This window comes from Lytechinus pictus, chromosome 13 (assembly GCF_037042905.1).
Source record: "Lytechinus pictus isolate F3 Inbred chromosome 13, Lp3.0, whole genome shotgun sequence".
NCBI classification, from domain to species: domain Eukaryota; kingdom Metazoa; phylum Echinodermata; class Echinoidea; order Temnopleuroida; family Toxopneustidae; genus Lytechinus; species Lytechinus pictus.
In genome coordinates this window covers 23,302,072-23,577,368 of record NC_087257.1, presented here as the reverse complement: position 1 = coordinate 23,577,368, position 275,297 = coordinate 23,302,072, and the positions used below count along the sequence as shown (strand labels likewise).

At 36.3% G+C, this 275,297-nt stretch overlaps 7 protein-coding genes and 1 long non-coding RNA gene across 12 annotated transcripts; 5 read left to right on the top strand and 3 right to left on the bottom strand.

Moving 5' to 3' along the window:
• Positions 1 to 55,103: 55,103 nt before the first annotated feature.
• Positions 55,104 to 76,131, top strand: LOC129274298 (potassium voltage-gated channel subfamily H member 7-like). 4 transcript variants are annotated; one of them, XM_064108158.1, is made up of 9 exons: positions 55,104 to 55,156; positions 57,270 to 57,737; positions 58,165 to 58,564; positions 58,958 to 59,157; positions 63,220 to 63,472; positions 63,993 to 64,186; positions 65,014 to 65,128; positions 65,569 to 65,841; positions 72,245 to 76,131. In XM_064108158.1, the coding sequence occupies exons 2-9, from the start codon at positions 57,564 to 57,566 to the stop codon at positions 73,093 to 73,095; spliced, it is 2,460 nt and encodes an 819-aa protein (XP_063964228.1). In that variant the 5' UTR covers positions 55,104 to 55,156; positions 57,270 to 57,563; the 3' UTR covers positions 73,096 to 76,131. The 4 variants fall into 4 exon arrangements, with proteins under 4 accessions (XP_063964228.1, XP_063964225.1, XP_063964226.1 ...); XM_064108155.1 differs by having other exon boundaries at positions 65,569 to 65,913; XM_064108156.1 differs by having other exon boundaries at positions 65,014 to 65,137.
• A 44,470-nt stretch (positions 76,132 to 120,601) lies between these two features.
• Positions 120,602 to 133,187, top strand: LOC135156353 (uncharacterized). The gene is made up of 3 exons (XR_010295471.1): positions 120,602 to 120,973; positions 126,657 to 126,915; positions 128,860 to 133,187. It is a non-coding gene; the product is annotated as an uncharacterized LOC135156353 (long non-coding RNA).
• Positions 132,592 to 143,402, bottom strand: LOC129275256 (uncharacterized). The gene is made up of 2 exons (XM_064108584.1): positions 142,902 to 143,402; positions 132,592 to 136,162 (listed from the first exon to the last, which is right to left on the bottom strand). The coding sequence occupies exon 2, from the start codon at positions 135,356 to 135,358 to the stop codon at positions 134,345 to 134,347; it is 1,014 nt and encodes a 337-aa protein (XP_063964654.1). The 5' UTR covers positions 135,359 to 136,162; positions 142,902 to 143,402; the 3' UTR covers positions 132,592 to 134,344.
• Positions 143,403 to 149,710: 6,308 nt separating this feature from the next.
• Positions 149,711 to 181,471, top strand: LOC129275257 (ATP-binding cassette sub-family F member 2-like). Its single transcript, XM_064108214.1, has 13 exons — positions 149,711 to 149,843; positions 153,916 to 154,140; positions 155,178 to 155,384; positions 156,933 to 157,121; positions 160,569 to 160,836; positions 162,438 to 162,540; positions 165,801 to 165,896; positions 167,855 to 167,974; positions 174,141 to 174,230; positions 174,981 to 175,154; positions 175,659 to 175,787; positions 176,962 to 177,165; positions 178,489 to 181,471. Exons 2-13 carry the CDS (start codon positions 154,044 to 154,046, stop codon positions 178,630 to 178,632), a joined length of 1,821 nt encoding a protein of 606 aa, XP_063964284.1. The 5' UTR covers positions 149,711 to 149,843; positions 153,916 to 154,043; the 3' UTR covers positions 178,633 to 181,471.
• A 371-nt stretch (positions 181,472 to 181,842) lies between these two features.
• LOC129275258 (cilia- and flagella-associated protein 221-like) lies at positions 181,843 to 210,898 on the bottom strand. Of its 2 annotated transcripts, XM_064108212.1 has the most exons (20): positions 210,617 to 210,898; positions 200,692 to 200,869; positions 200,130 to 200,230; positions 198,841 to 199,023; positions 197,853 to 197,950; positions 196,573 to 196,833; positions 196,026 to 196,312; positions 195,394 to 195,446; positions 194,748 to 194,812; positions 192,551 to 192,638; positions 191,853 to 192,132; positions 191,011 to 191,129; positions 190,247 to 190,435; positions 189,361 to 189,570; positions 188,502 to 188,651; positions 187,533 to 187,633; positions 186,270 to 186,368; positions 185,698 to 185,829; positions 184,390 to 184,461; positions 181,843 to 183,572 (listed from the first exon to the last, which is right to left on the bottom strand). In XM_064108212.1, exons 2-20 carry the CDS (start codon positions 200,843 to 200,845, stop codon positions 183,446 to 183,448), a joined length of 2,769 nt encoding a protein of 922 aa, XP_063964282.1. In that variant the 5' UTR covers positions 200,846 to 200,869; positions 210,617 to 210,898; the 3' UTR covers positions 181,843 to 183,445. The 2 variants fall into 2 exon arrangements, with proteins under 2 accessions (XP_063964282.1, XP_063964283.1); XM_064108213.1 differs by lacking the exon at positions 184,390 to 184,461 and having other exon boundaries at positions 210,617 to 210,708.
• An 11,844-nt stretch (positions 210,899 to 222,742) lies between these two features.
• Positions 222,743 to 244,176, top strand: LOC129283942 (uncharacterized). Its single transcript, XM_064108517.1, has 10 exons — positions 222,743 to 222,889; positions 228,413 to 228,547; positions 229,445 to 229,609; positions 230,803 to 230,910; positions 231,396 to 231,564; positions 232,498 to 232,572; positions 237,561 to 237,676; positions 238,410 to 238,515; positions 239,184 to 239,870; positions 240,518 to 244,176. The coding sequence occupies exons 1-10, from the start codon at positions 222,851 to 222,853 to the stop codon at positions 240,589 to 240,591; spliced, it is 1,674 nt and encodes a 557-aa protein (XP_063964587.1). The 5' UTR covers positions 222,743 to 222,850; the 3' UTR covers positions 240,592 to 244,176.
• Positions 244,177 to 247,212: 3,036 nt separating this feature from the next.
• Positions 247,213 to 253,704, top strand: LOC129274728 (DNA repair protein XRCC2-like). Its single transcript, XM_054911484.2, has 2 exons — positions 247,213 to 247,279; positions 249,643 to 253,704. Exons 1-2 carry the CDS (start codon positions 247,250 to 247,252, stop codon positions 250,726 to 250,728), a joined length of 1,116 nt encoding a protein of 371 aa, XP_054767459.2. The 5' UTR covers positions 247,213 to 247,249; the 3' UTR covers positions 250,729 to 253,704.
• A 3-nt stretch (positions 253,705 to 253,707) lies between these two features.
• On the bottom strand, positions 253,708 to 274,588 carry LOC129274302 (uncharacterized). Its single transcript, XM_064108510.1, has 18 exons — positions 274,419 to 274,588; positions 270,238 to 270,376; positions 269,237 to 269,351; positions 268,403 to 268,475; positions 267,756 to 267,906; positions 266,983 to 267,172; positions 266,260 to 266,345; positions 265,629 to 265,777; positions 265,165 to 265,297; positions 264,706 to 264,789; positions 263,961 to 264,063; positions 262,828 to 262,925; positions 261,518 to 261,771; positions 260,663 to 260,738; positions 258,937 to 259,092; positions 258,530 to 258,583; positions 257,970 to 258,062; positions 253,708 to 255,417 (listed from the first exon to the last, which is right to left on the bottom strand). Exons 1-18 carry the CDS (start codon positions 274,524 to 274,526, stop codon positions 255,347 to 255,349), a joined length of 2,133 nt encoding a protein of 710 aa, XP_063964580.1. The 5' UTR covers positions 274,527 to 274,588; the 3' UTR covers positions 253,708 to 255,346.
• Positions 274,589 to 275,297: the final 709 nt, after the last annotated feature.

The following is a 275,297-nucleotide window of genomic DNA, read 5'->3' as shown; positions in this document are numbered from 1 at the left end:
TGAAATAATTGTTTGCTTCAGCTACCATATTTTACCTTTGATATTCCATGGTGGTGCTAATTTCCTGATTTCTCAAATATGCCACAACTTGTAAAATGTGGTTTCCTAAGTAGGATTATTTTTCTGTATCTAAAGAAAATGATTGAAATTTCTATGGATTGTGATTGCAATTTCATGCCATCACAATCCCATGGGGGGGGGGGTATTCTAAACATCGTCTTTTCTCAATATTTTATATTTTCATAGAGACAGAATCTGTATTCTGGTGGATGTCATAACTTTTTCTACAAAATAGTCACAAATTGTGTTTCTTTTCTGAAGCGTGCATGAAATAATACACAAATTCATGAATGTGCATAATCCCATTCTGAGCAAAATTATGATAAAGTTCATGACGGGGTCTAGCATTCATAAATTCTGTCATTTATTTTAGCACCACAATATCCCGATACCATGCAGACTTTATGTCAAGCACACGATATTATTGTTTAGTTTGTTGTATAAGTTTCACTCATCAGTGGCTATTTTCAAAATATTTTTTCAAGCTATAAGTAGTTAGTCCTCACATACTAATTCCCCCATTTTTCTCTGTGTTTTTTCTTTTTTCTCTCTCTCTTTTCTTCAAATCATCAGCTTCCTGTCTTTCTATAAAATGAATCAACATCAACTTTTGTACATCGTTCTCTATAAACAGTCTGTTACTCTTAATTCTATATACAGCAGGGTCAAGAAATGGTAGAGCGAAAACATACTAAAGGAAACCAAAACCCAAGAAGAGAAGCAATCTAATTGGAAAGAGTAAAATGAGAGGAACAGCTTAAAACAAGTTTCATCAAAATCAGTTATAGAATAAGCGAGTTATGAAAGTTTGAAAAGTCTTGTTGTACTTTCTATGGGATCCTAAAATTGGCAAACATGCTTCAAAATGGCTGATTTTGTGGACAACCCTCCATTTGTTTTGTACTCATATTTGCAGATTTTCCCCTTAATTTTACATATTTCACATCATCTCCTCCTGACCTTGACATATGTGGTGTGATTTATATTTTCCAATGACATATGTTATGCTCAGAATGAGGCAATATGCAATTTAAAGATAATAGGGAAAATTTGTTGTAAATTGTTCCTCTCATTTTACTCTTTCTAATAAGATTGCTTCTCTTCTTGGGTTTTGGTTTCCTTTAACATTTATTCCAACTCAAAATGTCAAAATTTCATATTCATCAATTATACAGTCCAATCGTAACATATGTATCAGAGACACTGATAAACACAGAGTATGTGTTGATAGTAATACTTGAAATACTCCTCTCTTAGTTTGATCCCTAGGGGGCAGTATGACAGTTTATAGACTTGAGGATGTAATTTGAGTCTCTAGCCTTGATGAATCAGGGATTTAATGTGAGATGGCTGGATGACTATGCGGTGTGAATAATTACCACACCTTATTCTATTACTCAACTACATCAGACTGAATTATGGGTAGAATATCGCTGAGAAATTTGTACTTCATGTTTGATTTTCATCTCTATACGTGACATGACGCAAATTAAGATAGCACTAATGCACATGTGAATGTCATGAAATTATGTTAATCGTATGGTAGAGTTGCTGCATGGCAAGCAGTACTTTGACAAGTTTAAATCCTGCATAATTCAATTTTTCCTCCTTTTCTGGTAAGGGGAAAATATCACCCCACTAAGATTTTTCTTGATTTCGTGTTTGATTTTCATCTCAGTATAGTACATGAAATCAAGAAAAGAGCAGAAAATGTACTTGCTGGTGAAAAACCACCAATTTTATTAATGGAGTCGCTGCCCAAAAAGGTGTTAAGAATGATTATATATCCTTGTCCAATTATTTTTCTCTCATTTATTTCTTGGATCAAACAGGCAATCGTCGTATTATCAAGTCTAAGCCCAAAATGACTTGGAAGTTTTATAAACAGAATTCAACATCCCTATGGATGATATGTTTTTAAAAGTCACAGATAGTTTGCTAAGGACATGATAACTGCAGTGTCTATGCTGGTTTAGTGGTATGTTTGGAGTTCCTATAACAGGGGGAGGGGGTAAATATTTTGAATCTGTTGCCTCAGCTACACACATCTGTGTTATATTCCAACAAGTGTCCCCAGTGTCTTATACCCATCTCTTTTGAGTAGAGCTTGCATGTTTACAAGCTGTTGGCAGTGCGAGAGGAATGTCATGCATCTTTGTCGGCACCAATCTTACCTCTCATTCCTGGTGATATGCCTTGCTCTTCCTACCATGGGCCTTTATAGGCCTATGACCATGGTTAAACCAAACAATCTTTTACTCTGAGGGGAGTTGCCATTTATAATTCCTGATTTTACTGTATAGCTTTAATTATGTGTATATATTTCCTTTGCAAGCCACTAGAAGGAGGCTAGGAATTCACACTTTTGTCTCTTCCGGGGGGGGGGGGGGGGCATCATGCACACCCCTCATTTCCCCCATATCTCTCTCCCTGCATGCCGCTGGTGGTGGGAGGTGCTGCATCCGCATTCGCACATCTCGTGCCGGCAAGAGAGGGCTAGCCGCCCACGGTGATGAATAAATAACGCCGGTCTCTAGCTGGCGGTGTTTGTCTCCGCACATGAATTATAGATGGCAAGTGCGGCATGTGAATCAGCGGCAGACAAGCCGAGGAAAGAAAACTATTGAGATATCGCCTTGTATCACAGGTGCTACCCTCTAGATAAACAGAATAGGAATGAAATGTGAGAGGTTAAGTAGATTATGAATAAGAGATTAATTATTCATGGCGTACATTGCACCAGAGAGCAAAAAACAACAACTATTGAACGACAGAGAAAAAAAATGCATCTGGGGGATGTTTCACAAAGGTTTGAGTTTAATTTAACTCATTTTTAAATTGTTTGCAGTTAAAAGGCATCACCACATTGGTCATATAGTTCATAGTGGTTGCACACTCCTACATAGTATACAAATAGCGAATAGGCATTAGTGCAATGGTGTGAGATTTCGAATGAGGTGAAAGAAAGATGCTCTATTCAACGAGGCGTTAGCCAAGTTGAATAGAGCATCTCTTCCTTTCACCAAATGCAAAATCTTGCACCATTGCATGAATAAGAATATACGCTATTTGTTTTGTACAATGCCTTGGAATCTAGCGAAAATATGAATAAAACAAGAGTTTTTCCCTGCAGAAATCTATGAAAATGGAGCAAAAATATTGAAAGAGGAAAGCAAAATCCCACAAGCGCACATGACCTTGGGCAGCATTGCGCATTTAGCCAGCAGGCTTATACGCGTATTGCACCTTCATTGTTACTGAGCGCAATGAATTAAATCGTATTGTGATGCATCTCCTAAAGCCTGCAACGGTACATTTTGGATGGTACGTCTTGTGTGCAACTGTAAAAATGTTTGACATTCAGCCACAACAAGCGAAGTAGGCGTTGTACAATTATCACTGATGTTATGCGTCTAATACCGGGGTCATGTTTGTGTTTGAGTACAAGTTTAAGTCTTCCTTAACTCTTTGTGAAACTCACCCTTGGCTCACAGCACATGATATAAAATACATTTAATACAAATGAAAGTCAATATGATAGATCTATGGCTTCCTGAAACTCAATAGCCTGTATGCTTACGTCTTGTTTAACTTAGACCATTGTCTATTTAAACTCTCTGCTAAAATTATGGGAAGTAAATAACATCAAAGGTATGTTTAGAAACAATGTTTCTTTAGTTTTTTTTTGCTCTTTCCTGATGCTTTAATGGTGAAGAAAACAATTGAAGTTATTATTTCCTGACAATTATGAGTGATTTGAGTGTCCTGTGAGATGATAGATTGAATTTGTACCGATATATATTTATGTCACAATTGGCTATCCATAGCTAAACCACAACTATAGATCAGAGTTTAGGATTAAATCTAAGTTCAGAATACTGGCCAATGGATTTAGGGGAATCTTAGATTTCAGAAGTGAATCTGTTGATATGTGTCCAACAAGCTGATAGATTGAATTTGTACCATTATATATTTATGTGACAATTGGCTATCCATAGCTAAACCACAACTTTAGATCAGAGATTAGGATTAAATCTGAGTTCAGAATACTGGCCTATGGATTTAGGGGAATCTTAGATTTCAGAAGTGAATCTGTTGATATGTGTCCAACAAGCTGATAGATTGAATTTGTACCATTATATATTTATGTGACAATTGGCTATCCATAGCTAAACCACAACTTTAGATCAGAGATTAGGATTAAATCTGAGTTCAGAATACTGGCCTATGGATTTAGGGGAATCTTAGATTTCAGAAGTGAATCTGTTGATATGTGTCCAACAAGCTGATAGATTGAATTTGTACCATTATATATTTATGTGACAATTGGCTATCCATAGCTAAACCACAACTTTAGATCAGAGATTAGGATTAAATCTGAGTTCAGAATACTGGCCTATGGATTTAGGGGAATCTTAGATTTCAGGGCCCCGTCTTACAAAGAGATACGATTGATGCGATCAATCGTAACTCTATGGAAATCCATTAGTGTCATAATTTTTTTCTACAAAAAATTTGCACAATGTCCTTTCTATGCAAAGAGAAGCGCAGTGAATTTTCAAGAAAACAATGAATGCATGAATATGCATCACAGTTAGAAAATATTTTGAACAAACATGCATAATAGATGTTGACGTTGCTGGCCGTCCATAGTTGCGATTGATGAGATCAATCGCAACTCTTTGTAAGACGGGGCCCAGATGTGAATCTGTTATGTGTCCAACAATATCTCAAGTCATGAAAAAAATTCTCAATTGTAAATTTTTATTGCCAGTCATTTCACCCAGTCTTTCCTTTATTAAAATTGAATATCACAAATTGGTTTTACCAGGCAAGCCTACATAATGTATTCCTTTTTTTAATACAACTAATTGAGTACTTATCCAATTATATTAGAAGAAAGGTCATTCGCGAAAAAGCTGCTCTTGAGCTAATTACAAAATGGCTTATTTTTACATACTTTTGGACACTCTGCATTGAAGGATGACAGTCTACATAGGCAGCCATGTTTTATTTGTTATTCAATAGTAACATGCAATTTTTATAAGTGACCTTTTATGGGAGGGTCTAAAATTAAATTCTTGTTTGTAATCATGTATGCTTCATTGACTTTAATCTAATAAAGTAATATTTTAATTGTCAGTTGTTATTTCTCCCCTCCCCTCCCATATTTTTTTATACAATGGACTTGGGTCACTTTCATGATTGATGGTATCACACTGCATACTGTTATGCTCCTGGCTTATTTATTTATTAATGTTTTTTTCGAAAGGAATCATGATTGAACTTAAACAAAAAATATGTATTGTAATATGTCCTGTCAACTTGAAAATTTGAAATAACCCTTTCTGGGGGCCCGGTTCCTGATGTAAAGTTTTCTTGGTGACTTGGTACTTTGAGTTCGATTTGCATGAATCACTTGTTGGTATGTCGGGCAAGTTTTGGCATATTCCACTTTGTGTCAAAAATAATCTTGTTGTTTAAAGGTATGTATGAAATTTGAACTGGATTTTTTTTTTAGGGGCTCGTAAGAGGTACCTATTACTAATATGTTTGGGCCCTCATTCAGGTGTATCAATACTAAGTCAATTCCAAAATTCTGTTTTCATGTTTAATATTGAGGTTTTCCCATGAGATGTGAAGACAATTCAGTATGGTGTCATGCACAAAGCCAGATGCATTTATTGGATCTACATTTATGCATACCTTGTTTTAATGCTTCGGCTAAAATAAAAGAACAAAAACATAATACTTTACCCAAACCAAACATATCTATAGGTTTAGAAAAAGCCGCAACATTGAATATAAGGAGTAGAATCTAAGTTACCAATTTCAGAAATTTAGCTGTGTGCTGATGTAGCTTCACCGCTATTGCTAGCTTTTCCTTCATTTCCTATATTAAGCTCAGAATGCATCCTTGAAAACGAGGGCTCGGGCATCGGGGAAAGCTAGGTGCGTCAAAACGTTTATAGCTTGCGGCTAATTACCGTCTCACATTCCCTGGCTTGCATTACACGCCAAGTGCCAATGTAACTCCACAGCCTCCAGTTCTAGCCTCCTTCAACAGCCACTTCATTAAATCAGGTGTGAGTTGGAAATTTGCATTTTGCAGAACAGATTGTCTTGTGTGTTAAATTTGTTTTCTTTTTCAGTGACATTTGCTGAAAAAAGCCTTATACTATATCTTCACCATATGAATATCACTGAAAATGATATCCTTTTAAACGTATGGTTTCATTTGGGAAGTTTTTGTGAAGATTGTTTGCTATAACACACATTTCAGATTGTCAGTCCATTGCATCATGTACCTATGTTTTTAAATGGTAGACATGAACAAATAAATGAATGAATAAATAAATAAATGATAAATAAATGAATAAATAAATAAATAGATAGATCGATTAATAAATGAACAAATAAATAAATAATAATAAATGTATATAAATGAATATATAAATAACAAGATTGGCCTAAAAGATTCAGTGAACGTGTTGGTAATAAAAAGCAATAATGAGCAATCTCAAGTATGTCGTTAACCTATTGGTGTTGATTTTGGACCAGCTCAGAAGAGAAGGTTTTCAGGCTCTGTGATTCAGGAATCCACAAATGATATAAAATATAATTTGATTAAAACAAAGTTAACGTAATTGATCCATTGTCTACTGAAACCAAATTATATCTGGAAATCACAACAAATAGTGTAAGGAGTATTTTATGCTGAACGTTCATTTGAAGGATGTTTCTATGAAGGGTATTTTCCTCCAAAATATTAAAATGTTTACTTTCTAACTGTCTGATAAGGACATCCACAAAGTAAGGAACTTATTTTTCTGTGAAAGGAAAGACGCAGTAAATGTACATTTCAGATTTAATGAAAACACTCAAAATAGTGCAATGCCCTGACATGGAAACTCCAATTGGCGGCGAATCATCATCCAAAGCATCCATTAGAACATTTGACTTTCTTGAAAAATGGATGTAAATGAGAGACTCCATGCTTGTAATGAATCGTTTCAACCCTTAATGAAATCAAACTCCATCTAAATACAGTTTTGAGTGCATGGAAACTTTACTCTTTTGTGTCTTGCATTGACATCATTTCCTTGAGCATTCAAATTCATTTGTAATTGGTACTGCACGTGAATGACTCTGGTAGGAAAAGTTTTTGAAAGTAAACTATTGAAAGTAATACATTTTTCTAAAAAAGAAAAAAAACATACTTGGATTCTAATGGACAGAACCAGAAAGTTTCACTCGCATATTTGCTTTCTTAAGTTACTTTTCAATAACTTTAAGAATAATTCTCAATTGTGTCTAATTTCTTCTTTCCCCACTTCCAACATTCCCCCCTTTAATACATGTAGTTTCTTATATTTCCTACAGAATTTATAAATTGTTTTCTTTCCTAAAAAAAACAATATTTTTCATTCGCATTTCCGGTTTTCTCTGTAGATCATTACCTGTTCATCAAGGCTCACTGAAGCTTGCCTAATATCAATGTTCTCATACAATATTCACAATATTTTACAGTGACGTGTTGGCAAAACCCAACTGAATCGCTCATTTGTATGATTATGTTGACACCTTTATCATCTTTGCCTTGATGTAATGATGTTAAATTCGCCCTGCTTGAGTTCTACCTAATCACAATGGTTTTCAATAGTCATTATTGATGTAAAGATGTCGTGTCTGAATATCTTAAGACCTGGTCCCACTGGCCGACGGACACAAAACGTATTCATAACATATACAGCGGACAAGCAAAATTTCGGGGTGGCTCCATCCGTTTGCATCCGCTCCAGACAATGGACGAAATGGGCGAACAATGAAATCACAGTGGATGGTTGCTCGATGGATATAGAGCGTATGAAACATGTATGCAAAGAGTACACAATGGATACACAACGTTGTCCAACGGATGGCAAGATTCTTTTCAGATTTCATCATCTCTGCATCTATCTATCTATCAAACTATCTATCTATCCATCTATCCCTCCATCTATCTCCCTTTTTATTTATCTGTTTGCCTATTCTCTACCACCCCTCTTCCTCCTCCCCCTCAGTGATGTAACAATGTCATGGCTAGACATCTTATAGTCATTCACTAATTGGAACATCTCACGTCCCTACTACATCGGCGTTCAGCTGTGAAGCAAAAGCAACCTCCGACAAATATATAGTGTGACTTATAAATTGCTTTCACACACCTTATAGGAGAATTCACGCTTTTGTGATGGCCGAGTCCAAAATAATGGATCTTTTGACGCCCTTATTCTGAGTAATATGTATATGAACACCTATTTGTAATGGTTGAATGTACTTCTGCATTCTTTGCTTCGTTGTATTGACAATTTCTTTTAGGAACTTGATAATGTTTTTTAAGGCTTGATATCTTTTCACTGTTGTCTTTTGTGCATGTATGAAATATCTCACAAAAACAAGAAATTCTTCCAAAATACATGACACTCGTTTTCTAGACGTCAATTAGGTAATTTGAAATTGTGTGTCGTGGATCAGGGAATCATCTTCTGCGTTAAATTCAAGAGATCTCAAGGTCGAATCCTACCACAGCATGTTTGCCACCCTCCACCCTGGTGTACTAAATGGGTACCTGTTTGAATGTCCTTGCACATTATCATGGTAGAAATGCTAAGGAATGCTAATGATTTTGGCAATTTTAGATAGTATTTTTTATTTTCAGAACTATCAGTTTTGAAGGTGTGTATTGATAATTTGGTAGTCACATTTTTTGAGAAAATTCAAGGATCGTCTGAACTTCATCCATTTTGTGCACATTTAATCATATTTGACGAAATCTCCCAACCTATCTATTCTTTACTCAGTCTTTAGTGTAAATTGTCATAGAATCTGGTTTTAATTGTCAATCAGAGTAATTCATTTGAATACAATATGAAACTGTCTTGCATTATAGAGGTTAGTGCTGTGTCCTAGATATTTTTAGAACCCAGTTTATAGCAGAATGCACAGGTAGTTCTGATTATGTAGATCTGAAGATTTTCATCGATGGCTTCCATTAGATTGTCATACGCAGATTGTCTCCTAGGTGATGTGTAATTTAAAAGATGCCGGATTTACAGCAAAGAATATTTCCATTGCTTTTCTTTGGGTTATTAATTGATTCATGAATATTGAAAACATCGGCTGCTGAATAATGGCCGAGTCTTGTGGCTTAAGGTGCCATTTCCAACACATCATCGTCGCGGACATCGAGCACTCACTGATGTCCGCCGACAAGCACGTGAAGCGAAACAGTTAAATTTCACATTGATCCGTCTGCCGAGTGGCATGCTCCTCGTGGCGGACATTTTTTTTAAAGCTGTGGAACAGGCTTAAGTTTAAGCGCTCTGGGCAGGGCGGCAGCCGCGCCGTGTCTCGCGGCTGAGTAAACACTCCAGGATACACCACCAGACTAGAAGAACCTCTCTCAGTTGAGAGAACCCGTTGGCTTAATGTATTTAGTTGCATGCATAAGTAGGAGTGACTGCGGCTGTCTTAGAGGCACCGTTGGGGAGCGCACAGCTACCATGATTTATATCCTTGGTTCTCAAAAGGTTGAGATTCTTTATGGGTCTTAAAGAGGTAAAGATGCTTGGAGCTGTCCCTTTACTAAGAGTTATTGTCTTTTCAGTGATTTTTCGAGAGATGGAGGCGGAGGTGGAGAGAAGTTGGATAGAGATAGGTAGATAAAGAGAAAGAGAAGAAGACTGCGAGATGTATATGGATGGATATAAATATACAGAGAGGGAGAGAGAAGGAAAAAAGGGAGATAAAGAGTGAGAGAAAGGGAAAGACAGCAAAAGCAAAAGAAATAGAAAAAGAGATAAAGGGTGGAAGAGAAAAGAAGAAAAGGAGGAGAAAAAGAGACAGACCAACAAAGATATATAAAAGGAAAGCTAAGAAAGCATGTTCCAAATCATTTTAGATATTTCTTATTAAGAGAGGAAGAGGGGTAAGAATTGATTCAAAAGTGGTTAATGTCTTTGGGAAAGATATCGATTAAGTGGAAAATATAATAGATATGCAGAATATAAAGAAAATACAGTCAACTGAAAATTCACTTTATTTCCCAAATTACTTACTAACCTTGCAATCAATTCAAAATTGGAATTGATTCAGAATCTGATTTATACAATAGAAAGTTGATTTTCTGTAGTGAAAATCAATTGCAAATATGCAGTAAGAATTCAGGATCAATTTAAGATAAATTTCTTGCAACACCTATGTACATATAAAAAGATATCCATATGTAGGAGATAGAGACTAGAGAGATAAGTCACACAAAAACAGGGACCTGTTTCATGAAACTTGTTATAATAATCACAAATTTGCAATAACAGTTAAAAGCTACTGAAATACTTCATTCTGATTGGCTGATAGTAAATTTGCTATAGAAATTGTGCATTTGTTATTATGACAAGTCTTTATGAAACAGGACCTGGATAGATGGATACATAGAGAGATGGTTTAAAAGAGAGAGATAGATTTGCTTGCTAGAAGTAGAAGTGAATGCTGCTGACGAGAGATGAGAATGAGCTTTCTAGTCACTGCTTAAAATGTGGCAGTGATTTATGATTAATGAGGAAAGGTTTACAGAGTTTATTGCTCATAAACATACTTCTTCCGTCCATTGACGTTAACTTATGATCTTGATGACATGATCACAGAGAGTGGGCGAAAGAAGAAGGGAGAGAGAGGAAGAGGAAGATGCATTCACATTGGTCTCACAGCAGAGTACTTTCTGTGCCTCTGACATTTTCCCTCTGTACTCCAATCTGAAGGGTTGCTTAGAGCTCTATCCGCTCTAGAATCTTGAATCTTGACGTGTTCAGGGACAACATTTGGAGGGGAGAGTAACCTTTAATGCGAAATTGAGTGGTAACTTCTGTTTTCACTGAATGTGTTCATTATAATAGGTATTTATATTGTGCCATCTATCTAGAAGTAATCTATTCCTAGGCACATTGTTATCATTATTATTAATACCCCAGCTTTAGCTCAAGCAGCCTTTCAGCACTCAGTGCATTTCAAGGAATTAATCCTGCTGGGTACTCATTCACCTCGCCTGGGTTGAGTGCAGCACAATGTGGGTAAATTTCTTGCTGAAGGAAAACACACCATTGCTGGGATTCGAACCCACGTCTCTCTGATTGAGGGACAAGTGTCGTAACCACTAGACCACGACGCCCCCATATGAATTGAGATCAAGATCAAAAGAGAATTCAAATCTTTTGGAGCATTCATCATTATTCTCAGTAGAAGTAAAATCGTTAAGACGTAGAAACATCAATATCCATGCTTCTCGAAATTCTAAAAGTAATAGTAGGAGTAGGAACTATTGACCATAAAAAGTACACACGGTTTCGCACCTGATCAGGCAAGACATGACGAGGCCGGGGTAGTAGTATGTAGTGGTCAGAAACATTGTATTATGCACTATGAATTTTGCATTATGTTATTATCATTACTGGTGAATCAAATCTTTTTGGAATGGTGAAATCTGTTTGACTTGGCCAAAATTCAACTTGAAAGATGTAAATAATGCATGTTTGCATATTTTGGTCTGAAAATAGCTTCCTCCTATTGTTAATTAAGTAGAGTCTACTTTATTATTTTCGCCCTCATGGTACTCATACAATTTGTCCAAATATCAACAGCTATACTAGCTGCACTATGCCACTGGCAAGTGAATTGGAAATCATTTGAAAGTGGATTAAAATTTTTTTTTTGTTACATTGTCTACCTCAGGGAAAAAAATCAATGTTCGTATGTGATTTTAGCAGACTTCAGTTTGCTGGTTTCCACAAACTGCTGCATGAATTGTAGTCTCGTAACTATTCATGTCTGTTGTCAAGGAAATGTGATAGAGAACACTTTTTGTTCATTGAGAATAAATCAATTAAAATGCTTGTTTTAAGTTGTGATATATTATTTTCCTAATGGTGTAGTGCAGTGGAAAAAGTTTTATGCCAGCTGTGCCCCTGGAATTATTATTCGGGGAGTGGTTTCACAAAGATCTTTGTAAAATTGCATGTGACTTTGGGCATGGTTGGAATATGGCCAGAGGGATTTTTCAGTTATTTAGAATAATAATATGAATTCAATTCAAGACATGTAGAATTCTTGTTTCTTCGAATTTTATTTTTCATGGGAAGTATATTAGTAAAAATAATTTTCTTTCAAATACAGTCTTTGTCATTTAAAAAGACTGGAAATTTTTAACTTACAATTTGGCACTCCATATCCAGTATAGCAACAGATTTGTGAAAGAACTCCCAGATGATTAATACTCAGTGGGCAAAGCTGGTCGAAAACCACCTCCACCTCACCCCTCTATGGGGAATAAATATCACGGCTTGTACCTAGCATTTGAATTGATTTTCCTTTGTCCATTGAACAAAAATTGTATTCTACCACATTCCTTTAAAAACTGACACTAAAAGTGACAAAAATAAAATCTATACTGCGGTTTATGGAAACCAGCATATGCAAGTTTGCTGAAATCACATAAGAGAATTGATTTCCCTGAAGTGGAAGCCACAAGAAGAAAGGGCCTACTTTTAAATGCAATTAATACATTCAAAATATTTTCAAATCAGTTAATTGGCTGTGGAAAATTGTTATATAAATGTTTATATTTTGAAATAATACAATTTGCCAGGAGCTCTTTGGCTTTGGAAAAATCTTCCCAAAGTCTTTCAGTTCATTACTACATTATAGTGAAAGCGTATGCCAAGGGACTGATTTGATATGAATTGAAAAAGTGTTTCTGTGCATGTATTTTACATGAAAAATTATTATTACCAGGATCTTAAACACAAGAGATATTACCACTTTTTCATCATTTTTTTTCTTCATAAAACCTTTTTGGAATGGGATGAATCTTTACTCTTGTCTTTCTGTGATATGGAATCACTGAATTTGTAAGGGGTGTCTTCATGAAGTAAAATGAAATAGATATATTGAATATAAAATCAAATTTTCACCACCAAATCAACCAAAAACAAATTTAACAATCACCACATTTGTAAGATTTGAATGCTACATGATACTCAAAAGTACTTCACGTTATTGAACATTTTTCAAGCTGTAGACAGACCCTAACAGTCTGATTTGAAACGAGAGCCACACTCTATACTAGAGAGAAATATCAGGCCATCAGACAATTTCAAAATGCTCAGCTACAATGAAAATTTCTTGCTTTCCCACAAAGATGTCGAGGCACTGAATAGAATACGTGGGCGCGTACTCCACCAGATGTACCGTTCCTGACATTTTATGGCGACTGCCACAGATAAACACTGTATCGATCAATTTGTTGGACTGGGCCTTAGCCTTGAACATGGCATGGAAATGCTAGCTGAGTTGCTCTCATCGACAGAGGCATGGCTAAAGATAAATAGTGGGGGATATGTGTGCTTTGATATTATGCCATGTGTGATTTTGATGTTTCCCATGTGGTAAACGCTAAAAACTGAAATGTTAAATCAACAATTGAAATGTTGGAGGAGTGACAACCTTTTCCAAATGTTATATCGAACAGAGCATTACAAGAAATCTTTGCATTTTTATGGTTCAAACCTATTGAACAGTTCCATAATATGCAAAATGTAAATCTTTTCCCATATTTAAGAAACAATCTAGAATTTTAACTCTCAACCCTGAATTTAAAAAAGCAGTTTTAATTTTGATTTACTGTAAATATTATACTTGTGTTATTTTAGATTTAATTTAGATTTAATATAAATACTCTGCTTATAAGTGATTTTAGTTTTTTAATTTCAATTTAATGTGATTTTACTTATTTGTAGTTGTGTAGGCTTATATAGTTTTTTTTATTGTGCAGGGCCCCTTGGTAGAGCAGTTTTGTAACTGAAAGGGCTACCCTGCGAAATAAAACGGAAATAAATGAAAATAAATAAACCTTGCCAAAAGCTGAATCCAACAATGTAAGTGTTGGACTTGAACCATTGAAAGTGGTAAATGCAACATTTAGAAAGGGTTATCACTCATCCAACCTTTCAGTTGTTGATTTAACATTTCAGGTTTTAGCGTGTATTTATTATTGTATTAATTTTTTTTAATGGGGTTCATCCTGCATGATTGGCCTATTCAGCTGTTCTAAAAAGGCGCCCTGCAGCTTGACAGCCATCATTCTAAACAAAGATGCAAAATATGCTCTAAATTTCATGGCTTGAAATAAATACTGACTAATCTACAATAGATTTAAACCTTTCAGACTTGAATATTAAATGTTAGTCTTTTGTATAAACTTTAAAACATTTTATGTTTAGTGTTCAGGTATGGCCAGGAAAATCACTTAATTCATGCTCATAAATCTCAATGACATGCTTTAAGTCTAAAAAAATCCAAGTCTTGTGGACTTGATCATATTATTGTCACATTTTAAAATATGATAATGGTTTCATTTATTATACCTTCAGGCACTGTGCCATTGGGATTTATGAACTGTTTGCCGTGAGTTGATACAAAAATTCCTCTGATATTTTCTCAAAAATATTGCTGAGCTTTGCCAAACCATTTCTGAATGAGCCTAAAAGATTAAAACAGCATTTGGGCGATTCCATGCTAGAAAAATCAGCTATTTTGCAACATTATTCAACCTATATAAAAAAAATGACAACCAACAAAAATATATTGTCCATGGGTTAATTAGAGGTGAAAATGTTGGATGTCGTAGGGGACATTTCTGAACCCCGTACAACACGTAACATTTTCACCTTTAATTCACCCAGAATCAAACATGTTTTATTGGTAATCATGCAGTTTTTCACATAACTACCCACTATAACTTTATAAATAATGCAACAAAAACTTTATTCCTCAAGCAAACAGCTAAGAGGCTAGAAATTGTCTAGATGTCCCGTATGACAAGTATGGAATCGTCCAGTTGGGCTTTATACAATGAGCAGAAAGCTTTGAGTTATTTGTCAAACTCAGTTAGTGGATATCATACACATGAAACTCACAATAAACCCAAGTACATACAGTAGTGTAGGGAGGAGAAAATCCCAACATACCTCCAATAAATAAAAGTATATGATATAAAAGCAGAATTTATCATGTGACATCTATCTAGTAAATTATTGTGAGGTGCAATTATATGTATATAATCATGAAAAGACAAAAATACACAAACAGATTGAATTGAGATATTTATATTTTGGGTAGACTTCCCCACAAAATGTGCATACAGAAGCAATGGCAATACAAAAATTTCAAATATTGCTTTTCCAAATCTTTATAAAAACAAAGATATTTGTGTAAGATATGTTTCGAGTAGGTTTTTTGGTTCATACACATTGCTACTCAACCTTCGTTGGCACTTGATAAGCATCTGCAAGAAGCTGGAAATTGCAAATAAGTTAACTCTGCACATGAGAAGGCTCGGTAAGCCTCAACATCTAGCTATACACAGTGAGCAACCACAATAGTCATGACGAGAAAAATCAATATGTCCAACCGACACAAATTGAGGCACCATCTCAGGTCGCCATGACCTTCGACCTTAAACTATCCCGAGCATCATCATATCTCATACGCCTTCTTAGAATTGGAATTGATTGATGGGAGGGAAAGTTCATTTATCTGCAACTGCATGTATATTGTCGGTTCGTTACAGTTATAAAAAAGTATATCATGCACAATGGGCATTAGTCAGAATATACTGATATATACAAAAGAGCAGTTGAAGTAAATATCAATTCATTTTTTTCCTAAACTGTCTATGATTTTTTTCTTCTAAAAACTGATTTGGACAATTACATCATTCAACACAAAATATTGATAGCATGGGGTGAAAGAAATAATGCAATGCTTCTAAAAATACATTTTTATTAAAGGATTAATTAGTAATTTGTTTGTAAATCAGTATAAGATATGTTTATATTACATAGGTTATGTAGATTCGAATCAGTGATAGGTCAATACGCCATCACGTGACCATAGCTGCGAGGATCGCATTTGTTATATTCTAGGTTTTGACGTCATCTCATGGAATATACTGCGTTGTATTTTCAATTGCGGCGTTATATTCACTAAGGTGACGTCACTCGCTGCATACAAGTTGCGTAACAAGGTAGTTTATTTAATGTACGCGCTAATGTTAACGCGTCGATTGCATGAAGAACGCGCTTGATGTATTTAAAACAAAATCTATTATGACGTAGATGGATCAGAGCTGTTACAGTAGCAAGAATTTCGGGTTTGAGCCAGATGATGAATGCAATTTCTGATGGCGAATCCACATATACTATATAATATAACAGATATTGCCTGGTCTATCGTTTTAATAAATAACATTTCAACTCCCCTCCGAAGCTATATTTTTCCCTCGGGATAATATTTTCCCTCAGCGCTGCGCGCTTCGGGCAAAATATAATCCCTTGGGAAAAATATAACTCCGTCGGGGAGAGGAAATGTTATATTCAAATTCTAGGTAGGCAATATCTGTATAATATTTTGATATTACAAATAATGATGCATATTAGAGAAGAATGATGTAACACAGAATTTTAAAGTACTAATAATGCATTGTGCAATGATGCAGTGTGCATTAATGACATGAAAACAATGCTGTTTCAATAAAAAAAGGGAATGATGGAAATTATCCATGATATCATTTCAAATTGATTGTTGCATAAAAATTTGACCAAATAGATAATTTTGAGCTTAAACTACAACTGGAAATCACACACGTAGAATTTCTGTTGATTTAAGAAAATTTGTTGCACTGTAGCATAATTTTAAGTGTTCATTTATTTATTGGATCATGAATGGAAAATTGATAATTTGGTTAATCTAGTCTTAGTAATATCTGTATAATCGCTCATATAAAGCTTGTTGGTATTCATTATATCAATCAATTACCCCCTAGATAATCATCTTCTGAGTAACAAAAGGGCACAAATCCATGCAAAATGAATTGTATTAAATCCCCTATTGCTCTGTAACTAGAATTAATATCAATGAGGTGAGACCAACGTTAATCTGTTTAATTTGTTGTCTCGAAAATAGATTGGCCTCGTTTGATTCCTTCCATCGTTTGCACTCTTCTTCATTCCTTTCTGCACAAGGCTCTTGCAACAATCAATTATTGAATTATTAACCCGTCCCTCAGGATAATATCTTATTCAAGAAGTCATTTGTAAGCTTAAGAGGTCAGTGGATAGAAATATAGAAGGATAGAGAGTGGGAGTGGCTATGCGAGGCCAGGGGCCCCGTATCATAGAAGGTACGATCAATCGCTCAATTAAGCGTAACTTTAAGTCTACAGGAGAAATGCACAAAATTATAGATGTTAATTTTTTTTTATCAAAGGAAAAATTATAATTTTAGTGGGAAGGGGAAAATTTTCCCATTGAGTTCATACCAAAATGGCATTCTGTATTGAACCCACTAACAACTTATGGAAGCTGTTTGCAACCAAGGCAGCTTGGATGTTTTGGGGGCAAGTCAAATATTTTCAGGGCTTGGCATGATGATAAATAACTGCATAGTAGTATTAATTTAGTAATAATAAGATAAATAACCATATTGAAAATATGTTGAATAAAGTTATGTACAAATCATGATGATAAGTAGTGATGATATCATTAATGATAATAAGATGCAAAATTTAGCAATTGATAATCCATTTGAATGCTGTCCAGCAAAAAATAAAAATATGAAAAATGTACCAAAAATAGACATTAAATGGAATCCTCAAGTCACTCCTCATAATATGATTAAAAATAAACAAATGTTTATAGAGAGAAATAGATCCGTTACTCAAATGAGAGGTTATAATTTATTGGAAACTTTCTGCTGGAGTGAACTGTACTTTATGTCCACACCTGCCAGTGTAAGTTTGGGAAGATGGTTTATTCCACACCTACGCAATGGCTATTTGATTATTATTTAATATTAATGATAGTGATGATGCTGGATTAGTCCTCCGTGATATGGGCACATGTCTAATAAGGAGTTGTGATGAGGTAAATATGGATGGGGCGGAGCTTGATCGTGGACAGGGACAACTGCATGAAGAGAATATTTGATTAATGATATGAAATATAAATGACTTCAGCACTACTGATCTACTTTTTAATGAATGAGGAAGAATTTAATATAAAGGATATCAAAATAAAGAAAGAATATAGTCTGCAAACATATAGACTTAATTTGACAAATTGTTCTTGAGTGGGACTTAAAGCCGAAGTGAAGAAGTCACATAGGTATTAATGTCTTTGAAATCTAAGTCAATCATTATCTAGTAATTTTTGCCATAATTTAATCAAGCTTGATTTAAAGTAATAAAGAGTTGTTGAAATGAGTCACCACTTGCAGCACCCCTTAGACACACATAAGGTGGTTTCAAACCGCCTCGATCACAAGAATCCCTGTTAAATTACGAGAACTTTTTTAGGCTGAAAAATACCCATTAATTATTCCTGCATTCACACCGCCCTGAAACATACCCTTCGGGATAAGTTCCTGAAGTTATGAGCATGCGCAGTATGGTCTGATAAGCAGCAAGGCGCGAAATTCAAAATCACTAGCCCAGCAGCAACCCATGCACGGCGCCGCACCCAACGACACGCTGGGCTAAAAGTTCCCGTAATTTGCTTTCAGACTGCCAAAATACCCACGACCTTGGAAAAATCCCCGCGAAAGTTCTCGTAATTTCGCCAAGTACCTACTATTTATCGGGTATTTTCTTTCGGGGATATTACGCGTAGTTTGCTTTCACACCGCCAAAATACCTGGTATTTTCTGATCGGGGTAAATTTCCCGATCAGAGAATACCTGGAACTGGCGAACTTCGAGGCGGTCTGAAACCACCTATATTCTCAGAAAAAACACCTTTTATGATGTAGTGCATGAAGGGAAACAAATCTATGGTGTGTTGTGCTTCCTCTCTGGAGATGAAACATTATCCTATATCATTTGATGATGTTTATCCATTAAAGTTCTCAACTTAATTTTCCATTCAAAGATTTTATGTTTATCTGGCGCCTCTTTTCTCAATTCATTAATTTTTTTAATGACTCTTTTCTGTAAGTATGGCTTTAAAGCATGCTTAGTTTAAAAAATGAAAATAACCATGTAAGCTATAGATATAGTGAATAATGATCTGAAATTTCACAGAGTGCAGCTTAAATGTGAAGTACTTTCTACACACTGATGAAACAGAACTACTATATATACATGTATAAAAGACAGAATAAACATATTGTTTCATTTATGGGCTTCTTCTCCCCCATGTTTAATCTATAGTCTCATTATTAGAGGAAACTAGGCCTATGAAGATTAGGTTTATCTTCAAGAATGATTTCTTCTATCTGAAAGTATAATTCAGTATTATCCTTCTATGTTACACTGTGAAATATATTTCCATGTAAGGTTCAGTGCTAATAGATGCAACTGTGTCAATGATGTGTTTGTATCCACTTAATATGTTTGGAGAGGACAGTGTCAAACATCATTAAGTGCCCACTTGGCCTTTATAAAACGTGCCCCCTTGCTACCCATTGGTCTGAATTGTTTACATTAAAAACCATTCCTGACCATCCCCTATGCAAATGAGGTATAGCTATTCTCACCCTCCTTTCCTGTATTCAATTGTGTGATAATATTTTTTTCCTTTCCACTAAGCTACTTATTACATGGATGAAAAATTAGTAAATAGATCAAGGCAGAACATTTCTGAATTAGAACAGTTGTGAAATATGAATTTTATATGCATCTGGGGAAATTGTGTATCATGGGTCATTTGGAATACACACAAACTTTACATGCATACCCACTCATAATCGCACTCATGAAAATGATTACGCTGTTTTGGGGGATTTCTTTGCCATCATAATTTTAAGCCAAAATCTTATCCATAGCCATAAATCATACCAAATACCCATGCAGAAAAATAAATAAAATATTTTTTCATTGGATATCCATCTTAGTTGCATCAGTACGGTAGTTACCATTGTTGCTGAATTTCCTTAAAAGGGATTATTATAATCAATAAGATCCTTAACTTGGCAATGTAATGCAGAGTAAAAATAAAAACATTGTTTTAACATGCACATTGTTATTTTTGGAACTCCTAAAGATACTCAACTATTAATCTTTCTATTAGTTCACACATGTTTTAGATGCATGAACATAAACAAGAAACATGTATTGTGACATAACATTGCTAATTTGAAGAATAAAATAATGCACCGTCGGAAAAGGTTGCGAATTAAGATATATAATCCCATTATGTCTCATTAGCAATACCGTTCTACAGGGACCGCCAATCTCAATTCTAAGCACTCCTTCTTGTGCGTAATTAAAACCCTGCTACACACATGTATGAGGGAGACGAAGCAGGCGAATGTTTAAATACACATAGCACAGTTGTGCCTCTCCAGGTCGGCACATGGCAAAAAAATGTGATTTAATTGTGGGATTGATTGCTTGCGTCTGTATGTATTATGTGCAGTGAATTGTCCAATTTAGGAGCACATGAGCAAGACACGCAACCAAGCGACAGAAGAAATGAGGATGCGGGCTCTGAAAAAAATAGGAAAGGGGAAGAGGTCCATGAAAAAACCCCATATATTTCCCCTAAATGTTATTCTGTTTCACTTTTCAATTGCAGTGATGATTTTTATATATAAAATTGTCATAAGAACATGACTTGGCAAGATGCAGAGTTGATACACAAGATGAATGATGGGAAATTTGGGCTCAGAAATAATTTCTGACAACGTTTAAGATAATATTAATCTGTAAGTGATTAAAACATTGTAGACATACTATCATAAAAATATGTGAATGGGGCAATATTTTCCTTGTTATGGCAGTCTTTACTTTGAAATTTTTAAAAAGAAAGTGTAACAAAAGTGGACAGAATATTATTTTACACCTTAAAAGGACTAATTTTATTGAAAATTGAGAGTGAAAGTATTGGAATGGTGTAAACACAGGAGAAAAAAAAAACACAGAAGTATATAATATAAACAGGAGAATAGATAGATTTAGAGAGGGGGAATTAAATAATAATACTGCAAGGATAGAAATTGAAATGAAATATTATTCTGTATTGTACAACGCCTACTTAGCTTGTTGTACGCGAGCAAATGGGAGGCTGAATGTCAAACATTCGTACCGTTGCACAAATTACGTACCATCCAAAATGTACCGTTCAAAATGTACCGTTGCACGGCTTAGGAGGTGACGTCACAATACGATTCAATTCATTGCGCTCAGTAAAAATGCAGGTGCAATACGCGTATAGCCAGCTGGCTAAATGTGCAATGCATACTGCCCGAGGTGTTCGCTTTATGTGGGATTTTGCTTTTCGCTTTCCATATTTTTGCTCCCTTTTCATAGATTACAGCAGGAAAAACTCTTTGTTTTTACATATTTTCGCTAATTTCCGAGGCGTTGTACAACACAAATAGCGAATATTCTTATTCGTGCAATGGTGCGAGATTTCGCATTCGGTGAAAGAAAGAAACACTCTATTCAACTCGGCTAACGCCTCGTTGAATAGAGCATCTTTCTTTCACCTCATGCGAAATCTCGCACCATCGCACTCATGCCTATTCGCTATTTGTATACTGCTAAATATTTCACTGTAATTTATAGAATAACATGATGAGCAGTTGAGGTAAAGGAGATAAAATAGTATTGAAGTTGTCATATAGATTGAAATTCCCTATTCTCTGTCCTTCCATGTCTCATTGAATAAGTAAATTCCCTGAGGTTGGCCAATGGTACTCCAGAGGGCATATATATTGCACACTGTTACACTCTTTTACTTTCTACTGCAGCTAGCACAGCACCTAAGCAGCATTTACCCCTCGCACCCTCACACACAGAGCACACCCACTCACTGCTCACACAATACCCGCCACCCACACACACATACACACCAACTCCAATGCACACATTGGCTCTGCACACTACACACAGTCCTTCATACACATTTTCATCATTGAGAGCTCAACACCGCCACTTGCAATGCGTTCTCTGCTGAGTAAGCTGGTGAAAGAGAGAAAAAGAAAGAGAGAGAGAGATAAAGATAGAGGCAGAGTTGGCGAAGTGCAGCATTTCAGCAGAAAAGCTGGACGGGCTGTAGATCCGACTGGTCACATTCGGCATAGTTTTTTTCAAACAATCGGCAATGAAGCAAGCATTTGCAAAGAGCATGATTAGGCCATTGTATATGATGCACCGATGGGTGCATTAGACATGATTTGGATAACGATAACGAATGAAGCATCAGCGCCCCGGCAATATTTCTTGATGAGGTTCGATCGTCGTTATTACGGCAAGCAGTAAGTGGATGCATTGTTGATACTGCCGACTAGAGGATGAAAATGATACTGCCATCAAAGCAAACAAAGTATAATTGCCACCAGTTAGCACGGAGTCTCTGATTCTACTTGTCCATCGGAAAAAGTGATTGTTTCTTGCTTAATTCCATTCATTGGGACCTTGTTGTGATCTTTGTGGATGTGTGTCTTATGTCATCAGAGGATTAGCAGGTGAAATATTCAGTGGAGATTTAATCTTTAGATGTTTGCCCCAGTTTTTCTCCCACTCTGTCATCACCCTGTGATTCATATTTAATGCAGATATGTGGATAATCCATTATCTTCAAACCCAAAGCTCGGGAAAGAGAGAGAAGTCTACCTCGCAATCGCTTTCAATTCCCCTCTAAACGCTTGCCTCTGGTTTTCTCCACATAATGAGGATTCCGAGACGCATAAGTACGCTGCCAGGTTTTACCTTTCGTCGATGGCAAGTAGCGGAGTCCTGTGCCGTTTAGCCGTGTCACTCTTCATCTGTCTCCAGCCATCAGATCGTGCTTCTCAAAACACACGAATCCCGTCTTTCCATGATTTCCGAGCCTAATAAAGAAACCTGGTTGTCTTGATTGGTTCTTACCAATCCAATTTGTTTTTATCTTCCCTTCCTGTTTTGCAAGGGTAGCCCTTGATAGCCAACATTTTATTCCCTGGATAAGAATGTTACGCCAAAGATTGAATCTGTCAATCTGCATCTATCTCCATTTGAAACAATAGTCCAAAACCCAAACTCCTTTTATTTGTTTTCGTTTTATTATCTTTACTTCAACCAAGAATAAAGCAGAAATCTCAGTAAAAGCATTACTCTCTTTTGTGAAGTCTGGATAAAATATCTTGGTAATTCAACAATATCAATTTTGCTTCAATCTCTCTCCCCTGACAAAGGATATTCTCTATTGTATCAACACCTGTTAGTATTTTATCCTTTATTGTTACACTATGAATATCTGCATGACAAATTTCCTTTTATATCATAATTTGGCACCATAGGAATCAATATGAAAATGGAAATCAAATCAATAAAATTTGTAATTTGCAGACAAATGGGAAATGAGTAGCCTTATTGTTGTAGAATTTTTGTATTTTTGAATTATTTCATGAAGAAAATAAAGACAGTTATTAATTGCTCAAGTTTTGCTTACTTCATGAGGACAAAGATATTCAGAGACCATTATTATTTTCTTTTTGTTCTCACTGCTTATCCAAAGTAAATAAAAAGTTTTTCAGAATTAGTCGCAAACAAAAAAATTCAGTTAGAAAATGATTTAGTGGTTCTTATGATTATAAGCAAAAAGTTGTTCAAAGTTCGCTTCTGGAAAACCATTCCCTTCTAGCTCTTTATATCTTCATGTAAGTGCCTAGAATATCACCAAGGTAACGAGTTGCTAATTGCTGATAACCCTGGATAATACAATCCAAATGCATAATCGATGATTGTGTAGAAGGCAACCAGCTTATACTTGTATCAGCCATCTTACCAAGCAGTAATCAAATTCTACCGGGGAGAAATTTCCTAAATGCTTAATTCTTTGAATGGTAGTACTAAATGCATAAAAGCCAATGTTTCTAACAAGGTAATAATTATTCTATTTCCTTCAGGTTTTTCAAATTTTTGATATATTTACTCCCAGAAAATAGAAATGAGATGCATAACCTATTTACATTTTGAAAATAAACCAATTAAAATGACTAGATCATTAGTCAGCTTTGGTGCAACTCATATATCTAGGTATTTTTCCTCACTATATTGATATTAACAATACTAATAATAACTGCATATTTGGCAAGGGTAGCCACTTCAGTTCCAAAAACTGTTCTAAACAAATATGACTAAAAATTGTCAAACATGAGTAATATAACAGCTCCATCCAGCAGAACATTGTAGTCATTTTGACTAGTTTGTATTATGGGTCTATCTGAAGAGCAATTGACCATCAAATTCTGCAAATTGTACAGGGACACCCAGTTCTCTTGATCACCGAGTAACACTGTTAAACAACTTTGGTGTTAAATCTGACACCATTTGTGTCCCTAGAGGACCACACAGTGAGGTGTTAGAATTACACCCTAGAGATTGAACAGTACCACAGAGTGTAAACGTAGCAGCCAAAGGTGTTGTAATAACAGCAGTTGGTGTTAAAATAACACCAACTAATTTACACCAGAGTAAAAAGAATGGTGCAGTCCTCTTTGTACATCCAATCATCGTCACAGTTTTTGCTGTGTAATATCTCAGCATTATACCTTCTTGAGGCCCTTTCAGGTAGCCTTGTCTCATCACTTTGCTTTCACCTGGAGAGCATTTCATGATACGAATAGCCAGTGATTTTCACTGACTATTGTTATAAGCTACTGCAAATCCTCGCAGCTGATTGGCTGAGAGGAAGTTAGTCAGTGTAAATCACGGACAAAAGTGTTCATGAAATGCACCCCTGTTCTGATCACCTTGCTTCCACCTGTTTTGTAAACACCGTTGAAAACAAGGAACAATTCATTGCTCGCTCCTATTCATTCGTCTTGACTGTCCATCAGGAACAGGTGTTTATGTTCTTCTAAAGGCATGATACTCGGTCGGTTCCCTCATTTAATCGCGATTTTCAGCCTTGATTCATCCAAAATTCATCCTCTGTTTGTTGGACAGTTTTGTAGTCATGTCTGCTTTACATCTGCCTGTGCGGTTTTCTTTGTTCTGGAAGTGCGTCTCTCGTGGCTCTTGGTTAACTCTTACTTGCCAGACGAATAAGAGCTCTGTGGTATTTTGTGTACCACACAGTGGTGATTAGAAACTTTAGCATTATGAGAGTTAAAGGAGTTGAAAATAAGTTGTATGATTTTCCTGTCTTATCTCTATAGGTATATGCAGGAGTGTGAATAGCTTGATTTCTGAGATAGAGTACTGCTCTTCGGCCTCGAATAGATCTTATTTGATGTATTTTACAGATGGTTCAACTTTATGTTCTTGAAATAACTTGCGAAGTCAGAAACTGGAACTGATTATACTATGTACCCTAGTGTGCATGGGTAAAATGAATTTGTATGGAAGTTTCTACAGAATATTCTGGAATCTCTAATGGAACGATGTGAGAGGATGTTGACAATTTGAATTCTAACATGCACTTTAAAGTATAGAAGTTGCAATCCATCTGCCACTTCATAACTTCTAAAAACGAATCTTTTCTTTTCTTTTATCTGTAAATATTGAATCTTGCTCATACGGACAGCAGGGAAATAACTTGCACGATCCGATATAACATTGGCAAAACACCACTTGCATTCCATCCCCGTGGAATAACTGAATCTGAATGTGTACTCTTTTGAAGCTTTCTGTGTGAAGACACTACTTGAATATGTAAAAGCACTTAAAGAAAAGCTTTCAGCGGGCTTTAAAATCGCCCCTACTCAAGCTCTTGTCTAGGAGAACAGAGGAGGGGGACGCAAGTTGGGGGACGACTCACTGTGAACTTGTGCAAACATGGAGAATATAAGGAATAAATTTCGCAAGAAGTCCATCTCGAATTCAAAGAACAACAGCACTGAGTTTCAGCATGCTGAGCCAAAAAGGGAGAATGTAAGTATCTCTCATAATCCCCAAATATCTTCAAGGTTTTTATTTAACTGTCAAAATGATTTTTTCCTCCAGCAGATCTGACCTTGTATAAGATATATTCCAGTAGGATATGTGTTTTGGATATGTATGAATTTTAATTTTTCCTATTTATGTTTGAATATGGTATGACGGGTAACAATTATCCTAGTTCATAGTGACCTATCTGTTAGACATACATTATGCTGATTTTTTCCAGATATCTCTCTGAAGAGAGAATCCCACATAATACTATTTTCCATTTGTACAAGAAAGCGTAAACACTTGACTAATCCATTGAGTTGGGTAATGTTACACTTGTTAGGCACTTAGAGATGTCATTCTATTGACACAAGCACAGTTTAAAAATAGATATTAGTATTGTGTCATATTAGTTTACAAAGTTTTCGAGAGACAGACAAAAGTAAAACATACAACAAAAATTAACTCAACATTAACATTAATTTGAAGGAAGTAACAACCCCCCCCCCTAAAGAGAGAGAGAGAAAAAAAATGCTGAAGATTGACAACTCAGATCAGTATGTGTATGGGTATGTGCTATGTTATTCCGTTAAGAAAATTAAAATACAAAATTACTGAATACCGAACTTGAAACAATGAATCTCTTTAATTTTATCAGTCAATAATAATAATTTTACTCAAATGCCTAAACACTTTTTGATTTGAGTTCTGTTAAACTTGATTTTATGATTATTAATACAACTGAATTCTAATTGTCAATTAAAAAAGTAATAATGGATACTTTTGAAAAGATTAAGTATATCCAGATATGTGTAGTTTTTCTTATTAAAGGTATTGTTAACTTTGTGAGCAGCCGATTTAAAAAATTCTCAAACCAAGATGAAACATGTGTACAAGTGCATGTATTAGAACTAATAAACCATGAAAACAACCATTATTGAGAATGAAAAGCTAAAACTACAAGGCAAACCCGATTTTGTAAATAGGCGTCTTATAGACACCTAAATAGTACACATGAGTGTATGGGATGAAATTAAGATGGTGTTTCCGGTCACTTTATATTTCAATTTTTGAAGCACTAAATAATTATTTTCGAACGCAATTTTTTCTGGGCTTCATTTTTGTAACATAACACAGACACAGGTGACAAGTGTGACCTTCTAGCTCAGACTTTTTAAAAGTCAAACCAATGTTAACCAATCACTTTAAGATGTCCCTGAAAGCTACCGTAGTAGCTCTGTCAAAGTAAGTAAGATGTATGTAAGAGATTTACATAATTCAGCCATAACATTTGAATTAGTGGTTATTATTTGAATTTCCTGGCATGTACAGATTTTCTTCACTTTGCTTTATTTAGTGTAAGTATACTCCTGTGAAGCTCGAGGCAACATGAATAATTCTATCAGTTGATTGATTGGTGCATTCTGCGTGCCTAGAAAAGGTGATTATGCAGAAGCAGGAAAAACCGGCAAAATCCCGCAAGTTTAAGCCGAGTACATTATGCAAGTATTCAGAGTAAAATTAATTTTTATTCTTTTAGTTTTTCTATGAACACAGATATTTTGAAAGTTTGAATATCAGAAAAGAGCGATTCTGGTTGAAGTCTTATTCCTGCTTTGATCAGAAGTTAGTTCACAAGTCCTCTTCGTGGAATCAGGGGGGGATATGTTTCACAAATGGTTAAGTCTGACTGAAATGCATGCTGATTGCAGATTTTGCTCAAGATGTACATTTTATAGTTATTAAAGTGATAACTTTTTATAGAGGCGTCTCTGAGTCTGAGCTTTATGACCCTATAAAAATCTGTGAATCATCATCATCATCCTTTTCAAACTGAACACATTGAGATTGGGTTACTCAATTTAAAATATTCTTTATTTATAAAAGAAAACAGTTCAAAAGCTTAAATTTCAGTTTCTTCCTTCTCTTAGTATTCTGCATACACTACTGCTTGTACATGATTATATTGTATAACTGCCATTAGACAAAGTGATAATTGACCCAAATAGCAATTAGAGGAGATTATGTAGACAATATGGGTTTAGTCATAGTGATGTTAGACAGAAAGGGTATTTGAACAACTGGTTTTCACCAAGTGGTTGTAGACCATGATATAGTAAATTATATTGACCTAGAACAACATCATTATATCATATATTAGTCTACCATATTGTTATACAGAGTAATAATAATAATAATATAGGGTATTTATATTGCGCACATATCCACCTTGTTAGGTGCTCAAGGCGCTCCTATATTACCCGGCTAAGCTAGGCGTTCATAGCGCACACAGAGTAGAATACATTCCAGTTGATAACAAATAATAGTGCACTAAAACAAGCCATGCTATAGTCTACCCATACTAAATCTTAATACTGTCCAGTTGATAGAAAGTAATATTGACCTACTGCGACATCATGATATAGTCTTAATTTTATAAGCGACCCATATAAGTAAATCTAGAGTAGCATTTAATACAGTCCAGTTGATAGCAAGTAATATTGACACACAACAACATTACATCCATTTTTATGTTATCTACCCATTTAGTAATCCAGAGTAGATATGAATACAGTCAAGTTCATAGCAAATGATATTGACCTACAATATCATGATATATACTGAATATATTAGCTTACCACATTGTTATCCTGAGTAGATATGAATACAGTCGTTTATAGCAAAACATATTGACCTACAACATCATGATATAAAGTAGATTTGCATACAGTCCAGGTAATAGCAAGTAATATCGACCCGCAATATCATGATATATCCTTAATATTTCATCTACCCATTTAGTGATCCAGAGTTTAGTGATCCAGAGTAGATGTGAATACAGTCTGGTTCATAGCAAACAATATTGACCTACAACAACAGGGCTGACATCAATATTACAAGAGCTATGATACAATATCACATATCAGTATGTATCTAAGGGATGTTTAAGGGAACTAGTAATTAATCTTAAGTTAGTGTTAGGTATCAACATCAATCATAAATCTTGTAATCAATTGCAAATCAGGAAGTTGTTTATTTGCACTTTCCAAAATGTTTATGTGAAGTACTAGTAATTTGAGAAAAAAAAACATTGAGCAATTCTGATTAAAAGAATTTGTATAGTAATATATTGGATATATCTATGAACATACAGTATATTTAACTCATGGATGAAGGAAGATGGACTTTATTGACAAGATGGCAATTGAGCTAGGGTTGTTGTGATTTTTCTCAAAATAGAATTCATGATATTAGAGGTGGGAATATTCCCTTGCCTCATCACATTCGATTCCCATAAATGTCACTTCCTATTAAGGGTGTTTTTGGCATCATGTTTTGAATGTTTAGTTGCAGTGATAAACATCAAATATATCATGTCTCTGAATATATGTGGATAATGTTCATATAGTGGATGCCATTTCCATTTCAGGGTGTTTTTCCTATCAAGGGTGTTTTTAGAATCATGTTTTGAATGTTTAGTCGCAGTGATAAACATCAAATATCTCATGTCTCTGAATATATGTGGATAATCTTCGTATAGTGGATGCCATTTCCATTTATGGCCGCCTTAGCCTTGTAGTGTGCTAATCTTGCCAGACAGTGATTTGTGCCATATTTTCACCATGGTTAATATTAGAAACACATTGCAGCATAAACAATGGTTAAATTTAGCTCCGGCAAAAAAAAAGTGTGGCGGCGGGGCAGAATGGATGGGGGTGCCAAAGTATCGTCTTATGAATTCAGATCATGCCGTTCTGGGATTTCTCATTCAACACCGCCCCAGCCAAAGGAGCGAGGACCGGCTGGTTTGGATCGGAGAATGGTGATGCTATCCAAATGATGGATCATGAGGTTTATGGGATGATCGCAAGATGGGCAAATGGTTATAGAAATATGTAGAAAGATGAAGATTGGATATGATTGAAACAGACAGAAAAAGATAGATCATGATAGGATTTTTAAAACGTAGAAGGAATGAAGATGGATAGCGAAGCAGTTGATTAAAAAGATGAAATAGAAAGGTGGAATAGAAGAAAGTTACAAGGAGATAAATATATAGAGATCAGGGCTGATAGAGATAATCCAAAAGACAAATGGGTGGGTAGAAGGGGAGAGAGTGTGGGAGAAAGAGACAGAGATGAAGAAGAAATTGAAATGGTTTATTAGGAAAACTGAAAACCGAAGGCTGAATTGCGAAATTCTGTACAAGGTAAAATACAAAATATATACAATAACAGTGACTATAACAAAATAACATGTAAAAGTAATAAGATAAATGTTATATGTTGAAATTTAAGAAAGGAGAAGAGTAGAATAATTTTATACATGGGATAAAAGTAATCTTGGATAGTTGTAACCACAGTATGATTCTGTGGGGATAAAGTCAGTAATTCATAAGCTTGCATGAATAAAATAAGAAACAGAAATTATAAACAAATGGTATTTCTTTAAAGAATTGAAGATGAAATATAATTGTGCCGGAATAAGGAGGAAAATGAAATGATTTTGTCAATGAGATAAGTGTATTTCACCTGGCTTACAAGAAAATAAGAGATATCATAAATCTAAAGTGGACAAAATATGTGTTGAAGTGTGGAAAAGAGATACAAGTAAAACAAAAAGAAGGCTTGGTGGACAAGGGATAAAAAGATAGTGAAAAAGAAACAAACTAACTATTGTAAAGTCTGAGACTTAAAAATAATGAAATATTAGAGGAAAGGCAGACAGGAATAAACATATACAAAAACGTAGACTGAGTTTGGAAAATATACATGCAGGTTCACAAAACCAAAACTAAGTGCGAGGGGTGTCAATGTACATGAATGTTCAGGTATTCAGAGGGGCGAGGGGTAGGGGGTAACGGACAGGAATTGAAATCAATGAGAGTAAATGCAAACTGCTACTGTAGAATTCTTTTGATTCCTAACATAATTAGGCCATAGAGTGGGCAGATTAGATTCAGTTGTAGATAATTCAATATGAAGAAATTTAGATTTCGGTCTGGGAAAAGGTCAATTTGTGATAGGCGACTGTTGTGTTAAGAGGAAATTGTTTTAAGCTATCTGGCATGCCTTCCTTGTTTAACTTTCTGGGGAATTTCCCTAAACCATTGTGTATTCTTCTGTGTTTGCCTGATAAGAAATGGTTCTTGCTTTCGAGTTGGCCAAACTGATATTAGAATAAATCAATAAAAGAGAGGAGGAGGAGGAGAAGTAGGAAAGTGAGAAGAATGAGAAGTAGAAGAAAATGAAGGAAGAAGTGGAAGGGGCTTTGGATATTGGGAAGGAGAAGATGTAAAGAGCGGTAGAAAGAAAAAAAAGAAGAAAGGATAGCAGTAGGAAAGGAGTCCAAGAGGAGAGGCAAAGTTTAAAAAAGTTACAGAAAAATGCAATGAGAAGAATGGAAAAGCTGTTGCTGGTTATATCTCCTCATAATCTCACAATTATCATCAATAGGACAAATTGAATTGAATAGTGCCAGATGGGTCAAGGTAAAACAATAGTCATATCTGATTAAGGTGATGTCTATATCAAGGTGTTAGGTGTTAGTCTTTTTTTTTCATTCTTCATTGTATAATTTTCGGTGGTTATTAATATTGATTGCTTAAGACACCCAAATCCCATTTGACCAATCACCTTTTCGTCGTCATTCAAGCGATTGCTTTCGCAACGCGCTGTGACATACCACATATAATGAATGATGGTGGACTATACACCCAACTTCCTGTGTATGAGATATTAATAGGGCAACGGTGGTGCTATACCCCAGGGAATAGTACAAGATGGAAATATCTTTTATTATCCAATAATGGATGATGGATGTATATGGTGCTTGACATGCCGCGCTATTGAGGCAGTATTCCCGAGAGGGGAAGAGTTAATAACCTTCAATCAAGCAGCCTCTATGACGCGGAGGTGTCAGCAGTATTTGATGCTTTGCATACAGAGCCACAGGTATATAATATAATCATGAAATATTTTTGGGGCTTATTATAATACTGATGATAATGCTTATGATGATAATATGAATGAACGATGAAGCAATAATTCTTTGAAGTACATCTATGATAACCACTTTGGAGCAACAGCACTGCAGTAGCCTTTAAAGTACATGTAATAATTATTGTATCAATAACAATAATCTTAATGAAATCAACAATAGTTTTTATTTATTTAATAATTTCTCTGCTAATTGTAATAAAACATACTATATATACATGTCTATTGGAATATTACTCATTTAAATTTAAATTTTGAACACATGTTGTATAATGAAAATGTGTTTGAGTTTTATATTCTACCAAAATATGATTTCGAATGGATGCAGAGATTATCGTCACATGTGAATTGCCTGATATTAATAAAGTCCTCAGTGTAGAAAAGTGACCTGTAAAACTAGCGAGATTATAACAAGGAGATTGATTGAGACTTGTTATGAAAGACTTGGAAGCCTTTCAATCAAATTTGTTATATTGCATAAAATCCATTCACTGGCCATGCAAATGTGTGCCTTTTTTCTAAACTGGTGGCAAAATGGGAGCTCTGCATTTTAGCTTGAAATACGGATACACATGAACTCGCAGAAGCCTCTAACTTAGCGTGCGTTCAAAAATAGATGGACAAATGCCTCGGCCATTTATCGAGAGTCGAGGTGTCTTTCGTGCCAAGGAGAATCAACATCAACCAAGCAACTATAGAGCTGAGCGTGTTTGAGGGTAGTGGGAGAAAATTAGAATATATTTGAGCATGCTATGGAAAGTTTGAGTGCTAGGAATGCTGTATAGGCGCGGGCTTCCTGAATGGGTATTATGTTACCTTGGCTCTGGGAAGGCGAGGTGCGATTTCTGTGTTTGAATGAGAATTAATGGTTAAGTGCAGTGAGAAAGCAATTTGAAATTGCTGAGGTTAAAGATAGCATATTGGGCAAATATTACTAATTCTTTTGGGGGTGGGAGGAAATACATGTATATGTGGGATATGATGTTTACTTCAAATTTTAATGTGATTCTTAATTCATGGCTGAGATCGTTGAAAAAGATTTTGATGTACAATTAATACGTCTTTAGAGGGGGGATGATTAAGTGATCTTTTTAAATAGTTATAGAGAAAAGTAAGTTGTATCCAATTGACACAATTTTTTAATACAGATATCTCACTGGTGTAGGTTATTTTCAATTATGAATTCTTGTTTGTTGTTTTCTTTTTGCACAATACAACAAACACATTCTAGAAGCCTGCAGTTCATTTCAATTTATTTCAAGTATTATAAAATTGTCTTTGAATACTTAAGGTCTGAAATATCACCTAAATTAGACAGAGAATTGCTCAAACTGCTTAGTCATACAATTTCATTAAGCACTGGACCGAGTTTTCTGCTGATAAAAACCCTTCAAAATTAACTTTTTATGTATTTTGCGATGGTATATTCAATGCGTGATGTAGTCTAATCAAGAATCAACGGCAGTGCGTGTGTGAGAAAGGAACTTTTCTTTGTTTCTCCTTTAATTGAACTCTATTGGACGGTCAAGTAGCATGGGGTTTCACCAGCAGTGACGTCAATATGAAACTTAGAATACCTGTTGCTGGCACAGCGAGGGTTTGATTAGAATTAGCCACCGAGGACCAAGAAATAGAACAGTGGAGGGGGGGGGGGGTAAGCATTTAAGGGCTATGTCTCTCACCACCTGATAAAAAAATATGCCCCTAATAAATAAGTCATATACATGTATGGAAAGTGAGCTCACATTTTGAAATGAGAATCTTTTATTTTCTTTTGGTATTTTTCAATAATTTTTAATTACTTTCTTGCTTGTCTGAAAAGTCTGTGACGACATGTCTGCCCTTACTTTTATGAAATTCTTGATCTACCCTGAAAATGATGCATACGGTATTAGATGTAAATGTAAATTATGATATGAAATTATGAGAGTTTCAATGTTAATCAACAATTCAAATACCTTCATGAAATTCTTTTATTAGGGTTTACATTTTTGGTAATTGATACATATGTGTTTATATGAAAAATATATTGTAATTAATACTTTTCTATTCATTTGATTTGAATCAAACTATAATGGCGTAAAACGAAGAGATTGAATATGTAGTGTCATGCCATAAATGATGGAAACCATTCTATGTTTCTCAGTTCATTATCTGCCCATGTTTATGAAATTAATCAATACATTAATAAACATAAATACATTGATTAAAATATCGTTTAAAGTACTAAGAAAGTGTTTGATATTTGTTTTTTAATCATTTTCTATAATTATGCAGGTAATAAATTTCACAAAGATCTATTCAGACAAGCCATTACTAGATGGCTTCCATAACCTTTCATATAAATGAATATAAGTCCTACATTTAAAATCAATTGTCATCTATGGTCTTGTGGGAAATAATTGTGCTCAATAAACACACTTATAGAAGAGTATTCTTCATAAATCAAAACAAATACTCCCCATGCGCTTTGAATATTGTTGGTAGAACTCAATGCATTATAGCCTGGCTTATTTTCCCCTCTTTTCTGTTTGCCTAATTTTGCCCGAAAATGCCCAAAGGGTATAAAAAGTTCAGTCTAAAAGGTCATGATCCTTTTTTTGTGGGGGCAGCATAAAAATATGGCGGTTAATTTCCTCAGTGTTGTGTTTGTTTAAGGCCAGAGGCATCATATCATATTTTTTCGCACCTTTTTACATTATCTAATAGCTATTCTCTCTCAGCGCGAGTCATCATTTCTGTATGGGAGGACACTCTAGAGGATTTATAAACATCAGCATTTTCCTCTTTTCTTGGCGATTACTTTGGTTTCCAATTGTTTTTTTTTATATGTTGTTTACAATTTACGTCTTTTGATGTCAAGTCCACCCCAGCAAAAAAATTGAATGAATAGATACAGACAAGAACACCAAGCATAACCCTAAAGTGTTTTATGGAGAATTTTGTCAGTGTTTTTAAACAACAAATGTTATAAGCTCATGGAAATTATTGCATCTGATTGGCTAATATCAAATTAGTCAGTGAAAATCACCTTTTTTCATGGAATGGTCATGAGATCGAATAGTGGAGAAAAACACTCATAAAGTAATGATGAAATAACACTTTAGAGGATTTGGAACCACTAAGAGTAGAATATAGTTAAAAGCTTGTGATTTGTGTACAATAGTTATTCATAAACAGAAATTTAAAGTAAATTATGAATACAATTTTAATGCAACTTTGATCCTGCCTATTGAAGTACAATTCACTCCTATCCTTCACACAAAGACTAATGGATTCAGTGACATGTGATTAACAGATTTGTATTTTTTTGGCATGTACATACAACATCACTACTACTAGCTACAAAAGCTGACAAGAATGTTTTTTTGTGAGCTTGACTTATACAAATAATTGGTGGATTGTCTGAAAAATCAATGTAAATTACAATTCAAAAGTTTCATACAAGGAAAGGAAAAATAACTCCCATAAAGATGGCAGAGGTCTAAATTTATAGATCATACAACTCTTGCAGGCTATAAAGGCTTTCATGTGTAGGGACAACTACTTGTAAAATGATTTTAAAGGAATTACTATGAGAATTTACTTGTATGTATCCATGATATCATTCAGACCCCTTAGCTGTGAATGGTGTAGACAAATGTCATGCTTTTTCTTAAAGTCACGGCTTTTTTTAGCGTGCATAGAAGAAATCCTGTAAACATTGCCAGATGTCATTCTGTATGTTTATGGTTGGTGATGCTGTACTAAGCAAAGACTGGTACCAGCTTGCACAGACTCAGGTGTGAATTATGTCTGAAGTGTTCGGCGGCGAGCGATATCGTCTAGATCCCGTCTCCCTGATCCAGGTAATCTCCAGCGGAGATTGCGCATACTGCTCTCGCTTGAGTTATCTAATATTCTATCCTTGAGTTCCTCTCTTTCTCCCCCCCCCCTCTCTCTCTCTCTCTCTATCCCTCTCCCTGTCATTCTCTTGGCAGGGTGACCCCCACCCCCCCTGCAATAAATCGCATGAAATTCTTTTAAAAACACATTCATATCAATCTTAGACAAATGTCATCACTATACCCTAAGCCAAAAAGATATAATAGCATATCATTCCATCTCCATATGAAGCTCTTCCAAAGTTAAAAGGGTTATTAAACTTTGTATACAAATATCATTACTCCTTCTCAACTATGTAATTAGGAGGTTGGCTTTACCAATTTCCTGGGCTATAATCATAACAACATGAATATTATAGCATATTAATCCATCTCCATTTAAAATTCTGACAAATTTGAAAAGGTTGATCTTTTAAGTACCATTGGCTATATACTACAGTGCATCCCAGAAAACAGGAAACCGTAATTCAGTGTAATTTTTGCTTCATGAGATGTACATCTATGGAAAGATATGCTCCCCCTCTTTAATTTGAGACCCATCTCAATGTTCATAATGCACACATGACTGAGTTAGAATAATGGAAAGTGGTGCTAGTAAATTTCCATTTGCAACAGCAAATTATGATTTTAAGTGAGTTCTTCTGGCTTTTACCTCTATCTATTCAGAAAACAAAGCTTTTTACTTAAATTTTCAGCTTTCATATTAGCCCTTGTGCGTGAAATATAATTGACACATAGTTGAGAAAAAGTTGCATGAAAACATGCTTGATTTCTGGGTAGTGCATGCCGAATCATTAAAAAACAAGCATTTCCATCCAAGCAGCAGACAATGGCCAACGGTAAATGCATGGTGAGCGTGATTCTGTGGTTGGCTTGAACAATAATCTTGTTTTAATTTTTCTGTAAAACTTGTTTAGAAAAATGCTTGAAATGATTACTGATTAAACGAGGCAGGGGCAGCAGAATGTTGGATGGGGGGTGTCCAAAAATGGTTTTCTCCCCTACACATGGAAAAAGTGATATACCCCTTTTCTGTTTTGCCCTGCCCCCTTCAAACATCTTCTGCCTCCCCTGTGAAATGTAGCAACGAGTGAAATGACTGAGAGAAGTTTGAGATCAATATTATTGCCATTCTAACATTGAATTACCATAGCTAAAGACAAAAAGAGCTTTCCTTCCCCGGCCTGAACAACATTCACCGTTATCGTGGTTAGCCTATTGTCTGCTGCTTTGTTGGAAAAACGAAATGCTTGTTTTTCAACGATTCGTCAAGTTGGTAGAAATTTAGCACGTTTTCTTGGATCTTTTTCTCGACCATGTGTCATCCATATTTTATGCATAAGGTCTCATATGGAAGCAGAAAAGATGGATATTCAAGTTATTAAATTTATTTGCCGAATAGATAGCAGTAAAAGCCGGAAAAGCTCACTCAAAATCGTAATTTGCTCGTGAAAATGAATATTTGATAGCATCTCTTTCCATTATTCTAACTCAGTCATGCATGTATTATGAACATTGAGATGGATCTCAAATGAAAGAAAAGAAGCATATCTTTCCATTCATGTACATTTTATGAAGCAAAATTATGATCATGAAAGGTAAAAATCATACTGAATCACGGTTTCCTTTTTTCTGGGACGCACTGTATATCTAATTACGAAGTATACCAAATGACGTGCACTAGTTTTAACTGATATGACACTAATACTGTGCCTAAGCTTTTAGAATAATTACTTCTAATTTGCCATTAAAATGATAATCTCCCTAGATTCAAGGTGAAAAATGGGCTTGCATTAAAATTAAACTAAAGGACCTAACTGAGAGGAAAATACACCTTTTTAGTGAATATTATTTTTTGACAGAGAATACTCATTTTGTGATTACGGAGGGACATTTGATAAAAGTTTGCAGGTACAAATCCTCAGTTTCTCTACTCATGCAAGAGCAGTCTGAATTGTAAGACTATACTAGAAAGGAAGTTGATTGTTTTATACTGTAGCTTGATTATAAAAGTATCAGTTAGGGTCTGGTCTCGCAGACTAATTTGTCTACCAAATAATGCCAAATTGTGCGCTTTTCACTGTTTGTTATGAAGTATACATGTACATACGGCATGAAGCATAACCATGTGTTACTTGTCTATATGATATTTTTATGACGTCTGGCAGTATTGAACTATTATGCGAGGTCATTGATATATCAATATCTAAGCTATTTATAAATGAACATTACACTGAACTTACGGATGAGCAGGAAAGGAAATATTAATAATTATGAATAGATATTGATTGGATATGATGTCATAAAAATTGTTATGATTGATTGTTTGTGTGTTATCAAACAAGGTTACAATGAGACTCGCAGGTCTTTGTAGTAATATACATTTTATTTCGTCAATTCAGATGGGAGGGGGCTAGGGAAAAGGGGAAGGGGAGAGATAGATCATGAACTCGTCCTATTTAGATTAATCAGCTTATACAATAATTACCCAAGATGAAAACGGAAGTTGAAAGCTTAACTTAAGCAGTTACAGTATTTGTAGTAAGTCCTCACTTCGTTTAATATTCAAATCATTAAAACAAAAATGATATTGTACGAAAGAGCGTCCAGGACTTATCTGAGTAACAGCAGTGCATATAGCTTAAAATTTAATGGTTACTGTACCACCATATATATCTCTGGATCTAGCTAGTTTACATAAACCAAATTTTGAAATTAATGAACTCTAAGGTGACAAGCAAGCTTACTCAAGAGAGCCAAGACAGATATGTCAAGTGTGTATTATTTCTGATATATGATCTGTTGGCCAGCATAAATTTCTTACCACCTTTTCATTTATTTCTCAGCAATGGTGCATTTTCTACCTGGATCATATGGCAAATAAAATTTTTAGCCATGTTATTAGATTCTGTTCGAATCCGTTTTCAGTTAGTTACAGCAGTCAGAATTTAGAATAAGCCCTCTTATAAACATGAGATAAGGTTATGAATCTCAAGATGAGGATCAAGTGAAGAGTGATAGAAAGGAGGATGGAAAAGATGATTGTTTTAACGGAGTAAGACTGATAGAGAGACGAATAAGAAATATTGAAGACATGTTGGACCTCCTCCATGCAGTAGCTCATCAATAATCGGGACTCGTTGGGGCAGACCTCTAACCAAATCAACATGTTGTAGTGAAGATGTAAGATTAGGCAGTGCCTTACACTCCGCTGCACCCCTCTACCTGATTGGCGAGGGGCACAAAGGGGTAAAGTTATGATTTGACTAGGAGAGGATTCTCCCCCAAGGGCGACTGAGCTAGCCTGACGAAGGATGCGTTCATGTGATTTTTTACGCTTGAGTCCGCACATAAACCACAAATGAAAATGCCAGCATAAAACACAGCTACTGTGAGAGTGCATTCAAGCCAATACACTGCAAAAACTTTGGTGTTAACACTACACCAGTCAGTGTTTTGAAAAGGTAAACCAAGCATTTAATACTTGTATTATATTCATGCATGGTGTTAGCTCAATTTACACCCACTGATGTTAACAAACTTTTGTGTTAACACTACACCAGTCAGTTTTCTGAGAAGATAACACCAAACATTTATCACCAGTGTTGTATTCATGGTGTTACTTCAGCACCCTATGGTGTTAACACTACTTGATGTTGTGTTCAAACACCATGCATTTTAACACCTAAGGTTGAGGTAATCTAGAAATGCTGACTGGTGTTATTATTAGCACCAATGTCATAACACTGTACATACATTTACAGATTCTTTCCCATTTCAAGCCCACCCGCCGCACGGCGTACTGTGTAGTTTGACCCAAGAATTATAGGTCAGTATGAAGTGTTTATTGAGTGCAATGCATGTCAAAATCATAAACTGGTCATTACAATGTAGACATGGAATAATGAGAGAGAACTCTGTCAAACTTTTTTTTTAACCTGGCCATGGAGGAAAAATAGGAGGAGCTTATTCTCCCTCAAGGACGGCTAAGCTAGCCTGTCTCCCAGGATACATAATTAATTGGTTTGTGCATGATGAAAAGGTTTAGGATCAAGGACGGCAGACATGATAGTACAGCAGCGATGGTGATTCATTACAACATTTAATAACATTCCTTGGGCAAGGTTGGGATATCTTTATCTCTTCGTATCAATTAGAATAATACATTTAAGGGTGTGCTCAATGTCGATTCTCAAATTCAAACAGCAACATGAGTCATGACTCAAATTGCAATTACAAAACACAGAAGACAAGTACGATTAGCAGTGCACCGTTAAGGGTAAAAAATTTTAAGCTGATTATTCGTTGATAGTCTTTAAATTCTCTGCTAACATCAGCAAAGCTTCCACTATGAGAGCACATTTTAATGTTTCAAAACTCACTTGTGTCACTGTCTAATTTTGTAGCATTCGAAATGCTAGAGGTGATAAAAATTAGCTAATCTTCCAAACATACCTTTTTTGGTCTTTAAATTTTCCACAGAAGCGTGATCTGAAAGACCCTTTCTTTTATAACCTGGAATGGGGGACATTGAACACACCTTTTGTTTCTCATATATCTGCCTTTTGTGATTGCATTTTGAATTATGATTCATGTTGCCGTTTAAATTTGAAAATCAACATTGAACACACCCTAAGTATCCCCGGTAATTGTATTAAGTTTGGAGCCGTGAAGAGCTAGGATTGGGTCTCATATTGAGTAATGTGACACTGCCAATCTCTGATTGGAGGCTCTGGTTGATCTCTGTATTTGCAGCGCCATGCTGTATTCATCAGGAATTGTATTCTGTTATTGGTTGGTGTGAAGCAGTATTCAAAGCTGACTCATTTTGTTTCTTGTAGCAATGTCGACATTTTTAGTTCAGGTAATCTGTGTGGCAAAGAGATTCTTGAGACAGGAGATTTTATTTCCATAGAAAAGGCTTAAAGGCCAAGATTAAGGTCTGGGGGCCGTTTCATAAAGCTTTTCGTAAGTTAAGAGCAACGACTGGTGATACTCTATCACGACGACTGGTTTAAGAACGACTGGTGATCATTTCTTACGCACAAAACCATCGCTAATGAATATACCATTCGCCATAAGAAAGGATCACCAGTCTTCTGAAAGTTGCTCTTACGAACAGCTTTATGAAACGCCCACCTGAATATAGTGTTAAGTTGTAGAAAAGGTTTGAATATAAAGGGTCGGTGTGGGTTGAAGTTATCCATCAGGTCAAACAGTGGAAATTAAATTCTTTTAATTCTGAGAAATATTCAGCTGAGGAATACATAGAAGGTAGTAGTCGAGTGAGAAAATGAGAGGGAGAGAGATTGAAGAGGGGTGGCAGCAATAACTGCGCATCTAATGTGTCGCTTTCTACACTTTATATTTTCTTGGAAATGTTATTCTACCCTGATCAGAACTACTGATTGTCTCATTATTTATTTTTGTTGTCTGTCTGTCCCCTGTTTTTTCTCCCTCTCTCTTCTCTCTCCTCTATCTTTATTTTTGCCCTCATCTTTATCATGCTCTCTCTATCGTCCTTCAATGCACTTTGTTGTCTTAGACTGTTCTCTTCATTTGTTCTTCCGAGCTTAGGAAACCATGTCTCATAAAGGAGCTGTGTTGTCGTTTCTGAGAAATTACGTGTGGAAATCAGATGTGTCACATGTCTGCAAGCTGGTTTGATTGGAAAAAAAGAGAGGTGAAGAACGAAAGTGAGAATGAGAACGAGAGATAGGGAAGATGGAGAGTGAAGGGGAGGGGAAGACAGCGTGTCTAGGAATTGGTGTGATAACAGGTGTATGATATATGTTGGTAAATCTTATCCTTATCACTATTCTCTACAAAAAATAAAAAATCAATTAAGCTTTCAAAGATCATATTGATAAGAACACTTACTTTGGTAATTTTTTAGGGAAATGAAAAATTGCAAACACTGAAATGAAAGTATCATTAAATTTACCCTTATTAAAGATATAAGTAAATACAGATATCCTCTGGTTTATATAAATTGATTGAAATACATGTTTTGCTCTAAACCAGTGACCAACTAGAAACCATTGCATATTACTAGTAATTTCTCTTGTGGGCCTTATCAATAAATCATGCATGAATGGCAGGCACTTTAAGTCTACCCTGGGAGCATTGTTCACACATTTGGCAGAACAAATGGCAGAATATTTTGAAAAATTGTTTTTGTGATATAATGTATTGAGTGAATATGGACTAAAGAATTGTGACCAATCATTCTATATTTACCATAAATTTTCACCAAAATGAGTGACCACCGTATTGATGCTATCTCATGAAGATATGAAACAATTTTCCTTATCTTGAAGCAAATCTTTTTTAAAATTATTGAAGTGCTACTTTTTAATGAGTGAACTAAAGACTAGAGAATTATGAATGAGGTATTTTACCCTAAGTTTACTCTGAAATGATTGGAAAACAATGATTGAAAAAACGATCATTTTCACTTGTTTCTAAATTTGCTTTGAAATCACTCTTTGTTCACTCCATAAAGAGTGAACATTCTTTCTTTCTTTTTTTTAAGAAATAGAGATTTACCCTGTGAAAATGGTTTACTTGCTGGATGCAATAAAATACTTTTACTTCAAGTACCAGATTGAAAGCTGTTTCTGGGCCCCGTCTTACAATGAGTTACAATTGATCCATTCAATCGTAACTCTATGGAAATCCAACAGTGTCATATTTTTTTCTACAGGAAATTTGCACAATGTCCTTTGCGAACAAAGAGAAGCACAATAAAATTTCAAGAAAACAATGAATGCATGAATATACATCATACTAGCTAGAAAATATTTTGAACAAACATGCATAATAGATGTTGATATTGCTGGCCGTCCATAGTTGCGATTGATTGGATCAATTGCAACTCTTTGTAAGATGGGGCCCTGGTGTGTGTGTGTGCGGGTGTGTAGAATCAAAACCAGTGACTGCAACACCTAATCAACACCTTGAAGTGCAGCACTGCTGTGGTATTGTTTTGATTTGGTGTACACTTATGTCAACTCCAACAAAATTTTCTAATTCAAATTCTGTGATTTTTATCAATACTGTAATTTTGAGTGCCAGTGTTCTGATCACCTTTATCATTGCCAAAATCTGTTTGTTATTACCATAGAAAATGCAGAGGAAAAAGAATTTACATGGAAGAAATCACAAATCATGTTTTGTCTTGTAATCTTATCATTATAGTGATAAGATTTTTACCACATCCCTTTTCGCACTATTTTCCATCATGTCATTAAATTTTGAGTCTTCTCATCGTCACCGGAGCAATTGATATCTACTGCCTCATTGACCTTATATCCAAGTCCTTTTCTTCTTCGCCAGTACCAGTGATTGACGTACCCCAAGCTGCATGTTTGTCAGACGGCTCGCTACCCGTCCCCCATTATCTCCCTCCAAGTTTACCCAATGAAGAGCGATTAGGATGCTCGTGTTTATCCCAAGTCCTGTCCTTGCCTCTTTTCTTATCGGTTATCTTTCCGATGGAAGCACTTCGGGTCGATGACATTCTGGGTAGCATTTCATGAAACACATAGTCACTGATTGTTGTTATAAGCTACTGAAATCCTTGCATCTGATTGGCTCAGAGCATGTTTGTCTTCTTTTTTCTTATTGGTTATATTCAGATGGAAGCACTTTCTGTGGAGCATTTCATGAAACACACAGTCACTGATTATTGTTATAAGCTACTGAAATCCTTGCATCTGATTGGCTCAGAGCAGGTTTACCATTTTTTCTTATCTGTTATCTAACTTATCTTCCAATGGAAGCACTTCAGGTTGATGATATTCTGGGGAGCATTACATAAAACACACAGTGAGTGATTTTCACTGGCTGTGGTAAGCTACTGAAATCCTTGTATATGATTGGCTCAGAGCATGTTTATGAGTGAAAATCACTGATTGTGTCATGAAAGCCTCCCTGGCATTGTTTGTTTCTCTGATTGCGCTGTATCCTGTCCTTCTGCGTCCTGAGGTTGCTGACAGATGCTTGCATTGGTAGAAGAGTATTTTCAAGATGGTGGGGTGCACCGGAAACATTGAAGGATATTTAGAATTAAAATAGTTTCCTGTATTGTTTTATGCAATGTGCATGGGTTTGAGTTAACATGCTATATAGAGTATAAAGTTTATTTACTTCAATAAAAATATCTATCTAGCTGTTAATTTTTTGCTGTTGTTGTTTTGCAAAGCTTTGTTATTTTTTAAATGCATTTCATTCCATCAAAGAAAATACATTTACACTGTCAAAGTTTCTGACTCTTTAGCACATTGCTTCCGCGGTAAAACCAAAATGAAAAATTTATATTTTACAAGTCTTTTATCGAGGTATTGCACAATGATATTTTTGTTAAAATAATCCTTTGAAAATACTATCCAGTATTTAGTATACAGTATATTATGGATACATTGGTAATTCATGTACCAAATTTATTTTCTGTATCTTATCCATACAGAATTAAAAAGATCATTGGGAGTACTTGTTTTTTCTTACTTTCTTTGTTTTCTATAATCGTTCCTTACGTTTGTATGGTATATGAATCACACAGTTTCATAATATTATACTTTACTCAACAGTATATTCCTCTGTGTGTACCAGCTGCAACTCCAACATCATTTGCTAATACATCTCCGAGCGAATCTCCTCTTTCTCAGCACCCTGTCCAAAAACATGATCTCCTTAAGCAACACGTACCCTAATGGATCTTAATATTCCAGATTGGTTTCTTGCAACGTGAAACAGAATCTCAAGCCTGTCTTATTTCTTTTACCAGCTTCCCATCTCCCCCCGGGGACTTTTAAACAGATGGACTAAGGAAAGACAGATCGCAGGGTTTCACTTCGACGCAGACAGCGCCATGTTTTTGCTGTGTTCACTGCGTCCGTCCCTATCGGCACTCCATATTTTTTTCATGGAGATGGCCTTGTTGTGAAAGTCTTCATGTACGTACATCTTGCTTTCCCATAAAATATTTTTCAATTACTCTCCGACTCGCCTTCAATCTTCATAGATGGCACTCCTGTATTTGATTTCTGCCCCCTTTCAGAGGATAATGAGCATCTTGCGGGATTTTGTTCTCTTTGAGTTACAGTCTGTTGGAAATGAACAATTTAGACACATTCTTAAATTGCATATATACCCTAAAGCTAGCTGTGTATAGATTCTTATCCACTCCGCTAAATGGCAAGTCATTTTGGAAACTTCTCTATTTAGTAATTGTGCACGGCAACAAAGTCTTTGAGCCAGGGTTTTATTTCATATTTTGCACCTGCATATGTCTATAGTTGACTATTGAATCCATAATTCCCATTGTACAGGGACCACAAAGTACTAGTAGGTAACAGGTTATTCATTCCATAGCCCTAAAAACTGAAACCTTGCATTTTACACAAATTGTACTATAGTTATTTTGTTTTTATTATTACACCTAGCAAATGTTGTTTAATTCTACAAATGGTGTATGCTCTAAATTGAGTATCTTGTCAAACAATTGATTTCAAACTAGATTTTCCATTGTTTCAAAACCAAACAAGTTGTAAAGTTTTATAACAACCTTTAAACATTCTGAACTCTGTATAACATGAACATTGCTTGAATGTGAAGTTATCAGTAACTCAGATATATTAAAACTCATAATGTTGCAATGAATCTACCAATCAAAATAAATCCCCATTATTGTTCTTAAAACAATTATATTTTAACACTTATAAATCTGTTCATATTTTACCCATACGGAAATTTGTCTGAGAATGAGCTTACCAATGAACATAACATTCTTCCCACCCTATGTACGTGCATGCCCAATGCCAGAGTAATTTGCGACATTCTCAATAAACATCACATTGCTAATGCCCATATATTGAATGTAACAAGTCTCATTTTCAAACCTCGCCATCTTTGCGGCATAAATTACCACTAAATCATTCCCCCGTAAATGCCAACACATCACGCCCTTCTTTTTCTCATGTCCATTAACATGATATTGAAACCGATATTACATGTGCTATAGGAGCCCCAGGGGGTTAGAAGCATTCAAACCTTCATGTGATGTAATATATAGAACATGCTTTTATTGTCGTCAGGACAGCGCATGGCCTTGCGGTTGCCGGTGGCGTTTGAATCCATTTATGAAGATGAGCTGTATGAGATAAGTATGCTGCAAGGACGGGTATATAGAGGGGGAATGCTAGCTTCAATGTGACGTTTGGATAGGCGAAGTGTTAGCTCGTGGAAATTCCTCTTTACATGTCGGTTAATAAGGTATTCGGGTGAGACTGAGGGGTTGACTTTCCTTCTGATTTTAATCTACTGTTACCTGTATGTTTTATTTACGGTGATATAACTGGTAATAGTTCTTGCCATTTGAAGCTTCTTGATCATGATTTAGAAAAGGTTAAAATTTGCAATTTATTAGTTAATGCTTAGGCCATTAAAACATCTAGGCATTGATGGGTTTGCATGTTAAGTATGTTTGATAAAAGTCTTGTCGAGACATGCATTTGAACAGGATTAGATTCTTTAAAAAAATAAAGATATGAATAATGTTTGGTGGTTGTCTAGATGAACATGTTTATCAAAGCAGATATTGTAAGAAATATTTGCTATTCTTATTCTTATTAAAATAAAGAAAAATAAAGAAATACACGTAATTGCATTAGATATACTAATTATGAATATGATTTGGAAATCTTCATGTTCATCACCATCTGTTTATCAATAAACTTGCACTATAATCTTATTCTGCTAGATAAAATTGTGATGAATTTAAACGCTTTGATATTTTGAAGCTGATCTCCTTTATTTGATCAACATTAACATAACATTGAAACACATAAATGATAGCAATACTGCAATGAAAATGTACTTGATATATTTCAGTATATTATGCAGTGGGTATATATATATATTTCTCTCGTCACCTAACTACCCCACTCGTAATCAAATCATAACGCTGACGATATCCTGGAATGGCCTTTTCTATGATTCGATTTGGCGAGGAGAACACAGATAGAATTTCATTTCATCTCAGTTTATGCCAGGTCCCATCTCTGCACGGGTGTATGTATCTGGTCACTGTGCCGTGAATGTTCTCCAATGTGTTTCTACACGATATGTCTCTGAATTCTCTTGGGAATTTGAAGTCTTCTTGAATTTGATGTCGTGTTAGTAAGGGAGACTTAATTGACAAACACCACCACTTTTTCTTCCAAATAAGATATTTTCAATACCTTATTGAACGCTAAAAACAAACTAGTTGAAATCAGGATCAGGTGTCAACTTAACATAATAGTCATCAAGCTTTAATTAGAAATAATTGTGGTTTGTCAAATGCAAGTCGTAATATAAAAATAAATCAACTCCAGTCAGGTCAGATGCTTATTTCACCGGTACTTTAGTTGACAGCATAATGTAATGTTCTTTTATTTTATTTCCACCTTTCAATAACAAAGTAATCATTTTCAGCATTTCACAACAATAAATATAATGATAGCATAATGATTAACATAGTAATATCGTTCAGTCAGATGTAAATTATACTTGGAAAATTTTCTCTTTTCTCTTGAAAAAAAATTCTCTTAAAAAAAACGTTGAAACATGTATGTAAACTATAAAAATGCATATAATATCGTGAATTGATATATGGGAGACCACCATCTTCTTGGGAAAGTATATCCAAAAGTCTCATGATGAAATTTTGGGTTACCTAATTTTCTTGATTGTATACATAAGACATTTTATCACAAAAGGGTTGTTCAGATCATAATTTGATAAAGTGCCTTATGTTCTGGTATGTAATTAATGTTGAATTTCACTATCTCTTCGATTACCATTTACAGTCGTGGCTCTAAACATAAACTACATACTTGTACAGCGATACAATTCATTTTGCATTGTGTCTGTCCCCTCCGTTGCTGTATCCATTCATTATTCAAAGCTTTTAAGCACAGCTCAAAAAACCCTCTTGAATGTATTCAGCCCAGTCACTTAAAGGAGAATGAAACCCTTGAAACCAGCTGAATCCATATCAAAGAGAAAAATCAAAGAAACATATTGTTGAAAGTTTGAGGAAGATTGAATGAATAATAATAAAGTTATGAGCATTTGAATATTGAGATCACTGATGCCATGTAGATCCTCCTATTGGCAATGCGACCAAGATCTGTGATGTCACACACGTACAACTCCCTCATTACTTTAGTACTTATTTCACTTATATTCTCACTTTTACAGAGTCTATCACAAGGTGAGGTGTTCTCTTTATGAGAGAGTACAGAGGTTTCACAAGTACAGAGGTTTCACAACATTATATCATTGATGAATCGTTTGTCATATGATTAGAGTTAGCAAAAAGAGATGTTTTGGGGTATATTTTCAGTGTCCAAAAGGGGAGAGTTGTTCATCTGTGACATCATCGATCTTGGTCGCATTGCCAATGGGAGGATCTCCATAGCATTAGTGATCTCGACATTCAAATGCTCATAACTCTTCTATTGCTAGTCCTATTTTACTCAAGCTTTTGTTGATCTTATTCTTTTATTTTTCTGTTTTCACAAAAGCTAACTTGCTCCAAGAGTTTCATTCTCCTTTAAGATGATTGAATTATCAAAGCAAGCCTATATTAACAAAGTACAAGTGCATTTAGCAGTTGTTCACATGCGACTATATCCCCCCCCCCCCCCCGATACAAATGTACTTTAGTCACGGTGGTGCGTCAGTCACACTGCTCATTCTGCGCTGTATCTTCTGAAGTTTATGGGTAATATTGAGTCGTAATGTTTCTAAATATCTGGTCAGGCTATCACATAGCCTGCAGCAGAACAAAAATCTATATGGCTGAATATTGAAACATCAAACATTATTTTTGTTCATTGTTTTCCAATCCCTACCTGAAATTCTTTTAAATTGAAACACGTAGTATTGTGGGTAATATAATTGATCAATTTTGACAAGGTTTGTTCTTTAAGCTTTGCATTTGTTGTTACACACTTTATAAAACTTTTTAGAATGGATGTAGACTAGATGTATTATGTATTATCTACATACATGTATATGTACCTTTTCTTAATCTCTTCCATGTGACGGTTCTATAGGTAGTGGATATGTGCATGACCAATGTAATTTTTGACGAGTATTCACATTCATTGTATACGAAAGACCTTGAAGTCTTGACTAATTAGGAGGTCGTCTGCAGAGGCAAGAGAGCTAATTAAGTATGCTTTGCTTAGCATGTTGAAGCTGCAGCTGCCTGATGGTCTCTCCTTCCCCTGCCCTTCCCCATTATCATATATTTATATCTATGTGATCTATTTTTTATCTATTGTCTTTTATCTATCTATCTATCCATCTATCTGTCTGTCAATCTGTCTGTCTGTCTATCTATCTATATATCTATCTGTCTCTCAATCTGTCTGTCTGTCTGATTATCTATCTATCTGTCTATCTATATGCTGGCATCAAACCTATAAAGTATATTTGCTTGGAAAAAAAATACAGATTCATCTATCTTTCTAAAGATTTATTCATATATTTATCTTACTATCTTTCTTTGTAAATATCTGTCTGATTATCTAAAACTATACATCCATCCATCCATCTTTCATTGTACCTATCTTTCTACCCCTTCTCTTTTTATTTGGGTCTGCTCTCTGATGTCTGAATCACTGTTTTTCCCTTTCCCTCACTCTTCATTCCTTTTCATTATTTTGTTTTCGTCACTCCTGTTTCTCATTCTCAATTTCTCCATTCACTTTTCTTTCCCCTGTTCTCCTTCCTCTCTTCATATTTATTTCTTGACATTTAGCTGGATTTGAAACCCCAGCTGAAAATATAACAGTTGAACTCCGCATATCAACAATATTTCTCTACTGAAAGACATTCTCAATGTACATTCTCTTCGTTTTGACGTCAGTTCGGATAATGTGAACCATATTCTTCTTCTTCATCTCACAAGTGTGCCTTGCGGGTTTGAGTTCAAATGCTTTTAATGCCACCCATGTTGTCTGTTTAGACAGAGAACTGCAACAACTTATATGACAGTGTGTTGAAATACAGATTTCATTTGTACTTTTGATTTCCAATATATTATGTGAGAGGAAACAGGTATTCACTTTCACCAAAATCACCAAGTAATTATATAAAGAAGCGCCTTTGGTGACTTACTAATGTAGTTAGGCTTTTATCACAGTATGAGCCCCGATATAGTTTTTTTTATTACAAATATCAACATAACACACAGTAAAATCTAGTTGTTTCTTTTCATATTTTTAAGTGACTGTCCATTTGGGAAAGTCAGGATGCGCATTCATAGCAAGGGGTATGTATTTTGTATGTTTTGAAGTCAGACCATTGCAAGTTGTTAACACAACAAACTTTAGTCTAATGATTTTTTTTAATTATTGCAGAAATGGTTGATTAATAGACATACAAAGAAAAAATCCTTGATGAAAATAATTAATAATACATTCAATTTGTTAGGAAGGTATACTGGGGATGTTTCTGTAAATATCAATGAAAGCTCAGTATAGATCTTTTTTATGTATATTTTCGATAAATTGATCAATTCTCGCTACCCCAAATAGCGATTTCGCCGAGATCCGGGAAAATCCCTGTAACGCGCATTGCATTATGGGATAGCTTTTCGGTATTACAACTTCCTGTTCGGAAGTCCAATGCACTGTTTTGCCATTCAGATCAACAGTGCCGTCATGCACAACAACACAACGTCGCTTTCGCAATTCGCTCGGAAAGTTCGTGATGATCACAACCCTCTCTTTCACGATACAGTTTAACGGCCTTTTCTGCTAAAGTCACTAATTCTGCCCGACGCTTTCCATTGCACGGTATTCATCTGTCAGTTAAGATTTTTTTAAGTTCTGAAACTGATTTTTATCCATTTTGTGGTCGACGAAAAAATTGAACGAAATGAATGCTGTATATATTTAGCGTCTAGTTGAATACGATCGTGATGTCAGGCCGGTCGCTGAATGCAAAATTTTAAGATATTCATTATTTGTTTGATTTTTTTATAACCAAATAATAACATGAATAAAAATTATTTTCACGTGAAATATATTTTTTATTTTTATCTATAATTCAAATGGAATCAAAACTGACCAAATGTAATAAAAAGTATTATACTCTGTACATATTACGCTGATTGGCATCGATTTCAGCGTGGTGGAAAACTCAGTATCGCGAACCTCGCGCGAGCATGACTCTAAACCGGAAGTGGTGATGACGACTCGACGGAGTGAAAATTATCTCGTCTCGCGCATTATGAGATTTTTGTTCCTATTTGGGGTAGCGAGAATTGTGTAACAAAGTAGTACTAACAGGCTGGACATGTACAACACATGGGGGAGTAATTATCACTGTCATGTGTTTTGCAGTTGTGTAATTGGCATTTTCTTGAGCATCTAAAGTTGAACAAACTTGTTTTTGACCATGGAAATTGACAAAAGATCTGTGTTGCTGCCTCGTTGCCCTTTCTATTACGTGCCTGATTACTTCCTCAAATTGGCAAGGTCTGGTAAAGTCACCATGTTTTCACGGTGGAAGGGTGTAAAATGAAGTCGCTGTTATTCACGTTTCATGATTAATTATTATCTCCACTCGCTCAAGCAAATAAGCCTGGTTTGTGCATTCTGATTCTGTTGGAACTGTTCGGTGCCTCAGAAACAATCTTCTTGTTATAAATGTCAGTAGCTGTTATGTAGCTAATGTTTGTAACTGCTACATAACTCATGTCGTAGCCGTTACTGGGTTGGCTAGATTTTTGTTTGCTATTATGTGTCTCTGCAAACAATCAGATGCTTTGTATTACTAAGATAACATAGATTAAGGGTTTAGGTTGAAAGGGACTGAATTTATGAAATAACATTTTGAACTGATTTCACGATGAGACAGTTTGGCAATGATGGTGATGATGATGATGATGATGATGATGATGATGATGATAATGATGATGGTGATGATAGTGATGATCATGATCATGGTGATGGTGATAATATTGATGATGATGATGATGATGTCATGAAGATGACAATTATGATGATGATAGTGGTGCTGCTGCGGATGATGATGATGGTTATATTGATGATGTTGATGATGAGGAGGAGTAGGGGGAGTAGGAGAGGGATGATGAGGACCCAGGGGGGGGGGTACTTAATATAAATGTATGTTATGTATGTGCCACGGTTGAGACCTCCCATTTTCAGCCTAAATTTCCATTCCAGAGCGTCACCAATTTAGAAAGCCATAGAAATTCCTATTTTCCCCTTTCCGGAGACCCTAAAATTTGTAGTTTCTCATACCAGATATGAATCTAGCAAGACGCGCACACGTGTTAACTCGGCCGCGACCATGCTATGCCTACAATCTAATAAGTTCCGGAGACCACTTTTTGTATGTGGTCAGTTCCAGAGCATTGCATTTTTAGCAATTGTTGATCCAAGAGCCGTTTCAGAGACCCTCGTTAGTTCCAGAGCCCCCGACCTTGTTGCAACACATAGATATCATGTTTTGAGAATTATAGTTATAATTATCATAATTTGAGAACCCCCCCATTCGATGAGGATAGGCCTACCAATTAAAATGAGAATGATTGGTGTCAGTTCAACACCCATCTGATGGTTCCATGACATTTGCTCTGGCGACAATTGCTCCGCTGTGAATTCCACACACAAATGGAACTGCCAAATTCAACCCTGGATTTAACACAATCCCCAATCCTAAACATAATTCTAAACCTAAAACCCTATACCTTAGACGAAATAAAGCCTGGAGCATTTGTCGCAGGAGCAATTGTCGTGTCACGGTTAAGATAGCACATTCTCTTTTGTTTTTTAACACAATTTGGAATTATGTTTACATTCTGTAGTATACTTACATTATTATGCTTTTCACACTGCACTTTTTGTCCTAAATTGGTGGGGCTAAGGGGGGGGGTAAGGGGGGGGTCTTAGCCCCACCAATTTCCCGGGGTTAAGCTTAGCCCACTTCGTTTTCACACTACGTTTTAGCAAAGTGGGCTAGCACGGTAAATAGTATGGTACTATCTGGCCCTGCAAAAAAGCAGGGTTAGCCGGCATATTGCGGTGCTAGCACCACAATTGCGGTGCTAAGAGATGCAGTGTGAATCGAAACCGGGCTAAGGAAAAGTGGGGCTAAGCATTAGCCAATCACAGAAGTCAAAATTGCACGTTAATCGCACTCTGTATGGTAAAATCATCAATATTAATGAGCTGTGTGATTGCCCGGGGTTAAGGCGTTAACCCCGGCTAAGCAAATAGTATGGGGTTAAGAAGGACAGTGTGAATCGAAAAAAAGATAGTATGGGGTTAAGGATAGGCCGGGGTTAAGGATAGTATGGGGTTAAGGAATTGCAGTGTGAAAAGCATATATGACACCTTGAATTCTGGATGGTGTTGCTTTTATAAAAATATCAGTTGTGGTAGCGATCTCAAAAAGTGTTCGAACAGAATCCAATGAAATGACCACCCAAGTGTTTGTATACATAAATGAAAAAATATTTGCCGAATGGCTCTGGGGAAAACGAATGAGTAATTGCTGAGAAATTAGCAAAATAAGCACGGAATTCCATAAAATGTCAGGTATTTTTCTAAAAAATATTAATACTCTGTCCCACATATGCCATGTTAGTGATCATCAGAATTATCAATTTTCAGCTAAGATTTCAAGACAAAGATCAGTTTATTTCAATGTACCAGAACTAGTGGCTTTTAGCCTTGATCTTAGAGACTTTCTCAGGAATTAATTGCTTGCTGCAACTACTTAATTTTACTGTTAACAACACTCGGTTTTACAGCGTTAGGAACAACCTTCCATCTAGCATGCTTGTCTGAAGATTTCTCTCTGGTGCAATATCGTGATTACCTTAATTGACTGACTTCACTGATTTCTCTGACCTAGTTCTACTTTCATTTTGTGTTTTACTACCACCATACATTGCTGTCGTTACGCTCTTTCACTGTCTGTTGAACTGTGTCATTTATAGTAATTGTTGGTTAGTATCATCATGGACCTACTACATGGTATCATGAATGATATGGGCATAGTCATGCCCCCCCCCCCCATCAGGAAAAATAGCAATCAAATATGACCTTCTTTATGTCTCATAATACTTTATTATTATGTTTCCACCTGCCTAATCCAGAGTTTGTAATTTATTTGGATGTCATTAGAACCTATTTAATGATATTGATGATGGTGATGAAGGTGATATTGATCTTAATGATGGTGGTGATGATGTTGATAATAATAAGAATAATAATAATGATAAATAATAATAATAATGATAATATGATGATGATGATGATGTTGATGATGAATGATGATGATGATGATGATGAGGTGATGATGATGATGGTGATGATGATGATGATGATGATGATGGTGATGATGATGATGATGAATGATGATGATGATGATGATGAGGTGATGATGATGATGGTGATGGTGATGATGATGATGGTGATGATGATGATGATGATGATGATTCTCAGATCAAGTATTCACACAGACTGCATGGAATATCTGCATTATCAACAATCCTTACATCCTAGCTCAGCCCTTTGTGTTCCATCTGCAAAATTAGATCCTTCCCAATATTTCCTGAAACTATTGCATGTTCCTCATCCCTACACAATACTGTACATGTAGGTGACATATCAAAAATCAATATGTCATTTGGGTCAAAAATGGGACGGTCAATTATTCTTTGTTGTGTCCAGGGTCTTTTGTGCAGAAAATTACCAGCTCATTGCAGAGATGATGAAGCAGGTGCAACTGGGGATGGGGAAGGGGGGGGGGGGAGGATTTTGTGTGGTTCATTGGGCATGGCCTCATTTTCCAACATCATAGAATACAACTGATCATGTTTATATATGAATATATCATATTGGTAAGAATTGTTTTATTTGTTGTCATGTGAATGCGGATGTTAAAAGCACTATTGGCATTCAAGTTATATAATGCAACTTTTAAAAGAGAAATGAATGAGAAGTTGATTTTATTTAAGAGAATGTAAACAATCATTGTAGCATCTTGACTATTTTTTGAACAATGCATAATGCTATATATCCTCCCCTTAGTATATCTTCTTACATGATTTTAAGAATTGCGATTGTTATCCCTCCATCGTCAAAATGCATGCATTAAATATGAAACCATTTGTAAACGCCCTCTACCCTCTAGACAAAAGACAACTCGGTACCCAACCCAGAACATGCTACTGTAAGTACAATGCACTGTGAAGAAATTATTTCACAACTAAACAAAACTAACCAACAGTTTTCCAGTTCATCGGCTTAACAATTATTGACATTAATCCTAAAAAATTGCTTTGTACCACTAAAGATCTTGTAAAGGCTTTCATGCAGTATCACACTTTTAGAGTGAAAGTTAAAATGCCTTTTATGAGATTGTGAAATCTATTAAAAAGAGGACGAACTAGTCAATGCACCGTTTTCTAACATATACTTTAGGCTTAACGATAAATAAAAATAATAACCCTAGTCTATGCTCTAAAAATTATCTTCTCCATTTTGAATTAAAACCATATATAACTTCATTGAACAAAGATGAAAACATTTTCTGAACATCATATTAACAAAATTGTTTTTAAATAATAATTCTAATTCCTGTCAGCTAAATAAACCTTTTCAATTTTGAGTAGAAAGAGAATACACTAATTTCAAATATAAATTTCATATTGTTTCTTTATGTTCTCATACATCAGTTTTCAAGATAATTTATTCTCTCTTTTCTCCCTTATATCCCTTTTGACCTTTTTTTTCATAATTAACCTTAACAATTAATGCAGAACATATTTTTCTTTAAACTTTTTCATTGCTTATCAATATTCATACATTTTAGCAGGACACCTTTTTCTTTTGTAAACTATCTTGGGTGCTGATCAAATGCCATATATTCTAGCAGAACATGTATTTCTGTAAACTTTTTTGGTTGCTAATTAACTTTCTTACACTCTACCATAACACATTTTTCTTCACATTGTCTTGGTTGATCAAATTAACATATTTCTCCTCATTTTACCACATTCCTCAAACTTCTTGTAAAAAATCATTTTTTGGCAACCATAGGCATATAGAATTCTGTTTTAATGGCATCGCCAATGTAAGCCCTGCCACATGACCTTCTGATCATTCTATATTTCTTTATAACATTTTTACAAGATTGACATCATTTGATAACTACATAACTAATGTGTAACATCAGAGTGAATGACATGTGACCATAGCTTCATTTGCAAAGGGTGCTTCATATTCATATTCACCTTAAGAAGTACTTTGAATAAACCAAAGCATTAGAATACATTGAAGGCAGACATTTTCTCCATTGATTGCTCTCTTTGTGACACTAAACAATTTTTATGTCTATCGTAAATATGGTCTGTTCGTTTAAGTACAAACGTCAAGCAGAATTTCTTTATTACACATAATCCACAACATGCTTAAATTAAGGTATCAATTTCGTATATTTAATCTACCATTATATATAATATGTATTTAACATCCTCTAGCTGTTTTCACTTTTTACACCATCAAAAAAGTACATCTAACATAAAACTCTCAATATTTGCAAAATTATAAGAAACTAGTATAAGATTTATCAATCCTCATACAACCACTGATCCATTATGTACAGTTGTGATTATTTTCATAATTCCTTTTCATTATTAGTGAATATACTTGTTTATATATCTTTATATTAGAAAAGTTTAGTGGTTTTTTTTCAGAACAGATTAAGATTATTGACAAAATATCAGATATATCTTAAGTCATAGAATTTTTTTTAAATAACTATGCATGAAAACACGTCATAGTTTATAACTAAAGCTTTCATTGATACATTATACACATCAGCCGTAGCTGATCCTTGATGTTGAAAGAAAATGAATATAATTTTGACTGATATTGAGTAAGTACATTACCTTAATCGTTTTACACATTCTGCTATGCATAGTCACAGTAATACTTGAGAGCAGGGACCTGGACACGGAGGATTATTGTATTGTTACTGGGGGTGCTGAGCATTGTCACATCACCCCCAGTAACAATAGATAATCCTCCGTCGCCAGGTCCATGCTTGAGAGTTATCAATCAAAGTTTATAGAATTATTGACATGTATATATGTTTTGTATCCATATTTTTCAGGTATTTTAACACAATATTTCACTAATGCAAGTAAATTGTTTTGATGCATTTTATATCTCTTGTAATAACATTTCATTGATTGGTCTAATACATTTTGTACCAATTTATTGTCAGTGACACTTCAGAAAGATTTATAACTATTGATATATGATTTGTTCTTATTTTTCAGGTATTATCATTAGGCCCCGATGTGCTTCCAGAGTACAAGCTACAGTCGCCTCGGATCCACAAATGGACCATCCTGCATTACTCGCCCTTCAAAGCCGTCTGGGACTGGGTCATACTCCTCCTGGTCATCTACACGGCCATCATCACCCCCTACAATGCTGCCTTCCTCCTCAAGAAAGACTCCCCCACCCCAACCACCCCACCGAGCGATGACACCCCCTCCACGTCGACCACGGGTTCAAACAGCGCCAACTACAAGCAGCCGCTCACCATCATCGATCTCATAGTCGACGTCATGTTCATCATAGACATCCTGATCAATTTTCGGACGACATACGTCAACAAGAATGACGAAGTGGTCTCGCATCCCGGCAAGATCGCTGTGCACTATTTTAAGGGCTGGTTTCTTATTGATGTGGTCGCAGCGATTCCATTTGATCTCCTTCTCTTTGGTTCTGAAAGTGATCAGGTATGTCCAATAACCAAAAATCTGTTCATTTTTTAATAATTATTTAAAAGTATTACATGTATTTCATTATATAAATAGGACCGGTCCATTTGCAAGCCTAGCTCTCTGTAATAATGTATGTCCCCCCCAACTGTAAACTATATATTATGCTATGTTCTAGATTGAGATATTGGTTTCCAACCAATGTTTCTCATAAGGATTCCCTTCAATTTCCCTAATCGATGGCAGGCTAGTCATGGCACAGTCTGCTTCCCTCTGTTTGATAGTCTTTTTGACATTTTACTGCCAAAAGCATTTTCAGACACTCTGACAGTCATTGGACATTATTTTCATTAAAAATTATAACATACACCGTAACCATCATCTCTTAGATATAATATTTGTTTCTGTTTCTAATGTTTCATTCTCTTCTATTCACCCCATGCAGTCAACAACCCTCATAGGCCTTCTCAAGACCGCCCGTCTCCTCCGCCTGGTGCGAGTCGCCAGGAAGCTTGACCGCTACTCGGAGTACGGCGCGGCCGTCCTCCTCCTCCTCATGGCGACCTTTGCCCTCATCGCCCACTGGCTGGCGTGTATCTGGTACGCGATCGGGTCGGCAGAGCGACAGCAACTCGAGCATCAGATAGGGTGGCTGGATCACCTTGCCAACGAGACGCACCAGTATTACATAGACAATGTTACCAGCAGTGGGCCCACGATCAAATCCAAGTACATCACCGCGCTTTACTTCACGTTCAGCAGTCTGACCAGCGTCGGCTTCGGCAACGTCTCGCCGAACACCAACGCGGAGAAAATCTTCTCGATCTGTGTCATGTTGATAGGATGTAAGTTTGAAATAAACGTATGTTGTAGATTCTGATGCATCCAAGGAAATGTCTATGAAATATGAAAAATAGATCTTGTTTTCTCTGCACAATAACAAATTTACAAGTGAAATCAATAAATCATTAAATTCAATATTGAAGGATAGCAGTGGATCAATATTTTTGTGATACCCCTAAATACAATACAATGAACTTGTTAGTTGACATAAAAAAATGATAAGTGAAATTTAAGAAAATAATATGCAATATTGAAGGATGGCAGTGAATCTTTTTTTATGTGTGTGTGATATTGCCAAATTTAATTGAATAGAATTAATAACTCAAATAAGCCTGTTTTAAAAAAGGTTTACCATCTCTTTAATTTCACCACCTTCTATTTGTCTCTCCCTCTAGCACTCATGTATGCCAGTATCTTTGGTAACGTTTCTGCCATCATCCAGCGCCTTTACTCCGGCACCGCCCGCTACCACACCCAGATGCTGAGGGTCAAAGAGTTCATCCGGTTCCATCAGATTCCAAACCCCCTACGACAGAGGTTGGAGGAATACTTCCAGCACGCGTGGTCGTATACCAATGGAATTGACATGAATATGGTAAATAGATGCTAATCAGATTTGAAAGTGAATATTTGCATCCCAGGGGGGGGGGGGAGATACTCACGAAATAAGGCATACAGGGATTTGCCGCTGGAATGGGTCACTTTTGTGGAAGAAATCCCTAAACATGGGGTATGGTTTTATGCTGGAAAAACCCTAAACATGGCCCCAATTTTGATATACTGGCCTTAAACATGGGTCCATAGCCCCATTTTTAAGATACTGGCCTTAAACATGGGTCCATATTCTCCTCTAATTTTGGGTGATAACCTTTTTTTTTTTTTTGCTTGTCAAATTTTAATAAATTCTTAATAATGGGTACCTTTTTAGCCAAAATGACCCGTAAATATGGGTTTTGAACCTTCAGCCGCACACCCCCGTCCATTGTTATGTTGTTCCTTTGTTTTTCAATTTTATAAATTGATCATATTTTCAAGAAAAAGTATACACTGTAGTATTACATATACATGTATCTAAGAAAAAAATAGAGAATGAGGTGGATATCTTTGATAAATTTATATGTGTATAGTGTACTGTGCAGGAAATTGGTTGATTGGTTGAAAAAGAAAAATTATAATACACCCAAAAAAGGAGAGAGAGAATTTGTGGTCTTGACAGAAGTATAAGCAACGGCTCCATGCACTGTGCCAGTTTAGAAACTTAAAGGGAATGAAACCTTTAAAACAAGTAAGCTTGTGTCAAAACAGAAAAATCAAAGAATAAGAACATAGAAAGTTTGAGAAAAATCGGACAAATAATGAGAAAGTTATGAGCATTTGAATATTGCAATCACTAATGCCATGGAGATCCTCCAATTTGCAATGCGACAAGGATGTGTGATGTCACATGTGAACAACTTTCCCTTTGATGGACTTTAAAATACTCCCAAAATGTCTCTTTTTGCTTTTTCTTATGGTGATACAAAATCCATGATGTATTCTTTAAAAATCTGTATTACATGCCCTCCTGTAGAAAGAACACATGGTCTACTGATGGATGTGATAAAAGAGGCAGTTTAAGTGAAATATATACTTAAGTAATGGGGAGAGTTGTTCACAAGTGACATCACACATCGTTGTCGCATTGCCAATTGGAGGATCTCCATGGCATTAGTGATTGCAATATTCAAATGCTCATAACTTTCTCATTATTTGTCCGATTTTTCTCAAACTTTCGTTGATCTGTTTCTTTGATTTTTCTGTTTTCACACAAGCTATCTTGTTCCAAAGGTTTCATTCTCCTTTAAGTATTCAATTCCAGTAGTCTTATATTTCAGACTATTAGAGAATGTTTCAGCAAACCTAGGGTTTGGTACTGCAAGTTAACTAAGTGAGGTGTAGGAGTAGTTTTGTTTTATCTCTGCATGCTGATGTGATGTTCAATGGCACCACAAGAAGCTACAGTACAAAGTCCCCATTCAAGTCTGGTAGTCTAAAAATTCAGACTACCATAAAATGTGTCAGCAAACCTGGAGTTTTGGCCTGCAAGCTAACTCAAAGAGCTGAAGGAGTAGGGTTTTTTTTAATCTATACACAATGATGCAATGTTTTGCTGCACCATGAATTTAAGCAGTAGCTATACATATGTATGTGTCAGCAAACCTGGAGTTTTGGCCTGCAAGCTAACTCAAAGAGCTGAAGGAGTAGGTTTTTTTTTAATCTTTACACGATGATGCAATGTTTTGCTGCACCATGAATTTAAGCAGTAGCATACATAGGACAGAGTCTGGTAGTCTAATCTTCAGTAGGCCTGAGTCTTGTAGGAATTTTTTGTTCCAGAATCCAGTATCCCAATAAATGAATTCACAGGGAAGTACAAAGAAGTCACAGATTATATAATATTGATTTCATTTTAAACAAACATTCATTAAAAAAACAAAAATATTATAAGAAGACGGGAAAACCTTGCCGATGTTTACGTGGCCATCTTGTTCTTTTTGTAAGTAGGTAAGCTACGAGATGCATATAGAGTATGCCGCTCTCTATATGCATTTTGTAGCTTAGCTTCTAACAAAGACAACAAGATGGCCACGTAAACACTGGCAAGTTTATTTCCGTCTTCTCATATTTTTCTCGGTGGTCACCTGAAATGAATCAAAGTAAACTGGGTTATGCTTGGTAAGACTGAATAAAACATACTCAATAATTATGTTAAGATATTCAGAAGAAGAAAATGTTAAACTATTTGATATGCATTACACTGTTTTATCGGAATACCGGAACAAAAAGAACAAACCCGAAACCTGCACACATCGGACGGATTCCAGTATTCCATCCATTACGGCCCAGGCTTAATCTTCAGACTATTAGAGAATGTTTCAGCAAATCTGGGATTGGGTCATGCAAACTAGCTAAGTAAGGTGAAGGAGTGGTTTGTTTTCATCTCCATGCTGAGGCAATGTTCTAGGGCACCACTTTGAATTTCATGAGCTTTGAGACAGGGTCAGATTTCGTCTTCTATTTGTCATGACCTGAGTGCTCTGAGAGGAGACGGTTCTCCTCCATTTGGCCTCCACATGGAATGCGCGAAAGGGACGTTAGAGATGATATTGGTGAAAGAGAGCGGGGATCAATGAAAGAAATATGAGAGGGAGACCTTTCAGAATATTCTGAGGAGAGAGAAAGCGGGGTAGAAATGGGAGAGTCAGGAAACCCAGAAAAAAACCCAGAAAATTGTGTGAGAGAGTGGGAGGGAGAGAGATGAAAATGAAATAAAAAAGATAAACCAGCTCAGTGAAAATCATTAGAGAGAGGGGGAGGGAGAGAGACAAACAGACGGAAAGAAACATACAGAATAGGACAGAGAGAGAGAGACAGGAAGAGCGAGAAAGAGAGAGGTAAGAAGGAGAGAGAGAATGAAACTAGATTAGAAGATAAGAAACAAGTGATAGCACAGGGGCCCGTTGCAGAAAGAGTTGCAATCAAACACAACTAAAAAAATCTTGTGCAACTTGATTTTTAGCCAATGAAGCACCCGTATTTGGGACTTGCACTTGATATTTTGACTTGCGTTTAAGCGCAACTCTTTCTGCAACTGGCCCCAGATGTGTATTAACAAGGAGATTCTGCTGATTTTGAAATCAGTAGAAATGGGTATAAGAGCTTCCCACCAGGGCTGAGAAAATAAACACTCTTCCGGATTGAATAACAGAAGAGGTTTCTCCTGCTATAAATGCCATCAGACCACTTTCGTTATAACAACATCCAAATTAAAGGGCCTTTGAATATCATACACTTGCATGTGTATTTTTATATCAATTTTGAATTACTAAACTGTATCTTCGAAATTTGATCTCGATGATGGCATCATTATCTTTCTGAACACTCTTCTAAAGGATATAGATTTTTTTTAATTAAACTATTTTTTTTTATTACTGCTAACTTTCTTTGCCCCCATCCCACACAAACAAAAAGAAGAAAAGTGGGTAGAAAATCATCAGGTAGCACAAATTTTTTTGCTTTCATAGTTTTTCTGCTGATTGTTGAGTATAACTAATGTTTTTTAAAGCTTTACTCTTTTCTTCACAAATTGTCTATTTTGACAGGTCTTCCCGTACGATTTCTCCAGATTATTTCCAGATTTTCGTGCCAGCAGCCATCGTGGAAATGTACTTGAGACAACATCTGCGTCCAACTCATATTACAACCTCCTCTTAACAAGAATTCTGCTCCTAGGTGGCAATTCTGGGCTGTCTTGGAGCTGCCTTGTATTCCAATAGGCTTGATAGAGCATTTGCAATTCACAAATATATTTTCTGATCTTTTCAATCCAGGTCTTAAAGAGTTTTCCAGAGTGTCGCTTCTCCTCAACAAGAATCTTGCTTTCTAGATGGCCTTTGAGGACTGCTGCAATGGGCTTGATAGAGTGATAACAAATTGAAAAGAAAAATTCTGATCTTTCTTTTCCAGGTCTTGAAGAGTGTCATGAAGAGGACATTCGCCTGCATCTCATTATAAACCCTTCCTTAACAAGAATCCTAGGTGGCCATTTCAAGCTACCTCAGAGCTGCCTTCTCTTCCAATAGCATTGATAGTATATTTTCTGATTCTTCCAAACCAGGTCTTGAAGAGTTTTCCGGAGTGTCTTCAAGCGGACATTTGTCTCCATCTCAATCGGAACCTTCTCAACAACAGTCCGGCCTTCAAGGGTGCCAGTCCTGGCTGCCTCAGAGCCCTCTCCATGAAGTTCAAGACGACTCACGCACCGCCGGGTGACACCCTTATCCACCGTGGGGATGTCTTGAGGGCTCTTTACTTTATTTCCAGAGGCTCCATTGAAATTCTAAGAGAAGATGTGGTACTTGCCATCTTAGGTTAGTTCAAAATATCCTTGAAATTTGTCTTTTGACATGCCACTGAAATTATGTATTTCTGGGATTTATGTGTATTGTGTGATTTCTATTGGCAACATTGATGTACATTACATATATGTTGGATGTTTTGAAAATACTTTTCTTCATTTTTGTAGTTTGCAGTTACTACCTTTCATAATTACATTGTTGAACTATTGAATCTAGATATCTATTTTGGGTAACCTTAAAATGATTTGCAAATGATCTGCCTTCACAAATCAACAGTAAAATATGGACCCGGCTCAAAAGCAATGGGAAATCCTGTAGGAAAGAAAATCAGAAATTAAGTTTGTAAAATTTTTGTGTAATGTGAAACAGCATGATACTGAGAAGGTAAATGAACTGAAGTAGTTAAGATATTCATAAGAAATAATATAAATAAACAATCTTTGTTGATAAAATTTCCCAACAGGTGGAAGAGAATCACATAATAGATTATGACAATTGACCTAATGTTTTTATTGTTTGCTGTAATAAACAGGTAAAGATGATGTGTTTGGAGAGAACATTTGTGAACATGAGATTGTCGGCAAGTCGAAATGCAACGTGCGTGCCCTGACATATTGTGACCTCCACAAGATCCTAAGAGATGACCTTTTGGAAGTCCTAGAGATGTACCCAGAGTTTGCCGAACAGTTCACCAAGAATCTAGAAATAACCTTTGAACTCAGAGATGTAAGTGACCTGGGCCTTTTTTACCCTGTGTGTTTCGACTATAACTCACCAGGTGTATATGAGTTTGCCTTATTAATAGTAGAACCTCTCGCTCAAATCCAGAAATGTGGGATCTGATTTTGAAATTTCTCTTTTATTTAGAATATATATATTTTCTTACAAAGTGACCCATTAAAGAAAAATGAAACCCAATACCTTATACCACATAAGATCATTGATAAATACAAGACAATCAAAAGGAATTTACTTATATCCCAATCCTATTTCCCAGTATGGAGTAACACCTCTTCAAATTTGGGCCTATTCAGGTTCGAAGTCTCTGGATGGAGATTGCTATTTTGCAAGCGTATAGCCAAAATTGTGACATCAGCGACAAAATCCATATATATATATATATATATATATATATATATATATATATATATATATATATATATGTTTGCCTATTATAGATTCTCTTTAACCAATAATAAACAAAACATATTATTCAAAATTTGTTTAATAATATATCATAGTTACAAAAAGTGATTTGAGGAGTTTTAATGATAACTTTGACACCCTTATGTACAATAACCAAAATAGGCAAATTAGCTAGCAAGAAATTTTGATTTGATTAGTTCTCACTAATTTGCCAATTTGGAAATCATAGATATGGGTGTTAAATTTATCATCAAAACTCATCTAAGCATGTGGTTTCATATTCCTTTAACCCTTTTTGGAACATTATCCAAGTACCCCTCCCTCCCCCATTCCAACCCCTCATTATCTTAATGCTGGATATTTGTGTAAAGTAAAGCTTTGAAGAAAAAAATTGTATTTTTTTTTAGGAACAAGCTGCATTAGGAAAGGAGCCAGAACCTGAGATTAAATCTTGCAAGATTCCAGACACAGTACTCCATGATGAAAGAGAAAAGCCAAATGATTTCAAATACCAGCCGAAAAGTGAGATTGGTAGTGTATCTTAACCTTTTCTTGTTACCAGTATTCTTTATGATAAGATGAAGATTCAAAATAATATGTTGGCTATTTATTTCTTTTGATGAGGTAACTAGTTTCATCTACTACATATTGGTAAATTGATTGAAAAATGGTTTAGATTTTATTTTTATTTTATATTATTTTTATCTAAGTATATCGAAATTGTATTATCTTATTACTCGTTTATTTATTTGTCAATTAAAAAGAAAAAGATCTACTTTGTATTACATTCTTGATTAAAAATTTATAGATAAGTTTTATGAGATAAATAATGTATTTTACATTTCATTGAATTTGATTTCTTTCTAAATCACACCATATGATTATTATCACCATTCTGTCCTTCATTCTTCAATTTACTTTTGTTTTTATTGATCCATGTTGTTTAACTTGTCCATTACCAGGTGTTATTAATAAAGACGCCCAGGCACGGCGAATGAAGTTTGCGCAGAACCAATCGGGCAGCTCCGGCCACAACAGCATCCCGACCCTCGACTCCAGCGACGACGACGAGTGCGGCAGGGGCATCCTCGAGTTCTCGCCCGACATGGCGGGACGCGACGTTACCCCTGCCCCCGAGATCCTGCAGGGGCACGAGGAGAACCGGAGGAGCGGTGGAGGGGTTGAAGGAGGAGGTGGTGGGGGCAGCAGAGGGGGTAGCTTCAATACGATAGCAGGTATAGATTCGCATTCCTGCTTTCCTTCCTTCAAAGACTGGTTGAATAGGGAGCAACAGGGTAGCGGTCAGGGTAAGAGGATAAACTTGATGTTAAAGAGAATCCTGCCCATTCCTCGCTATGCACCAACCAACCTATTGTGGTCTAGTTAGATAGCACCCATGGTGTTTTACCCCTCAACACCGCACAAGAATCCTGTCTAGTTATAGTTCCAAATTAGTAATTATTTATTACCTCACTTTAGCACTTATATAATTTTAATAAGCACTTATTTATAATTTAAATTAAGCACTTATGTCCTAGTTTTAATGTAGCACTTGTGCTAGTTTTGGTTACCACTTATATGTTATTTTTCCACCTGTATCAAAACGTCCCCTTTCCTTCGTAAATTGATATCCTATTATGCCAATTTCTAGCACTGTTCTAATTTTGTTATGTTATATACCATTTTTTTTTTCAGTTACATTATAATTTTATTTCATCTTGTGTATTTTTTTGGGAGGGAGAGCCCTGGACTCCTGTTACACATGCTTCTAAACATGAACTGTAGGCTGTATCAAGCTCAGTCCACCTCCGATGCAGTTTGAGGCATGACTCGGTCCCGCAGTTACATGAGTGAAACACTAAAGTTGACTTAATGCCTGCTTACAAATACTTATGAAGGGACTTGAGATTCCAACGTTAAAAAAGATTCCACACATAATCTCCAAAATCATTGAAATAATTGATTATTATTTAAGTCTATTACTATATCTTCTTATAACTGAATTTTGGTATCTATCTTTACTTTCCTACATGATTTTTTTTGTTTGAAAAATGGTTTGATTTAATTTGATTTGATATTAAGTCATTTAATACAACATTCAACCCATCAGCTCTCTTCTTTCGTGAACCCCTAAACCCCAAATCTTAACATGCTATAAACAAAGAGTTTTTTTTTAATCTACATGTACATATTTATTTTTCAGTCTTTCAAATTATCTTATATAATCATCATGATCTATCTCTTTACCCTTTTCATAAATATTCTATTCTCGTGCTTTAGAGATAAACAGTTGAGGCCAAAATTTGACATACACCCATGGAATTCAGTCAAATTTGTTCACTTGCCAAAGATCGTAAAATTCACTTTATCTTCAGAAGTATAAATATTACCATGACGAATTTGGTATCAAACGAAATAGTGTATTAGGTTCTTTCACATGATTCGGATGCCGTTGGGATTAAAGTATATTTCAGGTGGAATTTTCTTTGGAGAAAAAGAGTAATATTCGTGCCAAATGTATTCTATTGTTTGATTTTATATTTTCAAACATCGTTTCATAGAAATATATAAATGTCAAATCTATGATTTATATTACATTTTCTATCATGATATGTCACCACTGAACAAAAAAGTGTAATCTGAAATGTTTGTGTTGAGAAGTAACTAGTTTGTCAACCTTTTATTTTTAATTTGTCTAAAATATGAAGATTTTTGGGGAAAAAACAACACCTAAATATTTGTCAACTCCTGATGACAAAGCAATGTGATGAAGGGGCATGATATACTCATTTGTTTGATATATCAAATTCGTCATGATAGCACAAATATTTCTTGAGATACAGTAAATTTCATGTTTGGCAAGTGTCAACTTTTCTTTGAATTTCCTGGGTGTATGTAAATTTCTGGCCTCAACTGTATGTCATTGACCTAATAAGTAACAAATTGAATTTATATTTTATGAACAACATATATATACTTGACAAAGCATGTATTCCTTATCTAAGTTTATAACTTGTATTTTTAACAATACATGGCACATCACCCTACTTACTCACCAGCTCAGTCCAAAATATATACTTTTTATACACTTCTCAATTATTCATGTTATCCAAATATATACTTCTTGGTAGTTCGTAAAAATATATCATTAATTTAAAGGGATGGTCCGGGCTGAAAGTATTTATAGCTTAATAAATAGAGTAAAATTATCTGAGCAAAATGCCGAAAATTTCATCAAAATCGGATAACAAATAACAAAGTTATTGAATTTTAAAGTTTAGCAATATTTTGTGAAAACAGTCGTCATGAATATTCATTAGGTGGGCTGATGATGTCACATCCCCACTTGTTCTTTTGTATTTTATTATATGAAATTAGGTTTATTCAAATGTTTTCCTCCAAGAACTAGAAAAATTGGATTGACAACTGATTTAGTGCATTAGATATTTCTTGCTGCAACTTATTTCATTATAAGGGAGACATATTATTCACACAAGTATGAAATAATGAAAAAATTATGATTTTATGTAATAACATAAGAAAACGGAAAGTGGAGATGTGACATCATCAGCCCACCTAATTTTGCTTTTAAACTTCAATAACTTTATTATTTGTCATCCGATTTTGATAAAATTTTCGGCATTTTGCTCAGTGAATTCTACTCTATGTATTAAGATATAAATATTTTCAGCTCGGACCATCCAATTAACACTTCCCCTAATAGTCTTCCCTATTAGAATCCTTGTTATACCTTCCCTTTATTCCCTTTATTTGCACATTTTTTATGAATCACATGGATTGCATGATTCCTACATTATTGACTATAATATGCATTGCATCTTAATTGTTATGTCTATTTTATCTTACTTTCAGACCTGTAGCATTGATATGAAATGCCTTTACCATTTTTATTTGATTCAGTATTACCTTTCTTTATTGTAGTTGTTTATTATGTTATGCACATCCTTATGAGTGAATGGCAAACCCAGTCAGTTTGTAAAAAAAAATGGCGAAATTATATGCAAGCTTAACACTTTGGCACTTCATAATTGTAAAGGCATGCATACCCTTCATGGAATCCTAGATTTTGATTGGTTGTTGAGAGATGGTGTCATGGTAGTTAACATTTGTTGACAAAATTATAACAATAGTAACTTTTAGAACTTTCAGAACTTAAGCATACTCTGCATTTCACAACTAAGCATTAGGAATGCTGTGCTGAATATACTCATGAATATATAATCTTGTTTGTAACAGTGCTTGCCTGCACATATCATAATCAATTCTACTCTATCTTGCATTTTCAGCATGAATTTTAGAATTCCATTCTCTTCTTATTTTCAACCTATTGCATTTCTGCCTTCTAGTCAATTCATACACCAAGTTTCTTTCTTTAGTAGAAAATACATATATCATTTTACTACTTTGGATTTCAATCTAGAAAAGAGATTTCTGTGATATTGATTACTGTAACTATAGAAAGACCATGTATCCCTTTCCAATTAAGTGCAAAATGTTTGTCATAGACACCCCGAAATGAACTATTGTTTCATGGACTTTAGATATTATGATAACTATTTCCTAAAAATCTTTTATTCATTTGGATGGGGAATATCAATAATTCTGTGATCATTTATCCAAGTCCCACCAAATATTTGAATAGCCTGTATAGTTGAGGGAGGGCAAGGCTGGGGTGGGCTTCGACTTGTTCTATTAGATGAAGACAGTATCACTTTTCTCAGATTCTCACCATAAGCTCATTCAGGACCCAGAGGAGGGAAGAAAATAGGTTCCCTTTATAGCTTGACAACCCCATGTATTTCATCCCTGGATCGGGAAGGCGTGGGAGGGATGCTTTATCTGTCATTTGCTTGACACACTGTCACTACACACTTGTAATTTTTTTTTAATATTTCACGTTTTGAATCCATGTCATATTATAGTGGGACCTTTTTTAAACTTTAGGGTTAGAAATGACATACATGTATATCTGAAATTATTACTTTAATTTACTTATTTTATTCACTTCATATCACCAATAATTTTGTTAGAATTTAATCACTTTATTTATTTTTTGCACTCCTAAAGATGAAAGGATACAACTGATTCCTCTTGATTTTGCACAAACTTCACCAGCTTCAATAGAATCTAGAGGTAGAATTCTTGTTCTAATATTAAAACAAATATAACTTTTCTTGACAAAATTCCACATTTTTAGATTTGCCCCATTAACTTTAAGTTGATGCAGAATCCTTATGTCGTGCTGATTATGTAACAGAGAAGACCAGTATTGTTCAAAGATATAAAAACAAGTGTTTAAAGTTAAATCATCGTAAAATCCTTCAATTTGAAATTTCATGGAAATAATTTTCAAATACAAAGAAAGATTTTGCTTAATTTTATTTTACGTAGAAATGAAGGGTTGATATGAGCAGGCAAGCATATTGAAATAAGTCCATTGAATATGCCCCCAAGGACCTGTTGCACCTGTTACATTAAGAATTAAGAACCAGGGCCCGTATTCCATAAACGAGATAAGCTCTCTGCTTAAGTTTGAGCAATTTGTCTTAGCATTTTGCTTGTCTAAGAAATCTTCCCTAACGATATTCTATATACTTTAAGACATTTGTCTCAAGTCAGAGGATATGGCTAAGCCAAAGTCTCAAATTCTATGACGTCATGAGAAAATTGCAACGTCGCGCAACTTTTGTCGCGAACCTAACAGCTGCTCCGCGGTAAAAAGTATATGCGTTTTATGTGTCAAAGCAAAAATCACATTAAAGAAATATCAAGATGGAGGCTGAGAAAAAAGGAAGGCCAATTTCACTGAAGGAGAGAAAATTACACTAATAGCAGAAATAAGAGAAAGGGAAGAGATCTTGAGACCCACGCTTAATTCACATATTAGCCATTCATCCTATATCTGTCTTAGTCGCGCAAAAACTCTTAGCCAAATTCTAAGACAAAATTCTTTATGGAATACGCGTCTTGGCTAAGAATTTTGTCTTAGACAGAAAATAAGACAAAATGCTTAGATTTTTTACTTAAGCATGCTTATCTCGTTTATGGAATACGGGCCATGTTGCCCTCAACTTACCATTGATTGTTACTTTGTCATCAGTCTCAACTACCTTAGAAAGCTTTATTCTGGTTGGCTATTTGCATTGTTTATGATCATGTTCACTATTATTGTTGGTGGTATGATCATTGGTACATGTAAATTTCATGAAGTGAGTTCTTAGTAGTGTAATATACACACTGGCAACAACATTAACAAAGGAAACCTCTGTAATTACCGTGGCACATAATGAAAGTCGTCGTTTATTTGTATAGGCAAAGCTTGGTTCGGAATCATGTGATGGATTTTTATTCTTTGCATCTTTAGTGACTTACAAAGAGAGTTAGACCCACGGCTCAAATTACAAACCCAAAATAAGTTTGCCAAAATGGATGCTTAGTTATTTTCATTTATTGAAAAATTAGATCCTTATTTTGAACATGAAGTAATGCCTATTGCCATTGTTCAACTAATCTGGTTTATTACCCAACACTAAAAACTGAAATGTTTAATGAGCAATTGAAAGGTTAGAGGAGTGACATCCTTTTCCAAATGTTGCATTAACCACGTACTTTAAATGGTTCAATCCAACATTAACATTTTTAGAATCAGCTTTATGCAAGTTTGGATATACCATTTAGAAAGGTTTTCACTGCTCCCGCCTTTTAATTGCTGATTTAACATTTCAGGTTTTAGCGTGCCGATTCAATGTAGAAAAGTTTATTGCGAAATTCAAAGTAAAAGGAGAACATAAGTTTCGAAGTTTATGGTTCACATCAGCATGAAATGTGCATACTGTGCAAGATATTTTGAAATTCTCAGCAGTCTTAAAGGCCAAGTCCATCCCAGAAAAATGTTGATTTAAATCAATAGAGAAAAATCCAACATGCATAACGTAGAAAATTTCATAAAACTCGGATGTAAAATGATAAAGCTATGACATTTCACAAAATAGTTATATGAACGAGTCATTTACATGCAAATGAGAGTTGATGTCACTCAATCACTATTTCTTTTGTTTTTTATTGTTTGAATTACACAATATTTCAATTTTTTAAAATTAGACTAGAGAGACCAACTTGATTGAACAATAAAATCTTAAAACAACTGTAATTTCACATGTTCAGATAGAAATAAAACTTTCTTTCACATGACAATGAGGGGAAAATTATAATTTTTCATAAAATATAATACAAAAGATATTGTGAGTTGGTGACATCATCAGTTCCCTCATTTCATTTGCATACAGCCCAGGATATGCACATAACAATTTTTGGAATTAAGCAAAATTTAAAATTGTCATAACTTACTTATTTTACATCCGATTTTGATGAAATTTTTAGTGTCATGCTTGTTGGATTTTTCTCTTTTTATTCAAAACAATTTTTTTTGGGGGGTGGATTTGTCCTTTAAAATTGATTTCTATGTCATGATTTCTTGATTTCATAACTTGTTTTTTTCATAGATTGAAGATGGAGCGTGTCTGTCTCGAGTAAGCATCTTCCATCTTGATATGGGTTTTGAGCTAACGAGCATGATTTGAAATTTCATATTTTTAATCTATTTCATCTCATTCGCAGGTGCATTAGCAGGAGTCAACAATATAGTGAATGCTGTTACGGGTACCAGAGGGGCAAGTCCAGACTCATCCCCGATCATGAAGCGAAAAGCACGGCATTATTCCAATAACCAGAACGGGAAGAACGGCCAGAGAGGTTCTCAACAACCAGATATCATTGTAGAAGATGTGAGCAGTTTTGTATCTAATCCCGATATTGAGAGGCGGTTAGATGACCTTCAGCGTCAGATGAGTCGCTTGGAGGTGAAGGTGACCGGGGACATGAACTCTATTTTGGACATTCTGCACAGGATGCATCAGATGTACGCGTCGCCCCCGCAGCTGCTGCCGAGTCGCGTCAGGCAGCAACGTCCGACCCTCCCCCGCATGCGCTCGGCTCCCTCGCACCCCCATACCTCGCATAGTTCCAGTTCCCCGGAAAGGAGCATCCTTAAAACCCACAGCACGGACTTCCCCGCTCCCCCGCACAGCAAGAGCAGCTCAAGGCATGCACGAACTTCGGCTCGAAGTGAGCCCTCGTTGACGGGGAGCGGAGGAATGGGAAGGCTGCCCCAGGATCGTGATGGAGGGGTGTCATCTCTGGATAGTCCAGAATCGGTAGAAGATGGCCCAGTCAGCAGGCGGAGACCTAAACCTCCCGAAAGCTTGATCCTATCATCGTTGTCAGATGTCTCTGTAGATAGTCATAGTAGTATACACTCGGAGGAGGCCCCTGTCTCCTCACCCCTCTTCACTCAATCTGCCCACATACCAAAGAGCAGCTCCATGCCGGCATCCAGCTCCACCAGGATCTCATGGAATGGAGCTGACGGAGACTCCACCAGTCCACCAATCAGGAATACTGATGTATAGCCAACTTGCAGGTCATGGTCCTAATTGACCAATGAGGCACCCTGTTACAACACCCAAAATCATGGTTGTAGCTGACCCAACAGCATCCTGATGCAGAGTGACTGTAGTTCTTGATCAACGCTTGCCATAATCAGCACCTTTGATGTATAGCCAACCCATAGGTTAATGTTTGACCAATCATGAACTTCGATGTGGCATCCAGAATCCTAGTTAAACTTGGACATACAGGTACCATTCAGGTTCATGATCCAAACCATGGTCATGGTTGTAGCTGACCAGTTAGAAAAGCTGACCTATTTATGGGGTAGCAATTGACCAAGAGAAGAAATGATTGTATTGGCAAAAGCATTTAGGAATATGAAGATGTGTTCTGTAATACCATCCAAGATCTTCAATTGAATTGGTGTTTAAACCATTATGAAAAGAATATCTATGCTGTATGAAGCTACATTGAAAAGGCACAAGTGTGGCTATTTTTGTCTTGGTTTATACGAAATTGATTATTTCTAGTGATATAAAAGTAAAGAGTTGGATTTGGTGTCAATATGGTATGCTTGGAAAAAGTCAATCATTGAAACAGTGATGAGGTGGATGGGTAGACATGTTGCTACTGGGGTAACAAACCTTGTATGTAAAAAAAGGGAATATTTGTGAATGCATGGGAGAGAAAAACATAGCTGACATTATATTGTATCCGATTGAAAGAGAGATGGGATTCAAATTCATGATCAAAACACAGAAGTAACTTCCCAAAAAAATGTGAAATACAAGGTTTTGTCAAGGTACCAGCTTCATTTTAGGTTTAGTGCTTAAAGGTTGACTCAACACCAACACCAAATGGTCAACACCAAACTTGAAATCACCCATTGTATTTGCCCTGCATCATGGCTGGGTCACCCAGCTAGGACATGCAAGAATACTCCCCAGGGAGTGGTGGCTGTGTATGCACTGTATTTGGGTAGGACTGATTGGGTGTGATGACTTAGGTGATGATAATCTGTTAGTGCTTAGACATTATGATTATTATTGTTAAAGAAATAGAGCTAAACAAATAGTGTAATGCGAGACCAAAAGAGTAGAAGAAAAAAGGACAAAGAAATATTAAAGAAAATCATTGGTTGATGGCTATTGTTAAAAAGGAAATGTTCGGCCAGTATTAAAGTTCGATATATTGTAAAGAGCTCTTGCATGTTCCAAACTGGTATTTACCTGAAGGTATATTGTAAAAGGAAATTGATAATTATGAATAGTGAAGAATTTAAAGAAAGTGAATAATGTACAAATTGCTGACTAGATGAATGTTGAATGGCCTTGTATTCTATAGATGAAAGAGAAAAAAATACATTTTCCTAAGATCAGTATCTTTAAAATTACCTTGTGGACATTAGGACGGGTCCCCAGTTTTCTGTGATTATGAAAACTTACGATTTTCTCACAATTAGGAGAGTGCACAAATTTTTTTATGAATTTCAACGAATTATTTTCAGATAATTAATATTTTCTTATTCTAAAACGAGGAAGAAAATATGAGAAAGCATTACAAGACAAAACAAAATGAAATCAACCGTAGATCTGCAGAAAATTTGATCAAACCAATCTATAATCGAATTTACATACTACAGAATGCACTCATACCGGTCACTTCAGTTTCGCTTTCCAGTGTCCGCCTCTTTTTTAGATTTGACATTTTTTATTTGTAATTATTGCTTGGTCATAAAATTTGTGTATGTCACCAATGAACATAAAAGTTTAGCGTACTGGAGAACGTCGAATTTGCAATCCAGGAAACTAAGAAAATTGGGGACCTTAACAGCGTTGCTGAATATATCCTGTGGATATACGAGAAGGAAAGGAAAGCTTTACATGTGCATAGCTGCCAATTTAAGAGCCACATTGACAGAGCTTTAAGGATAAATCTCATGTGCGAGTTACATATAATTTTTACATTTTAATTTCAGTTCCATATTTTGTTTGATTTAAACCATATTGGTATAATATTAAATTTGACATTCATAATACTTTGATCTCTCACCTAAATAATTGTTAAACATAAATAAGTTTGGTCTCCTTGTGTTTTAAACCATTATGATCAATTTGTCTTTCTTATGAAGAAGTAGGTTTTCATTTTATTTTAGTAGTAAGTATTATACAATGATTTATTTTCATAGCATATTGATCCTTAATTCGGTGGATTCACAATACGATGCGCCATTTATCGATTGCAGCGGACAGGCCGAAATTCGCAATGCCTCATGGGAAAAAGTTGACATCTGTTGTGCGCACTAGTACTATAGTGCATGCATGCATGCGATTATTCAGCACTGGCTGATGCGGCTCGACCAGATATGCTGTTTATTAAGGTCCGGGAGGTGGGAGGGAAATGTACACATATATTTCTAACCGTTTTGGGTGAATTCTTGCCATATGGTTATCGTTTTGAAGCATCACAGTCACATTAAAGTATACTAGCACTGTGCGCGATGTCGAACCCAAAGTTAGAAATTTGGCCTGTTCACTACAACTGATAGATGGCGCACGATATTGTAATTCCACCAAATTCTAGAATAATGAATCCTTTTCTGGTTGTGCCATATGTATTCCCATTCAGATGTTTTGATTATTCAGAGAAATTAGGTGTTTTACATTCCTTCCACGTTTTATATGTTACATGTTTTTATGTTTTTTAAAGATAATCCCAATCCCCATTTGTATTAACTATATGTCAGATATTGACATTATTGAAAATGATGTCTTTCCCCATTTATGCAGGATATATTTTTTTTGTTCAAGAGATCACAAATCTTTCTTACTTTTTATCTTTAAAGAAAATGGTTGGTATAATTTCAACTTTAGTTTTACTTAAATTGTGTGGTCTTAATAAATAATTTTGAGTATCATTATGGCAAGCCAAATATAACATAACACTTGAATGCTATGAGCAAAGTTTTTTTAGCATGCTGGGCATTAAAAATAAAGAAAACAATAAATATATAGTCTGGGAATGATAACTGCGATAATTTTCTGCACCATTTCAAGCGTTAAGACAAAAACCTAATCAACAGAGGGTAAAGAAAGCCCTGAAAGCTATAAAAGATTAACGGTCAAAAAAACATATTTGGCTTCCCATAATTATAGCTTACATTGAACCAGAATTCAGAATATCAACTTGTAAGTCAGTGAATACTGTCAAGTAATTTAGTATTGATGATTGAGAACATAATAATTGTCATCAAATATTTTTCATCAGTAATTAAGTATAATTATAAATTAAGTATGTCTGATCTAACGATGGCTGAAACAGTGCTCAATTGTATGTTCTAGTTTTGCCTTTGAAAATCAATTCATGTATAAGAAGCCAGCTGTGTGCAATCTGCTTTGGAGATATATTCCAATTTGAATATTCAGCATATTATTGAGATAACATATATATCAAATGACTTAAATAATTGTCATATATATCTGTATTGCGCTACACTTTAACATGCCAATTAACTTAAAGATATGAATAAACTATGTATTTTTATTCACAAGTGCATGTACATAAATACTATTTGAACAATGAAATCGCTGTGTGTATTTTATTGGATTCATGCCACTCATACCATTAATTGTCTCAACTGTTCAGAGCACATATACCTTGCGAGAGGTTGTGCTGGCATATACACTGTGCAAAAGGTTGTGCAGGCATATACATTGTGATGTAGCATTACGTGTGATTATTCTCAATGGAAAAAATATTTTACACAGCATATATATATTGCAATGCAAATTTGCTGATCACTGATCTCCTTCGGTGTCCAACCATGCAATCGTGACTCAAAATTCATTGAATCTTTTCAAGAAATTTCACAGATGCTTGCTGTAACAACAAGAATACATATCTAATTTATGCATATTAAACCAACTAAAATTTGTCTTTAAGTTAAACTATGTTTGAAAATTAAAAGCAAAAATACCTTCATACATTTTTTATTTTTTATTTTAGAAAGAATGAGAAAATCCATATCCTAGGCTCCTAATACAAGATATAACTTTTGAATATTAATATACAATTTACTTGAAGTAGTATATTATTGCAGTCAAACTGTTTTCATTTTATTACTGTGTTGGGGATTATATAACCCTTAATCTGTATTCCTAAGTAATATATTGAAACTTCTGTCCTGTAAATGAATGTAATAATCAGTGGCAGGGTTTACCTTTTTTTCAGATTCAGAAAGAGATAGCTTGATGTATTAAATGCATGAATAACATTGCAATGCTAAGCTCAGAAACATTTTGCGTACTAAGTCCATATGATATGAGGCATCCATATTTTTAGAGAGGCAAACTACTCTAATTATGACAAAAAACACACTGCACAGTAAAATATATTTACCACGTTGTTTAAGCCCATTACTCTAACAAATAAAGTTTTAATCAATTTTAAAAACTTTTTTAAATTGTTTAAACTTTTTAAAAGTATTTGTTTAAAACTTTAGAAAATGTTTAAAACTTAAAAAGTTTAAACTTATGTTTAGAGCTTTAAGCATTAGTCTTTAGAGTGGCTAGTTGTTAGAGTGATGCTTAAAATTTAAACAGTATCTATTCAGAGTTGCATGTACTAACCCATGATATCATTCAACATGACTCATGACATCATAATCATATCTTAAGGACCTTTGTCCATGCAACTTTTGATCTTTTTTACGGCTTGAAGCATATGCACATTTATTGGAATAAGTGGTTCAAAATGTTACTTAAACACATTTATTAAAGTGAGATGTTTGATGCCATGCTTCAGTATGTAATATCCTGCTGATGTTATGTTATTGAGGATATATTTATTCAATTATCATTGTAATAAGTCAAGCATTATGCGTTTTGTATTTTACATGTACTTATATCAGAAAGGAATACAAGCAATTTTATAACATTATATAAAGTGTGTGAAATTTTGCTAATGGCAGAAAACGGTTATTTCACAGTGTATATTAAGTATTTGAAATACATGTTTTTAATTATGGCAAACTGTTACTTAAGCTCAATGTAGCACCTTTTGAAAGAGATTATTGTATTTCCATATTAGTGATTCAATTACATTAAAATATATATTGGCAGTGTCTGGCTGGTTGAAAATATTTTAAAATGCCATATTATTTCAAATATTGGGAAAAATGCTTAATAAGAAAAATGTATGAAACCTGGTATTAACTAGTTCGTTCAAAATATGATTTTAGAATAAAATTTTTATGAAAAAAAATAGTTGTCCTACTAGAACTGCTGCAGTATTAGTGCTTGCAACTGCTATTAATGAGATGATGACAAATTTCATTGTTTTCAGTTTCATTCTCGATACTTAATAACTAACATATTCAATTTGACTATATTTCAATCTTATGTATAGTTCTAATGGAATTTTCAGTATGGTATTTGTTAAAACAAGGAAACATTGTAACAATATATCTATGGTATAAACCTACAATTAGAAGTGTGATCTGCCTACAGCAATGATACTGATAGAAGCAAAGAACTTGGCAAAGACAAAATTATCAGTTTTGTCACCTTTTCATAGAATTTCGATTTTACGATTGGGGAGTCATAATGAAACATTTGATTTATTTAAATTGATTTCATTCTTCATCTTTTCATTTTTAACTACAGACAAGTCAAAGCAAATATTAATCGAACATTGTGCGAAACGTGATGAATCCATTTTGATTTTTAAGGATAATTTATACTCTTTGTTGCATGAAACACAAGAGCATTTGATTCAATTTCCAATTTTTCTTAAGACCTATAACTGATTTTAGGGCCTACAACTGACTTGATATTAACTGGGCATTTTCTTGCAATTTTACCTAGTATGATATCAAGCATAAAATATATTAGTCTTGGGTATTTCAGTCAATGTTGGATCAGGGGCCTTGGGGGTATTTATGTACTTTAAAAAAAAACATTAGCTTATCTTTTACCCAGGCTTATGATTGTTTGAAGTTACAACCAAAGTCAATCCTATTGGATACCTATGCAAACTTAAATTGAATTACGTTTTGGTTTGTTATACTTGTTTTTATGTACTTTCCAGTGGTTCCTGTTTTTTTTTGTATGTCAACTACTGTTTTAATCCACTGCATAGGAAATATATTACATGTAGATAGATTATGTTTTACTTTTTGCGGGCCTTCTGTTGGTAGTATATTATACTATTAACAAGTCATTTTCATGAATAAATACAAGCCTGAATGAACCGATTACTTGTGAACTAATACAAAAATGAAATCAATATGATAATATCCCAGAATTTTATTCAGTTCTTGTTTTTCTGTTTAGGCAGCAATGGTAGTTGCAAATGTATTCTGCACAGAAATGTACTTTGAAATAATTGAAAGAAAATAAAGTTTGTACAAGTAGAGCCGAATAGGTGATAGAATGGTTAAACTGGGAAACGTTGAGCTGCAACTGTAAAATACATTAAACAATGAGATCCATGTGTATTTCCATTATCATTCAGTACTTTTACCCAATATTATACAGAAAAACATTAACTTAGGATAATTGTAATTTCATCTTAACACAAACACGTGATTGAATCATGCATTGTTGTAATGCATATAGTCTCATTTGGTGCAACACAATAACTATTCATTTTACGCATTAGTGAGTAAAAACAATTTGAAGAAAGGATACAAAATATGGTATCTGAATCAAAAAAGAAAATTTAATCTCAAAAGTTCAATAATTGTGCTATGATACCATAATAAGAGGAAATGACTCAATAATTATAAAATTATTTAAAGCTGGATAATATGGACATTAACTCTGATAATTCATCTAAAATTAATAGCTGCATTTGTTTACTCTTCAAACTTTTCAAGACACGGTTGAATACCTCTTCTTTTTTTGTTGGAGATGATTTGTAAGGGATGTTTACTTGTATAATTGTGCAATTGTGTTCTTGCCTGTGCTCGATAAAATGGTATTAATTTGATTTTTAGAAAAAGTTTTGTCCTTGTATTTGTATTTGTAGACTCCCAGTGCAATGTTACCTCATTATGTTCCTGTTGCCTATAATACATGTACATGTAAGTCTGTTCCCGAGTATTGTTGATTTCATTAGACTATCCAAGTTTCAAGATGTATAATTTCTGAGTTTGTATAAACTATTTGAATCATCACATTCCCTTAACCCCTGATTAAATCACTCCTTGTTAGTATGAAAAATGTTTATGTTCCGATGAGGGCTATTTCATTTGCTGGGCTGGGGGGCAAAGCCCCTAGAAATAGACTAAATTCTCTTGATTGCATTTTATTTAGGATAGCATTCACTCTTTTTAGGATAGTATTTCAAGATATTTGAAGGGTTGTTTCTCAGTTTGATTTTTAAAGAAGTCAATAATGATTTTAAATCTGAATTCATGTTATTAATATTTCCTCAATGTGTGATGCTTTCTATTTAGGATATCATCATTGATTAAGAGGAAATCTCATGTTAATGAAACAAAATATGTGTGCTATGTAATTACAATAATATCTCTGCCATAATGGTCTGTTTTCAACTATGTATTTTATTGTCATTCGGAAGATTGTAAATGTTAAGAAGACTTGCGACACTTCCGGTCGATTGTTGCATACTTTGAAGATAGCGACATGCAATATTGTAAATGAAAGAAACAGAGAAAGAGAGAGAGAGAAGCCAAGTTTCCTTGTGTACATCTTGTATATAAATATTACGTATGACGTGTATTGTAATTATGTGCTTCATTTGATTGTATATCAAAGCAAAGTAATTATTTAAAAAACTGTTACCGAGATTTCTTTTTAATATGGTAGAGAGTAAAAATGCAAGCGTTTTTACACAATATGATGTTATGTATTGTCTTTCTTGACTTGACTCTTATTGGTGGGGAAAGAATCAAGTGAGGTGTCTATGAAGTGGCGGTTCCTTTCTCTCAAAAACAAGAGTAAACATTTCACTCTTTGAAGATTTAAATAGATACAGATGCAGCTTGAATTCATTATTGGTACCCCTTCACTCTTTGAACTTTCTGCAGTCTCCAAAAATGAGTGAAAAATGACAATTTTCATTGACTTTTTAATTTTCGTTCATTTTCATTCACAGATTCACTTTTGATATACCCTTGTCTAAATTCACTCTTTATTCGGTCCTCGATCTGGTTGCTTGCTTACAAGCATGCATGCTTTCTTACAAATCAGGTAAAAAAATCACTACCATTTTCAGAGAGAAAGAGAGAGTGGAAAGAAGGGGGGTAAATACCTAATTTGAGGATGGGGATTGCCAGTCAATAGATGAGGAGCAAGATTGAATAGACCAGTTCAGAGTTAACTCATGCTCAAGTTTGTTCAAATGGCCTTACCTTTCATTGAGATGGGCAAAATTCAATGCAAGGTATGTAAGCATGCCCGACATTGCATATACCAGGTAACTAGAAAAGCACGTCAATGAACCTTATGAAGGTTCTTGTTGCATATCTTCTTTGAATGCATTGGCATGTTGTTATTACACTGTACTTTGCCAACTGCTAGAACCAGTCGCTAATGGACGGTTTGTTGATTTCCAGTGGATCTAATGAAAAGCATAATTCAAAATAATTTATGGATAGTCAAGACATCAAAGTCTGCTTTTCTCATTGAAAACAATACTACCATGTCATTTGAATTCAAAGGACATTGTGATCATGCGCAGAATGGAACTACGAACTGGTCTATTAAGATAAAGTCATGTTACATTATATGACACCTAGATAGATCCTTGTCATTTGATTGGTTGTTTGATATTGATCATTCCGCCCATTAAAGGACAAGTCCATTCCAATAAAAAGTTGGTTTGAATAAAAGGAGAAAAACCAACAAACACAACACTGAAAATTTCATCAAAATCGGTTGTAAAATAAGAAAGTTATGACATTTTAAAGTTTTGCTAAATTTCACAAAACAGTTGTATGCACATCCTGGTGGGTATGCAAATGAGGAGACTGATGACGTCACCCACTCACTATTTCTTTTGTATTTTATTATATGAAATATGAAAAATTCTGATTTTATCCTCATCGTCATGTTGAACAAACTTTTATTCCTCCCTGAACATGTGCAATTACCATTATTTTAACAGTTTGGGATTAAATCAAGTTGGTCCCAATGGTCAAATCTGTAAATATTGAAATATTGTATAAATCAAACAATAAAAAACGTGAGTGAGTGACATCATCGACTCTCCCATTTGCACATCAATGAGTTGTGAATATGACTGTTGTGTGAAAAATAAGCAAAACTTTAAAATGTCATTACTTATTTTACATCCGATTTTGATGAAATTTTCAGTGTTACGTTCGTTTGATTTTTCTCTATCCATTCAAATCAACAATTTTGGGGTGGACTTGACCTTTAACAATGACGTCATCAAGCGTGCAATTTTGGACCATACAATTTTGTCCATTGCACGCTCGCATCGCGACTGCAGGCATCACAAGTAAAACCACTCGTGTTTGCAGCGCACATGTTGTATATGTATGCAATGATCAACAGACATAGCTTGCACTGCATGAGCACATTTTGCATCGAAATTGATAAATTTCATATGAAAAAGAATCTACGTTTAGGTGTCATATACATGTAAACCAAATAATGAATGTTCTCTTCATTCGTGAAATGGATTATTCATTTCATCTTCCACCTCATGAAGTATTCTGTCCATTGCACTCCTAAACATTTGTTATTTGTATAACAGTCAATGACACAAACCGAGTGGATAGACCAGGGACATGTGTAATTAAACTTGAAATAAGAATGTAACAAGCTGCTGATATGTAATTTCATTGTTCAACATCAAAGTTGTACAATCATATTGAGTCCCAGTATGGGTTTGTGAATGATGGAAAAAAAAGGAGGATGCAGAAAAGACAAATGAAAAAGTTATTTCAAGCACAAAAGGCTGGCATATTGAAACTTGAATAACACTTTAAAACTTCATGTTTAATGGGTGTTCTTGAATACCGCATGAAACTTGTCAGAGGCTTACCAGACATGGCAACTAGTAATACACCTCATTTGCATACTGGATTCCAAGTAGTGCAGTTCTGACAATACTGTTACAGGTTGAGAAAAACCTTGTTCATAGGATCCCAGAATGAAACATCACATGAACTGCAATCGCTTAAAAATAGGCCTTCAACTGGAGAATACATCAAATGGTTAATTGATAAAAAAGAAAAAAATATGAAAAGAAGGTTGATAGATAGAATGAAAATGATAAGAATAGATGTCGTAAAGGACACGACGCATATGATGAAAGGATGGAATGATGTAGAGAGATAAACTAGATGAGTGGAACGATACAAGATATTGATCAATGCAAACTGAGGATTTTTTTTTTTTTTTTTTTACAGAATACAAGTAAACAATCATATATATAAGAAATTATTATAATATTTAGAGAGGAGAGGGAGATGAGGAGAAGAAGGGATGGAGAGAAAAAATTTCTTGATTTTAGTTTGTTATAAGAAGAATCTATGGTGGATAGTTCCGCAAATTACCCATAGAAATCATAAAATTGCTAACACATTGACAATAAAATGAGTGCATTTGTGTTGCATGAGTAAAATACTCTCTGAAAAACATGATTTTGACAAAATATATATTTTTTTGATATTCAAAATGGCCGCCATAACCCCCTGTATACTCTAAAATGTAGAATATGAAGGGGGTTCAAAAAAAGCAATGAAGTGCAGATGGTGTGATCGTGATCTATGATTGGACTACTGTCTAAACATGATTGTTAACAAACTATGTCGTTTCTTATATGTGTGATGAATACTTTAGGCCTATTTCGATATTCAAAGTGGCTGCCATAAACCCCTTATATTAAGAGACAAATAATTTTGAAATTTGGATTGCTTAATTGATGATAAAATGCCTATAATTGTGATATATTAGTGAAACAATGTGATAACGTGACTTCTAGCGAGATATATCATTTCCTTTGCCAAAGTAGGTAATTAATGCTGTATTTTGACATTCAAAATGGCCGCCTTACGGCCTTAGGCCCTATCTGCATTATGTACAATGCAAATGGGGAAACTAAGTTTTACAAGAGTAAGAACCATTAAATGCATGTAGTTCTACGTGCAAAGTATTGTCTGAAAACATGTAAAATAGCAACAACTATCATTTCTGTTGTCATGCATGACATAAATGCAGTATTTTGAAATTCAAAATTGCCGCCTTATACACTAACAATATAGTAGGCCTATGTACAATGAAAATGGCCTAAGTTTGACAGAATTTGGATTTGCTTGACTATGAAATGCATGTTATTGTGTTGTATGAGTGACATATTGTTTGAAATCATGATTTTTATGAAATATAGCATTTCTTTTGCCGTGTAGGTGACAGATACTGTATTTTGAAAATCAAAATTACCGCCACAAGCCCTGAGTTATGTAATATGCGAATAGGGAAACTAATTTTCACGAGAGTGTAAACCATGAAATGCATGTAATTGTGATCTATGAGTAAAATATTGCTGAAAACGTGATTTCTAACTAAATATGTCACATATTGGTCATGTAGGTGATAAATGCTGTACTTTGAAATTCAAAATGGCCGCCATAGGCCCTAAAAGTACTATGTACATTTTGAATGGAGACAAATAATTTTCACATAAGGGCATATAGCGGCAAATTTTGAATTTAAAATGAAGCATGACATAATAAGATATGATAATTATATTTCGGTAGAAATCTTTTTATTCAGACGATATTTCACTCATACAATTTAGTCAAGCAAAGCCAAATTCTGTTAAAATTATTTGTCCCCATTCACATTGTACATGATACTGTTAGGGCCTATAGCGGCCATTTTAAATTCCAAAATACAGTATTTCCCACCTACCTGTTAGAAATCATGTTTTCAGACAATATTCTACTCATAGATGACAATTACATGCATTTTATGCATGGTGTTAGTTATTCCTGTGAAAATTAGTTTCCCAGTTGGCATTGTACAATAGCATGACGTAATACAGTCAAGGTCTATGGCGGCCATTTTAAAATTCAAAATACAGTATTTAACACATACACGACACCCAAATAATAGGCCTATTTGGTATATATTTTATATTTTCAGACAATATTCCACTTATTTATCACCAATACATGCATTCTAGAATTCTAGTGCGCCCACTCTTGTGATTTTTTTGTCCTCATTCACAATACTATTAGGGCCTTTGGCGGCCATTTTGAATATCAAAATACAACATTTATCACCTATAAAATGACCTTTGACCTTGGTAATGTAACCTGAAACTCGCACAGGATGTACAAGGATACTTGATTGCTGTTAATATGTTAAAGTTTCATGAACTAGATCCATAAAATTTCAAAGTTATGATGACAATTCTTCAAATACCCCCAACATGGCCAAAGTTCGTTGACCCTTAGTGACCTTTGACCTTAATCTTGTGACCTGAAACTCGGGCAGAATCTTAAGTGATACACTATTACCCCTATGCCTAAGGTTTATTAACTAGGTCCATATACTTTTGAAGTTATGACAACATTTAAAAACTTAACCTCGCTTAAGATTTCGATATTGATGCCCCCAACATGGTCTGAGTTCATTGACCCTAAATGACCTTTGACCTTAGTCATGTGACCTGAATCTCAGGCAGGATGTTCAGTAATACTTGATTACCCTTATTTCCAAGACTCTAAGTTTCATGAACTAGGTCCATATACTTTCTAAGTTATGATGACATTTCAAAAACTTAACTTTGGGTTAAGATTTCAATTTTGACGACGCCGTTCAGCGGCGCCTATATAGTCTCGCTCTGCTATATGCAGGCGAGACAAAAACTAAGGTTACGCACGGAAATATAAGGAAAAACATTTTTTTATCATAACTTTATGAAACATATGCAATGCCGTGACCCACCGTACGCCACTGTATACTACGTCATATTTACAAATAAAATACTAACACTGGGTTTTGAAAATTGCAAAATATTATTTAGTACTTTGTAATCGATTACTAATGTTTTCATAAAGAGATTGAAAACTTATCGAACTGTTTCAACTTTGTGAAAATGTCATTTCAAATTATGAATAAATACCACACAGTCTGCAAGCACAGGCTCACAGACTACCGTTAGACCCCACAGCCTGGTACACTCCCTGCCCATGACATGTTATTTGCTCTAGCAAGGAATGGGGTCTAAATTGAGGGGGTCTCCCTTTCCCCGGCCCTTCCTTTCCCTTTTTTTTTTTGCTTTGCCTTTGAGACTCCATAGCATATTTTTTGTCTCTAGCGCAATTCTTATCCTTATCATTAGTCACTTATAATAAACACGAACAACACGAGTTTCAAAACAGTTTCAATTTTCATCAACAACCAACGAACGTAGAGGGCAGCAACACACGGCAGTGTTGCTATCACGGAAATATAAGGAGGTTATGCCTCCTCTCTAGCCTGGGCTCCGTAACACAAAGGTTTGCGATGAATTTGCAAATATGAAAGCACCGCACTGATTGCCCTGGTCATTATTTAAACTCTCCACACCGATGGAATATATTAACAAGCCGATAGCGTCCAACTTCTCGCTTGAAGAACCTTTCAATGTATGTTCGAGCAGAAACACAACACTGTCATCAAATTCTTTCCACTTCCCATCCTCAGCCATTGAGGGCCATTTCACCCTTCTCTTCCTCTCCATATTGCCACTGTTGCAAGGCTCTGAATCTACCCTGGTACTTTGGTTTCCTACCAGACCAGAGTTATCTCTCGTCTTATCCGGATTCTGGGTCTTATAACCGGTGCGATCCGCCGTTGCCTGCGCCAATGATGTTGAGGAACTCCCATGCGAGAAGTCTGACCCCACTGAGGTGCACTTCATCCTACCTTCATGGATACGCAAACCCTTGATGCTGCCAAACACCCTTCCACACCAGCAAACTGGGCACACAAAAACATTGGGCGAATTCCTTGGTCTAAGACGTTCCTTATAGGCATCAAGATCAACCTGTGGCTCATCATCCCCCCCCCCCCCTCGGAGAGCCTCGAGGGTGTGTTTCGTTCTGTGTTTCTGTAGCAATTTAATACGGGTGCTCAAGAAAAAGAGCCGGTACCCCGAGTAACTAACCCAAGGCACCCCCAATGTCAGTCTTTCCTGACAGTCCACTAGCCTATTCCTGGTTGCCAGCCAGACTTTTCTGGCAGTCACTGGTACCCAAAAAAACAAGTTAAACACGAGAACGCTGCCTCATGCATTACCAAGGGGAATCCTCAGTTGTTTTCCACCAGTCACTGGGAGTTTTGGCCCGTTAGAAACAATACTCCCTCTTGGTGGTGGGCCAGCAGTACAAAGCACCACCTTCCCCACTGGTAACAGAAAAAAGGAAAGAAAGGAAAAGAAAGGAAGAACTAAATAAACGACAAGAATAAGTTGCTTAATTGCTGGTCACCCTCTTCCTTTGGACATACTTGGTCCAAATCCAAGCAGAACCCTTCTCTGCTGCCTCAGAAGCAGCCCTACAGGCATGCTTATTCTCTATATTTGAGAAACCCAACTCCCGAAACCACCTAGGCAATGATTTTGCTATGAACCCAGGACAACCAACATCAAAGGGGAAGCAAAACACCTTCTAGCCCTTGCCTGTACACTCTGCCACAAGTTCAGAATATCTTGTGAGCTTGCGCTCAAAGGCATAGTCAAAATCATCCTCCCAAGGGACGGTCAACTCTCCTAGAACTATTACCTTTGCAGAGTCAGTCCACAAAACAATATCGGGGCGGAGATTTGTAAACGTCACATGCTGTGGGTAACTCCTATTCCGTCCAGGTCGACTCTCACCTGCCAATCACGAGCTGAGGACAAGATACTGGGCCTCGTAGACCTTGCCCTTGCCCTTGATCTTGGCCTAGCCCCCTCCTTCACAAAATCAATATGGGGCATACCCCCATTTGCAGCACCCTTCCCAGAATTATGAGATGTCACCCTTTTTGCAACCGCCTCTTCAACAACCTTCAAAACCTGGTTATGCCTCCAAGTATACATCCCACAACACAGGCTAACCTCGCAGGCACTAAGTATATGCTGGAGGGTACCTCTCCATCCACAAGCACTACTAGAATCCCTACGGAGTTTGTTTGAACAGAGTAAATCTGGTCAGCTAAGTATCTCCAAAACAGAGCTTGAAGAGCACTTGTCCAATACTTACTCGGATAACAGGAAGACCATCCCGATGCTTCCAATTTCTGGCCTGGCCAGGCCTACTGAGCCGGGAGAGCCCTTTGACCTTGCTGAGCCAAGGCTCTCTGAGGTTGTTAGCTTTTTGGAAAAGACAAGGACAGGTTCGGCACCAGGGCCTAATGGTGTCCCTCACAAGGTGTATAAGAAGTGTGGGAGATTGAGGAAGTTCTTGTGGCGTCTTCTCAAGGTAGTTTGGAGGCAAGGTGTTGTCCCAGATTCCTGGTGTAAGGTAGCCTCTTGTCGAGGCCCTGGCTGCTTCCCGAGCGAAGCGAGGGATATCCTAATTCGCGAAATTCAAAAGTTTGGCTGTAGGTTGAGATAAATAAATGATGTGTTCAATGACATAACATGGGTCTTAAAAATCCAGTGTTCAAGTCAATATGCACAAATTATTCTTCTTGTGATTCAAGTTGTCATTTTTTGTTTTAACGAGGTACCGGTATGCATCCTGCATGTTCATAATTTTAAAAAGTGCTATTCAGCTTGCACTTTGCGCTCACATCAATTGTTAAGTCAGATACCCATCCTAGCTGTTCATGGCTACAAAATGTGTTTACAAACAGCGGCCAACTATCATCTCAGAATATCTTTTAAAATTACAACTCACGAATCACCATCAAATTATTTATTTGATGAGGTATTATGATTCCTTGCAAACATTCCTTAAAGGTAGAGTCCACCCCAGAATAATGTTGATTTGAATAAATAGAGAATATCAAACTAGCAAAATGCTTAAAAATTCATCAAAATCAGATCAATAATAAAGTTATGAGATGTTAACATTTTGCTTATTTTTCATAAAACAGTGATATTCATGTTCATAATTCAGTGACATGAAAATGAGACAGTTGATGACGTCCTCTCTGTATCTTTTGTTTTTTATTGTTTGAGTTAAACAATATTTGATTTTTTACAGATTTGACAATAAAGACCAACGAGTATTAAACAATGCCAATTCCACATGTTCATGGAGGAATTAATTGTTTTACTTGACAATAAGGAAAAAAATGATTATTTCATATTTCATATAATAAAATGAAAAGAAGAAACGAGTGGATAATAGTCTCCTCATTTGCAAACCGACCAGGATATGCTTGAAACTATTTTGTAAATTAAGCAAAATTTTAACATGTCATAACTTTCTTGTTTTACATCCGATTTTGATGAAATTTTCAGTGATATGGTTGTTGGATTTTTCTCTTTTACTCAGATCAACTTTTTGTTGGGGTGGACTTGTCTTTTAACAAGTCCCTTTTTTAAGTCAGTAGGGCCTATATTAAAAATTTTAGCTTGTGCTTGTTATATGAAATAAGCATAAATGATCTGTTGCCATCCATTTGCAACCCCCCCCCCCCCCCCGTTTAAAAATCATGGTGCGACTGTCTTTATGTTGCATCTGAGTGTATATGTATAAGACGCTCTAACTTTTTAAATCATACAAATGATAATACTAATAATCAATAAATATTATATTCTCATTTCTTAAAACACTTCTTTTGGAGTGAACGCCTCAAATATGCTAAAAAAAACCAATATACTTACTTGTAAAGCTTCCTTGCTTTCGTTTCGGAAAGTTGATTGGTTATTCTGTATGCTACACAGGTAGGAACATTCTGCACTGATCTCCTTTGACAGGCACTCGTTGAATTATAGAAGTGGTGATGATGTCACATGGTGAACGACAGTGTGGAGATCACCTCGATCCAAAGCCGTATGAAGTTCATTTATCATTACAGAAGTTGGCGGAGTGGGTTTTGCCAAGTCCTGTAATGTGAGCAATGCATGGATATGTAATTAAAAGTTTCAGAGTTACTTTAACCATTAGGGTAGCACTATTTCATTCATGACTATGATAAAAAAAAAAACCATGGAAATATTTTATGACAATCTCAGTTTTATTTGTGTCCATCAAAGACGTAAATCCTTGCGTCACACCTATGCTATTCATGGAACGGGGGTGATCTATTGTTGCACCCCCCCCCCCCCCCACTTATAGCATGACGTCATATGTTTAAGCACATGGTGTTAAAGTATGAGATACTACGCACTTCTATGGGGTAAATTTAATTTAGCAAGGGGTTATGGTGACAGTCATTTAAGATGATTAATTTAATTGTCTGTAAGGAAATGGATTCTCAATTAGCAGAAAAGAAATTAATGAACAAAAATTCTTAAAGTTACACGTACCTCTTCTCTTGTTTTTTCTTTGAATTGGAGCTGCTTTCTCTTGACTGTTGGGGCACATATGCTCGGATTAACTGACAAAGTCAAACTCAAAGGGCTTGTTGCTGCTGTGGACTTTCCAGTTCCAGACCGTTTCTGCTGCCTCATCAATTTGGATGGGCTTTCAGCGATCATCCGCTTAACTCGTCCTTCCGGTAGATCTTCATCTTGATTCTTTGCAATCATAGTTTTCAGCTCAAGTGCTGATGGATCATCATTTGATGTTATTTTGTTTACTTTATTTTTGCATACACCACAAATCTTCTTGCACAAAAAATCTGTGTTTCTTTCAGATAACTCATTTAACTTTGAGGAGATTTCATCGTCAACAATGCAATATTTTTTAAACAAAATTACGTTTCTATTGCACACACAACACACACGGTCAGTTGCTCTGGGACGTCCTCTTCCCGATCACGACGGGTTTTGTAAGGGTAACGTTAGGTACGTTGACCTTACCAGCAAGCAGCATCGTGACATGGACCCGAAACTTGTTGACATGGAATGCGAAGATAAATCATACTGTCTCAGCTAACTAATGTCCAATAATTTATCAGATCGTCTTGAAAAAAGCGTGGCCCATCCAACACAAATATACATCCAAAACTTTCTATAATTCAGTGGAAAATCGATCATATGCTTGTTATTGAAACATGAAAACTCCAACTCAATCGAAAGTGTTCACACACGTGTTCGCAAAATCAGCTGTGTTTTGGAAATAAATTTGTCTTAGTCTTTATCTCTGTACGTATTTCCGTCTAATATTTGACACCCGAACAACATACAGTACTTTTTAGCATCTAGTCCATGATTTCACTCTGTTTTCTTCTAGAGAGTGACTTTATCAAAGACTAAACAAAACTTCCAAGACGGAGGGAAAGACTCGTCCACAATTGAGCAAAGAGACGGGGGTGAAAATAGGGATACGTTTCATATTATTCTTCAAAATAGATATTCAATACAATTCAACTTTAATTTCTTTAATGCCAGATTTTTTAGAAGTAATACAAATACTGTTTTTGTCAGAAAATGATTTTTCAATGCATTTAAAAAAAAAAAAATCTTCCACAATTAAATCGATCCCCTGCAAAATAGTGGACTATTCCAAACCACGGACGAAACAGCTTTGACATTTCATTGGTCAATTTACGAGGTGATCGTTAAATATTCATGAGCTCATCTATATTCATTAGGAAGACGTGCCTCATGAATATATAATTCGGTACAGATGTTAAGAGGCCCTGGCTCGCGCCAGGCTAATTCGCTTCGCGAGTTAGGATATCCCTCGCTTCGCTCGGGAAGCAGCCAGGGCCTCGACAAGAGGCTAGGTGTAAGGCAGTGGCGTACCTAGGATTTTTCACAGGGGGGGGCAAAACCGTCCACCAAAAAATTTGACAAGCAAAAAAAAAAAAAAGGGCTTCGATCACAAATTAAGGATTTCGTACCAGAAAAAAATTGACAAGCAAAAAAATATATTAAAAAAAAAATAAAAAAAAAAAAAAAAAAGGTCTTCGCTCACAAAATAAGGATTTCGTACCAGAAAAAATTTGACAAGCAAAAAAAAAAAAAAAAAAAAAAAAAAAAAAGGTCTTGAAGCTCGTCAGGGGGGCATTGAAGGTCTTAAAGCTCGTCAGGGGGGGCAAAAAAGGATTTTCAAGCCCGTCAGGGGGGGGGGCAAAGATACGTTTTTGCATGGGTTGTGACTCTGCCCCCCCTGCCCCCCCCCCCGTAGGTACGCTAGTGGTGTAAGGCTAATGGTGTTTATATTCCTAATGAGGAGAACTCCACTTCACTAGGTCAGTTTCGGCCTTGCTTAATGTTGAAGGGAAGGTCATGTTTGGTATTTTGGCGAAGAGGATTTCTTCTTTTGTCGTTGATCATGGTCTAGTTAATACTTCTGTGCAGAAGGCCGGTATCCCTGGTTTTCATGGGTGCCTGGAGCACACCAGTATGATATGGCAGACCATACAGCAGTCAAAGAAACTGCGACGGAACCTTGCAGTTGTGTGGCTTGATCTTGCCAACGCATATGGCTCAGTTCCGCATGCATTGATAGAGTTTGCAATGGATTTCTTGTGGATTCCCCCTCGGGTAACTAGGTATGTGATGCAGTATTTCCAAGGTTTTCAGATGAGGTTCTCTACTCAGCAGTATACCACAGACTGGCAGAGCCTGGAAGTCGGTATTCCAATGGGATGTGCGATTTCTCCCATTTTGTTTGTGCTTGTCATGGATGTCCTTGTTAGATCTGCTGGAGGATTCGGATGTGGTGTGACTTTCCCTGGCGCAGAGGAACTACCTCCAATTCGTGCGTTTATGGACGATCTTACTATTCTCTGTCCAAGTACGAAGGCTACTAAGGAAATTATGGCTAGGCTAGAGGAGTTAATGGATTGGGGAAGGATGAAATTCAAGACGAGGAAGTCGAGGAGCCTTGTATTGAAACGAGGTAGGCTAAGTGACTTTAACTTCCTGCTGTGTGGGGAGGAGATCCCATCTATCCAGGAGGAGCCGGTTAAGAGTTTAGGCCGTTGGTATACCGAAGACCTGAAAGATGTAGGAAGAATAAAGGACACTGAGGAACAGATCAGGAAAGGTCTGGAGTCAATTGATAAATGTGGCCTCCCAGGCAAACTTAAACTGTGATGCCTTCAGTTTGGGCTGATGCCACGCATCATGTGGCTATTAACTGTCTATGAGATAGGATTGTCGTATGTCGAAGCCATGGAGCGTAAGTGTTCCAAATTCTCTGACCAACGTTGCTCTCCATAGTAGTGAGACAAAGTTGAACATCCCCATCAAGTCATTGGTTAAGGAAGTAAAGGTGACGAAAGCAAGATCTTTTATGATGCTTCGTGATTTTAGCGATCCTGTCATTAGAGATTGCCAGCCTGATGTGAAATTGGGGAGGAAGTGGCATGCTGATAAGGCAGTGGAAGAGGCTGAGTCTAGACTGAGGCACAAGGAGTTGGTTGGTGCTGCCCAAACCGGTCGTTTGGGCCTGGGCTGGACTTCTACCAAGAGGTGGTCAGCAGCTTCAGCCCCGGAGCGGGGCGACCTCATCGTGCAGGAGATCAGAGAGGTTGAGGAGGAGAAGAGAGGGCCACATCAGTTGGCCAGGCCCAGCAGGGCTCATGGACGAAGTGGGAGGGGGTGGAAGGCAGAAGGTTGACATGGTCTGTACTATGGCAGATGGAGCCACTTCGAATCTCCTTCGCTGTTCGCTCGACCTATGATCTCTTGCCTACGCCTGTTAACCTCAGCAAGTGGTATAACGAGCCTGATAAGTGTAGTGCTTGTTGAGGGAGAGGTACCCTCTAGCATATACTTAGTGCCTGCGAGGTTAGCTTGTGTTGTGGGATGTATACTTGGAGGCATAACCAGGTTTTGAAGGTTGTTGAAGAGGCGGTTGCAAAAAGGGTGACATCTCATAATTCTGGGAAGGGTGTTGCAAATGGGGGTATGTCCCATATTGATTTTGTGAAGGAGGGGGCTAGGCCAAGATCAAGGGCAAGGTCTACGAGGCCCAGTATCTTGTGCTCAGCTCGTGATTGGCAGGTGAAAGTCGCGACCTGGAAGGAAAAGGGAGTTTCCCACAGCATGTGACCGTTACAAATCTCCGCCCCGATATTGTTTTGTGGACTGACTCTGCAAAGGTAATAGTTCTAGGAGAGTTGACCGTCCCTTGAGAGGATAATTTTGACTATGCCTTTGAGCGCAAGCTCACAAGATATTCTGAACTTGTGGCAGAGTGTACAGGCAAAGGCTGGAAGGTGTTTTGCTTCCCCTTTGAGGTTGGTTGTCGTGGGTTCATAGCAAAATTGCCTAGGTGGTTTCGGGAGTTGGGTTTCTCAAATAGAGAGAATAAGCATGCTTGTAGGGCTGCTTCTGAGGCAGCAGAGAAGGGTTCTGCTTGGATTTGGACCAAGTATGTCCAAAGGGAGAGGGTGACCAGCAATTAAGCAACTTATTCTTGTCGTTTATTTAGTTCTTGCTTTCTTTTCCTTTCTTTCCTTTTTTCTGTTACCAGTGGGGAAGGTGGTGCTTTGTACTGCTGGCCCACCACCAAGAGGGAGCATTGTTTCTAACGGGCCGAAACTCCCAGTGACTGGTGGAAAACAACTGAGGATTACCCCTGGTAATGCATGAGGCAGCGTTCTCGTGTTTATTTAACCTAAAACATAATGCGCGTGTAACATTGATATTGATTGGTCAGTTCATTTAGCGATTGATCGCTAATCTTTGTGATACGGAGCCCAGGGTTCCGTAACACAAAGGTTAGCGATTGATCGTACGCTTGATTTTCACGATTGATTGTATAATGTAGTACATGAATCAATCGTAGAAAAATATTATACGATCATTGCTAAGTTTTGTGTTACGGGCCCCAGGACTACTTGTACTTTGCCTCCGCCATGCATGACACTTGGGACCTTTCGCAATCCTCACGGACGCTAATATTAGGGTCCCCTAACACAAAAGTTAACGCTTAATCATACACTTGATTTTTAAGATTGATTGTGCATTATAGTCAATAGAATCAAACGTTGAAAACTGCTCTACAATCAATGCTAAGCTTTGTGTTACAGGGGGGTTACAGGCCCTACAGATCTGCTTTTCGTGTGCAAAATCCTTTTCCGCGACACCCACCATACATGCATGTATATTACGACTGATGGCTGGAGATATTCGAAATGCAGGACCTAAAATAGATTATGACATGGATAAGAAAGTGGTTTTTCAAACAAATTGAGTACATATTGAGTGAGGAAAAACTTACTGAATGAAGGCTTAGATATAGATCATTACAGTCCATCGAATCGATATTACATTTAATGTGGATTATTGGTGGATCACTGGCAATTGATTTCATGGGTCAGATCAACCTCTCCAGCCGAAAATTTCACACGCGTTGATATGTGCACAGCATATGCAATACGTTTGAACTCGTTTCTTTTGTTTCTTTGTTTCTTTTGTTTCTTTTGTTTCTTTTGTTTACTCCTTCTACACAAACGATATGCCTCTCGCACACGATGTAATGGGCATTATGTTTTACTTTCCCCAGAAATGGGGGATTAGATTCAAATTCCGGGGGGACCACTTCCATTGATGAGTGGATACCAGGCACGACCATGAGGTTTCGAAAAGTACCCTAAACAAGGGAAGCAATTCTTTTCCAGATTATGAAAATGCATCTCTTAACAAGTATTTGGCTTGTGAAACCCTACAAGTATTGGATATATATCCCTTTTTTCAGCATTTTAAACATCGTTTTGACACCCTTATTACGTTACATAGGCCTATAAGTAACGTACCTGCCCACTCTGTCCCCTTTTACGCGTGTTCGCTCCTGGTATCCACTAATCAATGGAAGTGGGCCCCCCGGGCGGCCTCTCGAGCTCTAGGAGGAGTCAAATGTGGCTTTGGAAAGTCGTCCTCAATCGGATATATCGCTATTACCATAGAAGCAACCAAAATTTTGCACACGAAACGCATATTGAATGTTTCCGTCGCAGATGCGAAACGAAAAAAATAATCTCATGTCGCACAATTTGCATTGCAGGACAGAGTTTTACGACCATGATGACGGGCCCAAAAAGTCTCTTCCAAAATCAACTACCGTCGTAAATAAGCGTGCGCGTCCTCAAACGAAAGGTCGGGACTGACAAACACGGCGCCACAACGCGCCATGTTTGTCATGGCGTCTATTTGGGCTCCTGATCCTCAGACCATTATGTACTTACAGTGCACCATGATCTTTGGCGGTGATTTCTTTAATAGTTGAAAAGCAAGTCAAACAGGCGACATATTGTAGTAAGCCTATAAAACGGTTCTTTGCTGCACTAAAGAAATTTTGTTCCAGACGTCGATAATAATTCAACGTTTATATCGTTCAAGTTCTCTCAATAAAATTAACATTAAGTCGTGTCGATGCAGACAACTCTATAGATTCATCATCCTTGGAAGTAAACGTAACTTTATTGAATCCGTCTCTATATACATGTAAATCCTATGATGGGGTAGGTATTGAGGAATGCACTATGCGAGTAGTTATTGACCATATCCTCCTGTGTGATGATCATGTTAATTCTGTTTGCAATATATATATATATATATATATATATATATATATTAATGAGGCAAAGTGGTAATGCATTGTACTTAGTTGGAACTAAGTACAATGCATTACCACTTTGCGAACACGCGGAACGTAATATCGTTATATATATATATATATATATATTTGCGGTCTGGTCACAATGAAAACAATTCGTCTATTCGTGGATAATGACACCGTAAAATCATTATAAATTATAATTCCGATCACAAACACTGACAAATAAATTATTGCTATGAGGTTTGGGGCAACAGTTTAAAAAACGCAGACCAATAGAACATGGGCGGCGGAGCGAAGTTGAAAGTGGAGAAGGAGCAGATGTGAAAAGGGTTATTATCTTAAAACAAAGAAAAATAATAAAATAGCATATCTACCCCATTCTGTTTTGAAGGGATGATTTAATTGCTAAATGCACTAGCAGAAGGAATTAAATAGAACACAAATAAGGCAAACGGACGCTGATCGGGCATGAAAAGATCGGTTTTAATGAGGAAAATTATCGAGAATGGCACTCCTGAGATGGACTGGGGACTGAAAAAGTTTGTAACGGCTTTTTTTTCTTGAGAAAAAAAATTATTCTAAATTGTAATAATTATACACACCATCTAAAGACGTGTTTTCTTACCTAAAATGATCACCATTCAATAAACGCGTTCAGTATTTCAGATGTGCCTTTAGGCATGGGCGGAAATCTGTCCCCAAAGGTAGGGGGGCCAGGGGCTGGAAAATTTGACAAGCCAAAAAAGGGGGGGGGGTTATCACCCAAAATGTAATGGTCATTTAATCCAAAATACGTGTATTATTTTGATTGTGAATGATGACTTTTTCTCCATCATAAAAGACCAAAATAGTATATAGGGGGAACATTTGACATTGTGTCCCCCTACTATTTTTGGTATGGGGGACACCACCACCACCCCCCCCCCCCCTGGGATTTCCGCCCATGGCCTTTACAAAATTTATGCAGGCCCTGATTCGTAATTCATCAGCTGACTACTTCTACAACTCTTTCATAGAACTCGATAAGTTCAACAAAATGATACGAAATAAAGCTAGCTGTAAGACGTGATCTTTAACTCACAAAGTGCCGTAATGAGTATCGTAAACATTCACTACGTAACATGCCCGCCGACCCCATCCTCACTGAATTTGTCCACCCCCCCCCCCTCCACAACTGTCAAATTCGGATTGGCGCCTATCTTAGTTGTCCCTATAGATTATTAAATTGAATTCGTGCTGCTTCCAAGGCATATTATCGCTTAATGCCAAAAAAATGTGAGAGGCAAGGTGTTAAAAATACCAGGTTAAAAAGTGTGAGGGTGTGAACTACCTACAAAATTATGTTGTTAAAACGAAATCAAGGAACAGCAGTCGATCACTCATTATATACGTGTAGTCTCGGTAACACGCCTCACATCCAGAGGCAACGATAAGTATGCTATCTTGTGATTGGACTTTCAACCACTTTCTTGTATAGATCGGGATATATTCATTGTGATTTTTGTTTGATATTGGTCATTGGTTCCACGCCTCTTTATGCATTTTTTTTCTTCGAAATACTGTGTGAAAATCGAAAAATAAACAAATTGCATTTGATATTTTTACTTTGCTGTTTCTAAAGAGTGCTAAATATTTGACATCCTGTATATGTAATACATAATGATTTACAACCGTTACTATGGATTCAGTCATTGGTCAGCACATGGCGGTTCAGCATCAATGAACCCATGCACTGCTCACAAATTCATCGCGCTGTTGTAAAAACGCGCATGGACTATAATGTTGCTATATAATGCCCAGTTATGCGGCTGCGCGTATGCAGTTAATATCTCTATTTTTGCACAGATATTTTTTTTCCAAATAAACTGACTTTGCTGAATGAAGAATTAAGTCAAGGGCCCGAAATTCTCGATGATCAGATGACTGTCATATCTCTAATTTAATTGGTTTCCAGTATGAAGAATCATTATAAACAAGTAAGACGCAATTTGACATTGACCTACTTATCGGTAAGTTTATGAGCTGCGCGGTGTTTATATTTTGAACACGACTGGTAAGTGAAAAAAAGACCGAGGTATTAATAGTATAATAGCCAACGCGCAACCGCGTAAACAAACAGCATTGATTACCACAATGCGATCATTGGAATAAGATAATAGCGAGTTATCGCAATAGAATCAGGGACGGATTTTACAACATTGTTAAGATATTGAAAATGCCCGTCAAATCACGATGGACAGCCTAGAGGTATTGTCGAAAATTGACGAACAGGGACAGCAGATCTTCCTAAGATTCGTCGCTGACGAAAAATTGCCAAAATGTCGTTTGTCCAGAGTCCAGACGACACTGCTGTTTTGATTCACCGATTTTCGACAAAGGCTACTTTGTCATGAAGAGCTTTTGACAATCCCCGAGATAGTCTACGTAGTGGATGCATCCCACCCCCCCCCCCCATGTCTGCGATCAGCGATGTCGATCACACCGGCGATCACGTCAGTAGAGTTGCCGGTAGAGACAACTGACTTTTCGGCGTGTCCGCTTGATTGTGTGGTTGGGCAAACCCGCTACATCTAGCGTCATCAATGTACGAGATCTGCAAAATAGGTTTCATAGCGCAACGTAAGGGGATGATTCACTGCAGTTTATCTAAAATGGCACTTAGTTGGGGGAAGTTATTTAGGGGAGAGTTGAAAACTCAATTGTTTTAGAGCATGATATGGCTAATGCGCACTCTATATCTGGCGTTACTCGGCGTCACTTGGTCTACCATGAGAAGTAGAAGTAATATAATTATATATTCATATAGGATCTAACATTCTACAATATTATTTCAACCTTTAGACGGACCATTATAAGAAGGATGTGGGCCATCAATCTAGCTGCTTACATCATCCTGTTAACGGGTAAGCAATACAATCCTTATTTTATTGTTGAAAATCATTATTGCGTTAAATGTTTATTTTACTGTTTTAACACCTGACACTTCTAGGCAAAAAAAATTTACTTTTATTTACATGACCGACCATAGTAAAATGTACTGAATATTATTGTTCTCTTTTTAAATTCAAATATTGGGGGCGTCGTGGTCTAGTGGTTACGACTCTCGTCTTTCAATCAGAGGGACGTGGGTTCGAATCCCAGCCATTGCGTGATTTCCTTCAGCAAGAAATTTACCCACATTGTGCTGCACTCGACCTAGGTGAGGTGAATGGGTACCCGATAGGATTTATTCCTTGAATGCTTTAGCGCCTTTATTGCGGCTCAGCTACAGCCAGGGCAATAATATGATACCAAGTATCAAGTGCAGTAGAGTATGTGACCCACCACCCCAAAACCACCAATAAGTCGACAGGTAAGGTTCTCTGTCAATAGCCAAAATAGTGATTTAGTCTCACTGAGATTACACAGTATGCATATCTCATGCTTGAGTGAACCCCAAACTTCAAACCTTCTTTTCCTTTTATTTTTTAAGCTCTTGCTGAATTTCCTCTGCATTCAATCAAGTATTTGTAATGGTTATTGTTGGTCAATCTTAACATATATCATTTTAAAGCTTAGAAAATGAATTTTCAAGCCCAATAAAAATCTCAAAATTAATTTCGGTCGACTTATTGTTGGTTTAGGGGTGGCAGGTCACATATGCAATTATAGTAGCTGCGCTATAATGGACCATATATTTTTATTATTATTGTAAGTAATGCATGATCATCATGATCAACAAATTTGGATTCACTATATTCATATTCTTGTAAAGAGCCCGTTCAAAGAATATCGCATATATGGAAAATAATATATCACTTGAATTTAGGAAATTTAACGTCTATAAGGGTGTAATTATGCTTCTACTTTTCAGGCCAGAATCAGCGTTTTCAAACGTGATTAGTCCAAAACACGGTTACGTCCGTGCTTACTTTCATTTAAACGGCGTTCCAGAACGCCGATCGTAAACCTACAAAAAGATGCGTTTCAAAACGTCATTTGACCAGAATCAGTGTTTCTTGGGAAGTATAAACAGAACCACGATCGTAAATGATCGTAAATGACGTCAATTGGTACATGCTTCTGGTGAGATGAAAATCCGCGGGCATAAATATGGAAAATAATATATCACTTGAATTTAGGAAATTAAACACCAAGACTCACAATTATCCCAAACAAGATAGGACGGTTACGCGTGTTCCTATATTATGAGTCAGTAAATTATGGTTTAAAGATTAATTTATTTTTAGTTTTTGCAAAAATTTTAGTTGTTTCTTTCATAATAATTGTAAAGAAAACTTTTTTTCAAATTAACTATTCTGTCACTTAAAAAGGGGATGCATTTTTTAAAGAAAGTACCTAAAACTTTAAGAGAGAAATATCCATGTGGAAATTCAGATCTTATGACAATATTGAATGCCAAAGTAAATACGTCTTAGCATCTCTTGACCGGATCAAATTCACCTAAAACAGTTAAATAGCCCTAATTCTCCCGCCAGTCAAATAGTTCCAAAAGTTTAGTGATATTCCTTCCCGAATGGGAAATTGCCCTTCCTAGTATCAGTGTTAGATGGCAAATCATAATGCATACACTTTTGTCGGTCAAAAATCTAGGGAGAAGTTTGCGTCGAATGAGTTTCTCTTGCCTTCCTGTTAAGGCGTGTGAAACATGTGGATCATGCCCTCTCTCAGATATTTAAAAATGACATATGGACTGCGTTTTCTTCTACTTATTTTAAACTAAAATAAGCCTTGTATCTTCTGTAGTAACAGCGGGTGTCACTTGGACGAACGCATGCTGCAGCGATGGATATGGACTCAACTACACACTCCCCATGTTCGATCTGTGTAAGATGAAGCAATTGTGGAATGGAAGTATGGTGAAAACCATACCAAAGCTGATACCAAGTTTGTTGGATGGAGATCAAGGCTGTGTGAGGAAGAGCAACAGTGGTATCCCAATTGGACACCGAGTCTGCGCATTGCCTGGTTGGTACTGAATCACAGGAACTGCCCACCACCCGCTCCCCCCCCCAAAAAAAAAAATTGCCTATTTCTTTTTTTCCTTAAGATATGATACAAAATAAATCTATAGTAATGTAATGTCAAATGCCACAAAGATTGTTGTCCAAGTTAAATTGTTTGAAATATACATGTATATTATTATATATATTACCACTTTAGGGCATTTTAGCAAATCTTTTCGCATATGCTTTTTCTTACGCAGAAAATCTTTTGTCAAAAGCCCTTCATATTAACATAGCAGCCTTCGTCGAAAATCGGTGAATCAGAGCGTTTCATGAAAGGACTTGGCGCAGGGACGTTTTATCCGACAAGTCCCATTTTATCCGACAGTTACCATAGTAGCAGTACTTCTTAGCCATTCAAAATCAAGGAAAGTAGTCAGATATGGCAACTTGTCGGACAAAAATGTTGACGAAACGCTCCACGGGGCTCCGTAAAACAAAGGTTTGCGATGAATTGGAAATATGAAAGAAAAAACCACACTGATTGGTTCCTGGTCAGTATTTTAAACCAAATGCGCGTGCAACATTGATCTTTATTGGCCAGTCCATTTAGCGATTGATCGCTAATCTTTGTGTTACGGAGCCCGGGTCAGATGCTAGAGAAGCGACACATTAATTGCGATATTTTGTCCTTTCCGAATCTCAAGACGTTGTCCTTTTCCGGTCCACCAACATCCGACAATGACCTCTAATCGGTCCACTGTGATTTGATGGCCATTTTCAGTAGATACTGGACGTCGCAGATAGTTTCTGCAAAGTGGATGCTATACGCTATTGAAGTAGGCCTCGGACGGAGTTTTAGATTACGTACCTGGATGACAAATGAGCCCACTCCACAAATCATGTGTGTCAACGTAGTTAAGTGGCCTCGTTGACTCAGGGTGTGTTCATTGTCGGTTTCCAAATTTAAACAGCGACATGAATCATGATTGAAATGTGATTACAAAACGCAGATTTAATAATAAACAAAGGGTGTGTTCAATGTCCTCCATTCCCGGTCGTAAAAGTAAACGTCTTTCAAATCATGATTCAGAGGAAAATTTAAACGTCGAAAAAGATGCGTTTGTCAACGCGATCAGCTCAGATTTTACGACATTCAGCATCGCGAATGCGATATTTAACACGATTGAGTTTTGAAACGTCTTTAAATTTGCGCTCGCCGTGGAAGCCTACACAAGCAGGTGCCAGAATTGACCTTTCCTGTGATGGGTCAAACTGCGCACTATAGCTGCGCAAAAAAACCCCGGGAAATTTAAAGAATCTTTAAATCTTTCCTGATGATCGACGAATAAACAGCTTTATATTTTGATACAGAACAGTGCACCGCTGATCGTGTTTGCGTTCTGCATTTTGTTATTGAGTTTTCAATCATGATTCACGTTGCTGTTTAAATTTGAAACTAGACATTGAACGCATGCACCCTCAGATGAACACATTTCAGATTGTACTCGATGAGTAAGGCCCCGGAAAATTATGCTCGTGATGACGCCACACATACGTGAACCAGTACTTGTCGCGAGCAGTGGTGTATAGATGGGGGCGGCTTTGCCTCTTGCCCCCCCCTCCCCCGCCCCATTTTTTCACGAACAAGAAACAAAAAGAGAGAATAGGGAGATCATATAATATTATTTTATTAATATTATGTCAAAATCTATCACAAAATTTAAATTTGTAATAAAAACATTGAACTTTTGGCTCGATCGCTTTGCTCGCTCCAAACTTTTAAACAAGGTGGGTTATGAACCATGAGTCTTCCCTGGGGCCCGTTGCAGAAAGAGTTTAATATTGCCCGACACGCCATGTCTGGCCCCATCAAAATTGTTGGCTTATCACGCCACAGGACGCGAGTGCGCTTCGATTTGTAATTGCGGTTTTCACCTTTACGTTCTCAATGTACTAGACCAGGGAGAGTGCGCAGTGCCTCGCAGGAGACTGCGGAATGGCCCGGGAATGGCTCATGGCCGTCCAATTGGAGCTTTCAATTCTGCAACCAATGTTTCATGTTTTTTTATCAAATTTCCCTCTCCTTTATTTCGTAGATTGCTTGAGCAATCCATGTGTAAACGGATGGTGTGAGGAGACGATGACTGGATACCAGTGTCACTGCCTAGAAGGGTATTCTGGGAAGCAATGCATGGTAAATGAACAAGGTAACACGGAATCTTCAGAATCTCGTTCCAGTGAGACTTCTAACACCACAATGACACTCACAACAGGTGGAACAAACACCACTGAACCTCTGGATCCTCTGCCGACTTGCGCCGGCCTTCGTAAGTCGTAATCACTATTGTGTATAGGCATGATATACGCAATGTGACGTGAGGGTGGGTGTGGGGGAGGGTGGGTGTGTGTGTAAGTGTAGGTGCCGTGGCCGAGTGGTCTAAGGCGCCTGGCTATACATGGAAAGTCCGGGGTTCGATCCCCGGCCGCGGCAACCTATGCCCGTGAGCAAGGCATTTAATCTACATGTGCTCTTTTATCTTGCTTTCAAATAAATGGAAATGCTATATGCATTATTGGTAACTAGGTGTGCACTTGTTAAAAAAAGAGAGGAAGGTAGATGGTGTGGATGAGGGTTTGCGCTTTGAGGAAGGGTGGTAATCACGATAATCCCCGGCGATAATCGGACTCTGCACGTCCTTATTGCTTTGTTGACGCGAGACCGAGGGGTTACCCATCGTTGTATATGCGAGGATTGATGGAGCTGGGTGTGTTATCAGATATGCTTACACTGAGTCCACCCACACCCACAATTGCCAATGATCTTGGACTTGATCGACTCTATGCCTGATAAGACTTGTACACCCACGCAATTGGTAGCCTTTTATTTCAGAGGGGGTTTACCGACATCATATTTGTGTACTTTTTAACAAATTATTAATGGTTTTTAAAGGTTTCAAAAAGCGTCGAACAATAATAGTCCAAGCAAGCTATTTTAAGTATTGCTTTTGGGTTTTGATACCCCCACACAGAGAAATCGTTGTTACATACCTTGTAACATCTACATGATTGTATAAAATTCGCGGATCATCTATTTTCGAACCCTGTTTTCGAATAGGCCTTTTATTATTATTATTTTTTTTTATAGACTAAAAGAAAACCCAGACAAGCATGATCTGACGTGTGGCGACCTACGTACGGTTCCTGAATACTCAGTTCAGTTTGGAGTCTTGTGAGAGGTAATCTACTTTCCTCAAAGCCAAATATAGACTTGCAAAGTCACATTATTACCCCCCGGGATTACCCCCCTCCCCGCAGTCCACTTCAGAAGGAGTCAGCACTGGAGTGGATGCCCGGACTCTGAGTGGATGTGACTTGTGAGTTTTCGTCCATTTTTGGCTCTGTGGAAAGTAGCTTCGGCCCTCTCATAAGTGTCCATACTGGACTATTGGGTACCATGTGTTTTGGTTTGATTCGTTTTGTTTCGTTGGTGGTGATTGGGGTTTTTAGGGAGTGGCCGTGTAGAGGTCTCACGTGTATGATGTTTTAAGAAGATCCATATGTCTTGATGTTCCTGAAACCACACATAGCATTCGAGTAATATTAACGGACAAAGCATGTGCAGTCGAAGGCTTCCTCACTTCAAATTTGCTTAGCGGATGAATATTAAGACATTATAGGTCTAACCATACATCCTAGCTCGAATTGAATTCATCACTTTCAGATCGCTAAAAAAATTGCAAATTTCTTTATGATTATGCTATCTTTCAATTTACAGCACGTTGTCCTTATGGTTGGCTGCCGGGGGAGGGGAAGTGTTACAGTTTTCCTGGAAAAACAGCCCGCATTTTCAATGAAGCTGTTAACGACTGCGACAAGAGGCGAATGTTCCAGTATAGAGGGATGGTAAGGAGCCCCTCTCTAATGGTCCCGGAGAGTGAGAGCGAAGTACAAATTCTTTGGCACTGCGTTTTGCCGCATATTCAGCAAAGAAAAAGTCACCAATGTTACTGGATCAACTGCAAACGTGTCTCTGACGGTGATGACAAATTTTCCTGCCTTACAACAAGACGAGGAAACACTACAGGTTACCGAAGTAGGCGCAAAGCACTATCTTAACCCATGACAGTAATATGGAGAATAATAATAAATCATAATACGACGTTGCTTGTATAGTGCATATCACTACCCATGGGCGTCTCTATACGCTTAATAGGAAAATAGACAAAGAAGAGAGAGGATCAAAGCTATTATGTAGACTGTCTCAATCATAAAACCGCTTAAACAAATAAGAATATCAGACCTAAAGGGGAATCTTACTCAAAATGAAAATTGTTTAGAGGGAAAAGAAAAAAAAAGACAAGCAGACAGGTGAAATTTGTTCAATATTCTACAAACAAGAAATAATCTATAGATTTTTTTTTGTCAAAAACAAATCGGATTTGCCGTCTCGATGCCAATAGAGAACTCTCAATTCAATAGTATGCTCATACATGTAATGTTTTAAGTGATGATTTTCGACAAAGGTTGCTTTCTCATGTTAGGGCTTTTGGCATTTGATTTCCAACAATCCAGAAAGCGTCGATCTGCGTAGTGGTTGTGAAATTTATGTGTGTATGTGTGGGTGTGTGTGTGTATTTATATATATATATATATATATATATATATATATATATACATGACGCGCTGTAATACACGTTATGCAAAGGGCCCTCTTCTTTTATATATATATATATATATATATATATATATATATATATATATATATATTGTATATATTGTGTGAAAGAAATGGATGAAGAGAACAATGGTAGGCGTAGCTTAAATCAAGGTTCCCCAGATATCTACCCTTTTGGAAAAATTGGTGATGCCGAAAAAATGTCTCTGCCGGGAATCGAACCCGGGCCCCCAGCTTTGAACGCCGGTGCCTTAACCACTAGACCACAGAGACGGGTTAGTGGCTAGGGCGACCCCGATCCGATTGACCGTCAGATAGACAGATTTTCGACACCATACCAATTGTAATTTCCTTTGTCGGGTGAAGGTGGGTTTTGAACAATGACAAGCCGCCATGCCTCAGCTGGATCAAAGCTGTTGCTTTGATACAGTACACGTATGGGAGAAAGTATACAAATGTGTGAAGTTATACATGTACTACAGCTTTGGCAACTCTTTTATTTAAATATTGTGTGAAAGAAATGGATGAAGAGAACAATTGTAGGCGTAGCTTAAATCAAGGTTCCCCAGAGCTATCTACCCTTTTGGAAAACTTGGTGATGCCGAAAAATGTCTCTGCCGGGAATCGAACCCGGGCCCCCAGCTTTGAACGCCAGTGCCTTAACCACTAGACCACAGAGACGGGTTAGTGGCTAGGGCGACTCCGATCCGATTGACCGTCAGATAGACAGATTTTCGACACCATACCAATTGTAATTTCCTTTGTCGGGTGAAGGTGGGATTTGAACAATGACAAGCAGCCATGCCTCAGCTGGATCAAAGCTGTTGCTTTGATACAGTACACGTATGGGAGAAAGTATACAAATGTGTGAAGTTATACATGTACTACAGCTTTGGCAACTATATATATATATATATATATATATATATATATATATATATATATATATATATATATATATATATATATATATATATATATATATATATACATAAAAGAGACAAAGAGGTAATGCATTGCAGTTACAACAAAGTTTATTTCCAAGTATTCTCCGCATTTTTGACGCAAACCTCAGACGTGAGGTTTGGGGCTGTTCCTTTCATACTGTAATAGTAAAAATAACTCACAGTATCAATTCTTTGCAATTCAAGAGTCAGTTGTGCATCCTGTCGTTTGATATTGATCTTGCATACAGATTGGATGGAGGGAGAGCCGAACAACTGGAACAACTCTGAAGACTGCGTCATCATGCGTGATAAGCCTGGAAACCTCGAATGGAGTGACATCCCCTGCAACTACGTGTATGCTTACTGTGATTTGTATTATGCATGTCAAATACATGTGACCTAGACTGTTAGCTTGGCCTTTCCATGAAGGTGTTCGTCAAGCTATGAGAATATCCCCAAAATTTCCCCACATTTTTTCCAATGTCGTTAAAAGAGGTGTGCATTTTCTCTCACCCTTTTAAAATTTGGAAATTTATGATGCGCACAAACATAACTGTTGAACGTCCATAAAATGTTTGTACTTTATAAACGTGTACCTTAATATGCCTCAAACACACTGATATTTTAATCTAACAGTGTACCGTGAGTGGTTCTGACTCTCGCTTTATAATCAGAGGGTCGTGTGATCGAATCCTACCGCCCGGGGGAGTCAAATATATTTCTGTACACATGCGAGACCCATTCAAGTTTTTTTTTTTTTTGGACGCGGGCCGCGCATGCACTCGTTAAGGGTATCAAAAACACAAATTTTCAAAAAAGGGTGGTTTTGAAAGACTGGTCAATGGTCAGTCGCGGGGTCAAACGTATTTAGGGTATGATTTTTTTCCAAAGCTTTTTTTAAAGACTAGCCAAACGTGTTTAGGGACAACTTGTTTAGCTCGCGAAAAAAACTTGTTTTAGGGGGTTATTTTGCAAACAGAGAAAAACTCGTTTAGGGGGTGTTTGGAAATAATTGAGTCACGCATGTGTACAGCAATACGTTTGACTGCCCCCCCCCCCCCCCCGACCTACTGCGGCCTATATAGCGTCTTTTGGCAAGACGTCAATACACACTTTACCACTCTCCACCCAGGTGCTAAATGGGGAGTCGGAAGGATATGGAAGTCATTGTAGCTTGTCTAGTATAATGTGCGCTTCTTTGGTGACTGGCTGTAAAATCCCCAGGGAGTGGAGGATGTGCATTACGCGGTAATGACTGATGGAATAAAATGGGTATTAATTAATTTGTAAGCGTTTGGAATCGTACAATGTATGTCTTAAGCGCATCCAGATTATTATTATACTTGCGATTATTTGCCCATCACAATACAAGGACGATTAAATACACTCTGTATTATTTATTAAAACCGGTTGAACTCCGGAATACTCGGCTATTTTGATATATTGTAATAAAATTATAAATTTATTAAGTTTCCGGAGTTCAACCGGTATTAATAAATAATACAAAATGCATCCGATCCTCCTTGTATGGGCAAATAATCCGCAAGAATGTTCCAAATTTACTTTCTTGTTTAAAGTCATAAAATTTGTTATCCGCCCTAGTTCAAGTTTGTGTCTTTTTTTAAATAAATTGGAGCACAATCCGAATTTGATTAAGAAATGTTGCTATTATTCGTTAACGCATCTTTTTTCAATCATGACAGATTGTAACTAAAGGAACGGTTTATGAATTACCATGCATGGTTTGGGAACAGCCAAGCGCTCAGAATAAACTTTTTATGTATATGATGCACTTAGGAAATATCCGTTGTTGCTCTGTTTTCGATTCATTATGGGTTTTATTTAACATGTAAATAAACAACCACACGCTGAGAAAAGACGATGTTCACGACTTTACGGTACTGTTATATATTCAGTATGCTTCTTTAGTAATTTTCCCGCTTTTAGTATAAATAAAATAGTCATTTCTGTCGCAGAAAACAATTGGCAGGAATCTAATTGCTTTTAAGCTCGCAATTTCGACCTAATAAAGGCCTCTTGGAAGTTCAGCCTGACGAAAACTGTCGTGCTGAGTACTCTGTCATGTGTTAAGCTGTACATTATTATACACCTGTGTCGTAAGAGGGGCTGGTGGCCGGGGGGGGGGGATGGAGCGCACGAGAGCGAAAAATTTCTCGGTCTTATCATGGTATGAACAGGATTGTCTAATTTTTGTTTTATTGTGCACACACCGGGCACGCATGCAGCACGAAGCTCTAGCAGGTGGGGTCCGGGGCTCTGTCACCAGACGCTCTTTGGATTCAGCAATTTCAATCCTTGAAGATGGCTTCTATTTTCACAAATTTTAGCACTGCCCAGTTCGGGTATATTTATGACACACATTAAATCAACGGAACTACGTATTGAACCAAAAAAATTAAGGGTCACATCATGGCCTCTTTCCTTTCATTTCCCCTTTCATCTGCTAATGTTCTTTCTCTTCCTTTTTCTCCTTTTCTTCTCCCTTTTCTTTCATTTTCACTTTCTTTCTCCCTTTTCGCTCCTCCTATTTTATTCATTTATTTCTTTTATTATACCGGCGCAGTCATCCAGGGGGCAGTCTGCCTCTTGCCCCCGGTTTTTACGCCTCGGTATGTTTGTCGAATCAAGTTTAAGTTTTATTTAACCAATAAAAAACAAGAGACATATTACACAGCTTAAAACCAAAAATGAGAATACATGATAAGTTTGGGACCCCATTGAAGCAGAGCTTGTGAGAGGGGCCCCTTATAAAGAACATTACAACAAGAATGAGATAAAAAAAAATATATACAATGATAATCTAGAGAGTAAATAAGAAAAATACATACAAAATCCACACACACATACACACACATATGGTTTATCAAGAATCAATTTAAGATATTTTGTAATCTTTCAAATAAATATTTTCGACATAAATTTTTAAATATGAGCAGTGTTGGACCGGATCTACAGCCTTGTGGTAACTTATTCCATTCTTTGGTACAAACTATCACAAAGGAATTCAAAGCAGTATTTGTTCTTGTAAGTGGTTGGTGGATAATATTTTTCCGCCGTGTATTGTACAAATGGACATTTGAGTTAACAACAAATGCATCTTTTAAAAATGAACAGTTTTGAGAGGATTGTGATTTGTACATTAATATCAAACAATTGAAGGAGACTAAAACATCAAGAGGCAAAATCTTCAATTGCAGAAATAAAGGAATACCTGGACATCTGTAATTCGAATATGTTATGAGCCTCACAACTTTCTTCTGAAGAACTAGCAGTTTGTTTAAATGGTTCCTATATGCATTTCCCCATGCAACATTACAATATTGTATATGTGGCATAATAATAACTTTGTAAAGAGTAAAGGTCTGCTGAGGTAGAGAGAAACGTAATTTATAAATGACACCAACACTCCTTGATACCTTAGTACAAACATAACTCAGGTGATTTTTCCATGATAAGTGATCATCAACTACAACTCCCAGAAACCTTACATCTTGACTTCGATTGATCTGATGGCCTCCTATTGATAATGGATTAGTATCTTCAGGGACTCTTTTACCCCTTGTTCTAAAGACAACATATTGAGTTTCACTTGCATTTAATAAAAGCTTATTACAGCAAAACCATTTAAATATATTTTAAATTTCATTGTTAGTTGAGAATATGAGAGTATGCATATCTTTGTGATGTGAAAGTAAGCAAGTGTCATCTGCGAATAGTAAATAGGTATACAATTTTGATGAATTTATGTCATTAACATAAATCAAGAACAATAAGGGACCCAGAACCGAGCCTTGGGGTACACCACATTTAACCTCCTTGATTGTGATTTAACTCCATTAATCATTACATACTGACGTCTATTCTTTAAGTAATTTTTAAACCAACTTAAGGCTACCGCACGAACATCATTAATGCTCAAGCTTGTACAATAATATATCATGATCGATAGTATCAAATGCCTTCGATAAATCTAAAAACACACCAATACACAATTTTTCACTGTCAATTGCACTTATAATGGTATTTACTAAATTCAAGACGTCCATACATGTGGAGTAATTCTTTCGAAAGCCAAATTGTTGTGGTATCATGATATTATGAAGTTGAAGGAAATCATCCATTATTTTGTACACTATATTCTATTATAAAAAAAAAGAGAATATGGGTAACAACGCAATAGGTCTGTAATTTTCAATGCATTTACAATCATTTTTTTTTAAATACTGGGACTACTTGTTTTTCTTTATATATTTATTAACATATATACAAGTTGATATACAAACACAACACGCTTACAGAATTGCCTGCATACATACTTATAACAACAACAAAAAACGTATGCACTAATTAATAATAAACTGACTGTCCATAAAAACGCACACAATTAAGAGAAAATTGTGAAAATAGTAGAAGCACACTATCTGATTAAGAACATGTCTGGTACAGAAATACCAAAGAATCAGGACTGAGTCTGAGGCCTCGAAGTTTCAAATGAAAAAGACCATTTTCTAAAGTGAATACCCAATTTATTTATATTCTCTGCTATTTTGTAATCAAGTTTCTTTTTGTAGTTGATAAAAATCATAAAGGCGTCGAAATTTGGTTCCAGTTTTTGAAATCTGCAACGGTATATATAAAATTTCAGATAAAGTACTTAACAATTTATAAATTGCATGTGAACTGAATCATTAGAAACACCAAACATCTTCTCAAAGGTTGTCCAATTTTGGTGACCTCCTATTTTTGTACTGATTAAAGATAATAGGTTTTGCCAAAGCGGGGTAATTTTTGGACATTCACAAAACAAATGGACCAGTGTCTCTGGGAAAGCTGAACAATAAAAACAATTTGGAGATTCTATTTTTTTTATCTTGTGCAAAAAGGCATTGGTGCCGATGGCATTGTGAAATACCTTGAAATAAAATGAACGTACTTGTGTTTCAATTGTACAGCTAAAATCATTTGAATGAAGTACTGACAGGGCCGTAGCTAGAGGGGGGTATGGGGGGTGTGACACCCCCCCAACATTCATGGCAGTTGGCAAAATCATGTACCAGTTGGCAAAATGGAGGATAGGGGAGAAAAAGAAAGAGGGAAAGAAAGGAAGAAAAAAAGAAAGGAGAGAAGGGGAGAGAGAAAGAAAGAAAGAAAGAAAGAAAGAAAGAAAGAAAGAAAGAAAGAAAGAAAGAAAGAAAGAAAGAAAGAAAGAAAGAAAGAAAGAAAGAAAGAAAAAAAAAAGGAAAGAAAAATAGAGGTATCAACTTCGAAGAAGGTTACGACTTATGGAGTAAAGACAACCAGTTGGCAAATCCAAGTCCATGTAGCCAGGCTTAGAGACCTACTAGTCAGCAAAATACAAAGGACAAAACAGATGGAGCCAGTGGCGTACCGTGGGTCACGGCATTGGGGGGGCACCAGCAACAAATTCGAGTCACTTAGGGAGCGCGCGAAGCGCGCTCAGTTGCCAGGTATACTGACCTAATAGAGACATTTTAAGGACAAGCAGTGCCATTAAACAGATAGATATGTATCTCACTGATTAGATAATGCGAGCGCGAAGCGCGAGCTGAAAATTTTTGATATTCAGACTTAAAAATGGACATTATAAGCAAGTTTTTTGTAATCATGATCCGTCTCGCTAAACAAACAATGCGAGCGCGAAGCGCGAGCTGAAATTTTTGTATACATTGACCCAAACAGGGACATTTTAAGGACTATATTTTAGGAATCCATTTAGAGTATAAATATCTCAGCATAGTCATCTAATGCTAGTGCAATCCTTTGCTGATTTTGTTAGAATTACATCTAAACACATGAAGCACTTTTTGTAGTAATTGCAATCATGATTATCATACGCATCTCACTAATCAAATACTGCGAGCGCGAAGCGCGAGCTGAAAATTCTTTGTAATTCACACCTGAAGAGGGGCATTCTAAGGCTTGTTTGTAGGAATTCACGAAGACCTCACGTATTTCACTAACCAAATGATGCGAGTGCGAAGCGCGAGCTGAAAATTTTTGATATTCAGATCAGAAAAATTGACATTTTAAGGAAAGATTTTATGAATTTATGAAGAGCAGACATCTCACCAATCAACTAATGCGAACGTTAGCACGGACAGGAAATGTTTTATATTAAGACCTTAAAATAGGGCAATCACTTTAAGTAGTCATGAAAAAGAAGCAAATGTCACTACATAAAACAATAATAACTCGAATTGCGAGGAAATATATTTGGTGTATATTGTTTTGAAAACGGGAGGTTTTAGTACAACAGGATCATATATCCCGTTAAACAGTCTATGCGAGCACCAGGAACAATGAAGACATAGGCCCTTACTGTTTCATAACGTTATGAAAAAATGCTTCTCATGTAATATAACATAACATAATATAATATAACATTTCAATGAACAATAATTTCTTTTTTCCCCACTACGTTTCTCCCTCTTTTTCTCCTTTTCCCCGTTTTTTTTTTTTTTTTTTTGGCCAGCCGATTGGGGGGGCACGTGCCCCCCCATGCCCCCCCCGTAGTTACGCCACTGGATGGAGCTATAATAACGCACAAAGTAAGCCCCCGGTCCTCCCCTAATATAAACAAGCTTGTGAGTTTGCAAATTATACCACAATTATTGACGATTTAACAAACACATTAGTTTTGTAAAATTAGAGGCAAGACAAAGTGATGTACAAGTACTGCCCCGTTTCAGAACTGAAAAGAACAGAACTCTGCAGTTGGCAAATTCATGAAGACAAGTGTACAACTTGTAGACTTGTCTACAAGTTTGCAGTTGGCAAAAAACACAAGTTATTATTGTTTTGTGTAGTGATATATGCTTTTTTCATGAATATATACTTGAAGTGACTGCCCCCTTTTAAGGCCTTAATATAAAACATTTCCAGTCTGCATGTGTTTACGTTTGCATTGGTGTGGACCGATATAGGTACCGGGCTGGTGTTAAATCAACACCGGCGTTTTTTTTTGCAGTGCACAAAATTCCTAAAGACAGTCCTTAAAATGTCCCTTTTTCTGATCTAATTATAACAAATTTTCAGCTCGCGCTTCGCGCTCGCATCACTTGATTAGTGAAACAGTAAATTCCTACAAACAAGCCATAGAATGCCCCTCTTCAGGTCTAAATTTCAAAAATTGTCAACTCGCGCTTCTGGGCCGCAATATTTCATTAGTGAAATACGTATCATGTTCATGATTACAATGACCACAAACAGTGCTTCATGTGCTTAGTTGTAATTATAACAAAATCAGCAAGCGCTTGGCGCTCGCATTAGATGACTATGATGAGATACGTACGCACTTCATGAATTCCAAAAGATAGTCCTTAAAATGTCCCTTTTTAGGGTCAAGTTATACAAAAAAATTCCGCTCGCGCTTGCATTGTTTGTTTTGTGAGACAGGTACATATCATGATTACAAAACTTTGCTTATAATGTCCCTTTTTAGGACTGAATATCAAAAATTTTCAGCTCGCGCTTCGCGCTCGCATTATTTGATCACTAAGATACATATCCGTTTAATTGCATAGTCCTTAAAGTGTCTCTATTAGGTCAGTATACCTGGCAATTGAGCGCGCTTCGAGCGCCCACTTAATGACTCAAAATTTTTGCTGCCCCCCCCCCCCCAATGCCGCGACTCACGGTACGCCACTGTAAGCAGTAGCACTCTTGAAATTTTAGTTGAGTGTCTTGCACAGAAGGTCAATTAAAAATTAATTATTAATGCATAGGGTATATAATTATACTGCAAGTTAGCAACTACGGCACAGTAGCCTTTCTATTTTGATCCAAATGTTTATTTTTACAGTGCAAATATCTTTGTATATCTTTGTATAATTTACCTTAAAGTATTCACCAAATGCCACTAATTTAATTCTAAAAATTCAAAATCTTTTGGTATGTGATTATTGTAGGGGGGGGGCACATCCCCCATCAGATTCCCCCTGTGCTCACGTTGGTGCGATCACGCCAAATTTAGTTGGCAAATTTAGCTGGTACACCCCCCAACAAAATGCTTCTGGCTACGGCCCTGAGTACTGACCAATCCCTTTGTTCTAAATTGAGAGCTTCTTCCCATTTTCGTTAAGCCTTAGATGGATCGACATTCTTTAACAGTCTGTTGTAAGAAAATCGTGGAATCTATTTAACTCTTAATAGATTTGTTACAATCTTGTCATGTATAATTTCATCAATCTGCGCAATATTATCAAACCATGATAAATAAATGCCATTCAGAAGACTTTCATATTTTCTTCTGTCCAGAATGGGTAAATCATATTGAATTACTAATTCCTAACAAGTTTTCACATGATGTCCCTGGTACAAATCTGAGACCTGACAAATTCCCCTCTGGAACCAGATTGGGTAATAAAAATAAGGTCGATGTTTTAACGATACCATCTTATTCCAACACAAGAAATCCTGGAAATGGAAATTATTTAAATTCAAATCAATCAAAGCATATTCCTTGTACTTGTACCATGTGGGGGAGAAGTCTTAAATAACACTGTTTTGTCTTGATGGAAGTGCCTCAAAAATTCTAATTCCACATTCTTCCAAAAACTAGTGTCCAATAAATATTTGACCCACACCATCCTTTGAGCATTAGCATAAGTTTCGGGGTCAATCATACGCAAGCCACATTTATCAAAATCATTAACAAGTAATTCTCTTTTGACCCTGTCATTTCAATTACTCCAAATAAATTTAAAGAGAAGCGTGTTAAGCATTTTATAAAAGGACTTTGGAATTGGAATGCATAGCACAGAAAACAAATATAGTAACTGAGGCAAGACTAAAGCTTTAATCACTGCAATTTTGCCTATCAAGGAAAGTCCTTTGTGATTCCAACAATTAATGGTTTGTTCCATGTTTTGCAGCTTTGGAATGAAATTAAGCTCATATAAAGAATTGACTTGTAAAGAAAAAGAAACACCCAAAGCTTTAAAAGATTGTGTGCGCCATGTTAGCCCATCCTCCTCAAAATGCTTCTGAAGGATATTTCTATCCAGGCGCGCCGGAACACTTTCAGTTTGGGGGGGGGGCAAAATTCCGAAGGGGGCACAATATTTTTGACAGCGTGAGATACCGAAGCGATCGAGCGGGAGAGGGTGTGGGACCCCCACGGTAAGGACTTTGTGTAAAATGGAGTATAAAAGTTGCGTTTTTAAGAGCATTCAAAAATAAATTACTTGAGAATTAAACATATAATTCACTACGAAAGACTATACTCATAATTTATGAGAACCTATGAAATCTCTGCGCAAAACGATCGCTTCGGAATGTGGTTTTCATGTCTGATCAATTAAATTACGTATTACGCTTTGACTCAAAATACAAGAAATTACATTTTTCATGCAATATCCTTTCAGAAACATTTATTTATGTATATTTACATACACGGACGACGCGAGAGAGCACATTCATCATAAGTTTCAAGTAATTCCTGTCAGAACAAGGAGTGTATTAAGCAGAAGAAGCGTAACAACAGAAACAAAAGAAATTCTAATGAATGTCTTTTCAAATTCAAAATGGCATACTGTTCTGACGTGGCAGACGTCGATAAGCACTTAAATCCCCATTCTATGCACATCATTTCTGACATCAGCATTGGAGATATAGTCCCTGACTATCCATGCATGGGCAATACGTTTCATATTTTGTAACTGGAGGAAAAGGAAATATTACAAGCTTAATTGTCTAACAATTTAAACCTTTTCTGAAAATCATTAAAGTTTAAAACATTACTCGATTTATGTGTTTCCTTTTGCATGTTTTGTATGGCTGGGAAGCACTTTTGGATGACTCCTTCAAAATCTTCTTTTTTCTTTACATATTTTCTGGGGAAATGTGACCATAACTAGGAAATGATGGATATCAAATTCCAGGAAATATTCATTTGTAAATAATCATGAACTGATTAACAAACTACTGCAGTTCATAATGTACAGTATGTTATTTAGAAGAAAACAATTACATTCCAATAGCGGATGTGGTTGACGGTACACCATGTGGAGTTTTCGAAAAAGTGGATAGAGAAAGAAGTGAAATTGATAGGGAGGAAGTGGACAGTTTATTGTCGAGCAATTTTTCGTCTAAATGAGCGCGTAGTCCTGAAAAAGACAGTAAACCAGAAAAGGTTGAAGAGTTGAATGGGCTTGAGTAGTTGATGAATGAGTACTCCTGCTCTGCACTCCATTCGCCGACTCAAACTAGCATCTTCTCATTTCTCCAATAATCCAACTACTCAAGCCTCTTCAACTCTTTAACCCTTTCTGTTTACAGTCATTTTCAGAATTTCACACATTTTCAAGAAATATTACTCTAGGACCTATACTCTCAATCTTTCAATTTCTCGCCTATCAATTTTACTTATTCCTCTTTCCTTTTAGACTCCACTTGGTGTATACCATAAACCACATCCGCTACCATGCAAGCCCTCAAACATCATCAGGGCCGTAGCCAGAAGCATTTTGTTGGGGGGTGTACCAGCTAAATTTGCCAACTAAATTTGGCGTGATCGCACCAACGTGAGCACAGGGGGAATCTGTTGGGGGATGTGCCCCCCCCCCTACAATAATCACATGCCAAAAGATTTTGAATTTTTAGAATTAAATTAGTGGCATTTGGTGAATACTTTAAGGTAAATTATACAAAGATATACAAAGATATTTGCACTGTAAAAATAAACATTATATATAATATAAACAAATAGAAAGGCTACTGTGCCGTAGTTGCTAACTTGCAGTATAATTATATACCCTATGCATTAATAATTAATTTTTAATTGACCTTCTGTGCAAGACACTCAACTAAAATTTCAAGAGTGCTACTGCTTACAGTGGCGTACCGTGAGTCGCGGCATTGGGGGGGGGGCAGCAAAAATTTTGAGTCATTAAGTGGGCGCGCGAAGCGCGCTCAATTGCCAGGTATACTGACCTAATAGAGACACTTTAAGGACTATGCAATTAAACGGATATGTATCTTAGTGATCAAATAATGCGAGCGCGAAGCGCGAGCTGAAAATGTTTGATATTCAGTCCTAAAAAGGGACATTATAAGCAAAGTTTTGTAATCATGATATGTACCTGTCTCACAAAACAAACAATGCAAGCGCGAGCGGAATTTTTTTGTATAACTTGACCCTAAAAAGGGACATTTTAAGGACTATCTTTTGGAATTCATGAAGTGCGTACGTATCTCATCATAGTCATCTAATGCGAGCGCCAAGCGCTTGCTGATTTTGTTATAATTACAACTAAGCACATGAAGCACTTTTTGTGGTCATTGTAATCATGAACATGATACGTATTTCACTAATGAAATATTGCGGCCCAGAAGCGCGAGTTGACAATTTTTGAAATTTAGACCTGAAGAGGGGCATTCTATGGCTTGTTTGTAGGAGTTTACTGTTTCACTAATCAAGTGATGCGAGCGCGAAGCGCGAGCTGAAAATTTGTTATAATTAGATCAGAAAAAGGGACATTTTAAGGACTGTCTTTAGGAATTTTGTGCACTGCAAAAAAAACGCCGGTGTTGATTTAACACCAGCCCGGTACCTATATCGGTCCACACCAATGCAAACGTAAACACATGCAGACTGGAAATGTTTTATATTAAGGCCTTAAAAGGGGGCAGTCACTTCAAGTATATATTCATGAAAAAAGCATATATCACTACACAAAACAATAATAACTTGTGTTTTTTGCCAACTGCAAACTTGTAGACAAGTCTACAAGTTGTACACTTGTCTTCATGAATTTGCCAACTGCAGAGTTCTGTTCTTTTCAGTTCTGAAACGGGGCAGTACTTGTACATCACTTTGTCTTGCCTCTAATTTTACAAAACTAATGTGTTTGTTAAATCGTCAATAATTGTGGTATAATTTGCAAACTCACAAGCTTGTTTATATTAGGGGAGGACCGGGGGCTTACTTTGTGCGTTATTATAGCTCCATCTGTTTTGTCCTTTGTATTTTGCTGACTAGTAGGTCTCTAAGCCTGGCTACATGAACTTGGATTTGCCAACTGGTTGTCTTTACTCCATAAGTCGTAACCTTCTTCGAAGTTGATACCTCTATTTTTCTTTCCTTTTTTTTTTGTCTTTCTTTCTTTCTTTCTTTTTTTCTTTCTTTCTTTCTTTCTTTCTTTCTTTCTTTCTTTCTTTCTTTCTTTCTTTCTTTCTTTCTTTCTTTCTTTCTTTCTTTCTTTCTTTCTTTCTTTCTTTCTTTCTTTCTTTCTTTCTTTCTTTCTTTCTTTCTTTCTTTCTTTCTTTCTTTCTTTCTCTCTCCCCTTCTCCCCTTTCTTTTTTTCTTCCTTTCTTTCCCTCTTTCTTTTTCTCCCCTATCCTCCATTTTGCCAACTGGTACATGATTTTGCCAACTGCCATGAATGTTGGGGGGGGGGGTGTCACACCCCCCATACCCCCCCTCTAGCTACGGCCCTGAACGAAGAATATACAATGAAAGTACACATATAATCATTTTGGACCTAAACTTCATGGTTTTTTTTAATTACACTTTCCCTTTTTTTATGAATACATAGAAATAAAAGTTTGTTGGTCTCATGACGGAACGTTTTTTAATAGACATTGTTTTATATTTATTTTTACTATAAGTGCTGTTAGACAAGTGGACAGTATATATACGAAATTGATGTAGCTTAACTGGAAATTAGACAAAAAGGTTTCAAGTGACAATCGGGTCAAATTGTGAGTAGAAAAGAAGCAACGGAAAGCAGACGAAGCAGATTTTAACCAAACGACAGTTTACCTTTTGGCCTCTGCGTGCTTTCGCCATACATCGGATCACCTATCGCACATGGAAAATTATAAACTATACTTGTATAGACCAGGGAGTGTCCGCACAGCGACGTACAGAGGATTCGTTAACGGATAAAGTGTATTTACTAATGCTCAGTATTCATGACAAAGAGCTACCAAGAAGTCTTTGTCGAAAATTGGTGGAATAAAACAGCAGTTTCATCCATGACTCTGGACAAACGATTACTTGCTCTTTTTTTCGTCAACTTAGGACAACACTACTGCTCCGATTCACTTATTATTGTCGACAGAGACCTCCCAGCTAATACATGTAATACATGTCATTTGACGGGCATTTTCAATACATTTACTGTGTTTTTGAATCGTCTGTACGTTGCGGAGCGAAAACTATACCTAACAGGCCTGCTATTCGTTCTTTTCGTCATTCCACTATTTCGGGCCATTGTTCCGTCACATTGGTCATACAGCTAACGACACGTGACACCAGCGAGGTCACGTGAGTACTATTATCAATTTATCTCTGGATACTGCTTCCAGTACTTCAGCGATCATTTCTTGAGATTGAATTGGAAAATCGTCGTCCGTGTCGTGTCAAGCACATTTTCCAATCATTATAGACGGAAATTATACCAAAAAGGAAAATAATGAGGAGAACCGCCAGCGTACTCATTCTAGTTTTTAATATCGAATTCTTTTCGGTTTTCTTTCTGTCCACGATTGATTTGAGAGTATATGGACGTCCGATGCGATGGACAAAAAGGGATCTATGTCAGGCAATTCCCAGCCCAGCTGATTTGGCTGCGGTTCCTCACAATGTGCCCTTAGAAAATACTACTTTTGCTCCGTTATTTCTCTATAAACAGAAGGTGGAGCTAGTCAACTATTTTCATCACAAGACCGTCTTTGGTAAGACTTTTATAGGATTTTTTTTTTCAAACCAACTTTTTCTATCGTTCTTTTAGATGTCATTCATGTTTTTGTTCTAGATCTTTTATGTACATTTATAGTGTGTATGAATAAAAGACCAAACTCGTTGTTTTTTGGGGGGTTAGTCTTTAGCAAATGTACATCAAATGTACATTAGATGGGAAAAGGTAACTATCAGGATTTACATGTATTAATCTAAACAAAGATACCTCGGGGGAAAACACACACACAATACATGCAATAGTTTTATGTGTATTTCGCAATTAATTTAATTTTTTATTTAATAAAAAAAAAAATACTCTTCAAATATAAAAATTGCAAATCATAGGCATTGTATGCTTCAAAGAGGAAGTATCTGATTCTATTTTTTCATGATATGGAGGGGGGAACGAGATATAAAACAAAAGGACCGTGGGTCCTTAAACTGTCTTCAAATCGGCTGTTGGTATACCTGATGTTCAGTTGAAAATGAGTCACATTACCTGATGACAAAACCACTGTGCGAAATTAGATTTGTCTAATTATATTGGTCCTCATTGGAGCCGGGTTATAGTCACCTCTGCTTCTACCTGATTACCCCCACCCTTATACGGGGCACGATCCGCTGGCGCCCCGCTTGGCATCGATTGGAAATCTCGGACTCGTCTTTTCACAATTTTAGTATTATAACAGTTTGGTGAGATTCGGTTTAATGCCACAGTCACACAAACGAAACTGACTCCAGACCGATCAAAGCTATCATGTTATTTCCAATGACATACGACCGATCTGTTTGATATCGGTTTCATTGGTGTGACTGTATTGATAAGGGTGGCTCAAAATACAGTTGGAAGGAGGGAGGGGTGTATATAGGCGCAATTACGATGTTAGGAGGGAGCAATCAAGCAGACCTGTTAAAAGGCGGTTTTTGTCGTTTTTGTCTACTTACACATTTCAACACATTCTCAGTACTCTTTTTTGCTCCCCGCCCCTCTCCTCCCCATTTTTTTTCTTAGCCTGCAAATCACATGAAAAAGAGATCGCCCACATTGTCCTTCTACTTGGCGCCGCCCCTCATGTGCTATACTTGATATTCAGCAATAAAGGTTCTGCTGTACTCAATGACGTCATCCCTTCATCAAATTATGAACAAAGACTACAATCTTTACAAAAACACAAGGCTAAATAGCAATCACGATTACTGATAATTTCGGGAAATGTGGCACACTGTGTGGGGTCTTATTTTTCACATAGCTCAAATGCAGTCAAACAAAATCTTTAGTTATATTTTGTATTTATTTATTCTCCGAAATTCACAATAAAAACATAAGTGTACAAATGAACATATAAAAGCAAGATATAAAAAATAACAAGTAAGAACATACATATACAAAGCAATCAAAGAGACATGAGAATAGTGAAATCGGAAGGCCACCCAGTTCAGCTCGCCCATAGACAGTACTGTTCTTCCACGGGGTCCAAGGATTAAAACACAAGTAATAAAAAAAATTCTTACAAAAATCTCTTAGAACAAAAGGGGGAAAAATAGGGATATGGGGGGGGGGGGTACCAGTATCAAATTCAAAATACTTCATAGATCAGGGAGGAAGGCATTGAGCCTATGTAAGAAGACTGAGATTACAAGGGACCTTTGGATTTGCAGGGAGATTATTGAATTGAGAAGTACCTCTGTACGAGAATGAACGGTTACAATAATTTGTTTTAGGTTTTGCTAATATTAAATTTCCATGGGACCTGAGAGAATGATTATACTGGCTAATGGTATGTTGGAAAAATACTTTTAAATATTGAGGAGCAAGTTCATTTAAAGACCATTGTATTTAGATGACAACATCGTTTAGTTGATAAGGTTTTCTAACCCAAACGAACATGTAACTCACGTATAGACACGCGAATGTATGGACTTGTTACTAATATACTTCTGCATGCTCTGTTTCGAAGTTTCTGCCATGAATCGATGTATTTTGCACACGCTGAACCATATAGTTCATCAAATGTATTGTTTGAGTTACCCCTCCATTGATATTCACAATTTTTTCACAATGTATTATTATGTTCTTGAAAGGGTTCAACGTGATGTTATTGTGTTCTCAACACAATAGGGTTTATTGTCGTATTTGTTTGAATTGCCCCTTTACTTGTAAAATGTAATGTACAGTGCGTCCCAGAAAAAACGAAACCGAGATTAAGCGATGATTTATCATAACTTAATCACAAATACAATAGACAAATGACCTACCAATGTAAAGCTTAGAATCTCCTCTTTCATCTGATATTACTTAGATTATTCCTCATTAACGCATGAGTGAGCAAAAACAATTTGAAGAAAGGATACCAAAAACTCATTTGGCGGGGGGTATCTGAATTTCAAAAAGAAAATCACATGCCTAAAAAGTTCAATATCTGCTCTTTTATTTGATACCTTAATCGCAAAAAATGGTCAAGAAGTAAAAGTTATGTTCCCTCGAAACAATGCTTGTATTTTCCATAATTTCATTGAATAAACGTGTTTTCATCGGTTTCCCACAGAAGCTATCGTATGGTTAACAAAAGACTTAATGCATAGCTGATCGTCAACAAAACGGAGTGTCGAGTGAGTTTGAACGCTAGCCTGTAAATCCTCTTCATTTTATGAAATTATTGAAATTCAAGCCTTATTTCAAATAACCAGAACTTTGTTATTTCTTGACCATTTTCTGTAATTGAGGTATCAAATTAAAGAGCAGATATTGAACTTTTTATAAATGTGGTTTTCTTTTTGAAACCCAGATACAGCCCGCCAAATGACTTTTTGGTATCCCCTCTTCAAATTGTTTTTGCTCACTCATGCGTGAATGAGAAATAATCTGAGTAAATTCAGATGAAAGAGGAGATTCTAAGCTTTACAATGGTAGGACATTTGTCTATTGTATTTGTGATTAAGTTATGATAAATCATCGATAAATCTCAGTTTCGTTTTTTGTGGGACGCACTGTATATCTATTACAGAAATAATGACTCGTTAACTTTTATTTGAGAGGGGGACACCGTAAAAAGAATAATTACCCAATTTTTGTTTTACATAAGTGCAAACTGTTTGGGAAAAGCAGTTTAGAATAGTACGATCAGATATTGATATTAGAAAATAACAAATAGGCCCATTTTTGTAACCGTCAGACATGGGCGTCAATCGGTGGGGGACGGGGGGGACGTGTCCCCCCCCCCCATGATTTTTTCAGGGGGGGACACAATATCAAATGTCCCCCCCATGTTTTTGTCACAAAAGAAGTGTGACCATCTGGGGGGGGGGGGGATATGTGCAAACCTTCTCAAGGAAATGAGAGTTGACAACTGTCATGTAACTTTTCGATGCAATTAACGGTGGGTAAATTCGCATTCAAAAGCAGCGCAGCTAGCCGTCTATGAGCCGTTCCTGTACGTACGACGCCGGGGTGCACGCGAGCACCCACATGGAGACCCGCACGTGCGTGGTGGGTTTTTTTTCATGTGGGTATGCACGGCATGACAGCATAGGCGGATCCAGGGGGCCCGGGCCCCCCTATTGGCGGAGCAAAAAAAAAGGGAAAGAAAGAAAAAAAGAGAAGAAGAAGGGAAAAGAGAGGAGAAAAAAAGAAAGGGAAACATAAAAAGGAGGAAGACGAGTGAATAAGATATAAGGGGAAGATTTGGAAAGTAATAATAAAAAATATTTCATGCCGGGATATAAAATTTTTGCTCGCGCGAATAGCTTGCTCAACATGGAGCTTAAATATCAAATCTTGAAGTCAATATACATTATTTTGTTTGATTTGCAAATTTGATTTTTTAAAATATTAAAATTTTCTGCTTGCGCTGCGCACTCACAAAATTTGATTTGTCAGGTACCTATTGTTTTCCTGTTTTCCATAAAGTTATCAAAATATCCCTATTCAGGTCAGATTGTTAAAACGTATCAGCTATATAGCGCTGCATGCTCGCATTTTGATTGGTGAGTTATGTTTATCTCAATATTAATTCTAAAACAAACTACTTAAAATCCCCATTTGATCACATGCAGTTTATCAGAAATTTCGGCTCGCGATTTCCGCTCGCATTGATTGTTGAAATATATCAACTCATGCATCAAATTCATAATTACAAAATTGCTTTAAATGTCCAGTTTTCAGGCCATAATATTAAGAGATTTCGCGCTCTCATGCTTAGGAAGAGAAATAGGAAGATAGTCATCATTTTCATATGATGACATAATGTCCCGGTCCTATGTCAAAACTCAAAGTAATAATAATGAAACTTATCAGCTCTTTTTAACTGTGATCCATATCCACCTCACAATTTTCCCACAAAGTGCTTGAAAAACAGAGCTTAAATTGACCCTTTTCAGAGCGGAATATCGTATATTTTTAGCTCGCGCTTTGCGCTCGCTTTATTGATTTTCATGATAAGAAATGTATTTAAATTACCCTAATTCTACATGTTCTAGGTTAAAATCTGAAACACGCGTTTATTTAGACACGCAGCTTGTTCTATATTCAAATCATTATCCAGTTTCAGATCTCAATATCAAAAATTGTCTGCTCGCGCTTTGCGTTCGCATTATTAATGTAGGAAAATTTCCAATTACTCATTTTCATGATTTACAAATCATGAATAGAGTGTCCAGAATTTTTCCGCTCGCGCTTCGCGCTCGCATCAATTGTTTAGTTATATACTTATCCTTTTCACGATTACAAAAAGTGCTTAGAATTTCCATTCTTGAGGTAGAAATGTCAAAATTTCTACCTCACGCTTCGCGCTCGCATTATTTGGTAGTTAAAATATGTAACGTCATCATGGCTAACACGCAGCCGTTAACAGATCAGATCAAAGCGTATATCAAAAATAAATAAAACAATTTGTGCTCGCGCTTTGCGCTCGCATTATTAATGTAGGAAGCCGATTTCCAATTACTCATCATTTTCATGATTTACAACATATGAATAGAGTGTCCAATTTTTAGGTTTGAATCTCGAATTTTTCAGCTCGCGCTTCGCGCTCGCATTAATTATTTAGCTATATACTTAACCACTTTCATTCTTCAGGTAAAAATGTCAAAATTTTCAGCTCGCGCTTCGCATTATTTGATAGTTGAAATATGTAACGTCTTCATGGCTAACAAGCTGCAGGTAACAGACCCTTTTTCATCAGATGAAAACGTTTTTTAAAAATTTCTGCTCGCGCTTCGCGCTCGCAGCAATTATTTAGTTAGAAACAAATCTCGTTTAGAATCATAAACATTGCCCAAAATGTTTGAATTTTAAAACAAAATTCATAAAATAAACAAAAAGCTCGCACTTTTTAAATAAGGCTTATGATATTATATATATAAATATATTGCCCCTTCAAAGAAACAAACAAAAATTAACTTCGAGCGGCCGATCGGGGAAAATGTGGGTGAAAAAAAATTCCGGCCCCCCCCCCCCCCCTATTGGCGAAGGCTGGATCCGCCCCTGTGACATACGGTACATGTAGCGGTGGAGTATGACGAAAGTGTAATGGATCTGGAAAGTATACCTATAAAAGTGACATGCTTGCATGTTGCTATTGTGTCCCCCCCATGCTCAAGTTTGGATTGACGCCCATGCCGTCAGAGCTGCACCGTACTTTGACTTTGTTAATGAAAAATCAACTCGATTTCTTTCATCAGTTTCAACCATCGAGGAGTCAAACGCCCCGGTAGGTATCTACATACCCGAAGCTAGACAGGCGGACGCCGCAACTATCCCGTCGATCAGTGAAACCAATATTGGACGCTTTAAGAGCCCCAGTCCCGATTTGGAAATTTACAAATGCATCGATACCGATATCCAAATCGTATTAAAGTTCGACGATGATGGGGTAGATGACCACGGTGTGACTTTAGAATGGCACCCGCCCGATGAGGACTTTGGACCCGTAGATATTTAGTGAGTATAACTTTCCAAGCTGTTATTTTTTCTCTTTACAGGTGGGTGTTTCATAAAGCTGTTCGTAAGTTAAGAGCGACTTTAAGAACGACTGGTGATTCCTTCTTCAGGTAAGTTGTATATTGAATTGGCGATGGTTTAGCGCGTAAGAAAGGATCACCAGTCGTTTTTAAAGTCGCTCTTAACTTACGAACAGCTTTATGAAACGGCGCCCAGTTACCTCTATACAGTGCGTATCAAAAAAAGTTTACACTTTGAAAAAGCCCTGGGAATTAAAAAATATACAACATTTGGGTAATTTTTTCACATATAATCTTGGGTTTGGGTCTCATCTAATCCAATGAAAGTAAAAGTTTTGACAGAATGTTACACTTGAATGAGCACTGTCCATTTTTGTAAATCTCGCAGAAATCTGTTTGCGCAGTAATTTTCGTTTTCACGCTGTGTCAAGGGGAAAGGGCGAAATCAAACTTACCCTGCAAAACATTTCTCATATTTCCCTCGCACTTTTAGTCAATTGAAATAAAAACGGATACATTCAAGTATTTTGTAACAATTTTGCCAGCCAAATTGAAATTTCAGCACTTAGTAAGCACAACCTTTTCCTTGTCTGTGCCAGTTGGATCTGAGGACATATCTGAATCTGAACAAAAGTTTATATCAGACATCTCCATCATTTTTTCACTACGTTTTTATCATTTAAAGTGGATTTGCATTTCATTTTGCATTAATACATCCACACTTTTTCCAAGCTTGACAATGATTAACAAAATGAAGATCAAGGATAAGCCATTTCATGTAAATCACAGCTCAGTGTGAAGCAAATATCGTCACGATGGCCTCGGTGTGTGGGGCGCAATGCACTCTTCGAAGTGTTTTGGGCAAGGAAACAAGTTTAAAAAGGCAAAAGATATCTTCAAATCAATTTTACTAGCTAAATTCCACGTGTTCTTCATGATTAAGGTCTACTTTTATTCGCATAACTATTTCAAAGTTCTGCGCAAATCATTATTCACTAACTTTTCAAAAGTAAGTGGTGCTCACTCAAACGGAAATATTTTTCGACAGTAATATCGTCATTTGTTTAAATGGATCTGCACCAATGTTAAAGCGTGGAAGAGTCTTCAGGATATTACAATTGTATAATTTTACAGGATTTTTCTCAGTGTTAACTTTTTTGATACGCACTGTATACTGCTACTGCGAGATTACTTTGCTATTACTTCTTCTAACAGTACGCCTTCCCGTGATCATGATGATGGTGATGGTTATGATGATGATGGTGATGATAATGATGATGATGATGATGAATGATGGTGATGATAATGGTGATGGTGATGATGGTAATGATGAAGGTGATGATGATAATGGTAATGATGGTGATAATAATGATGATGATGGTGTTGATAATAGTGATGATGATGATAATGACTATGATGATACAGGATTTTTTTTCGAAGTGTAAACTTTTTTTGATACGCACTTTATACTGCTACTGCGAGATTACTTTGCTATTACATCTTGAGTAGGCCTTCCTATGATGATGATGATGATGATGATGGTGATGATGGTGATGATGGTGATGATGGTGATGGTTATGATGATGATGATGATGGTGATGATGGTGATGGTTATGATGATGATAATGATGATGATGATGGTGATGGTTATGATGATGAAGATGATGATGATGACGACGATGATAAAGGTGATAATGATGATGGTGACAGTGATGATAATGATGATAATGATGGTGATGATGATCGCGATCATCATGAAGATGATGTTGATGTTGATGATGATGATAATGATGATGGTGGTGATGATGATGGTGGTGGCGATGGAGATAATGTACATTATAGTTATTATAATGGCAGTAGGCAAGAAGTGATGATGATTTTGAAAAAAATCATAATGATAATCTTTTCGCCCCTATCTTTGCAGCATCACCAAACTTAGTTTCAAGAAGCTGAAGCATCGCATTCGTCGTCTTGGGCAAAACGATCCGTGATCGATGACCTCACACAACTGTGGAAGTCGACGTCTAATCGTTACATCGGTCAGAGTCCATAACGTTGAGAGATATAAACTGAAAGAATATCGGGGGTCTTATTTACCTATTCTTTTATAGTTTTCTTTTAAATACTCGCACGAAATGTAGATAACACATGTCTTGACCTATTTCTGCCAACTCACCATTGTCCCTGCCCCCCCCCACACACTCCATCTTTGATTTTCGTAATATTCAGTGTAATCTAAATACTCAACCTTTCGAATATTCGCCCTGTCTCTTTTTTTCACCGCCCCTTCTCTTTCTGTCTCATCTCATGCAGTGTTCTCTCTAACCCTCTTTATCATAATCTCCAATTCTCCCCCTCTCCCTCTCTCTCTCTCTCTCTTTCACTCTCTCTATCTCTCCCCTACCTCACACACACACTCTATCTCTCTCCCTCCCTCCCTTTCTTTCTCATTCTCTCTATTTTCAATCCTTTCGTCTTTTCTACTCGTCATTAGTGTTAAATGTATGCTTTTTTTAATTCTGGCAATAGATTCATCACTTACCCCAGATCTTGGATTTTCGTTCTTTTTCAATACATTTTTCATTCTCCGTCAAAGTTCAATTTATCCAACCTGTTATGTCATAAATTATTTGAGTTTGATTTTTGCACTGGCTAATAAAAACTCAAATCACCTGTCATTGGTACAGTTGTAGGAAAGAGGCAGAGAAAATAAATGTTATCCCAAATCTGATTTTCACTATTTTAGTATCCTATTAAACCCTTTGAACTGGATTAATAAAGTAAGGTGAAATGGATGTGACAACACGTCTAACGCATTATTCTTTTAATAAGCAGGTGATGACTGTAAATAATATAGAGTGTCATAATCTGTCATTGTTATTGTAGGCCTACTGTTCGACTTCAATATCCATTACTACGGTTACAGAGTACTAGACGAAAACCAAATGCATCCACTATCGAGCTCTCAATGTTTATGATCCATTTGCCTATTACCAATGGAAGCCAACATTTCACAGTCTGAAGTCAGCTTCATCTCTTCCCGTGTAAAGCTCTCTACCCCTCTCTCTCTCTCTCTCTCACGCGCACACACACCCACACTCACATACGCACACCCACGTCCCTCCTACACTCCCTCGGATATCATCACACACAATCTTACACAGGGATCCACGTGCAATCCAACCCCGTACCAGTCTCACGCACGCGCCATCCTTTGCACACACACACCCACACACACCCACACTCACCCTCACCCTCACATTTTTACATTCCTCTTTTCTGTGTTTCCTCCATCACTCTCCATCGTTGTCATTCCGTTCTTTTTCTGTTCGACCTCTTGCTCTATTTCTGAAAGACTAGGGATGCATTAGTCGGAATGCATTTACCCGAACATCAATCGAATGTCAAAATTCAATTTTAAATGTCATTTCGCTATAGAATTTGATGTTTGTCTGTACTTTATATGTCACATCCCATTGGAGGACGAATTCCTGTACGACTCTTTTTATTATTACAGAATAAGAACCTTGAGTTTCGAATCTACCTAGTTTTTCCCCAAGAAATTATCCTCTTCTTTAAAGGGGAAGTTCACCCTGACAAAAAGTTTATTGTAAAAATAGCAGAAAAAATAATAAAGAATATTGCCGAAGGTTTGAGAAAAATTCATCAAATAATTAAAAAGTTATTAGAATTTCAATTATTTGATTTGTGACGTCATGTGCGAGCAGCATTCCTACATAGCGAATGGTAAAAAATCAATGAAATGTCATTTTCTCAGAAAATTGAAAATGGTTTTCACTGTACCTTTTGTATATCAATAGACAAATCATTTCACACCCGATCATGAATAGAAAAAAAATTAAGTCATCAGGAACCATACAAAATTTGAAATTCATGCATTTTATATTACATAACACATGGGGCAGCTGCTCGTTTATGACGTCACAAATCCAAAACTTTGAACTCTAATAACTTTCTTACTCTTTAACGGATTTTCATCAAACCTTCACCAATATTTCTTCAGGGTGAACTTCCCCTTTAATACAAAAGAATAGACAAGTCACAATTGGAATTTTACTGCCACCACTACTTACCCCCCCCCCTCACCCTCATTCTCTATTTCTCTCCCTCTCTATCCCATTTCTCCCGTCTCCAATATTTCTATCATACCTTTTTACTTCTAACAATAGGCTTACCCTTCTCTTAGTTCTCTTTTATGTCACTCTGTCTGATGTTATTTTTTTTTTAATTTAATTTCTCATTCTCATTCAGTCTCCAGTTTATTCTTTTATAATTATGTACATTTGTTGAAATTCCAACGTATAGAAAGCAATATCAAAAGCGTAGAGGAAATATTGAGAACAATATTCTGATTTAATGTTTTGGTTAGCATATTAATTGCTTTGATTAGGTATGATGAAGAAGTTGGTGTCGAGATCTGTCACTATGATTTTAACATTGACATCAACAATGATTGCAGCATAGAAAATAGCGTAATATATAAAAGAAACTTCTACATCTGTAGCTCCTTGTTTATTGATTTGTCTCTTACCAAGGGCAGTCAACGTTCTTGAAAGTCTGCATTTTCCCTGTCATCTCTTCCCTCCATGTTTTTTTTTATTGATAAAGATCCCCATTTCCTTCTCTCTCTCTCTCTCTCTCTCTCTTTCTCACACATATCCATTATACACCCACCCACCCGCCTCACATCTACAAATCTGTACTTCTTTTTTTCCTCACACCCCTTCCCTTACACCCACACACACGATCTCTTTCACACGCACATCTCCCTTAACTAACCCACACATACACGCACGCACAAACATCAATTCAATATTTTTTTTCGAATCCATAGTATAGTCTATGCCCCTCTCTTCCCTCCCCCTCTCCCTCCTCCCTACCCTACCCCACCTCTCTCTCTCTTTCCCTTTTTATTGGGTCCCGTTTCCACCTCATGCTCTCTTTCTTGAAGGGAAGGGATAATTTTGTCGGAACATATCTATTCGTATATTTATAAAGTGTCAAGATTCAATTTTCACATTCATTTTTCGGTTAATCTTTTGGCTTTATATTAGAGGTTTGTATGTAATATGAATGTCACTCGAAAGTTGAGGATGATATTTTTTTGTTAGAGGATTAAATGTGAATTCCCCATTTATTTTCAAAATTTATATGATAAAACTTCAATGATTGTCCAAATTCATCACCGAATAAATCTATCACCGAAGAGTTTGATCTTGTGATTCTGTAAATGAATACTGTAAACAGACAAATCTCGTTCCGTTGTAAGCTATTTCTTTTTTTTTATACTAAACTAGTGTGATACGGTCACTGTTTGAAACTGCTGTACAGAAATATTGTGAGATTTGTAGATCAGTGAAAGAAATATGAGGGAATAATTTACATGTCATGCATTATAAAACGAAGTATAATCATGCAAAATGGTATTGCATACATTCATAAAGATATGCTTTCATGCTACGTGTATAGCTGTAAAGGAATCTTATATCTAATGAAGTCCATTCACCTCTTTAGTGTTGTTATAAAACTTTTTTAAATAAATTTTATGAAAGGCGTCACATGAACATTTCATTTAAATAAATTGTAATTATTGTCATCGCTAGAAGTATATCAGGAAATCGATTTTGTTGCATATTTTATTGAGATTGTTGTATCTATAGTTCAAGTATAAAAAACGTAATATATTGATACGTTCCCATATCAGTTTAATGTTTCTTAAAGTAATATTCTGACCCTTTGTCTAATTCCAAAGTCTTTTATTTCACATATAACTGAACAGTACAATATCATTTCTTCTTTTCTCAACGAATCAATTTTATTACACAAAATGCTTACAAAATATGATTCATAATGCCTTTGATAAGATTTTCTTTTAAGTACATAAAACAATCACCATCAAATCATTTGATAAATATACATTATGAAATAGGAGCAAATTAGGCAAGAAACCGGAAAATGAAATATCCCATTGAAATAGTTTATGATTTGTTTTGTAAAAGGTAGAGTTGCAAACATAGAAGTTCCCTTTATAACCTCATTACCACAAACGACCCAAGAAATATATGATAAAAATCGAAATTATTCTACACATTTCAAATTCTCCCATTCACAACAATGAGTTAAATATTTCATGTAAATTCTGGTGTATTCAAATCTTTGTACAAACATAATTATAATGATTTTAAAAAATACGGTTTTCATGATTGTCAAAATAAAATACATATAAACAAATTCAAATCTCTACTTGGTATCTCCTTAGATCTTAATACCATTTGTGAAAGCTAAAATTGTAATTTATATCCATGTCATACACAATTATGACTTGTATTCCATATTATGTATGGCAAATCAGATGAGCTTATACAAGGGCGGATCCAGAATTTTTCAAAGGGGGGGGGGCACATTTTCCCGAGGAAAAAGTTTGACAAGCAAGAAAAAAAGGTCTTCACTTTCAAAAGGGGGGCGGGCACACTTCTGTTTTAACTGCATTTTTACATTACAAATTTTAATTGTGCCTCTCAAAAAAGGGGGGCATGGGCCGGCTCCTCATCTGGATCCGCCAGTGAGCTTTTAACATTTACAAGCAGAACTGTGTTTTGCTGTCGTACAGAATATGGTTTCCTATTAAGATAATCTGACAAATTTATTTCCATTCGAGGGATATATCTCGAAAGAAGGGATTACCATGGAGCTATTATGGACTGACATCCGTCATTTCGTTAATGGATTTAAAGAGATTGTTTCCGTCAGGAGGGAGTTTTCGCTTCGCAAATACGGAGGATCCAAGAACATAACAAATATATCAAAAAAGCCCGTAAAATAACCCCCCCCCCACAAAAAAAAAAAACAACTGGGAGGCCTTTGTCGAAAATTGGTGAACCCTGAATAGCAGTTTCGTCCTAGGTTTTGGAGATGACGAAAAGTTGCAAATATGTCGTTTGTTCAGAGTCAAGGACTAAACCGCTGTTTTGATTCACCAATTTTCGACAATGACTTCCTTGTTTTTGTCATGAAGGGCATGAAGGGTATTTGACAATACATTTGTTTCCATCGTTAACTATTTCAGAACTTGGAAAAGAATAAGAATGTTCAAAAATAATGTTTCATATTCTGAAAATAAAACTGTACATCTTGATTTATCATTGAAATCATCTTCGTATTTTACGAGTATACATGATCGACATAAATCTTGGGATTATATTTTTTGAAGCGTAATGTGTAGCACATCTTTCTTAATTATTGTTTAAATAGTCTGGACGGGTGTGTTATTACGGAACATTTCATTTCATATCTAAATATAAAAATCATGTATAGTAAAGGTTTTCTCTATCTGCTAAATTTGTTATTTAACTTATATTAATATATGCCTGCTTCTTCGCAGAAGAAATCTATTCATAATTCATATATCTATTCATCCATCTTCTGCACTTGTCAACTGATTTCTTTTTACATTCATCTTCTATCTCCTTATCAACGTCATCGAGTTGAGGTACCTCTATCTGCTGCTCATATCGTGCGTCGTAACCGGGAAATGTCATGTCGAATGACCGCTCTCTTACCACTTTTGTTCGCGGCGGTTCAAAACTTGCGTCAACCGCATCCGTTACCGGTCGAGATTTTTCACGCGTCTCATAGCGCCGACCGACTGCGGGACTGCGAGGAGTGAGCGAGTTTCCACCGTGTTTGGCATTAGCGCCGCTGGGTTGTTTCCGGCGTTTCCCCGACTGTAAGAGACAATTCTCTGACCGCGACTTCAGTTTTGCATCAATGAACCGCTGGGCAGGAGACGGTTTCTCCTTGTTGGGTCGGTTGTGCATCGAGGCAAGGTGCTGTTCCGGTTGGTCCTGCATTTTTCTACTGTAATACCCTGGCGACTTGGCATTGGCAGCATGTTTCGCGCCGGCATCGGTGTTATTCTTGTCGAGATTCGACGACGAGTGACGTGGTGTGGTAGGTTGTGGATGTAATGACACAAGCTGTGTCATTGACGCGTGTCTTTGATAGGCATCAAGCTCCGGTAGCGGTTGATTTAAATTCGTTTCACTTTTTGTTCTTCGCGGGGTTGACGCTGTTGAGATCAACCGCCGTCCCGAAACCTTACGTCCTCCAGCTCCTACCGCCCGCGGATTCCTTGGTGATGCGTTGCCACCAACGGCAGCAACATCCTCAGTTTTCGGCAATGAAAAGGAATTCGATCGCTTTGGGATTTTGTCAGCCTCCCGAGATTGGTTATTCCTTCTTTTATCACGTGACCCTTCATCATGATTCAAGTTGACCTCTTTCACGATCTTAGTATTCGATTTTCTCCTCGTCAATAACTCATTAATTACCTTCCTCGCTTCATCAGATGATCTGATTTTCGTGATCGATCGGCCTGTAGTTTGATCATCAACCGTCATCATCGTGTTTTGCGCTCGAACACATAAGAGCGTGATTCACCGAGTGGAGCCTTGTTGAACCGAGTATGCCAATGACCTTGTATGTTCTACCATCCATACCCTTTCACCCACTTTCCCCTCGAATGTCATTGACATTTCTAATCCCAAAGATCAGGAAATATAGAAGACGAAAAGAAACAATTGAAGAAACTCATGATGCTAGGATCTGAAATATAGTGCGATCCAAAATGTTAACGTTTGCATTATTCAAGATATACTATGACTGATGGTTTTTGTTAGAGTATAATTTAATCCTATAATTTTTGCTGATAAAGCACAATCCTTTCCACAGATGACATTATTTGAATCCAACGTCTTGACATATTTTTCTCCAATATCACTTGAAATTGTCTTCGACGTGTTCAACGGGCTGCTGTGGTTTTAAATTATTCACAGAAAATGGAATCAGCATTTTATAAACAATCTAGATAAGTTATTTTACCAATCTTTTCAATCTCCGTCGGAATGTAGATGCCTTTATGATTCCAATTTAACACATCTAATGACATTAATATTTCCAAGTTTCTCATCTCTTGATGGTATATCTCACTCGGTGAGCTGAATCAAGACTGATGTATCCCCCTAATGCTGGCGAACATATTGAGCTAGCTGCTCATATTTTTGGCACGGCACGTAAATTGAATGCTGTCTGACTAGTCGTCTGTTACTCGCAGGTGAACGCATTTCCGTCTGGCATCTCCTTGATTGGTGTGAATTGAAATAATGTACAGAGATTTGTGTAGTGGTGTACGTCATCATTCGAATGGCCTGCATGTAAAAATTAAAAGACAAAAGACAATTGAGAAGAAAGATTTATTTAGATTCAGAACAATTGAAAACATCGGTGCAGTAAACTCGCTGCAGTAATTAAAACTTTCTCTCTGTTATTTTTAAGCGAGTATGGTTTCGATCCTGTATTGAAAAAAAAATCGTTTAATAGTTACATTATATTCACGATATCGGCAGATGTCTGAGGCGTCTTTCATTCCATTAGGACAGTGATAAAGTAGTGATTATGTCTTTTGTGATGAGGGTGTTTGTTAATGCTGTTTTCGCTCAATTTTCACCTGCCATTCTGACGTATGTATGGGTAGGATAAAGTTGAAAGGAATCTATCTTAGACAAATCAACGGCTTTTCAAATGAAAATAAGTAGAAATTTATAGCCAAACATGGAGCTTAGTTCCAGCAGTTCTGGGTGTAATCGATTTATTCTTTGAAATACAGAAGCAAATGCGAATGCAAGAAAATAGAGAGAACAAATAAGGTTGCTAAGACACATGCTGCAGTTATTATTTTGAATTTTATATTTCATCTTGATTAATTTGCAAAGAGATTATTTTCTCTGTAATTTCCATTTCAGTTACAAGCTAATGACAGCAAAACAGAAAATAAAAAGAAACATATCTACTCTAATATAGTTAATATCCAAGCCCACGTAAATCTTTTCTTTTTTCATTGAAGAAATTACATGACAAAAAAAGATTGCCGTGTGTCATAAATTGTAATTATATCAAATTCATAGCAATCTGTCAGTAAAGAAATAACATGCTAATAAAGAATTTGATAGCGTGGAAAACTGGTTTATGATCGTGCTCTATTATGCAATAAAATGAAAGTGTAGTTTTTAAACGCATGTGATTTTAAAGAGCCTATTTAAAGTCTATTAGTATATAGAATGTGATACTTTTTATCATGAATCTTTATTGGGTTATCATATCATCATTTATAAGATGCCTTATACACAAAGAATGATAAAGATACAGGAATTATGAAACCGTATGTATCAGGTTAATTCTCTTTATCAAATCATATTTGCTTGCCTAATACTATATGATACAAAAATGATGCATTTCTTAAAAAATAATAATAATACAAGATTTTGAAATAATTAATTTGAAGCAAAATCAAATTTGATTGAGGTAATACTTAGTCTAAATCACCTTTGCCTATAAGTGAATGTGCGTTTAAATTGCAAATAAATAATCAGACACAAGTACAAAGTGCGCGCTTTTTATCGGATGGAAATCAGATTTCGTTTGGTTTTTAGAATTTAGTTTGATTACATCTCTTAATGCAACAGGCCCCTGCTCACGATTACTGTGTCTATTATTCACACTGTAATAATTCTTACCACAGTGTGAAGATATTTTCACACTATGGACACCTCGACAGTGTGTGTGTGTTCACACCGTGTTCACATGGTCGACTATGTAAATATGTGATTCACACTATTGAAGTGCTTAGATTTAATTGTGTGAAGGTGATTTCACATTGTGTTCCACACTGTGAACACACTGTTGCACACACTGTGGGACATTGTGTTCTTTCCAGTAGGGTGGCAACGAAGTTGGTGATCTTTACTGCAAGTTTAATCATTTGAATAAGAATGATAAAGTTGTAATGGCAAGAACAGTATAGGCCCTACTTGCACCTTTTGGCATCACGTGATCTCGTTATCTTTTCTTACCATAATCTAATATCTTTAACTACATGATTTTATAAAGAGATCATGTTCTTGTTAATTTTTTGTTTTCCTTCTTGTATTCGTTTCGCTTTTTCTCTCTAGTTAGACAACTAAGAACATTACGAGACATAATTCAATTAAGTGACGTCAACTGAAAGGTCAAAGACAACAATAGTACATCGTGAAGAGTTGTAATGATGATGTGGGTAGAACAAACATATGTACTTTTCTTTGTCGATATCTTATAGTGAGATCAATTTCACTTCGTGATGTTCACCGCATAGTATAGTATAAGGACTGCGGCCAGACTGAATCGATAACACCTTTTGTATCCGATAGTGTCATCGGGGAAACCAGTATCGATCGCGATCACCAATTTTTCTTTCTTACAGGCGCGTTCAATGTTAGGCATATTTTTTTTCTTCATGTAATGTCTATTATTTCCAATTCACATTCCGATGTGTTTATAAAGTAGTGGAGACAAAACGTGACTAGAGATGTTTCTTTCTTTCATTTCAGGAGGAAGTAAAATTCCTTGCCATCGTAGGATACACCCGGAAGAAATAAAAGGTGCAAAATTTACCCGAGTGTTTAGAAATGCATTAAGAGATGAACACTTCGCCCTCTCACTGTGTCTCAACGCACCCATACACACTCTCACTAATTTTAAAGGTTTTTTACTTTCTCTTTAAAACAAACAGTTCTTACAAAATGAATCAATAGTGAACACACTCTCTCACACACAAACCTTCTCCCACACACACACGTACTGTCAACCCACACACACACAAACACACACGAACCCCAACACGCACACCAGCATACTACTTTCATTCACAGACACTAACCCACCCACACAACTTCACCTTTACACACATTTTTTTCCAAAAACACACCCACTACACCGTAGTCAACCAAATCTCACCCACACACTCCTACCCACACAAATTTGTGTTCCTTACAAAGTCACTCAAAATTATATACATCTTATTTATAAAGAGGTAATGGTGGGAGTAAGCTCTAATGTGTCTGTTATCCCTATGATAATAATAATAATGATACTAATGATAATTTGATTTGATTTGATTTATTGTTTTCTTCTGCATCCATGGAACATTCGTATAATACATTTTCCATAACATAATAAACATAATATGTTAGCATTTTTGGCATAAATCATAAATAAAGTGTACTAAAAAAAATTCCAGACAAAAATTATTGACTACCAAATTATTATATGATATTCACAATTTGCAGGAGAAGGATTGTCATCATAAGCAGATTGCTTGAAGAAAAATGACAATCCCAAACTAAAACTAATTAAATTAATTAATACATTTATAAAGCAGAATGCGGGCATATATTTTTAAATACGAAACATCAATTCATGCAATATTTTTAGTACGAAGATGAAGATGATGAAGGTGAGGGTGACGGTGATATGATGATGATGAAGGCCATGGAGATGATGGTGGTCATGATGGAGATATTGGTAATAACTAAATCGAAGGAGGAATGAATTCACCATAAAAAAAGGATATAACGACACAGAAATTTCACTTCAAATATTCTGATAATAACATAGATTTAACGTTTGCCTTAAATGAGTGAAGAGACGAAGATTGTTTTACAGACTCTGGTAGAGAGTTCCACAAATCTGGACCATGGTGTCTTATGGATATCTGCGCAATAAGCAATTTGGGGTTGATTAAATTGAAATTTGAAGAGTTACGGGTAGGGTATGAATGAATAGATTCAGAGTATAAAAATTGTGGAATGAAGGTGGGAGCATTTTATTTACGTACTTAAACATAAGTAGTAAACTTTGAAGTGAATTTATGTCAAATACTGTTAGAGTCTTTAGTTTATGGAATAATGTATTTGTGTGTGATAAATATTGGGAATCAGTACAGATTCGAATTGCTTTTTTCTGTAATAAGTATATTGTATTAATTTAAGTTTTTGCACATGTTGCCCAAACTATGTTGCAATACGATATATAAGGTAATATTAATGAATTGTATAGTATGATAAGAGTTGTATGTGGAATTATGTTTTTCATTTTGTAAAGTATACCTACGTTTCTAGAAATACTAGTAGTTATATACAACATACATGTTCATTCCAATTTAAATTTTCATCTATTGTGACACCTAAAAACTTTGTTTCTCTTTTCCATTTGAGAGGAATATTATCTATGTTTATATTAAAAGGAAATTCGTTACCATGTGAGTGTGTATACTTGAAACATATAAAGTATGTTTAATCTATATTGAGTGAAAGCTTATTACACTTAAACCACAAAGTTGGTTTTGGCAATTCACGGTTAATTATATCTACTAAAGTTTCTAAGCTATTATGTGAACAAAAAATGTTGGTGTCATCTGCAAATATTACATATGATAACAAAGGTGTTACAGTAGTCAAATCATTGATATATATTAAAAAAAGCAAGGGGCCTAGGATTGATCCTTGTGGAACTCCGCATTGTATTAAATGAAAATCAGAAGGAATATTATTGTGAATTACATATTGTTTTCTATTGGACAAATAACTCTTAAACCATGATAGTGTAATTCCGCGAATTCCATAATTTTCAAGTTTTTTAAGTAATATCTGGTGGTCAAGAGTGTCAAAGGCTTTGCTTAAGTCCATGAATACTCCTATTATATAATCTTTTTTTGCCATTGCATTTGTAATTTTATCGTATATTTGTATTTAAGCCTGATCAGTCGAATGTCCTTTCCTGAATCCATATTGGTTGAATTTAGAAAATGAAAAGTATCTAGAAACTTATAAAGTCTATTGTAAATAATCTTCTCTAATATTTTGGAAATGCTGGGAAGAATAGAAATAGGCCTGTAATTTGTTATTTCATGCGGATTGTTTTTTTTTTTAACAGGATTTACCTTTGCAATTTTTAGGGAATCAGGACATATTCCGGTGCTAATCGACAGATTAAAAATATGACACAAAGGAGAGGTAATATAGTGTATGATCTGCTTAAGAAGGGAAGTACTAATTCTATCATTCCCCTGTGATTTGCTTGATTTGAGATTTTTTTGTTATTTCAATTAATTCCTGAACATTTGTTGGGTTAAAGAATAAAGAAGAGTTAATGGGTGTAGGAAGAAATTTTCCAAAATTTTTATCAGGTCTGTCAAGTTTGTTTGCCAATGAGGGTCCTAAGTTAACAAAAAAGGAATTAAAGGTATCAGCTACATCTTTCTGAATTTATCGCAACATCATGAACTGTGAAATTATCTTTGGGTCATATTTTGGGTTTCTTGCCAATCAAATCATTTATAATCCCCCATGTGGCTTTCATGTTTGATTTAACTTTGTAAAGCTTCTATAATAATGATAACAATAATAACAACGTTTTATAGCAAGCACAAGGGCACCAGGCCCCACCAGGATGTAGCTGGGAATTTCAGAGATGGTGATGCAGGATGGTACTTGTAGTGATTTAAGATTTCTATTTATATGTAAGTAGCTGTTTGTGTACGTGTATAAAATATTTGTATCTAAAGGAACTGTTGCTGCGCTAGTGCCATGAGCGTCTCTGGACGGTGTGCGCGCTCAATAAGATATCACTATTATTATTATTATTTACCCAGGGTAGTCACTTCAGTTAGGATACTGCTCTACCTGCATCTAAATGCTGAGCACCTATCCAGATTGTGGGCCTACCCTTTTAACGTTTCTCTGTCGAGTGAACAGAGCCTCTATTTTTTTAAAGACAGACTTTCATCCATGTTATTACATTTTAAAAAGAATATAGCAATATTCCTACTGAAGCTATATACCTTAGATAACTTAGATGTTATGAATCATATTCTTTATCGGTGTACTTACTTCCATTCGCGGTTGAATTTGGTTGGCTTAAAGTCGGAGAGTCAGCAAATTGTTCCCCTTTCTGTTTCCCTTTCTCTTTCCTTTTCGCGTTTTATTCCCTCTTAGCTCATATACCGATTTCCTATTATTTGATTTGTACCCCATGTTTTTGTTATGATTGCACAAAACGTATTTCCCGATTAACTTTCATTAATGTCTGTCAGATCTTACCTCTTGTTATGCCAAATCTACATGACAGAATCAATATGTATGACCGACATGTTTCATTTTTCTCCCGCTTTCATTCGCTCTTACCCCTCAGGAAAGAGTATTCTGTATCCAGAACTCACCCCCCTTAAAATTGTTATCTTATTACAGGTCAAACCACTTAGTTACACTAACACCATTCGTCGGAGTAAACTGTCTTGAACTAAACTTCTCAAAAAAAGTTTGGAAATCTGAGTTTGGCCATTAATTTCTCCCAACTCCCAATGTTACACAATGCATATTTGATATCATTCAAAAGATCATTTAATTCTCTCAAAAATGATACCCTACATAATATGATTATGGTTCACATAGAGGTGCAGTGCCTTGAAATTTGGGGCAAGGTCAAAATTAAAAAGTTACAAAATGACACAATATTGAAAGTCACTGTTCTTTTTTTTCCCGTGGTGATGAGCGAGTTTCTCAGCTTTTTCTTTTGTTTTCATGCACTTTAACATTAACATGGAATCAAACACACCTCTGCACAAGCATATAACAAACAAACATGCATGGGTATTTCAAACCACAACTCAAACCATGTTATCTCACAGATCTCCATGTTAATGTTGATGTTTAGGTGCATGAACACATTATAAACCGCTGAGAAACACACTCATCACCACGGAAAAAAGAGAAGTTACTTTCAATATCATTTTGCAACTTTTGAGTTTTGACTTTGCCCCCACATTTCAAGGCACTGTACCTCCATGTGAACCACAATCATATCATGTAGGGTATCATTTTAAAGAGAATTAAATCATATATTCATTTGTATCAATCACACATAATTAATGATTATCGATCAAAGTGAGATTTCCAAACTTTTTTGAGGGGTTTATATAGTCAGTGTTTACACTAAATGATAAGAATTCGTTTTCCTCATGGAACATCTACAGCCTGAAGTATATCAGCTTGAAACTGATCAAAATCTACTTACCAATATCTGCTGCAAAACACCAATAGAAAACTATAGCCTTTCTGAAGTTCTGGAATTGAAAGATAATGACCCAGGCAAATAACACTGATTACTGAGTAGCTTTAAGAGTCTCCAATAAATTTAAGGATAAGTCGCTCGCGCGCAATGTTCGTTTTGTTTTCCGTATTTGAATGTATAATTGTTATCTTCCGTGCGTGTCATGGCATCTTGTTCGAGGAAGTGAAGTGAAGAATTATCTGCTGAATGCAAAGAAAGAAATAACGATTGATCTCATTTCAATAGGGGATCCTATGGCAAGCACGCAATGCCACACTGCAAAAACTCCGGTGTTGATTTAACACCAGCCCGGAATCGATATTTGTCCACACCAGAGAAGTGTTAAACAACACCAGTTTGGTTTTGGTCTAACACCAGATATATTTTGTTTATACAACACCAATTAGTATTAAAACAGCATTGGTTTGATTCCAAACTGGTGTTATTTCAATACTTCTCAGGTGTGGACAGATATAGATTCCGGGCTGGTGTTAAATCAACATCGGAGTTTTTGCAGTGCATAACTAATCAATCATTTTCATTGGGACACATGTTTGATGGATCCTAGTGAGTTTTTGACCAATGAAACAATGGTGTATATTATAACAACAACTTGTCTTGAGGGGCAGAAACTTCTCACAACCCAAGAAAAAAGATAGTTAAAAGGGGAACAAAAGCTATTTCCGTCCATCAGCATTCTGAAAAGCAAAAAAAAAGGGGGTCGTTCAATTTCTGTCAGGGGCCATTATGAAAAGACAAAGCAACATTAATGATGTATCATAATATTATAGTGAGTAAACATACTTTTTTATAGTGTGTAAGTGTCACTTTTTTGGTTAAAGTTTTCGAATATTTTTCTATTTCGTGGAAATACATTCATCGCTTGAAAGAGAATGATACTTTTTTAAAGTACCTGACTACGTAACAAAATGTTAGCTCTTGCTAAATTGCGATACAAACATTGACCAGAAACCAATCAGATGGTTTCTTTTATCGTTGATATCCATCGCACCCTTTGTGTTGCGGGGGCCCTGACATCTGTATCGTCCGCTTAATTTTGACGACATGGGCCTGCCATAGATTCTTACCCGATCTCCCATCCCGTTTTTCCTATTCACACCGTGCACACCTCGGGGTAATACCGCTTGACTTCTCCATAATCTTCCATTGTACTCCGTTTGATTCCAAAGGATTGTTATGGGCGTCCATTGTCCTCATTTCTTTCTTCGAGTGATGAGCGTAGCGGTTTCTAGAAAGATGAAATGAATGATTTAAGACTACCTGGAGGTTTTATTGATTTTGTTTGGTCGTGGCGTTACACGAAAATAATAGGCCAAAAACTCCTTAAAAGCTGAGAGAATACTTAAAATTCCAGCGATCTCTTCTGAGATTAAAAAAAAGCGTCAGCAAAAGACAATAGAAGTAACCCATGGACTTAAAAACCTTTACCGATGCCTTCAATTTTGTTAACAAATTTGAATCTAAGAGGGGTAAAATAAAAAAAACGAGCATGACCCAAGAATTTCGTCGAAATCGAAAAGAAAGTTGAGGCATACAAATTAATAATAATTTTGATAATAGTGCAAAAATATGAAAGCAGATTAAGATCCCCGTGGCCCTGAATAATGAAGATGACATTCAGAAGAATGTAATAAGTGTATGAGTATGATGTTGTTACCAAGCTCAGTTATTAAGAAAGGTTCTCACTTTGGTCTACAAGTAGTTAGTTTACTTCTCAAATGGTTTCATACAACAAGAGCTAAACCTATTTGGTCTACTATCAACTAAAGGTCTTGAGGCCACCGCACACCTTACGACTGTTCGCGATCCGATTTTGGAACAAATCCCATTTTGCTCATTTTCTGAAAATGTGAATGGAACATATCATTTTATTTGAGGTTAAAATCAATTGAAAAAATACTAGTATAACCATTTTGAAAGATTGCAAGCTTTTATTTTGGAGTAAAGGCCAAATTAGTTTCAAATCGTAGCCAATCGTACGACTGCTATGATGACGTCATTATGACTAGATATCAATTCGCTTATTCTAAGAAGGATGACAGCATAGTCACAAATTTGAACATAGGTATTCGTACGATGATTTAGAACATTGCACAGTAAGATATTCCAAGTCTCAATATTAGCATCAAATTCTAATACAATTTATTCTGAAATCGGGTCGCAGACCAATCGTAAGGTGCGCGGTCGCCTTAATTGAGTTGGGTCTATTACACTACTATTGGTCTAATACCCTTTTCGTCTAATTCTCATTTAGTCTAATGAAACAAATCATTTGTATGCACCTTGATGTTAATTAATAGAAATTATGTCACTTCAGAAAATGGAGTACAGGACTGTGTAAAGATTATTTCAATAACAAAATTTCGATTACTCTAAATATACTTCAAAAATAATTTCAAAATACATGTATGTTGGTATAAATAAGAATAAGCTATTGTCATATCAACCATCTTCTTCTTTTCTCCCCCCCCCTTTTTTTTTGGGGGGGAGGGGGTGAAATGCCACCCCCTGCAGCTTCTTTCTTGGTCATTAATCAATTCTTATCGATCATAGGGCTTGGTCTACATCATGGTTACATGTCAATAGCCAAGGGCTGATGGCTTTCATTCTCGACTTCGCAATTCTCGAGACGAAACAAGAGAACTGTGTTTTTATATGAGCATTGCGGTCACCCACAAAATAATTACAACCCTTAACCTTAGACATTTAACATGACTACCTTAAGACATTTAGCATGACCTACCTTAAGACATATAGCATGATCTACTTTCAGGAATAGCATGATCTATATTGAATAGTCACTTTTATAGGGCTTAAAGGACAAGTCCACCTCAACAAAAAGTTGATTTGAATAAAAAGAGAAAAATCCAGCAAGCAAAACACTGAAAACTTCATAATAATCGGATGTAAACTAAGAAAGTTAAAACATTTTAAAGTTTTGCTTAATTTCACAAAACAGTTATACGCACATCCTGGTCGGTATCCAATAGAGGAGACTGATGACGTCATCCACTCACTATTTCTTTTGTATTCTATTATATGAAATATGAAATATTCAAATTTTCTCCTCATTGTCAAGTGAAACAACTCTTGATTCCTCCATGAACATGTGGAACTAGCATTGCTTAAAACTATATGATTCTGTCAAGTTGGTCCCTATTGTCAAATCTGTAAAAAATTAAATATAGTATAATTCAAACAATAAAAAACAAAAGAAATATTGAGTGACGGACATCATTGACCGTAACATCCGTCTCATTTGCATGTCACTGCGTTGTGCATCACTGTTTTGTGAAAATATGTGAAACTTTAAAATGTCATAACTAGTATACGTAGGAGGGAGGATGGCCCTGAGAAGCGTGGGTGCTGGGGTGCTGCGTATGTAAGTTTGGTATGCTAAAAAATTTCAAAATTTACCTTTTTTTTCAAAACCAGCACCCCCTCTTAATAAATCGTTCCCAGGGCCTAGAGGGGCGGGGGCCTTGGGGCACTTGACCCCCAAAAGTTTCACGACCAAGAAAATTAGTAGTATTACCCTATCACAAAGCAGGGACCTTTCCACGGAGTATTAGTCTATTGTTACTGTGGAGCATTGTCACAGCACCCCCATGCAGTAACAATAGATAATCCTCCGTGGATAGGTCCATGTCACAAAGTCATGTATGTGGAATTCGCATATTTTTAAAGAAATATTGTATTATTACATATACTATGAATTTGAGTTTACTCTTCACATAATGTACACTCGGCTAAGCCTATACGGTGTCAACTGAAAGACGGAAAATGTTGCAGTTCCTCACTGACTGATCAGTTTCCTTTTACTAAAACCATTTTCCCAAAACTTGGAAAATAGAATCTGTACCTCTTGTTTTAGAAATTAATTCATTAAGTAGTCAGTGGTGCAAGAACATTCTGGGCAATGTTTGTTATCCTGAAAAAGATGTGTATGCAACTAAATAATTACTACGAACGCAAAGCGCGAGAAGAAATGAACTGATGGAAAAGATACCTGTTAAAGACTGCTTGCATTTAGCATTTAACAATCTTATAATGCGAGCGCGAAGCGCGACCTGAATTTTTTTTGACATCTTCACCTAAAGAATGGAAATTCTAAGCACTGTTTGTAACTCAAGCAGAATAGGTATATAAGTAGACAATTGATGCGAGCGCAAAGCGCGAGCGGAAAATTTCGAGATTTAGTCCTATAATATTTACTGAACGAGATACTCTATTCATGTTTTGTAAATCATGAAAAGGATTAGTATTAATAATGCGAGCGCAAAGCGCGAGCAGAAAATTTTTATATACGTTTTGAACTGGTACCTGTTAAGGACTGCTTGCACTTAGCCATAAAGGCGTTACATGACTATCTTCCTAAGCGCGAGATGAAACAAAAGGGACAATTTAATTATTAAATTAATATATTTATTAATGCCTAATGAGGGTGCGAAATCTGATGATATTATGGCATAAAAACTGGACATTTCACTTTTGTAAATATGAATAGGATGCATCAGTTAATATATTTTTAACCATTAATGCGAGCGCAAATCGCGAGCTAAAATTTTTGATAAACTGTCATGAAAAGGGAAATTTAAGTAGTTTGTTGTATAATCAATATTGAAACATACATAATTCGCCAATCAAAATGGCAGTATGAAGCGCTAGCTGATACGTCTTGACAATCAGACCTGAAAAGGGATATTTTGAAAAATTTATGGAATACACGAAAATAATAGGTACCTGATAAATCAAAATTTGCGAGCGCGCAGCGCAAGCAGCAAATGTTAATATTCAGACCATAAAACTAAAAAAAATTACAGAGAACTTTTTAAAAATCAATTTGTAAATCACACAAAATAATGAAAGTTCGATTTCCGAGGTTTTCTGAAAATTCAGGGGGGGGGGGGTCCGGGCCCCTGGATCCGCCTATGGGGACAAGGGGCTGGAAAATTTGACAAGCAAAAAAAAGGTTATCATCCCAAAAGTAAGGTCATCTCGACCCAACTCGTCCCAAAATAATGTTTTATTTCGATTAAGAATGATGTATTTCTTGCCATCATAAAAGACCAAAAATAGTAGGGGGGACATTTGATATTGTGTCCCCCCTACTATTTTGAGTAGGGGGGACACGTCCCCCCTGTCCCCCCTTGTATTTCCGCCCATGTCTTTTACATTATGTAAATGTTGAATTTAAAGGACAAGTCCACCCATTATAGTAAATTTGAATAAAAGGAGAAAATTTCAGCAACCATAACACTGAATATTTCATCGAATTCGGATGGAAAATATGAAGGTTATGACATTTTAAAGTTTTGCTTAATTTCACTCAACAGTTAATTGTACACATCCTGGTTGGGATGCAAATAATGGGACTGATGACGTCACACACACTACTTTGTTTTTGTATTTCATTTAATTAGATATGAAATATCTCAATTTTCTCCAGACATGCGGAATTACCAATGAATTACAAATGTTTCAACATTTTGTGGTTCAGTTAAGCTGGTCAAAAAATATTGTCAATTTTGTAAAAAGAAATAACAAAATAAAATAAAAAAAGTTTAATTCAAACAATTGAAAAATGTGCCTGCTGGGTTCGAGCATGGAAGTTTCGAGCTTCGAGCATTAGGTCTGTCCCAGACGTAAATAATCATACCTGTGGTTCATAAACGTCTGTAAAACTCAATTACAAACATGAGTCGCGGAATGGGAGGGGTGGGACTATAAGGGATTCAGCCCCTCCCCCTCTGTTTATCAATAAAGGTGTAGAAAACCGTGTGTGTTTTTTACATGGTCAGCCCCTCCCCCCTCCATTTTCAATTCAAACTGTTCGCGGCCCTTGACAGCCGACACGCGCCATCACACCTCAGCTATACCAGGGAAGTACTTCCCTGGCTATACTATAGGCCTATTCATGTGAATATGGTATCATTATTTGCCAATATACTTTTTTTTCTGAAAGATGCAACCTTTGTAAAATGTTGCAATTTTCTTGTTAGGAGTTCATATTGGAGGGCTTACGTAGAGTTGTGCTTACTGAATTTATTATGTTCAATTATATAAATGTTACTTCAAGAAATAGATCTTTAAAATGGATACACATGTATTTTATGGGGCATGTATTCTATATTGTATTTTTGTATCATCTGATTCATTGATCTTCTTTTTAAACTCACCTGTTTTTTTTATATCTTAAAACCTGAACTTGAAACTTGAACTAGGGTAGACATAACCTTTAATCATTGATCTGGACGTGTGCATTTGCCCTTTAATTCAATAGTTCAAATAGTTTCATCCAAGTCTGTAAAATAACAAAGAAATGTAGTTGATATCGGAAATCATTATTTTAAAGTAAAATATATTTAAAAAATAATGAGTTTACATTTTTATTTGTTATTTATGTTTTTCAAAACTATTTTCTATTTGAAAATTTTAACTTATGAAAAAAGTAAGAACAACAAAAAGAAGATAATAATATAACAGCGACTGAAAGTTTCTTCGAAGCGCCGGAAACTAGTAGTCTAAATAGAAGACATAGCTACAGAATATCTTTACACTATCTTTGTAAATATCATGTAATTAACACTTTAGTGAATTTAAAAATTGATTTTCAAATTTTTTCATGACATTATTTTATAATTTTACATCGATAGTTCTTCAGATATACGACAATATAGGTAGTAAATTAAAGTGTTTGGTACACAGACTAGAAAAGCCGGCTCATGACGTCATTTGATTGCGACGATGATTCTTTCATTCATTCGGAAAACTAGGAAACGCGCGCCGGTATTTCACATGTGTTCTGCGTGTATTAAATAACCAACCAAAGATTTTCAGACAAAGAATCAAAGCAGTCGTCGCATATATTTTACTTATTTTACGGTAAGTGATTCTACTTTTTTGTACTCTGATTCATTGCCATTTTACGTCGATGTCGATAATATGCGCGATTGACTGGTGACGAGTTTGTGCTGACTTCTAATCTTAGTTTGACTTGTTGTTTGTCAGTTTGTGTGACACTGCTGTCTGACTGTGTTAAGTTTAGTGTCACTGTCTGATGAGTGATGATGAGTGACTGTTCCATGACCATGTTCTTGTTCTGAGTCTGACTGAGGAAGGTCTGTCTGTGATCTGTGTGACAGTGTCTAACGTTAGAGTCTTAGACGTCTATTCTGATGACTTCTTTCCCAGACTTTCCCAGATGTGATATAAACCAAACGGTTAAACCTCTGACTGAGTCTGGCGTAGACTAGACAGCTGGCAGTGGCAGCCGTCTGTTTCGAGGAGTTTTTTTAACATGTTTTTATTTTTTTAATTTCTCCTCATACACAGACGGCTCGCTATCGTGCAGCCACCATTAGGGGACTTACAATGCAAAATCCCTCCGTCGGGGCTCTTCAATTTTTGTCTTTAATGAATCAAACTTTTGAAAATTAACGCGACCGAAATGCAAATTAATATTCCCTCTTGGCATTAATTGCCAAAAAATGGGGAAAATCAAGTTAAATGGAACAAAAACAGTGACTTACCTTGGCTGTCGCGCAACTTCACTGCCCTGTTTTATCCGAACTTAATACACATAAACATATGGCCATTGAGACCCCTGTACAGATCGCGCTAGAACTTCGGTCTCTGTATTTGGTGAGTGAAGCCAACGGAGTTCAGCTGAACAACCAACATAACAGAGACCGAAGCTTTTGGTCTAGGCGTAGACTAGACAGCTGGCACCTGTCCTAAGGAGTTTTTAAACATTTTTATATTTTTTTAATTTCTCCTCATACACAGACGGCTCGCTATCGTGCAGCCACCATTAGGGGACTTACAATGCAAAATCCCTCCGTCGGGGCTCTTCAATTTTTGTCTTTAATGAATCAAACTTTTGAAAATTAACGCGACCGAAATGCAAATTAATATTCCCTCTTGGCATTAATTGCCAAAAAATGGGGAAAATCAAGTTAAATGGAACAAAAACAGTGACTTACCTTGGCTGTCGCGCAACTTCACTGCCCTGTTTTATCCGAACTTAATACACATAAACATATGGCCATTGAGACCCCTGTACAGATCGCGCTAGAACTTCGGTCTCTGTATTTGGTGAGTGAAGCCAACGGAGTTCAGCTGAACAACCAACATAACAGAGACCGAAGCTTTTGGTCTAGGCGTAGACTAGACAGCTGGCACCTGTCCTAAGGAGTTTTTAAACATTTTTATATTTTTTTAATTTCTCCTCGTACACAGACGGCTCGCTATTGTGCAGCCACCATTAGGGGACTTACAATGCAAAATCCCCCCGACGGGGCTCATCGATTTTTGTCTTTATTTCATAAAAATATTGAAAAAGAATTGTACCAAAGTAGAGATTATTATTCCGTTTTGGCCTGAAATGCACCAAAACGGGGGAAAATAAACTTAAAAGGGGAAAAAACAGTGACTTACTTCGGCTGTCGCGCAACTTCACTTCCTTGTTTTATCCGAACTTAAGTACATAAACATATGGCAATTGAGTCCCCTGTACAGATCGCGCTAGAACTTCGTTCTGTATTTGGTGAGTGGAGCCAACGGATCGAGTTCAGCGGAACAACCAGGCATTATAACAGAGACCGAAGATTTTGGTATTTGGTGAGTGGAGCCAACAGATCGAGTTCAGCGGAACAACCAACATAACAGAGACCGAAGCTTTTGGTCTAAGTCTGGTGTTAATGTTGTTACTTGTTAGCCGAGTCCAACAGTAGAGGCGCACGGCCAATATTGGAGACTATCTCCAATGTGGGAGATTATCTCCAATATCAGAGACTTTTGTAAAGAATTTTGGTATCCAATTTTAGAGACAGTCTCCAGTTTTGGAGTCCAATTTCCTTTGTTTACATTTGCTGCAAAAGGATTACCTTGGCGGCAAATAAAAATGTGACAAGCAGATTCCTCATGAAAAATTACCCCTTTTCATCGTCTACTTTAAAAATTCACCGTCTACTTTTGTTTTGGTAAGGATTTTTGTTGTCAATCACACACAAAACAAATGGGCGTCTGACCCCAGTAAGACAAAATTTTGGGTGGAAAAAATCATGCTTTTGTTGGTGTTGTTTCTTTTGTCCTTTTGCAAAGCAAGTCTCCAATGTGGGAGATTGTCTCCCCTATTGGAGAGAGTCTCCCATTGGCCGTGCGCCTCTACTGTCCAACAGGCAACAAGGGCAACACCAACACTTGTAGAACTGACGTTAGACGGCTGGCAGCCGTCTGTTTCTAGGACTCTTAGGAGTTTTTTTACATTTTTATTTTTTTTTATTTCTCATACACAGACGGCTTGCGATCGTGCAAAATTGTGCAATGCAAAATCTTCCCGATGGAGCTCATCGATTTTTGTCTTTATGTCATAAAAATATATAAATAGAACTGAACCAAAATCCAAAATGAAGATTATTCCGTTTTGCCCTGGAATGCACCAAAACAGGAAAAAATCAACTTAAAAGGAGAAAATACAGTGACTTACTAAGTACTTCAGCTGTCGTGCAACTCCCACTTCCATGACTTCGCTGGTTTATCCGAACTTAAACCATTGAGTCCCTGTACAGATCGAGTTAGAACTTCGGTCTCTGTATTGGTGAGTGGAGCCAACAGAGTTCAGCGGAACAACCAATATAACACTAAACAGAGACTGGACCGAAGCTTTTGGTCTAAGATCAGACTAGATCTACATGTACAATACAAATGTAACGTTAGATCTAACTAAGTTATAATTATACATTCCTTGTAAAATCATGAAAATTTGATAAAGGTGACTGTCTCATTCTCAGTCTAATTCTGTCAGGATAATGCTCCCCCGGGGGGGGGGGGGCACTCAGTATATAATGCATAGTGGGTATGTGCCGCGGAGGGGACCCCCATTTTTACACTCAAATTTCCGTTCCAAGGCATAGCCTTTTTTGTCTGAGAAAAAGAACAAAGAAAGCCGCTCCAAAGCATAGCATTTTCTTATCGAGAAATAAGAAGAAAGAAATCCGCTCCAAAGCTTCGCATATTTTTCGTTACGCCGTTCCGGTCGCATTGATCTGCTACAATGAGCTGCAATTTTGGTGAAAAGCGGCCGCAGAGCGCTGTCTGACCATCGCCTCCGCGCGAGCGCACCCGGCGGAGGCCGCGCTAGCTGCATCATGCACGCATGCACGTTACATAGGGATGAATACGCACCGCACACGCTGGCAATCCGTTCCAAGGACCCCCGTTTTCACAAACATTTGTAGTTCCGAAGCCCGTTCCAAGGACCCTCCTTTTTACAATAAGCCCGCTCCAAGGCCCCCGTTTTTTGTCTCGCCCGCGGCACACCCCTACCACTTTTTTGGTCGAGTGCCCCCCCCCCCCCACCCCCGGGAATGCTCCACTGAGATTTTGCCTGGCTCTGCAGCATCCCCTCCGTCAATAGACCGAAGTCTCCCATAGTACGGTACTTGTAGTGCCTGTGCACTGCCGTGCTTCGCACAAAGCTTAACCACGTTAACTTTATCGTCTATGGAGAAAAAAAGGTGATAGTATCGCACCCTCGTCGATTAGCATTGTCATGATTAGGGTCTAGCTTGTTACTGCTTAATTCCCCCTTTTGTTTTGGTGGGGGAAACAGCGCGTAATAAAGCAAAGTTAAAGAAGTATGTTATCAGCTAACCAGCTTCGTGAAATATGTGATTTAATATCCAAAATTTTGATTTGAAAGAACTGGTGTCAGTTTCCAACGATCGGTCGTCATCATGTTTCTTTTGCAGTTTGAGCCAACGTTGGTGTTAGTATTCCTGTTCATCATAAACTGAAAATGCTAACACGAACGTGTTTGGCTGACAGCCGATAGACAACGATTACATGCAATTCAAATTTTCTTATATAGATCTGCTATGGTCTTACATATGGTCAATGCTTGTATCAGTTGACTCCAACACGATTACCGGTATCTTTCTTTTTTTAATTCTAGGTAACATCAGTGCCTGGAGACCAAAGTTGAAGGTTGTTTGCAGTGTTTTCCCAGTGACCTGAAGTGAACTTCACAGCGCTGAAAGTAGAGTTTTGTTCGCTGTGGTGTTTTGATAACTTATCTTCACTATGCCAAAAAAGAGGGCACCAAAGGGAAAAGGCGGAGCCAAGAAAGCAGAAACCAACGGCACTACCAATGGTACAACCAATGGACAAACAAATGGAGGTTAGTTAAGCTGATGTACGTGACTGTAATTTTTGAACAAAGGGAATGGAATTGAACTTGGTTCCGTTGCATAAAAGTTACCAATACAATAACTTTGCCATCCTATGGTAATTACCATGGTAGCAATGGTCAATAGCCAGTCGGGATCAAGGATTGAATGGTACTTAACACCGGATATTAAAGTATCAAAGTACTATTAGTAGTAACTTTTATGCAACAGGGCCATGGGTATTCCCTAGATTGTATAATGCATGCCAATGCAATGCAATCATTGAACACATGCCTCATATCAGCGGTAAAATCTATTTTTCTTTTCTTTTTAACATTTCATAGCTTTGAGTTGTAATATTTTAGAACACCTTGTCTATGATTTCCATCTAGTTCCCATAAAATTTGTTTTGATTTTTAGTGACTCTGTGAATAACTTATTCACTGCGCAACAAGCACTTGATGATAAGTTTTGCATGCATGCACAAGTGTACATTTGTCATCTCTTCGGTTGAAAAAAATTGTTTAGTTTTGCCATCAGATGATTATACTTGCCAAAATTGCTTTACCAGATTCAGATCTATCTGTGAAGAAATATGGTATTCAAATGATGATGGCTACTTGAGACTTTGGAATTTGCAACTTATACACCATGTAGATCTTATGAAGAAAATACAAAAACAAGAAGTGATCAAAGGTGTTGTAAAATGCTTCACATGAAATGTGATAATAATTTTAATTGAAACTTAATTGAAAAAATTCAATGATTGATATCCTTTTGCCTAAATGTAAGTTAAGAAATACACAGGCATTTGCTTACTATACTAGAGATATAGGCCCTTTATAATATAACTTGTTTTCATTCGAAAGTTACAAGCTACTGAAATCTTACAGCATGATTCTCTGACAGCAAGGTTTTCATCAATTTCTACAATGTTTAAATTTTTTTCGCAAGGTTTATGAAAGCGGGTCATCTAAAGTAAATTTCTGACAATAACTTCTCAAAACCTTGTTTTTCAAAAGTATCTTTTTGTGATATCCTTCTGCAGTGAATGGCATCACTGATGACCTCAACGATGTCGACATCAGCGCCAACGCCAGGTCATGTACAGGTGTATTAGTCTCGCATCCAGCCAGCTGTGATCTTAAGATCATCAACGTTACACTGACATTCCATGGTGTCGAATTGTTCCTTGATTCAAAGATTGAACTCAATGCGGGTAGGCGGTATGGTCTACTAGGTCTAAATGGTTCAGGTGAGTGTAATTGAAGATAATCGGGATGTTCCATAATGCTATTTATAATGTCGCACATGACTCAAGACCATCAACGTCACATGGTCAAAATGTTCCTTGATTCAAAGATTGAGCTCAATGCCAGTAGGCGCCTTGGTCTCAACGGCTTAAGTGAGTGTCATTATGGTAGAGTAACAGCGGATTCTCCATTAAGCTGGTTATAATATGATGCATGTCCTTAAGACAGTCTTTGTGTTAATAAGTGATGCATCTAAACATATATTGCCATTTTATACCAATTTTATTTTTGTATATTTGTAAACCCCGACTAGTGAGGAGAGCTTCATAACAGAAACAAGTTTTTTTTTAAAGTGATTGGTTAACATTGGTTTGACTTTAAAAAAATCTGAGCTAGAAGGTCACACTTGTCACCTGTGTGTCTGATATGTTACAAAAATGAAGCCCAGAAAAAATTGCGTTTGAAAATAATTATTTAGTGCTTCAAAAATTGAAATATAAAGTGACCGAAAACACCATCTTAATTTCATCCCATACACTTATGTGTACTATTTAGGCGTCTATAAGACGCCTATTTACAAAATCGGGGTTTGCCTTGTAGTTTTAGCTTTTCATTCTCAACAATGGTTGTTTTCAGGGTTTATTAGTTCTAATACATGCACTTGTACACATGTTTCATCTTGGTTTGAGAATTTTTTTAATCGGCTGCTCACAAAGTTAAACAATACCTTTAAGTCATCCTCAGGCACTAGTCGGTGGTAATTTCTTCCTCTTGTACATATTCTTGTTGTCTTTTGCCTGGAAATAAAATAAATAAAATAAACGCCACAGGGTCGAACTGTTCCTTGATTAAAAGATTTTAGCTCAATGTAAGAAGTTGGTATGGTCTACATGTACATGTAGGTCTAAATGACACGGGTGATTGTAGCATTTATAGATTAACTGGTGATGATTATTAAACCTGTTTGTTATGCATGATCTCAAGACCATCGATGTCAGAAGGTTGAAATGTCCCCAAACTGTGCATGGTGGCCACATGGAAGAGCACTCGCTTCACGAACAGGCGGTTGTGTTTACTTAACCTGCATTCCTAGTAGTATGTCTACTCCTGTCAGCATATTTCTCAATTTTTTGCATTACCTTAATGATAAATGAAAGTAGTCACAATAAACACAGGTTTCAGGAGAAATTCTGTAAAACCAGATTAGACTCTTCTCATCACCATGTCATCTCTGATCTACTGAAATCATGAAATCTAAACTGAAAAATAATCACACTGAAGCTGACCAACACAGATAAGCACATCTAGGACAATGTGTTACTAGTATTATTACATGTACTTGGAAATACATGTAGACACAAACTTTTGATGTAATGTCATGCTTATTTTGCTCATTTCTCTGCCAAATGCACAATTTCTTCAAGAATGTTTTGGGCACATATTTTTCATTCATAGATACAGACACAAACTCATTTTGAAATCATTACCACACCTGGCATTTATCTTTAAACAGCTGTACTATTCATTTTAAATTGTAATTCTGTATCCAGGCAAGTCGACTTTACTGCATGCAATAGGGAAGCGTGAAGTACCCATCCCCCATCACATGGATATCTTCCATCTATCAAGGGAGATGGCCGCCAGCGACAAGACTGCTCTAGAATGTGTCCTAGAGGTAGACGCTGAGAGGGTACGACTGGAGAAAGAATCAGAAGAACTGGCACATTTAGAAGGCCCAGGTTTGTTCAGTTTTTAAAGTCATTTAATCTTCCACTATTGAGCAATACTTATTTACTTTTTACTGTTGCAATAATGAAAACAAGAATAGGGTTCCATGTTACAAAGAGTTTTGATTGATCCAATCAACCTGAACTATGAAAATTCGTTAATATCATAATTTTTCCTACAGGAAATTAGCAAAATGTCCTCAGCTGAATTACCAAGACAAAGATGAATAATATTAATAATAATAATAGCTGGATTTATAAAGCGCTTTTTGCCTGAAGATACAAAGCGCTGCTATTATTACCCCGGCTTTAGCTCAAGTTACCATCACCGGCGCTCAGTGCATGCAAGGAATTACTCCTGCCGGGTACCCATTCACCTCACCTGGGTCGAGTGCAGCACAATGTGGATAAATTTCTTGCTGAAGGAAAACATGGCTAGGATTTGAACCCACGACCCTCTTGTTTCAAAGGCGAAAGTCAAAACCACTAGACCACGTATGAATGTATGAATATACATCATCATCTAGAAAATATTTTGAATAAACATGCAATTTAGATGTTAGGCGTTGCTGGCTTTCCATAGTTGTGGTTGATCGGATCAATCGCAACTCTTTGTAAGATGGGACCCTGATCCCTGGAAGTTACACTGGGATGTCGGTCATGCCATTCACACTTGTTACAGATGTGCTGTAGCATGCAATTGAGCTCATGTGCAATCTGGATACATATGTCGTGAAAATGTAATATCACCTATACAATAGGCAGTTCCATACACCAGGAGGCCTTTTCATAAAGCTGTAGGTAAGTTAAGAGTGACTTAAGAACAACTGGTTATCCTTTCTTGTGGTAAATGATATTCACCATTAAATGTTCATCAGTGATTATTGCATAATGATAAAAGGATCACCAGTCACTCTCAACTTATGAACAGCTTTATGAAACACCCACTGGGGGGGGGGGTCTTTCATAAATGGATGCAATTAACATTTGTAATTGATGTTAACTTACTGTACATGATTTTCCTATTACATAAAGATAGAACTTTATCGAGCAGTTGATTGCATCTTTAATGTTACAGGCCAGGGACCTATTGCACACAGTCAAACCGTCCTATCAGCACTGCATTGACTTTAAACGTAAAAGCGATACAACGTTTTGACTGACCGCTTGCATTGAAATCGCGGTCAGGGTTGTTGTATCGCCTCTGGCGTTTTTGAACAGTGAAAAAATCTAAACCGCTCAAACCGAAATTACAAGCATGTAGCTGTTTTGCGATATTTTCTCCGATCTTTGGTTTTGTGTAAAAATAAAGATACCAATGTCAAGCAATATTTGTGGTCTTTCCAACCATGTTTTTAGTAATGATTATGTTTAGGCAGGGGAGCTAAGTGTGAAAATTAGTTTTAGAGTAAGATTTGTAGTCGATTTTCTCTGAAATGGGTTTGCACCGTCGTAAGTGTGATACGACGGTTTGGATGACTGCCAACGATATGCTTGTTTCATTGGTTGAAAATCAAGAAGCGTTTGATCGCAAGTCTTTCAGCAATGGTCCCCTATACTGGTAGTAACTTCCTGATTAATTATCAAGGGCATTTTAACTCACAACCATAATGGAAAAAAGTTCAAACTCTGACTTACAGTTGTGCTCAGAAGTATTCATACCCCTTGGGAAATCACTTTTTTTTACATTTTTAATAAGTAAGAGTAGAACTGGAGTCAGTTACAAATCAGTCAAATACATTTAGGTATCATGTACAAAAGCATGCCATTTTTATTTTCACCTCATTTGCATATCAAAAGAATAGATAAATTTCCTTGATTTTCTGATGTCCAAAAGTATTCATACCCCTGTCACGAACCACAAGTTAATAATCAATTGAATAGCCTTTATTCGCAATGACTGCCTCCAGACATCTCCTATAGTTTGTTACTAAGTTCTTGCATGTCTCTACAGAGATTTTGGCCCATTCCTACTTTGAAATCCTCTCCAAGTCCTTCAGGTTGCTGGGCTTCCCTGCGTTGACCTTCACCTTGAGCTCTTTCCAAAGGTTTTCGATTGGGTTCAAGTCAGGACTTTGGCTCGGCTACTCCAGTACGTAAACTGCATTCTCTTGAAACCCTGTTTTGACCTTCTTGGCAGTGTGCTTTGGATCATTGTCCTGTTGGAAGATCCAATCGGGGCCAAGTTGAAGTGTTTCAGCAGACTCTTCCTGAAAAACAGCCCCTAAGCATTATGCTCCCTCCACCATGTTTTACTGTGGGCACTGTGTTCTTTAGGATAAAGGCTTCCTCTTTCTTCCTCCAGATGTAGGCAGCATCTCTGTCCGAACAGCTCCATCTTCATTTCATCAGACCGAAGAATAGACCTCCAAAAAGTTTAATCCTTTCCCAGATGTCTTCTGGCAAAGTCCAAACGTGATCTTGTGTGGTTTGGTTTTAGGAGTGGAGTCTTCCGTGGCCGTCGTCCATTCAATCCTGCCTTATTCAAGGTCCTCTGGATGGTTTGCCTGGAGATCTTGGTCCCTTTGCCATGGAGATTTTTTAGCATCTCCTTTGTGGTGATTCTGGGGTTGACAGCAGCAGCTCGAACTAAACATCTTCCTTGCCTTGCTGAGACTTTGGGCTTCCCTCCGGGTCTTTTAAGGTTCTCCACTTTGTTGAAAGTCTTGAACTTTCTGATGATGCTCTGGACAGTAGCCACATGAACCTTAAAACGCTTGGACATTGCCTTGTAGCCCAAACCTTCTTTGTGAGCATTCACTATTCGCAATCTCAGGTCGTCACTAAGTTCTTTTCGCTTGACCATGATGAAGTTTAAGCTGATTCTGATGAACTGACAAAGATCTTGCCACTGATTCTCAATTTATAGAACCACTGATATTTCTGGAATTAAAAGACTGACTTTCTCAACAAAATTTCATTTTAAAAATGCGAAAGGCCCCCACCTCCCCAATCTTGAATTGAATTGATTTGAAATCAATTTTATCAACATGGCAACTAACATCTGGATAAACCCCAGAAGAGGGAAGATTTCTGAGATCTAAGGAACTTCCTCTTCTTGGATACCATGCAACATGGCTTAAATTCTTCTGTATTCATGCCTGACATTATAGGGTCCAGTTTAAACCATATGGGGGTAGTAATATATTTGAATTATGGAAAAATAAGGTGTATTATACTTGAGAAAGACAGGGGTATGAATACTTTTGAACATCAGAAAATTCAGAAAAGTCATCTTCTCTATTATTATGCAAATGAGATAAAAATAAAATTAGCATGCTTTTGTAGATAATGCCTAGTAGTATTAAACTACTATGCAAGTTAACCTAGTTCAGCTTTGATTTTTATGAAAAATGCAAAAAACACATATTTTCTTAGGGGTATGAATACTTCTGAGCACAACTGTATCTCTATAAAAGTCAACTTTAAGTCAAAATTCAAATGTTTATTTATTCACAGAGGCTGAAGACAGGCTACTGGACATCTACGACCGTCTGGATGAGCTGGACGCCGACAAGGCGGAGGTCAACGCAGGTCGCATCCTCCACGGTCTTGGCTTCACCAAAGAGATGATGCAAACAAAGACAAAAGACTTCTCCGGAGGGTGGCGGATGAGGATATCCCTAGCAAGGGCGCTCTTTGTGAAACCCCATTTATTACTGCTCGACGAGCCTACAAATCATCTCGATCTAGAAGCTTGCGTGTGGCTTGAGGAAGAATTGAAAGAGTCAGTTATTTCTGTAAAATCCTCATTGTTTTCATCCATGTATACGTCTTTTAGAGAGTTTATTCATCCATTGTTGGAATTTGTTTCACATTTTTCTACCTGTGTAGACAAGACAGAAACTATAATTTATATTGTTACATTTACATGTACTGGTGGAGAAAGGTAGGGATATCATTTTCCCAGGGAAATAAGAGATCATATTAAAAAAAGCCCCTGCGTTCATTATTGAAATTTCAGGGTTTTTCTAATGAAATATCTAAAACAAGCTATCATTTGATACTTTTATTCATCGTATTTTAATTAATTATTTTGAAAGATGTGCATATTTCACTTTTGTGCAATACAATTACCTTTAAGATAAATATTGAATGGCAGCGTTGAATGTTAAGGTTACAATACTTGGGGCAGAGGACAATTTTTAGAGCCGTTGATCTTCAATATAGTTCAAAGTTCACTTATGAGTAGAAGCAATTAATATTGGCTTTGTGTTGAAAATATCAATTTTTCTCAGAGCCAAAATGGTTTTAACAAAATATGATTTCATGCAAGATCAAAATGATTATCAAGTGACATTTCTTAAAGTATAGCAATTTTTTTTTCAATTTTGTTGTTTGCCTTTTTGTCTCACCTGCATAGCAGAGTGAGACTATAGGCGCCGCTTTTCCGACGGCGGCGGCGGCGTCAACACCAAATCTTAACCTGAGGTTAAGTTTTTGAAATGACAGCATAACTTAGAAAGTATATGGACCTAGTTCATGAAACTTGGCCATAAGGTTAATCAAGTATTACTGAACATCCTGCCTGAGTTTCATGTCACATGACCAAGGTCAAAGGTCATTTAGGGTCAATGAACTTAGACCATGTTGGGGGAATCAACATCAAAATCTTAACCTAAGGTTAAGTTTTTGAAATGTCATCATAACTTAAAAAATATATGGACCTAGTTCATGAAACTTATACATAAGGTTAATCAAGTATCACTGAACATCCTGCATGAGTTTCACATCACATGACCAAGGTCAAAGGTCATTTAGGGTCAATGAACTTTGGCCGAATTGGGGGTATCTGTTGAATTACCATCATAACTTTGAAAGTTTATGGATCTGCTTCATGAAACTTGGACATAATAGTAATCAAGTATTACTGAACATCCTGTGCAAGTTTCAGGTCACATGATCAAGGTCAAAGGTCATTTAGGGTCAATGAACTTTGGCCAAATTGGGGTATTTGTTGAATTACAGCCATAAATTTGAAAGTGTGTTGGTCTAGTTCATAAAACTTGGACATAATAGTAATCAAGTATCACTGAACATCCTGTGCGAGTTTCAGGTCACATGATCAAGGTCAAAGGTCATGTAAGGTCAAAGAACTTTGGCCACGTTGGGGGTATTTGTTGAATTGCCATCATATCTCTATAAGTGTATTGGTCTAGTTCATAAAACGTGGAAATAAGAGTAACCAAGTATCACTGAACATCTTGTGCGAGTTATAGTAGTTTTCAAAATCAGCACTGCTGCTATATTGAATCGCGTGATGCAGGTGAGACGGCCAGAGGCATTCCACTTGTTAAATTTAATTTTTTATTTTTTTTCATCCCACAGGTACAAGAGGATATTGGTTCTTATATCACACTCACAAGACTTCTTGAATGGAGTCTGTACAAATATACTTCATGTACATAAACAGAAATTAAATAGCTATGGAGTAAGTATTTCTTCCTTTTTTTCTAAGTTTTCATTTTGTTTGATACATTGGTCCGTATTCTGAACTCAGGTTTAGATTAAACCCTGGTTTAAAGTAGTGGTTTAACTATGGTGAGCGAATTGGGGCACAACTCCCTAACAGTACACATCCAATCTATTAACTCATATGACACCTAAATTGTTCATAATTGTCTGGGAATGATAAATTAAGTATTTTCATGTATTTTTCTTCATTATGAAAGCAAAACATTAAACATAAGAAATATACAATAGGAACAGAATTTTTGAATATTTGGCTCCCCATAATTTAAGCACAGAGTTAGACCATGGTCTAAGTTAAACCCGACTTCAGAATACGGGCCATTGTGTCCATCTATTAGAAGGAAGTGTACCCTTGCATCATGTTGTTTTTCATGAGCTGAATCTTGACAAACAATAATAAAGGTTTGGTGAAATCTATCAACAAATAACACAGTTAAAATCATTTCAAAGGGTTTTCATTTGCTTCTGCAATTACATTCATTAATTGCAGTCATACCTTTGGCACAAATCAAAATTTACATCACAGCAAAGACTGCCTACTAATTATCCAAGCATAAACCTATACTACATATGTAGGGTATCAAATTATTTGGGAAATATAATCTTACAGGCCATATGTAATACAAGTGTCTTCATGACACTTGTATTTAAAGTTGAATTAAGAAGACGATTCCAAATATTGAGATATTTACATTAATAGCAACCTTACAACCCCCCAAACACTAATAGGTGATTCGACCCCCCATTTTCTTTTTTCAAAATAGTGAATTTGAACGATTTATCCCTACCCATTTTCCCTGAGTTCGCTCCTGCAATGCCTACCGAGACGGGTGTTCTTTGAGTGTGACGTCACCGGGGGGTATTCGGTCCCGGTGTAGTAAAAAAGGCAGTGCCGTTTTGTACTATGCACGTACTCCTTCATATGGAATAACTGCTGTTGAAGTTGTATCTGCGAGCCATAGAACTTGCAAAGAGGAAATGATTAAAATATTTGTGGCCGTACTATTATTCCAAATCTGTGAATTCCCTCAGAATGATACCATAGACCCTAAAGGAATAATTTCAAGGTGAATAATATGAAATTTGATCGAGATCTTCTCACCAGTCGATAACGTAGCAGACGTGTTATTATGACATATTTATCCGCGTGTGACGCGGCTCTTGCAAAAAAACACAGTTGGTTGCGGAATTGCTTTGTGCCGACCGGCCGCCCGCTCCGGCGCAGCTAGCTGTCGAGCTACCGTACCGTTCTTGTTGTCTTCAACCATAGAGATGTATACTAATTACTATATATCTTTCTGTCTTCAACTCACTTCCGAATTGCGTTTGTATGTGTGACGGTGACCCCTAGCGTAATTAAATATAGAAAACAACTCAGAAGGCCGAGAAAGAATACTATACGTTTGGTTCAAGATTGTTCTGTGGAATGAGCTATGAGTGGAAATGATCCAGAGGATATAAAAGTGGAGTCAAAGATAAAAGAAAAGAAGAAAAAACGCCAGGGGATCGCTGCACGGCCATGAACTAAGTCGACATACCAGACCGGTCCATAACAGTACACTCAATGCCTGGGTGTTGTGTGTACTAGTATTATGCGTTCAGCGCGCGCTGAGCTAGCCGCCGGAATTACTTTCTAGCTATACTCACTTGATTGAACATCGTGATAAAATAAATGAGAAATAGTGAAAATATCATTCAATAACTCACTGTTTGCTATCTTACATCATGATTGAAGAGTTCATGGTGGTTATTCATACTGTTTTTTATACAGGGAAAGTAAAGATTTGTACATATCAGTCCTATTTGTTTGATTTGAGTTGCTTTGAAAAAAAATTGTAAAATATCTTTCTCTCTCTGCATAGCATTTCTGTATGACATTCAGGCACCTCTTATACTAAATTCCCCCCGGTGACGTCACACTCCGAGTGACTTTTCTGTACACTCGTCTCTCGGGCTCTGACAGGTGGCTAATTTCATAGACTTTCAAAGCAAAATATCGAGAAGGCAGAGGATTATTGTGACATGCTATGTGTTTGAACAACTTATATATACTATATATTGTATGTAGAACCTATATTTATGGAAACTCACCCCCTTCTTAATTCAACTTTAAAGCTAAATGACAGTAGTTGCAGTAAAATACTGATTTCGTGAGAAAGTCTGTAAAACCAAGGTTAAGTATTACTATATCATCGTGGATCTAGATCTGGTACAGTTACATAAACTGAACTTTGTGAAATCATAATATCTAAGCTAAAAAACATTCACACTGAAGATCGCCAACACAGGTAGGCACACGTGGGACAGTGTATTATTATTGCTGCATTAAAGACCCGACGGAAGTGACAGAATCCGCGCTTATTTTGCTCATTTCTCAGCAATTACACAATTTCTTCCAGAATCCTTTGGCACATATTTTTTATTCATACAAACAGACACTTTGGTGATCATTATATTAAATTCTGTAAAAAGTCATTTTGAGATCGTCCCCACAACTGGAATTGATCTTTAAGGTGATGCTTTTTGAAGTGTAATTTTTTTTCTGACTCCCACAGTAGTATATAGCCTTATGTTTCACTCATCTGTACAGATACAGTATAACAAAATATAAATGGTTATAAAATAGGTAAATGTTCTTGTAGTCCATTCACCAGCTGCCATTGGGAAATTTCGTAACGGATAGTAGAATTGTTGAATTGTGACTTCCTGAATAGTGTGAACCATCACATGATTATAAAGAAACCTTTTGCTTTACCAGATTCTGAATGAGTTCAAGTTGGAGAGAAGGTTTTCGAATGATGATGGTATCACTGGTATAAGAACTCAGAAGCATGCCCTGTTCACATTAAAGTTTCAGAGTGATATTTAATCTTCCATCCTGTAGAGAATTATAAAACATTCTATGTTATGTGAACAGTGCTGCTGCAGAAAGCTATTTTGTTACTGACAATGCTTCCTTATGTAAATAAAGTACAAATAAAATGATGAGATGATTTTCTTTAGATCAAACTAATGTTAAGAGTGTGTTGGATGTTGTTGCATGGGCCTGTACTCCACACTTTGTGGGGAAGTTATCATTGATTTTGAGGTTCAAGCCCTTGACACGTCTTTCAGCCTAAAGTCGGTCCCAGACGTAAATAATCATATCTGATTGAAAAAAATAAATCGCACACACAATGTAACATCCTCTTATCTTTTGGGTTTTTTTTTTTTACCTAGGGTAACTTTGATTCATATGTGAAGACTAGAATGGAGCAAGAAGAGAATCAGATGAAGAAATACCAGTGGGAACAGGATCAAATTGCTCACATGAAGGTTAGTGTGAACACACCCCATTATCACAAACCAGCCACCCCAAAAATCAACAATAAGTCACCAGGGATGGTCCTCTGTGTAAAAAGCCCTAATAATAGTTTGGTCCCCGAAACCAACTCTAAGTTGCCCAAAATGAATTTTTAGATTTTTATCGAGTTTAAAAAACCACATCCTAAGCTTTCAAATGATACATAACTTGTCGAAATTGATCAACAATAACACGAGCATGTACATGATTTTCAGTGAGAACTTCAAAGAACAAGGAGGAAACAAGGTTTGGGGTTCACTCAAGTAGTGACTCTTCCAAGCAGTCTGTAAAAACTTGTGCCAACGAAGCTCTTGTGTCTTGTTTTCTGTTCTATTTTAATAATTTGAAGGAGAGGAATTACTCTTTCAGATAAGCTAACTTGTTTATTTTTTTTGCTTTTTGAAGACCAAATTATTATTTTGGTGATTTACAGAGAAAGTTCCCTGGTGGGGTACTGTTGGTTTTGGGATAGCTTGTCATAAATTATTCTAGGAGTGAAAGGCCCGAATTCACAAAAATGGTTTTTAAAACCATCGGTTGAACCCATGGTTTATGCAGATTTCCTGTATAAATTACGCTTATATATCATGTATGTTAAAAAATGTCAAATGCTGATGCATGCTTTTGTTCACAGTGTGCCTCGTTGACGCCTGTTGCCGTGGTTGTCCATGCTATTTTATTCATGAGTCCACTGTTTTGAATTAATTAGTCCACCCTCCAAACAATGGACTCATGAATAAAATAGCGTGGATAACCATGGCAACAGGCGTCAATTTGGCGCTTTGTGACAAAAGCGCGCATCAGCATTGGACATTTTTTAATATACGCGGTAAATAAGCGTAATTTATACAAGAAATCTGCATAAACCAAGGATTCAACCGATGGTTTTAAAAACCACCTTGGTGAATTCGGGTCTACATGTTTGCCATCAGATGATTATACTAACCTAACTTGCTTTACCAGATTCAGAATAATCAGTGAAGAGACATGGTATTCAATGATGATGGCTCACAGCCCTAGTATAAGTTCATTTAGATTTCTATAAATGATTCCTATAAACATATGATTTAAAGTTTGAAAATAGTACATGTATATTATCTAAAATATATCCATGGGAATACTTCTCTTGACTTCAGAGCAGAGCAAGACTGTAGGAGCGTGGCTGCATTTTCAACATTGACATCTACTGTAAGGTCAAATTTTTGGAATGACACTATAACTTAGGATGTATAGGGACCTAGTTCATGAAACTTGGACATACGGGTGATCAAGTTCTATTGATAATCTTGCATTAGTTTTGGGCCAAATGATCAAGGTCAAAGGTTATCTTGGGTCAATGAACTTTGATCATGTTGGTATATTAACATTGAAATCTTAACCGATGTTAACTTTTTGAAATGTTATTACTTTGAAAAGGACACTGTATGAGGACCTATTTCATGAAACTTTGACATGGGGGTAATCAAGTATCACTGATCATCTTGTACATGTTGCAGGATACATGAGGTCAAAGGTCATTTAGGGTCAATGAACTTTGACCATGATGTGCTATCAATAAAAGAACTTAACCAAGGTAAAGATTTTGAATTTTTAAGGTGATTTTAAAAGTATAAGTACCTAATTTATCAATTTTTCATATGATAATTAGCAATTATCAGCTATGGATGAGTGTAATATCAAATGTATTTTAAGGTTCTGATGTCAGCTTGGGGGGGAAAAAAGAAACCAATTGTTAGGATTTTCTTATTTTAAGGATTATTTTGAAATTATCAGTCGCTATAATATTAAACGCGGATATAATGTTTCAACAATTAGTTGAGTATTATTTCAGGTAAATGGAAGTTCATTTCAGATCAATTAACTTGGATAAGAATTTATATTTTGTTCATTATTGGAATAAATATTTTGATTCTTTCACTCTTTTTTTCAGGATTATATAGCAAGGTTTGGTCACGGAAGTGCCAAACTAGCCAGGCAAGCTCAGAGCAAGGAGAAGACGCTGAGTAAGATGGTCGCTGCTGGCCTTACAGAGAAAGTAGTATCAGATAAGGTAAGGATTATGGATTGTTGGGAAGGTTTTAGCTCAGCAAGTTCCGTGTTTGGGAAAATGAAAAGGAGATAGCTCCATCATATTTAACCGAACTATTAATTTGACATCAGACTACTCATACTCTAAGATCAAGCACAAAGCGGCTGTTTGCTATTCCTCCCATTGTTACCAAAACATATGGTGAGCACTCATTTGCAGATGCCTCTTCCGTCTTATGGAATGCACTTCCTAATTATACGAGAAATATACATGATTTAGATAAGTTTAAGACTTCCCTAAAAAAGTATCTGTTTAAATTGTAATAAATTCAGTGCCCGACACTCTTTACTTACTTTCTAATTTCTTTCCTTAATTTCATCCAAGTGCATAAGGACATGCATAGCTATGTGTTATGCGCTATAAAAGACCTGAATATTATTATTTATTAAATATTAAATAATGAGACACTGAATCGGAGCTGCCAACTAGTACTGATAGTCAGTAATTCATACTGAAAAATGAGAAGAATACTGATGGTTTTATGCAAAATACTGATTTCTAAAGTTTCAGTTTTATACATGTATGTTGTCCTATGGGATTTCTTTGAAAATACTGATTTCCTCACCAAAGTACTGATTTTTTGCTCATCCGGCCCTTCGGGCCGGATGAGCTTATGCCGTGGCCGGCGTCTGTCGTCCGTCCACAATTTCAAAATGCTTCTTCTTCACCATTTCAAGTCCGATTTCAATTCTGTTTGCTTTATATGATAGCACTAGGTGGGGGATTCAAAACTTCTACACAGAATTTTGAAACTCATTAAGTATGCTAATTTATGCGCATTTTTCAAAATAAAAAATGCTTTTTTTTTTTTTTTTATTTGTTGACCGATTTTTTTTTTTTTTTGCTTCCATCTGGTAGAGCTTTATGAGGTTCACCAAACTGCTATACAGAATTTTGAAATTTTGACTAGAACAATTTTTATGCTAATTATGCAAAATTAATTTATGCACATTTTTAAAAATTCACATGAAATTAAGTCTGAGTCGAATCGATTTTAAAATCGATTTTAAAATCGGTGTTCGATCGATGTCATCGAACGCCGATCGATGTCATCGAACGCCGGTGCAGATTTTGCAAAATCGGTGCATCGAGAAAAAAAATAAAAATACGTCGGCTGGTCGATTCATTTGGTTCACACAATCAAACATCAAAATAAACAATAATATCCAACTTGACTACTACTTACTTCATTTATATTGCCCCCAAAATGAAACCGATTGTGTTATTATGATGCCTATTCACCATTAATTTGAAGTTTATTTTGATCATAGTTCGAGTCTTACTTGATTATCGAACATTGTCAACATGTAGAAACTCTTTTGAAGATCGTAATATCACCATATAATAATATTTTAGATGACAAAACAGAGAAAAATTATGTTTGATTTTTTTTCCCCATCAATTTGAAGCTTGTTTGTGCCCAACTTTGGGCTCAGGGGGGCGTTTCATGAAAGGACTTGTCGGACGTTTTATCCGACAAGTCCCATTTTATCCGACAGTTACCATAGTAACAGTACCTCTCAGCCAATCAACATCAGAGAAAGATGTCAGATCTGACAACTTGTCGGATGAAAATGTTGATGAAACACTCCCCTGATTTCATGAATGGAAAATATGTCAGACGTCATCGAACGCGCATGCGCATTGTGCTTCTTTTCTCGGAGCTCGGAGACGTCCAGAGATTGAATAAAAAATAAAAATAATGCCAGTATAATACTATTAATTCTTCCATATGAACAAAACATGCTTTGCTGACATCGTCAATATTTTTAGTATGGCCATAAAATCTTATTAAAATCGTAATTATTTAATATCCAATAATAATTTATATGAATTTAGAGCTCGATCCGAGACATTCGTATTTATTTTGATCACAAGCTCTTGTGTCTAAAAAAAATGGATTATCATTATCAGGATTAAGTCTCGAACATCGTCAGAACTCATATTCCACAATCTTTCCTCACAATCGTTATATCAGCATTGAATACCAATTCAAATGACCATCCAGAGAAAATTACGTATTCCCATCAATTTATTTGGAGCTAATTTTGGATCCAACTACCCCGCCAACTACACAATCTCAGGCAAGTTACAGCTCTCTCCCCACTGTTTGCACTTGTTAAAGATGGCGCTGGCAAGCATGCACGCCTGTCGTTTCGGGAGAGTAAGTGTACGGGGCTGCGGAAGGGGTTGGTGTGTGCGAGTCTGGACCGCGAATGCTAGTTGAACGAAAATCATTCTGATCGACTCTGCGTGATTCATGTCTTTAATATTGTTTCATTTTAAACTTATATGTTATCATTTGCAAATATCATTGTTGAAGATATTTTGGGAAGAATTCTGCATTGCTCCCTGGCCTTTTTTTTGTGTTTTGTGATCATGGAAAATACAAACGAACTTTGCTCTGTCATCTGCTTTTGCAACGCTCACCCGGCCAGCGCAGACCGTCAGTGCATGTAGTGCATGCATCGACGGCTGGCCGGAGCAAAAAAAATGACTCTATTTTCCCCGCCTTCGATTTAGAGCTGTCGAACACCGGTTTTCAAAATAATCGATATGACTCAGGCTTACATAAAATGCTTCTTCTTTATTTGTTGACCGATTTTGATTTTTTTTCCTTCCATCTGGTAGAGCTTCATGAGGTTCACCAAAATTCTACACAGAATTTTTAAATTTGGAGTAGAAAATTATTCATGCTAATTTATGCGAAATTCATAAATCACAGAAAATGCCTCTTTATTTCTTGACTGAATTTCAAAATGCTTCTTCTTCGTCATTTCAAGTCTGATTTCAATTCCGTTTGCTTTATATGATATCATTAGGTGGGGGATTCAAAACTTGTACACAGAATTTTGAAACTCATTAAATATGCTAATTTATGCGTATTTTTTTAAATTCACATAAAATGCTTCTTCTTCAATTGTTGACCGATTTTGATTTTGTTTATTCCATCTGGTAGAACTTCATAAGGTTCACCAAACTTCTACACAGAATTTTGAAATTTTATGTAGAAAATTATTTATGCTAATTTATGCAAAATGTATTCATCAATCACAGAAAATGCCTCTTCTTCTTTATTTGTTGACCGATTTTGATTTTTTTTTTCCATCTGGTAGAGCTGCATGAGGCTCACCAAACTTGTACACAAAATTTTGAAAGTTTTTTCATAAATCACAAAAAAATGTTTTTTCTTCATCTAATTGATCAATTTTAATTTTGTTTGCTTTTATATGACAGCTCGAGGTGGAGATACAAAATTTCAAAACAGAATTTTGAAACTCATTAAATATGCTAATTTATTCATATATTTCGAAACTCACAAAAAATACTTATTTATTTGTTGATTGATTTTGATTATTTTTGTTCTATCTGAGAGCTACATGAGGTTCACCAAGGTTCTACATAATGTTGTAACCCGTAAGTGAAAACCCGAACCGTACCGTCCCGTATAATCCAATAATTTGCAAGCGGGACCCGCTGACCCGTCGGGTTTTAACCCGCAAGTAATCTTTGAAAAATGAAAATTATTTCTGCAATCCCCACACTATACAGGCTCAAATCACGAAAATATATGCCAACTACTAACCTAGCCTAGAGTGAATTTACTTACAATTTGCAAATTCGCCTTTTATTCCGGAGAGAAAATGTTTTTTGGGGTTACTTTGTACCCGAAATGGGTCGGCTCTGATCTCGTAATCGAAAGCATTGCGCAATTAACTCCTCGGATCGGAGCCGCAGCTCAGCGCGCGCTAGCTACATGTAGCCCAGGCTGCCCAGCAAATTCGATGCTCAGTTTCCCGTCGCCCGCCCGCGTTATGAAATTTGGACCGCGTTTAAAAATCAAATTCTGAAAATAATTCATTATTTTACTATTTTGACATAGATCTAGATTCAGAACTGATATAAAACATTAATATAAGCTTTTCAGTCACAATTACTTGTATATCATGTAAGTACCTGTAATTCTTTTCTCGTTTTTTTCTTGTGAATGGAATGACACTGCATGCTCAACCATAGACAGCTGGCAGCCGTCTGTTTCGAGGAGTTTTTTAACTTTTTTTTTTTTTTTTTTCTCTCCTCGTACACAGACGGCTCGCTAGCGTGCAGCCACCATTAGGGGACTTGCAATGCAAAATCCCCCCGTCGGGGCTCTTCAATTTTTGTCTTTAATGAATAAAAATTTTGAAAATTAACGCGACCAAAATGCAAATTAATATTCCCTCTTGGCATTAATTGCCAAAAAACTGAGAAAAATCAAGTTAAAAGGAACAAAAACAGTGACTTACCTCGGCTGTCGCGCAAATTCACTTCCCCGTTTTATCCGATCTTAAGTACATAAACATATGGCCATTGAGTCCCCTGTACAGATCGCGCTAGAACTTCGGTCTCTGTATTTGGTGAGTGAAGCCAACGGAGTTCAGCTGAACAACCAACATAACAGAGACCGAAGCTTTTGGTCTAGCTCAACCACACCTCGAGCGATGTTGGTGCAGGCTCCACTCAACTTCACTTCTGCTACACTACGCTCTACCTACCCGATGTAGCGGTAGTGAAGTGGAGCCTGCACGAACATCGCTCGAGGTTTGGTCGAGCTACCTCAATAAATCCCATAGTCTAGTAACCTCGCATTGGTGAGTTGTCATACGGCATATCAGACAAAAAAATCATCAAACAAAACTCAATCTGTTTTACAAGGCCGACGGGAGGCTCACGCACGTACGCATTGGCGCTTGTACTAGCTAGCCAGTCTGAGCTCTGTCTCTCTGCCAGAGCTCTGGGGGACAATTCGCTCTGTAAAGGCCTCAATGATGGTGATTTTATGTTTCAGACAGAGTTTATATTTCGGGAATATTATTCAAAACTGCCAATAAAGTTAGATGATTTCTTCATTGTCATGTATATTTAAGTTATGAATGAGTTCATTCTCACCAAATTTAGACTCCCCCATAGAGAAATGCAATTTTCGTGGAGATCTGCGTTTTCAAAGAACATCGGGAAAAGTTAGGGTATGTGGGCCTTTATTACATGGCCAAGTACTGGAATTAGATGGAGTAGAAATTAGATATTGAATTCATTTATATCCAAGTTCAACTCATAGTCACACCCACACAAACACACCCACATCCAAGATTCTAAGCATGAAAAAAATAACTTTAAAATCATGCAATATTAAACAATAAGTAATAATTAATTTGATAAGTGAACAGGGATTCCTCAAAATACAAAAACGTAGCATTTGAAAAGAGCCCCCGAAATGAAAAAAGTAGCCTCCAAAACGGTAGAAATGGAGACCCTGAAATATTACCCAAAAAATGAAAATGGAGCCCGCGAAAAAAAATGATTGATTTGCTCCCTGGCTTCAAGACAGTTCCACAGAATAAAAGTGCGTTCAAAGGTTACAAAAGGTCAAACTTTTATCTTCCGGAAAATAATGAATAATGAAATCCTCATTATGAGCTGGAAAAAATGGGACGGGAAACTCGACATCGAGTTTCATTGGCCTATGCGATTGCTTTTTACTAGACTGTGCTGCGCTGCACTGGCGCGCGCTCCTTCTTCGAAAGAGCAACTCGATGTATTTATGTCGAACTGTCTCAGTCCTGTTCACTGTTCACAAGACAAAAATACGCCAGCATTTTTTTAAAAGGAAATATCTACGTCTCTAAAAGAATCCGCCACGTAAGAAGCACATGATCCTAACTCAATTTTCGTAGTTAATGTTTTTATTATGCGTCGTTACTTCTCCCTTTTTTTTCGCATGACGGTCTGCGGGTTTGAGAATGAACTCGGCCCGGCCCACAACCCGCGATCGGGGGCATACCGGCAGGTTAACCCGTACCGCAACGGGTGCGGGTTACAACATTAGTTCTACACAGAGTTTAGAAGTTTTGACGAGAAAATTATTTATGCTTAATTTATATGAAATTTATTCATAGATCACAACAAATGCTTCTATGTCATTTCTTCATCAATTTCAATTCTATATCCTCAATTTATGTCACCAATGTAATTCACTACAGTGTCAAATTTTCAGGACAGTGAGATACATTTTAACAGGTACAGCGTGTCACTATTTTTTTGGAGCAGTATAATCACATCTTTGCTTTCATTTTTTTTTTCTCTGCAGACTTTATCATTCTATTTCCCGGAATGTGGCAAGGTGCCACCACCTGTGTTAATGGTTCAACACGTTTCCTTCCGCTATGCAGATGATAAGGTAAACCACAGAACAGTGGTGTTGGTTATGATGATAGTGGTGGTGCTATTGCTGTTGTTGTTGTTGTTGGTAGTAGTGGTGGTGATGATGATGATGTTGATCACGATGACGACGCTGATGATGATGAAAGATGATGATGATGATGATGATGATGATGATAATGATGACGGTGGTGGTGGTGGTGGTGGTGGTGATGATGATGATGGTGGTGGTCATGATGATGAGGATGATGCTGATGGTCATGGTGGTGTGGTGAGGTTGGTAGTGGTTTTGGTCATGGCGATAACGGTAACTGTGGTGGGGATGACCATGATTGTGTTTGTGAAGGCAATAAGAGCAGTGATGATAATTGTGAAGAATGTCTATAAAATAAGAGGATTTGAGTTCCGTGAGGGAGGATGATGACACAAAAGGCCGAATTACAGTTACCCTTGACCTTCGGGTCAAGGGTCACGATGACAACAACAGACCGAAGCGAATTTAGTCTGACTCCCACTGTTAAGGACCAAATACCTCAAAGTACTTTTTAAGTCTTATTTATTTGTGCAAGGTGTAAATTAATTGAGAGAAATGACTGTCGTAGTATTTCATCTGATTTGGCTTGAATGTTTTTGTCTTCATAGAGTTTTAAAAAACCCAGCTAGAAAGTAATTATGTTTGGGGGATTTTTTTCTTTAACCTAGGTTTGAGAGGGTGATTTAGTCTGCCCATCACTGACAAAATCCATGATTTTTTTTCTTCTATCGGCAGCCCCTAATCTACAAGGATGTAGAGTTTGGTCTGGACCTGGATAGCAGGATAGCCTTAGTAGGGCCCAACGGGGCCGGCAAGTCCACCCTTCTTAAGCTACTGGTAGGAGAGCTGGTCCCAACCGATGGACTAGTCAGAAAGAACTCACATCTTAGGATAGGAAGGTACCATCAGGTAAGGGTCAAAGGTTATTTCCATAAAGACATATGAACATGCAGCATCGATGGGGCAGCAAGACCCTGTATCTCACAGGGGTGCCATTTTTCAGACTAATGTTTTAATACAGTCTTTTTTCAACATATGTTTGGCCATAATAAACACGTTTTTCAAATAGGAAAATGGCCAGTTGAGATGATTTTCAGACTCTTCTATCAAGCCTGATTGGCATCCATTTCAGGAAAACCACTCTTTTAGGCAAGTTACTGCCAAATTTTTCTTTTGATGCCATGCAAAAATTCCACCACTTTGAATGTAAAAAAATAATGAAAGCAGTCAGTGTTTGTTTTGTTTTTTCACTATTTTTAGCACCAGACTTTTGGGGTAAATAGAGTTTTTGTTGCCTCAGCAGCAAAAAAAAAAACTTCCCTCCTCTTTCTTTCCTTTTTCTTTTTTTATTTTTTGGCTTGCCCTTGCCCTCTCTCTAGCTTGCTTATTCCAATTTTGTTCTTTATCATGCAGCATCTCCAAGACCTATTGGATTTAGATATGAGTTCATTAGATTGGATGATGAAATGTTTCCCAAAGATCAAGGAAATTGAGGAGATGAGACGTATTATCGGACGGTATGGGCTCACAGGCAAACAACAGGTAAGTGGTCATTCGCTGATTTGGGACAAAGTGACTTCAACTCATGGGTTGGCTAAATAACTTCAAACAGACCCCAAATATTTGAAGAAGAAGAAATGGTTAATGAAGAGGGAAAAAATCAAAGGGATGCTCCGGGCTGAAAATATTTATATCTACATAAATAGAGTAAAATTCACAGAGCAAAATGCAGAAAATTTCATCAAAATCTTATAACAAACAGCGAAGTTATGGCATTTTAAAGATTTGCATTATTCCGGTGAAACAGTTCTAGGCATATCTTCATGAATATTCATTGAGCAAACTGATGATGTCATATCCCCCACTTGTTCTTTTGTATTTTATTATTTGAAATTAGGCTTATTCAAATTGTTTCCTTCAAGAACCAACATATTGGAATAACAACTGATTAAGTGCATTAGATATTCATTGCTGCAACTTATTTCATTACAAGGGAGACAAATAATTCACACAGGTTTGAAAAAATGAAACAATTATGATTTCATGCAAGAACATAAGAAAAAGGAAAGTGGGGATGTGACATCATCAGCCTGTTTAATGAATATTCATGAAAACGTGCATATAACTAAAAACAAAAAGATATTGATGTTGTACAATATATTGCTAAACAATATATAGGTAAAATTAAAAAATTCAATAAGTTCGCTATTTGTCATCAGATTTTTATGAAATTCGCAACATTTTGCTCTGTGAAATATACTATATTTATTTAGATAAAAACATTTTCAGCCCGGAGCATCCCTTTAAGTACACTTATTTGTGCTTATTTTTAATTGCATTAATATCTTTTTTTAATTTTTTATTGAAAATATTTAAAGGAGAAAAATTAAGTAATCTCCATATTGGCAACCTGCTGGAAATGTTTATCATTGTCTTTCTGTTCATATTCCCAAATTTCCACTTTCAGAACGTTTTTTGTTTTATTCATTTCTATTCAATTCTAGGGTAAGTAGCAGCTTAGCCAAGATTCAAACTGTTCATTCTCAGAATCAAATGTTAGGTACAGAACCACCAGACCATGACACTTTTAATTATTATATTCTCGTTTTCCCTCCATGTTCATTTTTCCCAACCCCATTCAGTCTATTTGTAATATGGAGTGGTTCATTCAGATGTTAAAGAGTCTCTGTACTCTTCTTTCTTTTTGCTGTTTCAGATCTGTCCTATACGTAACCTCTCCGATGGTCAGCGATGTCGGGTCATCTTCGCCTGGTTAGCCTGGCAGTGTCCTCATCTATTACTCCTTGACGAACCCACCAACCATCTCGACATCGAGACCATCGATGCCCTGGCTGACGCCATCAACGGTTTCGACGGAGGCCTGGTGCTGGTCAGTCACGACTTCCGTCTCATTAATCAGGTGAGTTTGAGGTTGGTTTGAAGATACAGGCCTTTGATAGGAAGGAAGATTTTGTTTGAAACATGGTGGGACACTGCAGTTTAAAGATAAATGCCAGTTGTGGTAACGATTTCAAAATGAGTTCGTACAGAATCCAATGAAATGACCATCAAGGTGTCTGTTTGTATGAATAAAAAATATGTGCCAAAGGATTCTGGAAGAAGTTGTGTAATTGCTTAGAAATTAGCAAATAAGCATGGGATTCGGGTCAAGCGTCGGGCCGACATTCAAGGCAATAATAATACACTGTCCCACGTGCGCTTATCTGTGTTGGTGATCTTCAGTGTCAACGTTTTTCAGCGTAGATTTCAAGATTTCACAAAGTTGAGTTTATGTAACTGTACCAGATCTATATCCTCGATGATATAGTGACGATTAAGCCTGGTTTTACAGACTTTCTCGTGAAATCAGTGTTTACTGCAACTACTTTCATTTATCTTTAACTTGGGCTCATCAGAAATATAATATGTAAAATCAATTGCTACGTTTCATCTCCATGTTCCACTTATGTAAATTTTGTGCTTTGATTGACATTCATTGCCAAAATAAACTTCTTTAATTAGCTGTAGTAAATATGTGACCAGCTATTGACCAATCACACTATAATATCCATACTAGATGGTAAGACAAGTTGACAGTTATTGACAAGCACCATAGTAGCAGTGCTTCTCCAACAATCATCAATTTTATGTCTAAAATGGCCCCTACCCCCACCCCACCTTGAAATTTAAGTGATAAAATTTGTAATGCGAGAATCTCTGCAGCATTTCATGACTATTTTCTTTCTGAGTCCCGTGCATCAGGCTATTCTTTTTTTTTTCGAGGGCTACTTTTTACAACCTATTTTGTAAATCTATATTCTGCATTGACATTGTAGTGAATGGGGATTTTCCAGGGCTCTTTGGCCCGTATTCTGAAGGCGAGTTTAACTTTAACTCAGGTTTAAAGTTGTGGTTCAAGTATGGGAAGCCAAAAGTATCAAAATTTTTATTAAGTTGTATGTTTCTTATGTTTACTGTGCTATTTCCAGATTCATCGATGGTGAAAACAATCATCTATTTATACTTCCTAGACAATTATGAATGATTTGAGAGCTAAATGAGCTGAAATATGATATCTATACTGTTAGTGATTTATGTATCAATTGGCTATCCATACTTAAACCACAACTTTAAACCTGCTATCAGAATACGGGCCTTTTGAGTTTTTCCGGGGGAGCCTTCTTGTAAATTTTTATCCTTTCCGTGCATCTTTTGAGACCTCTTTCATTTTTTTTACGTCCAGGTTGCCAAGGAGATCTGGGTGTGTGAGAAACAGGCGGTGACTCCATGGAAAGGCGACATCCTCTCTTACAAGAGCGCCCTCAAGAAGAAGATCTTGAAGGACGTCGCCAAGGCCGCTGCCAAGGTTGCAGCCAGTGGAAAATAACCCCCACGTACATCCCTACAGCAGTCATAATAGACCAGGGGGCCGTTTCATAAAGCTGTTTGTAAGTTAAGAACGACTGGTGAACCCTTCTTACAAGCTGAACCATCACCAATTCAATATACCATTTACCACAAGGAAGGATCACCAGTCACTCTTAACTTACGATTAGTTTTATGAAACACCCACCAGGGGCCAGTAACACAAACCCTAGCAATCAATTGTTGTACAATTAATTATGATTGATTGCATTGACCACAATGTACAGTCAGTCATTAAAATCAATTGTTGTATCAGTCACTAGGCCTTGTGTTATGCGACTCTCGATATGTTTTCATTAGGCTGTATTAGTTCTGTATGACTATATGAAATATTGGAACAACCTTACATGTTGAATCTGGGTCAGATTCTTAATCATTCAGTTTCCACAAAATAAAGTTTAAATCTGCTCTCAGTAGATTTTGTTTAATCTATTTTTGTTTGCAAGCATTTGACATAAATTATTGTCCAAATTTGATCAGGGTTATAGGAAATTCAAGTTTTCCGGGGGGGGGGGGGGGGGGGGGGGGTTAGACCGTAGAATATTTAAAGTATCTCAACTTGCACAAGAATGTTCCAATCGTTCATTAAGTCATGCGTAACTTAATAACGGCTTCATGAAACTCCATTTGGAACCTCTCTAGGTGATCTTTTCTTGATCGCTGTAGCTGTTTTTGCCTATAAGCAAAGGTTGCAACTTAAGGCGACCACACACCCTGCAATTGGTCTGCGACTCAATTTTGGAATTTAAACGTAGAATTTGATACTAATATTGAGACTTGGAATATCTTACTGTGTAATGTACGAATATCTATATTCAAATCTGTGACTATGCTATCATCCTTAGAATAAAAGCAAATTTAATATCTAGTCGTAATGACGTCATAGCAGTCGTACGATTGGCTACGATTTGAAACTAATTTGGCCTTTACTCCAAATTAAAGACTTAAAATCTTACAAAATGGTTATATTAGTATATTTTCAATTAATTTTAACCTCAAATAAAATGATATTTTCCATTCACACTTTCATGAAATGAGCAAAATGCGATTTGGTCAAAAGTTGGATCGCGAACAGTCGTAAGGTGTGCGGTGGCCTTTACACACTTAAGATGGGAGATCTCCTGGGCTGATGCAAAATTTTCTGCTCTCACTTGGGTTAGGATATTTTTCCACCTTAGCTGCATTTCTCATCATGTTGCTTCTTGATATATTTTTCTCTGTCTTGAAACAAAAAGTCAAGATATTTATAATGGGACAATCAGATTTATCATGGATTAAACAAGAACAAGATGGTATGAGAGAGATTATATGAATCCTCAAATCTTGGAGGGCATTATTTCATATCAAGGGGTGTAGTTGCTTTGTTTACATTATTATGTCTCTATAAATCAGGCACCTGTGGGCTTTATTATTATACAATGTACTCAATATATTGTGTATCACAATCTTAACCCTTCAAATGTAAATAAAATAAACATTGCATAACGTAAAAAGGAATACGATTACGTTGTTAGTATAATTTCCTGAAATACCATGCATGGTGGCGTATTGGAAGATTTGAGAAGGGTCATAACATGGCCCGCTGGTAAAGCGATTTCATTAAACTGATGTGGCTACCCCTTGGTAAATAAAATAATGTTATTGCTAAGGTGTTTATTAAATGCTTAGATAACACATACAATGTGATTCTGAGTAATTTTGCCTGGCATTTGCGATTTGAAGAACAGATTTTTTTTTTTTTAATGACTTTTAAAACCATAGGAAAGTTTTATCTTTATTCCCCTTTTTCCATCATAAATGTGTGTGCAAGATGTTCGTTCGGGTTGCATTATGCAAGCATTATTGTAAAAAATATACAAACTAAGAAAAAAATAATGTATTTATATCATATTTATCTACTGCCTCTGAGCAGGATGTGGTATTTATATCTTAGTGTAAGGTAAAATTACCTTTGTGTCAAAGGTATCATTATTGAGTCTGCCCTTTCTCCGAAAGACTCATTACAGTTATTTAAATTTTAATTTCATTTATTGTGTGTAATGGAAAGAATGACAAGTTGAAGAGTCATATGAAGATAATGCAAACATACTTAGGACTATTATTATTGGGTTGTCTTGGATTTTTTTTTGGGGGGGGGGGATGGGATGCTGTTTTGTTTGAGATTTCTTAAGGGGATTGGCCCAAAAGTAAGGAATATATGTACTAGATTCATGTTAATAGGGGAAAATTTTGAGGTTTTTTTTTTTATGGAGAGTTGGAGATAATGTTCATCTATTTAAGTTACCCTTTCAAACAAAATACCAACTCTGTTGACAACTGAAACCTCATTGAAAATGGTTTTTGATAGTATTGTACAAGTTAAGCAATTCCTGCGTGTAAGTTGAAATTTCAGTGCAAAATTAGATTGTCATTAATCATGTTATGCCGAGTGTAAAGCAGACTCGCAGAGTATAAGAATGTCATTTTCTATTCAGTTGATAATTCACATATTTCATTACATCAAAATTATATGGCAGCATGATTTAATATATGGAATACTAGTATATATATCCTCAAGTAGATTTTGAAGCACAAAATTTCCCCGAGCACTGGGTTAACAGATATCATATGGAAATCCTTCATCAGGGCACCCATTTTTTTTTCTCTCCCAAATAATAGTTTGCATGTATTATTGTTTTTGCCTGAATTTAATGCTTATGGCATTGTTATTTTTGCACAACTATAGACTTTTTAATGTGTAGTGAATAAATAATTTGATTAAACTTATGTTAGCATGGAATTAAACCGTATTTAAAACCAAAGACTAATAATTGTATTCCGTGACATTTTTTCTTTCTTTAAATTGTGTATATGGAGGGAGCAATTGATATTGAGATGAGATCAAAAAATCAAGAACTAAAATGATAGATTATGGGAAAAAAAAGAGACGAACTGAGAGAAAGAAAGGATGTAGACATTTTTAAGTGGGAAGAGAGAAAGAGAAAGAAAAAAGGGTAGAAATATATACTTTAGATGGGAGGTGGAGAGAGGAAAAAACAAATGGGAAGCAAGGAGAGTCAGAAAAAGGAATACATTGGTAAATAATAATTTAGATGATTAAAATCTACTAATAAAACAGTCTCAGCACAGAAATTCAAAAGCAAAATCATAATAAATAACAATAGACTTGCTATAAGTTAGGAGTGTTGGACCATATACATTTATATAAAAGGCACTCTGATATGTACAATTTCTATTACCAATTTACAAATGATACAAACACAAATAAACAATGTTTAAATTCAAATACATGGTAGCACTGACCAATTATGTAAATCAAGGTTTTGATATGTTTGCATGCTTACATTAAGGCACCTTTATCAAGGCCTATGTTACATTGTTTAGCAGAAATCCTGTGGAGTGTCTTTTACAGTGACATTTCTGCATTGCCAATACAGTACCAAAGTGATGACGTCACAAAAAACTTTTTTGCATTTCAGCATTTTTTATACCATATTTCAGTAGAGCATGATGAAAAACGTCCACTTTCAAAATTCGGTGCGAATCGGTCCATGGGGGCCCCCCGAGATATGACCATCTGAATACATAATTAGCCCCTTTGAAGTCGATGTACATGTATGATTGGGCTAATTATGTATTCATGAGGTCATATCTCGGGCCTCCATGGACCGATTCGCACCAAATTTTGGTAGTGGAGGTATTTCATCATACACTACTAAAATATGGTATCAAAAATGCTGAAATGCAAACTTGGAAATGTCACACTTCGGTACTCTATTGCCTCCTAATGATCAAAGACGCTTTCAAGTTTCCCGCTGAAAGACAGCTCTGAATTTTGTTAGTTGCCTCACATATTAAAGTATTGGATTGTATTTATAAATAATCAATGAATAAGCTGGAAATTTCTGCACAATTCGCTGCATAGACATATAACCAAACTTGTGAATATAAAAGCTTTTGAATAGTTTTAAGACGGTTCAGAATTACGGAAATGTATGCTAAAACCTTGGCTAATACAGTACGTCAAATTTAAGTTTCTACGTAAACAATTTAATTCATAGATCTTTCATGTTTGCAATCCGTCACAAACTTTTCAGAAACAAAAACAGATCTCAAGTAAACATACTGAATGCCCTTTGACCACCCATATTTAAATTAGACTTGGCCACTGATAGCAATGTGAATATGGATATTTTTGCCTTTTTTCATGTACAAAACTTTTATAAGATTTCATATACAAGATGTTTCAAGTTTTGTACATGTTAAATAAATGGATAAAAAAGTGATATATTCATACCGGTATTCAGACTCCAATAATGGATTTGTGTGTTCAGTAAAGAATAAAAAATGCACATTCATGAAAATTGTGAGTCAAAATTTATACGGATCTTTTTGCTACACTACAAATCTAAAGGGAGGTGAAGCTATAGATAAGCTTCAATTGGACGGATTTCCAAGTATTTGGTGTTCAGTGATGACAAGGTGATATAGATACTTCCATACAAAAGAATGATTAAGTTGAGAGAATATATCCTGGCACAAGAAATAGATTATTCAAAGTTATCAAATTCATAAATTAAAAAAAAAAGGTTTTATGAGAGTACATATGCTTAAAATCTTGAGATCACTGCACATCTTATGACTGGTCTATGACCCAATTTTGGAATGAAACATCTCTCATTTGATGTCAGCATCAAGGTTATTCATATGGATCACTCTCTTCTTTAAGATTTAGATGTTCAGACTGTAATCATCTTCTTGAAAGTCAAAGAACATCAGTGTAAGACCAGATCAGGGTCGTTGGTAAGATTGTTCATATGAGTTACTCTCTCTTGAATCTTCTCTCCAAGTTTGTTGTATCTCTTCTTCAGGAATAACTCCAGCTCACGTTCTCTCTTCTCCCTGCAAAACAAAGCAGAGGGGAAAGAAATGGACTATATAAATAACTTATAGATGAGTAAAGTAAATGTCCAACTGGATTTACCGGTACATGCCTTATGCCTAACTCTCATTTTGACTTGAAAATAAGACATGTGTGTCTAATTATCTACATTATTGTTGCATGAACTGTCATTTCTCTTTATCTATCTTGGTTAGAATCGTGGACAACATTTTTTTTTTTTATTATTAATATTTTTTTCTCATTTCTTTGATTAGACAACTAGATATTGACAAATCCTGGAGTGGATTAGATTAGATTCCTTCATATCATTGGACCAGGTGGGTGTTTCATAAAGCTGTTCGTAAGTTAAGAGCGACTTTAAGAACGACTGGTGATCCTTTCTTGTGGTAAATGGTATATTCATTGGTGATGGTTTAGCGCGTAAGAAAGGATCACCAGTCGTTCTTAAAGTCGCTCTTAACTTACGAACAGCTTTATGAAACGGCCCCCAGGTATTAACATTTTATCCCTTCTGTCTTTGAAAAAACAAGGTCTACTGATAAAGCAATGTCCCACTATCCATAAACCCCCAAATCAGTGCAAGTTTTCACAGAACCTCACAGCAACAAATACAAGTAACTGGAATGACAATATGAAAGCTAGAGAAGTAATTGCATGTAACTGGAAACTGGCGGCAGGGCCGGTAACACAAAACATTCAATGAATTGTACAATTAAATGTAAAACCATGTACAAAAGTAATAATCAATTGTGAATATCGTATGTTACAGGGGCCACGAGTCTTGTGAAACCAGGGTCCAGTGAGTGTGGTACTTACCTAGGGACAGGTCCATTGGACGAGACTGGATTATTGTGTGTAGGAAGCTTGGAACCATAGGGAAACTCCTCACTACAAAGTAATCAATCACATCATAAACAACATAGACAAAGTATACAACACAAATAAGAACAAAGGCAACCCCAAAAAATCAAGTGTGAGAACAATAAGATATTGTATCAACAAAGACATTTTCAACATACAAAAGAGTAATGTGGGTACTTTTTAGATTTTATGTATTTGTTTGTGAAGTATTACTGGTTGTCAAGCAATGCCTGCATCTTTAAACTTATTGCTAAATAGTTTAATTGGAATGTATCTTTAATCCAAATTTTAATGAATGAATAAATGAATGGATGGATTGACGAATGAATGATTGGATAAATGAATGAAATGATGTATGTATGGATGGATGGGTAAATGGATGGATGGATGAATGAACAAATGAATGAATGAAAGAATGAATGAATGAATGAATGAACCCCACACCTCATGTTACCAACAAATAAAACAAAAAATCCCTCGTAAACCTAAAATTGTCACTCATCCCCTTTCCAAGTTTTTCTACCACACCACAACCTCCAAGATCACCACCACCAATACCACTATCACCATCATAAAATCAACCTCAACAAATACCATTAACCCTAGTTTGTACAAAAAACAACATAGTCTATCTTAAAAAACTAGCTGGTCAGGGAGGGCATGTTTTGATATTTGAATTCTTAGGCTCACTGGTGATCATAAATAGAGAAAAGCCAGTGAATTTGTTTCCCTAATTTTTCTTTGAGTAATTTTGTTTTTAATGCATTTATTGAATCCAACTTGTCCTCTACCCAGGAAAAAAGAATATTCCTAAATCATTGAATGCCATAGTCATGGGTGCCCCTTTGATTGACCCCTCTTATTAGGTTTAGAGAAGAGAATTTGTAGTTCCCTTCTTTTGCAATAGATTGCAATAGATGTAATAATGTAATAGAGAAGTGTGCCCTGTAAAAAGTGGCACTGCCCTAAAAATATTACAACTCGAGGCCTTGAGGATGTTTCACAGAGTTAAGTGTGACTTAGGGTCATGCTTAAATGCTAGTGAATGCATATGAAGCACAGAATCTTCTACATACCTTGCAGCTCGTGTCCTCTTATCATGATTCGACCAATGAAAATTGAAGTGTGACTCAAAGTCACACTTCACTCTTTGTGAAACAGCCCCCTTTTGACCTTTCAACTTTGATCGTCATATGCCCCTTGTTATACCAAAGTAACCACTAATACTGGAATTCACCTCAAACCCTGCACATCTTGACTCACCTTTCCGATGGTTGTTGGTGGTGATCTGGAGTCCTTGGTGGGACTATCAGGGGGAACTCTGCATTGACCATACCGGGCGTCAAAGCAACATTGTCTGTTTTCACTTCCGTCGCTTCATCATCATCATCATCTCTGCATAAACAAAACATGCATGCAATAGCAAATCTATCATCAGTCAAACACTTCATTATTCAGGAGAGAAAAGAGTACATATATTGCACATTTCTTGAATAAGCTAAACATTTTACAGTCGTCTTATTTACGCAAATTTCATGACTCACCTACAACTAAGATTTCCCTGAATGAAATGTATAGTTAGAAACTTGCCCAATTGAATGGAAAAGGTTTGACATTTTAATTCCTCTGGCAATTTAAGGATTTTAATTATTTTAATCATTTACAAATAAATATCAATAATTGCTCGCAATGAATACAGACACAAAGTTTGTAGAATTTCTTTTCTCTTTCTTGGGATATATTTTATATTACTTTGGAGAGTTCTGCATCAAAAGTTAATGAGCCAAAGCACAAAATGTGTGGTCTCACATTGGTATTGGAAAAACATGACTTACGAGTCATCTGAGACGATGTTCTCCTTGTCTTCAGTCGGTAAACCATCCAGAAGCTCCGGTACAGATTCTGGTAGTAGATCTGGACTGAAAGTATCCGTCCTGTATTAGAACGATCAAACAGAGTCATTGATGAATATAAAATGATACAAGTAATAGAAATCAATAACAAAAGAGTTGCAAAGAAATATCTCCTTGGATTTACTTGTTTTATTGAGAATGAAACATGTGGGGGTTGATTAGTCTGCAGGCACAAAACTTTGATTTTCGAAATTTACATAGTGTGTAATGCAGAGTGTGAAGTAGTGAGACTAGATTCACTAAGTACTGTGGCTGCCTGACACACGACAAAGAGTTTTCGAGTCTAGTCTTCACTCTAGACATGGTATAATCGGTTTAAGTTACTAATTTGAGTCTGTGCTTGCAGACTAGGTGGTGATCAGGTACTAAGGATACCCTTTCTCAACTTAGAATCATGATTTTCAAAGATATTTACTGTAACATTCCAGCAAATTAGTCAGTCAAAGAGTCCATTGTGAAGATAACTGACCATAAGGCTCATAATGCTCTGACCATTCTTGTCTGACCCAAAGGATGACAATTATGAGTGAAATAGCAGCTGGATAAGTGATTTTGAATTTTAATCACGCACAAAGTTACTTACTGCCTTCGATAATGTAAAATTACAATAATTAAAGCAATATTGCAGTTAATTTGAGCATTTCACAAATACATCCACCACCAGCATTCAATATCATTTTATTGTTGGAATAGACATCAGAATGAAAATTTGTTTTGCCCAATTAATCGTGGGCCCGGCAGCCGCTGTGCAGCGCCAGATCGACGAGGCTCAACCCCTTTAATTGTTGAACGCCAAACAGGATAGCAGCAACTCCCATCTTTAAACATCTTTTGGTGTGACACGGCCAGGGTTTGAACTCTCGATCTCCCGGTTGTAAGACGGACGCTCTACCAACTGAGCCAACAGCGGTTGTCTCAGTGAGACTAGATTCAAGGGGCCTACTTTTCTTATGGGCCAACAACTTTCTCCAAGATAGCACATACCACAAGTAAGAAATGTAAGAATCCCAAGTACAGGAAAGAATATGGATTGATCAGTAGAACTAGCAGTAAGATCCCAGAAAAACTGTAGTGTTTACTCAGCTTTATGAAAATATTATCACGTAGAATAGGAGAAATATACAGTTTTAACACAGAGTTGACGTTAACGTCACAATGAGGGCACTATTGCGATTTGTTACTCACCACCTTGGTACCCATACATTGGTTAGTGTTGGTGTGTTAGCAAGTGAGACTAGACCTTGAGAAGGGAACTTCTTCCATGCCATTACTCCTTTTATTACATCCTGGAGGGACAAAGGTCAGAGGGGTCAAAGGTCATAACAAGAGCAAAGAAGTCACTAGGTAGAAGGCAAGTGATCATGTTCGAACAGAGTTATTTAATAGTTTCATCCCATTACTCACTCTTTACATCCTGGATGGACGAAGGTCAAAAGGGTCAAAGGTAAAATTCAAGACAACATAAGAATGACAAATGATGACTAGTATATACTCATTTAAAGACTTTGTGGCTGAGCACATTTATGAATTTCAGTATAAAATTATATGTGACACTGTGAACTAAGCAAGCTGTAATGTATTTTACAACTTATATCCTCTATTCTACTATGAGGTTAGGTAATAATTTGGTACATTATTCATGAATATTACCGAAGGAAGATGAACACCTAGCATTCCACAAAAGTATTAACTAGAATTCTTGTTAATCCTCAAATCAAACCAGGGTTTGATAATCAGAATAAAATCCCATGTGTTTTCTATCAAGTAAAAAGATAGCAATAATAACCACATAACTTGTCCAACATTTTGAAAGCTAAAGCTAGGATATAATTCCAACTGCCTAAGGGGGGGGGGATGTCGATATGTTTGTGTCTGTTATTATTTTTTGGTCAATATTCTATTTGTGTTTTTAATCATACCATAATGTAGTAATCAAGGGAGTTGGCTTTGACAGGTCAATGGCCTTTCTGACTTCCTACATCCGCTACATTTTCTTTTCATTTCTTTTATATTTCTACCATTTTTTATTACTTATACTGTGATTTAAATTCTTTTACTCCTTTGTTGTTGTATCATATTATACTTGTATATATGTTTGTATGTTGTAAAGGATGTCAAATGAACTGAATTGAAGTGGAAAAAAAATATTCCTACCTCTTTATCCAGGTATCTCTTGAGCGTTGCACCGTGTTTGTTCCTGGGATCGGAGTGGGTGTATCTAGGCAAGGGGCAGAGATGGAAGTCTGGATCTACCTCAGCGTAGGGTAGAGGGGGTAAGAAGACTTGGAGACCTGGCGCAGGGTTCTTCATGAGAAATGTATAAAAAAATGGAGATTAATTCTAAACTACAAGTCGTGACTGAAAACAGCAGTGAGTGGCAGAAAAACAAGCAGGCAGAATTAACAATTCGGAGCACATACCAAAAATAATATGATATAGTGCTGCAAGATACTACATATTTGGGTAATTCATCATTGTATGCAGTAAAATCTATGAAATTGTGATATATTTTCCCCAGTGAAAATCATTGTCAAGCACAACTATCAATGTTCATATCACTTTGAGTCGATCAAATGAGTCACAAATCATGTTTTGTAGAAAAAAATGTTCAAAATAGATTAATCAACAGATCAAGGCAACTTATAATAATAATAATAATAATAAACAGTTCTTGTATAGCGCATATCACGATTATGAATAATGTCTCTATGCGCTTCCAAAGGACTTGGATATTATTACCCCAGCTGTAGCTTGGCAGCCGTAATTACTAAGATTACAGCGCACACGCATTTCAAGGAATAAATTCCTGCCAGGTACCCATTCACCTCACCTGGGTTGAGTGCAGCACAATGTGGATAAATTTCTTGCCGAAGGAAATTACGCCATGGCTGGGATTCGAACCCACAACCCTCTGTTTCAAAGTCCGGAGACTAATCCACTGGGCCACAACGCTCCACAACGCTCCACGCTTATTAACAAAATGATTTCACAGACACCTAGCTAATACACTCACAAATATATGGAGGGACGGGTAGTCTACAGATTTGAAAAGCCCAGCAGGAGGGACAAGTTGAGAAGCCATCTTCCTCGCCTCCCCCGTTACCAGCTCAATTGGTTCCTCGTCGTCATCGTCTTCATCATCGATGCCTTGCAATCTCTCCATGGCTGCATCATCCTTCTCCTGCCAGGCTGGCTCAGGCACTGGCATGGTGATGGTCTCATCCTGAAAGTTAATGACAAGGTCACGGTGAAGGTTAGGTGAAAGTCATGGTGAAGGTCATGAGGGTCATATAGAAAGGAATTGTCATGGTAAAGAATTCTAAAGGCAAAGATCTACGGCAGGAAAATAGTAAGAGTCATGGTAAATTTTATGGGTGAAAGTGAAGGTGAAAGTCATTGAGGTCATTGTGAAGTCATGAATGCCACGATGAAGGCATTGTGGAGAACATGGTGGATGTTACACAAATTAAGTCAAGCTCATGAAGGAAGTCATGGTGAAGATCAAAAGAAGGTCATAGAGGTGAAGGACATATGACAGTCATGGTGATTCATAATGGAGATCATGGTGAAGATAATCATTGTGATGGTTATGCTGTCAGAAATTCAAAAGATATTAGGAAGGATTTCAACATCAAAACATAAAACTTGAGTCTCTCAGTGATCCACAACTATTCAATGACAATTAACCCATATCATCATTTTTAACCTGTTTCATGCAAATCAGTCAAATGGTCCACATTCACCAAGTCTAGCTATCGTCAGTACAAGAAATAGAATAGACAGAGAGCAAATGTGAAAGCATAATGCATTCAGCACCAATCTTTGGTGTACAAATGCACAAAGATGTACCAAATTCATATTAAAAACCCTTTTAGGGGTAAGTAATGATAAACACATACCTCTGCACCTGTCCTGAGGGGTCGGACCAGCTTGGGTGCCACATACCCACCAGCTGCGTCCTGTACGCTATGCGCCTTGTACCCCATCAGCCGATACTGCTGGGGAACCTTCAGACCGAGGTACGGTACTTTCCGCTTCACCTCAATGTCCGTTGCCTTGGCAGGGACAATGCCCAGTGCATCAGGGGCCTGGTGAATATGACACAAATATGACACTGTATTTATGTTGTACAAGTTGATATTTGAATAATATGAATATTAATGCTAGCCACACCAATGACTATTTAGCTAGAGCAATGCTTGAGGCTGCTATATTTACAGTTACACTTCACCCCTCATTCCATGACGCTATAGCGTAGTGCCGTCTTGGGCAAAAGTCAAAATTGAGCTTCAAATATGGCGGTCTAATGATTGGATGTTCTAATAACGTTATAAGCGATACATTCAAGCAAGAAAACTGAAAAACCCTGCCCTCAAATCGTCTTTCCATAGTACAACTTCTGTCACTTAAGGTTTGAATGTGATATCACATGAAAATCTTTTAGAATAATAGTGAAATTCATGAGATATAAACCAGTATGGATTTTCATTTATTCTTTAATTGGTGCATCCGGTCCCTATCAGAGCAATGTCAGCGGGACAAGGTTGACAAATCTGATGGTAATGACCCACCTCTACTTCATATATGACACTATTTCACTACTTAACTTTTAATAAAGAAATAATAATGGAGTTTTAAAACAAACAAGGTACGAGTATCTTACCATATCATCCTTGTAATCTGGCGAGATGTATGATGGAAAGGCGTAGGTTAGTAGCTTGTCCGAGCTGACTTCAAGGGGTAAGTGGTCATATTTGGCCTCACCATTATTACCAAATGTCACTGAAAATGAAACATAGTTATAAAATAATGGATGATTTATATGAAAAATAAATATTTATTTTAAATGCAAAAACGAAAGTATGCCTTTATCAAAAACAAATGATCATGCATATGTTCATATTATATATGTTTAAATATAATTTCATTCATCATTCCTATTCCTTTATCGACATGTTTCTTTAACGATATTGATAATAATAAGATAATAATGCTAACAAAAAATATATGTATAGTACATATGATACAAATGGTGCTCCAACATTATGCGGGTTTGGCTGGGCTTTCTATTAAAGTGAATAAAAGATACACAGAATTTGTTCCTGCTGCTGTCCATTAACACCTGGATGGAGAGTGGCAACTGCAGATTAATGTCTTTCCAAAAGACATTACAGAGGGTTTTTTTTTTTTACATATAAGCACAGTCATTTTGCATGCAGTTCATCTGGTCTCTTTGGGCTATAATAATCAGTACCGGCCGCACAGAAATCTTTCGGACTGGAAGTCAAAACATTTATTTCACTATGTAAGCGATGCATTGTTGTTACATTATGCATCGCTGCTACATAACAGGTTGTAATAGGGCTTCTGTTAGCTCATTGTTAGTGCTAACAATGTTCTGTGCGGTCAGTACAGGTCATGAAAATCAAAATTTCACAAAATAACTTCGAAAGAACATTTAGACTATACAAATTTGTCAGGAATGCAAAAAAATTCTTTCCTTACATTTCTCAACCTTGCCAGCATTCCCGGACTTGTAGTCCGCTACGAGCTTGCTCAGCATGGACCACTTGTCTGCTGCTCTCTGCCTTAGAATGACCTTCTGGACAGCCTGCTGGAAGCGTCCGATGGCTCGATGCTTCATGGCCCAGGGGTCATTGCAGTAGAGGTCAAACTGTGCCACTGGGTCAGGGACATGGGTCATCCGTCTGTAGGTGCGTCGCTGGGTGCATGTGGTCGAGACACGGTTGAACTCTATCTCTGGAAGTGGGTCTCCTCTCTTAAACTGGATGACAAAAGAAAGGAATTTGTTTGATAGCAATTCCATTAAATAATCAACCTTTCTCTATTTTTTTCCTCTTCAGCTTTACTTCGAGACCTGATAAAACCAAGTTACAAGCTTTACAACTTTTTATAGAAAATAGAGACTAATCATTTCATGAACGGTTTGAAGCACATACTTTATGGCATTTTGTAATATGGTTAAGAAAATTGCTTACAGAAATCAAAATGAAAAGGAGGTATATTTACATGTCAGGTATATTACTTGGCAGTCAGAGGGTTAAACTAAAATCTAATTTATGAAAAGAGACCATGAACACAAATTATTTTGGAATATTTATTTTTTACAACAGTCAACTGTTAATGCCCCCAAAACAACAAACAACAACAACAAAGTTGGGGAAAAGGGATGCAGAACTCACATGATAATCTTTGAGAGCTTCTTTTCTTGTTTCAACAATCTGTAGTCTCTCATCTTGAGGCATCTGCTCTCTGCCCAGGTGGACTTGCCTGTTTAAATGATAATCATAATAACAGTTTTAAATCGGAAACCACATTAATCATCCAAAACTCATCTCATACAGGGAAACTAAAGTATATATTTCGAAGATAAGATGAGTGAGAATTATTGGAATCTCATCATCATCAATCCAAAGTTTGAAATACAATACATGTTACATTTATATAGCGCATTACATTGACATTTAAATCCGGTTTTGTCCCTGTGAGCTGGGGTGGCCGGAATCACCTCACTCTCGCAGCAATCGCCTTTACCCTTACCCTCCACCTTGCCCAATACAGTGCATCCTTCACCCTCAACCCAACCCTCCTGCTCTCCATCTCCACTGCCTCTTCCATGTATGCTTTGGCAGTCCCCTCCTCAAGGAATTTGAAACAAGATTCACATTTATTTGAATTTGAGCAATTCCATAATAAACTAACCTTGTGTAGGTCTGACCAGCATTTTTCTCCTATGATATTTCACTTCATGGACTATTCATATCATAGTCATTTGAAAGCATTAAAACTTTTCATATGAACTAGAAAACAGAGACAAATCCTTTTCGGAATGTTTCGACTCTTAAAATAGGGGTCAAACGTATACATTTTTATGGAATTGTCCCTTAGCCACTCTATCATAATTTCAAGCTCCATCTAGTGAGGTCTGGGGATTACTTCACAAAGCAGGAGTCAATTTCATGCGTCCTGATGTTCAAAAATGTTTCTAGAAACATACCAAAGCATTTGGGTAGTACCAGTACAACAAAGAACTAATAAATCTTTCAAACTAATGAAACATCTACATTAACAACCTTAAGAAATATCTAAAACAACCCCCCCCAAAAAAAAAAAAAAAATAAGTAAATAAATAAATTAATTAATTAATAAATAAATAAAAATCAATAAATAAATCAATAAATAAATCAATAACAAGTGGAACGCCTCTGGCAGTCTCGCCTGCATTATGCGATTTAATATAGCAGCAGTGCTAACTTTGAAAACTACTATAAAATAATCATTCACAAAAACACCATTCATATAATGACATTATACCACGTTCATTGACCATAAATGACATTTGAACGGTGACTTAAGACTTGTCAACTACACCCATGTCCACATTTCATTCACTCTATCTATAAACTTTCAAAGTTATGATGGCAATTCAACAATTACCCCAACATGGCCTAAGTTTATTGACCTTTATCTGACCCTTGACCTTGGTTTTGTGAACTGAAACTCACAGGGGATGTTCAGTGATACTTGATTAATCCCAAGTTTTATGAACTAGATCCATAAACTTTTAGAAATAGGATGGTAATTCAACAAATACCCCCAACACGGCCAAAGTTCATTGACCTTTAATGACCTTTGACCATGGTCATGTGACCTGAAACTCGTACAGGATGTTCAGTGATACTTGATTACTCTTATGTCCAAGTTTTATGAACTAGATCCATAAACTTTCAGAGTTAGGATGGTACTTTAACAAATACCCCCAACACGGCCAAAGTTCATTGACCTTAAATGACCATTGACCATGGTCATGTGACCTGAAACTCCCACAGGATATTCAGTGGTACTTGATTAACCCAATGTCCAAGTTTCATGAACTAAATCCATAATTTTTCAAAGTTATGATAGTAATTCAACAAATACCCCCAACTTGACCAGTTTATTGACCCTAAATGAACTCGAGCAGGATGTTCACTAATACTTGATTTACCTTATGCCCAAGTTTCATGAACTAGGTCCATATACGTTCTAAGTTATGTCATTTCAAAAACTTAACCTTCGGTTAAGATTTTGAGAATAATTCTCCCAACATGGTCAAAGTTCATTGACCCTAAATGACCTTTGACCTTAGTCATGTGACCTGAAACTCAGGCAGGATGTTCAGTAATACTTGATTAACCTTATGTCTAAGTTTCATGAACTAGGTCCATATACTTTCTAAGTTATGATGTCATTTCAAAAACTTAACCTTAGGTTAAGATTTGATGTTGACGCCGCCGCCGCCGTCGGAAAAGCGGCGCCTATAGTCTCGCTCTGCTATGCAGGCGAGACAAAAAGAGAGAGATTTCTAAAATAATACCTCAAAAAAGAAAAAACACTTACCATCTTATTTGATTTCTCCTCTCTGCCTGAACATCATCCCTCACTTCCCTATCAAACACAGCTTCCTGTAAAGTGATATATTGTCAAATGAATCATCAGACAAGAAAGAAAAGTGCACCCTTATCTATTTTCTTAAATTAATCATAGTTGAGGGATAGTTCTAAAAGAAAGTCTCTAAAATCAGGGTGAAATGTCTTCATACCAAGTTCTAGCAGATCCTGGCATAGTTTACGCAAATGAACCAGTCAAACAATTAAAACTCGGTAATACAGAGTATATTGACATACATATGAGCACGGTATTAATTACAGCTTTTTTCTGTGAAATCTATTAAGAACAAATCTCAATGAAATAGCAGTCCAATGTCAAGATTTATGTTATTTACATCTGAGAAGACAACCCGATTCAGCATTGTAAACTTAGTATTTTGTATATGTAGATACCATGCACTAGCATTCATCTTTCATGTTCATAAATTTAGAATTGTTAAATGAAATTTAAAGATTTCCTTCATATTTCCACTTTTTGTTTTTATGTGAGTAGCTCTGGAATAAACTTTGACAAATATTTTGAGCTGTATGAGTAAAGAACATGTTAAGTTTTTAATTTTAAAATTAAGAAACATGCTAAAATTCAGTGAGTTTACCTTTAACTGTCTTGGGTTGAGTGCTTGGGCCGACCCTGATTTTGATTGTACAGCTATAATGAAAAACATGGAGAATCAATTATATCTTTCAACATACACAGAGAATGCAAGATGCATAAAAGATTTCACTTCTCTGATCATCCAACATTATCATTAAGAAATAAAGCCACATAAGTCACCTAAAAAGAAAAATCCTGTAAATTCAATATCATAACCACAACTCATTTTAATCTTAAAGGTTCAAGTTTCAGATTATATCGATTCATTGATTCATGAAACTTTTTGTTATCAATATTACAGACTATCAAAAGATTTCAAGGTACAATAAAAAAGGGATGGATAGATTGACTGCATGCAGTCGAAATTTAGGCCTCCACCATTGCCAGAGCAAAAATATATCACACTCACAACTTCTAAGTATTTCAAAGAATGACCTCTTTGACCTATGACCTTGTAACCCTAAAATATAAACAAATCATTTTAAATCATAAATGTATAGTACTGCATACTTTTACCAAGGAAGATGATATTTTCAAAAAATAATTATTCATCACAAGAATGGAAACGGGATTGATGGACAAACAGAGGTCCCGAAAACATATGACTTCTACTGACCGAAAGTCAAGACCTACCTTCCCTTAACTCCTTCACTGTGAGCTTCCCTGGGGTCTGCAGTAACACTGCATTGACCGAATGCTGGACATCCAGATTGGATGGGAACCTCACACCGTTCTTCTCCGTGCCTTCCTTGGTCAGCTTGGATACAGTGACCGTCTTCTTCTTAGCAGTCTTGCCCGTTCCTTTCTTTCTTCTGGACATTGATATGGGTGAGATGGACTGGGGGTCAAGCTGGACGGCTGTGTTGACCGGTGAGAGTGGACCTTCTGTTGTGGTGTCGATAGGTTGGGTTTCGGGAGGACTGTGCAAAGAAATCATAGATGGATCAATGGTTGAGGGCCCCATTTTACAAAGGATGTCATTAAAAAACTATAAAGAAGTCTTGAATCTGATTCGCTAAGGAATGTGGTTACTATGGTAACTGCCATTGCAACATGTGAATGATGTTATAAGTTCAAATCGGTGACTTTTCAATTTTTAGAGACTGTTCACAGTCTCGGATCAATCGTAAGACATGTGGTGGCCTTAACCCAGTTGGATCTGCTACTGCTCAATACTTACACAGCCAGACCAGGGCTGGAATGTCCGATGAAAGTGCAATCTAACGGCTTGGTGTTGAACTGAGAGATGATCAACTGAAGCTTCATGATCGCCGTGCTGAAGTCCGAAGGGGAATAGGTAGCGGTCAGTTCGACCTGACCATTCCCCGGTACGGTCCCGCTCATAGGTGTGATGGTGATAGCAGGGTGGGGTTGGATGAATTTGAGCTGGTATTCAAAATCCAACGGGATATTGCACTTGATGGGAATTACCTTTCTTGATCTAGTGGGAGGGTGGGGGGGGGGGGAGAAAGGTGGAAATGCATTAAACATCAAAATCAGCTTGGAATGATAGCAATGGGTATTTCTTATAATTCTATCTTTACAACAGGATAATAGACTTTGAGACAAATTATCTGTCTAGATCTGGTAGAGTAAAAATAAATGAAAGAGATAATGTATTAAACACCATAGAGACAGCTCCCAGTTAGAAGAGTGGGTGTTTGATAGTGACTCTATCTTTACATATTGTTTTATGGGTGCACAAGCAAATGTAGAAATTATTTCAAGAGAAGTTCATGATAACTTCTTTTAGGTGATCCCAATAAATTGCCTGGCAACTATCATAGTGTTCATTTTTTTCCTGTACACAGTATGAAAATGAAATAAATATACATTCAGACATAGTTAATTGAAATTTAAGATGATAAAAATCCATTTGAGTATACCCTTTATAGACCTCGAATATGCGTCCTCGGATCTGTTTTATAAAGCTTATTGTGTGGTACACACAATTTTATGCAGTTTTGGTGACCATTTCTTGTACTAAATGACATACCCCAATTGTTCTGTTTTAATAAAATGGGAGTAAACTTATAATAATTCTCATTAAATATTGACAAAAACAAATCTTGCATTCAGATGCTCTATAGCAACCAGAATTTAAATCTACAAAGACCGGATTGTAACTTTAGCGGATGGGAATACGATAACAATAGCTGGATTTATATAGTGCTTTTGGATACAAAGCGCAATTATTATTACCCCGGCTTCAGCTCAAGTTTTATTTTATCAGCAGCGCCAAGTACACTCAAGGAATTTATCCTACCAGGTACCCATTCACCTCACCTGAGTCGAGTGCAGCACAAAGTGGATCAAGTTTTTGAAGGAATACACAGAAAACAAATATTTGAGAATCACAAGATAGGGTCATCGGTCGTTCGTAAAATTGTGCCTAACGTATAAACAGTTTTATGAAACACCGCCCTGTTATTTCTATCTTGAGACTCTATTACATCTTACCTTTGGGATACAGGTGTAGGAGGAAACTTGACTATTTCTGGAAAGTCAGCCATCATGACAGGGTATGCATGTACAGGGATCACAAGGTTCTCTGTACTCTAGAATACAAAGAGGAAACATGATGTGGTCTCAATAATATGCTGAATAGGTTATTTCTGCTCAAAAATTGACAAAGTATTCTTCATCATTATAAGAGTTCCTTGGCAGAGGAAGTTGCGTTCATGCACAACTTTGATAATCTGACACAACTTCCAAATACACACTTCTGACCAGTACGAAATCCAAGTCGCCTTTGATTTTTAGAGTTGCATTTGATTGAAATTTGTTCTGCAACAGGCCCCTGTTTAATATAACATTCATGTAAACAAAATCACATGTGACTTTGAGGAAGCGCAAGGATATCTTGATGGAGAGAGGGGGCAAAAGCTCCAGAGGGAAATTTTATGCATTAGTTAAGTAGCCAAGCCATCACTAAGTATCACTACATGTGTCAATGGGAAGATAACTAAAGGACAAATCATATTATACTTTGTGTGTGGGTGTTTGAGTTTTTGTCCAGACGTGAATCAATCAGATGTGATTATTTACATCTGGGACCGACCTTTAACGTCATCATCCAAAAGACGAGACCAGGGCTTGAACCTCGAACCTCTGTATCCATTTTGAACTTCCCCACATAGCTTGGATTACAGGTGCATGCCACAATGCCCAGTTAATATTTTGGTGTACATGTAGGCAACTTTAAGTCAGTGTTCATTTTCATTTAGCGTTTTCTTTTTAATATAAACTTTCCACCTTTTTTTATTAAATAATCCCACAATTTTTTTTATTTTGGGGAGGGGGGAGGAGATGCTTTTAAGGATTGTTACATGTATGTTAAAAAAATATGAATGATGATATCCTCATCTGCATCCTTTTCACTACAACATGGACAAAAGTTTTCCAATCATGAAACACCAACCCAATCAGGGAATTTTACTCTATGTACCTGACAATGTATCCTGATGCAGTCATAGAAGTACCTCCATTCGTCCGGTCGGAACTCCACCGTGACCTCCATGGACAAACCCGGGACCAGACGATCCCTCTTCTTGTACCATGCTTTGAAATAACGTGTGGCCGGAGGGATGATATGCATCTGCTGACATTCTGAGGATGTGTTGATGATGTTCTGGAATCAAGAAAATTGAAAAAATTAATGCATAATTCTTAACCAAAATTTAGTGTGAGATGCATAGCATAGCACAGATGGATGCAGGTACAAGAATATTGTATATTTTGTGGAAGGATTTTCATTTTTTTTTATTGAATGTGTGCCACTGTGCCAGTGATGAAAACTACATGTACATATTAAGAGTAAGATATACATGTATTGATCATCTGGTGTCATTTTTTTTCTAAAATACTGAAATAATCCCTTTCCAAATTACAATCAGAGAAATTTTAATCACATTTACATAAATAAAGACTAAATTTGAGCTACTGATATCAGATATCTTGGTACATGCTTGATAATTAGATTTAAACTAAAGCAAAATCACTTGGGTTAGAATAAAATTGCAAATAAAATTTTTTCAAAGGTGAGCAAAGAACAATGTGGTCCTCATTCCTTTATTTTGCATCAGTTCACAAAAGATAGATAACCATATTACTTCTAGTTATAGGTAATTACATTATAGATGTAATGTCCATCATTTTAAGTTTCATCAAGAGATATATCTGACACTGCAGAAATCAATTTTCACAGGCAAGGGCAACAAAATCAAATTTAACCATGAAACAAAGTGGTGAAAAGGCATTTTGATCATAGGCTTTTGAACCCCGAAGCATCAAAACACACTGCAATTCTGAAAACACTTCACAGTTTGCAAATTTCATCTAACTTGATGATTAGGCTACTGTAATTTACAAATTCAAGAACAAAATTTGGTGATCTACTTGAGATGATGGATGCATCCTGCTATAATTAAGACAATTCATTATTTCAAGTCTTATTTGGGTCATTATTTGATCAGCTCCTGGCAAAACTATTTTTTTTTTTTCAAAGTTAATAACATCAGCAAATGACTTGAATTGATAAAATAATTTCTTGTGCTAGTTGTTCAGGAACTGTGGCATAACCGCTTGGGTTTAATGTAAAATGAAAGATATTCCAGATCAATATTCTTCTTTTTTTTTCAAAATTACATAATGTACATTTTGCAAATTTTCAAATGTTCTCTGACATAAAAGCTACCAAGAATAGCCTTATTTATAAAGGGTGTACAGTGTACTTACCATAACTTGTCGATGAACCTTCCCTGGTTCAAAGCCTGGGAAGTGGACCACTGCAGGTTCCACTTGAAGTACTTCATTGTGGGATAATTTATGATATATTTCTAAAAGAAACCAAAATAAAATGCAAGATGTTTTAAGTATGTCAAATTTAATGCTTGTCAAAAAGTATTTATTACAGTTTACATTTATCTATTATTCACTTTTATTCTAACTTTTAAATCTTTAAAAAGTGGAGTGATTACTATGTTATAGTATTTCAGTGATAATGCTTCAAACAACAATTGAACTTTCTTAATAAAGGCGCTCCATACACTTAGTTATTGTGATTTTATCAAACTATATCTTCATGGAAATATTACATCTTGAGGTGTTTTCCATTACAAGTTTGAGAAGTTATTTTATAGCAAAAATAATTCAATTTGTTGGAGGCCCAACTCTTACACTTATAAATAATTCAACTGTGAATTTTTAACCATCAGATCAAATAACAATTGATGTACTATTTCATTTTATCAATTCTTTTAGTCAAATTTTGGACATCTTTTATAATTTTTTTACTTACTTGTGTCTAAGAGATGGTTTGGAACTGGTTTCTTTTTCTCTGGGGCAACCAGTGATTCATGTAGAACGATTGAAGTGCCATTGAGACGGGATTGACTCCTTAGAGGAGAGAGGGGATCCGTGTTCAGCTGACTCAATGGCCTCTCCACAGCCATGGCCAATGCTACTCCCGCAGGCTCCTAAAAAATGAAAGTGACATATTGAAAAATACTGAGATGCATAACAGTAATAGCAAGATGGAAAATTATTCGTGCTGATGGTACATGTATTAAACAACTAGAAGAAAGATTAAGCCTGTGTCTTGTTCTGCTTTACATACATGTAGGGCCCTACTGTGCATAAACGCATCGGGGGTACAGCTAGGGACCTGCAGGTGCAATATACCAGGTGAACACTCTGCTCTTTTAAGGACAGCGTAGCGGTTTTAACGTGCATAGGATGTTGCTCTCCTATACACGGGACCAACATTAGCATCCTTTCCAATGGACAAAGCCTTTTCTTAATGCATTCACACCTGCACTGAATGCAGCGGTGAGGCACGCTAACACACTAGCATCAGATTTTTTTTTGTTAGACGTGTTTCGGCATGAGCGGGACTCGAACCCAGATCTACAATCTCATCAAGAACAGGTGCTCTAACTGACTGAGCTACAGTTGAGGTAATTCTTCAAAAAATGTTCTTGTGTTGAGAGCAAATAAAGAATTAAAAGTTATTTTCAACCAACACAGAAAAACTTTCATAATCATATTAGCAATGTGCAAAGAAAAGTCAGATTTCAACAAAACATCTGGAATTGTCATTAATTTGTAGACTTAAGTTACATACATGTAGATCTATGATATAGATCTAGTAGACCGAGATATAAATCTATTCGAGATTTGTGAAAATTGTGCAATTGACAAAAACAGGTGCTGGGCTTCTTTGACTTGGAGCAGGAGAGTAATCGGATTTCTACCTTACAAATACCTCAACCCCAGGTTAAGTAATCGTGTAGGCAGGAGTGCAACAAACAAATTCTCAAACAGAGACAAAGACAGTAATCAACTGAGTCAAAGAAAAGCCTTTCTGAAATTAGATAGCTTAGATCTGTCTGTTTGGAGGAGTTTTTGAACATTTTTTTTATTTTTTTTATTTCTCACCAACATAGATGGAATCCTGTGCCATAGGACCAATGTTTGAAACCCCCAGACAGGAATTTTTGTTTGTAGGCCTAGCTCTAAGCCTTAAAAAATTGTAAGAAGTTGAGTGGGGTGGTGCTGATTTATTGAAGATTCTTATTACACAAAGATTTAGATCTACATAAATATCAAACAGGAATTTACTTTTGTTGAGCTTAATTTAAAAACAACATGTTATTATTTTCTAATCAAAACAATGCAATGAGTGCATGGTGTTTCAGAATTACTGAATTATCATCTCTGATGCATTAGGAATACCAAAACTAACATTATTGAATTAAGTGAAAGAAAATGATAAAATTCTCAAATAAAATAGCCATCTTTGTTGATTAGATCTAAATAAAAAAAATACTAATATTATGGGGGCATAGGCTCCCTGTACAGAGTGACTTAAAGCTTAAAGACCAGGGGCCGTATTCTGAAAATTGTCTTAAGAGAAATATTCTTGTATCTTTGGAGTTACAATAAAATCCGTATTCTGAAAATTCTTGTATCTTTTCTTATAAATTTTCTTGTAACTTTCACTGAGCGCATATGATGTCAGAAATATAATGATGCGTAATTAAAAAACAGCGCCTAAATATCTATGTGCACAAGATAACATATCGAGATAAAAGGTATTCTGAAAATTCTCTTATCTTTGCGTTCTGTTAACTTCCTTGCAAAAATACAAGAAAATTTACAAGAGGTAGGGGGCTATTGTAACCTACATGTAATGTTGCATGTGATATTTCTCGATTAAAAATAATAATTTCTTGCTGCATCCCGCAAGAACATCATGTTTTACTGCAGGAGACATTCCGAAGACACTACAGAGACGGATTGGTAGACTTTTCAGCAATTAAAAATTGGTAATCGAGATGATGAATCTTTTCAAAGAAAATATGACTCTGAGATCAGCCACATGTATTTTTAGCACAGTGGCGCACATGCATAAGCGTCGAGGGCGCAAGGGAAATACGCCTCATGTCAACAATGCGCTTATAATAATATTCAGAAGAGACACTTCTATTGGTTGGCCTAAGCATATGATAACTTTAATGATTGGTTGATGACAGAATATTGGGCGTGACAGAGATAAAGTAGGGGACGTCCTTACAGAGATAAGACAATTTTCAGAATACTGATTTAAGACAATTTTAGCGAGCTGTTATCTTGCCAAGTTACAAGAAAAGTTAAGATAATTTTCAGAATACCATCCAAGGTCACACCACCAGAACTTTGCTGGAGCATTCCTGGAGCGGTGAAAAAATTAATCACCGCTCGTTACTGTTCACCACCGTTTGACAGAAGTTGGCTCCCATTAAGGCAACGCTGTATACGCTTGGCCAACGCTGATGGTCCCTCCTACCACTCCGAAAGTTTTGAGCTGCACAAAACATTTTGAGCGGTGAGGAGCGGGCAATTTTCACCACCGCTCCAACAACGCCCCATCAAATTTTGACACCACCCGACACAAGTTCATGGACGCTTTGGTCCGCTAGGCCAACGCAGAAATCTTGAACGCTGGACCACCTCTGCTTCGCCAGCTTTGCCTGGTGCGGTTTGGTGGAGCAGTTGTAAGCGTTTTAAGGCAACGCCCGTGTTTTTATTTTTTTCCCATTTTGTGCGTGGTGACGAGCGTTGTCAAAATTCGGCCCCCTCTCACTACTGTTCAAGGAATGCTCCAACAAAGTTCATGTGGTGTGACCGGGCCCTTGTTCACTGCAACCACCCTGCCTATGGTGAATATACATGTAGATCTAAGCAGTAGGCCTACACAACACACACTTAAAAAATTATTTCAAATATCACTTTTTTAACAAAACATACGTATTTCCATAGTTGTGATTTATTATTCATGAGTAACTTGGGGGATCATATTTTTATACACCAGAGCACTCAAAAACTTTAATTTTGAGCACATTTTTTTATAGGCCCACCATTGGTGGGAAGTAAAATTGGAAGATAACTGTCATTCAACAATTTCTATTTATAATTTAGAAAAATAATTAGGCCTAGGACCTAGGCCTAGTGTGATCTAAACAAATTCAATTTACTTCAGTCAAGAGCCGGCCACAAGCTCACTGCAACCATCCTGCCTGTGGGGAATCTACAGGTAGGACTATGGTATGCCAGTGCTGTACAGAGCACGCTTTAAAAAATCATTAAAATATCACTTTTGTGACCAAAATTACTCATTTCTTTACAGTTGCTATTTATTTTTCATTAGTAACTTGGGAATAATTTTTGTATTCACCAGAGTGCTCAAAAACTTGAATTTTGGGCATTTTTTTTTTTTTTTTTTTTTTGTTATATCATAACCTTGTTCATTGAATGAGTGGAGCCGGCCAAGTTATAAGATGAATAGTTCATTAGTTGTAATGGAAACCGACAGCGTCAAAATAATTTTCATAAAAAGTGTTTGAAATTCTTCATGAGAAGTCATCGAGAGGAAAATAAGTTTATTAACTTTAAGTTTAAGGACCAATATGGCTGGCAAAAAAAAATCAAGCATTTGTCCCCAAAAGATTCAAGTCAAGAACCACTCACACGTATTGCGAGGTTAGTATTAGTATACTAACCTCCCACCATGAACCGCGTTTGGCGGTGGATTTCTAACTAGTGGGTCGCACATGCTGCGATCCCACTTCTGGTGTCCACAACACACGACTTCTATAGCTTGATTTTTCTGTGCGCGGTGGCATGTAATGTACCCTTGAGTGGTCAAGAACAATTAACAAGAGACAATGAGCCAAACATTGCCAACCTTAATATTTTACCAAACAGAGAACAAGATTAGTATTATAGTATACCCACTTGTTCACTGCAACCATCCTGCCTGTGGGAAATCTACTGGTAGGACTATGGCATGCCAATGCTGTACAGAGCACACACTTTAAAAAATCATTAAAATATAACTTTTGTGACCAAAATTACTAATTTCCATACAGTTGCAATTTATTTTTCATAAGTAACTTGCTAATAATTTTTGTATTCACTAGAGCGCTCAAAAACTTGAATTTGGGGCATATTCTTGGGTATGCCCTCTATTGGTGGAAAATAATATGGGCATTATATGGCAACGAAAATTTTCATTTTTTTATCTCTATTTGTAATTAAGGAAAAATAATTTAAAGAATCAAATTTACTTAAGGGCCAAGGTGTATGACGAATAGGTGTAATGGAAACTGTCAGTGTAAAAAAATCAAGCATTTGTCCCAAAGAAAAAGAGAGAATAAGCCAAACATTGCCATCCTTATTTTGCTATACATGACATGGAGATATAACTGAGAACAAGGTTATATCATAACCTTGGGCCTGTTGCATGACGAGATGAGCGATACGTAGGAACGTCCTAGGACCATTCTTCCGAGATAGGAAGATTGGCGACAAATCAGCGGTTTCCGTTTCAGGAAGGCAATTTTGTCTTCCAAGTCCGCGACATCGTTTGATATCGATAGTATCGGAAAAATATTTAGTCTTCATCGTCACCTGAACCTTTTATTTTGGAATGACGACTTTCATAAAATCATATATTTCAATAAAAGGAGATCAAATAATGTTTTATTTATTACTGATTGTAGAATTGATGTATGGAGCTTACTTTATGAGGTGAAAAGAGAAAAAACTTTAAAGATTCACAAACATAACTGGATAAAATCGAAATTTTCATTATTTCCCTTATTTAGAACACGGTGTCCTTTTAGAGACACCTTTCATTGATATTGAAATTCGCAACAAAAGAGACCCTTGTCCGACATAAAAATTGATTTAACTAAGTAATTTCGACATACATGTAGTATTAGTTAAATATTCTGAATTTTTATTGAATACTTATTTATAATGATAATTTTGCAAATCATGCGTTAAATGTTATTTGTTGAGGTAAAAATAGGGTTTGAATGGATTAAACAAAATCAACATGTCTGATTGTATGAGACTAAAAAGGAAAATATGAGAGGCTGCGTGTGAAAAATCTAATTTATTTATTTTATTTGTCAGAATGATATCACGCAAGAAGTACAAATGTGAGTGTTTAGAGTATAAACATACCTCATCAGTTGCATAATGAATAACCGAAGACAAGGAAAAATTGCTGCAAACATGTCCAAGTGGATAAAGTAGTGCTTTGCAATAATAATTAAAACATAGAAAAATGTGTGAATCAATCCGCAATGGAAAAAATGCTATTTATAGAAATAATGCTAAAAATGACAACGATCATAAACGTTGGTCATATTAAAGTTGATCACTTTATGGAAGTTTATACAAGAATACAAGGTTTAAGAATATAAAAAATATGTTCAACATTTCAAAGTTAAGGAGTAGAGACTACATTATGACATAGGGGCCGATTGGGCCTACCCTACGATTTAATATGCGCCTCTTGGTATGGACTTTCCATAATCTTTTCTTTTATAGGTACAATGAATTCATCTTCATTTGTAATGATTGTGATGGATTCTTAAGCTATAGGCCTAATCTGTATCTTAAATTCAATTAGCTATTTTGTTACTGCAGATTTTTTGTTTTGTTTCCTGTTTCACATCTCAAGTTAGCCCAAATCCAAAAAAAAAATTTCATTGATTAAAATTTATCTCAGCCAAAAAAATAATAATTATAATGAAGATGAAATAAAAATAGATAAATGATTTAGCATGTTTAACATCTTAGTTTTATATCGTGTTTTTTATTGCTGAACGTTTTTTACCATACCGTATGGGTACTAGTATTCAACCCGGCATAATTCAAAGATTTTGACATATTCCCCATAATATTTAGAAATAGGGAATTTATCTTAATTTCATACCTTTGTTAATTCCAGGGTAATCTGTTGTCGATATTTTCTTTGTCAATCTGTCGACTGCATGCGCGGAGGATCGAATTATGCGGCGATGGCCTTTTGCACTGAATGGTACTAGTATTCAACCTAGTGAGGATTGATAGCAAATCTCAAAAGGGTTTAGATTGCTAAATTAGATCTAGATCTATGTAAGTCTCTGGCTTTGATTAATTCCGTTTGGTCTCATCTCAAATGGTCTAGTCCATAGTCGGATGGGACAAGAGCAGATCGAGAGACAGGGCCATCTTTCATCACTAGGTTGAATACTAGTGCCGACGGGTTGAATACTAGTACCAAAATCCGTCGCCGTATAATTCGATCGCCCGCGCACACAGTCAACTGGTTGAAGAAAAAAATAACGGAAAAAGAATAACCAGCATTTGCTCTTGGAAATAAGACGGGTCTGAAATTCAGGTAAATTCTACATTTCTATAAATTTGAGGAAACTCTCCAAACGGGTTGAATACTAGTGCCCTTACGGTACATAGGCCTAATTTCTTTTAAAAAAATTGTTTTCATGTTGTTTATCTATATTGGACGCAACCAAAAAATTACACGGAGGCGGCGGGCGAATTCGCCCCGGAAAGTCCAAAAAGAGCCCCGGAAAAGGGCTAAAAACATTCACACGAGGGCGACTGCAAAACTCATAATCGCCCCCGTCAACTAGGCTTGGGAGCCAGTGCCGGGTAATCGAGTCTACCCGATTCTCAATGCCAGAGTCGGGGAGTCGACCCTGATCTCTGGAGACTCGAGTACCAAGCGGCGGCGGTTCTGAGATAAAGGGACTCGAGTCTTTGCCATGCTCTCTCATTCATGGACGAAAATCGGCCCCAGCGCCGACTCCAAGCACTGAGATAAAATAAATGTAGAATTTGGAGCCGAGGAGTCATATACTTCGAGCAGAACGTTTCTCTGCTTGTGTGCTTTAGGCTCAGTGTGACTGCATGTGGTATGGGGATGCATCGTGTGCATTGTGTGTAGTGTGTATTTCTGTGTGTGTGACTGTAAAATGCCAGTAGAGACCACGTGCGCATGTGTTGAGCGACACTTGTGATTGTATCATGAACTGGGATTTGTGTGTGGATTGTGTGAGAAGTTTGGTGAAGGTGTAAGATTTTGGGCGACTTGATAGATGATTGCTCCCCCCCCCCTCCCATTTATCTAGCCCCATGTCGAGCTGCAGCCACCCATCTTGATCCTTCCCCCCAAAGCTTGTCTCTCCTCATTTCTTCTTTTCTTCCAAACTTTATTTCCCTATTATTCTTGTTAATTTCTCCTTTTACAAGTTGTAATTCATTACGAACTTCATTATAATTTTAATGAAGTGTTTATCACCTCTTGTTTGTTTTTAAATATTTTTATATCTCTGTTCAAAACAAGAGTCTCGTCTATCCCTTAAAAAAAAATCACGCTTTGATTTTTTTTCTTTCATTCTAGTCTTAAATGGGAGTCTTGCCTTATTGGAATATTGGCAAGAAGTTAATAAAAAAAATGATGTTATTGTTCTGTCAGTAATAAAAGTAGAGATTCAACTATGGATATTTTTCAGTCACATTTCATTTAATCTTCGTTATTTTAATCCAAACATTCATTTTTTTTTCAATGATGTATTTCACCTTTGGCCAGTTCGCCATTTTCTTAAGTGACTGAAAACGTAGACTAGCCCCTTAATTCAGGGACATCAACCCTCGGCAATTTGTTTACATAACTTTCTTTGTCTCCGTCATGTATTGCACAATCTTGAGAAGCACATGTTTGGAAATCTGATATTCTTGTGGTGGTGGTGGGGGGGGGGGTACGAGATTGCCGCCCTTTTCATTCTGTTTTGGTTTGGCTGCCACATGGCCTCTCTCACTGTGTGGAGAAATTAGGTCAGGTAAAATTTGCAAAGACGTGGATAAGTTCATTTCAATTAGAGGCTGTGCAAGGCTAGGCATTCATGATGGATGATGGAAATTGCCAGTTTTTGGTTCTGGTAGGCCTTTTTGTCATGAATATGTGTAACTGATACGAACGCTTAACAATTCAATGACCTTTATGACTTATATCATTATTTTGTATGAATAATTTTAAGTCTTTTTTAAAAAGTGTCATTTAAATAACTTTCAGTCAAATATGTACGAAGGATATTTGTTCAACTTCATAACATTTGCAGGTACCTATATTGTATGATAAAATAAATTACCTCAGAATTGTACAAATTCAGAACTTTCTTTTTCTTTTACATTGTCTTTAGACACGAATACAGATCTTTCTAGATTAATTTGACAAATGGGCTATAACACTAAATAGTAAACACGCAAAACTCACGTCAACCAAGTATCAAACATTCAAACTTGGATTAATTCATGGAGGTTCTACCTCCATGATTTAATCTGAATAGGTCTGTATTAGGTCCATGAATCAACTCAGATATTGTTCAAGCATCAAAATCCATCTATCATCACAACACTAAAATCATAAACAATCACTTCGAAGAAACAATGCGAAGGTCAAACCAGGGAAGTGTTATACTTCCCTGGTATATGCTAGCTACCGTGTATATATATACACACACACACACACACAAACGCAAAAAAGCCGCGAAATAGCTCCAGAAATTGTAGCCCTGGAAAGTAGAAATTGTAGCCCTGGAAAGTGGAAAAAGAGCCCTGGAAAATGAAAAAGTAGCCCTGGAAAATTTTTAAGTTTCTCCAAAAAGAGCCCTGGAAAGAAAAAAAGTAATTTTTTGGTTGATTGGACTAAATGAGAAAGCATGAGGGGTCAGAGAGATAATACAGCCCATTTCGATATTTCAAGTTTAATTTTTTTATGGAAAAGGGGTGGGGATAAGACGAAGGAAGAATAAAAGAAAACATGTTAAAAAAAAATGTTTGGGCCTACATTACCCCCGGACATACTACCCCCGATAAGTTAAAATGACATCCGTTTTTGGTCGTCTTGCCGTGCAAAAAGACGACCTGAAATTGATGACAACTAGCCCCCATATAAAAAAATAACTTGGCGCCATCCCAGATAAAATGCATCAGATTGCAATCGAATGACACCCCAAAAAATGTTTAAAGGTGATATGTCAGTGTGGCTTGCCGTAAACGCCTTTTCTCTGAATGCCGACGGTGGCAGGCGGTGTGCAAAGAAGATCATGCCTACGTAGGACATGTCTGGAGGTGTCTTTCCAAGGACCATTCTTCGTATCGCCCAAATCGGCTTTGTGAAACAGTTGAGCGATAACTCTTTCTTACGTAGAATGGTTCTACGAAAGACCCTTTCATGCAACAGGCCCCTTGTTCATTGAATGAGTGAGTAAACCATAACCTTGTTCATTGAATGAGTGAGTAAACCATAACCTTGTTCATTGAACGAGTGGTCTACATACTGTACTATTAGGAGCCAGTGTGGAACACTGATGAACAGAGACTGACGCATTTTATCCGTAACTTAAGACAAGTTTGACTTGTCGATTGTCTTTTCAATTTTGAATGCACTCGACTCTAAATAGTAAGGTAAATTAATTAGGCCTAGGCTTAATTGCAAATCAAAATTCAAATGTAGATCTAGATTCTAGGCCTAGTCTAGATTTGTTTTACTACTTTTAGGTGAAAATCTTTAACGAATAGTTTTGTAAATAATGATTTGTGAAAAGTAAGTTAATTACAATAAAACAATAAAATAACTGACTTAAAACAGTGGTCAAATGAATCTCGATCTCGATAAATAAAAATTAAAATGTTCAACCTCATAACCCTACATAATTTATAACATGTGGGACAATACATTGAACTCCAAATTGACGATCAACCATGAACCAAATCACGTAAAAACTATTATCTACATCGAAGCAAAAGGAGAAATGTAATCATCAATATCACTGAAAATCAGAGAACATGAAGGAATACATATGAAAAAGATTTCTCATATTTACCTCACGTTTTCTTTTAAAATGTAAGTTACTCTAGAGTAAGTTTAACGTAAGTTTTTCCTGGCTTCTGGCCTTGAGCGCAGATTTATTTATGTACACATCTCACAGTTAAACACATACGCGATGGATAAAATAGTACTTAGTTATGACTTATAATATAATAATCAACAAATTGTCAACGCATGGAAACGGAAAGATATGAGAGTAATATATATAAAAATGTTTTATTTTAACGCAGACGAAATATTTCAATACAATACAGTTTCCATTCATTTACGGATGATTAATTGTAGTACATTGGTGTGATGCGGTCAGGCAGTTCCCATAACAACATTTAGTGGAGCAAGCATATTTTGCCAACACACTTTTTAAATACTATACAGTAATATTATTATTGTTTTTGGGGGGAGAACAAATAATAATCTTAAATTAATCACAAGTTGATTAAAATTTTATGAAATAAAATATATTTACTGAGTTATAAAGTTTGTTCATATATTTCATAAAACTATATGACCTCTCTATAACAAAGGCAAATCATACTGTCGTCTGCTAGGAGAATATTTTCATCTCTCTGAATAGCCTACCAATATGCCCGATCATAATAACTGCATAATAATATACGCACGTTAATTGGTGCGTGCGCGTTCATATAAAATAAGCACTGGTATATTTGCGAATAAAAAAATGATAAAAATCATAGAGATATATATCTCTATGATAAAAATAGAAAAGCAAACAATTATGACACTTCTGAAAATTCCACCCTCCCCCCCCCCCCCAAAAAAAAAAAAAAACGAACTGCATGACATTTTACTGTACTTGGTTTCACAATAGCTCTATATGGTTTCACCATGGATCTCTTTTTTATGCAATGATCGCGCCTAGATTTATCGCTAATCTCCGAAGAGCGGAGCCATCAAAACAGAGAGAGAAATCGTTTTTGTTGGCTGATGTCTTGTATCAGAATATGGCCTTCAATAAAAATGTTTCAGATTTGAACAGCAGCAGCAAATTGAGAACCAGACGATCTTGTGATATAAAAAAATATTCTGAGAACATCAATCACTTCGCAGACACTTTCTATAACGCGCAGCCTTTTTGTCCAAAGTCCAACAAAATTATCGCCCTAATTTTTTTTTCATTATGACATTCCAACTGCCCCATTTGAATATGCCCTTATTTACTTCTGATAAGTGCCCTTTTTCTTTTATAGCTTGTTCAAAATTTTCAGTCTGAGTAGTACCTGTAATTAGCACCCTTTCCTTTCTGCCAGGGGGCACAGGGGGTACATGCCCCGAAAAAATATCAATTTTATTTCTTTTTAATTTGCCATTATGGGGATGTAATACTTTTTTTAATCTGCTCATTTTCGTCCCTGGAATTTATTTTTAATATTTGTAATGTATATTGTTGTTTATATTGTGAATTTTATTTCTCATTCATTTTTTTGGGTCACCCCTGAAGGGGTAGGACTATTACATGTGTACAGAGAAATAATTGAGTGAATTCCATCCAATTAACATGTCTAAAAGTGAATTTGGCCTCTCACGTTACAGTGCCCTCGGGTCACGCAAAAAATGGTCGCCCCCCTCTCTCTCTCTCCGTGATATGGCCCTATTTTTGAGGATGTTCTCTTCAAGCAATGTCTTTCGTGAGGGAATATCTGACGATCACTTCTCTTCTCTGCAACAAACAAAACCATTTCATAGAGGAAGAATTTTATACACGTTTTTAACACACTACAAAAAAAACAGAGTTGTAATTAGAGCCAAACAGAACAGGGGCCCGTTTCATAAAGGACTTGTAAATGTTGTAACTTTGCCATAATGGCAACTACCATGGTAATAGGGCTCATCAACCAATCATAATCAAGGTTTCCATGGTATAGCCAAATGGCAAGTTACAACAGTTGCAAGTCCTTTATGAAACGGGCCCCAAATTATGTTTTACGAATTACAATTTCACAAGTTTTTCAATCCGCTCACTCGACTGGATCGCTCGCAGGCATATAGCATATTATAAACAAAAATCCCCTTTCAAAAAAGGTTTACTCAACATTTTATTATCACCAGTAAACATATGGTAAACACATACTGCTACTTCAGGTAATATGGTGGCTGAAATAATTATTTGCCTAATTGCCTCCAATACCCTTTTGACATAATTTGGCCATATTTTGCCTAAAAAATAGCACGAAAATAATGTTCCGCCGTCCTGATCTCACATAATAAGTTTCATGAAATTTGAACACTTTTTAAAGAAAATTTTGTAAAGAAAATTTGACATTCTATTATATGCTGCTTGTTTATTCTTTAGCATATAGGCAGCACCCCCAGGTTTTCTGAAGGATGTTTGAAAAAGGAGAAATGTAACCAAAATGTCCTTTATTTTACAATGAAACCTTTTTTTTTTTTGCTTTTCAAATTTCTCGGGACCGGCCATTCGGACCTCCATTTTTAAGCATTTTTTTTTTTTTGCTTTTCAAATAGCACCCCCAGTAAAAAAAAATCGTTCCCAGAACCCTGATTCTCAAATACAAGCAAGCACTTTTTCTAATCATGGACAGGATAGGCATATAGCTATATAGCCTATATATATATATTATAGGCTATTATTATAAAATGCGAGCGCAAAGTGCGAGCTGATATTTTTTTTAATGGAAACTGTGCTAAAAATAAAACCACATGAGCTGATTATTATCTCACTCAACTGGCGAGTGCAAAACGGATTGAGTATAATAGGGCCTCATGACCCAAAACTACTTTTCAATTATTCCCCTCTCCTTATTTTAGTCGTCGTCTTCTTCTTATTTGTCTTCTTCGTCGTCCCCCCCCCCCCCCCCCCGGGGCGGATCCAGCCTTCGCCAATAGGGGGGGGGGCGATTTTTTTTTCACCCATACTTTCCCAGATCGGCCGCCCAAAGTTGAATTGTTGTTTGTTTCTTTGAAGGGGATAGTCCTTCGGACACTTTTTAGCTTTATTCTTATAAAACTACATAAATATACGATAATCTCAGATAGTCCTATTTAAATAGTGCGAGCTCGAAGCGCGAGCATTTTTTGTGTGGAAATTTCATGTATTTTGTCCTGGAAATTGAACATTCTGGGAAATTTTTGTGATCCTGAACAAGATGCGTATGTAACTAGATAATCACTGCGAGCACAAAGCACTAGCAGAAATTTTCAAACCAAACCAAACCAAGGTAATCTTAAAGTGACCTGTTAAGGACTGTTTAATGCGAGCGCGAAGCGCGAGCGGAAAAAAATTTGTGATTCCGACCTAAAAAAAAAAAAAGGCAATTTTAAGCACTTTTTGTAATCATGAACGGCTAGGTATAACCATGAAGCTATTCTCTTAATAGCTTCATGGTATAAGTAAACAGTTGATGCGAGCGCGAAGTGCGAGCGGAAAAAAAAATGAGATTTCAGACCTCAAAACGGGACACTTTATTCATGTTTTGTGAATCATGAAAAGGATGGGTTGGGTATTTTCCAAATTAATATTGCGAGTGCGGAGCGCGAGCTGAAAATGTTTTATATTCCGATCTAAAAAAGGGTCAATTCAAGCCCTATTTTAAGCTCTGCTTAGGAAAATTGTGAAGTGGATGTGAATCGCACGTAATGAATGATGTGAGCGCTAAGCGCGAGCTGATATTTTTTTTAATCATTTTGACCCAGGACGGGGACATTCTAAGGACTTTGTGTCATCATATGAAATGATGACAATCTTCCTATTCCTAAACGCGAGATGAAAATTGTCGATATTCCATTCTGGAAAAGGGGACAATTAAGTTATAAGGAATAATGAAAATGTTAGTATATCATTTATTAATCTAATGATCCTAATGAGTGTGCGGAATTGGTTGATAATAAGGCCTTGAAAACTGAACATTTCGAGCACTTTTATACTGAATAGGAGGCGTACGTGGGTTAATTTGTAACAATAATTAATGCAAGCGCAAATTGCGAGCCGAAATTTTTTAAAAACTGTCATGAAAAGGGTATTTTAAGAAGTGTGTTATAGAATTAATATAAAAGTATACATAACTTACCAATCAATCAAAATGCGACGCGCTGCGCTAGCTGATATGTTTAGACAATCAGACCCATAGCTGAAAAGGGATATTTTTGAAACTTTATGGAATACACGAACACAAGGTACTTGGCAAATCGAATAATGTAAGCGCGCAGTGCACTTAAAAAAAAGAATTTGTTAATCAAACAAAATAATGAAAACTCGATGTCCGAGCTGAAATATATTTGTGTATTGACTTCAAAACTTGGTATTCTAAGCTTCATATCAGCCTATTGAGCAAGATAAGTCTCATGGAAGAGGTAATGCGAGCGCGAAGCGCGACCGAAAATTTCATCTAGTGACACGAACGATTTTTTTTTCAAGTCTTCCCCTCATCTTATTTTATTCACTCCCATGCACTAGCGTACCTAAGGGGGCAGGGGGCAGACTGCCCCCCTGACGAGTCACAAGCAAAAAAAAAGGAAGCGAAAAGGGGGAAGAAAAAAGAAAAGGGGAAAGAGAGAAAAAAAGGGGAAGGGGGAAAAAAGAAAGAATTTAGGAGAAAGGGGAAAACAAAAAAACTGGACCGCAGACTGTCGGAAAAAAATTATAAACTGTCAGGCACACGGGGCTGTTTCAACTGATTCGGTTCCTTAGTTCCACCATCTTTGTTGTAAATGTCAATTAAACTGTACACTTTTATCGGTAAATTGTGATTTTTACGCAATGCGACTTTTAGAGCTCTCTGTACCGATAGTGAGGACGGACTGGGCTGACCAGGGACAGCCGGGAAAAAGTTAGAGAACAACTTTTAGGTAATATAATTATAACAATAAAAATTTCGCGCTGAGCGCTCGCATTAATTTTTTAGTTGGATACCTATGATAAATGTCTAGTTTTCAGGTTTAAATATCAAAGATTTTCAGCTCGAACTTCGCGCTCGCGTCAATTGATTAGTTGGAAACCAATTTGTTCACGGTTACAAAAAGTGCTTACAATAACCAGTTCTTAGGCCGGAATATCAAAAATTTCAGCTCGCGCTTCGTGCTCACATATACTGTATAGATATATCCATCCTGTTCATAGTTAAATGAAGTGCTTAGAATGTCCGGTTTTCAAGTAGGAATATGAAAAATGAAAAAATATATCATTAGAAACTAATTTGTTCACGTTTACAAAAATTGCTTATATATATCAAGTTCTTATAGGTCGGAATATCAAAAATTTCAGCTCGAGCTTCGCACTCGCATAAAATTCCACCCTGTTCATAATTAAATGAAGTGCTCAGAATGTAAAGTTTTCAGGTCGAAATATAAAAAAAAATTTACCTCGCACTTTGCGCTCACACCAATTAATTGTTTTTAACTACCATTTTGTTCATAGTTAAAAAAAGGTGCCGGGTAAAAAGGTAAAAATGGCAGAGGTAAAAATGGCAGAGGTAATAATGGCAGAGGCAAAAATGACAGAGGTAAAGATCATGACATGCTAAATCAGCAAGAAAATTATAGAGCCTTTCCAGTTAATATCAGTCATAATTATTGACCTTGAATGGACTCCTATATATATCGACAAAATGAGTATTAAGAACTGATGATATATTTTGATTTTTTAAAATCATTTTAGGTCTATACTTTTCGTTGATATAATTAAACTTAAACATTTGCATGCCAAAATGATGTCAATTAGTGAGTAATGAAAGAATATATCTTGGCCAGTTCGAACAGCACTTCATCACATACATATACCAAACGAATAACGTAAACACTAATGTGCGCTACCATAAACACACTGAAATAGACGAGTTCGGAATTTCTTTGAACCACTTGCATAACTTGGATAACAGAAAAACAACAAAACGTTCTGTAATAAAAGTAATTTTTCATTTTTCAACATCATAATGGATCCTAATAGATATTGATATGATACGTATAATATAGTTAAATGTAAATGATATAATGATAGCAACTAGTGTTCATTTTTTTTTCAGAGTAATACCTCATTGCAGCTAGTCCAAGTGGATATCAGGTTCCTTAACTATTTTCTATGGTAACCAGTGGCGTACCGTGGGTCACGGCATTGGGGGGGGGGGCACCAGCAAAAATTTTGAGTCACTTAAAGAACGCGCGAAGTGCGCTCAGTTGCCAGGTATACTGACATAATAGAGACATTTTTAGGACAGTGTCATTAAACGGATATGTATCTCACTGATCACATAATGCGAGCGCGAAGCGCGAGCTGAATTTTTTTTGAAATTCAGACCTAAAAAGGACATTATAAGCAAATTCTTGTAATCATAATACATATACCTGTCTCGCTAAACAAACCATGCGAGCGCGAAGCGCGAGCTGAAATTTTTGTATATATTGACCCCAAACAGGGACATTTTAAGGACTATATTTTAGGAATCCATTAAGAGTATACATATCTCACCATAGTCATCTATTGTGAGTGCCAATCTCTTGCTGATTTTGTTAGAATAATATACATTTAAACACATGAAGCACTTTTTGTAATCATTGTAATCATGGTTAACATACGCATCTCACTAATCAAATATTCACTAACAAAAATATGTGAGCGCGAAGCGCAAGCTTAAATTTTTGCATATCATTGACCCAAAACAGGGATATAAGGACTATTTTTTAAGGAATCCATTAAGAGTACATATCTCACCATAGTCTAATGCGAGTGCCAAACGCATGCTGATCTTGTTAGAATAACATGTAAATGACACATGAAGCACTTTTTGTAGTCATTTTTATATACGCATCTCACTAATCAAATGATGCGAGCGCGAAGCGCAAGCTGAAAATTTTTGATATTCAGATCAGAAAAAGGGACATTTTAACGACTGATTTTGGGAATTCATGAAGAACAGACATATCTCACCAATCCACGAATGCGAACGTAAGCACGGACAGGAAATGGTTTATATTAAGACCTTAAAATGGGGCAATCACTTTAAGTATAGTCATGAAATAGAAGCATATGTCCCTACATAAACAATACAAATTCGAAGTGCGAGGAAATATATTTGGTGTATATTGACTTGAAAACGGGAGGTTTTAGTACAACAGGATTATATATCTTGTTAAACATACAATGCGAGCACCAGGAACAATGAAGACATAGGCCCTGCGCAAATTATGTTTCATAAAGTTATAATTTTTTTTAATGTAATATAACATAACATAATTATAACATAATATAACATTATAATTAACAATAATTTCTTCTTTCCCCTCTACGTTTCTTTCCCTTTCTCCCTCTTTTTCTCCTTTTCCCCGTTTTTTTTTTTTTGGCCTGCCGATGGGGGGGGGGGGGGGCACGTGCCCCCCATGCCCCTCCGTATAGTAGTTACGCCACTGATGGTAACGGTTACCGCATGAATTTTGAAATGTGTAGCGAATCAGGGATTTAAATTTATAGGTGTTTCAGATTCTATCGACCTGTTTTAAAGGGGAAATTCACCCTGACAAGTGGTTTACTGTGAAAATAGCAGGAAAATATATTGGTGAAGGTTTGCGGAAAACCCATCAGATTATGAAAGTTATTAGAAGCTATAAGTTTTTGATCTGTGACGTCACTATCCCCGTATTTTATGCACCAAAATGTCTACTTTTCATTTATTTGATCAGTGGTTCATGATTGCTAATAAAAATCTGTCAGGAGTGGATGTGAAATTATTTGTATATTAATATACTTAAGGTACAATTAAAACCATTTTCATTTTTTTAGAGAATGACATTTCATTGATATTCTTAATTACACCATATGGGGAAAACTGCTCGCAAATGACGTCCCCAGTATAGCTTTTTGAATCTTTGATGGATTCCCTAAAACCCTCACCAATATCATTTTAATAAACTTTATGTCAGTGTGAATTTCCCCTCTAATGAATTAAGTACAATATTTGGGATTCAAAGTGTTCTTCCTAATTTGAATATTAGAAGAGCGATTTGACATGAGAAGGTCGTGCATGTATAAGTCCAGGAAAAAATAAGAAATACCAACTCAAGTGTTATCATTTTTACCTCAGCCATTTTTACCTCTGCCAGTATTACCTTTGCCATTATTACCGCTGCTATTCATTCCTCTGCCATTTTACCTTTGCCATTTTTACCTCTGCCATTTTTACCTCTGCCATTTTTACCTCTGCCATTTTTACACTGAGCCAAAAAGAAGTGCTTAAAATATCCACATCAATTAATTATTCAGTTAGAAACCAATTTGTGCATGGTTACTAAAAGTGCTTAGATGTACAGTTCTTAAGTCAGAATATCAACAGTTTTAGCTCGCGCTTCGCGCCCGCACGACTGTTTGAAAATCCATCCTGTAAAACTGCTTAGAACGTTAAAAAATTCAGCTCGCGCTTCGCGCTCGCAATTATTATTTTTATATTATTATTTTTAACTGATTTCAATATCAAATACCTCTTATAACGTCTCCAAATGAGCAGAATTGGGAACATAATGTAAACATCTTCAAAGAGGAATAAAAGAAGTATTTTTATATAAACATACAGGAATAACCGTCGTTTCTGGGGATTTTTTCAGCAATATTTCTGACATTTTACTATTTGATGAGCCAACCAGGGCCGTAGCTAGAGGGGGGGTATGGGGGGGTGTGACACCCCCCCAACATTCGTGGCAGTCGGCAAAATCATGTACCAGTTGGCAAAATGGAGGATAGGGGAGAAAAAGAAAGAAAGAAAGAGAGAGAGGGGGGAAAGAGAGAAAGAAAGAAAGAAAGAAAGAAAGAAAGAAAGAAAGAAAGAAAGAAAGAAAGAAAGAAAGAAAGAAAGAAAGAAAGAAAGAAAGAAAGAAAGAAAGAAAGAAAGAAAGAAAGAAAGAAAGAAAGAAAGAAAGAAAGAAAGAAAAGGAAAGAAAAATAGGGGTACTAACTTCGAAGAAGGTTACGACTTTTAGAGTAAAGACAACCAATTGGCAAATCCAAGTCCATGTAGCCAGGCTTAGAGCCCTACTAGTCAGCAAAATACTAAGTACAAAACAGATGGAGCTATAATAACACACAAAGTAAGCCCCCGGTCCTCCCCCAATATGAACAAGCTTGTTAGTTTGCAAATTATACTCCACAATTATTGACGATTTAACAAACACATTAGTTTTGTAAAATTAGAGGCAAGACTAGCTACATAAATATTGGGTGGGATGAATTTCCAAGGTTTAAGTTGAATAATCAAAGCCAAAGTATAGTTGGCAAATTATAAAGTGGGCCTATTAAAGTGGCAGAACACTATACGCTCTACCAGTCAGCAAAGTGATGTACAAGTACTGCCCCGTTTCAGATCTGAAAAGAACAGAACACATGACTTAAAAAAAAACTGGTAACTTTGCAGTTGGCAAATTCATGAAGACAAGTCTACAACTTGTAGACTTGTTTACAAGTTTGCAGTTGGCAAAAAACACAAAAATGTTCTAAGTTATTTTTACTAAACTTTTTTTTTTAATTTATGGTGTCAGAAGGTGCTTAGGGTGGGGATGGGGGCAGGTTGGGGTTGCATCATTCCTGGTGCTCGCATTGTCTGACTAATGAGATATATAGTCCTGTTGTATTTTTAGCCCATAAAGATTATGCACCAAACTATCTCCTTGCACTTCAAGTTATCATTGTTTCATGTAGTGACATATGCTTTTTTCATGACTATATACTTAAAGTGATTGCCCCCTTTTAAGGCCTTAATAAAACATTTCTAGTCTGTGCTTACGTTCGCATTGGCGTGGACCGATATAGATACCGGGCTGGTGTTAAATCAACACCGGCGTTTTTGCAGTGCACGAATTCCTAAAGACAGTCCTTAAAATGTCCCTTTTTCTGATCTAATTATAACAAATTTTCAGCTCGCGCTTCGCGCTCGCATCACTTAATTAGTGAAATAGTAAATTCCTACAAACAAGCCATAGAATGCCCCTCTTCAGATCTGAATTTTAAAAATTGTCAGCTCGCGCTTCTCGCCCGCAATATTTCCTTAGTGAAATACGTATCATGTTCATGATTACAATGACCACAAAAAGTGCTTCATGTCCCAGTGTAATTCTAACAAAATCAGCAAACGCTTGGCGCTCGCATTAGATGACTATGATGAGATACGTACGCACTTCATAAATTCCAAAAGATAGTCCTGAAAATGTCCCTTTTTAGGGTTAAGTTATACAAAAAATTTCAGCTCGCGCTTCGCGCTCGCATTGTTTGTTTTGTAAGACAGGTATTACAAAACTTTGCTTATTATGTCCCTTTTTAGGACTGAATATCAAACATTTTCAGCTCGCGCTTCGCGCTCGCATTATTTGATCACTAAGATACATATCCTTTTAATGGCACAGTCCTTAAAATGTCCCTATCAGGTCAGTATACCTGGCAATTGAGCGCGCTTCGCGCGCCCACTTAATGACTCTTAATTTTTGCTGGTGCCCCCCCCCCAATGCCGTGACCCACGGTACGCCACTGTTAGAAGTAGCACTCTTGAAATTTTAGTTGAGACATCTTGCACAGAAGGTCAATTAAAAATTAACAAATCTTTGATTTTGATATTATTAATGCATAGGGTATATCATTATACTGCAAGTTAGCAACTACGGCACACTAGCCTTTCTATTTTGATCCAAAATGTTTATTTTTAAAGTGCAAATATCTTTGTATATCTTTGTATAATTTACCTTAAAGTATCCACCAAATGCCACTAATTCAATTCTAAAAATTCAAAATCTTTTAGCATGTGATTATTGTAGGGGGGGGGGGCACATCCCTCATCAGACTCCCCCTGTGCTCACGTTGGCGCTGTCACGCCAAATTTAGTTGGCAAAATTAGCTGGAACACCCCCCCCCCCAACAAATCTGGAGCCAACGCAGTTCAGCAGAACAACCAAAATACAGACACTGAAGCTTTTTGGTCTAATATATTGCAATTACCACTTGATTAGAAAGATATCGATCATGATCCAATACATTTCATTTCTGGAATGATATACAAAATTCGACAATAAAGTGCAATCGCCCAATAGCAAATATCAGTAGTAGCAAGATCTCAACTGTTGTAGTTTTATTGGGCACCCCCTGGGTAACCTTTCCCATCTTCAGTGCCACTGACAGACCTACACATCGGGGGGCCGGGGGGGTGGGGGGTGGGCTGCAAAATGCAGGACAACGAGGACTGCGAGGTGCCCAAATATCATTGTGTATTGGTAATTTTATGACCGAATGTATAATTTCTGCACGCTTCACATCATGTAAAAAGGCTAAATAATTGAAAAAAAATGTTCGCTCGCTCAAAAATTAAAAACTGAAGTTGATATTTGGGCAATGATTTTCAGCCCCCACCCTTGAAAAAATTGTGCCTATACGTCCATGCCTACAGCCCCCCCCCCCCCCCCACTTGCTCATCCTTAATTGTCGCTTGCCCCCCCCCCCCCCCCCCCTGACGAACTATGCCAGCTAGGTACGCCACTGTTCCGGGCACTGTTCACTCCTCTTCCTCCTCTATTTCCCCTTCTCTTTCTTTTTTTTCTTTCTTTCCCCTTTTTTTTTCCTCCGCCAATGGGGGGGGGGGGGGCCTCGGGCCCCCTGGATCCGCCTATGGTCGATCCCCCTTTTCTTTTAAAGTAAATAGAGGGCGAGTACAAGACGAAGATCATAATGAAAGGAGAAAGAAGAGCCTATAAGACGTAAAGACGAAAAAGGGTTCCTAAAAAGATTCTTTACGACTGCAAAGCTATAGGATCCAAGTTTGCATAACTAATTATAATTTTGTTTAAATCGAATGCAGAATCGCTAAAAAGAAAGATTATCTTTCTGCTCAGTCATTTTCGTAAATGGAGGTGTTAATACCCTATTTGGTTGTAATCCTCTCAATAATTTCTTTTAATCCTTGTCATGCATCGCTTGAACATTTTTATTTTAGAAAGTATATAAATTGGAATTAAGTCAAGGAGGGGAACTACCTACCTTTTGAATACTAGTACACAACAAAGAAAATGATCGATTTAGATGAATGGTCCATTATATTATGAGAAAAACGCGGGAATATAATGCAATGGAGACCACATGCATTACGTCATCATCTTTAAATGACATCATCATAACAAACTGACGCGCGACGGCCGAAATCACCGGGACCAGCTAGCTACTGTCGAGGTGCCGTAAGCTAAGTAGCTTAGGCTTATTAGCTGAAAACATTAAAAAAAAGCTGCCGATGTCTGTCACATGTTACCGTTGAGGCATTGTCCATTATCCGATATTAATGTAAGTATCTTGTCGACAGTTATATGTATTTTATTAGCGTTTAACAGGCATGTTCGAGTATCGGATTGAAGTGACACTTCGAACTCGAACGGCCCGGTAGCGGAGACAAAAGATGGGCGCTGCCGCGCCGCCCATCGCCGCGCGCTAAGCCAGAAACTGAGAAAGACTTGGACTTTTGGGAGCTGGGGTGGTATTCTGAAAACGTTCTTATCTTTGTTCTTGTCTTGTCTTGTCTTGTCTTGGGTTAAGTCGGCATATGCAGACTTGCTGTACTCCGCCAACTTTATTGATGTGTGTGAAATCACCAAGTAAGCAGGTCACTTGCTAGGTTTTTGATTGAGTTTGGATTTGAAAGAGTCTAATGAGTTTATCAATGTTGTGTCCATGTTTAACTCGTTCCAATCTTTGTTCTTATCTTTTATCTTATCTCATTGAGATAAGAAGACGCTAAAATCATTGCAAATCGGTATTCTGAAAATCTTCTTAACGCGTTCTTTTCTCTGTAAGTGTAAGGACTGCCTCCTTCTTATCTTCAACACGCCCATTTTTAATTTTATTAGGATATTACCAATCAAATTGCGCTTTATATTGTCATTTTAACCAATAGAAGCGTTCCTTATGTCAAGAGATCTCATGGACACTGCGCGTACACCGTTTTTGGCGCATTGCGCGAAATAGGCATTTTATACGCAATGACTGATTATTATTTCGAGACACGTGCACAAAATAAGTAAAGAAAGAAAAAAAGAAATCAAATCAAAAAAAAGTAAATGGTACGAATAAAGAATAAAACAGGAAGAAAGAATGTAAGTAGGTAAGAAAGGAGACAGAAAATGGTCAGAATGAAGCAGAAAAAAAATGAAAGGAACAAAGCAGAAAATAATAAGAAAAAGGAATGAATAAAAGAAATAAAAAGGAGGAGAAATAGAACTATAATCAATGATAAAGTAAGCAATAAAAAATGAAGGTAAAAATAAAGAAAGAAAAGGAAAGAAAGAAACTTAAAGGAAAAAAAAAGGACAGAAAAAGATTAAAAGGATAAAATGAAGGGATAAAGAACCGAAAAAAGAAAACAGAAAAAACGAGTGAAAGGAAGAAAGAAAGAGAAAAGGAAGGGATAAAAAAATGTAAAGGTGAATGAAGAGAGAAAAAGGAAAACGAAACAAAGAAAGAGAGAGAGAAAGAAAAAAAATAGAGAAAAGATGAAAGAGAAATTAAAGCAAAAATAAAGACTAAGGTAAGAAATCAAAAGAAAGGTTAATTCAAAGAAATAAAGAAAAAGAACGAAAAGGGAAAATAAAAAGGCAGGAAAAATTAGTAATGAATCAAAAATCAAACAGAAGAAAAATGAATGGAGAGTATAAAGAAAAAGGATTTTAAGAAATTAATAGAAGAAAGACGGAGAGAAGAAAAACAATAAAGTAAGAGAGTAAATAAAGAACCAACGAAAAAAAGAATGAGCAAAAAATAATTTTAAAAAGAAAAAAGAAAAAGAAAGACACAAAAGTGACAGAAAGCAGAAAAAATGAAAGAACAAACGAACAAAAGAAGAAAAAAAAGAACAAAATAAAAAGACAAAATAATAAAAGAAAGATATTAAAGAAAATAAGAAACAAAAAGAGTTAAAAATGAATGGAAAGAATAAAGAAAGAAAAAGGAAAAAATAAAATGAATGAATAACATGGGGAAAACAAATATAAAGACGAAAGAATGAATGAAAGAAAGAAAATAAAGGAAGAAAAAAAATAGAGTTAAGCCATAGAAAGAAAAAGGATGAAAAAGGAAAGAAACAGCAAAAGGGGGAAAGCAAAAATAAAGACTTAGTAAAGAAAAAAAGAGAGGAAAAAACGAAAAAGGGAAAATAAATAAAGAAACAAAGAAAAAAGATAGAAAAAAGGGTGAAAAACAAAATAAAGGGTAGATGAAAGAAAGGGTGGAAAGAATACTTGTTATTACCAGTGGCCATCTATTTTGAGCAAGAAAGAACGCGAACATCGTGAGATGTGATAACCCCCTAGCTATCTTAGAAATTATCACAAATATCGTGAAAGATAAGAAAGATAAAAGATAAGAACGTTTTCAGAATACCACTTATCTTTATTTTGTTCTTATCTTTTTAGCGCGCTTTTGTATTATATGCGCGAGTAATAAATTTACGCGCTCAACATATGATGGAAAGCAAGATAAGAAAAAGATAAGAACAAAAGATAAGAAAAAGATAAGAACGTTTTCAGAATACCAATTTGAGAACGTGACGTAGATAAGAACAAAATTAAGATAAGAACGTTTTCAGAATACCGCCCCTGGTCTTTTGCGAGATACCAACAAGGTTTAATAATATCATTTACCAGAAAATCACAGCTGAACTCCGTCTCTGGAAGAGTTTATGAAAATTGTTTTACTTAAAGGGATGGTCCGGGCTGAAAATAGAGTAGAATTCACTGAGCAAAAAGCCAAAATGCCGAAAATTTCATCGAAATCGGATAACAAATAATAAAGTTATTGAAGTTTAGCAATATTTTGTGAAAACAGTCATCATGAATATTCATTAGGTGGGCTGATGATGTCACATCTCCACTTTCCGTTTTCTTATGTTATTACATAAAATCATATTGTTTTCATTATTTCATACTTGTGTGAATAATATGTCTCCCTTATAATGAAATAAGTTGCAGCAATGAATAGTAATGCAGTAGTATTAAAATCAATTGTCAATCCAATTTTTCTAGTTCTTGGAGGAAAAAATTTGAATAAACCTAATTTCATATAATAAAATACAGAAGAACAAGTGGAGATGTGACATCATCAGCCCACCTAATGAATATTCATGACGACTGTTTTCACAAAATATTGCTTAACTTTAAAATTCAATAAATAACTTTGTTATTTGTTATCCGATTTTGATGAAATTTTCGGCATTTTGCTCAGAGAATTCTACTCTATTTATTAAGCTATACATACTTTCAGCCCGGACCATCCCTTTAATCTGCAATATCTGCAATATTTTTTGTTCTTTACTTTTCACTGATGACAATGTTTGTTAATAATATAATTCAAATTGCATTGTTCATTTTCAAATAGATCTAGACTTTAGACTACATCTCGTAATATCTTGAAATGTATTGCCATGTTTCACAGCCATGCCCATGATTCAATCAATTTTCATTTTACAATCCTAAATTTGTGAGAAAGTTTGCAAACTCATTAGAAAAGAATCACAGATTTCCTTGTTTCTCACACATTTTTGGTGACCCTGACCCTGTTTATGTAATCTGATTCTGAATTAAGCCATCCCATGCTTTGGAAATATGGCACTTCTGGGGAGCGTTTCATCAATATTTTCATCCGACAAGTTGTTAGATCTGACATCTTTCCATGATTTTGATTGGCAGAGAGGCACTGTTACTATGGTAACTGTCGGATAAAATGGGACTTGTCGGATAAAACGTCCGACAAGTCCTTTCATGCAACGCCCCCCTGAATGTTTTAATGGTACCGTAAGGGCACTAGTATTCAACCCGTTTGGAGAGTTTCCTCAAATATATAGAAATATAGAATTTACCTGAATTTTAGACCCGTCTTATTTCCAAGAGCAAATGCTGGTTATTCTTTTTCCGTTATTTTTTTCTTCAACCAGTTGACTGTGTGCGCGGGCGATCGAATTATACGGCGACGGATTTTGGTACTAGTATTCAACCCGTCGGCACTAGTATTCAACCTAGCGATGAAAGATGGCCCTGTCTCTCAATCTGCCCTTGTCCCATCCGACTATGGACTAGACCATTTGAGATGAGACCAAACAGGGAATTAATCAAAGCGAGAGATTTACATAGATCTAATTTAGCAATCTAAACCCTTTCGAGATTTGCTATCAATCCTCACTAGGTTGAATACTAGTACCATTCAGTGCAAAAGGCCATCGCCGCATAATTCGATCCTCCGCGCATACAGTCGACAGATTGACAAAGAAAATATCGACAACAGATTACCCTGGAAATAACAAAGGTATGAAATTAAGATAAATTCCCTATTTCTAAATATTTTGGGGAATATGTCAAAATCTTTGAATTATGCCGGGTTGAATACTAGTACCCATACGGTATAATAATTATTATGTGGCTTTTCTCAGAATTTGGAATTGAAATCAGGACTTTCCTTCAGATACATGTAGATGTGGGTGATTGCATACATGTGTCTTGTGAAAATAAGTATAACAGTTGAATCTTGGCACATTAAATTTTAATATGCATAGGGCCTATGTCCTTTGCTTTTTCAATGCCATGACATGTCTAACTCTGACTACTTTATGCCGGTTGTATTAAGCAAATAATGCATCCCCACACAACTATGGATAAATGCTAAGGTGAAAACCATTAAGTATTTTTTTTATAGACAAAGAGAACCATTAAGGATAAAGCATGGAATGTTTATCAGAGCAATAGGCAGTAGACCTACATGTAGTATAACTTATAGAAAGAAATACTTAAATCCAGAGTTTGAAAACAGATGCTTTGTTTATCCCTTAACTGATATTTGCCTGATAAGCTCATCCATAATCTAGATAAATCTCCAGGTCCTGACGGAATCCATGTTCGGATACTTAAGGGCTGTAGAATAATCAGATATAATTTGCACCTCGTAAGAGGTCAGATTTCTGACTTGTGGCAATCTATGTGATGCCCATTCGCACAAAGGGACCCAAAGTTGCTCTGGAGAACCTGATCTGTAAACTTTCTTACCAGTATTGTTTGTAAGATCATGAAAACGCTCATTAGAGACCAGGGGGTGTTTCACAAAGATTTAAGTACGACTTAAGTCGCAATTAAATGCTGACGCGTACATGATATGCAACGCGTGATCTTATTGATAGATGCGCAGTAGTGCGCGTCCTCATGACACGATCTGACCAATGCGGTCAAGCCTTTCATACCGTACGCAACTCGTTATTTAAGTGCGACTCTACATGTAAGTCATACTCACAAAGAGTTAAGTGTGACTTAAAAGTTGCACTTGGTGCTGATGGGCACATGATTAAAATACAGTAGGGCGTGCCCTCTTACCATGATTTGACCAATGCGGTGATGCCATTTATATTGCATGCTTTACTCAGGACACCTCCGGACATCTGTGCAATGTGCTTTCAGCTGTAATACGTGCTGTTTGAAGTTGTTGGACAGACGTTTGTTTTTTAACGTTTATTGGTAGATTGTTCCAGTTAGATATGTTTTTTTGGCAGAAAACTATGCAGGTAAGCATAGCTTGCGGCAAGACATTTCTTAGGTGCGACTCTTAAGTCATAAGTCTTTGTGAAACGTCCCCCCAGATATTGGATCATCTAGCAATATCCAATAACCTACTAATGCTTCCTCAACATAGGTTCAAGATAGGAAGATCATATACATGTACTACCTAACTACTGGAAGTCACAAATGATTGGAGTACCAGTGCAAAGGATAGTTCAGTGTATTTACCGGGACTATTGCATAGAGTTTGATAGCCAATTTTTTTTTTCTTTCCAAATAGGTGGTAGTCATTCAAATGGCTGAACTAAGAACGTCTGTGGAAGACACAGGTTCAGATGTCCATTTGATCAATCTAGAGGAGGACTTCAAGGGATTTCAGCCTTTCCTTGAAGAAAGAGGATTTCACCTTGTTGAGGTGAGTAGAGAACATTCATGTGCTCGGAATAATCTTACTCCTCAAATTTGATTAGCAGTTAAGGTTGGCGGGGAAATATTTCAACATGATTCTGAAAAGCTCTTTGTGAAAATCTGCTTCATGAAAATATTTTGTGTACATGTAGTATACATGGAAAAAAATGCATAGCAAATTGTGGTGCAATACCAGGGGCCCGTCTTACAAATAGTTGCGATTGATCTGATCAAAAAAATGCATAGCAAATTGTGGTGCAATACCAGGGGCGCGTCTTACAAATAATTGCGATTGATCTGATCAATCGCAACAATGGAAAGCCAGCAAAGTCAAAATATAAAATGCATGTTTATTCAAAAGATTTTCTAGATATGAATGCATATCCATGAATTCATTGATTCCTTGACAATTTGGTGTGTTCTTTTGTTTAAAAAGGGCATTTTGCAAATTTCCTGTAGAAAAAATTATGGCACTGATGGATTTCCATAGAGTTACGATTGATTGGATCAATCATAACTCTTTGTAAGACGGGGCCCAGGAAATGTATATTCTGATGCGACACAAAATAGCTGGAAGCTCTTTGGGGTATGTGCTCTAATCTTGTTAAAGGCGATATGAGAAAGTTTTATTTTTTTCTTTTATTTTCATTATTAGTTGACCATTTCTTACTTGATTTATCAAGAGTTTAAAGGACAAATTAATAATTTCTTTACAGGATTTTTAATTTTTTTTTAGATTTGTTGTGCCCTTAAAAAAAAATCTTTATCATTTCCATATGTGCTGTTACAATGTAGAAATATCCCCAAAACAAAAAGTGTCCTTGGTTAATAATTTTGAAATTTAAGGCCTGCTATGTTCATGAATGCCAAATATGCTGCATGTCATCTCCTTTTACTTTATTAGGATGGTACATCTGAGGTGTCAGATGATCTCCTAATGTCGGCTGGTGACCCACGCAGCAGAAAAAAGAAGATCGAGCTTGGACCGACAAATATCAAACATTACCAGGCATGGGAGAAAGATGTCATAAGCCAGAATTATGATGTCATGAAAACAAGCTTGCAGGAGGTCAGTATCTTTTAAATATTCATCAAACTACTAACTAGCCTGAGCTTTATTTAGTAATCATAGTGACTTAACCTAGTCATCGTGGTAATAGTTGGCAATGTATGATAATGAACATCGCGTCGGGAGTAAACAGCAGTACTGATGATAGAGTTCTGTGTGAAATTATATAACACCTTCACATTTTTTACATAATTTTGCAATCTGTTTTTGTAAAGGTGTAGTTTTACATGGATGATGAATTATGAATTTTGACTTTTGTCCCAGATGGTATAACAGAAGCGGATCTAGAGGGGGGGTTGGGGGGGTTGCAACCCCCACAAAAAAAAAAAATCCGGGGACCATTTTTTTAAATCTTCTCTTTTTTAGATGCAAGAAAACGCCATTTTCACACACAGATTTTCAAAAATTTTCCCTACTGTGGGAGAGGGGACACCCCCCTCCCACACCCTCCCCCCTCGCTCGCTCCGCTCGCTTGGACTCGGTCGCTACGCTCCCTCGCAAACCACCCCAACCCCCCCCCTTTATAAAAAGCTGGATCCGCCCCTGTATAATAAACTGTCTGCTCACCACTTGACACTTGAATGATTGGGTAATTTAAATCATTTTGTACTGAATGTCCAAGATGTGATAAGTTTGCTTGAACCTTATTGACAATAATCCACGACCACATTTTGTTGTTTATATACCAATAATTGTTAATGCTGTGCCCTGTCATACTAAGTACTTTGAGAAGAAAAAAATATTGCTCTCCTCATGCTTTTTACATTTAATTACAATGAATATCAGAAATATCGAAATCAAAATAATAATAAAGCTGTTCTGTTAGCCTCACTTACTAGTAGAAATTACTATTTTCCATGAAAATTGGTATATATCTTAATTCAAAACACATTCTTTGTCAATCTGTATTTGGTCTATCAATATACTGTGTGAATTGTATGAAATAAAAAGAGTGTTATCTATAAGTTACTTTAAAAAAAAAGTATTTTGTCACAGTGTAAACAGTTCTTGAAAGATGTAACGAATCTCTGTGTATTCCATTCATATCCATTACTGTTTCACACTTCAGAGGTTAGCATGCTTGAACACTTAATTTTTTTCTTGTTAGCCCCATATCATTATAGATGTTCAATGTTCATCTACAAATGTCAAGAAAGTGTATTAACTGTATGCCTTCTCATACTACCATGTAGGAATCGCATCATGTATTTGACCTTGAGAGGCGCAACTGTCGGGAAGAAGAAAGTCTTGAAACTGCTGCTGTCTTGCCTACAAGAAAATGGTCCAATACCACCAAAGAGGTATGATCTAAAAATTGATGATTAATTTTGGCAATGGAAACCTACATGTAGCTTTGTCAATGCTTATAAATGGGAATGTAGGCTTTTTGCTAATATATTTAGTTTTTAGTTATGAGCTTTGTTTTCAACGAAGATAAATGTCAGTAACCTTAAAGCTTGCCAGAGGGTTATCTTACACAACAACAAGTACCGGTATACAAATTAGAGCATTGTAGTTTATTGCTTACAGGTAAAACTGTAATTTTTACTCATGGTTTATTGGAATATGTTATAACTAGGTTTCCAGCAAAAAAATGCCTATAACATTGACCCGAACAGTGAACAGCCCTATTGAATTTTACAGGAGGTGTATAGAAAGTTATTGCTTCAGGTTTATTGTCTCGCTTCCATCGCAGAAGCGAGCAACAGCAAATTCATACAGTTGTTATCTTTACAAATCTTTCCGTTTGACTTACTTTTCTAAGATCTTAATTTTTGGCCAACAGAAGGAAAAGCAGTTTGTGCGTTACGTTGTCTCTTTGAATGAGTTGTTGCTATCAGATGGAAGCAAGTGGAGATTCGTATTAGTTGATGTCCTCCAGATTGTCCAAGATGTAGCAAGGAGTCTTGCGGAGGAATACCATTACAAGTCCATTGTTTATGGGGATATGCAAGGTGAGGAATAGAAGGGCAGAAAATTGCATATTTTAGGGTTTGATTATCAGCAGCTATAGATTCAAGATTATTTGTCAAGATTTAAGATTTGTTCATTCTATTTGATGCAGAATACATGCAGTATGATAATTAAAGAAATATAATTTATACCTGGATAAAAAAAGTCACTGATGATACATGTATACATATATACAAAAGAAAGGAATCAAATGGAATTCAGGTCAATGCAATTGAGGATGTGCCCCTAATTGTAATCAAAATATTTCTAGAATAGACTATAATTTAATTTTTCTTTAATAAATTGATGTGAAGTCCCCCACAGATAATTATCACATAACGTGTATACTGCTTCTTCTGGATAGACATTGATTCGAAGATGATTTTCCAAAACTGCACTTACTGCAAGGACTGACCCCTTATTTTGTACGGACTGCTGTCATATCGAGTATGACTTTGCAAAATTTTGAGTCAGTATGTCGCTCTGACATCATTCCAAGAATCATCATTCGAAGAAAAACATTCTTGCCAACCACCCAGGAAATGGGCTTAAAAAGGGAAATTTTCTGCACACTTGGGACTGTGTATTGGGTAACCTGTTTGGGTGGTTGCTATGGCAACTTTCCTGGATCTTCCAGTCGAATTCACCACTTCCTCTCATTTGGCTATTAAAAAACTATGTTACTTTGTTTGTCAGAAATAAGGTCAATGTCACTTCTATTACTTTTCTTTTTAGTTCATGTTTGCTATTGTTTTACAAGCCATTTGAAATGACTTAATAATACATGTATGAAGTCAAGAGACTAAATAAGCGATTAATTACTTTACTGTAAAATGAAACAGCTATCCTGACCAGAGAGATTTTAAATCTTTCTAGTAAGAATTATTTACTTCTAGCAAAACTTGCTTTTACTATGTTTTTCCTCCTTTTTTCAGCTGGAAATATCCATATAAATGACTTCCTTAGAGCCTTCCTGATTGCTACTGAGAAGTCTAAGACGCAGACTAATAGTAAGAAAAAAGGAAAAAAATATATATATATGTAAATATATGTGTATATATATATATATACACAACAAAAAAAGTAAGTCCCCCCCTAAATCAAATTGCTGTAACTTTTGAACGGAATTATTTTGAGATATGATATTCCGTAGGTGGTTTTCAACACTCAATAAGCAACTCCTGGGGGAAAATAAGATTAATCGGTTGAGTCATGCATGAGTAATTAAAGATTGAATTAAAACTGACAATTTTTTAAAGTCACAAGAGTCGTTTTTCAGATTGTGCAATATTTTTTTTTATATAATTTTTGCAGTATAAAGAGTATTCATTCCTAAGTTTTCGAATATGCTCGCTCAACCATGAAAATGTTTAAAGTTCGGAAAGTGTGTGGTGATAGAAATGATGGATGATAAAAACAATAGCAATTAAAGTCTTATTTGAAACCGAATTTGCCCCCAATATTCACTTTATTACCCTTTAAAATGAGTCTGTGACATTGAAAATACCAATTTTCCCACTTTGATGCGTGCACACTCATCCATAAATAAACAAATCGATTTCATTTTTGCACAGAATTCTGCCCATAGGTTGATAAACATTACTGCCAAATGACATTGCTAAAGACAGCCGTGAAAAAAAAGTTCCACCATATTGAATAAGGGGTTACCTATTCTTAAACATGTGCACCCATAATGTACACAAGTCTATGAGAGACAAAGTCAAAATTTTTACAAATATGAAATGAGGTTTGTTTCATGGACGGTTTTTGTCTCACCTGCATAGCAGAGTGAGACTATAGGCGCCGCTTTTCCGACGGCGGCGGCGGCGTCAACACCAAATCTTAACCTGAGGTTAAGTTTTTGAAATGACAGCATAACTTAGAAAGTATATGGACCTAGTTCATGAAACTTGGCCATAAGGTTAATCAAGTATTACTGAACATCCTGCCTGAGTTTCATGTCACATGATCAAGGTCAAAGGTCATTTAGGGTCAATGAACTTAGACCATGTTGGGGGAATCAACATCAAAATCTTAACCTAAGGTTAAGTTTTTGAAATGTCATCATAACTTAGAAAATATATGGACCTAGTTCATGAAACTTATACATAAGGTTAATCAAGTATCACTGAACATCCTGCATGAGTTTCACGTCACATGACCGAGGTCAAAGGTCATTTAGGGTCAATGAACTTTGGCCGAATTGGGGGTATCTGTTGAATTACCATCATAACTTTGAAAGTTTATGGATCTGATTCATGAAACTTGGACATAATAGTAATCAAGTATTACTGAACATCCTGTGCAAGTTTCAGGTCACATGATCAAGGTCAAAGGTCATTTAGGGTCAATGAACTTTGGCCAAATTGGGGTATTTGTTGAATTACAGCCATAAATTTGAAAGTGTGTTGGTCTAGTTCATAAAACTTGGACATAATAGTAATCAAGTATCACTGAACATCCTGTGCGAGTTTCAGGTCACATGATCAAGGTCAAAGGTCATGTAAGGTCAAAGAACTTTGGCCACGTTGGGGGTATTTGTTGAATTGCCATCATATCTCTATAAGTGTATTGGTCTAGTTCATAAAACGTGGAAATAAGAGTAACCAAGTATCACTGAACATCTTGTGCGAGTTATAGTAGTTTTCAAAATCAGCACTGCTGCTATATTGAATCGCGTGATGCAGGTGAGACGGCCAGAGGCATTCCACTTGTTGTTCCTTCTGCCAATAGTTATTTCATGAAACTTCGTAAATGGCTTCAGAGTAACACTATTCAAAAGGCGCGCACACCAAAATAACCATTCGATACGACACAGAGTGCGGCCAAGGCCTTGAACTTTCTTCTCATTTGCATAATTTTCGAATATTGTGTGCTCACTGATGCATTAAACATCGGGATTTTCATAAAAATCGAATCAAATGAACTATGCAAGGAGGTTTGTGACAGATATCCATAGTAACAAATTGCATTTTTTCCAATAACGTAAAAAAGAGCTAATCGCATTCCACAAGTTCATTCAAGCGTGGATATTTGATTTAACGCCTTTGAATCATTGAAGCATTTTAATTGGTCATGAACATAACGAAAAAGTTGAGAAAAGATCATTTTCAGTTCCCAAAATGAACCAATACTTGCCTATGATATTTGAAAATCGTATTTTTTGTTTTCGATGAATGTTCATTGAACCGTGAAACGATGAATATTGTTGAAGAAACTCTTCCAAAAATAACTGTCATCATATTCTATCATTTTTATTGATATAAATGTGTAAAAAATCCAATTATAGCAAATTTGGACTTGTGTTTATTCAACCATGAAATTTAGCCAAAAAAGTTGTATCGTCTTTTAGAGAGTACCTCTTACAAGCCTTCTGACTATTTTTTATGATGAGAATGAGGAATTAGTTCCAATAAAATGGAATCAAAGTCATGATATTTGGCTTGTGACTTTTGAAAAGTGACATTTTTGCCTTCTGACGGTGCTCACTGAAGCATAAAGTGAAATACGTCAATAACGTTTACTCAGAGGGTAGCTTATGAAATTACCTACTCGCTCATGTAAAAATATATTAAAAACTCGCATTGGTTCGGAAATTATTGATGTTTGTTTAAGGGGGGACTTACTTTTTTTGTTGTGTATATATGAAGAGTTTGGTTGCAAAAGGGGTTAGGTCCACTTTGGACCATTCCGAGAAAAATCATGTTTGTCGTTCTCACTTATTGCAATATTCTTATGAGCATAATAATAATAATTGGATTTATATAGCGCTTTTTCCAGAGGATACAAAGCGCTGTTGATTGCATAAGACAATTTAAGGTTTATGGTTATATAAGTGTGTTTTGAGATGTTTTTTGAAGAGGTCAAGAGAAACTAAATTGTCATGATGTACTACCCTATCACGTGAACATAAAATTGGGTATAAAAGAAACCTACTTGCTTTCATTTTTTTCTATGTATTTATTCCAAAAATTATCATTGTGGACCTTACCCTTTTTGCAAGCAAACTGAAATGAATCCAATCTCTATTGATTAAAAAAAGTGATTTTTCATTGCCACTATTATTCACGTTTTCATGTGAATTTCAAATTTTCTTTGGCATCATCAGAGCAACTAAAAATCTGTAGGTTCTGAGACAAAAAAAAACAAAATTAATGAAAAATGGACCTAACCCATTTTGACAAATGAGCTCTTCAAAAGAGTTTGGTTGCAAAAGGGTCCACTCAAAGAAAATCGTATTTTTAAATTCTCCCATATTGCAATATTCTTATTGCACTGATCCACAATGTGCTGCACTCAACCCAGGTGAGGTAAATGGGTACCGGTAGGAAGTAAATCCTTAAGAAGCTGTGTGCGCTATGAACGCCTAGCTTAGCCGGGTAATATAGGAGCGCCTTGAGCACCTAACAAGGTGGATATGTGCGCAATATAAATACCCTATATTATTATTATATATTATTATGCGAAACTAGATTTTCAGGATACACTACCATGTGAATATAAAATTGGGTATAAAAGAAATCTACCTGTCTTCATATTTTTTAAATATTCTTTTCCAAAAAAAATCTTTGTGGACCTAATCCCTTTTGCAACCAAACTGAAATGGACCTAACCCCTTTAAAATTAAGTGATTTTTCTTTGCCATTTTGGTTCACTTTTTAATGGGAATTTCAACTTTTCTTTGGTATCATCTTGTAGAGCTTCTAAAAATCTATACATTGAGACAAAAATTAAATTTGATGAAAAATGGACGTAACCCCTTTTGCAACTGAGCTCTTCATATATATATTGTGAAAGTTCAGCGGTTGGGTGCACGAAGAACAATTTGCACAATCATTGTTTCAGTATCTACTAATCAATTGAGTATTGTGTGGATTATCTACATCATAATTTTTTACTTTTATGTTAGGGAAGGGAACAGAGAGGCACATCTGTTCTACTAACGACAAAACTATTCTTTTTATGTGCTGGATAGTGACGATATGACATTTAGGTGTCACAGATAATTTCTCATCTGCATCAGTTTTTGTCAAAAAATAATTTGTTTGCATCTATCAATGGAAATCATTAAGTTGTGATAACATCTACATCTTTGGATTTGACGTTTACTCCCCCCCCCCAAAAAAAAAAATCTTGGTCTATTGTAAAGAAAAGAAAAAAGACTAAGTGTATTGTGCATTAAGCGATTAAGTGATTTGTCTGTTAACTGCATGGATCTCTAAAAATATACTGCCTTTGCTTAATTGCATTTTGTAATTCTATTCTTTCCAGACCATTTTGTATTTTAAAGCTCCAGCAATATTACATCAAAAGCAAACTAAATGAAAGAAAATGAAGAATGGTGAGAGTATAGAAATTCAGCTTTTAAGAGCACTGTAACAGTCATTGTTACCTAGATTATCTCATTGTTATTAGTTGCACAATGCACACGTTTTTTATATTTGCAGTACCACATGGACTGGCCTTCTACTGTGAAAAGACTTCATACCCCCCAAGAAAAATAATCAATAATAGATAAAGAAATAAAGAAAATAAATAATACATAAATAAATGAATGAATGAATGAACGAACGAACGGATGAATGAATGAATAAATAAGTTAATAATAAAGAAAATGAAAAATAAATCATGCATGGGAAAATTGATATTTTGGGGGTTTCTTGTGGGTGATATTTTTTTGCACTGTATTTCATGCCAAATTTATTTACACAGGCTCTTTTGCAAACGACAAGGATTAATATTGCCGGTTTAGGGGCAAATTTTGTGTGATAGCTCAGTGTACCCTTTTCCTGATCACGTCACATGTACTAATGCCAGGGAAGTCGAGAAAGGAGTAGAAGGGTATTCTTAATCTTATTCTAAATTGTTCATAGAATCACACCATGTTATCTCCATTGTAATCATCATTATTTGTACATGTATTAACTGTCATGCCTTTCTGAATTGTTTGTGGACCACCGTCACTTCAACCCATGCACGCATTTCATTATCTGTTTAGGAGCTGAGCTGATTCGAGAATGTTTTCTTGATATGAGGGGATTGTGCAAGGTGATGGGAGGTCTGTATAATTTCTACAAGAGGAACAAACCTCAGGATGCTCAGAATAGCAACCAGGTACATACACATCCAATAACTTGTGTAACACATTTATATAGCGTATACGCTTTGTATCATTAGGCAAAAAGTGCTATATATAAACCAGCGATTATTTTTTTATTATTATTTCAGCTATTTTCGTCACTTTGTGACTGCCAAATATGTGGGAACTGTATATCATTTACTACATTGATATTGTTGATTGGGAAGTCAAAGGGCAATGCAGTCAATAATATCGAGAAATATATTTTTCTGTTTTTTTTTTTACATTTCCTGTAAGAGTATTGATATTTTCTTATGCAATCGATGGTGTCTTATTTCCCTTTTTCTTGCTGAAGGACAATATTGTGGGTGATGATGAAAGATAAAGGAAAAAGAAAGGTCAACCTGTTTCATTTTATGATGGCTCAATGTGATAGCATTGGGAACATTCCTAACACTGGGCCAAAATTTTACCTTTTTTTTTCTGACTAAAGACACTGCATTTCTTAATTTTTAGATTTTGCCAACTGCACTCAAATGTAACCATTCCATAATTTTCACACCATTTTAATCAAACACCCGGCCCCTCCCTTTGTTTAAAAAAAGTTATCATTTTGAACTCATTTGTAATTTGTTCCACTATTGTATTACACTTTATAGAAAGCAAACCTGTTTTCATGTACACCATTAAAAAAAATTATTTTAATCATTCATCCTCTTTGAAAAAAGAAATTAGAATTATATCATTCTCTCTTAACCTCCTTTATAGAAAGAAGAGACAGCGCTGTTTGCTTTGCTTCGTAAAGGATGCAACACCGTTGATAGTCTAACTGCAAAGCAATTTCTTGATGAGCTAGGGCACATCATTTTGAATGGTAAGAATGAAGATTTCAACCCTCCCCTCCCCCCCAAAAAAAAAAAAATAGGGATAACATGATAAATAGATAAAATAAATAATTAAATGAATATATATAAAAGGAAGGAAAGAAAGAAAGAAAATGATAATAATAAATTAATGAATAAGATAAAGTATAATTTAAAAAAGTAGTGATTTTGTATTAAGATTTGAAATTCACGTCCAGTGCATCTCGGGGGGGGGGGGGGGGTGACAGGCCTTGGGCTAGGGTGAAATATGTGCAGTTTCTATGATTTCATGCTTAAGAATATTGCTGGAAAAATCCTTTCCAATTTTGCCAGGTAAAAATTTCAAGGGCATTTTTTTCCCCTTAGCTTTCTTGTTCTTTGTCTATGGGGCATGATCTTATGGGAGGTCTACATAAAACTATAGTAACTTTTGAGTCATAAACATTCAATCACATAATCTACATACTCCCCTATTATCCCGCATTATATCTTTTTTTTTTAATTTCGTGGACTGAGAGTAGTATCATCTATGCTTTTGGAGATACAAATATATGATGTATGGCTATGATGCATTTCCTCATCCTCCAATAGCTTCCATAAGATTAGATTATGATTTACAATTCTTGATGGCGAGCACTCAGACCTGTTGTATTTACACCTTCATTACTCTTTTCTGTAGTGAATACAGTGGAAGTTCAGGACCAGGAATTGCAGAAGAAAGAAGTAATGGTGATAAGAGAGAAGAAGGCCCCAAGACTAGTGCCAAGATTGGCATGTAGTTTCTCCATTCCACTGACACTGCCTAGTCTCCTGCCAGGCCCCGGAGCTGTTCGCAAGAAGTATCCAGTGCAGAAATCTGATTCCCGAAACAGAGATGATCCAGTTATGGCTCACACAGGTCCAGCGCCAGATTTCGTAGCTGCCAGCAAGGTTCCGAAACCTCCGGATCTGGAATCTTTACCAATCAGCCAGAGCCCTTCGATGACCAGAGGTCCTGGTGCAATTCGCAAGAAGTATCCAGAGCCAAAATCTAAGCCCCCAGACAGAGATGACCCAGTTCCTAAGGAAGGAACTCTGGCTCTCACTGGTCCAGCGCTAGGATCCGATTTCATCATGAAAGTTCCAAAGCAAGGATCTGATGCGGTCCGGAATGTACTAGAGCCAGAATCTAGTGCTCTCGTCACCTTTCCAGACCTGGAATCATTAGCAATCAGCCAGGGCCATCCGATGGCTGGTCCTGGTCCAGGGCAGGGAGCTGGTCTCACCAGCAATGAAGTTCCAGGAGTAGGATCAGTAGCATATACTACTGAAAGTTCAGTGGGCAGTTCAAGGGATGGGACAGCAACTCGTGAGAAACTCATGTCAGGTTAGTCTGTGAAAGAAAATTCAGTTTTCTGTTATGATACTTGTAATTGTAATGAATTCCTTAATGATTATGATGATAATACTGAGATTTGATAAGCGCTTTACACAAACGATTCAAAGCACTATTCATACAAGGAAAATTATATAAGATAACCAATACATAATGAAATAAAACGTTACTTACAAATCCTTCAAAGAAATGCCAAACCTATAAATACATAAAAACTAAATAATCTACAAAATTTCAAGATATTGTCCATTATAAATAATAATTTCTGTTGGTGCTGCATCTGAAATGTACTAAACAAGGAATGTTTGAAAGCATGAATGTCAGAGCTACTGGTTAGTGGAATTTATATAGGTTGATGAGGGAATCATTATTCTTATTGCGAAGTTACCAATGACTGAATAAATTAAATATGGCTAGCCAAATGAAATATTCTGTTTTTGATCGCATCATGAAAATTGACATGTTTTTATATAAACATCATTATTGTTGTAACACATATTTTTTAATTCAAAGTATTGTATGTGCTGTAGGTTGAATGAGAGAATTAGAAGTTTTGTCATGCTTCTTAAGTTCGCATCTCCTATGTGCTATATAAATATGTTTGATTATTATCATTTGTTTTTATTTTGCCCCTCTAGATTTTGAGTTGGAGATGTTCAAGTGCTATAGTAGCGAAGCCAGTCTTCTAGGAACAGATACAGAACAGACATGAGTGCAATTCATCATCTCAAGACAAAGAAGACTTTATGCACATTTATAGTTAATCTTTTTTAAGGAATTTTATTTCATTTTCATTTCATCAATTTCACACTCATGTGTAAAAACAATAGAAACATATATTTACAATGTGTACAATTATATAAGGCATTGATACATAAGGTGTGACAGCATCTCTTATAAATGACGCAAGTTGTTCTGCAGCAGTTTTCCCAAAAGCCCATGCTTCCATAAGGCTGAGGATTACATTTGACTACTTCAAAATTATATTCTGCGTAGCCTAATCTTAAAACCTTGTTTTTAGTTTTGAAATATAACCCAAAGATGCAGAATCGATGTCTACATGGTTAAAATGACTGGTGTTTTCTAAAGTGTGTATTTCAGTTTACCTCAAAGATGTAGACGTAACATTTGGCCTCGTGGACCTTCCCCTATCTGCAGACCATATGATATTAATTTTAAACAACTGAAATTTATAATCTTTCCTTGCCATTTTAGAGGGGGGGTGGTAGTAATCTAGACCTACAATCGGTTTTACATGGAAATAGGCTACAATTTCTCAGAAATATATATGTGCAACGTTGAGCAATTCACAATTCAATAATTCATCTTGTTCACTGCATGACCTTGCGAGAGATACCAAGTGTATTGTCCAAACTAGTCTCATAATGTCTCTTTAGCGATATGATAGTCAAATTTCCCTGGAAGTGATAGATTGCTCATTGTTTTTACCAACCATATTCTTGTTTTAATGAATATATCATGTTATTTATATTATTTATTCCAGTATCCATTGTAAATATGCTTGCCAAATGTAGGACATTTTTTAAAAACTTGCAGAATATTTTTTGGTACTTAAAATTTTAAATCCATTGCAGTTGATAATTGTTTCCATTTGAATGAGCAGCTGTTGAAATTAAAAGCAAATAATTTTTTTAGCTAGGGTGAAACTTCTGACAAGTCCCATAAATGAGATATTGTAAAGGCCAGGGCTTGATGTACACAAACTTTTTGTGAAGGATTACATGTACAAACTGATATACAAAAACGTGGTGAGACGTTTTCTGGAGAAGTCAATCCTTACACGGTGAAATCTACATGTTAAGGTCACCCGTAGGAGACAAGAAAAGTGGTCATTATCAGCAGGTGGTTTATTAACAGGTTATTCCTGTAATACATGTTTCTGTGGGAAATAATATTTATGGTAAATCAAAATTTGTGGTCTTTATGACATGGGGTCCTTCTATATATATATTCTGAAGAGAGTTGGTGCGTCGTGGTCTAGTGGTTCTGACTCTCGCCTTTCAAATAGAGGGTCGTGGGTTCGAATCCTAGCCATGGCGTGTTTTCCTTCAGCAAGAAATTGATCCACACTGCTGCACTCGACACAGGTGAGGTAAATGGGCACCGGCAGGAAGTAATTCCTCAAGAAGTTGTGCGCACCAGACTTGGTAGACTAGCTTAGCCAGGGTAATATAGGAGCGCCTTGAGCACCTAGCAAGGTGGATACGTGCGCTATACAAATCCTATATTATTTTTTATATATATATATACACAGGTGCACACTAAATCAGGTTAGACTCCTATTTAGTTTTACAGTACTCTGTAGGTAAGGTCCCAAACAAAATGCGTACATGTGCTTATGACAATTGAATGCAAAAGAATAGCATTAGCAATATGTTTTAGTTAAATTTGGGAATTTAGGAAGAAGTTGAATATATCTTACAGTTGAAAATATTTTATTCTTTTTATGCATAATTTTGAAGAAAAAAATGGGGTTTCAATGACAGGAAGGATGCGCTCAGTTTCTGTTAGTGTTATTTCATTTGTAATACTGGTATGCAATTTATTTGTGCTATATTTTTATTACTTCTTTTACATACTTTACATTTACATAAACTGAAAATTACAGAAAATATTTTTTTTTAAAAGAAAGATTTTTTTTCTTCTAATTATTGTTAAAATAAAAATCATGATGAGCATGTATCCTAAGGGACCTATCACGGCATTCAAGCAGAATTTTGTACATGTGGGGGTATTATAATTATATCAAAACAATTTTTTTTAAATTATTATTTAAAAGATATTAATATTTTTATAGTGTCTCAGCAAAATATAATACTCGTTTAATCAAAGTTTACAGGGCATTTATTTTCACAGCATATTTTGAGAGGTATTATCAGAGTTTAAGAAAATTTAAATTTTATGCTCACCAAAGAACTTTAAAGAGCTACTATCAATATATATTTTATTGGAAAGTGTTTCTATAACTATAAAAAAAAACTATATTTGGAGATCCTTTATTTTTGGAGAGTATATCATATTTAATAAATACAATTTTTTAAAATGGGTATTAAATTTCTTGCCAACATACTCATTGTAGATTATATATTTAAATAATAAGATAAAACATTTTTTCTTCACAAGAAAAGCAGTTTAAAACAGTGGCAGGTATAATGCTAAGATGCTTCAATTGTTTTCAACAGATTGAGTCATGTGATAGAAATGGGCTGGATATTTAATAAAAATCATGTGAAAATTATGATATTGAAATGTAATACAATCAAATCAAAATAATACAATGTGTATAATTTGTGTAGAATTTGAGGGGTTCTTGAGCACAGGACCCCTGCCCATTTCACATTATTGCAGTTGTAATGAATGGAACTTGCATGTATATAGGGTGTATCAGTGGTGGATCCAGGTTGGGGCACATCTAGGCCATCCCCCCCTGTGAGAACCATAACAAATATATTTTAGGGGAATACATGTATGTCGTGCATTTTTCCTGACACAAGTCACCAATAATTGGGAGTGAAGACCTTTTTTTTTTTGGGGGGGGGGGGGGACTTTTTCATTTTTTTCTGTAAAAAAATGCCCTCCCCCCCCCCCCCCCCTTGGAAAATCCTGGATCCGCCCCTCGGGTGCATAAATGTTACAGTTGATGCGATGCTGGTTCCTTGATATTTGCTCCAGTGAGAATGGCTCCTCTTGAAAACCTTTTCTTAATCATAATCGATATATTCCGAACCAAAAACCCTATCTTAAAATCTGAGGCAAATTTAAGGAAAGAGCATTTGCCACGGGAACAAATGTTTGGTTATTGGTGTAAAGTAGCCAGAACTGTATTGTGAGTTTGTTTCCATTTTGTGAAATATTTTGTGTTCTAGGTGTTTGCCATGCAAAAAAAATGTCTGCAGGTCCATTGCCAATCCTACCACTTTCCTGCTGTAATATTGGTAATGATTTTTATGTTGTCCTTTGAATGTACTATTTTTTTTTATCAGGTTGTTTTGTACTTTTTTTATCAGATTATAGAAGTAATCTTGAATTTGAATTATTTGAAATGGGATTTTGATTTGAGTACTGAATTTAGATTTTTTTGGCATGTAAACCATTGTCTGCAGAGTAATGTACTCCAGATGATAAAAAATAATGATTTAATTCAAAATCTTTGGATTTGGGGACATACTGTATGTTGATGGGTGCATACAGGTTTAGTAGTTGCATTTTGGTTTACTCAGGTAGAGAAAAGAAATTACCCACCACAAGCCTCAAGATAAATGTGTCATCCACTCCCCCCCCCCAAAAAAAAAAAATCAATCAATCAATCAATAAAAGTATATAAGTAGATTGACAAATAAATAATGGTAAATGAATATAGGAAACATACATGAACAGTGATTGATTAAATAGATAAATTTAATTTTAGAATAGTAATCAGTATAAACAAATGTTCCATGCAGCTGCGGAAAGTGCTTTCATGTATGAAGTGCCATGAAAAGTGTGTTTGGTCAAGATCGCCAGTGATGATCAATAAAAGCTTATTCGGTTGTCTAGTTTATCAGTTCAGGTAGTACAGCTCTCAAAGGGCATAAGAAAATACACATGTTATGTATCTTGTAAGTAACCCAAATACCCTCTTTGTATGTTTTGTCCCCTTGGCTAGCATCTAGCTGATTTGTATGCTATCATTAGCAATTTTTTGTCTGATGCAGCTCCTGACCAAATCTTACAATGTTTATGTTTTGTTGCCATTAGATGGAAGTTTTTCTATATTTTTTTACATACTGGTCGACTTAGTTTGCAAGGGTCATGCTGTGTGCTTAATGTAAACCCCCCCCCCAAAAAAAAAAAAAAAAAAAAGGAATAGTAATAACTTTATTTTTCCATAAAATTTGGGTATATATTTTGTTCACATCAAATGCACAACATCTCATTATTTTCTCTTTAAAACTTTATTTTATTTTTTGTATATTTTACCACAGGATGTATACATGCGCGTTTTATCACAATTGTAAATTGTTGCTGGAATATTTGTTATACATCATGTTTCATACAAATTAATGATTTTCTTTGAAATTCTGTATCGTTAGCTTTAAGCATGTACTGGAAAGGAATAAAATTGTCTTCTGTTTGTCTCATTTATGCAAAGTCATTAATGCGTGTTTGAATTTATCCATACATACAACTATCTTAACCCTTTAGAGACTGAGTATTCTTAACATATATTTTTATTTAAAAAAATTAAATGTGGTGCAGGACAGAGAGGAGCGGAGAGAGAGTCGAAGGGTCACTAGAGGTCGGTGATGACTAGAGGTTACGACCTTCAGTCTGAACCTGATGTTGACTATACTGGAACCGATTGGTTCCTGTACAAAACTTACAAAACTTAGAAGTATTCTGGGGCCCGTTTCTCAACACCGTCATAAGTCTAACTCCTTGACTAAATCGGAAATAGTGAGTTACTTGTCCGCTAACCATTTCACAAAGCCCTCTATGGCAAGATCGGACACAACAACTTGACTTGATATTTATGACACCTCCGAACCTGTCATAACTTTTTTCTTAATGACATAGTGATATCACTTGGGTAGACTATGACATGCAAAGGTGCCTTAAAATTTGAAAATTATGATATTACATAATAATTCATAGACGATGAAATTACATTGCAAAACAAGTGGGATAAATCATTCAATAACAATTGTACTTTACAGAAATTTTGACAGGGGGTTTTGGTAAAATGCCACAAAACCATTCATTTTGAAATAGTAAAGTAATTTAATCGATAAAGATTCTTCCATGTCAGGCCATCCATAACTGGACTCGTACTCGTTTTCAGACCCTTATCCACATTTTGATAAATTCTCTCTAATTTATACATAGAATTTATCAAAATGTATGTTTCGGTATAAAAAAGAGTTTTACAATTTATAATACAATATATTTTGATGGTGTTTGAAATCATAAAAACCTGTATCATTATCATTTTACGAAGAAAGCCCTTATGGTTTACTTTCGTAGACTATTAAACTTTGATATCCCGGGGGTACCCATCTCAACGCACACATGCGATTTTTTAAGTCATGAAATGAATTAGTGATAATTTCATTTTCTCAGCAATTAAATGCTCCAGTCTGCATGGTTTAAGTATGTTTGATGCATATTTTGCCTCTGCTATATTTTGATTAGATGTATTTCCAAATCATTACAATAATTGCAGTTTTATCATAATTTTACCTTTTGAAAATTATGTTTGTGTGACTACGTCTCGATCGTATGTACTTTCTACCGATAGTATCAATATATCAATGGATTCTCGTTAAAAATCCTTTCGTGAAATGGGTTTAGTAATATTGGAACTATAACTCCGTAGTTGGTGGATAAAGATATGACTAACTTGTCCAGGTGTTGATAAATGGGCCCCAGGAGTTAAGGTAATTAAATCTTAACAACTTTGGCAAAAATGGTGAATGCAGACTGAAAGAGAGGTTTGATGAAAATTTAACAATATAAGGAAAAATATATATATTACATTTGCAGTGGGGAAGGTTGTTCTATGAGAGTAGTAAAAACAACAATTTTAAGAGACTTTGTGAAGACTCTATCAATTGTTCATGCATGGAGCGAAACGTCACAAGCTGATGCATTGACAGGCGCGGATCCAGGGGGGCACGTTGAGAAGCAAAATAAAAAATTTGTAATGTGAAAATGCCTTTCAGTAAAACAAAGGTGTGCCCCCTCTAGAAATTTAAGCCTTTTTTTTTTTTTTTTTTTTTCTTGCTTGTCAAATTTTTTCGGGTACGAAATACCTTTATTTGTGGTTGAAAACTTTTTTTTTGGCAAGTCAAAATTTTCCTCCGAAAATTTTGCCCCCCCCCCCCTTTTGGAAAATCCTGGATCCGCCCCTGTGCATTGAGGATAAATGATAATTCACTGTCAACTGCGCATTGCAATACTTAGCAGGTGAAATAGTTAACAAGATAAGCACAAGGATGAAACAGAATAATCCTTCAGCTGCTTTCCATTGGAAACCAACAACCATCTCTATATTTTGTGAATCCATTTGCTCGGAAGTGTATCTGAAAAACCCTCATTCATCCCCTAATGAGCATATATTTTCTGAACAAATAACTATACGTCCAGATCTAGACTAATTCGGTGGTGGATCCAGGATTTCGCAGTAGGATGGTCTTGTTAAAAAATCTCTAGGGCTAGGGAGGGGAAAGAGCCCCCCCCCCCCCCCCCCCCCCGATCCACTGCAGCCATTAGCCCTCGCCCCTACTGAAGATCGATGACATATACCAGAGTAAGCAGACGACATTTTCCCCTAATCAACGTAGAGGGCCAGGGCATTGAAAGCGGATCGGATGGCGGCGATTTCAGAAACTGGAGCTCAGGTAATGGATTTTGAATGTTGATTTTATGTGGAATTCGTGATCTATTTCCAAATTTTACTTTTACAATTACTGTCATCAATTTAGGATCACAAATCAATCTTGAATAGGCGCCGTGTCTCTAGCTCAAACATGGTCCATGCCATGGCATAATGTAAACGAAAGATGCCAGCTGAAGCGCCGAGCCCGGCCCGGGCCGTCCGCTGCTCGGGACCCGTCCCGCTGGGCTGGGGCATTTGCCGGCGCGGTGATGCATAGACCAAAAGCACTCTGTATTTTGGTTGTTCCGCTGAACTGCGTTGGTTCCACTCACCAATACCAATATAGTCAAATGTCAGAAATTGTTAAATAAATCCCCAGAAACGACGGTTATTCCTGTCTAGGTCAGGTGATGCAGTGCTGTGATTGTGAATGTGATGACTGTTGTGTTGAGGCTCGCGTACCCGTCCAGACTCCAGCTCCAGGCCAGTATCTGGGCCGCATTTCATGAAATTGAAAAGACTTGTCAGATGTTTTATCCGACAGAAATCATACTAGCAGTGCAGTGCTTATCAGCCAATCAAAATAAAGTCTTCATTAGAAAGTCGTCAAAAAAGAAATGATCGCCATCATTTTGAAATTTTAACGTTAAGGAGTAGCCTATGCAGCATCCAATCCATGCATCCTCGAGCATTGTTCTGTCTTCTGAAACTAAAGATTCAAGGGCTAGCCACTATGACACTCAGATTTTGTGTGCAGATGTCCCAGAATTGCACACTTTAAACAAGGATATTTGTGCATATATATCACTTTTTTTTATCCTTGATTACCCCTTTAAACCCAAGTTCAACTGTAAATGATCATACCCTTATTTAGACCAAAAGCTTCGGTCTCTGTTATGTTGGTTGTTCAGCTGAATTCCGTTGGCTCCGCTCACCAAATACAGAGACCGAAGTTCTAGCTCGATCTGTACAGGGACTCAATGGCCATATGTTTATGTATTAAGTTCGGATAAAACAGGGAAGTGAAGTTGCGCGACAGCCGAAGTAAGTCACTGTTTTCCCATCTTAAGTTTATTTTTCCCTGTTTTGCTGTTTTGGTGCATTTCAGGCCAAAACGGAACAATAATCTTTATTTTGGTACAGTTCTTTTTATATATTTGTATGAAATAAAGACGAAAATCGATGAGCCCCCAGGGGGATTTTGCATTGTTAACCCCCTAATGGTGGCTGCACGATAGCGAGCCGTCTGTGTACGAGGAGAAATAAAAAAGAAATTTAAAATGTTAAAAAAAACTCCTCGAAACAGACGGCTGCCAGCTGTCTAACCCTTATTGTATTCCTTGAGGCTTGTGTACACTAATAATGTATCATCTGATCCAACATTTTCTAAATCTTACTTTGTCTTCTACTAGTTTGTCTACTAACCATTTGGTCTTCATTGCCATTCAGCCCATTTACCATTTTGTTTACTTTCCAGTTTAATAGACTATACACATTTAATTTTATATCCACTTGGCCTATATGACCACTTTATAGTCAATATAGTTAGACAAAATTTTTATGAACCCAATAAATATTCATTTGACAAATTAAAAAAATGATAGGTAAACAGAGTGGGAATTATACCAAATGGACATTAGAGTAAATATTTTATTAGTATGAGATAAAGTGTAGTGTCTGCAGACCAAACAGCAATTAGACCAAATGAAAATAGACCAAATGGCTGGTATTCTGATAGCCATGGATTAGTTAAATCTGGGTTAACTTAGTCTTAGACCACACTTTTATGGAATGCCATTCGTCAATTTATTCACCAGTTAAAAAAATAAATATATTCTTATCCTGCTGCAAACAGTTGTCAAAAAAATAATTTAGTCCCAAAATGGGAGGAATATGAAAATACAAAAAATATGAGTCATTATTTGCCATCTTTTTGGTAGAACTATTATCAAGCTGGCATTCCATGAAAGTGTGATTTAAAATTTAAGTTTCGAATAGGGTTATCATAGGCGGGGTGGGGGGTCCTGTCCCCCCTAAATTTGAGGTGGGGGGGACAGACCCCCACCCCCCTAAAATTTCTGTTGATTACCCCCTTTTTTTTTGTTGCTTGTCCAATTTTTACCTGTGTCCATCCCAAAATTTCAGGTGGACCCCCCCTAAATTTTTTGGCTCCTGCCCGCCGCCAATGAGGGTTTTAATTATCAGAATACCATTCAATGTGTTTAGCCAATGTGGTAATATACTATCTGAGAAGTTGACCAACTGCTTGTAGGCCAAGTGAATATAAACTATATCATCCTCTACAACCTTGCACTTGAACTTTTTAAAAACGACAAGGATATTCAATTAAGTGGCTAATTGTACCTTTATTTTATTCATTCACAGCTTTTTGCTCGACTTGGCGAGAAGCCCTCTCTTGCTAGACTGAACCCCAAACTGATCCCGCCAGGTTTGGAACCTCGACCTGGAGATGTGGTAGAGGTCTACGGCTCTAGCGGATCCGGAAAGACTGAACTGCTTTTGAACCTTACTGCAACGTGTGTTCTTCCAGAGCAGTGGAAGGGTATCGATATCGGGGGACTAGGAACCAGCGTTGTATTTGTAGACACCGACCATCAGTTCTCAATGCTCAGACTGTTTGCCCTTCTGGAGCACAAAGTTACTAATGCTATTCATAGGATGAAGCTTAAGGATAATATCGAAGATCATGATCAAGGAAAAGCAAGGACATCATGTATCCGTTCCGAGTGTCCAGATAAAAACAGCGATGGGATTGACCGGGATGCTTGCGTCCAACAGAATACAAAAGTCAATATACAACACGCTCCCAGAACTACCCCATCTGCTGATCAATCAACTGATGGTGCCCATTATTCTCCCCCTTCTGAAGAAGAAGTAGAGGGTTTCATAAAGGCCTGCCTGAAGAGACTCTACATCGTGAAGATTGCTTCAAGCAACCAACTGGTCATAACCCTCCATTCTTTGGAATCCTTGCTTGCAAGCCAATGTGACATTTCTGTGCTGATGATGGATTCTGTATCAGCGTTCTACTGGTTGGATAGGATGAAAGGCGATGGTGCACAGCATCAGGGTGTCAACCAGAAGCTGGCATTTACAATCCTCTCCAGACTAGTCCAAGACTACCATTTAGTCCTCTTCGCTACCAAGGCAGCTCTTGTTGCCAAGCAACCACAGCATGAATTCTGGTCACGACTTGATTCTGCTAACGAAACGGATTGTTCTCATCAAACATCATCATCAAGTTTGAAATTAAGCACGGAACATCATGAGTTCATGGGTCAGGAATGGACAAAGCTTGTCACCCATAGACTGGTCCTTGAACAACGAGATCACATGACCTTCGATGGACCAATCAGCTCATTTCTGTCAGTGCTGAAGCACAAGACCTCAGGAAATATGTATTCGTGTCAATTCACCATAGATCAACAAGGTATCCAGGAAGGAAGATAACACTGTATTACTTTGAAAACTCGTATCTTCAAAATTACTACACTGACACTGCAATAGCCATGTATTTGATTAGACCCTCTGAAGGGGAACCTGTTCAAAATAAAAATTATTTCATTATTGATAATTTGTTTATTATCATTATAGTCATTTATAATCAATTTTAGAATTTCATCTCAGTTATATTCTATTCTATTTGCCCTCAGTGTTAGAGCTTTATAATATATTCTTTACTTTTTTCTCCCTTGTTTTTGTCTCAAAAAGTTTATGGATCTGACTCATGAAACTTGGACATAAGAGTAATCAAGTATCACTGAACATCCTGCGTGAGTTTCAGGTCACATGATCAAAGTCAAAGGTCATTGAACTTTGGCCATTTTCGAGGTAATTATTAGATTGCTGTCATAACTTTCAGTTTATAGATATAATGTATAAAATGTGAATATTGGGGTAATCTAGTATCACTGACAAGGTTTAGGTCACATGGTCAAGGTCAAATGTCAATGAACGTAGTATTGTATCATTATATGAATGGTGTTTTTTGTGAATAATTATTTTATAGTAGTTTTCAAAGTCAGCACTGCTGCTATATTGAATCGCGTGATGCAGGTGAGACCGCCAGAGGCATTCCACTTGTTTAGTTACAGTATCATACAAGTGCTATTCATTGAAATATCAGTGTCACAGTGATATTACTGTCATATCATTTTGTCCTACTAGTAATCAGGAAGAACTTGCAATCAATAATATGGAGCTTGAAGCTCCATAGTAAATAACACTCCTTTAAGATTCAATATTTTAGTAGAGATATATAATCTAACCACAAGTTTATGTCACTCTTGTGGACTGACTCAATGTACTAGTAATTATGTTTCCCTTGTGCTTCATATAGAACATTTCAATACTTGTCATTGGCAATTTGTCAAATCTTTATTTTAATTGACTGAGCAGCAGTCTGTTATGTCTGACAGTTACTATACTTAACAATCAATGTAAGAGGGTTTTTTTTTAAAAGATATTACTGACAGATCCATTCATGAAACTCATTTATTTCATGAAGAGCATTGTAAGTGTTTTCCATGACTTATTTGCACCCAGCTAATCAGATACAAAGATTTCCAGGAACTTAATATTACATCTGACATAAATTAGTCTGCAGAGTGCAGACACAAACCTTTGACTTTCGCAATTCGCATAGTGCAGACTGCAGAGTCTGAGGTAGTGAGACTAGATTCACTATGTACAGAGAGTTTAGCATCTAGTCTTCACTCTAGACATGGTATAATTGGTTAAAGTGTCAAACTTGAGTCTGCTTGCAGACTAGACAAAAATCTTCATGAGATGTCTTTGGATCACTGAACTAGTAGATATGTAATCCAAAGTCCCTGTTTAAGATTTGATTAATCCTCTAAGTCTAACTGTATATACCCTTCACCCATCTCAAGCAGCGCACAAGGAAAACCTATGACTGATCACCAGGCCTGAGCAAGTCCTTAGAATTGGAAAATTATTACGTACAAAGTACAAACTTAGGCCTGAAATTTTGATATATTAAGTGCAAGGTCACTGTTTCATAGGGCATATAGGATCTTAGGGGTGCTCACATACCCTCATTGTCTTCATACAGGCCAAAGCCGATGAGAAATTGGTGGAAAACAAGTATTTATTTAAAATAGATTGTCAAATGTTTAAAGGGGAATCCAGCCTCGGCCATAAAATGTTGTGTTGAGAAGGAGAAAAATAAATTAAACAGAATGGTGAAAGTTTGAAAGAAATCGGACAAGCAATAAGAAAGTTATAGCTGCTTTAAAATTAAGATCACTAATACTATGTAGATTTCAAATTGGCAACTGGGTAAGTAAATTATGACAAGGGGCAAGGACAACTTTCCCATAGGCCATGTACTTTATTATCAGGGATTTGTGGTTTTCTCTTAAGTACCCATTCCCCTGGGGCAGTAATCTAAATATAACCCAGGTAGTATATTGTTTTATGTCCTCATGAAAGAAAAATATAATTTGAAATAAAACTTTGGGGAAAAATGACATTTAAGCCATAATATGTATTGGAGTACATGAAAGAGTAGTCCTTGCCTTACATCACTATGACATGCCATATGCGGCCAATGTGAAGTCTCCATGGGTACAGTGATTACCAATATTTACAACTTTTACCTATCAATTTGTCTGATTTTTCTTTTCCTTATAAAAACAAGTTTTTATTTGGGTTGGATTCCCCTTTAAACATAACCTCAGAAAATGTTCCATGCCTTGCATGATTCTACATATTGAATTAAATTCAATCCAAAATAGCCTTTGTACATGTGCATTTCAAAATTTCCATCTGATATGATAAATGTGTATTTTTTTCTTAATACAAGTTCAATGTGGTGGACAAATGTATGTACCGTAAACCAGGGTGACTTTATGTTATGAAAGTAGTATCGTACATGTATGATCCCCCTTTCATAATGTACAGACAAATTTTCAGAAAAACCAACAACAAAAGGAATGTTACTGATTTTAAAATTTGTACAAAACTCGTCCTGGTTTACGGTACAGTTAGGCTTGGATAGATCATAGGAGATGACAAGAATGACTTTGTTCTACTCATAAAACACATACACCCACACCCACTGTACAGCTCTGTGCACTTCCAGTCCTAACTTTTGTGAAAACACTTTACTTTAAAAACATTGGGACAAATTTGAGAACAATGTTGGAAATATAAGCCATGCTTCATCTGTCTATTCATGAAAACTAGGTCAAGATATTTTAAGTCTGTTATGCGCTGTTGAATACGCAGTGGTGCACCAATGTGTTCGAGTTAATTGTCACGGTGGCTGTTCAACAACGCACAACAAACACCCAGCTATAAGCTTCTCATAATAAATAAACCTGTATTTTGTTAGCCATCGTATTGCTAGCTGACAAAAACATGCTTGTAATTTTTCTCGAATAAATCAAACAAGACATGTTACTCTCTTTTGTTGTCTTTTATTCTTTTATTTCATGACTACCATTATCAGTAAACAGTCAATTTTGCCATGGGTAAACAAAAAAATATACATGTACATGAACAATGGCAAAATCTTAAATCTCAAAAGTACCAATTGAACTGATATTTACTGTAACATTATTTGGTATATTAAAACAAGAATCCAGTTATCCAACCTGAAGTAAATTGATTGAATCCTTAAAAAGAACACTGAAAGTTGAAGATAATCGGACAAGATATTAGGAAAATTATTGTTGTTTGAAAATTGAGATCACATGACTACATACCGGTAGGCAAATCTCACATTGCCAATTTGATGGGTAACTTGGGACAACTGAGCCCTGTTTCATACAACTTGTTATAATAACACATTTGCAATAACAGTTAAAAACTACTAAAATCCTTCGATTTGATAGGCTGAGAGTAAATTTTTTATAGAAATCTTGCATTTTTTTTATAACAATTTTTTTCTGAAAGAGGATGCTGGTAGGGACAATTCTCTCATTTGGATTTATTTGGACCTGTTTCTTGATTTTGAGCAGAATTCTGATTCCATGCATAAATTAGCATAATCAATGAAATTACAGAATTTTCTCAACAAAGTCAACTTCACTATTCTTGAAGATTATGTCATCCAAGGGCAACATTCATGCCAAATTTGGGCATGATCATGAAATATAGTTTTCAATTTGCTAAGCTCCAATCTTGAAATAGAGCTCCAGGTTCCCATTTCGAAAAGGCCGTTTATTTCAACAAATTTGATGCAGATGTGGCTTCAACATATTTTTAGAATACTGTCTCTCTTGGCACTGGTGTGTGCTTCACATACCCACACAACTCTACTGTAAATACTATTGGAATTCCATTTGCCTGCACAACCGAATCGGTGTGTGTTAATGCCGAGCTGGTACGTGTGGAGGCATCTGAGCCCATAGCTGAGATTGATTGTACATCTGTTACTCTTGTACAGAAAATTCACAAGAATTTATCGAGAATTGATAAAAGGAAGATCACATATACAGTGGTGCTTAAAAGTTGGTGAACCCCATCAGAAAATGCACTCCTTCATGCTGAGTGGTGAACGTAGGCAACAACACTACAATGTTCCGCGAGCCCAGAGAAACAAACAATATTGAATGTAATATTCAATCACCTAACTTCACAATTGAATATCTAAAAGATGGCAGAATTTAAATACTTTTAAATATGTTAATTTTCTGGTGGGGTTCACTAACTTTTTTGCACCACTGTATCAACACATAGCTTGTCATACATGCAGATTAATATACAAGTACTTTCTGGAGGATTTATCTGACCTTATTCATTTGACATTACCCAAGATTTATTTGACGTATTGAGCTATCCCTTCGGGGTATATGTCAAATTGGCTGTAAAAATTATTATTACTCTTCAATTCCTGATAACAATGCAAATAAATACATTAAGTTAACATAATATGAATTGCATGATTAGTTGTGTTTCTATTATTTCAACTCATATTTTGTGTGGACTTCAGCTTCAACTAATGGCACTTTACGTATACATCTTTACAGTAAAGATTACTGAAAATGAACATGAATACATAAATAAGCACAAAATAGTGTATTTTCATGGATTGATGATGTCATCTTTCAATAAGGGGTCCATCGCACCACAAACAGTATGAGCTTAGGAGATCACGAAGCCAGGTGCAATCTGGATAAAGAAACAAACCACACAAAAAATAATGGGTCAATTAAGCTTGAAGGGGTACTGAACATTATATGATTTCAACAGATAAAGAAAAATCAGACAAACAAATCACTTTGATCAAAATCGGACAAGGAATAACAGAGCTATGGCATTTTAAAGTTTTGCATTATTCAAGTGAAACAGTTCTAAGCATGTGTTTATGAATATTCAATGAGCAAACTAATTATGTCATATCCCCACTTGTTCTTTTGTATTTTATTATGTGAAATTAGGTTTCAAATTTTCTCCTACAAAAATTTAAACATTGGATTGACAACAGAATAGTGCATTAGATATTAATTGCTTAATCTTATTTCATTTTAAGGGATACATATCATTCACACATGTATGAAAAATATGAAACAATTATGATATTGTGTAAAAACATGAGAAAAAAAAGTGGGGATGTGACATCATCAGCCCACCTTATGAATATTCATGACGATGTGCATATAACTGTTCTCACCAAATATTTATAAACTTTAAACTTCTATAACTTTGTGATATGTTATCAGATTTTGATGAAATTTTCAGCATTTTACTCTCTGAATTTTAATCTTTATTCATATTTTCAGCCCGGAGTACCCCTTCAAGAGTTGATCAATATTCATATTTATCAACTACTTATCTAATAAGACCTTGTTAATCACGCTGTTCACTTATTTCAAATCTGATTTTTTTTTTTTCCCCTTGTAAAATATAATCACCTTGTAACTATTGTTGTTTTAAGAAGTTTAATAGCAGACCTAAATGAGTAAAATCTGAATTCACATTGCAAACCCATTTTGTACAATCCACCTACCTACCATTATGGTTCAAAAGCTCTCAATTATGGAAAATTTATCACATTTCTGATGAGAGGAAATTCATGGATATCAAGCTGGATTTATAGAAATCAGAATTGCAAACAATATCAAGGAAAGTTTGGCGAAAACCCATCGGTGAATAACAGATTTATGATTTGTGACATCACATACAAGCAGCTCACTTGTGTTATTTGGTTAAAAATTAAATAAAATACAATTTTTTCACTGAAAACTAAAGTGAATTTAAAGGGGAATCCAACCCAAATGAAAACGTGTTTTTATAAGGAAAAGAAAAATCAGACAAGTTGATAGGTGAAAGTTTGAACAATATTGGACAAACAACAAGAAAGTTATGAATTTTCAAAAGTTGTAAATATTGGTAATCACTATACCCATGGACACTTCAAATTGGCCGCATATGGGATGACATAGTGATGTAAGGCAAGGACTACTCTTCCATGTACTCCAATACATATTATGGCTAAAATGTCATTTTTCCCAAAAGTTTTATTTCAAATTATAATTTTCTTTCATGAGGACATAAAACAATATACTACCTGGGTTATATTTAGATTACTGCCCCAGGGGAATGGGTACTTAGGATAAAACCACAAATCCGTGATAATAAAGTACATGGCCTATGGGAAAGTTGTCCTTGCCCCTTGTCATAATTTACTTACCCAGTTGCCAATTTGAAATCTACATAGTAATAGTATTAGTGATCTCAATTTTAAAGCAGCTATAACTTTCTTATTGCTTGTCCGATTTCTTTTAAACTTTCACCATTCTGTTTAATTTATTTTTTTCCTTCCCAACACAACATGTTATGGCCAAGGCTGTATTCCCCTTTAAACATTCTACAAGAAAAATATTTTTAGTCATTATTTATGTTAGATAACAATGGGATCGCTGCTGGTATGGGTGACCCGACATTGCTCCTGCGACATTCGCTCCGGTCTTAATGGCCCCAATTCACCAAGGTAGTTTTTAAAACCCACTGTTGAGTCCATCGTTTATGCAGATTTCCAGTATAAATTACGCTTATTTTACCGCATATATTAACAAATGTCCAATTCTCATGCGCGCTTTTGTCACAGTGCGCCAAATTGACGCCTGTTGCCATGAGTCCACTGTTTTGAATTAACGAGTCCACTCTTCAAACAGTGGACTCATGAATAAAATAGCGTATCTAACCATGGTAACAGGCGTCAATTTGCGCACTTTGACGAAAGCGCGCATCAGCATTGGACATTTTTTATACATGTGCCCGATACGCGCTAAATTAAGCGTAATTTATACAGGAAATCTGCACAAACCATGGATTCAACCGTGGGTTTTCAACCACCTTTGTGAATTTGGGCCATTATCTCAGAGGGCATAGGGTTAGAGTTAGGATTGTAATAGAGTTTTTGTTTCAGAATGTAAAGATTAGGAATATGGTTTATTTAGTTTTGGGGGTTGGGTTTTATGTTTGGCTTAATGTACAGATTTCCCACCAGAGCAATTGTCGCTGGAGCAAATGTCATGGAACCTCTGGTGTGTGACCACAAAAAAACAGAATATTGACAATTCATAACTTTCTTCTATTTGATGGATTTTTGTTGCATCTTCACTACTACATTTCTCCCAAAATTCTTCATTAATACACTAAGTTGACATAAGATAGGACTTCCCTTTAAAATAGAAAAAAAGTAATGCCTTTTCCTTTACCTGTTTCTTCCTTGGATGCATAAGAACTCTTGCAATAAGTACAGCTCCTTGGTTTCATTGACTGACATAGCAACAGAGATAGGCTACAACGATCTGAAAACAGCAGAGAGATTCAAAATAAAATACTGTCATTATACAGTTTCGGGTTAATTTGACTGAAACAGCTTCAGAGATAAGCTACAATGATCTGAAAACAGTACAGATATATAAGAGTATCAGGTTAATTCTGATCATGTTCAGTCTTTGTGAAAATGAAAATGTTCCTATTATTACTGAAGAAAGAATAAAAACTTGAGTATTATTGTAAACTTAACCATTTCAAGAAAGAATTTTTTTTTCCAAGGATCGCAATTGCCAATATCAATCAGAACATTGGATCCCAAGCAGCCACATCACATATTTTTTAATTTAAACTTAATATCAGCTTATTAACTTTTAAGTTGGCCCCTACTGTACTGGGCTATGTTAAGTATCTCTCTGCCCAGGGGATACTTAGGAACTCAGGAGATCCTTCTCCTTGTATTGAATAGATACAGTTTGATAAATGATTTCATACTTACTCCATCTATGTCCCTTCCGACAGAAGCCATCTTCTCGAGATGTAAGCGGAATACCTGATGTAGCGAGTCAAGGAAGTTTGACAGTTATACAGAAAGTTAATTATAATCTAGGTGGGAGCTGCAACTATATTCTTGCCGCCACACTATATATAAGGCAAATCTACTGCAACAATAGAAATATGTTTGACTTGGGAGAAATTTGATTTAAAAGTATATAACATGTTAAGCATAATCTAATTGAAAAAAAATCCTTCGTCTTGGGCAAATATTTGATTAATGGAAGGTCAGCATATACAGAAGTTTACCTGTAGTCATATCAAGTATGAAATTGCCGTTTTATTTCTCGAGAACAAGAAAGAATGAACATTTGTTTTCTTAGCAATACCAGTGTACATTGCAAAGGATATTCTCTCCACACAATCTGCAACTCTCGCATGAATCCCCTTCTAATGAGCCGTTTGCTGTGATTGGTTCTTCAGAGGGTGATGTACTGAGCACAAGCCAATCAGACATTAGCTTCTGCACACGTTTGGTCCTTCCTGTAATCTTTTTCTTCCCACTGCCTGCGATTTCATAATTTGATAAAAAGTTGTAACACATCGCAAAAATTCATCTTGTGCTTGAAGCAATTAAAAACATAATACAGGAAAGGGACACTTTATAGAATACTTGTAGCCTATAATCTAGACAGAGGCTGCGGCTTTGTTTTTGTCTTTATAAGTCTGCTGCTGTTACCCTAAACATCAGCATTATGTCTGATGCAAAAGACTATGAACTGTGGTTTTGAATCAGTCAATGCCAATACACTCCAGTCTTGTGTTAGTTCTTGTTTCTTTATATCAACTAGGATTTGGTGCTGGGTGTTGTTTTTTTTTTGCTGATAAAAAGAAAGCATGAGCAAACGCAATACTGGAGCATCTAGGCAGTGGCCGATTCACAACCACAGGTTGTAGTCTTTTGCATCAGACATATTGCTGACGTTTTGAGTAACTACATCACACTCATAAAAGGCAAAGATAAAGCTGCAGCTTTCTTCGCCTAGATTATAGGCTAGATTACGTCCTACCGAAGCTGATCCATGCCCTAAATGAGGTATACTCTGGTATTCAGAGTAACCGAATCTGTACCCCTAAAGAAGTATCACACTGTAAATATGGACCCCAATGGCATATTACAATTTATATCCTACATAGATTGAATCCTGTATAGTGATTGGTTCATATAGCATCATGTGACCGAATATATTTCAACTATGATGTTGCGTGACGTCAGACCTCGATATATTTTTCGCTATACCAATATTCTGACGTCATTATTTAAGAAAACTGGATATCTAGCAAAACTCTCGGGCGCACCGGCCAGCGAGCTCTCTCTCCCGGGCATGCCCAGCGATGTGTCGGCGCAGGCACTAATCTGCGTTCTGCTGAGCGCGGTGGCTCGGAGAAAAGTAGGTAATTCAACGCAAGTAACCGGACTTTGCAAGCTCAGCGCATAGATTTTGGTTATAAATTATTAAAAGTAAGATATAAAACAAATATATCAGGCGTTTCATTAAAAAGCATAGTGGGAAATATTAATCCTCGGTTGGACTGGCAAAACTATTATATTTCCCTCAAGGCTTTGCCCCTCGTGAAAAATAGTAATTGCCAGACCAGCCTCGGATAAATAATTCCACTATACTTTCTCAAAGCCTGATATATTTGTTTATTGTACCCCTAATAGCACACCACACTATTAAAATAAATCCTATACTGCAAACATATTACACCCAATTCCACAGAGTCCAATTTAGAGCCCTTATGCTATGGCTGTATGAAAGAATACTTTCGCTCCATATGTAAAATGTTCAAGAATATATAGAGATAAGGGGATGAAGAGACTGATTTGATTCCGAGAGTTCTTTTTTTTTTTTCAATTGAAGGACTCAGAATTTTGTGATAATTTGAGATGTTACGTAATTTCACCAAAAATTTTGCTAATTGCATATGGTGGGCATTCAAATCTGTTTCAATGGTGAAGGCCTAAATGAATTTACAAAAGCACAAGAAGGCTTCAAGGTATCAAGAGTAAAGAAGCAGTGATTAATTTTACAAATTATCATAAAATGAGGTACTAAAAAAAATGACTCCTTACCTGATGATAGAGTTTCCAAGCTTATCTCTACACGCAGCTTGAAAATACGATCTGAGATCTCCTTCACATGGGTTTCCTGAAGAGAACATGAAAATTAGAAATAATCATGTTACATAATAACAATAATAATAATAATAATGATATTAAAGAAAACAACCACAACAACAATCATAATAATAATTCAGATAGTAATAATAACCGGTGTGTTGGCTCAGTTGGTAGAGCGTCCGTCTCACAACCGGGAGGTCGGGGGTTCAAACCCCGGCCGCGTCAGACCAAAAGCCGTTACAAGATGGGAGTTGCTGCTACCCTATTTGGCGTTCAACAATTAAAGGGATAGAGCCTCGTCGATCTGGCGCTGCACAGCGGCTGCCGGGCCCACGATCAATTGGGCAAAACAAATTTTCAGAGTATTTTATTTTCGGTATCTATTTCGAACAATAAAATATGGATTTTAAGATCTTAAGATTTTTTAAATTAACATAATGACCATTAAGATACACACAAGCAGTCTTCAAGTGCACAATTACAGCAAGGACGTATCTAAGACTACATAAAATAGGGGGCAGAGTATTCTCAGAATATTCTGATAAGGGTCAAAATGATTTCTTTCTCCTCCCCCCCCCCCCAAAAAAAAAAAAATAAATAAATATCAAACATGTCCACTCACACAAACCCAACAGACAGGCCACAAACAAGCTTTGCACTTAAAAACAACTCTGACAAGCAACAGAGTCAATTGGACAATGCTTATTTGGAGCAAGGGGGCATCAGTCACCTGCTTCCCCCCCCCCCCCCTCCTCCTTGTTCGTCCATCCTTGAATCCAAGCCTGAATCAGAGGAATCACTTAATACCTTTGTCTGAATCATCTCATCGAGGTCATCTCTCCTCCTCCCACAAGAGTAATTGTGCAACTCTCTGGACAGTCTGTGGATGATCATCATCACAACCAGGCGCCTCAGCTTCAACAAATACAGAATCTCGCCCGGCGTCTTGTTGGCTAATGTCTCTTCAGAAAGGATGACTTTGGTTCTATTCTGAATGCTGCCATCTGGAGGCAATCTTTGGTACAACCATTCAAGGCAGTCAAACTTGTTGCATAGCCTACCTGGGGTGTACACAAACAGGAACAATGTAAGATGGACTGATTCTGCTTGTGCATTATAATATGATTAAAACACACTAGTGACGGCATTAGTACGGGTCATGTGGTCCAGAGGTTAGAGCATTGGACTCACAATCGCAAGGTTATGAGTTCGAATCCCCACTCTGCTATTGTCTCCACTTTAATAAAAAGGCCCAAGAGTAATATCTGTCATCTATAAGGTCAACCATTATGTAAAAATGTTTCCTAGGTAATTGGTTATACCAGCTTGGCGTTTACCAGCAAATACTGTCCTGCCGAGTTCCTACAGGAGTTACCATAAACAGAAACAGTATACAAGTAATAGTATCAGTGTGGGTATTAGTAGGAATTACATGCATAGTTGAGTTTGGAACAGTTCTGAACACCAATATGTAGAAATAGACAAAGGTGTTAAATTGTTGCTAAGATACAGAGCACGGCTAATATCACTAATACCTGTACAGAATGAAGTGTATTACATGTTTTGGTAAAACAGTGTGGATCCTGTTTTTTGTTTGTTTGGGTTTTTTTTTAGATCACCTTTATCTAAAAAAATCATGACAGATTATACTATATCAGAAAAAGAACCCAAATTCTATGTTTTTCACTGAGAGTGATGAAAAGAGGCATATATCCTAAGAGTACCGGTATATCTCATAATAGCACATGAATGGTTCCTTGGTGAAGTTTCGAGGATTATGCATCGCTGAAAACGATTGTTCTGAAAATATAATCCAAAATTGCATTTGATTCACTTGCTTGCTAAACCCAGTGAACAATGAATAAAAAATGAAAATAATAAAAACATAAAAAGTTACTTCTTCCTGTTTCATTGAGATCTTTAGTTTTCATTTAACAATGACCTTAACAACCTTCTGCTTTGAAAATTTCAATATCAGTTCAAACGGGTGAAAATAGCTATTTTTTAAGAGCAGTGATAACAAGAAAAACTGAACACTATTAGTGATATAAAATCTAATTTCACCCCAGTTTTTCTATTCTTTTTTTACTTGGATTCACTCTATATTTCCAACTTACCTTTAGGTTCCATAATCATATCCTCCACCTCCTGATCTGTTGCTATCTGTTTGAAGGTGAGGTTGGATTTCTCTTTCAGGGTTGCATAACTAGAAAGCCTATAAAAGGAAAATATATTTATAATACTAATAATAATAAAGATTGATTTATTAGGCATATTATACAAAAAGCTCTCTCTATGCTCTTTACAGTGTAAGGCATAAATAATAACAAAGTATAAAACAAAGTAATTGTAAGAATGCAAACTAGTTGAAGGACAGAAATTACTGATACAACATAAAAAAATTTAACCAAGCTTAATTAAGTCAAAGTTAAACATAACATAAATACCGTCAAACACTATGAACTTTGAAATCACTTATTTCTTAGTTTGCATCACACCTTTGTAGGGCATATAATTGCTTCATGAAACTAAATGAATCTATAAAACAATCCTTATTTTATGTCTGATTTTGATGCAACTTCAGTGCAATCATACAATGCTTTGATTGGTCTTTTTTTCAAGTCAACTTGTAGTCAGGATAGACTTGCACTTTAACCCTAATAGAGGATGACTATTTTGACCCATCTCACAGCTGAGGGAAGCAGAATCCATCCCCCTACTTAGTCTATATTGTTAGATGAACTGCTTATAAACCAAATTTCCATCTAAAAGCGCAACCTATAATGTGCAAAGTGGAAATTAGACCAATTAGGCATTAGACTCAATGAGAATTAAACAAAGTGGTATTAGATCAAGTGTAGTGAAGACTAAATGGCAATTAGACCAAATGGCCCATATTCTAAACTCAGGTGGTCTAACTCTGTGCTAAAATTATGGGAAGCCAAACATGACAAAATTTATTCACAAGGTTTGTTTTTTATGTTTATTGCGCTCTTTCCTAATTCTTAAATGGGGAAGACAGGTGTCTTATTTATCCCTTCCCAGACAATTAAGAATGATTTGGGAGTCAAGTGAGCTGATACTCTAAACCACTACTGTTAAAGATTATGTCGCAAGTGGCTTTCCATAGTTAAACCACAACTTTAGACCAGAGTCTAAATGAAACCCAACTTCAGAATACGGGCCTCTGAGTTTAGCCAATTACACTATCTATAAAGCAGACCAACTGAATATAAAAACACTGATTTACCTCTTCTGTGTTGTCAGGTAGATGCCATTGGTTGATGCACAGATCCCATTAATCTTTGTCATGTGCTTAGCGGGTTCCAGCAAATGAAGATCTAATGAGATGCCTAAAGGTCAGAAGTCAAAGATAAGAGAAAATGATTCATAATCTCAAAAAAAAATTATGTAGCAATCAGGGTCCTGTATCACAAATGTCAGCGATTAATGGTACGCTAGCTTTTCATGATTAATTGTACATTGTAGTCAATGCAATCAATCGTAACAAAATGTTCTTTGATGATTGCTCAGCTTTGTGTTACAGGCCCCAGACCTTTTTAAGATGAAACACATCAACTTACCCTACTACAACTTGCTACAGGAGAATCAATAAAATGTACGTTTTGATAACTTATGTGGGGCTGCAAGAAACATATCTGCAATCGATGGCAAGTTTCCATTTTAAAATTGCAGTGGATAGATCAATCTTAATGTAGAAAGTCATCATGTACTTTCTGTTTCAAGATGGCCTGGGGCCGGTAACATAAAGCTTAGGGATCGATCATGGGTCTGACTGTTTCTATTAATCATAAACCAAATTCAAAGCAATCAATCATAGAATTTAGCACCATAATCAATCTCTAAGCCTTATGTTACAAGGGCCTGGCTATTATTTCAAATTTGCAAATAATTACGAGACTTTAATTTGAAGGCTTACTTTAAATTGAATTGCAAATGGTATGGTTCTTGCACCTTGTGTTTGTGAAACTTACCATCATCATCTTGTTTGACTTTGACAACCTGTATACTGCCATCTGTTGATGAGGTGCACACTTTATCTCTGACGTTACATATACCTGTGAGCCAGAATAAAAAAAAAATTGTAATGAATGCAATGACATGACACAGATCAAGAAATGTTAAATCTATCTTTTAACAAATCTGTGACATTGAATCATAATACATAAACATGCATCTTTTTCATGCTAATATAATTACAATTAGAAATGGACATTGGGGAATGGCAAGATGTGAATGGATAAAATTATATTTCTGCACTTCCAAAAATCCATTATATTCCTTTACAATAATAATTCAATGTAGAGTTATTGAGCACAAATGCTGCATAAACATAATGTGATTTCTATGCTGAGATATCAAACACATTGAACTCAAAATCAATATTGAGAAATTATAGAATGGAACATTCACAAAATAAAAACATAATTTACCTGAAACCAGAGCATTATGTAATGTCAATGTATGAGACTGGTGCGTAATTTTCATGTTCCCATCGACAAACTTCATCTGGAATGCAAATACTAAAGGGCCTTTGGCAGTAAGGAGCACATAAGATTCACCAGTCTGAGAGAAGAGAAAATAGAAAGATAACTACTGAGGATTAGTGATTAAAAAAGATTAAAATGGCCAAAGGTAAAACTCTCTACATTAAACATATTATCAACCATAGAGTAACAGGGGAAAGGAAAACAGAAGGAAGGGACAAGAGGAGAATGATGAGAATACAAGGATGAGGAAGAAGCAGAAGAAGAATCAGAAGAATTGGAAAAAGAGGAATCGGAAGAAGAGGAAGAGAAGCAGGAGGAGAAGGGGAAGGACAAGAAGGAGCAATAGAAGAAGAAGAAGAGGATGACAAGGAGAATTCAAAACCAAAGAAAAAAATGAAATATCTTACACAGAGTGATCTAACTGACGTTATTGCTTGAACTGGTATATCGTCTTTCTCCTCCCATACGTCCACTTCTCTTTGGCAAGTCACACTGCCCTCTGTTGAGACACTCCATACAGTGATCAACCCATTATAACCACCAGTAGCCAAGTAAGCTGTAATAACAATAATACAACCCTGTTAGCATGTCATCATGACATCTTAAGAAAAGACTATTATATGTTTACAAAAACAAGCTGTTATCAAGGTACTGATTACATTGACCTGGGGCTTGTTGCAAAGAACATTGTCAATTAATCTCAAATGCAACTCCAAAAATCAAAGGCAACTGCGCATCGCCTTCCTGCGGAAAGGCCGTGCACGTTGTCTTCCTGCACAAAAGACGTAAGTACATACTATTCATAATAACGGCCCTTTCGCGGGAAGGCAACGTGCAGTGCGCGCTAATGGCCTTTGTGTGGGAAGGTGACGCGCTAACAGCCTTTGTGCGGGAAGGCGACAATATGGCCAATGAGGTGATGCGTTGTATACCACACACAACAGGGAATTTCAGTGCAATGTTTATTCAGACTTCATTGGTTTTGTGAAACACTCCCCGGGATTTATTATCGATAAAAAGGCTGATATGATATCTCACCTTTATCATTTTTCTCACTAATCAACCAATGCATGGTTGTCTTAGGGTAATTGGTGTGAATAACTTCAGCAATCTCTGATGAGCTCCTGAATAATTGTAAGAAACAAAGAGATAAGGATGCAAATACCTGACCAAGCACAGTATGAAAACTAAATTTGGTTTTTATTTCCTCCACATGTTCACATCAAATGATTGTATTATGTATAGATTCGAAATTCTGATTAATCAGTTCATGAATAGATTATCATTACTATCATCGTCATCATCACCATCATCATTATAACCACCACCATTATCACTCTCACCACCACTATCATCATCATCCCCATCATCATCATCATCATCATCATCACCAATGCCATCATCACCACCATCATCATCATCATGATAACCATCACCACCATCATCCTCATCACCATCATCATCATCACCACTACCATCATCATCATCACCACCAATATCATCATCATCATCACCACCAATATCATCATCATCACAACCATCATCATCATCATCAACACAACCATCATCATCATCATTATCATTATCACCATCATCATCACCATCATCATCATTACCATCATCATCATCACCACCACCATAACCACTACCACCATCACCACCACTATCATCATCATCATCACAACCATCACCATCATCACCCTCATCATCATCACTACCACCATCACCACTATCACCATCATCACACCCTTCATAACTCACTTCTCATTGACAGGGCATTGAAGCTTCCACACGATAACATGGTTGCTTTTAAGAGCCGTTGCCAGAAGAACAAAATTGTTGGAGTTGGAATCTGCATCACTATCTGTGTGCTTCCTTTTAGCACTTCGCTTGCCTCTCACTGGCTGGGGCTTTGCAGAGGATGAATGGAAGACCCCAGACCACTCCAAACCTATAGCACATGAAATATTCAATCATGTGAATTAAAATCTCAATCCAGTTCTCCTAATTCACTTAATCAAACTTTATTCAAGCAAAAAAGTTAATGCTGCAATATATACTTAGAAACAGTAAAAATTAAATATTTATTTAAGTTTTTTCAGCACATGAAGAATTGTGTTGCAGAAAGTTAGTTCTGGGAAGGAATGAGGGAGAGGGGTTAATGGAGGATGGAAGGGATAAATAGAGAGAGTGAAGAAGAGTGTGCATGATGGGAGACAGTCTGACAGGAAGAGAGATGGATGGGGGTACAGATGGAAAAGAAGTCAGGTAGTCAGTAAATTTAACTGCTCAGCTCTACATTCATTCTTTACATATGAAAGTACTCAAATCAACGTAATGAACAAGTTTAACATAGAAGGGATTGCTTCTTATCATTACTGATATTCTACATCCATTAATCTAAATCTACTGCATATGACTATGAACAACACATCGTTTTTTTTCTTATTCTACCTCCCTTTCTCTTTCTTTTCTCTTCATTCATTCTCTACTCACTTTATTAGTCTTATTACAAGTTCCTCTCAATATCTTACCTGTAATCGTCACACTTTTTGTTCTCCTCTGGCATTCCTCAAAATTAGTGGTCTGATTTGTCTCTGTTTCTTCAGCCGTTTCGTCGTCAGTTCTCAACGTGAAGTTTGTCTTCTTAGCATATTCGTATAATTTGTCGGATATATTTTCCACCTGCATGTCGACAACAAAGGTAGAGATAATGAGTATTATTCATATAACAGTAGCTTGTAACTTACCATTACCAAACTTTAAATTACACTAGGGCAAGCATACAATTCAGCAAAAGCAAATTACTATAAAAGAAAAAGGTGGAAAACTAACATGTGAATAATCTCAAATATGGGGTACCGCAGGGGTCAATCATTGGCCCTGTAATGATTATCATGTATATTTTAAATACAATACTATTATCAGTCACCCAATCATCCAGGACAATAAAAATGAATGTGTATGCAGATGATTTTATTATTCTGTTTGAACGACTTGTAAGAATGACTTATTAAGCATATGCAAAACAGAATAAGCAATATATCCTCATGGCTGAATGTGCAATGAAAAAGTATCCCCTGAACCTATGAACAAATTAGCCCACACTTGAGCCATGGCCTCAAGGCCTAAACGATCTCTAAAATCTAACAATTCACACCCGACCCCCGTTAGAACTTACCTTTATCCAATGTCCTTTTCTTTTGAAGTAGACCACAACATGGTTATTATTTGATAATGTTGCCAGGAGGCTCCTTATAAATCAACCAAAGAAGAGAAAGTATCGACATACAATTTAACATGACATAATTTATATTAACCCTAATAACATGCCAGACATTTTTTTTAAATATGCAATATCCTATTTCCTCCATCGCAGATTTCCAAAACACATTATTTGTTCATGATGTCAATTTGAAATCTTTCAAGTAATGATAATAATGATAATGATGATAATAATGACAACAGTAATAATAATAATAATAGTCATAATAATAATAATAATAATAATAATGATAATAATGATAATAATAATATTAATAATAATAAAAATAATAATGATAATCATCAACATCATCATCATAGCTGCCAAACTAACTAATGCACAACTGTCGGAACATGGTCAGGATGTTGAGTACCCCGGTACCCATTTCTACCTAGATCGAGGGTGGCAAATGAAGAAATTTGATGCCAAAGAACATAGGTTCCACAGGGAACTTGAACCACATCCTTTAAAAAGCACATCATCATTTCCTGAATGCTAATCAATCATATCTATTTGGAATGGTACAAACAGCCCTAAGAAAATTAAAATTATAAAAAAGTTCCGAACAATCTGATGGTCTTTTGAGATAGGCAGTCAATTTGACTAAGCCCCATTTCATACAACTTTTTTATAATAACAAATTTGCAATAACAATCCAAAGCTTCTGAAATCCTTAAATCTGATTGGGTGATACTAAATTATTTATTATAACAAGTCTTTATGAAACAGAACCCTGATGTGTATGCTTACCTGTCATTGTCATCACATACTGGGGAAAGCTTAGCAGCCAAGAATCTCTCTGAGTAGGCCGATACCTTATTATCATCATGTAGTAAACTGTTCAATGTGAACTTCTGCCGGGAATCTATAGGAGGTGATCAGAAAATCAAATTTGTCAATACAGCTGAGTCTACACAAGTCAAACTTCCATATCAAAGTAGAATATTCGCCTTTCACAGTCAAATGTCGGAATACCTGACCATCCCCCAAGATACAATAATAAGTTAATTGATTGTGATCACTCAACACTACGGATATTTCTCCTTAAGTTTAGTCAAACTTTTTTTTGGTCCCAAGAAATTTAATTTATGCAAGTTTTATGTTTACTTTGAACTTTACTTTGTTTGATCAATTAACAGTAATAAACAATTTTATTGTAGTAGGGTCCGAGAGAAATTTAGCTCCCCCACTAAGAAAAATTAAATATGTCAAATTCATTACAGAAGGGTTAAAAACAAAATGGAACATGGATTGAACTGAAGCAAGAACACCACCCCACCTCCTTGATAATGCTTCACTCTTTATTTGCTCAGGCCTGAACAAGCGATATTCAGCCTGGTCAGGCGACTCGGCCTCTATAATAGGGGTTAAAAAATGGTTTAGGAGCCATCCTTGCCAATGTTAGTTTGATCTGACCCTGGTGAGTAATAATAATAATAATAATAATAATATAGGGTATTTATATTGCGCACATATCCACCTTGTTAGGTGCTCAAGGCGCTCCTATATTACCCGGCTAAGCTAGCCGTTCATAGCGCACACAGCTTCTTGAGGAATCACTTCCTACCGGTACCCATTTACCTCACCTGGGTTGAGTGCAGCACATTGTGGATCAGTTTCTTGCTGAAGGAAATTACGCCATGGCTGGGATTCGAACCCACGACCCTCTGTTTCAAAGTCCGAAGACTAATCCACTGGGCCACAACGCTCCAGAATGAGCTTAGCAGTGAGAATCAATGTTGATTACTCACATGATCTTCTCGGTAGCTTCTTGATCTCTTTGGTGTCAACTCCGACATCATAGTGCTGACGATCTTCTTTGCTGTCCTTCAAAAAATCCTTGGAAAAGCAGAGAAAGTCATGTCTGAAAGAGGTGTTGACGGTCTGTTCCTGAAAATTAAGAGGTGAATTGAAGTTTTAAATATTAGTAGATCTGTAAAAAATATCAATGATAATATTCTGAGTTTATTTGCCGATTTTGGCGATATGAAGAATGGTCCTTAGAAAGACACCTCCAGACATGTCCTATGTAGGCTTGATCTTCTTTGCACACCGCCCGCCACCGTCGGCATTGAGAGAAAATGCGTTTACGGCAAGCCACAATGACATATCACCTTTAAAAAAAATTTGGGGGTCATTCGATTGCACTCTGATGCATTTTATCTGGGATGGCACCAAGTTATTTTTTATATGGGGGATGTCATCAATTTCATGGCAAAAACGGATGTCATTTAAACTTCTCCTGGGTAATCTAGGCCCAAATAATTTTTTTCAAATATTTTTTCTTATATTTTCTCACATTTTCTCCCTCTTTTCCCCACCCCTTTTCCAGGTTTTTTTTCAACCAAATTTGAAAAATTGAAATGGGCGGCAATCTCTCTGACCCCTCATGCTTTATCTTTAGATAAACAACATGAAAACGAATTTGGAAATTATGTAGTGGTAAAGAAAACATGTTTATAATAACGTTCAGCAAAACAAAACAAACAAAAAACAAAAGAAAACACGATACATAAGATGTTACTAAATATGCTAAATCATTATTTATTTTTATTTCATTTTCATTATCATTGTTTGTTTTGCTGAGATTAATTGTAATCAATGAAACTTAATTGTGCTAACTTGAGATGAATGAAACAAAAAAATCTTTGATAACAGAATAGCTAATTAAAATATAGATTAGGCATATAGCTTACGAATCCATCGCAATCATTACAAATGAAGATAAATTGTATACTTATAAAAGAAAAGGTTATGGAAAGTCCATACAAAAGGTGCATTTTAAACTGTAGGCTAGGCCCTATGTCATGTCAAAGCAATAATGTACATCTTGACTCCGTAACTTTGAAATGTTGAACATATATTTTTTAATATTCTTGAAGCTTATGTTCTTATATAAACTTCCATAAAGTTATCAACTTTAAATATGACCAATGTTTATGATCATTGTCACTTTAGCATTGTTTCTATAAATGGTAATTTCAAGTTCATTCCATTGCGGATTGATTCCACTCATTTTTCTATGTTTTATTGCAAAGCACTACCCACTTGACATGTTTGCAGCAATTTTCATATTTTGCTTGTCTTCGATCAATTTTCATGCAAAGGTATATGTTTATACTCTAAACACTCACATTTGTATTTCTTGCGATAGATCTGACAAATAAATTGAATAAATTCAATTTTTCACATGCAGCCTCTCGTATTTTCCTAATTAGTCTCATATAATCTGACACGTTGATTTTGTTCACTCCATTCAAATCCTCTTTTTACCTCAACAAATAACATTTAAAGCATAGTTAGCAAAATAATTATCACTATTACTAATATTCTATAAAAATTCAGAATATTTAGCTAATACAATGTCGAAATTACTTAGTTACATCAATTTTTATGTCGGACAAGGGTCTTTTTCGTTGAAATATCAATGCCAAGGTGTCTCAAAGGGCAGTGGGGCACTGTGTTCTCGATGGAAATTATTACGATTTAATCCAGTTATGTTTGTGAATCTTTGAAGTTTTTTCTCTTTTTACCTCATAAAGTAAGCTCCATACTGTTACATCGATTCTACAATCAGTAATACATAAAAAATTAGTTGATCTCCATTTATTGAAATATATAGATTTTATGAAAAGTCGTCATTCTGAAATAAAAGGTTCAGGTGATGACTAAATAATTTTCCGATAACTATCGATATCAAACGATGCCGCGGACTTGGAAGACAAAATTGCCTTCGTGAAACGGAAAGCGCTGATTTGTCGCCGATCTTTCTATCTCTGATCTCGGAAGAATGGTCCTCAGACATTCCTACGTATCACTCATCTCATCATGAAACAGGCCCCATAATCCTTTAACACTCTGCGGCATGCCGCCGATCTCCGAACTTCCGAAGACTGGAGTGGAGGAAGGAAATTTACAAAATACAAGTTGTCTACAAGTTAATACAACCTTCACCCACTCATCCTACGAACGAGGTTAGGTTATGATATAACCTTGTTCTCAGTTACATCTCTATGTGTGGCAAAATAAGGTTGACAATGTTTGGATTATTTTCTCTTTTTCTTTTGGACAAATGCTTGATTTTTTACACTGTCAGTTTCCATAACAGCTTTTCATTATCTAACTTGGCTCTTCAGTAAATTTGATTTTTTAAATTATTTTTTCTTTATTAAAAATAGAGCTTGAAAAAATGAAAATTTTCTTGCCATATTACTTTCCACCAATAGAGGGCGTACACAAAAATATGCCCAAAATTCAAGTTTTTGAGCGCTCGCCTCTGGTCATATACAAAAATTATTCTAAGCTACTAATGAAAATTGAATTGCAACTGTATGGAAAGTAATAATTTTGATCACAAAACTTCAAAAGTGATATTTTAATGATTTTTTAAAGTGTGTGCTCAATACAGAATTGGCATACCATAGGCATAGTCCTACCTGTAGCACTCACACAACATGCGAGGTTAGTATACTAACCTCACACAACGCATGTCATTTCATAATGAATTTTGACGTTTTCATTCATCACACGAATGTGAGAATATGAAACACGCCTAAATCTTCACAATATACTAAATTTAGTAATCTTAATCTTATAATGTAATCTAATTTTAAAAATCAGCACGAACTTATCTATAAAAATGGATTTTAAACGCTTACCTCCAAATCTCAGCCAGTTACTCCGTCCGATCCTTAAGACTGCGGTAGAAATTACGCAAACAACAATCGAAATGCGAAAAATTCCTATCGAACAGTCTAGATTCAAGTCGCCGGCGCATAATAGGAAATTGTACCAAAAATCAACAGGTTGCATGTCACGTATAATCGTAGACCAAAAGCTTCGGTCTCTGTTATGTTGGTTGTTCAGCTGAACTCCGTTGGCTTCATCACCAAATACAGAGACCGAAGTTCTAGCGCGATCTGTACAGGGGACTCAGTGGCCATATGTTTATGTACTTAAGATTGGATAAAACGGGGAAGTGAATTTACGCGACAGCTGAGGTAAGTCACTGTTTTTGTTCCTTTTAACTTGATTTTTCTCCGTTTTTTGGCAATTAATGCCAAGAGGGAATATTAATTTGCATTTTGGTCGCGTTAATTTTCAAAAATTTTATTCATTAAAGACAAGAATTGAAGAGCCCAGACGGGGGGATTTTGCATTGCAAGTCCCCTAATGGTGGCTGCACGCTAGCGAGCCGTCTGTGTATGAGGAGAAATTAAAAAAAAAAAATGTTAAAAAACTCCTCGAAACAGACGGCTGCCAGCTGTCTAGTAGTAGTATAATCGCTGATGGCGTTACATCATAAAATAACGCTGAACAGCGAAAAAAATGCGGAGCGCCTAGAACGCAGCCAGCAGTACAGCTGATCTGACGTAAACGACGTAAACAAGCAAGTTTATTAAATAATATCGCGCGCCCTCTCTGTGCGTATAGAGAGAACCAGCTAATCGGGGCCATGCCTGCTTCGACATCAGGAAAAATCATCGATATAAAGTACCAGAAAGACAGAGAGGAATTGAAATTGGCTTCATATCATTCGGTAAGTTTCATATCCAAAGCTTACTTCATGTAAAATGTAGATAAATTTCAAATTTTTAAATAAGAAATAAAGAATAAAAAACTTATTGCAAGTGCCGTGCCAGCGGTTATCCTGTGCACGGCGGCGCGGCGGTAATGTACCCAGGCATAGGTGTACATGTAGATTCTCCACAGGCAGGATGGTAGCAGTGAACCAGTGCCGTCACCGCGAGTTCAACTCAAGTTGGGGAGCCTAGCCCTAGGCTAGCTTAAGTTGCTAGTTGAGGCCAAGTTGGGAGACCACCTTTTTTTACGAACGAGAAACACAGCTCAGAAACATGTAGGTGGGACTGTATATAAATCTACACTGCAGGACAGTGCATTAATTCACCAGAATTCGCCAAATAAAGATTACCAAAACGTAGACGCATTTGTCTGAAGCAACTGCAATCCTGTTATCATCAGAAGAAGACAATGTGTCGAGAGATGATGAATGCTCAACCAGTGAAATGTCAGATTTCATGATTTTTAATGACAATTTTTAATTTATGCTCGATTACGGCGTGAAGCTGAAGTTAGCTGACTAATTTGACCGGCACAACATCTTCAGAAGTATACCAGCTCACACAAAATCAAAAGGTATTTTGGATGGTGATGATAAACAATAATATTTTCATTAATGATGAAGTTGTTGTTGTCATTGTTTGTTTTTTCTTATTGTTGTTGGTGGTGGTGTCGCTGCTGTTGTTGTTTCTGTTGTTGTTGTGTTGTTGTTGTGTTGTTGTTGTCGTTGTCCTGGGTGTTGTTGAAGAAGAAGAAGGAGGGGGAGAAGAAGAAGAAGAATCAGAAAAGAAGAATCGGAAGAAGAAGAAGAAGTAGTAGAAGAAGAAGAAGATCGAAGAAGAAGTAGAAGAAGAAGCTAGAGGAAGAAGAAGGAGGAGGAGAAGCCGGGAAGGCGAGCTAGAAGAAGAAGGAGGCCGGAGGAGAATTAGAAGGGGAGAGAAGAAGAAGATGAGGAGGAGCTAGAGGAAGAAGCAGAAGAAGAATCAGAAAAGAAGAATCGGAAGAAGAAGAAAAAGAACATTAAAATGATAATGATAATGATGATGATGATGATGATGATGATGATGATGATGATGATGGTGATGATGATTATGATGATGAAGTGATGATGGTGACAATCGACAATTTCATTTTCTAGTGAACAATTTAAAAAACTTAGACTCAAACAAAATTTACATGCGGAAAATTAATTTAAAATTAAAAAAAAGTTAATTGAGAAAAACATGCAGGC

Excerpts from the sequence above, each read along its gene's own strand:
- LOC129274298 (XM_064108154.1), top strand. The coding sequence starts at position 57,564 with ATGTTCATCATAGACATCCTGATCAATTTTCGGACGACATACGTCAAC. Across the intron at positions 63,473-63,992 it reads TGTGGTACTTGCCATCTTAG|GTAAAGATGATGTGTTTGGA; the intron begins GTTAGTTCAAAA and ends TGTAATAAACAG. Across the intron at positions 65,914-72,244 it reads GCAACAGGGTAGCGGTCAGG|GTGCATTAGCAGGAGTCAAC; the intron begins GTAAGAGGATAA and ends TCTCATTCGCAG.
- LOC129275256 (XM_064108584.1), bottom strand. The coding sequence starts at position 135,358 with ATGATGACGGTTGATGATCAAACTACAGGCCGATCGATCACGAAAATC.
- LOC129275257 (XM_064108214.1), top strand. The coding sequence starts at position 154,044 with ATGCCAAAAAAGAGGGCACCAAAGGGAAAAGGCGGAGCCAAGAAAGCA. Across the intron at positions 157,122-160,568 it reads GGCACATTTAGAAGGCCCAG|AGGCTGAAGACAGGCTACTG; the intron begins GTTTGTTCAGTT and ends ATTTATTCACAG. Across the intron at positions 162,541-165,800 it reads AGAAATTAAATAGCTATGGA|GGTAACTTTGATTCATATGT; the intron begins GTAAGTATTTCT and ends TTTTTTACCTAG.
- LOC129275258 (XM_064108212.1), bottom strand. The coding sequence starts at position 200,845 with ATGGCTGTGGAGAGGCCATTGAGTCAGCTGAACACGGATCCCCTCTCT. Across the intron at positions 196,313-196,572 it reads TCCAGCCCTGGTCTGGCTGT|TCCTCCCGAAACCCAACCTA; the intron begins GTAAGTATTGAG and ends TTCTTTGCACAG. Across the intron at positions 185,830-186,269 it reads AACATCGTCTCAGATGACTC|AGATGATGATGATGATGAAG; the intron begins GTAAGTCATGTT and ends TTGTTTATGCAG.
- LOC129283942 (XM_064108517.1), top strand. The coding sequence starts at position 222,851 with ATGTTACCGTTGAGGCATTGTCCATTATCCGATATTAAT. Across the intron at positions 237,677-238,409 it reads ATGCTCAGAATAGCAACCAG|AAAGAAGAGACAGCGCTGTT; the intron begins GTACATACACAT and ends CCTCCTTTATAG. Across the intron at positions 239,871-240,517 it reads TCGTGAGAAACTCATGTCAG|ATTTTGAGTTGGAGATGTTC; the intron begins GTTAGTCTGTGA and ends TTGCCCCTCTAG.
- LOC129274728 (XM_054911484.2), top strand. The coding sequence starts at position 247,250 with ATGGCGGCGATTTCAGAAACTGGAGCTCAG. Across the intron at positions 247,280-249,642 it reads TTTCAGAAACTGGAGCTCAG|CTTTTTGCTCGACTTGGCGA; the intron begins GTAATGGATTTT and ends ATTCATTCACAG.
- LOC129274302 (XM_064108510.1), bottom strand. The coding sequence starts at position 274,526 with ATGAAATCTGACATTTCACTGGTTGAGCATTCATCATCTCTCGACACA. Across the intron at positions 268,476-269,236 it reads GTATGTGATGACAATGACAG|GAGCCTCCTGGCAACATTAT; the intron begins GTAAGCATACAC and ends TTGATTTATAAG. Across the intron at positions 265,298-265,628 it reads CGTCAGTTAGATCACTCTGT|ACTGGTGAATCTTATGTGCT; the intron begins GTAAGATATTTC and ends CTCTTCTCTCAG.